Source organism: Cervus canadensis, chromosome 16 (assembly GCF_019320065.1).
Source record: "Cervus canadensis isolate Bull #8, Minnesota chromosome 16, ASM1932006v1, whole genome shotgun sequence".
Classification (NCBI taxonomy): Eukaryota; Metazoa; Chordata; class Mammalia; order Artiodactyla; family Cervidae; genus Cervus; species Cervus canadensis.
Genome location: NC_057401.1, coordinates 36,092,062 through 36,368,640, shown reverse-complemented (window position 1 = coordinate 36,368,640; position 276,579 = coordinate 36,092,062). Strand labels below are relative to the sequence as shown.

General features: G+C 38.8%; 5 protein-coding genes across 17 annotated transcripts; 1 reads left to right on the top strand and 4 right to left on the bottom strand.

Moving 5' to 3' along the window:
• Positions 1–16,950: 16,950 nt before the first annotated feature.
• On the bottom strand, positions 16,951–40,064 carry UGT3A2 (UDP glycosyltransferase family 3 member A2). Its single transcript, XM_043489173.1, has 7 exons — positions 39,824–40,064; positions 37,689–37,790; positions 29,389–29,503; positions 24,849–25,380; positions 21,925–22,156; positions 20,278–20,497; positions 16,951–18,082 (listed from the first exon to the last, which is right to left on the bottom strand). The coding sequence occupies exons 1-7, from the start codon at positions 39,915–39,917 to the stop codon at positions 17,806–17,808; spliced, it is 1,572 nt and encodes a 523-aa protein (XP_043345108.1). The 5' UTR covers positions 39,918–40,064; the 3' UTR covers positions 16,951–17,805.
• An 11,456-nt stretch (positions 40,065–51,520) lies between these two features.
• On the bottom strand, positions 51,521–97,574 carry LMBRD2 (LMBR1 domain containing 2). Of its 5 annotated transcripts, none has more exons than XM_043488732.1 (18): positions 97,215–97,574; positions 88,159–88,388; positions 87,806–87,903; positions 86,464–86,559; positions 83,589–83,756; positions 82,473–82,683; positions 75,892–75,966; positions 73,624–73,737; positions 73,084–73,267; positions 72,516–72,697; positions 71,826–71,959; positions 68,023–68,128; positions 67,283–67,380; positions 64,070–64,173; positions 62,831–62,877; positions 61,466–61,571; positions 58,560–58,689; positions 51,521–57,442 (listed from the first exon to the last, which is right to left on the bottom strand). In XM_043488732.1, the coding sequence occupies exons 2-18, from the start codon at positions 88,330–88,332 to the stop codon at positions 57,358–57,360; spliced, it is 2,112 nt and encodes a 703-aa protein (XP_043344667.1). In that variant the 5' UTR covers positions 88,333–88,388; positions 97,215–97,574; the 3' UTR covers positions 51,521–57,357. The 5 variants fall into 5 exon arrangements, with proteins under 5 accessions (XP_043344667.1, XP_043344669.1, XP_043344670.1 ...); XM_043488734.1 differs by having other exon boundaries at positions 51,521–57,418; XM_043488735.1 differs by having other exon boundaries at positions 51,521–55,119.
• Positions 97,575–97,716: 142 nt separating this feature from the next.
• SKP2 (S-phase kinase associated protein 2) lies at positions 97,717–135,080 on the top strand. 2 transcript variants are annotated; one of them, XM_043488879.1, is made up of 10 exons: positions 97,717–97,941; positions 98,438–98,709; positions 111,062–111,173; positions 113,624–113,767; positions 115,969–116,103; positions 117,635–117,733; positions 119,223–119,353; positions 125,734–125,785; positions 125,958–126,065; positions 132,444–135,080. In XM_043488879.1, the coding sequence occupies exons 1-10, from the start codon at positions 97,898–97,900 to the stop codon at positions 132,655–132,657; spliced, it is 1,311 nt and encodes a 436-aa protein (XP_043344814.1). In that variant the 5' UTR covers positions 97,717–97,897; the 3' UTR covers positions 132,658–135,080. The 2 variants fall into 2 exon arrangements, with proteins under 2 accessions (XP_043344814.1, XP_043344815.1); XM_043488880.1 differs by lacking the exons at positions 97,717–97,941; positions 98,438–98,709 and adding an exon at positions 102,122–102,188.
• A 4,201-nt stretch (positions 135,081–139,281) lies between these two features.
• Positions 139,282–187,178, bottom strand: NADK2 (NAD kinase 2, mitochondrial). 3 transcript variants are annotated; one of them, XM_043488775.1, is made up of 13 exons: positions 186,730–187,178; positions 174,106–174,194; positions 173,127–173,215; positions 172,164–172,245; positions 166,414–166,497; positions 164,871–165,007; positions 158,020–158,098; positions 154,968–155,033; positions 153,556–153,651; positions 147,477–147,532; positions 147,287–147,340; positions 144,401–144,524; positions 139,282–141,401 (listed from the first exon to the last, which is right to left on the bottom strand). In XM_043488775.1, exons 1-13 carry the CDS (start codon positions 187,027–187,029, stop codon positions 141,263–141,265), a joined length of 1,395 nt encoding a protein of 464 aa, XP_043344710.1. In that variant the 5' UTR covers positions 187,030–187,178; the 3' UTR covers positions 139,282–141,262. The 3 variants fall into 3 exon arrangements, with proteins under 3 accessions (XP_043344710.1, XP_043344712.1, XP_043344711.1); XM_043488777.1 differs by lacking the exon at positions 186,730–187,178 and adding an exon at positions 179,437–179,854; XM_043488776.1 differs by lacking the exon at positions 154,968–155,033 and having other exon boundaries at positions 186,730–187,175.
• Positions 187,179–193,411: 6,233 nt separating this feature from the next.
• On the bottom strand, positions 193,412–246,760 carry RANBP3L (RAN binding protein 3 like). 6 transcript variants are annotated; one of them, XR_006273413.1, is made up of 15 exons: positions 246,156–246,759; positions 221,003–221,061; positions 220,276–220,315; positions 219,697–219,774; positions 212,323–212,394; positions 211,468–211,607; positions 208,693–208,796; positions 207,511–207,595; positions 204,696–204,798; positions 204,210–204,340; positions 202,542–202,662; positions 200,662–200,804; positions 197,163–197,352; positions 195,332–195,451; positions 193,418–195,095 (listed from the first exon to the last, which is right to left on the bottom strand). XR_006273413.1 is itself a non-coding variant. In XM_043488970.1 (14 exons), exons 1-14 carry the CDS (start codon positions 246,244–246,246, stop codon positions 195,441–195,443), a joined length of 1,368 nt encoding a protein of 455 aa, XP_043344905.1. In that variant the 5' UTR covers positions 246,247–246,759; the 3' UTR covers positions 193,417–195,440. The 6 variants fall into 6 exon arrangements, 3 of the variants coding, with proteins under 3 accessions (XP_043344905.1, XP_043344907.1, XP_043344904.1); XM_043488970.1 differs by having other exon boundaries at positions 193,417–195,451; XM_043488969.1 differs by lacking the exon at positions 195,332–195,451 and having other exon boundaries at positions 193,425–195,095.
• Between the last annotated feature and the right edge of the window lie 29,819 nt (positions 246,761–276,579).

Here is a 276,579-nt window from a genome sequence, read left to right as displayed (position 1 = left end):
AAACATGATGTGATGATCTATGCAATAGCACATTACTCAGCATAAAAGGGAATGAACTATTCAGACACATGATGTAAATGAATCTCAAAATGATTATGCTGAATAAAATAAAATATAAGAGTAATTATGATCAAATTTATGTAAAATCTAGAAGATGCAAACAAACATATGGTGACATATTAGCAATTGACTGGCAATGAGAATTGGAAAGTGAGAAGAGAGGCCCAGAAGGGGAAACTGCAAAAGGACATGAGAAATCTTTGGGGGTAAGAAATGTATTTTGATATCTTAATTATGTTGGTTTCACAATTATATATATACTTGTATATATATATATATATATATATATATATATACTTTAAATATGTGCAGTTTATGCAATATTACTTCAAAAATGTTTTATAATAATGAAGATAAGGAATTTCTGTGGCCCAGAGGAAGTAACAAGATTATATTTACTTCTTACTTTAAACAACTAAAAAAAAAGAATATACAATAAAATGGCTTTTAGACATTGGACACCCAGCAGTTCAGGGCATTGACGGCTGGCTGAAGAAAATTTCCAGGGTACAGCTCATGGAACAGGTTCCCAGATCTGGCCTGGCTGTCTCCCACAGCAGCTAGAATTCACAACGCAGAATGCCAGAAAACCAAAAGAGCACCACATAGAGGAAAAGCTCTGGAGTTAGAGTCTTCCTGAGTACGTTGCAATGCATACACATGATTAAACCACCCGAAGCCAGCCTCACACCACCCTTATGGCAGAAAGCAAAGAAGAACTAAAGAGCCTCTTGATGAAAGTGAAAGAGGAGAGTGAAAAAGTTGGCTTAAAACTCAACAGTCAAAAAACAAAGATCATGGCATCCACTCCCATCATTTCATGGTAAATAGATGGGGAAATAATGGAAACAATGAGAAACTTTATTTTTGGGGGGGCTCCAAAATCACTGCAGATGGTGACTGCAGCCATGAAATTAAAAGATGCTTGCTCCTTGGAAGAAAAGCTATGACCAACCTAGACAGCATATTAAAAAGCAGAGACATTGCTTGGCCAACAAAGGTCCATCTAGTCAAGGCTATGGTTTTTCCAGTAGTCATGTGTGGATGTGAGTGTTGGACTATAAAGAAAGCTGAGTGCCGAAGAATTAATGCTTTTGAACTGTGGTGTTCGAGAAGACTCTTGATAATCCCTTGGACCACAAGGAGATCAAACCAGTCAATCATAAAGGAAATCAGTCCTGAATATTCATTGGAAGGACTGATGCTGAAGCTGAAGCTCCAGTACTTTGGCCACCTGAGGCAAAGAACTGACTGACTCCTTAGAAAAGACCCTGATTCTGGGAAAGATTGAAGGCAGGAGGAGAAGGGGACCACAGAGGACAAGATGGTTGGATGGCATCACCAACTCGATGGACGTGAGTTTGGGTAAGCTCTGGGAGTTGGTGAGGGACAGGAAAGCCTGGTGTGTTGCAGTCCATAGGGTCGCAAAGGGTCGGACATGACTGAGCTACTGAACTGAACTAAACTGACCCAAAGCTAGGAATGGCTACCATCAATGATGAGGCAGAATAACACTCAGAGATTATACAGGTCTCTTTCCACTCTGTTACCTAACTTTGATATTTAATGAATATCTATGGACAAGTCCCTGAACCAACTTGACAAAGGTAACATTTTGATATTCATCTGTCTAACTCCCGTAACTTTCTCTCAGTTGGTTCTAAAATTCAGAGGGAAATACAGTTGTATTTTATTAAGCTATATAAGCTCCTCAAATTGCTTTCTCTTGATAACAGTAGACTAAGATATTGTATATTTTGTTCTCAGGTGAGACACCATCTGATAAAGGGAAGAGCCCACGAGCCCAGTTAAAAGCCTGAATTCCAACATGGACTTTCTTTGATGTACTCATACCAACACACCCAAAGAAAATAGAACTTGCTGAAAAGAGAATTGTCCAGTCAAGAGAAAGTTACTCCAAGCAGATATTGGCTTGAGTGTGGATAAGCCAGCCAATCAGTGATGTAACTATACAGTTCCCCCCAAAACAAAGAGGGCCTGTCACTTGGGGAACATCCAGCTAGTAGACAGAGATACAGAAAAGCTGTCTTGGGGAAAGGAAAAGAGTCAAAACTTCAGACAATTAAGTTCTTTTTAGGGTGGAACCTGCAACTTGTGATTTCAGTTATTGATGGGAACAATAGTGCATCTAATATCAGAAATATCTGCTACTTTAATTTTTTGAAGTCATTTATTTAAGTTGTAAATAAAAATCACTATAGGGAAATTATCTAAACAGGTACTTTAACTAGACTCATGGGCTCTGCCCTATATCAAGTGGTGCTCACCTTAGCCCTGAGAATAAAGATTACAACATTTTAGTCTGTCATCACCAAGGGAAGAGAAAAATGAATATTTTATTTCAAAACCTCAGAAATTTTCATTGATATGTGAATACTGAAAGAAACTCTGGACTTCGATTAAAACTCAGGTAAAACTAAGAAGAACCCCCAAACTATTTGCAGATTTTGGAGTGTTGTGTAAATTTTTTAAAGAAATAGAGGGTCTTTTGGCAGTTTCTCAAAGCCATGGGAACCACCAAAATGAAATGTTCATGTATGAAATCATTACAACTGACAGTCAAGGTGGATACAAAGGGGTATGGATAGAAGGGATATTTGATGAACAATATGGAACCCAATCTAGAAGGTGATTAACACTGTTTTCAGTTCAGTTCAGTTCAGTCACTCAGTCGTGTCTGACTCTTTGTGACCCCATGAACTGCAGCACACCAGGCCTCCCTGTCCATCACCAACTCCCAGAGTTTACCCAAACTCATGTCCATTGAGTCAGTGATGCCATCCAACCATCTCATCCTCTGTCATCCCCTTCTCCTCCTGCCCTCAATCTTTCCCAGCATCAGGGTCTTTTCAAATGAGTCAGCTCTTCCTATCAGGTGGCCAAAGTATTGGAGTTTCAGCTTCAACATCAGACCCTCCAATGAACACCCAGGACTGATCTCCTTTAGGATGGACTGGTAGGATCTCCTTGCAGTCCAAGGGACTCTCAAGAGTCTTCTCCAACACCATAGTTCAAAAGCATCAATTCTTCGGTGCTCAGCTTTCTTTATAGTTCAACTCTCACATCCATACATGACCACTAGAAAAATCATAGCCTTGACTAGATGGACCTTTGTTGGCAAAGTAATGTCTCTGCTTTTTAATATGCTGTCTAAGTTGGTCATAACTTTCCTTCCAAGGAGTAAGCATCTTTTAATTTCATGGCTGCAATCACCATCTGCAGTGATTTTGGAGCCCAAAAATATAAAGTAAGTCACTCTCTTAGAACAGTCTAAACAAGAGCAAAGCTGGAAATTCATCTTCAGAATTTTATAACTGATCAGACTTATTTTTCCAACAAAGCTGCTTAATTTTGGATTTTTTTTTTAAATTTAAGTTTTAGCAACTCTGATGGAGAAACCCAGAGGTTAAAGTCCCAGATTCACCCAACTCTGTTAACTGGCTGTGTGAACTCAAACAAATCATTCAAGTTCCCTGAGCCTCTGTATCCTTATCTGTCAACAGAGAAGAGCTGACCGGATTGATAAGCTTCACTTTAGCTGAAACTCTTTCAACCAGTCACGAGATTCAGTGACTCAAGAACTTCTGACATTGCTATATACAATTCATGAGGTGATTGATTTTTCAATAATAATGTATAGAGGATTGCCTGAAATAAAGTGACATCCAGATAAGGGGGTAAACTATAAACAAATAAAATGTAGAATTTATTGAGATATCCAGCACTTGTATGACTCAGGGAACTCAAACTGGGCTCGAGAACAACCTAGAGGGGTGGAATGGGGAGGAAGGTGGGAGGGATATTCAAGTGGGAGGGGACATGGGTAGACCTATGGCTGATTTATGTTGATGTTTGTTAGAAATCAAGATGCAATACAGTAAAGCACGTATCCTTCAATTAAAAATAAATAGGTCTAAAAGTAAAATGCTTCCAAAAAATGAAGAGGGAACACTTAAAAAAAAAAAAAAAGATATCCAGCACTTAACATAAACACACACACACACACACACACTACACATTTTGTCCATTATTTCAATACTAGATTCAAAAAAGTTGTTTTGTGCTAAGCAGTACTATACAAAGGGCATTGCCTCTTTTTGGCTTGGATTGAAGAATTCAGTAATTATGATAAAAGATACCTGAGGCTAGACTTCTTCCTCTATTAGAAAGCAAAGTGACGTTATGACCATGATCCTGAAGAATCTGAGACACTCGGTGCATTAGTAGAACATGGCTTCCACCTAGGAACAATATATATCATTTTTGTGAAGATAAGAACCGAGGGTATGAAATTGATGTGGAGGTGTGGTTATCAAACCAGGGTAAGATAACTGAAAGCTGACCGTGAGTAGAGAAAGATGAGTTTCTCCAGTTCCTCTTTCTCACTCTGGTTAAGCCCCAAACTGGATACCTATATTCTGCCTGCCCAGATCTTTGACCTAGCACAATCCTCCACTAAAGATTCCCTCTTATGACTTGCGGTCTTTGCAACAATGTAATATAATTTTGTTGTTTCAGTCTTTGGAGTTCCTAATCCTAAAGCACACACTGCATTTTAGCTGGGGGCTTATGGAGATGCCATAGCCTAAAAAAATAACTGCACTGGTAGATATTCTGGCCCAGTGCCACGCGTGTGAGTGTGGAGCGTTCCTAATAGACAGTAAATCCAAGCTATTTCTGAAATTCTTCTCTTTGGACATGAATGCTAGAGTAGGAGCCAGAAATATAGAAGCATGAGTTTGGTTCTAAGAAACAACCATTGGAAGAAAAGATGTGGAGCCACCACATCTTTTAGAGTCAAAATGCTTGAGATTCACATATATTTCCCAGGAAGTTTCTCAGTTGAATGTCTCACATCCATTAAGACAAGCAGGAAAACTGGGGGCTCCATAGGATGGGCTTGCAGTATCTTATATGCATGAGAAACTGGACATCCATCCTAGGACAATCCTGGGATCTTTAAGAAAGAGAGGCTTAATCCTTGGGAGAGATGTGAGCTCCATTACACCAATATCCTATCTAAAATTATGTACTATCATGGGGCATTTTTCTTGCATCTGTGAGTCTCAGCAGCAGAGAAAGCCAGATCTCCAGAGAAGGGACAGACTTGCCAAAGTTGGAAAGTGGGGATCGTTAGAGAGAGGAAAGTCCCACAATCATCAGGTCAGTGGTGAGTAGTACGTGCAGGGCTCAGTTGATAAGTCATGTCCGACTCTGTGTGACCCCATAGACTATACAGCCCACCAGGCTTCTCTGTCCAAGGAATTTCCCAGCCAAGAATACTGGTGTGGATTGCCATTTCCTTCTCTGGGGATCTTCCTGATCCAGGGATGGAAACCCTGGTCTCCTGAATGGGCAGGTGGATTCTTTACCACTGAGACACCTGGGAAACCCAGAGAGTGGTACAGAACTACATAGTGTGTATCTGTGGGAGCTACTCTAGTATTTTATATCCATACTCATGTTGCCTGAGGTAACACAAATTACATAAAACATAGTATCCCTGCTTAGACTTCCTGCTCTTGTTCACATTAACTGTTGGAAGAAATGGTTGCAAGGGAGAAGAGGGTGGCACAGACACAGCCGTTCACCGGGCTCTTCATAAGGGGCAAAGGTGGGGCTTCCGGCACTTGGTTAACTGCCCCAGCTCTGTCCTTGGAGTTGAGGCTGGAGGACAGTGTACTTTCAAGAGAGAAAACTTTTTCTCCATTACCTCTTTCATTTAAAAATAGGTTTATAATAGGCTTTTTAGAAATCCCTACTATAAAAAAGGAAAGGAGTGGAATCTGTGGAAGAGGATGGTTTTGAGGTAAGAAATCCTAAGTGAATTCCCAGTGTGTGCCAGGGGAGAGGTCTGTTGTGCTCTTGTAAAAGGCGCCTCATTTCCCTGACCCTCCATCTTCCTCTCAGGAAATAAAAGGGGAGGCCCAGTGACAGGAATTCTGTGATTTCTTCCAGCTCTAGGATCCCCAGGTTCTCTGGGATCTAAAAGCAAGCTAGGGAGCCCACCATCTTTCCAGGATGGGTCAAATAAAACTCTTGGAGAAACTCCATCCTCTGAGGACTCCTTATTCTGATAAAATTTCCCCTTTTGTCTTCTGTTCTCTCTGGGGCAAAAGTAATGGAAATAAAACTGGGTCCACCACGCGCAGAATCAACGGCTCCACTCTCCTTCAAAAGCTTCCATCAGCACGGTGAGAGAGGGGCTCCCAAATGCGCCACTGCCCTGGGGTCCTCCCATCTGCCCGCCCGCTCAGTTTTCCAGTTAGGAAACATTCCCAGTTCGTGCTGCTGTCCCAGGAGCACCTGTCCCCAGTGCCTGATATGGACTCCACCTTCTACTTTCTACTGGCATCTGCTGCACACCCCTCAGAAGTTCAGAGTGACGCTCTCAAAATCCCACAGGTACCGTGGAGGAGACGGCCTGGGGTCTCAAGCTCAGAAATAGACCAAAACTTCTGGCTCCCGCGGCGCCCACCGGGAAGCGCATCCAGAGCAAATAAAAAGAGAGGATAGGAAACTGCTCCTCTTCTCCAGGTCTATCAATAATTTCACCTTGGTGGTAGAGACCTCTCTCTGCCCCACAGCCCTCGCCAGCCTCTCCCTCCTCCAGCCTAGGACACAAGCCCAGCCTGGAAAACCATATGAAAAGCCCCTCTGACTAAGGGGGCTATTGGCATGACTCCTGGCCGGGAGCCTGAGACAGGCCTGGCCGGATTCTCCGGCCAAGCACTCACCCAGTGAGGATATAGTCAGGATTTTGGCTGCCTCTGAGAGCAGGAGCGCAGGCAGTAAATATCGGACTAGAAGAAGCACCCGCTACGACCCCATCGTCGCTCCGGAGCCGAGCCCTAGGCTGAGCGCACGGCGCCCCGGAACCTGCGCGCCCTCCGCACGCGCAGCCCGCAGGCAGTGAAGGAAAGACGCGGGCCGGGAGCTGGGGACAGAGATCCTGTGGGTCTTCGCTCTGTACGTCCGTCTCGCCCTTTGGCCTCTCCTCCCCAGGAAAGTACACAAATGGATATTCTGTCCTCACCCTCCCCAAATCTGGGCGCCGGGAAGGAGGGATTAGTGTGCTGATCCTTAACCCTCTGAAGTCCAGGTAATCACCACACCTTCCGGATAGAAAAACACTCTGAACCAGTAATGGTAGGGACCTTAGGAAATCGCATCGAAGAAAGCTATACCTCCAAATGGTGCCGACCCGACTCCCTTTTAGGGATCCATCCAGAAGTTATGGGACGCCATCTCCTTTCGAACTGCTCTAAAGATCTCCCAAGGCCTTCGGAATGCCCCATCTCCCTGGTACCGCCTTAAAATCTCTGCTGGTTGTCCCACGCTCAGGATCTCAGAAGTTGATTACCAAAGGAAAGTGACTTACCTTTATTGCTCAGAATTTCTTTGGAAAGTACTGAATACCTCATTCATGAAAGTTGCTGGTGTAGTGGTTTAAACACCTCTGGAAGTCCAGGTTCAGAAGACTGAACCTCTAAAAGCTGAAACTATAATTCTGAATGAGAATCATAAAATAGGATTGGTGAGCACCAAGATGTTCTATTTTTTAAAAAGTATGAAATTTTTCTTTAGAAAAAATGATAAACTCTCCTAATAATTATTTCACTTTTTTTCCTTCCAAGTCTCTCCCTCTGTGTTTGGGCTATACTGTTTGAGGCTATGTGATTATATGCATTGTTGTTGTGGTTGAGTCTCTCAGTCATGTCCAACTCTTGCAGCTCATGGACTGTAGCCCGCCAGGATTTCCCAGAAAAGAATACTGGAGTGGGTTGCCATTTCTTTCTGCAGGAGAGCTTCCACATCCAAGGATTGAAGCCACGTCTCTTGCATTACAGGTGGATTCTTTACTGCTGAGCCACCAGGGAAGCCGGATTACAAGCATACACATTGACAACTGTCATCTTTTCAGATATTATGTCTTCTCAGTGGGAAAATAAAAATTGATCTGCAATATGAAGGTACCATTTGACATTAGTGTAATCACATTACCTTATCTACAAACTTTTTCAAATTTCATCAACTGTCTTAATAGATATCCTGTGTTGCAATATTAATTTCTGGTGCAGGAATCAGTCTGGGATCGCACACTGCATTTAGCTATCATGTCTGTTTCATCTCCTTTAGTAAGGATTGATTTCTCAGCCTTTCTGTTTTTCTTTCATGTCTGAGATTTATTTTTTAAAATGGCTCTCAATGTGGGTTTATCTGATGTTTTCTCATTCTACATCATGTTAGAGTTTTAGCAGGAATACTACAAAAGCTGAGATTCCATCTCATGAATCATGGCAGGAAGCGTGTGATGTCAGTCTGTCCTAATGCTAGTGATAATAACTTTGATCACTTGTTGAAGGTGGTGTCCAGTGAGATTCCCAACTGTAAAACTACTGTTTTTTAGCTCAAATTAGGAAATAAGTTGTGGGGAGACCTTTTGAAACTGTGTAAATTCTGTTCTTCATCAAATTTCACTCACTCATTTTATTATCTTTTCTATTTATTGCCTGACAGTTATTCCTTTTGTGGCAAATTATTATTTTAACTCCACTCTTTTTCATTTATCATACAGCATTCTGTTGAATGGACATGAGTTTGAGCAAACTCTGGGAGACAGGGAAGAACAGGGAAGCCTGATGTGCTTCAATCCAGGGGGTCGCCAAAAGTCAGACACGACTTAGTGTATAAACAACAAATACTGTGGCTAACAAAAGTTTTGCCTTCTGCCCCATCTATTTAATTATCTCTCTACCTATTTATCTGTCTAACTATCTGTCTCTATTCATTTATTATCAGTCTTTACTCCTGGATCCACATTTCTTCAATGGGATATAATCTCTTACCATCATTATTTTAGAGGTTTTTCTTTCTTTCTTGCACATGATTTCTAGACTCATCTTGTACTTTCCCTTCCTCTGTTTAACAATCATCCATTTCTTTAGGAACCCTTTTAGTAGGAATTGGTATTTAGAAACCTGGATATGGCACTAGAAGTGCTCACTGCTATTGAAGCACCACTGTTTATATCCCTCAAATGGACAGTTATGAAATATATAGTGCTCAGTCACTTCAGTCATGTCCAACTCTTTGCAACCCTACGAACTGTAGCCCACCAGGCTCCTCTGTCCACGGGAATCTGTAGGCAAGAATACTGGAGTGGGTTGCCATTCCCTTCTCCAGGAACTCTTCCCAGCCCAGGGATCGAATCCATGTCTCCTGCAGCTTCTGCATCGCAGGTGGATTATTTACCGCTGAGCCACTGGGGAAACCCATGAAATATATAGATATAGATATAAATATTACATTCCTGTATCTCTCTATATAGTCAGGTTTATATCTAGTTTATTAAAAAAGCATGCATTCACCCTGATACCTTCAATTTCAATACAAACCAGTGATGATTCTAATCTTCCCCACTTTCACATTTGTAATTTCCTTTTTAAAGTTAAAAAAATCTGACTCTCAGCTTCTTTGGTGTGTTGATATTTACTGCTTTGCTCAGTCATACTGAGCACTGAAAGAAGTTACCAATATACTAATCCACCAACTGTGAACAACAAACCTACTTAATAGACCACACAATTTTTTGCAGTTCTCTTTTTTTTGTACTGACAACACAGTTTTTAAAGTATTGTGTTCAAATGGCAATTGTGAGATCAGATTTGTGGTTACCAGAGGAAGGGGTGGGGGGTATTGGGAGTATAAAAATTTTAGATGGCATGATTGAAATGAACTCTAAAAATTCATGAGTATCAGAGAAATAGGAGCATAATATTTGATGATATTAAATAGTTACTATTCATTTGGAGAAGCATCATAATGTTATTGGGGTTATTTAAAAAGAGATACCTTGGCTCTTCAGATCCGTTCTGGGAGACAGATGAAGTATTAGGATGTTTTGGATTTGCTTCAGAATAATTTGGGGCAGGGGATGGAGGCAATGTTGAAAATAGGTGGGAATATAGAGGAAAGAAAATTTGCCAGGAGTTTATAATCTTAAATGTTGGACATGGGAAAATTCTGATTTTACAAATATTAGAAATTTGTCATTAAAAACTTCTTAAACTCTCCCACTATGATTCTAATTTTTCTTGTTGTTCCAGTTTTTGAGGTCACACTAGTAGTGTGTACATTTTCAAAGTTTCACACATTCCCAGTGAAATAATTCACCTTCATTACAAAAGTACCAATTTTGTCTCTAGTAAAGCTTTTTACCTCAAGTCTGTCTGATATTATTCCTAATTATCCAGGTCTTATTTTTCACTAGCATTCAAGACCTTTTTCTATCCTTTTATAGTCAACCCTCCTGTATCCCCATGTTTTAGATGTGCCTCTTGAAATGGCAATTAGCTTGTTGTTAATCAAGTCAGTCAATCTTTGTATCTGAACCAAAGTGTATAGGTTTACATCTACCATGTTCTTATTTCTCCCTCTTATTCTTTCTTTTCTTCTCTGTTTTGTCTTCCTTTTCAGCTTGGAATATTTTTTGTTACTCCATTTTCTCCCTCTAATGATTCCCCTCTTGTCTCTTTTCTCCAAATAAAGTATCCCAGATTCACAACATGCCTTTACCACTTATCAAGGTCAAAAATTAATCCATATCTTTACCTACTTCTGGTCAACACAAGGACCTTAAAAGTTCCATTTACCCCTCCTGACTTACATGGTATTTTTGTCACACATTTGGAGTCTATATTTTTAACCTCAAGAAACATTATTTTTTACTTTAATTATTAATTGTATTTATTAAAGACTTTACACCAGATTTCAGAGAACTCAGTAATTAAATGAGAGATACTGAGGCATTACAGAGTTAGTAGCGATGGAAGGCAGCCACCACCCCTTGTGCTAAGGGAACAAAGGAAAGAAGTGAGAATTACTAAAATTTAGAGTCTTGATAAAGAATCTGCCTGCCATGCAAGAGACCCCAGTTTGATTCCTGGGTTGGGAAGATCTGCTGGGGAAGGGATAGGCTACCCACTCCAGTATTCTTGAGCTTCCCTGGTGGCTCAGCTGGTAAAGAATCCACCTGCAATGTGGGAGACCTGGGTTCGATCCCTGGGTTGGGAAGATCCCCTAGAGAAGGGAACGGCTACCCACTCCTGTATTCTGACCCAGAGAATTCCATAGACTGTATAGTCCATGGGGTCGCAAAGAGCTGGACACAACTGAGCGACTTTCACTTGAAGAGTCTTGGTGGTGAGAGCCATGCAAAGCTTGGAAGGAGAAGGGAGCAGTGTCTTGCTCATCTGGTGTTGATGCTTTAGGACCACAGAAGGGAAATCCACAGAACTGAAACCCAGACCTGGGAGGGGCAGTCACCAGCCTGCCAGTCCTAATATCTGTGGGGGGCCCAATGAGGCTGACTCCAGTATTTCAGAAGAGCTGCAAACAGAAAAGCACTCCTGGCACTAAAACCGTCACTGCCACCATGAAAAACCACCCCTGTGGTGTTGCTGGCATAAGCGGGGAGCACACAGGATGTCCCAAGTCCCCACCTGTCCCTGCAGCCTTCCTCTGGTGTCCCCTGTTTGCAGAGTCCCAGAGGGAGGGAGCTGGGCAGGCATTTGGCAGATTCCCAGTGTCACAAGGCAGGGCAAAGTTTCTCAAAGCTTAGAAACAACAGCTTCATAACTTGTATACCTGGCCTGCCATTTCTGGAACCAGTAATCCAACTGACTCATTCCTGGTCTCATGGTTATATTAGCAAATAACTGTTATTTCTATATCAGTATCTTGAAAATGTCGTTTTCTTGACTGTATTTGCATTTGAACATGATAAAAAGTTCAAATACATTTTTTATTTTCAAAACTATTGAATAGATAAAAATTATTAGAAAAAAAAAACCACGAACTTCCCTGGTGGTTCAGTGGTTAAGAATTTGCCTGCCAACGTAGCGAACACAGGTTCAATCTCTGCTCTGGGAAGACCCCATATGCCACAGGGCAACCAAGCTCAGGTGCCCCAACTACTGAAACCCACGCACTCTAGGGCCCATGTACTGTAACTAGAGAGTAGCTCCTGCTCTCTGCAACTCTAAAGAAAGCCCACACACAGCTATGAAGACCCAGAGCAGCCAATAAACTTTTTGAAAAAGAAAGAAAGAGATATCTGGTTAATAATTGGCCTTAGGAAGTGTTCTAAGTAGTTGATTTCCATAATTCCCTAGTTTCCATAATCCCAGTGCAACCGGGGACCAGTTAATGCCATCACACTGAGAAAGTCATTGAGGTCAACTCGGAGCCAGATGTCTCCTCAGTCCCAGTCAGAGATGGTAACCAAGAGACAAAAGTTATTCTTTTCATTGTGCCAAGATTGTCTGATGATTTGATAGTCAGATATTTTCAGGAACTGATTTTATGACCCCAATCCTTACATCTTTTCCTACCTAGAAAAGCACTAAATCCCTTCATGGTGACATGAGCTCCTCGTGACTAGCAGAAAACTTTTTGTAAAGTAAGTGCTTAGTTGCACTGAACTTCTCCTTCACCAAAGTCTTATATATTGACCTTCCTCCACTGCCTCTTTGGGACAGTCTCTCAGAGCTATCTGCGGTGCTGTCTCCCAGGCCACAGTTGTCATTTTTCTAAAACTTAACTCGCAACTCTCACATTGTGAATCTGTTTTAGTCAACGCTATAAGTACATACCAGGATAAAATTTCAAAACACAGAAAATTTATCTTCTATGAGTCAAGCATTGTGGAGAGTTTTTTGGCCCTTTGCCATTTGCATCAAACACTACAGGTTGTTTAACCCATCACCCACTTATAGCTCTTAATCCTCACCAGCTGCCAGTGCAGAAAGTTTTCACAGCTTCTCTTACAGTCTTGACTGGCTCAGTGACAAGATTCTAGGCAAGAGGAAAGAAGCCTCTTGGTGAGAGGCGGAGGGAAGGTAATTCTGTGAAAATGCTTACTAGCTCATATTGCCCCTTCTCTGTTTTTGTCCTCCTTGGGACATGGACATGATATTTGGAGCTCGGCAGCCATCTTGAAACCATGAAGGGGAATTATAAACATGTTCTTCCTGACATTGTAGAGCTATGGAACCATCGCCATCAGTTGCCTGCTTCCCTCCCATCTACTTCTTTTTTTTTTTTTCCATCTACTTCTCATGAAGGAAAAACAGTCCTCTTTTTGTGAAAGCGAATGGCAAAAAAAAAAAAGTGATCTTCTCAACTATATATATACTTTGTAAGAACACATTTTTAATTGACATCTAGAATGTCTATTTAAATAACTGAGTAGGATGTCATTTCTAGTCACTGCAATTGTATCATTTAACAATAAACAGTTGCATCATTCTGTTAAATGTATGCAGTGAGTTATAAAATCTCAGCATGTCAGCATTGATACCATCATTCATTCTTAATATAGATAATGAGCTGTCAACTTTCAATGGGAAATTTTATGTCATTCTATTTTCCTCTTGAGTTTTTATTTATGTTCCACTTTCTCCAGAGAATTTAATTCTAATCTATGTATCTTTATGCATGAAAGCACTGTATTGAGTATTCACTCATAACTTTGAACATCATAAATATTATTCAAGTTAATATTTATAGTTCCTACAAGAGCCCAATATTTTTAATAAATTATCACTTTGTTTTAATACTTGCATTCACTTGGTCAAAGCTACATAATCACCTAACAAAACATAAAATTTTATTGGAAACATATCTTACAATGAGAAAGGGGCTGTTTTTTCAACTTTTAAAAATTTAATTCATGTATTTAAAAATCAATGTTACCTACTTCTAGAGGTTAGTTATGCAAACACTGAAAAACTATTTGCATAAATAACAGGAGCACTAAGAGTTTTGTTATGAACTGTCTTGAAAATGGTGTCCCTCCATTCTTTGAATGACTTCAGAATAATGTGCTACATAAATATGCCATTCTCACACCAATCCATTATCAAAATTTACTGTCTTTAAAGGTCTGTCAGCTGAAAAAAATCACAATTCATCTTTGGATTTTGTTAAAACAAAGAATTACAAATCATCTGAGTTACAAGGACTTTCTGGCTCAGTCACCTCTACTTTTCCACCCCCAGGCAATGCACCATGGGAAGAATGGGAGTGGGTGAAAGGTGTCCATTTCTTCTGTAAAATAAAAGTCAGGAAATTGTAAAAAGTGTGGCAAGAGAGAGGACCTGTCAACTAAACACAACACCTTGTTAGGAAGACCAGTTTTAGAAAACTGGAGTACACAAAGGTGGAAATTTATCACCTCCAAACTCTGTGTCATGTAGCCCTTGGGAAGTTTTCACGTATGCATGATGCTGAAGGTAGCCTAGTTTGAAGGCTACTGGCTTAGGCTGTTCTACTGAGGCTTTTTGCTACTGCTTGCTAATTGGTTTCCTAGTAACAGTAACTCTCATCTGAGATGATGCCAAGTTCATCAATGGCCACTAAAGGAATATGGAATTGCAGGCTTTAGCTTGGTAATATTCCATGAGATAAACTATGAAAAGGGGAAGGAATGATGGCACTGTTATTTTTTTTTTAGGCTTACTCATCTGTAAAATCAATTAGAGGACAAATGAAGCTCAGCTCTCAATAACACAAGTGAGAAAGCAAGAGTTATGCCATCATTCTCAATGGTCTTATCTATAGTCAGGGAGCTGGCCCCACCACCTGGAGGGTTCACAGGCCTTATTTGTGGAACCTTCCTTTCTTTGTGTAAAAAACAAGATATCTCAAAATTCATCTTGAATTTTTAAATCAGAAAAATAAATAAATAAAATCCAGGGGGACTGAATCACCAGTGCAAGTATTAATTGATATCACTTACTATTATCTTGAGATGAAATTTGAAGATACTAGTTTAAAATCCACTCTGGCAGATGTGTGTGTCTCTAAATTTGGAACTTTAAGAACTTATTAAAAAGAAATAATTAACTAATTTAAAGCCTGGCATGGAGAAAGGAGCCTTCCTGGACCTTAGGGGTTAAAAAAAAAAAAAAACCCACAAAATTTCCCAAGGGAATTCCTTAGCCAATCCTAGTGCCTTCTGTATGCATGAGCATGAAATTGCCCCAGGTGGGAGGGGTACACCAGCCAGGACCACCCTGTGGCAGGGCAGATTATTCTTGGCAAAGACATGCTCACAGGAGGGGGCCAGTGGGAGCTAAAACCAGCCCATCCACTCTCCAAGCCATGTACCCTGGCTGGAGGGGGCATCCATGATGAGGTGGCAACAAATTTTATTGCTACTGTCTTAATTTACACAATGACTCTCCTCTCCCTCTGTGGTTACCCCTGTGGTACCTGTTTATTTCCAGCTGAATGGATTAGACACAGGTGTCCCATTAAATGGCAGAAAGGAAGATGAAAGAACTTGGAACAAATAACACATGTCACACGGTAAAAGACTGCTGTTCTTATTTTGAATGTTCCACTCAGAAAGGTGGTGAAGGCTGTCCCCGAGGTCACTGAGTCACCAGGTCACAGGTGAAACATACACTCAATCCAGCCCTTCCCTGCCTGCCCTCCACATGTGACCAAGGATCTAGTTTCCTCCATTATCCACTGTCCTTTTTTTTTCTTTCTAACACCTATTGCCACCCCTCACCACCGCCCCCCCCCCCCAATTACTTGGAGTAGTAGTGTACCCAGCACTGCAGTCAGAGCTGGAGAATATTTATGTAGCTAGGAATGGTCACATGCCTCAGGTCTCTCAATGAGATTTAACTGGAATTCTTTGGGAAACCTTTAAAGAAGCTAACTCAGCTAGCATGAACCTGCTTTATTCCCTTTCCTTGAGTTTCCCTTTTCTTGCCTAAAATCTCATGTGCTGACTGAATCCAAAATGACCACCTGGAAAATCAGGGTGACCTTAGGATGAAGCCACCCATTAAGGAAGGCAGATCAATCAGACAAAAAATCTGGACTATTGATGACATCATGGCACTACCACGCCAACTCTGGATGGCCTGCCCACTGACACTACACTTTTTTTTTTTTTCAGCCCTGATACCAGCTTGTGGAATCTTAGTTCCCCAATTAGGGACTGAATCCTCATCCTCTGCAGTGAAAGCTCAGAGTCCTTACCACTGGACCACCAGGAATTCCACTACACTTTCTTTTACATGAGAAAAACAAGAAAAAAAAGAAAACCCTAAGCAGTTCCAGTCACTCTTTTTTTTTTTTTTTGGCTTCCATTACTATCAAGATCACCAGGAGAAATACCAACAACCTGAGATATGCAGATGATGCTACTCTAATGACAGAAAGTGAAGAGGAATTCAAAAGCCTCTTGATGAGGGTGAAAGAGGAGAGTGATAAAGCTGGCTTAAAACTCAGCATTCAAAAAAGTAAGATCATGGCATCTGATCCCATCATTTCATGGCAAATAGAATGGGGAAAAGTGGAAACTGGGAGAGTTTATTTTGGGGGGCTCCAATATCACTATGGACAGTGACAGCAGCCATGAAATTAAAAGACACTTTCTCCTTGGAAGGAAAGTTTTGACAAACCCAGACAGCATACTAAAAAGAAGAGACATTACTTTGCCAACAAAGGTCTGTCTAATCAAAACTATGGTTTTTCCAGTAGTCATGTATGGATGTGAGAGCTGGACATAAAGAAAGCCGAAGAATTGATGCCTTTGAATTGTGGTGTTGGAGAAGGCTCTTGAGAGTCCCTTGCACAGCAAGGAAATCAAACCAGTCAATCCTAAAGGAAATCAACCCTAAATATTTATTGGAAAGATATTCATTGGTGCTGAAGCTGAAGCTCCAATTCTTTGACCAGCTGATGTGAAGAGCTGACTCTTCAGAAAAGACCCTGATGCTGGGAAGCATTGGGGGCAAGAGGAGACGGCACAACAGAGGATGAGATGGTTGGATGGCATCACTGACTCGATGGACATGAGTTTGAGCAAACTCCAGGAGTTGGTGATGGACAGGGAAGCCTGATATGCTGCAATCCATGGGGTCGCCAAGAGTCAGACATGACTGAGCAACTGAACTGAACTGAATGCAATTTCCAACAGTATGTCAGGTACAGAGAGGCTCAGCTATGTAGAGACTCTTCTCAGTTTACAAAGAAATTATCTTCTTTCTCATGACTTCGTGTTTTAAATAGGAAAGTTGAGAAGATAGCTCACAGCTATGAAAAGCAGAGACCAGTGACACTTCAGCCCGTGACTAACCTGCAGTCTCCACTGCAAAGGAGGAGTTCTCTGCAGAAACCAAGGCAGAGACCATGCACACAGGCAAGGGTGTGTCTGGCCCTCAATGCTCTTGCCCAGGACAGGCTTCCTGAACTTTGACAAGAGTTTGTGGGACAAGCAAACAGAAAACCAAAGAAACAACAAAGCACCTGCCTTAGGGGTTATTCTTTGACAAGTGGTGGAGGAGGAGTGAGGGAAGGAGGCTGAGAAGATGCAAGGGAATGGAGACCAAAATGGTCCAGGCTCAGTGCCAGGAAGAAGGGTGTGATACAGAAGGCAGTTTCAAGGCTTCAGATCTGATGGTCACTTATCCAAATTTCCCAGGGACAGAATCACAGAACAGCCCTTGCTGAGTGGCAGTCAAGGCCACAAGGGCTCAGTAAAGAATTGCAGTCATGAGAAGAAGCCAGTGAGCAGGAATTTGTAGCAAAAGAGCAAGTGGATAGGATGTGGAGAACCAGGGTTGACAAAACTGGCTGGAGATGCCAAGAAATGCTGAGTCTGCCCAAACACTCCACCTTCCTAGGCTCCATTCGGCCTCAGGCCTTCTTCAGCTTCCTGGTCCCACACAGCCACCTGGCCACCAGGCCTAGCAGCTTCCCACAGAGCCACGCAGTGCCCAGGGTGACCACCAGCAGGAATAAGAGGATGTCCAGTAGGTACTGCTCATACCACGGCTGCTGGAAGGCATGGGGCTTGAGGTGGGCTGCACCCCCTGTCTGGAGGATGTGGTCGATCCAGCCCACCAGCCGCTGGGTAGGGGTCAGGGGCTGCGAGCGTCTGATGATGCTGGCGGCCTCTGCGGCAGATTTGTACCTATCGACAGAGACAGAGGGGAGGTGTTAACTCAAGTGGTCTCAGAATTCTTAGAGACCTTGTATCACACACACATGCACACACACACTTTCTACCATAGGCACAAAAGACTTCCTTTCAAGGAAAAGTTGTTGACCTTACCTTACCATTGTCTAGTTGGGTCTCCTTTAAAAGTTCAAACTGATATATGCATGCAAAGATCCATGCTTGGTGCTGGAAGTGCTAAACTACAAAAAAGTGACTACTTCTATAAGGACTAGTCTCTCCCCAAGGAGGTTCATGATATAGACTACAGGAACCATTATATTTATTGAGTGTCTACTTTGCTCTGGTGTTTGGGCTAGATAATACATATGACTCTGAGAACCACAGTCCAGGAAGACACCTGCATTTCCCTGCCCCTTTCAAAGCATCATGTTGACCAGCACTGGCTTCATGGGCTGTGAGCCTGCCTATTTGCAGAGGGCTTCACCCTTAAATCAGCCTTATTGATTAGTCACTAAGTTGTGTCTGACTCTTTGCGACCCCATGGACTGCTGCCTGCCAGGCTCCTCTGTCCATGGGATTTCCTTCAAGAATACTGGAGTGGGTTGCCACTTCCCTCTCCAGGGGATTTTTTCCAACCCAGGGATCTAACCTGGGTCTCCCACATTGCAGGCAGATTCTTTACCACTGAGCCACCTAGGAAGCCCCTTTAAATCAGGCATGCTTGATTTAATTGTCTGCTGTCACAGTCTTAAAATCCTTACACACTATGACAAGGGGTTTAACATTTCCATTTCACATAAGGGCACATGAATTCTATGGCCAGCCCTGATATCCAATGTCTGTGGACCATCCCAGCCCAGATGACTGCTTCGTAGGGCCAATGGATCATGCACATTTGGGTCTAAATCTTTGAAAATATAATGAAAATTACAAATCCATTCATCAGGAAATGAACATTTTAAACATATGAGATACCAACTATATATAAAGTTTCTGGGTTATCTGATCCCCAGAGTTTAACAACTTTTCTGGGGTTGGCATCACATGTGATATGGTTATTATTCGGTCATCTAACAAAACTACTTACAGGTCTCCTATGTGCCATAATGTTGTACGGTAATGCTAAGCCTTGAGCTATGCTTCAAGTGTGTGTCCCTGAAGCTCTAAGTTTTTCAGTCTTTCTTCATTATAAGAAAGAAAACATATATTTTTTCTCTTCACACACAAGATTATTGCACTGGTTGGAAAGTTTCTTAAGAGATGAATGAATCCCTTTGTATTGATTCACTTAACAGAAATCCATTCAGACTTACTTTGTGGCAGACCCTGAGCTGGACCCTGAGGACATAGCAGGAGACTCATGCTGTTATGCTGGAAGAGTTTACTCTCTACCTTCTCGTGTGGGGTCCATGCATGCATGCAGTCACTTCAGGCATGTCTGACTCTTTGCGACCCATAGACTGTAGCCCAGCAGGCTCCTCTGTCCGTGGGATTCTCCAGGCAAGAATACTTGAGCGGGTTGCCATGCCCTCCTCCAGAGGATCTTCCCGACCCAAGGATCGAACCCACAACTCTTATATCTCCTGCACTGGCAGGCTGGTTCTTTACAACTACCGCCACCTGGGAAGCCCTTCATGTAGGGACAGACAATAAATTAAAACATAAAGAAATGGGGCGATTACAGATTCTGAGACACATTAAGAAAAAAATAATGTGTTATGATTGGGGTGGAAAAGAGAGGAAGCTCTGAGACCTATCAGAGAAAGGTCTCTCCGAGCAGTTGACATTGGGATGAGACCTCAATGTCATGAAGGAGCCAGTCTTGTGAAGAGAAGGGAAGGAGTGTTCTAGGGAGCAGCACAGGCCAGGGGCCTGGGGTGGGGAACCGTGTGGGATACTGGGAATAGAAAGGCAACCTCCTGCCTCAGTTGGAATTCTACTACAAGCACCTCCAAAATAGAAGACCTCTCAAAGACAGTCTGTGTCAGTAGTTCCAGTTCCTCACAGCTAGAAGATAGAAAACCAACATCTAACCTAAATTATTCTCGTCTTCTTCTCAGAGGAAATAAGTCAGCTATTAGCATCATACACATATAATTTCATTTCCTGGAAGTTTCAGCTTTTACTGCAAAAAGACCCACATGGTGCCCGTCATGGTTTATGTCTTCATTCATCATAAGCAACCACAAGCCCAGAGAACTGCACACCTCTTGTCCTCTATGACTTGCTTCATCTTCAGAGCCAGTGTCTCAGCCTTGATCTGCTTTAATTGGATAGACACACCGAAATTTTTGGCTTTAACACGGAGCAGGTTTTCATGTTGGTCTCCAAAGAGGGGAATCCCCACCATGGGCACGCCATGTTGGATGGCCTCCATGATACTATTCATCCCGCCGTGGCTGACAAAGAGGCGGATGCGAGGGTGCCCTGTTGTAAATAAGAAAGAGAGTGGGACATCTTAGGTAGAAAGTTTTCAGGACAACAAGGAAAGCAGAAAAGGCAGAAGAAGATACCAATGGGAGCTCAAGGGGTGTTGGAGCCATTGTAAAGATGATTTTGCTTGCTACACATTCAAAGACTTCAAACCTTGCCTTTGTAGAAACTCCTTGACTCGGTCATAACTGGGGGAAGACTCAGAACCCAGGGAATTCTGTAGAGAATAGTGCTAGTGCTAATCAAGGCAACTATCTCCATCTATCCATCCATCCATCCAACATTCCATCTATTCTTCTTTCTATCCCCTCAAGTCTCTGCTTCTCTCATCTGTTTTCTCTTTATGTTTCCCTGTGTCTATCTTTGTCTCACTTCTTTTCCTTAAGAAAACCTTTCTCACCCACCAAATAATAGCCTTCTCCTATAAATTCCTGGCACATTCATTGACATCACAAGTCATATAACACTCATAAAACTTATATAGTATGTGTTGTGCTTTTTAAATATATGAGAAGCTCCTTGAGATAAGAGACTGGACTCTGCCCATTAGTATTTGCAGTTCTAGCCTTTGCATCCCATCCTTATGTAGCAATAACTAAAGTGATTATTGATAATGAAGAGTTCATCTCAGCCTGTGCTGGTCTACTGGGATGTGCATCAGAGCCTCCTCATTTCTTCTTTGAAATGAGAATCCTGTCCCACACCCAAGATATAAAGAAATACATTTGCAGACATAGAAATAAGAATATGTTTTTTTTTAATTCTACAGATTATTTTGTTACAATCTTGGTTATCAGCCTCTGATCCAGTCAGTGGCTATGGCAGTGAGGGGTCTGTATGAAGCAGTGCTAGCCATAGAGATACCCTGTTGGGGGTGAGCAAATTCTCTGGTATCAGAGTCTCAATGTGTCAAGTAACTGGCTAGGAGGTTGCTCAGCTTGGGACTCAGGTATATTGGCATCAGTGTTGTGAATCTATGAATTGATTACACCTTAGTAGCTAAGGAAGATATATCTATGTGTGTGTGTGTATGTGAATGTGTAATGGAACATAAGTGAACAGGTGCTCTTGAAGCCACTGAAGACAGTGGTAGTGTATCTCTTGGTATGTGTTCTCAGAGTTCATAGATTGTTTAGGATTATTTTGTGGTGATCTTGTTCAAGACCAAAGGCAGTAGGTCAACATGACTTCAGTGGTTTCAGACATGAGGTCTGAGATAGAAAAGAATTTAGGGCAGATAGCTGTTTTGGCATCTGAGCTCATCATAGCCTGATTCCTCAAGGGCTCCAGCTTGCTGCTCCATTCTTGTCATCTAAAGACTTACCTTGTGCTGATGAAATAATCAAGCTAAAGATCAGAAGCCCAATGATCCCCAAGACATGTAAATGAGAAGAAAAAAAGCAATCCTGGGCAGTCCTTACCCAGAAGGTCATTCTGAGGAAGCCAGTGCACAATCTTCACATTTGGGGCCAATTTGATGTCTTTGGGCCAATGAGAAGGATTACACTTCCATATCACCCCTTGAGGGAGACGAGCAAAGGCAGCATTCATCTCTTTGAGAATCTCCTGGGACTGAATGAAACTCACCATGGACCCCAGGCTTACAAGGACAAAACCAGAGTCTCCAAATTTGGTGATGAAGTTCTCAAATTCCTAGAAAGAAATAAGGAAGGAAAGAGGAGAAAAATGTTCACAAAAGACTAGATGGTCATGAAATGAAGTCGGTTATTCACTGAACACACTCTCCCGTCCCCTGGAGTTCACTGTCCTGAGACAGCTCAGCACTCTCAGCTGTGCTCATACCCACTGTGTTGGTGGGAACATCTTTCATTTTTGAAACCTTGACCCTACTGTCAAGGCAATCATAGACACTCTACTCATTGTAGGTCCATGAAGATATGGCCACTTGGGTGTTTTCCAAAGCCAGACCAGAAGTGGAATGTAAGGAAGAACCTCACAGGGAGCCAGGGTCCAGCAGAGGGAGGTGGGCTATCTGGAGGGTAGACTGGAGAAGCTGAGAAGAAATGGAGGTAGAATGGGGAGTTGACTGGCCACCCATACCCCATCCACCATGTAGTGTGCGTTCCTCTGATATCCCATGATGTTGTTAGTCACTGATCTTTGCAGTTTATCTCCTATCTCAGTGATTCACCCACATGACTGCACATTATATTCACATGGGAAGATTCTTTTAAAGTAGCAATGCTCCACCCAGTCTCAGACCTCAGCAATTCTTTTCTTCAAATCCCTGAGGCAGTTCTGAAAAACCGTTCTGATCTAATGCTGTAATCTTGGTTTTAACACATTTTGTCAATTCTTCCAAATATTTCTTTGGACCCTGACTTTCTGGATTTCCTGTGGCTCCCCCCACCCCAGATCCGAGTTGTTGTTCAGTCTCTCAGCTGTGCCTGACTCCCTTCAACTCCATGGACTGCAGCACACCAGGCTTCCCTGCCCTTCACCATCTCCAGGAGTTTGCTCAAACACATGTCCATTGACTCGGTGATGCCATCCAACCACCTCATCCATGTCATCCAGCTCCTAGACCTTCACCCTATTGGGCTGATTTCATCTAGCATAACATTGTCTGATCTACTGCCTCAGAGGATCACTTTGACAACAGTTTTGTCATTCTGTTAAATTAAGAAGCAATGTAAAACCATTATATAAAAACTGGAAAATGCAAAGGAGAAAATTTTTTTGAAAAAGTTACTGTTATCTCACAATCCTTCCTCCCATCATGCTCCTGCTTAACAATTCCCTTCCGCAGTCTTGTGGCTAGGGCTGCCCCACCCTCCTAACTGGTGAAACTTCCTGCAGTCTGGCCTGGGCATCTTTGTGCAACTGCATCTTCCTCTTTCTAGTCTAGCTGGAGTCACCCAGGGAACCCATAGACATCTCACTTCATCTTCACATTTTGGGCCTCCTGTTGTCTCCACCTGGAACATCTTCCCTCCCAGCTTCATTCCTAAAAAATTCTTCCACCGACTGAAAACTCACATAGCCCAGGGATCATTCCCCAACTCTTCCTGCTCACTTGATGCAAGTTCAGTAGGGGACGGATAGATAGTTTCATTCATGAAAGGCCCAGGCCAAATCAGGACCCTCTCTGGCTTTAAAATGAATGAGAGTGGGACAGCCACTTATACCACTAGAGGCCTGTCCCCTTCTTTATAAAGATGGAGGTCATGGGATTTCCCTGGTGGTCCAGCAGTTAAGAACCCACCTTGCAATGCAGGGGACATGGGTTCAATTCCTGGTCAGGGAACTAAGATTCCACATGCCCCAGAACAACTAACCCACACTCTGCAAGTACTGATCCCGAGTGCTTTGGAGCCTGTGTGCCACAAAGAAAGATCCCACATGATGCAGTGAAGATCCTACATGCTGCAACTAAGACCCGACTCAGCCAAATACATAAACAGATATTCAAATTTTTATAAATTAAAAAAGAATTAAAATGGAGGTCATCATACCCCCTTCTAGGTGGCAAGAGATTATATAAGATAAATTCCATAAAATTGCAAGCCTATGCTGTTAGATGACAAGCAACACATTCATCTTAAAGAGCTAGTCACTCAGTCATGTCTGACTCTTTGTGATCCCATGGACTGTAGCCTGACAGGTTCTTCTGTCCATGGAATTTTCCAGGCAAGAATACTGGAGCAGGTTACCATTTCCTTCTCCAGAGACTGAACCTGGGCCTCCTGCATTGCAAGCGAATTCTTTATCATCTGGTCTTAACTCCCTTCCATTTTGAAAACTTCTCCAGCAGTGGTTCTGAGTCAATACAGTCAAACTGATTGGGCAGCTTTTATAACTTACACTTCCCAGGCTTGACCCCACGTCAATCAAATCAGGAGGTGTAGGCAGAGTTAGGGACCAGGGCGCTACTGTCTCAGGATGCTGGCGATAAAGCCTGCATTCTCACTATCAGTCCGACACACCACCCCCATAGTTGTTCTGTTTTGTGTTTCCTTGTGAGTAACTCATCTCCTTCATGATTCTTGCATGTGACAGATGCTCACTACATACTTACTGAAAATATGAGCATAGAAAATGAAAACGGAAACTTCAGTTTACTAAAAGTCTTTTTCTACCAGCACCAGGACTAAGGTGAGGCAAGAGAAGACCTTGGATATAGTATTTAAGGAGGTCAATCTCAGGGTTGTATAAGTCTTAACTCTGTACTTTCATGATATTAAAAGTGAGTCTTTCCTTTCAAAGGGTCCCCTGGAGCCTCACTTGCCTCACCTTATGCACTCCCAGGATCCCAGTGACAGGGTGGCCACCAACTCTGCACTGAGGACTTCTGCATGAATCTACACTCTTAGCATTTACTTACTTGTGGTACTGGTTTAACAGGTTTGGACATTAAACCTCCAATACACACAGTGTTGGGAAGCAGGGGCCGAGCGAAATCAAAGGCAAAGTCGGAGTTAACAAACCACAGCTCTGCTTTTGTTAGAAGATGAGACAAAACTGGCCTAGAGTCGTCCGGGAAATGCTCCTTGATGGTGTCATCATACACAGACTGGATTTTCCACTGCTTCTTGAAGAACTCAAAAAACATCAGGAAATTCTTTACTCGGTCCCAGAAGTCCATCTGGTCAGTTAACAAGGAATAGAATACTGGCACATAAGACAGAGGACTTGGTAGTCCAAAGTCCACAGTGCCCAATAGGGAAGGGAGAACGGCCACAAATGGCTTCCCAAGCTTCTCAGCAACCAAGAAAGGACAGTAGTCAAACATTTCCACTATCACCAGGTCAAAGTTCTCATTCTTTAAAGAATTCATGACATCATTTCTCCTTAGCAAATGACTGCAGTGATGCCCTAGTAGTTCCATAATATTTAAAAAGTGTTCAAATCTGCATCTGCAAGAAAAATAAATAAATGATAAATATTTGTTGAAAGTGTTTATATCACAATACATAAAAGAACCTTGGTCCATCAACAGATGAATGGATAAAGAAGGCATGGTATACATATACAGTGGAATATTACTCAGCTGTAAAAAAGAATGAAATAATGTCATTTGCAGCTACATGTATGGAACTTGAGATTATCACACTAAATGAAATAAGTCAGAGAGAAAGACAAATACCATATGACATCACTTATATATGGAATCTTAGAAAACAATGCAAATGAGCCTATTTATAAACCAGAAATAGACTCACAGACATAGAAAACAAACCTGGTTACCAAAAGGGGAAGGAGGGAAGGGATAAACTGGGGATTTGGGATTAACATATACATACTCGCTTGCTCGCTAAGTCGCCTCAGTCATGTCTGACTCTGTGCAACCCTATGGACTGGACTGTAGCTCTTCTGTCCATGGGATTCTCCAGACAAGAATACTGGACTGGGTTGCCATTTCCTTCTCCCATATGCACACTACTATATATAAAATAGATAACCAACAAAGATCTACCATAGAACACAGGGAACTATATTCAATATCTTGTAATAACTTATAATGGAAAATAATCTGAAAAAGAATACGTGTGTGTGCGCGCGCGCATGCGTGCATGCATGCTAAGTCATTTCAGTCATGTCTGAATCTTTGTGAACCTACGACTGTAGCTGGCTAGGCTCCCCTGTTCATGGACTTCTCCAGGCAAGAATACTGGAGTGGGTTGCCGTGCCCTCCTCCAGGGGAGCTTTCCCAACCCAGTGACTGAACCCAAATCTCCAGCAACTCCTGCATTACAGGAAAATTCTTTACCACTGAGCCACTGGGGAAACCTATAAATGTGTGTGTATATACATATATATACAGATACATATGTGTGTGTGTATATATGAACTGAATCATTTTGCCATGCACCTGAAACACTGTAAATGAACTATATTTCGGTTTTTAAAAAAGGATCTTGGGAATTCCCTGGTGGTCCAGTGCTTAAAAATCCGCCTTCCAGTGCAGGGGACTTGGGTTTGATCCCTGGTCAGGGAACTAAGAGCTCACATGCTGTGGAGCAACGAAGCCTTCATGCCACAGCTGGAGAAAAGCACTCACAATGCAACAAAGACCCAGTGCAGCCAAAATTTAAAAAGTTGAATTAAAAAATCTTGGGCTGCAAAGAAAATATTCCAGGTAAGTAAGCCCACACCCAGCAGCAGCCATCCTACTCCTCCACTGTCCATACACACGTCCCCTCAGTCAGTCCAGGCAGATGTTCTGCTCTTGAGAGTGTTCCCTTCCATCCCCTACTCCCTTTCTTCACTGCTACAAATCCCTAGCACTCTCCATGACAGTTTTCAGACAGTAATTCTTGAAGGCCTTGGGCATAGATGAATTATATTAATGAAAAAGGAATTCCCATCATTGGGACTTCTGCTCTGGGAGGCTTCTTTGACCATAGCAGGCCTCACAGGTCTCTTTCTACTTGAATTCTGTGACACTCTCTTTCAGTTTTACTTACATACTGAACCTTTATGAGTGGTTTCTTTGTTTACTCAGCAAAACTGTGGGAACCACTTGATAACACAATCCCACAAATATTGACAATACAGACTATTTTTTAAAATCACTGTGTATTTGCATATGACAGATTTCCTCATCCAAGAGGTTATCGGATCATACTAGAACTCAAAATCTCAGTTAAAAATGAAAACTCTTTCTATGTCCACAGTAAACAAAGGGGAAAAGTCTGGTTTTGAAGCACATGATTAGCCTTTCCAGTTCACTGCAGGCTAAGGGATCCAGAGAAGAAAAGCTTACTGACCTGTAATTAAGACATCACCTATGGGGTTATCCCAGGAAGCTATCTTCTTGCCATGCTCTCCCACCACTGCCTAAATAGATTATGATTCTGTTTCCTCTTTGTACAATACAAAGGGAAGTAGGATATCCATCTGCACTCTGAGATACCAGAGGTAACAAGCGCAAGGCCTCGAGACATCAGAGGCTTCCTGACTGCATGGATGACCAGGAGAATTGGTACCTTGGCATAGTTATAACTGTCTGCCACTGCACCACTCTGCCTCAGATAGAGATTGCCCAGAGACTAAGAAGTCATTAGCAATATGCAGATCTCTGTCTGATCTTTAGGGTTAACTTCAAGTCACAACAATGGAAGTGATTGGCTCACATCATCTTCTACTGTGTATTTGTTAAGATATAACAAAGGAGTGATTACCAAAACTTTTGGATAACTTTAGTAATGTTCCAAAAATTCCTAGAATGTAATTCATTAGTCATAATTAAAATTAAAATAAAATAGGAAAAATATCAAGAATGCCTGGTTACTTATATCTGTCCTCAAAATATTAAAGTAGGGAGGAATTAGACAAAGAATATACTTAAAATATATAACTAACACCACAAGATGATATAAACTAAGTATCAGTTGAGCAGATTAGATCAGACCTATCCCAGAGGGCTTCCCTGCTGGCTCAGACAGTGAAGAATCTGCCTGCAATGCGGGAGACCCAGGTTCAATCCCTTGGTCAGGAAAATCCCCTGGAGAAGGAGATGACAACCCACTCCAGTATTCTTGCCTAGAAAATCCCATGGATGGAGCAACTTGGTGGGCTACAGTGCATGGGGTCGCAAAGAGCGGACACGATTGAGTGATTAACGCACATACCAGAGGGACCATGGTCATCCAATCTGAGTGAGGAAAAGAGATTTTATGGAAATAGTCAGATTTGAGCAGTACCTTGATTAGTAAATAGATTTTCAAGAAAAAAAGAGGGGAAGAGTCCTCTGTAATTAACCAAGATAGGCATGGATTTCTATCTTTCCCCTTTAACATTGAGTAAGGAGCTATGTGTTCCTTTTCATGTCAGATGAAGCAAAAGGAGTCAGTTTCACATCTTATTTTGCACAAGGTTGACTGCTTTTTAAAAGGACTTTACATGGCCAGATGCTCAATTTCTACAAAAGCACTGTTTAAAAGTCTTCTCCGTTAATAAAAACATATGAGGGAAAAATGAAAAAATAAATAAAAAGATGTCTTTGATGTCCCTACCAACAGTGAGAGGTTGAGATACATATACTTCTGTGTTGGGGAAATTATAGACAAAGATTGTAAGTGAAGTATTGTAAGGAAATCCCAGAAGAAACTACCTACCTCCCACTTGGTACAGGAATGTGTGTGTGTGTGTGTGTGTGTGTGTTTGTGTGTATGTGTGTGTAATACCTTCATGCTTATAGTAGAAGAAAGGACAGAGCAAGGAAAAGTCTTGAGTGGCTGGAATGGCTGATGTACTGTGAAACACCTGTTTACCCAAAGATCAGTATCATTCATCCATATCTCTGTCCCTCTGTCCATCCATCCAACCATCCTTTATCACATCCTCACTCTAAGCATCTATCCATTCACTTTTATTACCAAAATTGTGACTCTTTAAAAAGCAGGGGCATTACTTTGCCAACAAAGGTCCATCTAGTCAAAGTTATGGTTTTTCCAATAATCATGTATGGATGTGAGAGTTGGACTATAAAGAAAACTGAGCAACGAAGAATTGATGCTTTGAACTGTGGTGTTGGAGAAGACTCTTGAGAGTCCCTTGGACTGCAAGGAGATCCAACCAGTCCATCCTAAAGGAGATCAGTCCTGAATATTCATTGGAAGGACAGATGCTGAAGCTGAAACTCCAATACTTTGGCCACCTGATGCGACTTTGGCCACCTGACTCATTTGAGAAGACCCTGATGCCTGAAATGATTCAAGGTTGGGGGAGAAGGGGACGACAGATGGTTGGATGGCATCACTGACTCCATGGAACATGAGGGTGAGCAAGCTGCAGGAGTTGGTGATGGACAGGGAAGCCTGGTGTATTGCAGTCCATGGGGTCACAAAGAGTCAGACACGACTGAGCAACTGAACTGAACTGAACTGTGACTCTTTAGTTTGAATAATTAAGAAAATTACCTGCCCACAAAAGTTTTCTCCATAAAGGAATGAAAAGACCTCTGAAATTCTTCATTACAGTCTTCAGGCAGAAACCAGTTAAAAACTTTGTATGATTTCTCCTCCTCTTTAAAACCTACAAAAACATCAATGGGTTAAACACACTAAATATGTCACACAACATGGATTAACATTAACATGATGATACCAACATTTGATTGTATCTTTTGAATTATTTTTATGACATTCAGTTGCTTTCTCATTCAATCTTGCATACTGAAAGTATTCCTTGAGGACCTTGCAACAATTCAGGAATGCTCTTCAGTTTAAAGTTATGGAAACTTCCATTTAAAGCTTTAAGTGAATGTATCGCTGTCTGTCTCATTTTACTGCTGAGAAAACAAAGTTAATTAGCTTAAGATAATGTGTCAAGGTTGGTTCCAGTGTCTCTGCTTGTTCTGTTTTAGAAAAATTCATCTTCATTATTTAAAGTGATATATCCAAATAGTTTTTTGATTCAGTAACAAGTACTGAATGACTTAATTAAAATAGTCTTCTTTACTAACTTGGTTTCTCCCCAATTACCCAAGTGTAATCAAAAGTCTGAGTTTGTTTCTGATCTTTGATGCTGGCGGACTTCGGTCCCTATCTCCGTTTCCTGGGCGAACTATTAAGAAAGGTGTATGCTCCCTCTCGTGGCCCTAAGTGGAAGTTTCAAACCATGCAAGTCAGGTCATTGAGGGGCAATCCTCACCACATACCACTCCCCCACTCACAATAAAAACTCAAGCTAATCATCCCTCCGTACACTGGACGGCCATTTTCCAGGTACTTGGGAACCTGTCCCATTCTTTCAAAAAGGCATCATTATTTGAGCAATAAATCTTTCATACTGTCTTAATGCTTACATGCCTACTTCAGTCATGACATCTGACCAAATTGTAAGGACTGGGAACAGATAATGCACAGTCCCACACATTGCAGCTTCCATACTCAGTGTTAATTAAATGACTGACTCTATCCAAGGATCTACTGGGAAATCCTTAGCAGTCATAGATTTGGCTAATATGTTCTGCTCAGTACCTCTTTAAGCAGGCCCTCACCTACAGTTTGCCTCCTTGTGGCTCAGCTGGTAGAGAATCCACCTGCAATGCGGGAGACCTGAGTTCAGTCCCTGAGTTGGGAAGATTCCCTGGAGAAGGGAAAGGCTACCCACTTCAGTATTCTGGCCTAGAGAATTCCATGGACTGTATAGTCCATGGGGTCGCAAAGAGTCAGACACAACTAAGCAACTTTCACTTTCACTCACTTTCACTGGAAAAGGCATAATATAGCTCTGACTGGTTGCCAATGGATACTTCAACAGCTCTACCACCGGCCACAATCTTTGCTGGCAAAATATTAACCACATCCAACTTCCCCTAGGATCATAGGTATTACATTACATTATCCTCCTCCAAGGTGATTTGTTCTACACACTCCTTCAAGACAGAAACATTCTCAAAGCAGCTCACATGAAGGGATGTGCCATCACTCCCACACAAAGCTTAAGACCCTGTGAAAATGAAAGTGTTTATTCACTCAGTTGTGTCCAGCTCTTTGCAACTCCATGGACTGTAGTCCACCAGACTCCTCTGTACATGGAATTCTCCAGGCAGGAATACTGGAGTGTGTTGCCATTCCCTTCTCCAGGGGGGATCTTCCTGACCTGGGGATCGAACCCAGGACTCCTGCATTACAGGCAGACTCTTTACTGACTTTCCACCAGGGACACCCCCACCCCTACCCCATACCTAAGTTAAATTTCTCAGAAGGATTTGGTCAGTCTTAAAACTTCTCTATCACTTACATGGTAAAGAAACAACTAATGATACCACAATATTTCAACGGCTCCAACATCTTTTAGGTCTTTTAACATTCTGGAGACAACATATTTCTAATTTACATGTTTTACTTAAGTTCATGTGTGCTTGAAAATCAACCCACTTTGGATAGAGTCCCAAATAAGAAAAGCTCTAGGACTTCCCTGATGGTCTGGGGGCTAAGAATCCACCTGCCAATGCAGGGGACACAGGTTTGGTCCCTGGTCCAGGAAGATTCCACGTGCCACAGGGCAATTCAGCTGGTGCTACTGAAGCCTGTGTGCCCTAGAGCCAGTGCTCAGCAACAACAGAAGCCACCAAAATGAAAAGCCTGCACACAGCAATGAAGAACAGCTCCAGCTTGCTACAACTAGAGAAAGCCTATGTGCAGCTCTAGAATCCATCCAATAGCCACTGCAATTAGTGGCCCTCCAAGTTGGCTTTAGCAACCTAATCTTCTGCCTTCAGGAGGGATCTAACCTCCTATGATCACTGTAATAGCTTCCTAAGGCTTCTGTAAAATTTACTGTAAACATAGAGGCAATAAATGACATTTATTATCTTAAAGTATAGAAATCCAAAATGGGCCTTATTGGAGTAAAGGCAAGACATGAACAGGCTTCGTTCTTTCTGGCAGCTTAACTGGACAATCTTTTTCTTGCCTCTTCCAGCTCTCAGTGGCTGCTTGCATTCCCTGGCTCATAGCCTCCTTCCAATTGGCAATTATATCACTCTGACTTTTCCTTCCTCTATCACATTCTTTCTGTTACTCTCCTGTTATCTTCTTTCATTTAGAAGAACTCTAGTAATTATACTGACCCCACCTGGATAGTCCAGGATAATATCCCCATCTCAACACACTTATGTTAATCACATCTGCAAAGTCCCTTTACCATGTGAGGTAGCATATTCACTGGTTCCAAGAATTAGAACAGAGATACCTTTAGGGGGACACAGTCTGCCTATTATATTCTGCTCTCTGCAACTCAAAACTCAAGTATATCGCACAAAATGTATTCACCCCATCCCAACATTCCAAAAAGTCTTAAACTGTTACACCGCCAATCCATAGTTCAAAATCTCATCTAAATATCATTAGCTTAAATGTCCCAAATTATAGCATCCAAATAATTTAATAATTATGGGTGAGAATCAGGGTATGATCCATCTAGAGGTAAAATTTCTATCTGTGGACCTATGAAATTAGGGAACATGTTTTCTGCTTCCAAGAAACAGTAATGGGACAGATATAAGACATGGGTTACTGATCTTTATTAATCTAGGTGCAACAATTTGGAAGGAAAACATCAGTCACTGGTCATAAGAAATTTTGACATCCAAGTGGGTAAATAATATTAGATTTCAAGAACTGGAAACAATTTTCTGTGATCTGAAACTCAGTCCTGTGAGATTGAAGTTCTAACTTCTAATTCTTCACCCTCATAATTCTCCTTTGCTCTCCATAAAATATCATGAGTTTGCAGCTGAATAGTTCATCAGCTTATTTCTTCCTCTATGGGAGTCCAAAGGTTTCATTTCATCTCATCCTTTTCCTGTCTCTTTCATCCCAAACTAGCCATGTTTCTTATGGTATAAAAATCTCAAGTACATTATGGATCTCCTGGTTATATCATGGGAGTTACCTCCATTAGACAAAAGGCTGCTCCACAGATCTTTAAAAATATCCTCATCTCCATTTTTGGCTTCTGTCAATATGTCTGAGGGCTTCCTTGATGGCTTAGATGGTAAAGAATCTGCCTGCAATGTGGGAGACTTGGGTTCGATCCCTGGGTTGGGAAGATCCCCTGGAGGAGGGCATGGCAGCTCACTCTAGTATTCTTGCCTGGAGAATCCCCATGGACAGCGGAGCCTGGTGGGCTACAATCCATGGGGTCACAAAGAGCTGGACATGACTGAGTGACTAAGCATAGCACACAACATGTCTGAAGGGATCCATGAGTCCACGCCTCATCTTCAAGAAGCTGTCTGTGAGGATTTTAGAGGAGATCAAGATGGTGGAATAGGAGGACGCTGAGCTTACCTCCCACGTTGAACATATCAGTAAGTTACATCTACCAGTGGAGCAAGTTTCCCTGAAAGCAAAGAGAAGACTGGCAGAAAGACTTCTGCAACCACGGCTGTGAGGGAAGACCGCATGGAGCCATGTAGGCAGGAAGGAGAAGCAATCGAGCCAAGACCCAGTCTTCTAAACGGGGGACACAGAGGAGGAGTGGGATATCACAGTCCTGGAAATCTTCCATGGGGGTGAAGGGCTCCAGTCACATATTGGGCAACCCAACCCTGGGGTCCAAAGCAGGAAGATGAATCCGCTTAGCTGGTTTGAAAACCAGTGGGAATTGTCAAAGGGTTGTAAGAGATCAAGAGTCATGAAAACCGAGCATACACACTTGCTCACTCCCAGGAACAAAGCAGAGGAAGCAGATGAGCAGAAAATGTGGCCATGCTTGGGGACCTGGCTGGTTTCCTGAAACCACCCCACTGTGCACCCTGGCCCGCACTAGGTACCTGTTCCAAACCATCTTGCTCCACTGCCGTCCCCACTAGAATGGAGGCTGCTGTCGTCAAGTGGTACGGCAAGCAGAATGTCAAGCAGAACTTAGCAAGAACGAAGCCTCCTCAGACACAGCCCTGCATCTGAACAGAGCAAAATAGCCATTGCTGGCATGCAGGGAGGCAGTCCTCATTAGTAGATTTTTTTAAATCTGCATTTCCACTAACAGTCTATTCAAGGCAATCTAGGCTTTCTCTTTCATACTCCTCAATATTCTTTAGCCTCCATCAGTAACCCAATTGTGATTGCACACACTGATTGCAGCATGAGAATCCACACATGTGAGTATCAGGGATCTTTGCTTCTTTAGAGCCAGTGATGTTATTTTTTTCACTAAAGTTGTTAATAGATAAGAAAGATGGGTAAGTGTGTTCAAATTAGGAGTCAGTAAATGGTTCAAGTATTTCAATGCACTGAGGTGAGCACCAGGTCGGAAATAATAACATAATCGTGTATTTTCCTGATTTGCAGATACCTAGCCTAGCTCTACTAATGAAGTGAAGAATGAAAATGCTGTTTCAAAGCCTCAGAAATGCCCATGATTAGGGAATATTGAAAGAAATCCTACACACTTAAACCTGAAACCTAAGAATAAAACTGAATGGATCCATAAACTCCCTAAATTGTTTATAGACTTTAATGCACATATATTTATTAAAGGGGTAGAATGTAATTTCAGTAGTTTCCCAAAGTTTGTGCAAAACTTATTTTTTAATCTAAAATTTTTATTTAAATTAAATTAAAAAGAAATAAAATTAACAATGGAAAGGTCTTCTGCTTTTGTGATTACATGGACGGGCATTTAGGCTAACTGTAGTGAGGCTCTGTCTTAGACATCCCCTCCAACATCTCACCTAGATTCTTTAAACAGTTTTTACCACTTTGTTTTGATTTTAGATCTCATACAAGTCATTCTCCATAAAGGAGTCAGGTAAATTTTCTAAAAATACATATCTTAACTCTGTAGCTCCCAAGTGCTTCACAAGTTTGAAAGATCAAGGTCAAAAATATAAAATAAAATATATTTTGATTTAAATCAGTTTAAATTTTTAATTAGGTTAAATTATAATTTTTTAAATTAAGTATTAATACACTACACCTATTTCATCAGATCTGCTGCCAAAAAAAGGTGCAAAAGGATATGCATATAAAAGATGTTCACTGAAAAATATAGAACTTAATCTAGAAAGTGATTAAAGTGGATTTAGATAGGGACTCAGATATTTGTACACCAAAGTTCATGGCAGCATTATCCACATAGCCAAAAGGTAAAAACAATAGACATATCCAACAATAGATGAATAGACAAACAAAATATGGTATAGACATTCCATGGAATGCTATTCAGTCTTAAAAAAGAAGAAAATACTGATACACACTCCAACATGAATGAACCTAAAAGACATTATGCTCAGTGAAATATACAAGAGACAAAAGGACAGTATTGCGTGATTTCACCCATATCAGGTATCTGGAATAGTCAAATTATCAGAGAAGTGAAGTAGATGTGTTTACCGGGGCTGGGGAAATGGATAATGAGCAGTTATTGTTAATTGGTACAGAGTTCTAGATTGTGATGATAAACAAATTTTTGGAGGTGGATGGCAGAGACAGTTGCACAACCAGGAATGTACTGGTCACTAAATCTCACTAATGTCACTAAACTACGCAAAAATAGTTACAGTGGTCAATTTCGTGTTCTGTATATTTATCACAATTAAAAAAAGAAATTTCAACAGAAAAAGAATTATTTTAATACAGTTTGAACAACTGCAAAGCCTGAAGTCACCTTCTAAGTTTTATCATTTCTCATTATTTTGTTCTTTAATGATTCCACTTAATACTGGATTTTGTTTTTAAATCAAGTCCGAGCAATATTTTAGATTGAGCAATCCAGAGCTTAAAGTCCTAAATCCACCCAACACTGTTATTAACCTGTCATGTAACTGTGAGAGAACCATTGACGTTCTCAGGGTTACTGTTCCCTTTTCTGTTGACAGAGAGGAGTTGCTAAAATGTAGGAGCTCATTAGAGCTAAATTCTTTGGATTTAGGCCCTTTCTGTGTCAACATGCACAAATTCATGGGCAGTCACTGATTCTCAAGAAAACAAGATCACCATAACGGTAGAGTCTGATCTTAGCTGCATAAATAAGGAACCCCTTGAGAAAGCTTCCTTAAATTTCAGATAAGTCATCTATGCCATAGAAAAAGAAAAGTGATTTTTACTTATTAGAAATCTTAAATGTCGGTAACACATCTATTCAACAGGTTTTCAAGCCAAGTTATAAAGTAGTATCAAAAAGCTTACAAACAATAAATGCTGGAGCGGGATTGAAGAAAAAGGAAACCTCTACACTGTTGGTGGGAATGCAAACTAGTACAGCCACTATGGAGAACAGTGTGGAGATTCCTTAAAAAACTGGAAATAGAACTGCCATATGACCCAGCATTCCACTGCTGGGCATACACACTGAGGAAACCAGAACTGAGAGAGACACATGTACCCCAATGTTCATTGCAGCACTATTTATAATAGCCAGGACGTGGAAGCAACCTAGATGTCCATCAGCAGACAAATGGATAAGGAAGCTGTGGTACATATACACAATGGAATATTACTCAGCTATTAAAAAGAATACATTTGAATCAGTTCTAATGAGGTGGATGAAACTGGAGCCCGTTATACAGAGTGAAGTAAGCCAGAAAGAAAAACACCAATACAGTATACTAACGCATATATATGGAATTTAGAAAGATGGTTATGATGACCCTATATGTGAGACAGCAAAAGAGACACAGATGTAAAGAGCAGTCTTTTGGACTCTGTGGGAGAAGGCGAGGGTGGGATGATTTGAGAGAATAGCATTGAAACATGTATATTATCATATATGAAATAGACTGCCAGTCCAGGTTCAATGCATGAGACAGGGTGCTCGGGGCTGGTGCACTGGGATGACCCTGATGGGATGGGATGGGGAGGGAGGTGGGTAGGGGGTTCAGGATGGGGAACATATGTACACCCATGGCTGATTCATGTGAATGTATGGCAAAAACCACCACAATATTGTAAAGTAATTAGCCTCCAATTAAAAAAAAAAAAGTAGTATTTACCAACATGGTCTGTGGGAATGTGTGGAGGGTTTGCTTGAGATGCAGAAATCAGGTAAGGGAGGAGAAGGTTTCCTAGGTGGTGCTAGTGGTAAAGAATCTGCTTGTCAATGCAGGAGATAAAAGAGATGTGGGTTCAATCCCTGGATCAGAAAGATCCCATAGAGTAGGAAATAGCAACCCATTTCAGTATTCTTACCTGGAGGATCCCCTAGACAAGGAGCCTGACAGGCTACAGTCCATGAGGTCACAGTCAGACATGACTGAAGTGACTTAACACAGGGAAGAGAACATAAGACCAGAGAACATGGAGTTTCATGCTCATGCTAAGTTGCTTCAGTCATATCTGACTCTGCGACCCCATGGACTGTACCCCGTCAGGCTCCTCTGACCATGGACTTTTCCAGGCAAGAATACTGGAGTGGTTTGCCACTTCCTACTCCAGGGGATCATCCCAACCCAGGGATCAAACCCACATCTCTTATATCTCCTGCATTGTCAGGCGGGTTCTTTACCATTGAGCCATCTGGGAAGCCCATACAGGGTCCTGGTGAACAGGGCCAAGAAGCTTTCCTATAGCTTACATAGACACACACACACACACACACACACACACACACACACACACGCTTTTCCTTCTTTTAATCCAATTAGATTTAAAGAAACTATCTGAAAAGCCCTTCTATGCAAAAAGCATTAGTTTCTTTCCAAGAATATAGGAAATCAAGGATTAGTGGGGAAAAAAAATTTTTTTTAATAATTAATGGGGAAAGGTACCTGGTAGGAATAAATTTCCCCTTTGGAGAAGCATGGTGACATTATGACCATGATCTTGAAGAATCTGAGCGATCTGATTCATCAGTAGAAAATGGCTTCCACCTAAGAACAAAGCATAAGTTCCTTTTTATGATGATGAGAGTAGAGATTCTACAATTGATGGGCTGATAAATCCAGGAGAGGAGAGGTAGGGAAGCAGAGAGCTGATGGGGAGTGGAGGAAATGAGTGCCATCAGTCTCTCCATCTCATTCTGAGTATGTCCAACCTGCCCCCAACCCCTTCCCCCTCCGCCCCCACCCCCCAGAGCCTGCTGGCCCAGCTCCTTGACAAGTGGCAAACCTTCATTAAAGATTTCCTCTTGTGACTCTGGTCTCCATGTCAGTGTGATAAGCTTCTCAGTGCTTAGGTCCTAAGGAGTTCCTGATCCTAAGGTACACACTGCCTTTTAGCCAGGAGCGTAAGGAGACACCATATCCTGAAAAAATAACTGCACTGGTAGAAATTTTGGCACAGTGCCATGCATGTGAGTGTGAAGAGTTCCTAATGGACAATCCATCAGAGCTATTTCTGGAATTTTTCTCTTTGGAAATGTATGCTGGAATAGGAGCGAGAATTGTGGGAGCTTGAATGTGAGTCCAGGAAGTAACCACTGCAGCAGAGGGATGTGGAACCATCAGTTAGAGTCAAAGTGCTTGAGATTCAAATAAAATTAGCAGGAAGTTTCTCAGTGGAGGCCTAAATGTTTCACACCCATCAGGACTTGGGGGTGGACTTGTGGGATAACTGTGGGATGGCCTGCAGAATCTTACATGCATGAGAGACTGGAACACTATCCATCCAAGGATAGTCTTGGTATCCTAAGGAAAGAGAAGCTTAATCCCTGGGGGAGGTTCAAGCTCCATCACACTAAGTTCTCTTAGAGCCTGCATCAACACAGGGACGCTGCTTGAATCTAAGCGGTAGAGAAAGCCAGTCAGGAGAGGAGTTAGTGGCAAATGGCAAATGTTTGGAGACTGAGGTTAGAGACACATGGTGCTAGAAAAATAGTGTGTACCTATTTCTCAACTTTTTTTAAACACAAACTTGTACAGTCTGACATAACAGGAAATGAGAAGTACAGATCTCCCACACCACTTGCCCACGTGTTAATCCCTAGACCTGGGAGAAAGGGCAAGATGAAGGGCAATCACACATGCGTCTATTCATGGAGGGTCCTGGGGAGCCCCAGTGCGTTCTGGGCTTCCAGCCCCTCACAAACCACACCAGCTCCCTCCCAGAGCCCGAGGCTAGGGAAGAATGTACTCTTAGCGGGGCTGAGAAAGCTGTCTTGCTTTCTTACAAACAACCAGTCAGAAAAAAGATTTCAAATAGAGACAGAGTGATTTTTAAAACTCCCCACTGAGAAATGAGTGACAGGGGAAGCTTGGAGAAGATGGTCTCAGGGATAGGAGCTCCTGAGTAAATATCTGGTATGTTCCATTAGGGGCTTCTGTTTGCCTTTGCAGTAGATGCCTCACTTTCCTGACCCTTAATTTCCTGCTCAGGAAAGCCTAGTGGGAACTCAATTAGATAACTTACGTTTCTTTCCAGCTCAAAGATTCTCAGTGATATGAGTGCCCACTGTGGGTTAAAATGAAGTCTTAGGGAAGCTCCATCTGTGATTACCCCTTTATCCTGATATATTCCTCTGGGCAAAACACTCCACTCTTCTAATTGTTGTAGTATCTTCCCTGCTCCACCCTGGCTCTCATGCAGCCTCAGAAAATTCTTAATATTACTGCTGCCCTCAGGGGCCCCTTTCTTTCCTCCCCCCCATATACCCTCCCCCCACACGCCCACCTCCCTGCAAACCACTAGTTAGCCACAGTCCTTACTTGCATCTGCTGTGTGCCCTCCAGATATTTAGTGAGAGCCTCTGAATATCCAGCTCACGCCCTGGAGGAGGCAGCCCGGGGCCTCCTGCACTGGGCTGGATCTCAAACTTCTAGTCCCAGCACCACGCCTGACCCACATGGATGGCTCCTACCTCTTCATCGGCCAGCAAGGGTAAAAAACCTGCCTCAGAAGGGAAAAACACGCGACTCTCTCACCGAGGGCTCTTTGCCTGTCTCTGGATCTTCGGTCAAGCACTTACCCACCAGGGACACAGTTAGGATTTTGGCAGCCTCTGAGAACAGGAGCCCAGGCAGCAGAAATCCAAATAGAAGCAGCGCCTGCTGCCCTGCCATCCTGGATCCTGCAGAGGCTCCAGGGCTGAGCCCCGTGCCCCTGCACACACCCGGGGTACACGCAGGCGGGGAAGGAAAGGCGCTGGCTGGGAGCTTGGTGAGAGGGGAGGTGTCCCGTTGTCTTCCTTTCTGTCTGTCACCTCTTGCTCTCCGGCCCCTCCTCCCTCTGTGAGTGAACCACTAGTCTGCCCTCACCCTCCCTAACCTTGGCCAGCAGAAGGAGTGGTCAGTGAGCTAATCCAGTGCTCTCCACATCATCTCCACCCTCCCTGCCAGGAAAACACTCTGAACCAGTAATGCTCGGGACGTTTAGAGAGCACATGGGTGACAGCTCCACCTCCAAGTAACTTGGATCCACCTGTTTTATGGACCCTTCCCCCCAACTTTTGTTACCCCACCTAATGGTTCTAATTACTTCATACTGCCCATATCCAGGGCTTCCCTGATAGCTCAGTTGGCAAAAAAAAAAAAAAAAAAAAACCTGCCTGCAATGCAGGAGACCCCAGTTTGATTCCTGGGTTGGGAAGATTCGCTGGAGAAGGGATAGGCTACCTACTCCAGTATTTTTGGGCTTCCCGTGCGGCTCAGCTAGTAAAGAATCCAGTTGCAATGCAGGAGACCTGGGTTTGATCCCTGGGTTGGAACGATCCCCTGGAGAAGGGAAAAGCTACCCACTCCAGTATTCTGGCCTGGAGAATTCCATGGACTGTATAGTTCATGGGGTTGCAAAGAATCAAGCTCCATTTCCCCGGGTACCTGCTTAATATCTCTGCGAATGTAGCAAACTCAAGACTTGCTAAGTGTAAGTCCCTTCAGTTGTGTCCAACTCTTTACGACCCCGTGGACCATAGCCCACCAGGTTTCTCTGTCCATGGGATTCTCTCCAGGCCAAGAATAGTTTGCCATTTCCTCCTCCACAGGATCTTCTCGACCCAAGGACTGAACCCGGGTCTCTTAGGTCTCCTGCACTGGCAGGAGGATTCTTTACCACTAGCACTGCCTGGGAAACTGAAGATATCCCCATGCAAATCCCCAAGGGAACTTGACCTACCATTCCAGGACTATTGCTCTGATGGCCTCTTAAAAAGGTCATTGTTCCTGAACAGGTATCAGGGTCCTAACTCTGGAGTCCACATCTTTACTTGGAGGACTGAACCTCTAAAGCTGAGACTCTAATTCTGAATAAGCTTTATAAAATAGGACTAGGGGTCTTTCCACAGTCTCCTGATGCATAAGCTGAGGTCATCTTGTAATTTTGCTGCCTTATAATGTTAACCCTGGGAAGGACAGGGCCTGAAAACCCCAGAAGATATCGTTGATATTTTCTACCCTCAAAACAAGACTGGCTTCAATGCTGGTTTTTAGTGCAACTCTGAAACAGACAGAAAAGACCTCCAAATAAGGCCAAAACCAGAGAACTCCTAGAAGAAAACTAGGTGCTCCTTGACATAGTTCTGGGTGATGATTTGTTTTTGGATTTGACACCCAAAGCAAAGGCAACAAAAGCAAAAATAAATCTATCTAAACTTACAGTTTTTTGCATAGCAAGTGAAAAGTGAAATTCGCTCAGTCGTGTCTGACTCTTTGTGACCCCATGGACTATACGGCTCATGGATTTCTCTAGGCCAGAATACTGGAGTGGGTAGCCTTTCCCTTCTCCAGGGGATCTTCCCAACTCAGAGATCGAACCCAGGTCTCCCACATTGCAGGCAGATTGTTTACCAACTGAGCTATCAGGGAAGCCCTGCATAGCAAAGGTAATATCAACAAAATGAATTATTGTAACTCACCACAATAATAGAGTAAAAATGAAGTACCATATGATCTTTTCAATAGATGCAAAAAAAAATTTTGACAGAAATCATTACCCTTTTACTATAGAAACTCTCAGCATAACTAGGAATAGAAAACAATTTAAAAAAATATTTACGTAGCTGCTCCATGTCTTAGTTGCAGCTCGCAGGATCCTTTGATCTTCCTTGCAGCCTGTCAGATCGAGTTCTCTGACCAGGGGTTGAATCCCGGGCCCCCTGCATTGGGAGCTTGGGGTCTTAACCATTGGACCACCAAGGAAGTCCTGAAAGTAATTTCTTCAATGTGATAAAAGGCATGTATTTTTAAAAATCTTGGTCTCTAATCATACTTGATGATGACACATTGAACTCTTTCCATCTAAGATAAGAACAAAGTAGAAATGCCTGCTCTTATTATTTGTATTCGACAACATGGTAGAAACTCTAGCCAGTTCATTCATTCATAAATACATACATACATAAATAAAATAATCAGGAAGGAAGAAGAAAACTGATATCCGTCAGAGACACCATTGTGTACATAGAAAATACTACTGAAGTGATAAAAATTCCCGGTAAAATAAGTCAACTTATCAAAATTGCAGGACTCAAGGTCAATATATAAAAATCAGTTATATTTCTGTCTAATAGCAGAAACTATTGGAATTAAAATCTAAAAAAATCCAGAAACATTACATGCCTAAGATTAAATCTAGCAACAAATTGTCCATGACCTCTAAACTCTACAAAGGATTACTGAAATTAAAAGATATACAAAGTCACTGGCTCTGAAAGCTCAAAATTGTTAAGATCTCTATTCTCCCAAAAATTGATCTATAAATTCAACACTCACACACTCCCAGCAAGCTGTTTTGAAGCAAAAGAATTAATACTTATATATTTTTTAAAAAACCATATTCCCCTAAATCATATAGGTACAGACTTTAATTCAAGATGGATCATGGTCTAAATGTAAAAATCTAAAACCATAAAACTTAAGGAAAAAGAAAGCATAGGAGAATACCCTTATGACTTGGGAGACAGCAAAAATTTCTTAAATAATTAAATTGATAAACCAGGGTCCATCAAACATAAATCCCTCTGTTCATCAAAAGACAAGTAAGAAAGCAAACAGGCTATCCATGGAAGATCTTTATTCCAAAACATATAAAGAACTTGTACAAAACAATTAATAGATTAATAATTTATTAATAAAAAAGACTTTAATTTTTTTGGCTCCAAAATCACTGCAGATGGTGACTACAGCCATGAAACTAAAAGACCCTTGCTCCTTGGAAGAAAAGTTATGACCAACCTAGACAGCATATTAAAAAGCAGAGACATTACTTTGCCAACAAAGGTCCATCTATCTAGTCAAAGCTTTGGTTTTTCCAGTAGTCATGTATGGTTGTGAGAGTTGGACTATAAAGAAAGCTGAGAATTGACGCTTTTGAACTGTGGTGTTGTAGAAGACTCTTGAGAGTCCCCTGGACAGCAAGGAAATTGAACCAGTCCATTCTAAAAGAAATCAGTCCTGAATATTCATTGGAAGGACTGATGTTGAAGCTGAAACTCCCGATAGTTTGGCCACCTGATGTGAAGAACTGACTCATTTGAAAAGACCCTGATGCTGGGAAAGATTGAGGGCAGGAGGAGAAGGGGACAACAGAGGATGAGATGGTTGGATGGCATCACTGACTCAATGGACTTGAGTTTGAGTAAATTCTGGGAGTTGGTGATGGAGAGGGAGGCCTGGTGTGCTGCAGTCCATGGGTTCGCAGAGTCAGACACGACAGAGCGACTGAACTGAACTGAACTGAATAAAAAGACAAACAACCTAACTAAAAATTGGGCTATTTTCTGTTTCTTGGTTTGTTTCTGTTTTATAAGGTAAGGGGGAAAGAAAGAGGTAGAACGACATGACCTTCTCTATGGTTGAGGTTTCTGGATCTGAATGTGTGGATCACTCCAAAAAAAAAAAAAAGAAGAGCAAAGATGAACAGACAGTTCAAAAAAGAAGATATAAAAACAGCTGTTAACACATAGAAAAATGTTTAACATCATTGGACATAAAGGAAATGAAAGCTGAAACTAGAGGTACCATCTCACCCTCATCAGAATGTTTAAAATGAAAAAGACTGACAACAGTAATGTTGACAAGGATGTACATACGGCCAAAGGTTGGAGAACTATTTAGCAATTTATTTAAATGATAAGCCCACATTTATTCATTTCCTTGTTTTTGTCTTTGCTACAATTCTTTCTGGTGTTTAGAGTGTTCTAGCTTTCTTCCTTCTGCCATTCTTCCCCTAATCTAAATAGTACCCATCATTTAATGCGCTTCCTGCTCTGGATGATCTTACCAGCTATGGCTGGTGTCTCTAATCTCTCTCTACTGGCTGAGAGAAGCTCATGAGAGAGAGCTTCTATGGAAGCTCATTCATGATGCTGGGTATTACCTTCAATTCTACGCATTTGTTCTCAAATGTACCTGTGTGTAGGACTTGTTTCCTTGATGACAGAGTCTCATAAACTCAAGTCTTTTTTTTTTTTTTTTTTGGACAAACCACTCTAAAATGCGTGTGCCAATGACACCTGCTGGTCCCTTGTTTTCAACTGTTGGGCCAACAGATGTCTTCACATTCCACTGGCAGCAAATTCTTCACAAAGAAAGCCACAGTTCACCTGCGACTCTTGTTTAAGAGCCAGTGAATGAGGACTTTATATTTCTCTTCATCCCAAGGGCTTCTTCTGTGATAGTTTCTGAAAACCCTGGTGAGGGGTAATATCCTGTGTCAGCTCTTATTTGAGGTTTTACTTTGCTTTACTGGGGCATTATTTTTTTTCATAATGTTTAAACATTTGCTAATTTATATAGCATTTGGGAAATGCCCCCACCTAAGGGATTCTACACTTAAAAATCTCAGGACAAACAAATTGGCCCAGGAGTCAGGCAGTCAGCTGACACTCTGAATGAGCAGCAGTCAACTCTGACCTCCTTTTGCTAAAGAGGCCTGACACTTAGAGAAAACCTTGAGGAGAGAGCCGTGCCCTGTGCAAAGTTGGGGAAACAGAGACGTGGCTGTGGAAGGGAGAGTCTCTACCTTGTGGACTGTAATTCCTGGGAGCTGTACAAATACATCTTTGCCTGGACTTCCCTCCCCATAAGTAATCTACATAAGACATTCTGAAAAAGGACCTAGACATAAGTATGCTTTCAGAGTTCCTCAAGTGATTCTAATATGAAGCCAGGGTTGAGAATATCAGTTCTGGAGGGAGACAGAAGGCAAACATGCATTTACCCTAAATATATAAGGACACAGGGTATATCACCATTCACATATATTTAAATGGTTCAAGTATATTTAAAATTGGTTTCAGGAGAAAGATGGAATGAACTAATGTTGGGACAAATGATGTTGAAACTTCTGTTTCAATGAGAAAATCCTTCCTCTGAGGATGATTACTGATAATTATTGAAAGCAAATAAGAGGAAACTGACATCTCATCAGTGAGACATGTACAGTAGGCTTCTTCCAAAAGAGCGTGAGGTTATGAATGGGGAGAATAAATATGACCAAATGCATAGTCAGTTTAGGCTATAGGAGGTTGATGAGCATCTTCTGATTTGATTGAGAAAAAAAGCAGATAGCTAGTTTAAGTCCAGAAAGCCATAGTGCAAGGAGTCTTCTTGAATTCAATGACTGAATGAGGATAATTTTCCAAGTTATATCTGGAACAATTTCAAAGGGTTTCATTAACTGCAAAATCCTAGTCAAGGAAGATTTATACTTTGGTTTAATATATCTATAAATCTTGAGCTTTAGATAATGCAGCAGTTGTTTATCATCTGTTAAATGCTGTACACTATGTACACTCTGTGGACCGATAGTGAGGAAGGCAAACATGACTTCTGAGCTCATGGAGCTGGCAGTTTGACTGGAAAGAGAGACATTACAAATCATTACAAATAACAGATTAAAAACTAAGATGTTAAGTCTTTCAAAGGAAAGAACTAGGTATTATGAAAGTTGTTGTTGTTGTTGTTTAGTCACTAAATTGTGTCCGACTCTTTGTGACCCATGGACTGTAGCCCACCAGGTTCCTCTGTCCATGGGGTTTTCCAGGCAAGAACACTGGATTGGGTTGCCATTTCCTTCTCCAGAGGATCTTCCCCACCCAGGGATTAAACCTGTGTCTCCTGCATTGCAGGAGGATTCTTTACCCCAGAGATGCCCAGGGAAGCCCCATAGACACAATCTAATTAGTCTAGCAGTCAGTATACTGATTCTGTCTGTATGCTACTATTGATTTCATGTAAATCAGTTGGGAGGCTTTCATTAAGTTTTAAAAACATTTAAAGTAACATGTGGGATAGTTTTGAGAAATCCTGCCTACAAATCCAGGGCTGAGGAGTCTTTACAAAAATCACATCGGTTAAGTCCCTCTTCAAAGTGGGCAGGTGACACTCTGAGCAGCACTGGCCCAAAATGCAAACTCAGAATACCAGGAGTCTTCCTTTGGTATTTCCATGCCCCCTTTTCTGGACCTCTCTCCTTTCTTACTAATTCTAATACTCACACATCTAATCTCCAACCCTCACAGGGAAAAGACAAAGATGTGAGGTTTAAAAGACATCACAAGGCTCCTCCTATTGATATCCCACTGAACAATCCCCAGTACCTAATATCATGCAGCAGCTCAGATCAGGGCAAGATGGAAACTGAGTAAATTAATCTACTGATTCAACACAAATTGAGTATCTATTATGGGTCAGGCACAAGTGGTTCTGTAAACAAAAATGATTCCTTTTGGAGCTTATGTCTGAGGAAAGAGGTGAGAAATAGCATATAGTATGTTAGTGCTAAGCTCTGATTTTCAGAATTTGGCCAGGCAGAATCCCCGTCCCTAGGGGCTCAGACAGTAAATGAGAGAGACCCGGGTTTAATCCCTGTGTTGAGAAGATCCCCTGGAGAGCATGGCAACCCACTCTAGTATCCTCGCCTGGAGAACCCCATGGACAGAGGAGCCTGGAGGGCTGCAGTCCACGGGATCGCAAAGAGTCAGACACGACTGAGCAACTAAGCACAGTATGTTAGATAGAGCTAAGTGCTAAGAAGAAAAATTAAGCAGGGATGTTCCCCCAGAAATGACTTCCAGATAAGGACCTGCAGGAAGAGGATCAACTTAACCACATGGATACTTGGTGCTTCTTAAATAACAACAGTCTTCTGCGGGCCAGCATTTCGCTTGGTACTTCCATTATTTGATTATAATCCTCACACTAATGAGCACTGTATTATAAGCCATCTCACTCACCCCACCCCCTTTTTTTTAAACAAATATGAGTCTGAGGATTGGGTTTACCGGGGAGTCTCTGACCTAACCAGGGTTCAGGGGCCCCAAATACCATATTAAAAGATGCCACTTTCTTATCAATTCTTATAATTTGTGTATTTTGGGATCTCCCACATACATAATCATGTCAAATAAAACTTTCTCATTCTTAGGTCTTTTATTTTTCTCTTCTTATGATTATGGAACATACAATGTTAAAAGAAGTGGTGATGGTAGGTATCCTTGGCTTTCTTTGGGTCTTAAAGGTAAAGATTATAGCATAAAGGATGACATTTGCAGTAGTTTTGCATTCATATATGCCTATATATATGTATGAATATATGTATTCTTTTATCAGAAAAAAGAATGCTTATTTTTTCATTGTCTTTTTTCATTTATTATTTTTTAATTGAAATACAGTTCATGTGCCATGTTATAGCATAAAATAGTGATTCACAATTTTTAAAAGTTATACTCCATTTATAGTTATTGTAAAATATAGGCTATATTTCCTGTATTGTACAATGTATCCTTGTAGCTTATTTTCTACATAATTGTTTGTACCTCTTCATCCCCTACATTTATATTGCCCCTCCCTCTTTTCCTCTCCCCACTGGTAAACACTAGTCTGTTTTCTATGAGTCTGGTTTTTTGTTTGTTTGTTGTTGTTATATTCACTACTTTGTTGTCATTTTTTAGATTCCAAATGTAAAAGATATCATACATTATTTGTCTTTGCCTGACTTATTTCACTTACCATCATATCCTCCAAGACTATCCATGCTGCTGCAAATGACAAAATTTTTCTTTTTAATGGCTGAGTAGTATTCTGTTGTATGAATATACAACATCATCTTTATCCATTCATCTGTTGATGGACTCAGGTTGCTTCCGTATCTTGGCAATTGTAAATAATGCTGCTATAAACACTGGGGTACATGTATTGTTTCCAATTCCCAGGAGTGGAATTATTGGGTCATATGGCAGTTCTATTTTTAGTTTCTTGAGAAACCTCCATTGTTTTCCACAATGGCTGCACAATTTTACCTACCAATAGTGTTGTAAGGGTTCCCTTTTCTCCACATCCTAGCCAATATTTGTTACTTGTGTTATTTTTGGTGATAGCCATTCTAAGTGTGAGGTAATATCTCATTGTAATTAGCAATGTAGAATATCTTTTCATGAGCCTGTTGGCCATCTATATATCATCTTTGGGAAAATATCTACTCAGGTCTTCTGCTCATTGTTTAATTGGGTTGTTTGGGTTTTGCTTTTTTATTTTTGACGTTGAGTTGTATGAGCTGTGGATATTAATCTCTTGTTGGTATTTAATAGTATCATTTTCAAATATTTTCTCCCAAACCGTAGGCTGTCTTTTTGTTTTGTTTTGTTTATGGTTTCCTTTGCTGTGTAAAAGCTTTTAAGTTTAATTAGGTCCCATTTATTCATTTTTGCTTTTATTTCCTTTGCTTTAGGAGACAGATCAAAAAAATATTGCTACAATTTATGTCAAAGAATGTTCTTCCTATGATTTCTTCTAGGAGTTTATGGTTTCCAGTCATACATTTAGGTCTTCAATACTTTTTGAGTTTATTTTTACATATGGTGTTAGAGAAAATTACAATTTCATTCTTTTACATGTAGCTTCAGTTTTCCCAGCACTAGTTATTGAAGGGACTGTCTTTTCTCCACTGTATAACCTTGCCTCCTTTGTCATAGATTGACCATAAGTGCATGGGTTTATTTCTGAGCTTTCTATTCTTGTCCACTGATCTATGTCTGCTTTTGTACCAGTACCATACTGTTTTCATTACTGTAACTTTGTAGCACAGTCTGAAGTCAAGGGGCTTAATTCCTCCAGCTCTGTTCTTTCCCAAGATTGTTCCGCAGTAGTTTTAGGTTCTTACACATACACATGTCTCTATGTATGCATGCAGATATGCATTATCAGAAAAAATGCTTTTTAAAAAATATAACTTTAATATGTGTTGATTATATCAAAATATTTTATGCAACTATTTGAGATGTGATTTTACTCTTTCAATTATTAATGTGATTTACAGATCTTTCTTTTCAGAAAACTTTTACAGTTTGGAATATAGATATATTCAGAAAAGTGCATAAAATATAAATGTATAGTAGATAAGTATAAATAGAAAAATGGTTGTACAAAATGCCCACATATAAGGAACAAAACATTGCCCATAGTAACCCAGAGGCTGAGTGATACCTTTGAATGTCCATCCCTATCAGAGGCATACTCTGATTTCTATACTAAATCACTTCCCATGACTTTACTTAACAGTTTTCTCAACTATGTATGCATTTCTAAACAAAAAGTTCTAGTCTTAGGTAGCTTCTGTTCTTTTGCTGTTCTGAGTTAAAATTTTTTGTCACTTAATTTTTCCTTTACTTGTTGCTATATCCTATTTCCATTCTTTTAATGATTACCAAAGAAGACTGTAGCATGCATCCTCAATTAAGCAAGACCAAAAAAAAAAAAAAGAAAATCTAGCTTAAAGCAACATCTTTACTCCTCCTGAATATAATCATGACCTTGGAACACTATAACGCAGTTTCTTCCAGTCCCAACTTTTAAGCTATGTAATTTAAATCTCTATATTTTGAAACTTTATTATAAAACAAGATGTACACATAGCAAAGCACACATAAAAGTATGTACTGTTAAGCAATTCATTACCACCAAGTGGACACCTGTAAAACCACCACCCAAGAAAGGGGACACAGGTAGCAATCCAGAAGTTTCCCTCGTGCTCATCAGAGTCACTAATCCCTTCCTTCTCTTCAAAGGTAAGCCTGACATGTATGGTAATTTCTTTTTATTCTTCATGATTTTACTACAAAGCATTCATTTTTTAACTCTACAATTTAATCTTTTTTTGAACTTCATATAAGCAGAATCACACTATATTTTTTCATGTCTGACTTGTTTGGATCCACAATATCTTTGTTTCATCCATGTTGTTACATAGTTGTATTAAAAATTAATCATTTCCACTTATTCATGCACATATCCATCATGATGAATAAATAAACCTATTCTGTTGACTGAATTATCTATGGTTGAAATTATTATGAATAATGCCATGAATTATGTCATTCCTATACATATCTCTGGGTACATATATATATACACACACACATTTTTGTGTGATATATATATTGTCTGCCAAGCCCATGTTTACCTATGTTTCCATGTTATCTTCTAGAAGTTTTGTGTTTTAGATTTATGAACCATTTTGAGTTAATTTTTGTAAAAAGCATAAAGTTAGTGTCTAGATTATTTTTGCATTTGGTTGTCCAGTGTTCCAGCATCATTTGTTAAAGACTCCTTTCTCCATTGAATTGCCTTTGTTCTTTTGTCAAAGATCAATTGACTATATTTATGTGGGTGTATTTCTGCTCTCTGTTGTTTCATTGTCTACTTGTCTATTCTTTCAACAATCTCACAATGTCTTGATAATTGTAGCTTTATTTTAAGTCTTGAAATTCGCTAGTGTCAGTACTCCCAACTTTGTTCTCCTTCAGTATTGTGTTGACTCTTCTGGGTCTTTTGCCTCTCCATATAAACTTTAGAATCAGTTTGTCAATATCCATAAAATAATTTATTGGGGCTTTAACTGGGATTACATTGAATCAATAAGTCAGTTTGGGAAGAACTGACATCCTGGAAATATTGGGTCTTCCTGTCTTCCTGCTCATTATGGAATCTCTATTTATTCTGTTCTTTGATTTCTTTCACTGGTGGTTTGTAGTTTTCTTCATATAGATCTTAGATATATTTTATTAAATTTATACCTAAGTATTTCATTTTAGGGGATGCTAATGTAAATGGTATTACCTTTAATTCTGAATTCTACTCTTCCATTGCTGGTAAAAGTGAAAGGGACTCGCTTTTTTATATTAGCCTTATATCCTGCAAACTTGCTATAATCATTTACTCATCTTAGGTTTTTTTGTTGTTGTTGGTTTTTGTTTTCATTTTTTTAGCCAGTTCTTTTAGACTGCTACATAGATGATCATATGATCTGCACACAAACACAGTTTTATTTCTTACTTCCAAAACTGCATATCTTTTATTTCCTTTTCTTCTTACTGTATTAAGTAGGACAGATGTAAATGATGTATTTTTAATCTCAAATTTTCATTGTTATTTCTGGTATATGGGAAAGCAACTCTATTTCCTTTGTCAGCCTGGCTAGGGTTTCATCAATTTTACTGATCTTTCCAAAGACTCAGTATTTGCTTTCATTGATTTTCCCGTTTTCAACTTCATTGAAGGAAGTAAGGTGGAGCCTAAAGTATAGGTATTTAGTTATTTATCATAAAACATTTCTTTTGTGATACCTGTTAATAATTTGAAAGGAACAAAAAATGTCTTACTTTACTAAAAAGAGTATAATCTCAAAGATGGTTGAAGGAAAACACATAAATGACCAGCAAAGTTCTTAGTAACTTGTAGAAATGTACTTTATTTCATGCAAAGCTACATAATTTCCTATATTTTAACAGCTAATCAAATAAACATCTCAAAAAATTCATTACATTACAATAAGTTAAAATACTACAAAGCAATTCCAAGTCCATGAGTCTGTCAAAACCAAATTGAGAGAACATTATGCATAAATAAGGCAAAAGATGCTAACTTAATTACAGGGAGCACTTTGCAGGTTTTTTTCAAATACATATTTAGTGAGAATCTGCAGAGAAAAATAGTTATATCTACAAACCATTGATCAGAAAGGGAAACATTTATCATTACATACCAGGTAGTATTCTTACCTGGACAACTCCATGGACAGAGGAGTCTGGTAGACTACAGTCCAAGAGGTTGCAAAAAGAGTCAGACACAACTTATTAATAGCAACTAAACAACAACCAGGTAGTAGTGGCTGATTAAGGATAAATTTGGCATCATGCACCAAAAATGAACATAATAAACATTTTGAAATTTATGATCAGACGCACATTTGAAAAGACTTACTCTCTACTTCACCTAATCCACTGAATTAGATAAATAACAAGCACTTTATTAATGCAACACAGAACTTAGGCTTTTGGTATACTTTGCTTGAGTACTGGTATATATAAAAAGATACTGAAGAGATGTAGGAATATTTCAAACTCATACTAGACTACTGAACTTTAGAATATTGACCCAAGGAAATAAGTCCTGGGCAGAACTTATTTGAGAAAGATTTTTAAACTACTTAAAAGTAATAACTACAATTAGTTACTTACAAAAAACTTTACAAAAATTAAATACCAGGAAGTAACAACATCATTATTAGAGCTCTTTTTCCAATGCTATAATTTATAAATATATATATTAGATTACAATTATTTAAAAGATAGGTCCACATGTTCTATATCTTCGAAATGAGAAAAGTTCAAGTTTTTTACAAAATATGGACAAAAACAAATCCATTGGATTGCGTAAAAAAAAAAAAAATACAGTCTCTCCCCTACGATTTGGCGTACCAAGTAGGGAAGATGCTAGCCAGCATTCTTTAGAGAAATACAGCTCTAAGTGACTAGATTGATAAGATTTGTGTCAATAATACCAACTCAAAATGGTGTTGTACAGTCAGATTAACAAATTATGACTTTATTTTACATATGTCTGCCACAGTAAACCATTCTTTCTACTCTTTTCCACTAAGTACAGTAAAAATCTCCTTTTGCAAAATGATGTGAGATCAGGATAACCACAAAAGAAAAGATTTTCATAGGAAAAAAGGTTAATTCTCTCCAGGGAATGTGTTAAAAACAAAAGTCTTTTAGGATATCTATGAGAAGAGGAACATGCCATTATTCTTGTTTCATTAACAAATTTAAAATTGCGATGAGGCTTCAATCTACCACAATGGATATAAATGATAGGAAAACCAAGCTGAACATAAAAGGAGTTAGGAGTGTGGGTGTGTTTCCACTGCAACAGGACTGGGATGGGCAGGGCTAACAGCTGCTCTGATGCCAGTGATGGCTCACAGGACCTGGTCTCCAGAGTTAGAACAGGGAATAAGACTGCCTAGTCTTCCAGGTCTCTGAGCAGAAAAATAAGTCACTGTATTGAAAAGAAGTAACCCACACAAAGGGAATTAATATTTCAGAAGGCTCCCTGTAACACTTTTATATTGTTTCAACCTCTTCTAATGAAAACTTTGACATGAAGGATGTTATTTACAAACTCCTTTTCATAAAATGAGGTCTCAAGGTTTTTAATGTTTGGGGTTTGTTTGCTTGTTTTTAATAATCACTCGTTTTAGAAATGCAATTTTATGCTAAAACATCTACACTGAGAATATTTCATTTTACTGAAGAGTCCTACTTAGTGGCGAAAAAGACAACACAGTGAGCTAGCATCCCTCATATTTACACCCAGATGTTGCTTGGTTGTCTAGCAAAATCTGTTGTACTACTTTAAGTGCAATACTACCATTCAAGTAGTGGGATCTGTAGTCAGAACTACTACCTTTTGAGTGTACTAACCATCAAAAACAACTGTATACACCAAACAAACGGAAGAAAAATATGTCAGTTCATTATAAGCCATACTATAAAGACAGGCTTCAGAGAGGAAGGAAGGTATAAAAGGAATGAAAGGAGGAAGGGAGAAAAGAAAGGAAAGATAAAAGTCTAAATCCATTTACTTATTAACATTTAGGCCTTAATAAATACTATCCATTACACTTTGGAGATTCAAGTACGTTAAGATTTCTCAGGGATATGTTCTGCCTCTTAGTGCAAATATATTTATCCTTGTGATTTTCAGGCATGGCCCACACAAATCACAAATATAAAACTCACATTACTGAACAGTGTGAATTAAAATTATGGAGAGTTTATTTTTCTTTTAAAACAGTAATCTACACAAAAATCAAGAACATTCTCTAAATCTACTACACGTATACAAAAATGAGGTTTGCTGTTGCATATCAATGAATTCCTTCATTAATATTCTAAAATATACTTAAAAAAACACAGACTTTCCTATCCACATTTAATTTCATTTGGGTATACAACCAGCATACATTTAAGAACTGATAATCTAATCAAATAGTAGTGTCTGAAAACAAATTGGCAGCAATTTTTTAAAAAGTTTTGATTGTCCAATCCTCTGATCTATTCTTTATAAATTAAAAACCCTTGAAAGTTCTTATTTAGTTCTTATGACTCTTGTGAAATGAGGGCCTCTAGTATAATGAAATTATTCCAAAGTCCCTGTTCATCTGGTAAGAGAACAAATTCTAATAATTAGTCTTATTTTAATAATGACTTTTTAAAAAAGTTCTAATAATAACAAATTATTGATGTAATAACATAAGTTAATAGCAACTTACAGATCCATGAAATTAAGAGATTACTAATTGTTATTTTCTGCAATGGCTTACTAAACACTGGCTTACTAAATATTCTAACAATTATTTAGAAAAATAATTTAGAAAGTTTAACTAGGAATCTATTACAATATAAGAAACACTCAAAAAGTAATTATCAGAAGTAATTCTTCAAGAAATGTACTTTGCATGTAAAGTGTATGAATTTAGTAGTAATGTTTTGCAGTAGATGTCATTTTAGTAAGATTCTCAAAACAGAAAGCTTTTGTTCATATTACAGTTTTTACAAAGTTGCTTAACAAATATTAACTTAGTTCCCCAGCAATAAACTCTTAAGACTTCAGGGATTAAATAATTAACTTCCAAACACAAAATTACCCAGCCAGGTAATCTTTCTATATGATCATATATGAAATCCTGTAACATAAATTCTGCTTAAACAACTGAATACTCTGGATCACTTAAACAACCAAAATTATTTTGGAAATAACTCAAAAGTCATAAAGGGGATCTATACTGTTTTACAGAAGTATTACATACACTCCAATTATTATAATCATTTAAAAAATTAATAATAAAATAAAGTAGTACATCTTTTACATATTTCTATCAATATATCTTAGAGTATTATAAATTATAAAAGTAACTGGATCATTTCTTCTCTTTTTCTGCTTCTACTTCTACAATAGCATCTGAGTTTCATGATAAAACCTATGAGAAACAACATTATACTTAAGGAACATATTCCAAAGTAAACTCAAAGACTAAATAAGAAAGCAATATTATTTTCACAGGATTTTGATTACTTATTCCAGAAAGAGTTTTTGCTTTGGGAACTTGTAAGCTTCTCTGTAATAATAAGAAACTGGACCACTTTCTGGGGTGATCCATTTCCTATCTAGTATCTTCAAATACCACTTGTGTGGAAAACCAGCATAGCTAATAACTTATTTTGTCTTTTTAAACGCCACTATATAAACATCAACTCAATACCCTCACAATTGCTTTGTGAGGTAGATCAGTAGGTAAATAGCAAGTATCCTCTTCATTTTGAAAATGAAGAAACTGAGGCACAGAAAGGTTACCTGATTTGCCCAAGGTTTCAATGGTCAGTCATGAAATTAGTGTTAAATTATCTGTGCTCTTGGCCTATTGCTCTCTGACCATGCTTCACAATAAAAGGCTGTGAGTGTGTGTCTTCTTAAATGGAAAGTCTATATAATTTCGATTTAGAGGAAAATCTATTGACTGATAATTATTTTAAAGGGGATCTAATCTTAAAGATCATAAAAATTTAAGAAAATAAGATAATTAGGATGATAACACTATCCTTTTAGTATCTGCCTAAAACTGGCTTCTAACATATTTACATGGTAACACCAAGAAAAGAGAGAAATAAAACATTTAAAATTATGATTCAGGGAAAAATGACCTTTAAGAAACATATAATCAAATTGTCAGGTGACTATATAATTCATCCTCAAACTGGAATACTTAAGAGTGAAAATAAGCACTACTTTTAGGATCAAGGGAAACTAAGATGGCCGTGGGGAAGCTCAAGTACAGTCACCACTGGGTGAACCCATGGTATGGATTCTCAAAGAGTTGCAAATATTTCAGGGACATAAACAACTCTTTTTGCAAAATGTGCTGAACTATAGTCACTGTGCATAAAACACTGATGATTTAAAATGTAATATGTAACTTTGGCTTAAACACAAAATTTTAAAAACTCAACTTAAAATGATAACATGTTTAAGCAACAAGTTCTTACATATCTCCATTCTAAAGTAGTTTTCTATAAACCACAATTTAAGTGTTAGCAGTAACAGTAAATGGACTCACTTTTTATCTTTAAATAACCAGATATTCTTTTTCACAAGGAATAAACAGCCACCTTTTAACAGTGGAGAATTTTGTGGGACTCTTTGGCTATTAAAGTGAAGTCACTCAGTCATGTCCGACTCTTTACGACCCCATGGACTGTAGCCCAGCAGGCTCCTCCATCCATGGGATTCTCCAGGCAAGAGTACTGGAGCTGGTTGCCATTTCCTTTTCCAGGGGGATGTTCCCAACCCAGGGATCGAACCCGGGTCTCCCACACTGCAGGCAAACGCTTTACCATCTGAGGCACCAAAACCCCACTATTTACCATTAAAAATTATGATTCTCCTTGAATGGAATGATCAACATTTAAATCACTTAAATGGTAAAGGTGAACATTCCTCTCTGAAATGAAAATCTTTTACAAAGCAATACCAAAAGCATAAGACAACTTGCAGTTACTACCAAAGACTGAAAGAATAATTCACCACCTGATTAAAGTACACATGCTGAAGATACAAACACTATCAGTTGAAGTATACTCTTAAATATACATGCAAAAACCTAACTAATTTGCATATAGTGTTGAAAAAGGGCTTTCTACATTCAGTTATGTCTGGTAAGTAAGCCTTGTTTTAAGACATGGGTTTTGTAAATATGGTTATTACTGAGGTCTCCATCTCTTTGGGAAATAAAGGATCAACATATTTTTTAGAAAGAACAAATATGTAAATCACTATAATAAAACTATAATATTACTCAGTTTTAACTATGGCTTCCTTGAATCTTTAAAACAATTTTTCCTGAAAAAATTAATCTGAAACAAACTGAACTACATGTTTTCAATATATACTGATCTTGATCATGAATTAAATCCTTCCATTCTAACTGTACTTCTAAGGCAGACATTTCAGGAATGGTATGCAACAAATCCTTTTAGAAATAAAGACGATATTCAATGAATAATAAACCATTATGACTAAGATCTGATTAATTTTTAGTGCCTTTTTTATCCTGACACTTTTCACTGGGAGTTCAGTAGTAAATTCTAGAGCATACGGATGTTCATAAAGACTGAACTTGTTTGTTGATCTTGGTTAGCTATTCCATAAATTCCTACAGACTTTAAACATCATCGAATATTCTGCTGCGAGACATTGAGAGGTATCGTCCACCAGGCTGATACCTGAAAGGTGGATAAAGAAATGATCTGAGGCATCAAAAATAAAGAAGGAGAGAAAAACAAGGACACATTAAAAGGAAGTGGGTACATAATTTGTAAGAACTGTAAAATCTATTCAGTAGCTGAAATAAGAAACTTATTCTCCAAGGATATTATCCCAAAGAGATTTACCTATAATTATAAATTAATCAACAACTGTTTTACAGCCTATTATATGACACATATGGCAGGATGAGAGATGTAAAAAAAGAAAGAAGAGAGATATAAAACACATCATGGAACTTGGATTTAATAACTACTCTAGATTGTTGAATATAAACAAAATATTCCTCTTGCTATTTATAAGCAAATATCTTCATGCCCATGTTTTGCTTTTGCTTAATTATTTCTGGAGTGGAGTGGAGTCGCTCAGTCGTGTCCAACTCTTTGTGACACCATGGACTGTAGCCTACCAGGCTTCTCTGTCCATGCGATTTTCCAGGCAATAGTACTGGAGGGGGCTGCCATTTCCTTCTCCAGGGGGTCTTCCCAACCCAGAGATCAAATCCGGGTCTCCCACATTGTAGACAGACGCTTTACCATTTGAGCCACCAGGGAATTAATTATTTCTACTTGGTATAATAGGTAAAAGCACAGACTCTGAAGCCAGAGTCCTGGGGTTTAAATGCCTGATTTTGTTACTTAAAAGTTGCGTGATCCTGGGTAAGTTACTGAGCCTCTCTAGATTCAATTCCAACTGGACTTACAGCCACAAAATATGATTACTGTTGTTAAAGTGCTCAGAATACAGTGCCACCCAGTCATATCTATGTAACTACTGCTAAATATGATGCATTTCTTAAATGGAATTGTCAGAAAAAGGAATATAAATATTGTTAAGATTCTACCAAATGATTTCAATTCTTTGTTATTTATCATACTACTAGTAATAATTTATGAAGGTACTAATTTCAATTACTACCACTGGATGATATAATTTTTAAAATATAAAAGATTAGCAGGTGTTAAAAGGTATCAAACGTTGCTTAATATGTTTTGCATTAGCAAGAAAGATGAGTATTTTCCTTATGTTTATCTAGTCAAGTCAGAATGTTATCAAATTTTCAGAGGAATGCTGGAGCCAAAAGGACAAACTGGAACTTACCTTCCTGATTCAGATTCAAGAGGGTCATCAGTGAATGTTTCTGCATTAAAATCCAAAGGTTCTGCATCCTGAAGAAGTTCTATTCGGTCCCTCTCAGTCCTGTTATTAGCCCTGGTATATTTAGATGTCGCTGCAAAAGAAGAAAAAAATTTCCACTTTCTGTTGTCTTCATGGGTCACAGTCTACGGACACACAGAAAGTCAAGATTATAAACGATCTGAATTTTCTTTGTGAAGACAATATTAAGAAAAGATAACTACATGGTTATCTTAAAATTATATTAAGATCATTAATAGTATGATAGAAAATAACAAAGAAGAGTTCTCCTTTGTATGTAGTCTAAGCTCAGAAGCAGCTACAGCAACAGAATTAGTATTTAACTTCAACGCAGATGGTGACTGCAGCCACAAACTTAAAAGACGCTTGCTCCTTGGAAGAACAGCTATGACAAACCTAGACAGTATACTAAAAAGAAGAGACATCATTTTGCTGACAAAGGTCCATATAGTCAAAGCTATGGTTTTTCTAGTAGTTAGCTATGGATGTGAGAGTTGGACCATAAAGAAGGCTGAGCGCTGAAGAATTGATGCTTTCGAACTGTGGTGTTGGAGAAGACTCTTAAGAGTTCCTTGGACTGCAAGGAGATCAAACCAGTCAATCCTAAAGGAAATCAACCCTGAGTATTCATTAGAAGGACTGGTGCTGAAGTTGAACCTCAGTACTTTGGTCACCTGATTCAAAAAGCTGATTCACTGGAAAAGACCCTGATGCTGGGAAAGATTGAGGGCAAAAGGATAAGGGGACGACAGATGATGAGATTGTCAGATGGCATCACCGAGTCAATGGACATGAGTTTGAGCACACTCTGGGAGATAGTGAAGAACTTGGAAGTCTGGTGTGCTGCAGTGCATGGGTTCGTAAAGAGTTAGACACAACTTAGCGAGTGAACAACAGCAATCATAACAGTGAAATTGTTCACAATTAAAATAAGTTTCAGCTGGTTTCATAGTGAATCCAGGGGATGCTACATCTCATTTCTCGGCTATGATTTTAAGGTGCAATCAACTCAAACTCTCCAAGAAAGGACTGACTCTTTTTTCCATGGGGCAAGAATTCAGGGAAGCAATGTCCAACAGAAATAAATTGCAAGCCCCGCATTTACTTTTTACTAGTAAATACATTTAAAAAGTAAAAATAAATAGTTGAAATTAATTATAACATATTTAACCCAATATATCCAAAATATTATCATTTCAATATGGGGCACCAGCTACCCTGCAAATGCTAAACAGCCATATGTGGCTAATGGTTACCACCTTGGTCAGCACAGATCTAGAAAACTAACTCTCCTTTCCCTATATGAATGATGTTTTCTCCATAAAAACCTAAATTTTCACAGTGTCATTTTGAGCAGCTCAACAGCATCAAAACAAACCATGACATAGCTCTTTTTGAAAATTTATGGCAAGCCAATTCTCTCTTACCTTACATTGTTGTCATCTTCGCCTCTGCCCTCCACTGTTTCTCTCATTCATTCAGCAAATACTGGTTGCCTCCCACATGCCAGGTTCTAACTCATCATCCCAAGGTTTTGTGTTTCCTCTTAACCATTCTCCTATGCCCACCAGATCTCTGCACTCGGTTAAGTCCAAATCTAAGATAAGCTTCCAAATATCTTTGTAGAATTATCCCTCTATTTCCTAGCTTTAATGGAAACTTCAGCTTTCTCTCATTTCTTTTATGCTAAATCTCATCCAAACACATCCTCTCTTCTTTATCTCCAGGATGCTTATTTTAAGCCCTCATCATTTTTTTGTTTTTTAATTTATCTTTAATTGGAGGATAATGGCTTTACAATGTTGTATTGGTTTCTTCCATAAAACAAATATTGTGTATTAATGCCCTCATCATTTTCTGACTGCATTACTACAACAGACACTAAACTGGGTTGTGTCTCACTTCCCTGGAAATAATACTTTATATAGATGTCAAATTCATCTTTCTAAACCAAAAATCTGAGCATGCTTCTTTCCATACTGAAATCTTCTCTTTGGGATAAAATCTAAACTTCTAAGCGTGATAATATGTTTCCCAACTATCTCTGTAGCCTTTCCTCTCATCAGGCTTCTCATACTTCAGGTTCTAGTCATACAGGAAAATCTACATTTCCCCCCAAATTCTCTCATGTTGTTCATTCTTTGTTCTGCTAAAAACCCCTTCAACTGGCTAAATACTACTCATTCCTAAGTAGTATTTCTTTACAATAGAAACCCTTTCCCAATGAAGAATTCTTTTTCCTCCCTTGAGCTGAGTCCTTCAGCATCATGTGTGCAGCCTTATACACTCTCAGCATCCCTGCATCTCTCCTCTGCCTTCTACTCAGTGCTGGATCCTGCACACAAAGAGGTCTCTTGTCACCCTTCCAGAAGCATATGACAAAATCAAGAATGTGGGGAGGCTTCCTGACTCAACCCACTGGCCAATGTCTTCTGCCTGGTATCAGTTCCTCATTCATATAAGGGCAAACCAAGGATGGAAATTATCTTCTTCGTACTCCTGGGAAAGTACCTGACACATAAGAGTCAGTCAGTAATTTATTATAAAAATGACCAAATAGCCTGAAAAACATCTAGGTTAATAGAAACCGATACCTGCCAAAAATATGCCTGGGATAAGTACTATTATTTAGATAGTATAATGACAACTATTCATATGATGTCCCAGATGTCTCCTTCTCCTACCTAACGCATACTTGACTTTCCTCTTCCTCCCATATACTGAGGGATGAAAAAAGGAAAGTCACTGCAGAACCTCACTTATTGTTCTATAAAGGCATTTTCTCAGTCTCTATACAAGCAAGCATAAGAAAACAATTTCTTAAGAAAACTAGATAATAAACTACTTACATCGGTTGGTACTCATTTCTGAGAAATTTGATTCTTTTGGGTCAATATGAACATTTCTGTTTCTAGTGGAATCTTCTCTACTGTGTCCATAACGCTCTTTCCATTCCTAGAAAAGAAACACGAACATATAACACGAGAAGACACAGTCAGAAAATAATTCATCAGTGATAACAGATTCAGATTATATATGTAGAGTAATATAATCTAATTCTTTTTCATCAGGAATTTGTCAGATAATCAGTATAATTAGCACAGTGCCTTTAGAAATCATAGATAATTTCCTTTATTTCTAAATGATTTTAATAGTTATCAAACTTAACTTGAAGACATTTATAAAAATTTTTGCTAGCAATGATTATTTTAAGTTATTGACTTCCATCTAAAATGTCAAAATATTACAACTACAGTAAGGTTGTCTTGACCATGGAAGAATTATGAAACTCAAAATAATTAATAAGATGTTAATAAAATTTTATTCTACCCAAATAAACTACAAATCATAGTGACCCAAATTTTGATAGCAAAATTAAAGTTGTAGATAAACATAATTAAGTAATGACTCACGTGGCATTGTGTCTTAACTGCACTAAAATCTTATTAACTGGGATTCTACTCATCAAATTCCTAGAATTGAAAGGAACCCATGCAGTGCAGAATTTCACTCTAAAATAGCCATGCCAGATGCTATCTGGCTCTCTTATTAGAAGACATGAAAAATTCTATGTTTGATCATCCTGTTCCAATTTTGGTAAACTGAGTTTCCACACAGAGGTGAACTCTAGTCCACTCTTTGGTGCTAGTTATGCCTTCTGAAATAAAGAACAAGTCTCCCTTTCCACGACATACACTAAAATACACAAAGACAACTATCATGTCTCCTGAGTCTTCACTTCTCCAATATGGACACACTCAGGTGCTGAAAATTTGTAGTGACTATGACTAGACTTTTCTCATTTTTTGCCTTTTCAATTCTCTAGGAGGTTAGTTTGCCTTAGCAAACAAAGGACTAAAGAAAAAGAGGAATGAAAGTAATGTCATAACACAAAAAAGCATATTTTTCAAGCAATCAAAATCATTTCAACAGCAAGACTGCATTAATTTATTCACTTACTCAATAAATATTTACTGCCCCTACCTTAGGCAAGAAACTGCTAGATGTTGGACATGAAGTAATTTATTACTAATGATTTTTTAGAACAGGTCTGACAGAATTCCTAGCATGTTTATCTGAAACTATTAAAACTGCCTTTCTGTAAAAATACATCTATGTCATTGTCCCATTGTTTTCAGCCAAAATCAATTAGATTCTTACGATATTTCACATTAATCTTTAGGTGATAGCAAGTTAGTAAGAACCATACTTACTCTTCTTCTGTTTTCACCTTCTTCTTGCCGTTGCCTTTTTCTCTTCTCTAGAGACAGAAAAGTGGTCTCAAATTTGGTATAATATGGTTTAATTAGATGTAGAGTAACTGAAGTAAAGGTATCAGGCTATGACCAATTTCCTTTAAATTACTACAAAGTCAAAGGTAATAGGTTATTGTTGGAAAGAACCGGAGAGGTCACCTAACTCCGTAGAGAAAACCTTCTCAACTTTTGCTGGAGATCACTCTTTAGGATCTATCTAAACAGTGTCAGTGAGGAAGAACTTCCTCCCCCTGGCGACCTAAAATTTGCTTCTAGGCAGTTTCTCTTTTTCTTTGTTTTACCTTCTAAATTAAATTCATACTTCTTTCTGCATAAGATTTTTTTTTTTCCATTACGCTCTTCTGGCTATATACTCAGTGGTTTTTTCCCATAAGATACACCTGACACACTCATCATTCTGCCTATCCTTCTCTAGATTCCTTCTGACTTATCAGTCCTACTCTTGAAAATCTTATCCAGGACTGTGTATGATATTCCAGATGAAGTCTGATTAATGCAAACAGCAGAAGAACTATTACATTAACTAGACACCACCTTCCTGTGAGAGCATGTGAAGGCTACACTAGCATATTTTAGAGTCATAGTACATTTTGGATTTATGTTTAAATAAGATCATAAAGAACCCCATGCTCAAGTAGGAAGAATGCCTAAAAACCAATGTCCCAAAACTCAAGTTTTGTTCTTCTTTTCCTCCCTATTCTACCATCACTTGAACATCAAGAAATTTGATACACTCAGTTTTGAGATTAGATTCCAGTAGAGCACAATGCATTCTAACAGACTGTTAATTATCACTACATTCTAAAAACCAGCCTTGGTTTGAATGATAACCTATGCAGCATTAAACTAATGATTCTTTAATGAGTTTTATATTGTATTCAATTTGACAAATATATTTCAAAGAAAACAAGAAAATGACTCCAATACTAAACAAGGGCATTATTTAGTCACAGACATATTAATAATTTCTGCTACAGAATTTCTTAAAGACAGATGAAATAACCATGTATGTTTTCAAAAATTTTTTTTACCATGAAGGCTTTCCATAGAATTTTAGCTAAAACACATTAATCTGTAATTTCTTAAGATAGATTAGAAGTTTCAAATCACACAAACATTAATTTTGTATTTTGAATCAGTACTTTCTCTTCATTTATTTTAAAAGAAAAATCTTACCTCGTCTGATTAATTCTTTTCCTTCATCAACTAAGTCTGATGTCATATCATTATCTCCCATGAACTGCTGGAAACCAAGTAGATTCAAACAACGAGTTCCCAAGCTAACAAAAGTAGATTTTCAAAAAGATAAGCATTATTTCATACTGTAAATGTTTACATTGGAAGCCTCTGTTGTATTTCTAATTATCATGTCAAGTTATACAGCACTACATTCGTCTTTCTTCAAGTACTTATTTCCCTTTCTAAGAAACTTCAATGCCCAGTACTCCACCGACTAAGGTATGCACCAAAGCCTGACTTCTTACAGACACAAATTAAGTTAGGCCACTAGCATACTTTCAGAAGATTATTATACCAGGATGCTAAGCAATGGCTATAATACAAAAGCAATTTATCCTTTTCTTGTATTCAAATAGCAATTTTAATACACATACACAACCAGTATTTACAAGTGTAGAATATTCTTGGCTTAGAAAGTCTTAATTATGCAAACTGATTTTCATGTTTTTTTTATACTGAGAACTAGTCAATTCTATTTAAATCAGTGTTACTATAAATTCAGAATTGATTACTATAGCTTAACTGGGGGCTATCATTTATATCTTATTTGGTTTTTACTTTAAACCTCATTGTTGTGCAGGACAGGAATACTCTGAAAATATGGTACATAAGGAAGGATTAATATCTGTTAAACTACTATTACGCATCAGATAGTTTACAGATACGCTTATTTAATTCTTACTATAACTCTAAGAGATAAATATTACTTTATAGATAAAGAACAGAGGCAAAGGGCGTTAAATACTTTGTTAAAGACCAATTAATAAATTTTAGAGCTGAGGATTTATATCCAAAACAAAACAAAGACTAAGTTCTTTTTACTACCTTAGTTTTCAAACTTCTTCACTAATGTACTTTTAATGGCAGAATTCCGAACACCATACATGAAGTAAGGCAGAGAGAGGAAGAAAAAAGGGAGGAGTGTGTGTGTGTGTGTGTGTGTGTGTGTGTGTGTGTGTGTGTGTGTGTGTGTGTGTGTGTGTGTGTGTGTGTGTGTGTGTGTGTGTGTGTGTGTGTGAAAGCATGTGTGTGAAAGCATGTCTGTTAGGAAGAAGAGAAAACAGTGAAACAATTAAGAAAAAGTAAAGATCTCCCATTTTACATCAGTGACGTGTAAAAATCTGACTAGTTCATAAATTATCTGCTTGTTTTAATATATAAGGAATGCTTGGATGACTTACCAGTGAGTAAAATTGGGGTTTCAGGTGGATGGTCATGCTAATTCTGTGACTTTAGATACTCCCCCTACCATCCTTATATACCTGTGGGAATACTATACTGCAGGATGAGATCATTGTCTCTGGAAAGGTTGTAGCTTTGTATAAAGTGTCCAGAAACAGCTTTATAGGCTCTAGGCAGTTAAGTCTAAATATCATTAATAGCTCTGAGAATGTTTATGTGCTAGTAATAAAGAAATTAAACTATTATGGCAGCATTCCAAAAGAAAATCGACCTATAAAGTCAAGTCAATACTGAAATGTCTGCAAGGCATTTCTTCAAATATTCCTATAATACAGTATATTTTTATATATAAATATATATATTATATATTACAAATATATAGATAAATTATAAAAATATAATTTGATAATTGATGTATATGACCTTTCTTTTCCTTAAACACAAACTAGCAAAGTTTATCTTAATTATAAAACAACACTTTTAAAGAAATATTTTTAATTAAACAATTTTCCTTTTAAACATAATTCCTTACATTAAAATTTTATAGTTGACAAGACATTATCTCATCCATCTGTTCCTTGATGCATATGTCAATCTAATAAGATGCTAACCTTAAGTAGAGATGCTAATCTTACCAACATAACCACTAAGATGAGGCGATAGGATTTATACATCACAAGCTCTTAATGTTCCATTTGTAGTTTATAAACTTTTTAAATGAATAAGCACATAAAAAAGTTTAGTTTTGGATATCCAAAGGATGACTGATCTCTTACTTTTAACACATCATTTTCATAATAAATATAAACCTCTGTCTTTCCTACTTTACAGAAAAAAGCTGAAAATATTATATTGTTTTATCAGTTTATGGGCTTCCCTGATAGCTCAACTGGTAAAGAATCCGCCTGCAATGCAGGAGTCCTGGGTTCAAGCCCCAGGTCAGGAAGATCCCCTGGAGAAGGGAATGACAGTATTCCTGCCTAGAGAATTCAATGGACAGAGTCGTCAGATAGGCTACAGTCCATGGGGTCGCAGAGAGTCAGACACGACTGAGCGACTTTCATTTTCACCAGTTCATATTAAGTTTTATTTTAAATTATAATCTTTTGGCTCCTTTACTTATGAGAAGACAAAATATAGATGCTTAAAAAAAATTCAACAGAGAATTTATTTCAAACAATATTTGTCTTTTTAATCAATATCCAAGTGTTAGAATATCAGTATAATAATATACGCTATTTGTAAACTATTTGTAGTAACTAATTATACTGAAAGATTTAAATGAATAGTGGTTGGATGAAACTTATTATCAATAAAATTTTTTTTAAGTGGCATTTTTGGTCTGTCATGGAGCACTGAAGCAGTGAAGAAGGTAGGCAGAGTACGGGATGAAGGCACTTAATGTGGAAGTAGGGAAGACAAGGTGCTAGAAGCCAAGGACACCTGTCTTAACTCCTTTTGAGTCTGATCTCTGCCAAGGTTCTACCAATTTTTCTGATCTGATAAAAAGAGTAGCCCGTGTACTTTCCATGTACTGTCTGATTACGACTGCTCCTTACCTGATCTTTTGTGCTGATTATGGTCTGAAACATCTAAAAACTCAAAAATTATTATGTGGAAAGCCCTAAGACTAATACATGTTACCAAATAGAAGCTGGGCAAGCAGGTGCTTTATAAGATACACTGGCTGCCATGACCAAAGGCCAGGACTCAGAGTTAATATTTTGTTATTAATCCTATCACTTTGTAGACCAAATACCTAGAATAACTCTCTTTTCTTGAAAATATCTTTAGAGGGAGACCCTGACCCAGCACGCAAGTGATCTCTTTAAATTATCCCCAGTATTCCCAAAGCCACAATAAAACAACCAAAAGCCAACCAGTGAATATTTAAAAGAGTTTTAAGAAGAAAGATATCCAGATCAGGATACATTTATAAGAAAAAACAAGCAATGTTAAGTGTCTTACCTAAAATACGTAGCAATGCAGAGAATTACCACCAACATAGGATAATATATATAGAACCCATCTGCAATAAAGGATAAAACTTTCATGGAACCCATAATCTGAGGAGCAAGAAAAAAATTTAGTTAAATCAGTACAGCTCTATATATTTCATTCTTTTCATCATTAGAAAATTTATCTATAACCAGCTACATCAATAAATTTGGAGTTTTAAAAAAAGTAGAAATGAAGCACTAAACAGACTGACTTTTAAGTCCTCATCACAAGAGGAAAAAAATTGTGATTGTGAGGTGATGAATGTTAATTAAACTTACTGTGATAACTATTTCACAATATATACATATACTAATTATGTTGTACACCTTAAAATAATACAATGTTATGTGTCTATTATATCTTGATATGGCTTATTTTGTCCTAAGAAATTAACATTATATAAATATTACTGAAAATCATCAATTACATTAAGACCATAAACATAAAGGTCAATATTATTATAGGTCAGGTCTGTGAATACTGCTTAGCTGGACCAAAAAAAATTTGTTTATAATAAAACAAAAGCAATATCACCTTTATCCAGTCATTAGTAACTACATATACAATGTGTAAAAGAAAGTTCTAGTAATTTTTAAAAAGATTCTAATAATGCAATAGAATTGTTTTCCAGCAGTGAAAAGAAATTTCACAATAATAGCATCCTATATAGATAATGAATCTAAAGAACTCTTTTTTACCATACTTACAGATGTATAAGCAGTTGGCTGTGTATTTTGGTGAGAGATGGATGAATCCATGTGGGTCAAACCCAAGAAATTAAGACATAAAGGAGGAGTCAAACGGCAAAATAACCTGCAATAAAGCATAAACAAACACAATATATAAGAATAAAGCAGCAACACACATTTTATGTTATCTTGAAATACACTGAGAATGTTTCAGATCATTCTATTACTCTCATCTATTTGTATTTTGAATTCTTAATATGAACTGCCCTTACTTGGAAGACATTCTCAAAGTCCTATTAATACCACAGTCTCGTGAAAAACATCAACACCTACAAAACAAAACAGCCTCAGGATGCCTCCTTTGGTAAGGTTTGCCACTGCTTTATCCCAAGAATTTGTAGAGTGGCTTTGTATGTGCCTCTTCTGTGCAATTTAGCTCAATCCTCAAGGTGAATTGTACTCAGTACATAAAAGATCTGAAGCTGTAACACATTATGTCAACTCTGACAACTACAGCTTTAAATAACTGTTGGAGCTCAGTTTTTTTCTTATTATATTCTATTTTTTTAATTAGAGGATAATTACTTTACAATATTGTGACAGCTTTTGCCATATATCAGCATGAATCAGCATTAGGCATACATGTCCCCCCCGTCTCGAACCCCCTTCCCACACCCTCCCCATCCCACCCATCCAGGTTGTTGTTGTGTTATGCAGCAACTTTTCACTGGTATCATTTTACATATGGTAATGTATATGCTTCAGTGCTTTTCTCTCATATCATCCCACGCTCTCCTTCCCCCACTGTGTCCAAAATGTCTGTCTCCTTTGCTGCCCTGCAAACAGGGTTGTCAGTACTATCTTTCTAGATTCCATGTATATGTTTTAATATATATTTGTCTATCTTTTCCTGACTTCACTCTGGACAAGAGGCTCTTGGTTCATCCACCTCATTAGAACTGACTCAAATGCATTTCTTTTTATAGCTGAGTAATATCCCGTTGTGTATATATACCACAACTTCCTTATCCATTCATCTGTCAGTGGTCATCCAGGTTGCTTCCTTGTCTTAGGTATTGTAAATAGTGCTGCAATGAACATTGGGGTACATGTGTCTTTTTCGATTCTGTTTTTCTGAGAGTATATGCCCAGCAGTAGACTTGCTGGGTTGTATGGTAGCTTCATTCCTAGATTTTAAAGGAACTTCTATACTGTTTTCCGGGCTTCCCTGGTAGCTCAGCTGGTAGAGAATCCTCCTGCAATGCAGGAGACTTTGGTTTGATTCCTGGGGCAGGAAGATCTCCTGGAGAAGGAATAGGCTACCACTCCACTATTCTTGGGCTTCCCTGGTGGCTCAGACAGTAAAGAATCTGCCTGCAGTGCGGGAGACTCGGGTTCAATCCCTGGGTTAGGAAGATCCCTGGAGGAGGACATGGCAACCCGCTCCAGTATTCTTGTCTGGAAAATTCCATGGGCAGAGAAGCCTGGTGGGCTACATAGTTCATGGGGTCGCAAAGAGTTGGACAAGACGGGGCAACTAAGTACAGCAGCACAGCACACTGCTCTCCATAGTGGCTGTATCAATTTGCATTCCCAACAGTGTAAGAGTGGTCCCTTTTCTCCACACCCTCTCCAGCATTTATTGTTTGCAGACTTTTTGATGATAGCTATTCTGACTGGAGTCAGATGATATCTCATTGTAGTTTCTACTTGCATTTCTCCAATAATGAGCTTCGTTGAGCATTTTATCATGTGTTTGTTAGCCATCTGTATGTTATCTTTGGAGAAATGTCTGTTTAGGTCTTCTGCCCACTTTTATACTAGGCTGTTTGTTTTCCCGGTATTGAGCTGCATGAGCTGCTTATATACCTAGGAGATTAATTTTTTGTCAGTTGTTTTGCTTGCTATTAATTTTGCCCATTCTGAGGGTTGTCTTTTCACCTTGCTTATAGCTTCCTTCGTTGTGCAAAAGTTTTTAATTAGGTCTTGTTTATTTTTATTTCCATTATTCTAGGAGAACATAGCGGGCCTTGCTGTGGTTTATATCAGAGTGCTCTGTTTTCCTCTAAAAGTTTTATAGTTTTTGGTCTTACATTTAGGTCTTTAATCCATTTTGAGTTTATTTTTGTGTATGATGTTAGATGATGTTCTAATTTCATTCCTATACAGGCAGCTGACCAGTTTTCCCAGCACTACTTTTTGAAGAGACTGTCTTTTCTCCATTGTGTATTTTTGCCTCCTATGTCAAAGATAAGGTGCCCACAAGTGTGTAGATTTATCTCTGGACTTTTTATCTTGTTCCTTTGGTCTATATTTCTGTTTTTGTGCTAGTATCTCTCCATTTGTTTGTGTCATCTTTGATTTCCTTCATCAGTGTCTTATAGTTTTCTGCATAGAAGTCTTTTGTCTCTTTAGGCAAATTTATTCCTAAGTATTTTATTCTTTTTATTGCAGTGGTGAATGGGATTGTTTCCTTAATTTCTTTTTCTGATTTTTCACTGTTAGTATATAGGAATCCAAGGGATTTCTGTGTATTAATTTTATATCCTGCAATTTTACTATATTCACTGATTAGCTCTAGTAATTTTCTGGTGGCATCTATAGGGTTTTCTATGTAGAGAATCATGTCATTCGCAGACAGTCAGAGTTTTACTTTTCTTCCAATCTGGATTCTTTTTATTTTATTTCTTTTTCTTCTCTGATTGTGATGGCAAGGACTTCCAAAACTGTGTTGAATAACAGCGGTAAAAGCAGCCACCCTTGTCTTGTTCCTGAGTTTAGAGGAAATGCTTTCAGTCATTTACCACTGAGGATAATGTTTGCTGTAGATCTGTCATACATGGCCTTTATTATGTGGAGGTATGTTCCTTTTATGCCTACTTTGTGGGGAGTTATGACCAGATAAACAAAGAACCTTACAAAACAAGGAGCTAGAGAACAGGAAGAGATGAAAATGAAGAGAGGGTATGAATATAAAGAGGTGAAGTGAGGAGTTATTTTGTGGTGACAGAATAGTTCTGTATCTTGATTATGGTGGTGGTTACAGGAATCTATACACACACACACACAAATGAATAAAGTATAAAAAATAGTGAGAACTAATAAAGTCTGTTGTGGTCTAGTTAACAGTAATGTGTCTGTGTAAATTTTTTGCTTTTGATATTGTACAACAGCATATAAAATGTCTCCACTGGGGGAGGCTGGGTGAAGGTTATTAAGATTCTGTATTGTATTTGCAACTTCCTTTGAATCTGTAATTATTTCGGGGAAAAAGGTTAAAAAAAAGTCTTAGAGATGCTTCAGATATTGATTCCTCTTGAAGTTCCCAAAGTCCAGCCCTAAAAACCTAATATAACTAGTTTAATAATATGGACAAACAATAGATTGTGCAATTTAGCCCAAGCTGGAGCCATCTCTCTAAAATTCTGCTAAATCTCTTAGCAAAAATTATTCTTTTGGTCTTCTTAGTCCTCCACAATTCAGTGTGACCACTGAATTTTTCTGATTCTCAGAACACTTTCTAGACTTAGTCTCTAAAATCTCAAATGTTTCTATTATTACTAACTTATTTACTGACTTCTAATTGGTAAATCCAGACTCACTATGCCCTTCTTTTCCTTCCTAATCTAGCATACCTATTTTAACCCTAAACTTCAAGCAGGATTGAGCTAGCAATCAACAAGCATCTAATTAATACTTAAACCTAAGCAACTAGCTCATAGAAATATAGGTGTTAGTAAAAGAGCCATAAACAACAAGAAATAAAAGAGACCTTCATATAACGGAGACATTTTCCTTGTTTCTAAACACAGTCTACTTACATGCCACTGAAAAGAAGGCTATACGCATCAGTCTGGTGATGTGAAGCCAGGTAGTAATAGTTAAATACACGAATCCTGAACACAGTAGAATAAACACAGATACTGAGGAAGAAGATGGAAAGAAAACAAGCAATCTGAAAAAACAAAACAAAAACCCAGTTTCAGACTAATAGACTTCAGTACTTTATATACTATTATAAGCATCATCTTTTCATTCCAACTAACATTTATTGACATTCTAAAATTTAAACACAGTAATAGCAGCTTTTTAACCACCTAAGAAAATGAAATTATGAAAAAAAAATCTAGATCTTAATCAGTCCCACATCCTATCCATAAGTTTCAAATCTACCTCCTGAAGTGAGCCTGTTCTCTCATTCCCTTGGCAACTCTTCACATGAAAACTATAATTTATCTAGCTTCACTGGCATAAACAGGATCAAAATATTCTCATAAAAATATTGTGCATTATTTTGCATCTTTTCATCTCTCCTCAAATACAGTTCTTAGTTTTTATAGTCTGGGTAAAATGATGAAGCTCATTTTTGGAAATCTGAATAATAACACTGTGGGGAACTTCACTGCTTTCATTATTATTAGAAGAAATATGTGGAGAAAAGATACAACAGTTAAGGATTAAACTTAAACCATGACTGACATTTATTTATGACAGATATAAAACAAACTAACCTCGATATAAATATAATTGTATGTTTTTTCAGCCAGCTGTATGAAGACTGCAAAGAGGGATAAGACAGGTCTAGTGCTAAAGAATGTGCACTCTGACCACACAACTATCACAGAGAATATGGACAACACCACAGCAAGTACCCGATAAAACCAGGGTCGCAAAAGACATTCCCAGTACCACTCTGTAAGATAAAAAGAAAAAATGATTAGGAAGACCATAAAGAAGCAACAGTGTATTTACAGTGTGTCAAAATTCCTCCACACAAGATACATAATTGCAAAAGAGACATACTGGTGGAAACAAGCAGACACCATCCTAAACAAATGATAACCAATAACAGAACAAACTGATATCATAGGCCTCCTGCTCTGAGAAGGACACATTACTGCTGAGGTATTCCTGCCAAAAATGCAGAACCTGTATCTGATCATGAGGAAACACCAAACTCAAATTGGTGTAAGTCAAAAAACACAATTATAATTCAACTCTGCATTGGTGAAAATATACACTTTCCATCAGGAAAATTATCAGCATCAAACTTTGAAATGTATATCAAAAATTACATACCAACTGTAGGATTATAAAAATATTGAATAAATCTATTTTCTGGCTCTGGCGATTGAAAGGTATGAACAAACTGACAAGTAGCACTTGTTTCATTTTTTGCTACATCTTCTAGATAAAATGCTTGTTCCAAAAGAATCTGCCATTGTACTTGAGTTCGACGATGTCGCTGAACTGAATAAATCACCTTAAAAAGACAGCAGGGGGTATACCTGTCAGTGCTCTGAAACAACAGTGATTCAACTCCCTACTAAGGAGCATGTTTTGGTTGTCACAACAACAGGGAAGTGCTAATGGCATTTACTGGGTGGGGCTGAGGATGTTAATATTCTGTAATATATGTAACAGTTTGCTCAGTGAATAATTCTCCTCCCGAAATGCCAACAGTACTCCTGTCAAGAAACAGGAAGTTAAAACACTTCCAAGAATAATGATAAGGACAAGATCAAAGGGAGTTTCTGACATACATTCACTCAAAACTCCTTTTTTGTGGGCAGTAAATCCAACTAAAATCATCAGAAGGTAAAAAGGCTATATAGTTACCTGTTTATGTAGTTTTACCAGACTTTTTTCACTTGGGTAGGTATTATGCTTTTCATCAAAATCTTCATAATCATCCATGTTCCTGCCCATTTTTTCCTGATACTCTATAGGACACTAAAAGGAACAAGTAGATTTTTAGAAATTCTAAGATAAAAAATTTTTTAAGATTAAAAAATCTTATTTTTGTTAAGAATCTTTCATTCTTAAGCATATCCAATTTTCTTGCAAATATCTTCCAGATGTGGAGTCACCTACCCTACTATTAGTCATTTAATACATCTATGAACTTGGGCAAGTTAGTTAACCTCCATAAATAGGTCTCAAAAGGTAGCAAATAAAAGGGAAATGATTAGAGAATTGATTCTCATGACTCTCATCTTAGTTAAAACACAGGATTTAAAACACAGGAAAAGAACTGAATAGCCACATGCAAAAAATAAAAAAAAAAATTAAACTAGGCCACAATTGCACACCATATATAAAACTCAACCCCAAATGGATTAAAGACTTGAATGTAAGACCTGAAATCATAAAAATCCCAGGAGAAAATATAGGCAGGATGCTCTCTGATATCACTCTTAGCAAAACTCTTTCTAGATATGTCTCCCCAGGCAAGGGAAGCAAAAGCAAAAATAAACAAATGTGATTACATCAAACTAAAAAGCTTTTGTATAGCAAGGGAAACCATCAATACAGTGAAAAGACAACTTACCAAATGAGAGAAGAATTTCAAATGATATATCCAATAAGAGATTAATATACAAAATATGTAAAGAACTCATACAATTCAACAATGAATAATCTGACTGAAAAATGGGCAGAGGAGCTGAATAGATTATATTTCCCAAAGAAGACATACAGGTGGCCAACAAGTACTTGAAAAGATGTTCAACATCACTATTAGAGAAATGCAAATCATCAAAGCGGCTATTAACAAAATGACAAGAAATAACAAGTGTTGGTGAAGATGTGGAGAAAATGGAATCCTCACACACAATTGGTGAGAATGTAAATTGATGCAGGCCACTATGGAAGATAGTATGGTGAGTCTTCAAAAAATTAAGAACAGAACTACCATATGATCTAACTATCTCACCTCTGGGATTTTATCTAAAGAATAAGAAAATACTAATCCTAAAAGATATCTGTACCCCTATGATCACTGCAGCATTATTTACAATAGCCAAGAAAATAACCTAAGTGCCCATCAATGAACGAATGGATAAAGAAGATGTGGTATATGTGTACATGCACACACACATGCACACACACAGTGGAATACTACTCAGCCATCAAAAAGGGCAAAATCTTGCCATTTGCAACACAGATAGACCTGGAGGGTATTATGCTAAGTGAAATAAGTCAGATAAAGAAAAACACTATATGATTTAACCCATGTGTAGAGTATAAAAAACTAATAAATGAACAAAACAAAATAAATGAATAAACCAAACTAAATAAAAACAAACATTGATACAGAGAAAAAAGTAGTAATAGAGATAGGGTAAAATGGATAAAGGGGTTCCACTGTATGGCTGATGGAAAATAAATTCTGGTGGTAAGGATGGTATAGGGTATATAAAAGTAGAAATATAATGTACACACAAAACTTAAAATATGTCATAAATCAATGCTACCTGAATTAAAAAAATACTTACATACAAGTCTTTAAAAATAAACATAAGAAAAGGAATAGTTCAGTGGTTCTATGGTTGCCGAGAAGATAACTGGGAAACTCATTTACAAAATAATCATTTTTGAAAGTATATGAATACCTCCAATTCAATACTAAGCCATCAAAATCTTAATTGTATAGTTTCTTTTTAAATATCTACATTAAATATCTTATAATATCATTTATCTTATAAACTATGCTTATAAGATAACATGTACAAAGCTGCTTAAAAGTGATTATTGAGAACTTAGTTTATTTTCTTACAGGAGATATGCCTCTTGTGACTACATTTAATGACATTTTTACAACCTATAAAGGTCCATCTCCATCACAGCAATGATTTTACATTATTTAACATAATCTCTATAGCCACATTTCAATGGAAAATACTGCCAATAAATAATGTTAAATGTATAATAACTAACAAATTTTATGTACAAATTATTATTAATTTACTGTTAACATAAAAATGGAAAAGGCTGGAAGATGTCAATCATATGCTGTTTGTGTACTTTTCTGATGCTTTTATTATAATATTACATTATGTAGATTTATATTTCAAAAGAAAGCAGATGAGAATATTATTTAATTACCTTTTTAAGTATTGTGTCAACACATTTTCTCAGTGGGTGGTTATACTTGATGCTCTCATTCACTTTACGAACTTCCTATAAGAACAGTAAGAGAAATAAAAATATTTCCATTTCTATAGATTAGGTGTTTCAAATCAGGACGCTCTAGGTACTATATATATTCTCACAAGTTTAGTAACAACCTAAATTACTCAGCATATAATAAAGTTCCATTCTCTGAATAAAAGTTCTTAATAACAAAAATAAAAATATAAAATTATAGAACAAATTTATCTACACCCTCACACTTTCTATAAATTTCTAAATTTACTGCCTTATCATTTGGTATACAAAGATGAATAAGCATTAGAAAAACTCATGAAGGATCAGTCAGACTTTGCGATTCTAAAAGAACAAGACTTTGTTCTTCCACCTTGCTCCTCATGCTCAATTACCTCATTATCTAAAATGCAAAGAAACCAGAAGCAGCAGAACATGCTAAAAATATCACAAAGCACCTGCTCCTTTCCAACAACAGAGTACTTTCAGCAGTCACAACTAATGATTCATTCCACATTTTTAAGATTAAGAGTACATTATATGTCAGCACTGTCCTAGGTGAAAGGTCACCACAATCCATACTGCAGGGTGAAGTGGGAAGACATGGTGTTTTAAGTCTAAGATTACAGTGTGGTGATGAGATAATTAAACAAACAATTTAAAGAGTAAGAAAGGCATGAAGGCATTAGGGAAGGGAATCTTTAGAAGCACTAGTTCTCATATCCTATAATATCCTATAATACTACAGGAAATTTTTGAAAAGTTGGAACCACTGTTCTAGGAAGAAGAAACAGGATGTTCAAAGGCTGGGAGGCAAGAGTGAATCAACCAGAATATTAAAAAGAACATTCTGATTATAGGGTAGAGAATGGCCTTAAAGGATGTAAAACTGGAGGCAGAGAAACCATAGGGTGTATAAACAAAGCTGTGAAAAAATAAAATATATATGGAAAAAAATACTATCCTTAATATATGAAGCATTTTTAAAAATCAATAGAAAAATGGGAAGCTATAAAGGAAATGCAACTGGCCAATAAATAACTGAAAAAAAAATATTCAACCTCACTAAAAAAAAACAAGTTTTTAAAATGAGGACAGTTTTCTTGCAAAATTATAAAAAATTGCTATTTTGTAATGAGGGAAGACTGTAGGGGGAAAGGCCTTCTATATACAATAAAATGTCAAATAACCTTTTTGGAAAATAATTTAGCAGTATCCACCAAAATTTAAAATACGCAGACCCATGAATAATCTGTACCAAAAGACACTGCTCCTGTCAAAGAGCTTAGCTGAGTGAAGAAAGCAGATATGATTCAAATAGAAAAGGTGTGAAAACTGCTCTATAATCTCACATGGAAAGTTTTCTGATGAACTGATTTTTTAAACTGAGATAAAAAGCTAAACTGAGGAAAGGAGTCAGCCAACCAAAGGAAAGAGTAAGAATATACCAGACAGAGGGACAGCATGCACGAAAACCTCCAAGCAGAAGAGAACAAGGAGTTTCAGGAAAGTGAAAGAAATCCAGTGACTAACAGGAAAGCAGAGTAATGGCCTAAGTACTGCTTGATCAGGTTGAAGAGAAAGAGCAAAGTACTCCAGAAGGCCTTAGCAGCAGTTCATTCTGAGGTCAATGAACAGGCCTAAAAACAGAATGAAAAGATTTTGCTTTTTAAAAGGTGCTTGAAGTAACCCTTACACTACAATTTTCCATTTCTAAGCTACCTTAAAGTTCTGTTGACTTGTTACCATAACTTTGAATATAAACTATAGTCTGTTTATATTTCATATATGAAAGTATTTTTCCTTTGAATTCTATAGCTATAATAATAGCTTATCATACAAAAGTTAAGTTTAAGTAATAAAATATTGATATTGGCTATACTTTATGAGTTTAAATTTCCTTCAAAGTTCATAATTTTTATAAAGTGCAGAAAGTATTTGAAATAGTAGCTTCTTTGCTTCATATAAAATAACATAATTTTAATTATGTTATGTTATACAAAAATAACTCTGTCATTATTATATCATTATAGTCAACTCAACATAATTTAAACTCTGTCATATCTGTGTCGTTATAGTCAACTCTTCACCAGACAAAATACATCAAATCAGACTAAAAGGCAATTTTCAGTGGAAATAAGTAGCTGTTTTTTCCCTCTCCAAAATCATCTGCCTCAAAAAATGACAGCAGGTAGAGGTGACCTCTGGCCATCTAGCAAAAATTTCTTTTGAATGATTTGACATAGCTTGTAAGTTTTATTAATGGTTCAAAGAAAAGTAATGGACACACAAGATATATATAATTCACTCCATGGAAAACATATCATAAAACACTAAACTGGTTTTTATAAAACGTATTTGGGAGATTTTATGGATAGCTGAAAAATATAATTAATAATTACCCCCTAAAAAGGTGACTGTGATCTGCTAAAAGATGTATTCAAAACCAGTGTATTTTAAGTTTTCTCTCAAACTAAGTTATCAATAGTCTCATTCCAAGCTTTATTCTGCACACCTCCATCTGATTGGTTATCCTAAACCATATACAAGGTGTCAATGATTCCTCACTGCTTTCAAAATATAGTCTGGACTTCAGTCTGACTTTCGAGGCCCTCCTATCCGGCTGTATATCTTTCAAGCTTTACAAACTTTGTATTTTATCTTATGCTTAATTAGTTTGGTTTTAAAATCTCCTGATATTTGAGCAGAATGCTGTCAGCTATGAAAATTCTACACTTCCTTCAAGGCCCAGGTCATATTTCATTTCCTCCATTTCATCTCCTCCACTGATGGTTGCTCTGAAGCAAAACTTCTCAACACTACAGCATGCATCATTTACAGTGCATTTGGCATATACTGTGAGGAACTGTACAATTTTGTACTCTAGACAGTTAGTATCCTAATAGCTCATTCCACATAGCACTTCAGATGGCAGGAAGATATTAAATGATTTATTAAATGATAAAAATTATTTTATTATTTTATTAAATGATAAAAAAATTTTCTCCACAAGTTTATAAATTTTCAGACATTCAGAAAACAGGAAGGACCCCAAATTCCCTTAAAATACATGGACAAAGAAATCCATATCTGATAAAATTTTTTGGGGGGGGGTAAAAAAGGTCCAGAATTCTTTTACCTATGGGAACTTCCTGCCATTTGCAAAACAATCATTAAGAAAAGAGTGTCTCTTACAATATAAAATGGATCAATTAACACTTTGTACACCTTAAATTTAAAGAGCCTCTTGATGAAGGTGAAAGAGAGTGGAAAAGTTGGCTTAACGCTCAACATTCAGAAAATTAAGATCATGGCATCCAGTCCCATCACTTCACGGCAAATAGATGGGGAAACAGTGGGTGACTTTATTTTTCTGGGCTCCAAAATCACTGCAGATGGTGATTGCAGCCATGAAATTAAAAGACACTTACTCCTTGGAAGGAAAGTTATGACCAACCTAGACAGCATATTGAAAAGCAGAGACATTACATTGCCAACAAAGGTCCGTCTAGTCAAGGCTATGGTTTTTCCAGTGGTCATGTATGGATGTGAGAGTTGGACTATAAAGAAAGCTGAGTGCCGAAGAATTGATGCTTTTGAATTGCAGTGTTGGAGAAGACTCTTGAGAGTCCCTTGGACTGCAAGGAGATCCAACCAGTCCATCCTAAAGGAGATCAGTCCTGAATATTCATTGGAAGGACTGATGCTGAAACTGAAACTCCAATATTCTGGCCACCTGATGGGAAGAGCTGACTCATTTGAAAAGACCCTGATGATGGGAAAGATTGAGGGCAGGAGGAGAAGGGGATGACAGAGGATGAGACGGTTGGATGGCATCACTGACTCAATGGACATGGGTTTGGGTGAACTCCGGGAGTTGGTGACGGACAGGAAGGCCTGGCATGCTGCAGTTCATGGGGTCACAAGGAGTCGGACATGACTGAGTGACTGAACTGAACTGAACTTACATCAGATATATTCAATTAAAAAAAGTGATTTCTTATTCACATGGAAAATTTTCTCTTATCTAAAATTTTTTAAATCCCTCACACCTTAAACCTATACTAAAATAGCAAAGAAGGCATCAATTCCAATCCTTAATTTACCACAGCCTATTTCTAAGTACAGGACTCCTACCTAAAAACAACAGTAACAAAATCTATCTTTATTAAGATACTGAAGGTTCCTCCTGGCAAAATCCAGATCTAAAATAATAAACTGCATTTAATTTATACTTGGTCAAGGAATTTTTAATAAACTCATGAAATCTATATTCCTTAAATATGAAAGAACTGAATTTTAATACCAACTTTTGAGGGAAATGCTATCAAATGATCTTTTAATTATTTTATTATCAAATATAAATTTTCAAATTTCTTAAAAAATTCAAATCTTCAGTTAAAAATTTTCAAATATATCAAGTATAAAAATCACCAAATATAAATTAATTTCTTTTGAAAAATATAATAATATCCATCATATGCCTAAGGAATGCTACAGTTCTTAACATTTTATAAATAAATGCTGAAAAGTCAACAGAAAAATTTTCAACCAGAATCAAAGAATCAGTATTCATTCTTTTGTTCACTTAAAAATGGTTGCTGAGTATCTAAGAATTTAGAGAACCAAGGGAGGTGTTATGGGTTGGAACTTTGTTCCCCCCAAAATCATATGTTGTCTCAACACCCAGTACTTCATAATGTAATCTTATCTGGGAATAGGGCTTTCACAGCTTTAACTGGTTAAATCAAGAAAAGGCTTACTGGAATGGGGTGGGCCTCTAATCTTACTGGTGTCCTTATAAACAGAAGAAATTAGGACACAGAGAGGCACACAGGGAGAATACCATGTGAATAAGAAGACAGAGAGATCTACAAGCTAAGGAACATGAAAGATTGTCACTTAACTATCAGAAGACAGGAGATGTGGTACAAATTTCCCTATAGCCCTCTAAAGGAACCAACCATGCTGACACCTTGATCTTGGACTTTAGCCCCCAGAGCTCTGAGACAAAAAATTTCTGTTGTTTAAACCACCCAGTTCATGTACTTTGTTGTGGCAGCCCCAGGAAACTACCAGAGAAGGCTTCCCTCAAGAATTCTCAGTTGTATTGAGAACTGAAAATGAAGTAGGAATTAGCGAAAGAGAATGGAGAAAAGAGGGTTCCAAGAATTTGGGAACACCACACTCAAAAACAGAACAAAGAAAGCAATGAACATAATGGTGAAGAGTAGGGGTCGGCAAACCAGATTCAATCCAGTCCACCATCTGTTCTTATCTGAACATATCCACTGCTCATTCTTATTGGGTATGGCTGCTTTCATGCTAAAGCAGCCAGTGATGCAGTTGCAACAGAGAGCATATGGCACAGAAAGCCTAAAATAGTTACTATCTGGCCCTTTACAGAAAAAGGCCTGTCCCTATAAAAGCACAAACTAGAGTCAGACTGCCTCGCTCCATCACCCGGTAACTGTGTGAACATGGGAAACTTACCCTCTCTGTGTCTCATTTTCCTTTATAGAAACAAGGACAAAAAACCCTCCCTTATAAGGCTGCTTGAGAACTGAATGTATTAATATATATAAAGTGCTTAGAAAGGCATGGGCAAATACGTCTATAAGTCTACATATATTTGTTTGCCTACATGTTTGCTATTATCATCACCATTAATAAGTTTGAGGAACCAAAGTTGACCAGTGTTAGGAAGACTTTAGGGGCTTGAGATAAGGCTGAAGAACTAAACATGGGTCAAATCATTTTTTGATTAGCCACATTAAAACATCTTGGAGACTACTCTAACATGAATGAAAGCCTTTAGTATAAGGTTTTAAGCTGAAGAATAACATCATTGGAATAGCATATTTTCACAGAAGAGCAACATTTTAGGTGACTACATTCTTTTTTAAAATCAGCTAAATTATCAAACAGCAAAATTTTGCACTTTGTTGTATTTTTGGGTATATATTATTGAAATTTATACTTTCAACAACTTTATGAGATTTATTCAAATTATATGCATATTACAAGTGAGCAAAATGAAGTGCCTTATTAAGATTATAGACAGGAAACAAAACTGAGGCATACAAATTCCCATGAATATTGTTCTCTAAAGAGGTTTCCAGACTTGGTGGGATTACTTTGGGTCAAACTTTCAGGAAGAAGCCCTACCTTTAATTTCAATTTTCACTTCTACTCTGTCATGGTAACTATGTAACTTATCATCTAACTGTGGACACTTTTTGAGTCTCAACTTTTAACTACTAAAAGTTACCCCAGGACAACAAGCATAAGCCTGCACTGTTAAATACATTCACCCTACATCTTTGTCAATTAGAAGATGGAGATGATATCTTACGAAGTTGAACTGCCAATGAGTCATCTGAATGGGTGAGAAATTCTTTAGAATTACACATCATCAGTTTTCAGTCTAAAGTCCACCAGTATGCTGTTGACACCACCACCACCAACAAAACCAACAGTGTATACAAAAAGTGATACACAAAACTTGATGACTGTTGACTCCAGGATTTGAACTTGCTTACCTCCATGACATCTTCTAAAGTCTCTTCTGCATCTGCTTTCTCTGTCATCAATTTGGCTGCCTTAAAATAAGTTTTCATGAGTAGATAACCTCTTTTTGCGCCATTCCAGTATGACCGAGGAATTTCTACCAAGCCATACCCCAACAACAATACAAGAAGAAACAGACCCCATGTATTAGCAGCTGCTATCCCAATTGTCTGAAGCTGGTTCCTTAGAAAGAAAAAACATAAGCAGATAGCTGTGATAAATTTTTCTGACAAAAATGTAAAATGAAACTAACTAGCGTTAAATGGTTTTTCAGAAAACAACTGCCCTATGATATAGATCCAATTTTATATGAAAAGTTTCAACCTTCAAATCTTAGCTCCTCTTTTAGTAACAGCAGAAAATCTGTGTTGTAATGAAAAGTTAGAGTGTGACTGCAGAAATAGACAAAGCAAACACTGCTTCTATTATAGTTAAAATTAGAATCTTAGGAAAATTCATGGCAAATTATCCTGAAGAAAATACATTTTTCATTAGGCACTTTCTTATTTAATATTAACCAAGAGAAGACTGAAAAGAAGTTTTAGCCTCAAAAAATTTTGTTTTGAAGCAGACACACACAAACCTCAAGAATCCAACAGTAAGGATTATCACTGCTACTCTATTTCTAAACTTTTCAGATATGACTCTTCACATATATCATTAACACATTACAAGTATAACACAGATTTCAACTTTATTACAAAGACAAATCTAAACTTAAAGAGAAATATGCCCTTATATTATAATCAGAACAAAAAAAAATATTCACAACTTAACGATGAAAAATAAATCCAGGTATTTAGTCATACATAAAAATTTTAAAGTCTATGAAAAAATCATAAGAGTTAATACTTCAACATAGCTCTTTGATAAAACATCAGTTCCTTGTCTAAGATGTATATGCAAAGATGTTACTCCATATTTTCCTTCTCAGTAATATGGATTATTATGATATTCTTTGGGGGGAACCCATAAAACATGTCATGGTAGGTTTCCCAATAAAATGCTTGCTTGCATATGAAATAAAATTTAATTTAAAAAAATGCAAATGTACACAGAAACAATGTTAAGAACATGGTTTATCTTACCATTCTAGGTGCAAGTGTGGGTTGACAGCTACATAAATTAAAAATGCTCCAAAAATCAGCAAATAGGTGCCATAATAGATTGCATTCTCAATTAGTGCAGTTTTGATCTTCCCAGTGATGGAAAACCCTCCTGATCTTGCATATGACTGCATGAAAGGTAACAGAATCCTGGATGATTAGAAAAAATATGATTAAAACACACCTGACATGTCTGTACAATTTCAAAATACTGGAAACATGTAAATCTCAATTTTAATGTGTGGTTCTTCTCATGAATCAATATGATTTTGAGTAATAACACTAAACCAAACAGAGGGCTGAATATGTTTCCAACATTAAATTCTGGGGAGAGAAAAGCATATTCCTGGGAGCAAAAACAATGATCAACAGAGAGTACAACAGTACTCTCTGACTTACAAGGAATCTGAAAAAGGCCTTTAAAGATTTTTTGAATTATTTAGATTACATCCAAAGAATAGTGAGGAATCATTTTCTTTAACTGAAGGGAGACACGATCAAACTTTTGTTTTCTATGGACTGATAAAAGTTCAACATGGAGAATGGGCTTAAATGGAACAAAACTGTAACTATTTAGAATGGGTAAGGGGTGGTGGTGTGGTAAGAAGCAAGAGAGAAGGGTGGTTGTCAGTATACTGAGTTTGAAGTACAGGTAGGTTTAGTCCCCCAGTTGTTTGACTCTGGGAACCCCATGGACTGTAGCCCACCAGGATCCTCTGTCCATGGCTTTCCCAGGCAAGGATATTGGAGTAGGTTGCCATTTCCTTTCAGAGGATCTTCCCGACCCAGGGATTGAATCCCGGTCTCCTGCATCGCAGGTAGACTATTTAGCGACTGACTGAGCCACCAGGGAAGCCCAAATGTCAGGGGAAAGTGTCCTGGATACATCCTAAAGGAGCTGCACAGGAAATAGTTGGCCATCCAGCTTCAGAATTCAGGAGAACGAACAGAAACACAGACAGATTTGGAGTCATCACCGTACTAATGGTACTGAAATAACATCAGTAGATGAGATCTGGAAGGGAATATATACATAGAATGAATGAGAAGGAAAGATCTGAGACTGATGCCTCAAAAATATCAACTTTTAAATGAAAGGCAGACAAACAGAAGGAAAGGCCAACAAAGGAGGCTGAGGGAACAGTCAAGAATTATGGAAGAAAACGAAGAAGTACATGGAGAATAAAGTGTTTGAAAGTGGAGAGAGGAAACAGTAAAATCAAAGGCTGCCAAGAGGTCAGTAAATTAACAGCCTGTACATTTAAGTGGAGAAGGGAGGATAGAAAACAGGGTCCAATGGGTTGTGGAAAGAGTAAGCAGTGAGCAAACGGAGACACAAAATGCAGACAATTCTAGAAGTTTGGCTACTTAGAATAAACTATGGTATATTCAAAAAGTAGAACTCTTCACAGAAATTTAAAAAAAATTAGAATACTGAGACATACAACACAGAAGAATCTTCCAAATATATGAGCAAAAAGAGAAACAAAAAGGTACATACTGTATAACTCCATATTTATAAAGCTGAAAAAGCACGCAAAACTAATCTATGGTAATAGAAGTCAGAATCATGTGCTACCTTTGGGGAGCCTAATGACTGGGAGAGGGGTATGTGGGAAGCTTCTGGGGATATTGTTAATGTTCTATATCACAATCTGAGTGCTCATTATATGGGTGTATTCATTTTGAAGAGAAGTCAAACTAAATACAGTCTGTGGGATTTTTTGTACTAATTTATACTTTAAAAAAAAGTCTCCCTAAAAAAATACAGCAGTGATGAGTAGATCATCGAGGGGGAGACAGAAAGTTGGAAAGGATTCTGACTTGAGTTTTGTAACAAGAGCTGAAGGAGATAGGTCTACATTTGAGGAAGAGGGACTGACTTTAAGAATGACTCTTACATTCTTGGAGGGAAGGAAAGAAAGGATAGGTAGACAGGTTTGTTGGTGAGAAGCTGAAAAGAGCTGCCATCTGATGATTCCTTTTTCACTGGATGGCAGAAAGTAAAGTCATCTGCAAGGAGAGAAGGTGACTGTTTCTAGGACATAAGAGAGAGAGAGTCACAATCACTGCTGAGGTTTGCAGTGACTGGAAAGATTTCTTGTGAAGAATGAAGAGCAAACAGATGAGCAAATCAAAGGATCAAAGTTTGGCAATGTTGAAGAACTAGCCGAGCTCAATGTACATGCTACAGGCATCCTATACCCTGCTGTGTGATTTTTCTCTTGCCACGTTCTCCACCTCCAGTTTACTTGTATTATATCTATTGTAAAATGCTCAATAGGCAGTGGAAAAAGTATGAATGAGTCTGGAGCACAGCAGAAAGACAAAGTTATATTGGGTAGAAAACAAAAAGACTTGGAAAGCATCACAAGTTAATGAAACCATGGCTATAATTACAGTTACTCAGGGAGAGTCAGATAACAAGATGACCAAAGATGGGACCCTGGGGAACACCAACGTTTAGGAACGGGCCACAGAAATGCAGCACATAAAGGAAATTCAGAAGTCTGCACTAAGTGCACAGAACACCAGGGGTTAATGATGACCTCAGCAAGAGACCAGGGTCACATAACAATGGGACTTGAAGAAAACGGAACTGAAGAAGGTCCAGAAAGAAGGCAGTAACGAAAAGGAAATGATGACAAGGAGAATTTTTTTGTCTGTTTTCTACTTTTTGTTTATTTCTTTCTTTTCATTCCTTTTAAGATAAGACAGATCTCAATGAGGAAAGCATATAGATTTAAGGGAAAATATGACATAAATAAGTTCTAAAATATGAAAGTTCACTGAAAAAATAATCACTTTTTAAAATTTAGCCAAAATATTGAAAATTTTATCCTTCACCACCACTTACCATGTTAAAAATTGTGAAGTCCAATATACTACCCTCCAGAAAATTGGCATGATTCCATCAGGAATGTAACTCCATGGCTTGAAACACGGATGTTGGCTATTTAAAAACAATTTAAAGCCAATTAATCATATGCTACTTAAATGAATTGCACAATTAGTTTGTGTTGGCAAAGTTCACTTACATTCAGCTTTAAACTATGGATTCTAACTTATAAAATTTTATAGAAAATTAAAATTCAAAACTGTGTTCAAAAAACACACAAAGGGAACAAAACTGTTTCAAGGAGAAATGTGTTTAAATTTTCAATGTTTTTCTAAGTCTTTGAATAAAATGAGGACATAATGTACTAACAGACTAATGAAGTGACAGCTTTAAAAGTAAATGCATTATGAAATCAAACTCTTGAGACGATTACCTTTAAAATACCCCCTCACTTCATTTGTGGGTTGGTTATGGTGGCAAGAAAAAAAGGTATTAGGTGATTAAGTCCTAGAAACTGGAACCCTAACTTATCAGTCACTATAGCATATGTCCTATGGAGAAAGATGCCAGCATCTATACATAATTCTGTTTGAATTTTCTGAAAACATGTGTATCTGACCATAGGTTCTTTCAGTAATAATCAGCATTCCTAAACTGTAAAGCTACTCTTTAGTCCAAGGGCTTCCAACAATCCACAGTGGTGCTTCAAAAGGGAATAACTACTACATTTAAAATTCACCCTTAACTAGCTTTGATTTAAAAATAAGTAAATAAAAGCTGCATAAAGAAGTATGTAATACTACTTAGAGCACTGGTAAAAGCTACAGCCAATACTTAGTTTTTTACTGGGAAGTTTGATATGAATTCAAGATAACCTTTTGATAATTTTTTTTTCCTTTTGATAATTTGAACTTTATTCTCAGTCTAAAACCATAATGTTTTAAAAGGATGCACATATATCAAAGGATTATCCTATGTACAGAATAACCTCCTCTTCATTCATTACAACCTTGTAAATTAGAAAAACAAGAAAATGCACACCCCATTTTTTTTTACTGGAGAGGAAAAACAGCTTTTGGCAATCTATTCTTAGTAAGGCACTAAAAAAATCAGGTCTTCTCCAAGTTTCTATTAGCATCTACTGAGAGGTCTTGAATGCCAATAACTATTTAAAAAATGTATTCAAGATTAAAATTTAAATAGGATACATGTAATGAAAAGTCTATTAGCAAAGGATGAAGAAGGGAGGTGAGTAGAGAATGAGGATAAACTTTTATAAATATAAAATACAGATGGTAAAACTGACAATTTTTAAACAAACTGCCCCCACAACATTTTTTTTAAAAAAGGAAGAAAGTACCTTGGGACTGGGGTAGCAGTTGCATACAATCCTGTCATGTTGCTACCCTCAGGAGGGCTTGAGTTTGCAGCAGCATGTTTGCACCGGTTGTATATTGTCTAAAGCAATAAAGGCATGGTTTAAAAATGAAAACCAAAAAGTTACCAAGTACTTAAGGGATATTGGAATGTATCAAGTTATTTACCCAAAATTACCTTCCTGGCTATGCATTTTAGTGATCAAATTCATACAATAACACTTGCTTAAAATACAAGTTAATTTTTACATAACTGAGCTGTCTTAAAAACATATCTCAAACATGCTGTCTGATTACAAGTGCCTTTTAAATTGTGAAAATTAGTTTCACCTCTTACCGTACTAACATCCAGAGGGAGTATGAAGACAATCAGGAAGCAGAGATACCAAGCTAGCAGTGTTCCAACAATGACAAGTCTATGCTGCTTCTTAAAGTCTCCATACCGATGAAGTAGGAATAACGCCAGGAAAAAGACAAAAACAATCTCGAGTCCCAGAGCTGCACCACTCATTATTCAATGTTTCCTCTGATTCACCAAAGTAATTCACATATAGACCTGGATCATTTCTACAAGCCACGAAGAAAAAAAATAAGGCAGTCATATGAAATGACCACTTGGAAATTTCCTAATTATTTTTTATTCATATACTAATAAATTGTTAAAAAAAAACTGTCAGGCTTTACACCTGACTCTGAGTAAGATAAAAAGGATAAACCGTATTCTCAAGTACTTCTGTTTTTTAAAGCATATGTTGAAAATTTTGCATAAATGATATCTTTAGGAAAAAAACTATTTTAGCAAAAATCACACTAGTTTCAAAAATATTACAAAGTAAGAATACTAGATATAAACAGTTTAAATACAGTGTCACTTGGAGTTGTTCCTTAATATTATAAGTCCTAACATAATATTTTATATAAATACACTATTGACTGATCCTATGAAATCAGATATTTTGTAAAATAAAGGTTTCTAAGTCATCCATAATCATTACTTCAGATTTTCTAAAAGAGAGGGAGGGAGAAACAGAAAGAGAGAGACCATTTGAAAGTAACATTTCCTTCGTTTGAAGCAGTATTTTTCTTTCTTTCATATTAATCTTGTCTAACTTTCAGAACCTGAAATTTTTATTCATTTCCTGTGCCACAAAATATACTTACCTTTTCCATCTATCTATATAAATCTTATTGTCTTTAAAGTTACTTCACCTATTTTATAGGCAGAAAAATTTATCAACGAAAATTTATCATTTGAAAATATTTTTTCATAAATGTTGATACAGACATCAGAAAATGGTTTATTTGATAGTTCTCTACTCTTATAAAATAATTTACCTTTACTAACTAAAGACAATATATGTGCTTTTCACCTCTATAAAATCAATGTCAGGCATTTCTGGTTGTCTATGGACTAACTACAGTATCCCAAGGAAAAATTAATATCTTAACATAAGAGAATCAGTATCATGATGCAACCCACCAAAATAAAGTAAGGTAGAATCAATAAAATATGTCAAATTAACAAACATTCCCAACCAAAGCTATTTATTAAAAGAATAAAGAAAGTCTGAGTACCTTACAGGTTAAATTTAATATAAGAAATACCCTTATATGGAATATCACAAATGAAAATTACATTTAATAAACTATTTCCTTCATTATTTCTTTATATTATTCAAGTAGTTTCCTTCCATCCCTCTGTGGATTCAACCAGTATTTTCATTCTTAAGTGTCTAAAATAGAAAACCATTTGTCATTCTCTATCTCCATTTCCTCTATATTTTACTTCAAAGCACTTATCTACCTGATACAGTGTATGTTCTTTATTGCTTCCCTGTAAAAACCCACACCACACACACATACACACACACTCTTCTCTCTCCATGAAAGCAGAGAGCGGGCATGCTCAGTTGTGTCTTGTGTCTTGACTCTTTGCAACCCCACGAACTGTAGCCCCCAGGCTCCTCTGTCCATGGATTTTTCCAGGCAATAATACTGGAGTGGGTTGCCATTTCCTACTCCAGGGGATCTGGAGTAGGGATCAAACCCAAGTTTCTTGCATCTCTCATACTGGCAGGCAGATTCTTTACCACTGAGTCACCTGGGAAGCCCCATGAGAGCAGAGACTTCACTGTTTTATTCAGTACTGTACCCCATGTCTATACTATAGTGTCTGGCATATAGCTGCTATTCAAAAAATATCTGTCAAATGAATAAGTAAATGAAAAAAAAACATTACTGTATACTATAGTACATACACTATTTTTTTATTACTGCTGACTTCAAAGGTAACTTCAAAGGTATTACTGCTGACTTCAAAGGTAACATACCACTCACTATTGTCTCCAAAATTGATTTTACATATATTTATTACAACTCAAGGGCTTCCCTGGTGACTCAGTGGTAAAGAATCTTCCTGCCAATGCAGGAGTGAAGTGAAAGTCATTCAGTCGTGTCTGACTCTTTGTGACCCCATGGACTATCAGTCTATGGAATTCTCCAGGCCAGAATACTGGAGTGGGTAGCCTTTCCCTTCTTCAGGGGATCTTCCAAGTGGGTTCAACCCCTAGATTGGGGAGATTCCCTACAGAAGGAAATGGCAACCCGCTCTAGACTTCTTGCCTGGGAATTCCCAAGGACAGAGGAGACTGGTAAGCTACAGTCCATGGGGGTAGCCAAAAGACTCAAACATGACTTAGCAACTACACAATATTACAACTCAAAAAGCTTAAAATTCTGCTCATTACTAACTACTACTCAAAATTTCAAATTTCATTTTCAAAGAAAAATCTTGTGTCATTACGGTAAGCCAAATCTTATTTTTAAGCCAAGAATAAGTTAAGTGACAGCCAGATGTAGAATATGCTGATGAAAACCATTACCATCTTTAAGATGCAGCTCTTTTAAGGAAAAAATTATTCAGTGTGAATTTACTTAATATAATTATCATATGAAAATCCTTTTATGATTTGACTTAGATATTTATTTTGCCTGAAATTGTTCACCACAAGGAATATGACAACCATAGGAAAAAAGAATGAGTATCAGAGATAAGCAAGGGGATGCTAAAGCATGGCAGAATGAAATGATGGAATGTTACTGAAGTGTAAGAAATTATATTTAAGATTATTTAGTAACATTAGAAAACTATCACAACATTAACTGATAAACTAGACTCATGTATTTTTACATAATATGCATAAAAATAAGAATTAACGAACAACAATGAAATATGTGGAGACGTTAATAATAGGTAGTAAGATAACAGTTTAAGCAAACAATACATTCAGTTACAAACTTCCTGGTAGTTACTAATTATTCTTTTATAATGGCTGTCAATTTTTCAGTTTGATTCATACTACTCTCAATATTATAGATGAATAAGCAGAATTATGGATCCTTTATTCTAGCAATAAAGAAATGATTTGGTTACATTTCTTCCCATACTCAGTGTATGTGTCTCCTATAGCTGTTGCCCATTTGAATGCAGAGTTCCAAAGAACAGCAAGGGAGATAAGAAAGCCTTCCTCAATGATCAGTGCAAACAAATAGAGGAAAACAACAGAACAGGAAAGACTAGAGATCTCTTCAAGAAAATTAGAGATACCAAGTGAACATTTCATGCAAAGATGGGCTCAATAAAGGACAGAAATGGTATGGACCTAACAGAAGCAGAAGATATTAAGAAGAGGTGGCAAGAATACATAGAACTGTACAAAAAAGATCTTCACGACCCAGATGATCATGATGGTGTGATCACTCATCTAGAGCCAGACATCCTGAAATGTGAAGTCAAGTGGGCCTTAGAAAGCATCACTATGAACAAAGCTAGTGGAAGTGATGGAACTCCAGTTGAGCTATTTCAAATCCTAAAAAATGATGCTATGAAAGTGCTGCACTCAATATGCCAGCAAATTTGGAAAACTCATCAGTGGCCACAGGACTGGAAAAGGTCAGTTTTCATTCCAATCCCAAAGAAAGGCAATGCCAAAGAATGCTCAAACTACTGCACAATTGCACTCATCTCACACACTAGTAAAGTAATGCTCAAAATTCTCCAAGCCAGGCTTCAGCAATATGTGAACAGTGAACTTCCAGATGTTCAAGCTGGTTTTAGAAAAGGCAGAGGAACCAGAGATCAAATTGCCAACATGCACTGGATCATCAAAAAGCAAGAGGGTTCCAGATAAACATCTATTTCTGCTTTATTGACTATGCCAACGCCTTTGACTGTGTGGATCACAACAAGCTGTGGAAAACTCTTCAAGAGATGGGAATACCAGACCACCTGACCTGCCTCTTAAGAAATCTGTATGCAGGTCAGGAAGCAACAGTTAGAACTGGACATGGAACAACAGACTGGTTCCAAATTGGGAAAGGAGTACGTCAAGGCTGTATATTGTCACCCTGCTTATTTAACTTATATGCAGAGTACATCATGAGAAACACTGGGCTGGGGGAAGCACAAGCTGGAATCAAGATTGCCAGGAGAAATTTCAATAACCTAAGATATGCAGATGACATCACTCTTATGGCAGAAAGTGAAGAAGAACTAAAGAGCCTCTTGATGAAATAAGAAAGTAAAAAAGTTGGCTTAAAGCTCAACATTCAGAAAACTAAGATCATGGCATCCAGTCCCATCACTTCATGGCAAATAGATGGGGAAACAGTGGAAACAGTGGCAGACTTTATTTTGGGGGGAGGGCTGCAAAATCACTGCAGATGGTGACTGCAGCCATGAAATTAAAAGAGGCTTACTCCTTGGAAGGAAAGTTATGACCAACCTAGACAGCATATTAAAAAGCAGAGACATTACTTTGTCAACAATGTCCATCTAGTCAAGGCTATGGTTTTTCCAGGAGTCATGTATGGATGTGAGAGTTGGACTATAAAGAAAGCTGAGCACCGAAGAATTGAAGCTTTTGAAGTGTGGTGTTAGAGAAGACTCTTGAGAGTCCCTTGGACTGCAAGGAGATCAAACCAGTCAATCCTAAAGGAAATCAACCCTGAATATTCATTGGAAGGACTGATGCTGAAGCTCCAAAACTTTGGCCACCTGATGCAAAGAGCCGACTCACTGGAAAAGACCCTGATGCTGGGAAAGATTGAAGGCAAGAGGAGAAGAGGACAACAGAGGATGAGATGGTTGGATGGCATCACTGACTCAAAGGACATGAGTTTGAGCAAGTTCTGGTAGATGGTGAAGGACAGGGAAGCATAGTGTGCTGCAGTCCATGGGTGGCAAAGAGTTGGTCAGGACTGAGTACTATTTATGTTACTGACTTGGAGTACTACTTCCTGAGTACTTTATGGCTGATAATAGTTTTTCACACTAAACACACTTTAAGTAGAAAATTTAGAGGTTAACATCATTTTGGAATCTGAAACATCCCATCCCAAATATTTTCCAAAAGGAGCATGGGGAGATAGGAAGGAAAGATTGGTATCAACTGAACAAGAGAACACAGACAAACAGTTTGTCAAAACCTGACTCTGAAATTGAATAAAAAATTTTCAACTAGACCTAATGATTCATCACACAGGCTGTGTTAACTTAAACATGTATCTTTACTCAGGTATGTGCATAAGAATTAGGAGACAACTTGAGATCCAAATAATGAAAAATCAGAAGAATTAGAACAGAACTAGATGTGAGTAATGAAAGTCAACAGTACCACCAAGTCAAAATTTAAATCTTTGAAAGATAATCATTAATTCCACATTAAATGATTTCAGGAATAAGGACAAGTCAGCTTAGGATATAGACAGAATACCACAAGAGAACATTAACTCCCACTCTAAAAATACAAGAAAGGCATAACATCTTTTGAAATCATCTTTAAAAAATAAGCAGAGTTGGCAAGCCAACCAGGTGAACTGAATCCCAAAGTGTAACAAGCTCTTTTGAAGAAAAATGGACATATTCAAACTGTTTCACCTTTGGCAAGGCATGAGAGAGGCAGCAATCATTAAGTAGGCAAGAAGAAAACAATTGGATCCATTGTAATGAATTCTTAAAGATTTTCAGTAAAGAGATTATAAGATTCATGTCAGTAATTAGAAAATAATCCATAGACTACTTCCTAGTAACAAAATAATTTTCTTTAAGGGAGTAGCTAATATTGAGTTTACTATTAAATAGATTCCAAGCACTTTGCTAGCACTTAACTTGTTTTATCAAATTAGACTTCACAACCCAGTAAGAAAGGATTATTAGTATTCCCATTTAACAGAGAAAATGGCACAAGAGAGTGTAAGAAGTGGGATGCAAACAGAGGCATCCTGACTACAGAGCCAGGCTCACAATTAGGATACAGGATACTAGAGTCTTTAATCCAGTCCAGACATACTTTTTTTAATGCAAGTTAGACTGTTTAAGTCATGCTTTTGCTCAGCTTTCCTTTGTTAATTTCATTTCTGTGAACAAAGTAGACACATTCTCCTGTCATTCTTTTAGATATATCAAGATAGAGTGCTAATAAAGTCATGTTTAATACAGAATCTAACTGTGCAACTTTGCAGGTAAGTCTGCCATAACTTAAGGATAAAACATGACTGCAATCTACAAGATGAAAGTAAAAAAGCAAGCACAGAGCAAAACAGAATTGGGAAAGAACCCTTCTGTTCTTGCCCCAACCTGCCCATTGTAGAGAACATTAAACTGCAAAGAACTAAAAGATCTACTTTAAAATTAACCGAAGGAAAAAGAATCTTTTGAATTTTGATGAGCAGATAGAAACTTCTTGCTATGTAACTGTTGTTAGTCTTTTGTTCACATAAGCTAAATAACATAAAAAAAAAAAAAAACAACTAAAGGAATCTTAAGATTTACTTCATGCTATTATGGAACTAAGGAAAAAGCACATCACACTTCTATTTAAGAGAATCTCCTTTGTCACATTTGATTTTCAAAAAGAACAGTAATATACTGTGCTGTGCTTAGTCTCTCAGTCGTGTCCGACTCTTTGGACCCCATGGACTGTAGCCCGACAGGCTCCTCTGTCCATAGGGTTTCTCCAGGCAAGAATACCGGAGTGGGTTGCCATACCCTCCTCCAGGGGATCTCCTCTACCCAGGAACCAAACCCAGGTCTCCCACATTGCAAGCAGATTCTTTACCATCTGAGCCACCAGGAAAGACCCAATAATATACTACTGAATACTGAATATATATGTATATATAAATATGTACACATAAGCTAGTTCTATGCCCTAATAATGACCATCTCGTAACTATGCTCTTGTCCCATGTATGAGAAACACCTTTCCAATTTACAAAGTCACTTGGTACTCTACCTAAAACTTCCAAAGAGTATTAGAAATTACTCACTCTGACATTTGCAGGTATTTTTAAAATGTAATTGATTTGTCCTAGATACTGATCTAGTAATTCTAGAAATAGGGAACCCTCTCTCACTAAAATGAGACTTGGGGTGTGCTGAGTGTATTAAATAAATAAACTTAATCAGGAAAACAAAATAATCTACATCAGTAGCAATCACAATGCAGTTCTTGGAAAGACCAGACAGGAAACTCTATGTAGCTAATAATCTCAAGCCTTCAATAACCACAATTCCTTATATTAAAGAGCCAATTTACCAAGTTAAACTTTTACTTAACATATTAACAGAAAAGCCATGATTAAAGGAATGCAGAAATGACTCCATTTTCATAAGCTAAAATATTTCTGCTGCCAGGGCAAACTATTAGAGCAATATCTATTCTAGAATTTGAACACTTCGATTTTCCAAGTTGACAGGCTCTCTCTGAAGCCCTATAAAGGACCTTGTTTCCACTAATTCAGATATTTCAAATATTCTGAAAACTAGAAATGTTTCCTAGTTCTCAGGCTAAATCCTAGCACAAGGATATTTCTCATTTTTAAATTTAGAGTCATCCTATTAGACCTTCCTTATAAGAGCTCTTTGTGCCCTCTTCCAATTATTGGGCTTCCCTGATGGCTCAGACAGTAAGAATCCGCCTGCAATGCAGGAGACCCGGGTTTGATCCCTGGATCAGGATGATCCCCTGGAGAAGGAAATGGCTACCCATTCCAGTATTCTTGCCTGGAGAATCCCCATGGACAGAGGAGTCTGTAGGGCTACCATCCATGGGGTCGCAGAGTCAGACAGGACTGAGCGACTAACACTTTATAAGACCTCTGTCTGAAGTGCCCTCTTTCAATCATATCATATTTCAAAACTTTACTCTCATCATGGCATTACAAATTTTGTTTATTCCTTCTCTCCATTAGTTTATAAGCTCCCTCGTCTTGTTCACTTTCCTGAAGAAGACTAAATATTTCCTCTGAATTGCTGTTTTAAGAGAAAGGATGTAGACTTCAAGCAGAAGGCTACTGCTTTCTCCTTAGCCAAAATATCATAAAGATAACTTCATGTAAAAAAAAGTCAGAACACTGCATTTAAAAATATTTTCCATGTAACAAATTGTGAACATTCAGCTTAGTATTCTTCATCTAGTTTCAACTAGAATCAATCAGTGAACAGATCCATTCTTTACACCAGTTTTACCTAGTTTCAAGAATAAACTAGTTACTAAAGGATCACGAACGCCCTCCTCTGTCAAGGGGTGGTTCCATTTCAAGCTATGCACCAACCCTGAAACAAGCTGATATACAAGCAAGGGAGGTTTAACTCCAGAGAAAATTGAATTTTTTTTTTTTAAAGAGAAGAAATAAGAAGGTATGCCACACAGCATGCTTAAGTGACATTCTAGTATTTTTGTGATGACGCCGGGTGCTTATTTCTGAACTTTATAAATCCTCTCGATTTTTATTAGGGTTGGAAGTTATTACCCTTCTCTCTTCCACTGTTTTACCAGGGTCACAGTTATAGGACATTTGAACAATGGATTTCGCACGGTCATCCTACCCAGAAAACGGCACTCTCTAACCATCTCCAAACTTTTCTCCGTGGATATAGTCTAAAAGCAAGCAGCTGGCTTTTAGGACGTGAGGCAATTTTTTTTTGAGACAGTAAGCGAATGGCGCTGCTGGTGGCCGCTAGCGTGGCACGAAAAGCCTTTTGCAAACAATAGTTACCTTATTTGTTCTCAAGCTAGCATTTATGGGACTTCTCAAGGCTGCCGGGAGATGCTCAGCTTTCCCACGGCACTCACCGTAATCTCCTGCTCCCCCTAAAATTAAACCTCCGCCTCACGTTTGAACCGCGCTTTCGTTTACAGACGCTCTCACGAGCCTCCTCTGATTTGACCGCGACTGTGAAACGAGCGTCGTTGCCGTGGTGCCTGTTTTACACGGAAGGAAAGGATCCTGTCCACAGACCTAGTCCTCAGGGCCGCCCTCACCCGGGTGGAGTACGCAGCTTCCAGGCAGAGGGGAGCAGGCGTGACGCCCACGGCCGCAGCCTCTCACCTGGCCGGCAGGGCGTGCCCCTGCCTCCACTCAGCTGCCTGGGACGCAGGCCCCGAGACGGCGGCCTCTCGGAGTCTCCGGGGCCCTCTCTCAGTCCGCGCTCGGCCCCACACCTCAAAGTGCCTCACGCTCTTCTCCTCCGGCTCACCGTCCGATCTCGCCGGACAGCGTCCAGAAGGGCCTGGAAACCCCGCGGCCGCCACAGCCTTACAGGGTTTGGGACCCACACTCCTTGGCGACAGCGGTGGCAGTCACCAAAAGGTCGAGGGGTCCCCGAGAAAGGAAACCCCGACCCCAGTCAAGCAGCTGACATTTCCCCAGTCAGCCGAAGCACCGCCCGCTTCCGCTTCCCCGCCTACCCTGTGGGTCGTCCAGTCCCGCAGCCGCGCGGGGTTGTGGGTATCTCGAAGGCGGCAAAGCTGCAAGGAAAGGAAGTAGTGGCGAGGCAGCCGGACTACCGGGTTGGGCAGAAACTACAATTCCCAGCAGGCAGCGGGGCCGCAGACGACGGCTACGGAGGAGAGCCAGCTGGCTGGAGAATTCTGCGCGCGCTGCTGGGATGGAACGTTGATAGAGTTCGCGGGTTTCGCTGCAGCGAGTCGGGGGCCGCACGCAGTGCGCCGCACGCAGTGCGCCGCCGCGCGCCAAAGCGGGAATCTGGGAGGCGGGCACCTCTGCAATTGATGCACGCATTTAAAACTCCCGAACCTGCGGACGCCATGCACAGGTAAACCGATTGCAGAAGGAGACAGAACATGAATGGACCGTCTGAATTCTTTTAGGCCGCGTGTTTTGCTACTTGCTAATATTGTTAGTAGTGCTGTAATGTGAATGGTTGCTTAGCCTCTTTGGGAAAATGTGGATGGGTGGATGCTTTAGCGCGGTGATCAGCGTGGGTGTTATTTGTCTTCCCTTATTGGGCTTTCCTGCTGCTGTTTTCAATCGTGTGTGATTACTCTGCCTCTTTCCTTGTATGTTTCCTCCACTTTTAAGAAATTCTTAAGGCCTTCTGCACGATCGGAAATCGAAAAGCCTTTTCGATGTGTTCGGTTATTTTCTCTTTTATTCTTGGGAACTCGCCGCCGGCGCGTAAAAATGCAGTTCAGTTAGCTGCTGTGAAAGCTTTCTGCGGTGCATAGCTTGCAGCTTCCTTTAGGCCTGTCTGGGAATTATTTACGGCCGTGTTTTTGAAAGGAACGTGGGGCTATTGTGCGTTTCTGCAGGAAACACCTCCAGGAGATACCCGACCAGACTAGCAACGTTACCACCAGTTTCACATGGGGATGGGATTCTAGCAAGACTTCTGAACTGCTTTCAGGCATGGGGGTCTCCGCCCTGGAGAAGGAGGAGGTGGACAGTGAGAACATCCCCCAGGAACTGCTTTCAAACCTGGGCCACCCACAGAGCCCCCCACGAAAACGGCTGAAAAGCAAAGGGAATGACAAGGACTTTGTGATTGTCCGCAGACCTAAGCTAAACCGAGAGAACTTTCCAGGTAAGGTATGAGGGTAAAATACAAGCCCAGTCAATGGTGGATTAAACTATTTTGTCGGTAAACCTTTGTTTAGGGGTCTTTAGCGTGGGGCCCTTTTTAAAAAATTGTTATTTAAATTTATTTATTTATTTTTGTCCGTGCTGGGTGTTCATTGTTGCCCGGGCTTTTCTCCATTTGCAGTGACTTCTCATTGGGGGAGCATGGGCTCTAGGACGCAGGGGCTTCAGTAGCTGGGGCACGTGGACTCAGCAGTTATGGGTTCCAGGCTCTAGAACACAGCCTCAATTACCGTGGTGCTGGGGGCTCAGTTGCTCTGCTGCATGCTGGATCTCTTCCCAGATCAGGGATCGAACCGGTGATTGCTGCATTGGCAGGCAGATTCTTTATCTCTGAGCCACCAGGGAAACCCAGATAGGGTCCTTTTAGAATTGCCCAATTCTTAAGTTATTTTCCAAAGAAACCAGACAACTGGTTGTGCTTACAGAAATGGTGGTATGTGTGTGTCTTCAGACAGAACTGACTTGTAACCTGTGAAAAGACATTCCTTCCTTTTTCTTTAGGAGGGACTCTGCCTGGTTAAAGGCCAGCTCAAAACCTCTGACAAATGGAAACAAAGCAATGATCCATAGAATTCTTTTTGTTTATATTTGGCTGCTCTGTAGCTGCAGTTGCGCCTTTTACCATAATCACTTTAGTTATTTGTCAAGAGACTGCTAAAGTGAATGTTGAGCTAAGGGGAAGAGTCTTATCCTTCCAGATCCATTCCCAAGAGGAATTCTTCTTTATGCTGTCTCCATCACTCACTGTGTTATCTGTTCAGTTTCCCCAACCCCATAACCTAAAGGTCAGTCAGAATCCCACCATCCCCCACAATATCCAACCAATCATTGAATCTTTCCCTCTTGTCTCCTAAACATTTCTCATATTTAGGAGTGGACTCATAATTCGGAGCCTTATCCTCCCCAGCTCCATCCCCCAGAGCTAGAGTGGACTGATTGAAATGTAGAACTCCACTACGTCACTCCCCTCTAAATAGCTCTCTGTTTCCAGACTTCTCAAGCTGATGTATAACTGCCTCCCACGGTGGATCAGAGCTCCAGGAATACTCAGAACCATAGGGTAAACATTGTGCGTTGACCTGGGGTTATCAGTTTTTCTTCCTGGCAAGCCATGTAAAACATTAATTCAGCAAATATTTGCTGAGCACATTGTGTGTGCTAGGCGTTGTTCTTAAGTACTGGGAATACAGCAGTGAGCAAAACAAAAGCATTTCTACCCTCGTGGAGCTTCTCTTCTAGAAAGAGGATGCCGTATGCACAAATCTGGTGTGTAGCATGTTAGAATAAGTGCTATGGCTAAAAACGAAAACAGAACAAACCAAAAGAGACAGGAGGTCCTGGGAGGGAAAGCTGGTTTGCAGGGTATTGAAGGAAAGCCTCACTTGGACAGTGAGCTGTAAGCAAAGGCATAAAGGAGATGAAGGAATGTGCTATGCAAATATCTTGGAGAAAAGAGCCCCCAGCAGAAGGAGCAGCTAGTGCAAAGGCCCTGGAACAGGGGAATGTTGTGTTTGTTCAAGGAACAGCAAGGAAGCCATATGCCAAGAGTAGAAGAACAGAGGGGAGAATAGTGAGAATTGGGCTAGAGGCGCAGTTGAGCAGAGTTGCTATGTAACCTTTGAAAAGGACACACTGCTGTCTTGAGACTAAACTTTGAGGCCTTGAGGATAAAAGCTTAAAGACTTGTTGAGAGGTGTGGGAGTGGTGCTAAGCTGCTTCTGGATATATTTTGCCATTAGAGTGGACAGAGAAAGATTTTGAAATTGTACAAGTGATCATAGTCTAAATTGAAATTGCTGATGATGGAGAAGAAGAGACAGTCGAGAAATAAAGATGAAGTTTTGCAGAGCCAGGGTAAATTAAGGATGTTCCTGAATTCCCCCATCTGGCTTTCTGTGAGAAAGGTTGGTTGATCACTTGCTTGCTTAAACAGAAGGAAAAAAAAAAAAGATTTTTTGGCTTTTGACCCTTTCTTTAGAAAAGAGAACTTTCAAATTATAGTCTGAGGATCTATATTAGATATTGGATTAATCAGAAAGGCAGTAAGGATTGTGGTGAAGTAGACAGATATGGCTTTGAATCCAAATCCTGCTGTTTACCAACCTTGGGAAGCTATTTGAGCCCTCTGTCCCTTAGTTTCTATGTGCAATGGGATAGTAATGCCGGCATCATGGGTTACTGTAAGATTAAATGAAAGAGTACATGTGAAACTGCTAGCATGCTCCCTGCATACAACAGTAAGTACCCCCAGTTAATTTGGTGGACAAAAGATACCTAGCTGAGAGGCTACTTAAGTTTATCTTTTGTCCTTAATCCTGTTAGTCTGGCCCTGTTCGTGTAGATCTGTTTTCTTCAAAATTGAATGTCCCTGCTATTTTTAGTGTCAGGAATGCAGCAGGAGCAATTTGGTGCTTGACTAACCAAATGTGGTGAACGACAGACGCTTCCTGCTAAGATGAGCGGCTTTTGACAACTTTGTCCAGCGCTGATAGCATCTGCCATGGCGTGTGATTGCTGTGTGTCCTATATGTCCTTCCACATTCACACACACAGACGGAAATACAAACGACGTTTTTCAAGCAAGGCAATAAGGAAACAAGGTGGAAGATTCAGGCATGGCTTCTGTCTTCTAGGAAATTGTAATTGAAGTTGAGAGAAGAGGATACACGGTAAGAGACGCTCACAGCAAAAGATGGCAGCTCATACACTAGCAGCTGCTGAGTGGCTCAGGCAGCAAGTGCTATAGGAGGCCAGAGGGAGGGAGCCCCTTGCACCAAAATGACCCGAAGCTTCTCATGGTGATCCTCACTGCACGTGAGCATGCTTCCTCCTGCGCTTCAGCAAAGCAGAGGCTCTGGAAGAGAGAGAAGGACCTGGAAACCATTCAGTCACTGCGTCTAGATTGTTAAAATTGACTTCAGATGTATTTATCGGAAGTGAGAGAAAAAATACCTCGACTTTTCTGTTGTTGTGACCTCAGAGAGAGGCAGGGAGGGAAACCGCTGGTATGCTTTGCGGGTGCGTAGAATTACGCACTATAGTGATTGGTATAGGGGGGCAGGGGGGTTGCAGGGTGAGGAACAGCTGGTATAGAGCATTCCCAGTGGGCCATCAGGAGCCTGAGCCTCTGGCGGTGTTGGATCATCATTGTAGCGAGTTTTGTCTGCAGTTGTCAGGACAGGTGGCTGAGAGCTCTGCCGGATTAGGCTGGAACGGACCACACCTGCTTTCCATAGCGATCTGATGACAGTGGCCCTGGGCTGTGTGAGTTTTTCTTGGTTCTTCACTTGACAGTCTCTCTTTTCTGCCGGCCCCAAGCCAGGCTCACATCTGGTGACTAAATCCTCTTCATCTGTTCAGCCTGGAAGATGGAAACTTTGTGGCCAGCCGGTACCAGGACAGGTCTGAGTGGCCCTTGGGGTGAGTGTGTGGAGGGAGGAAATGGCCTGGTGATGAGATCAGTAATGAACAGAAAGAGAACAACTGTGTTTTATTCATGGTTGTTAAATGCCTGCCCTGGTCCCCTGTCTTCTCCTGCCCACCCACAACCCCCACCCCAACCTCCCAAACAGAAGATAGCTGTGGTAATGCTGTCAAACTAATTTGTTGATCAGCTTTCCCATGGCTGTTAAACTGCTTGAAATTCCAGGCCCCACAGTGGTTTTCAGAGTGGAGACTCCAAAGTTTAGAGTCTACTGATATCCCCAAGGGAACATGTTCAAAGTGCAAAATTCCAGAGATTCTCATCCCAGAAGTCCTGCCTGGAGCCTGGGAATCTGCTTTTTCAGTATCTCCAGGCAAATGCTTTTCCTCTTTTTTTTTTTTAATAACCAATAACATATTTTCCATTGCAATCTTGGGTGTGTATCTTAAACTGAAATTGCACAAAATTAGTTTTTTCCTTACTAAGGTATTTACTATTCTCTTCCACTCTTTTAAAACAACACTAATCAGACTAAATTGATTTCATGACTCACCAATGAATCTTATCCCACAGCTCCAAAACTCAGCACTGTAAGAACCTTTCCAGGCCTTTCCCAGGCACCTGTGTTTACCCTGTAGCTTCCTTTCATTCGTTCAGCAGTGTAAATGCAGCATCATTCTAGAGATGGGGGATCCAGCAGTGAACACAGACCAGAGATCCTGCTCTTCGCGACCTTGTATCCTGTACCTAATTCCCTGAATCCCAATTTCCATGGTTTCTTAGTCTTCTCACATCCCAGGGTTGAGCAAGTCTCTCATAGAAGTGTGGGGTTGAAGGGGTCATTGAGGACCCCTATTTTAGCTTTTTCCTGTTTTGCTTTTTTCAGTTTTGTCCAACCAGCCAAAAAAAAGCCAAATACCAAGAGCTAGCATGGTCTAGTGTTGTCTCTTAATGATTTATAGAAGAGGAAGGAAACCTCATCCCAGATGGCAGAATCTATAGTCTCCCAGAAGGGAAGCACGGGTCGTTAATACTTAAAACAAGCGAGCAGAAGCAAACAGGAGGTGAACCTCCACTCTTAAAAAAGCAGTAGATGTGAACAGCAGTGCCTGCTTATCCTTCAGATACAATTATCTGTGCTTAAAGAAAAGGGCAATTTTAAGAGTCAAAGATTGAGTACTCTGGAGTTTGAATCTGAGTGTAGGTGATGTTTCAAGAAATAAGCATGTCAAGTAAGAAGACGTTACCTATCCTGTAAAGACCTCGTGCATCAAAAACTCTTAAGCATTATTATTTCCGAAGGACTTAAAGAGGCATGGGAGGTGATGAGATTACAGAAGTGGACAGCTGACTTTGCACCAGAGAAATGAATGGAAATGCTGGTGACTAGCAAGTTTGTGAATCTGGCCAGTTTTCACCTTTCATGGCTCCAAAGTGTGTTTAATTGCTTTCATGTTGTTGAAGATTAGAGTCCATGGGCTTAATTATTTTGCTTACTGTGCAGGTCTGGTGTGCAGCCTTGGGGGTTTTAGAAGAGGTGAGTAGAGGAAAGACTTGCTCTGGACTTTGTCATCCTCTCTGAGCAGACAGACCAGGCAGCAGTGCAGTCAGGAATCCAGGAAACAGATGGTCGATGTTTTGAGAATTAACTATGGCAAGTAAAATTAGATTGAGCATATCCCAAGCCTGGATACTAGCCACTGGGGCAGCTGTATGAAGACAGACTTCTGTCTCATCTGTTGGAACAGCATCCAGTTTCAGGCTGTGACACCCCTCCCCCACCTTCACTCCCACCAGAGGCCCTAGAATCAGTGTTGTCCTGTGATCAGCTCCGTGGAGAAGTGGGGACTTGGCTGCTCAGACAGGCTGTGCGTTTTCCCAGCCATTGCCCTGTCTATATGCTCACTGACCCATTGAGAGCTCTCAGCGTCTCTGTTTCACTCCCTCTCCCCTCCGCTCTCCCTCCCAAGCCCTGAAGGATTCCTTTTCCCAGAGCAAGTCAGGTTTAGTTCTCACCTTTTAAAAAAGTGTGATTTTTTTTTTTCTTAATTTTTTCTTCATTTCAGAAAATTTAGTCAGATCAGGAGAGAGACTCCTAGGGTAGACAGAGGACAGGATTTGGAGTCAGAGCTGTGCTTGAATTCCCACTGGGTGGTTTGCTAATTGTGTGACCTTACCCCTTTAGTTGAAGTTACATCATCTCTTGAAGCCCCTCCCCTGACTTACAGAAGACACTGTTTCTGTTTCTGGATTTCAGTCTTCAGCCTCATTCCCCTGGACACCTGCAGGGCTGTGCCATTCCTTAGCAGGCTCTGTGCCCCCTGGCCAGCCTTCAGACACTCTCCTCCGAGGCTCTGTGCCTTCACCTCTGGTGGTGGGGTTTGGAAACAGACAGAAGAGTCCATGTTAACTTCTTGGCTCTGCCACCTGATAGTTGCTAGCACCTCCATGAGGTTAATAAATAAAGCTACTAAGACACGTGTCCTCATCTGTGAAATGGGACACTGCATTCTAGGACACAAGGCAAGCATTAGAATCACATGCATTAATAAGTGTATGAGACTCTTTAGGGCTTTCAGTAAATGGCAGTGGTAACGTGGGCTTGTGTTTCTGTTTATTAGTTTGCCTCCCAGTGAGGCCAACAGACAGGGCCTGTGCTCACGCTCTCCAGCATTAGTCAGACACGCAGGAATGTTTGTTTAAGTGGAGCCCTAGGCCAGCCTTGTCATTTGATAAATGAGGAGACTGGTCCTGAGAGGCCCACACTCTCACCCGTCTGTGAAACAGAGCCAGCATTCTTCTCTTGGGTGTCAGTCATTCCTTTGTGGGATATTGAACACTTTCTAGGGTTCGTCGCCAAGTTTGTCTTAGGCAGCAGGAGTGGCAGTTAATTGGTTAAGGAAGGTTCATCAGTCACATGGATACAGAATTTGCACGTTCACAGTTTGCATGAAGGGGCAGGAAAAGGTATACTGCATTGAGCAAGGATTTTGAGAATGTCCGTGGTGTGCCAGGCATTGTGTGGGGTCTCCCTGTGCCTGCCTAGGTGTTGGGGGGTGGGGGGTGGAGGGGGGGCCATGCTGGTCTCCTGGGAATGCTCCTCCGAGGGAGAGACAGTTCAGCTGGAGTCTGAAGGATGAGTAGGAGTTGGGCAGGTGAAGATGGACATTGCAATGCAAAGCCTTCCTAGTTCTAGACTTAGCTTCCTTCTGTGGCTTCAGTGCCTGGCTTTGCTGTCCTTAGCGAACACCTGCATTCATCCCAGTGCCAAATTTTCCTTCTAGCATTTGAACTGTGTGCTAAGTGACTTCAGTCCTGTCCGACTCTTTGCGACCCTGTGGACAGGCTCCTCTGTCCATGGGATTCTCCAGGCAAGCATACTGGAGTGGGTTGCCCTTCCCTCCTCCAGGATATCTTCTCAACCAATGGGTCGAACCCCCGTCTCTTACGTCTCCTGCATTGGCAGGCGGGTTCTTTATCACTAGTGTGCCACCTGGAAGCATTTGAATTACTGATCTCTTATTCTCAGTTGCTGATTTCTTATGTCTTCCTGTTAAAATGGGAAGTACCACATTCATTAGTTTATTGATTTCTCCTACCCTTTACTTTGCAACAAGCCTCCCTATCTCCTTTCCCCACTATCTTTACCTGACACTTGGGTGCCCCATCCATAGCTCCTTGAAGCTCACCATTCCCTTTTATGCCAAGGGCTTTCTCCCCCACATCGATGACACTCTGTGTTTGAGGGCTTTCCCTGGGCAGGCATGCTGGGGAGTCAACATGCCTGCCCCCTCCCAGAAGCCACCAACCCATGACTGACAGCAGATGATGGATTAACGCCCCAGCATCTGGGGCAGGTGCTGTATGTTTCCTGGGAGTCCCCTGCAGATTTAAAGCCCATAGTGATAATCTGCTTACTCACATGCCCATGTTGGCTTCCTGCCCTTCCATGTCTCTCTTCATTCTTTCCAGTATTTCCTGGATCCCAAACCTCGATTGTTGTTGATAAGTTGATCAGTCACTCAATCATGCCCAACTCTTTGTGATCCCATGGGCTGCAGCACTCCAGCAGGCTTCCCTGTCTTTCACTATCTCCTAGAGTTTGTTCAAGCTCATGTCCAGTGAGTCGATGATGCCATCCAACCATCTCATCCTCTGTTGCCCTCTTCTCCTGCCCTCAATCTTTCTCAGCATCAGGGTCTTTTCCAGTGAGTCAGCTCTTCACATCAGGTAACCAAAGTATTGGAGCTTCAGCATGAGTCCTTCCAATGAATATTCAGGATTGATTTCCTTTAGGATGACTGGTTTGATCTCCTTGCTGTCTAGGGGACTCTCAAGAGTCTTCTCCATTACCACACTTCAAAAGCATCAATTCTTTATCACTCAGCCTTCTTTTTGGTCCAACACTCACATCCATACATGGCTCCTGGAAAAACCATAGCTTTGACTATACGGACCTTTGTTTCTGCTTTTTAATACGCTGTCTAGGTTTGTCATTGCTCTTCTTCTAAGGAGCAAGCATCTTTCAATTTAATTTAATTATTTAATTAAACCTAGATAGAAGGCAGTTAGGGGGTCTTGGTAAATCATACCAGGCAGCCCTTGTCCAGCCCCTACTCAGAGATGGATGTTTTCACATAGGTGAAGATTCTCAGCAGCACTGAAAGGAAAAGGTCATGAAAGTAAAACATACAGATTTTTTGGAGAAAGGAGAGGAATAGAAGCAAAAAAGAGGCAGTTTAACTCTCTGCTTTGTCACCTCTTGACATGAGCTATTTAATCTTCATAGTGAACAACTTTGCAAAATGAACCTTTTTATTCCCTTTCCTACTGATGAAAGTGAGCCCCAGGAGGATTGAGTAGCTCACTTAGGGTTTGCTGACATGGAGACAATGCAATCAAATTCCAGTCGGAACTGTGCTCCTTCCTCAATCCAGAGTTCTCACACTTGGCGGGGATGGGGGGCAGGCACCTGGTGTCAGGGTAGTCATTGCAGATCATAGTAAAAATCTCAACAGACTAGATTCAAAGTGGCTAAGTGTAATTTTTTTTTTTTTTTTTTGCCGAATGTAATGCTAGCATCTGATCTGTATATGCAGGAGGCAGCAGAGGTTAGGGAGTTAAGAAGAATTAATGGAAGGAAAACTTTGTTCCAATTTGTGGAGCAGGAGTCCTGCTGGAGACCCTCTTCCCCCACTGACCTTGGCCCAGGAGCTTTGTGGTGTGATGGAGGCTTGTTGCCGCACTGAGGAGCTGTTCTCTGGAACGTGTCCAGGGTCAGTGCGGATGGTCTGCCTTCATCCCTCTACCCCGAGGCTTCAGAGCCTCAGTCCTTTATTTGATTCTCTCGAGAGGAAGGGGCAGGTGTTCATGGAGCAGCTACAAGTCCTTATTTTCCCAGGGAGCATCTTCGCTAAGCACTGTGCCGGTCCCCGGTGTAGCACAATACCCTGAGCCTTTCTCCAGCCCGTTGTGACCCTGGATTGAAATATCCTGTTTGTCTGTGTCTCTCAAGCGCTGAGAAGGCCATGCCTTGTTCATCTCTTGTCTGTAGAACAGTCCTCGGCATATAGCACGTTAAGTAAATAAATGAATGCTTGCATGTATCGGACGGTGTGCTAGTTCCTCAGAATATGAAGATTGTTAAAAGAAAAATCAGGTTCTCCTTCTCAAGATCTCATGGCCTTGTAGGGCCTACACAGGTGAGTAAGGAAATAACAAAACTGTGGTTAAAAAACTGGCCTGTTTTTGGTGATGTCCTGGGAGGCCGTCCATAGGAGTTGGGGCGTTAATGGCCCCTTGAGTAATAGCAGTCGGGGGTGGGCACAGCATGTACAGAGGCATTGAGATATGACACAGAAAGACTCATTCTGAAAATTCCAAGTAGCTCCAAGTGGCTGGAACATATTTCTAGATAATGAATCTAGAAAACCAAGTGGGGCCCTGATAAGAAAGCTTTGAATTTCATGCTCAGCAGTATAGACTTTAGACAGAATATTCAAGGGACACCATTGAAGGGATCTAATTGAAGAATGTTTTCAAAAGATTGCCCAGGAATAGGGGGGAAAGAGTCCACAGAGTCTAAGACTGTTATGTTTATCACTCACCTCCACGCTGTCTCCAGCTGTCCATCGTCTTTCCCCTGAGCCTGTTGCAATGTCTGTGTTCAGTACATACTGACACCTTTTAAATGGGGTGTGTGTTCTGTATTTAGTTGCTCAGTCGTGTCCGACTCTTTGGGACCCCATGGACTGTAGCCCACCAGTTTCTTCTGTTCGTGGAGATTGTCCAGCCAAGAATACTGGAGTGGGTTGCTATGCCCTCCTCCGGGGGATCTTCCCAACCCAGGGATCGAGCCCAGGTCTTCTGTATTGCAGGTGGATTCTTTACCAGCTGAGCCACCAGGGAAGCCCAAGAATACTGTCAGAGCCACTGAACAAATAAGAGATACAAGGAGGCTTATTAATAAGGCATTGGCTTACGTAGTCCTGGAAGCTGAAGAGTCCCATGATCTTTGGTCCCAAAGACCTGAGATTCCGGAGAGTAGATCTTGTTAGTTTCAGTCCAGCCTGAAGGCAGGAGGACACCCAGGTTCCAGCTCAAAGATGGGAGAAAGAGCCGGGTCTCCCTTCATCCGCCTTTTATTCCAACCCGACTTTGGATTGGATGAGGCAGGCACACACTGGGGACCGCAACCTGCTTTTCTCAGTTAACCAGTCAAGTGTTAATCTCATCCCAGATACCCTCCCAAAGACAGCTGGTATGGTGTTTAACCAAATATCTGGGTACTCCTTAGCCCAGTCAAGTTGACACTAAAATTAGCTGTCACCGGGGAGAGAGGATATTGGTAGCATTGGTGTAGCAGGTGGGTTGGAGTTAGAGACCGAGAAGGCAAGTTACTGAACTCAGCTAACCACTCTGAATTCTGATCTAAAACACTCACTGTTTGGTGCCTGCTTGTTTCCTTCTAGGCCGTGGTCATATTATCCTTGTCTTGTGGGTTATTCTATTCATATGTAAGCATGTAATACTTGTTGCATAGCAATTAGAGTTTGCTTTTATAAAAACTAAGAAAACTGGTTTTCCTGCATCCACCTTTTTCTCCCTCCAGTTTATTCCGAACACACAGTCAGAGTGATCCTTTTAAAACCTACGTGAGATCCTGTCATTCCTGTGCTCAGAACTCTCCGGCGGCCCCTCATCACCTTCAGAGTCAGAGCCGGATGACCTGGCCCCCTCCCACTCCTCTGACCTCTTCCCCGCTCCCTGCAACTTGCTCACTGTGTTCTACGCTGGCCTCCTTGCTGTTCCTCAAAACAGACCTGCTGCTCCTGCACATAGAACACGCTCCAGGGACTCACAGGGCCAGCCTCTTCTCTCTGTTCAGCCTTTGCTCAATGATCACCAGCTCAGTAACGCCCTCCCCATTGTTTTATACCATTTTACACCACAGAACACTGTTTGTAGTGGAACAGATTCTAACATCTCCCAGAAGAATGTTCTTTAAATACCAGTTTGGGAAACAGTATGTTTACGAAATGGATGTAAGTGCACCAGATAACTTAAAAATATCTCTGAGAAATGGAACTGTTTTATACTTTTAAGTAACTCAACTTTTCTTCAAGAATTTTTTCAATAAGAATGCAATACTTTTTTTAATATAAGAAAACACAGCAAATGTATTAAAAAGTTTAGGGGGGGGAACTCCAGCTATAAAACTTGACAGTTATTAAAGGAACCACCATTGTGGTGAAATTCACATCACAATTACTCACTATTACAGAATTTTGTATTAGGCATTTATTTTGAAATGTAGAAGGAGATATTTTGACCAAATCTTTACTAATACAGACTTAGTCTCCTTAACTATGAATGACGAGTTTCAGTAGGCTAACAAATAGAGTTGAGTCAAAATAGAATGAAAATAGTTGTTTTAATCAAAGAGCTGAATACAACCCTTATCATAATTTATTATTAACCCCAAACATGAAAAATAGAACAAGGAGGTAAGTTGCTGTTGATGGTTGAGGGTGTATGTATGTGTATGCTGTGTGTTAAAACTTTCTAAGTTTAAACTTTCTTTATTTTCTTTCTAAAGTTTAAACTTTATTTTTAATACATCAAAGTAAAAGCAATTTTAACGTATCACTTAATTTTTTTAAAATATTGAACAGTTTTTAACATGTCTTCTAATATCATGTGATTGTTTCCCCAATGGAACATAAGCTCCATGAAAAAGTGTTTTGTCTCATGTGTTACCTGCTTTCTCCCAACACCTTAACCCATCCCTGGCATCAAACTAAGCACTCAGGACATGTGTGTTGAATTAAGAGATGAGAACAGCCTTTTGGTATTGCACTTTTAGGTAAATGGACTTCTGAGCCCACCCTCTGTAAACTTGGAAGAAGAGGGAGGAAGATTGGTTTGCCTTTTAAATAAGGTCACTACTTGATAAATCTACCACTGAAGCTGCTTCAAAGAGGAGTGAGGTGTTCCTTAGCAACCCAGAAGCATTGTGTATCTTAGACATTGTCGTCCAAGATGTGAGAGGCCTGGGACTGCCTCTGAACCCCCATCAGTATGGTTCTGAGCCTGAGACTGGCTGGTGGGTGCTTAAGAGAAGAATATCATGACAAGTATTCTTGATACTCTCTTTTCTCCTTTGCTGAGAAAGTATACAGTATCCACTTCAGGAAACATAGACCATGGGTAAACAGAAAAAGAATTATGAGGATGAGGAATTCATTTAGCATTAAATTCACCTTTTTAAGCTACACGTTGTATATCTTTAAGTGCAGGAAAAAGCTCAGTACACTTGATGGGGGAAAGCATGGTAAAAGGAAAACAATTCTTTTTTTTTCCCTCCAAGGTGTTTCTTGGGACTCCCTTCCAGATGAGCTGCTCTTAGGAATCTTTTCCTGTCTGTGCCTCCCTGAACTCCTGAAAGTTTCCAGTGTTTGTAAGAGATGGTATCATCTAGCGTAAGTATTTTTCACCCCATTTAGTATATGGAGAGGAGGAGAAAAGAAGGGTTTTTATTCGTTGGGGTCTGCTGACACTGAAAACCAAGAAGAATATAGTAGGACAGAGCACACTTGATATTTTCTTATTCTTTATAGTAATCAGTGTCTTATTTCACAGATAAGGGAGGAATCTACTGGAGGGGGGTGTGTGTGTGTATGCCAAGTTGTGTCTCACTTTTTGCAAGCCCATGGACTGTAGCCTACCAGGCTCCTCTGTCCATGGAATTTTCCAGGCAGGAATAAAGGAGTGGGTTGCCATTTCCTCCTCTAGAGGGTCTTCCCAGCCCAGGGATCAAACGCACAACCCTGCATTGGCAGGTGCATTCTTTACCACTAGCACCACCTGGGAAGACAGCATCATCCCCTTTTATATATGGGGGGACTGGGACTCAGAACCTCACTCCGGTCCCATAAAGCCTAAGTAGCAGAGGCTGGTTCCCCACTTGGGTCCCACTCAGAGCCCCGAGTTCTCTTCCCACCACTCACAGCCAGCCCACTGGGTGTATGAGAACCAGCTATGCCTTCATGCATCCCTGTCACGCCTGGTACACTGCCTGGCCCAGCATCCAATAAACATGGGCTCTGCTGAATACAAGGAAAAGAAGTTTTCCAAATGGGGCAGGTCACTTCCGGTGGGTCACATGATGGCCACTGTGAGCATGAAATATAAAGATGCTCGGGTGGTGCCCAGCTAATTGTTCAGGTTTTGTTGGGTTTGGGGCCACGCTTCTCAGGTGCGAACAGTGAGCTGCACATGGGACATCTTGGTGAGCTGGGACGGGCTTTTCCATCTTCACCTTTTCTCCTGCTCATCAGCCTCTGGCCAACCTTTGCTCTGTGCTTAAGGCCATCTATGTCTCTTCTCCCTCCACACGTCTAGGACTCTCACTGTGATTACGCAGGAGCCCCTGCCCTTCCATTCACAGGTGTGCTGGAAATAAGACACTCCAGGTATTTACAGGACTGGGCTACAGTCATCCCTTGGTACCCACTGGTTATTGGTTCTGGGACCCCCCTGTGGATGCCAAAATCTGCGGATTCTCAAGTCCCTTGTATAAAATGGGGTAGGACAGTCTGGCTCTGGATCTGCGGATCTGTGGATGTGGAACCCGTGGATAGGGAGTGCTTGCTCAGTCGTGTCTAACTCTTTGCGACCCCATGGACTGTAGCCCACCAGGCTCCTCTGTCCATGAAATTCTCCAGGCAAGAATACTGGAGTGGGTTGCCATTTCTTCCTCCAGGGAATCTTCCCCACCCAGGGATTGAACCCACGTCTTCTACATTGGCAGACGGATTCTTTATCATCTGTGCCACCTGGGAAGCCTTGTGGATAGGGAGGGCTGACTGTGTTTGCTTAGAAGAGCCACAGAGAGGTCGGCACACCTGGAATGCCAGAGTAGGTACATGGTGGTTGACTCACTTATCCCTGCTCAAGAAACGCCATTTGGATTTTCTTTTGCCACCAGCTGTGTTCGCTATGCAGCTCTGTTCATCTTCATCTCAACTGTCATAAAAGTTATTACTGACATTCATTAAGCACTTGTTATATGCCAGGCACAGCAGTCCTGTCTTCTTAAGAATAAAGGTTGACAATTTGTTTATGCAGAATTATTTCAAAGCTCCAGCCAGTGGTCTGCTTATCTCAAGTAGGATTAAAAAGTAAAATTCTTGTAAACATTTAAAATGTTCCCTCACGGGCTTGATCTCATGTTTTCTTTTGTGTTAAATTGAATTAATCTATGGGTATTCAAACCTCTTTATGTTTTTTTACTATATTTGTTACCGCTTTTTTGCTTTTGAAACACAAATCTAAACATTTTTACCTCTTCTCTTCACATTAGTTCATAGGTATACCTGTATTTCTGTGCATTTATTTTAAGCTTTTAAGGTTTTGTAAATGGAGCTGAACTATGACTTTTCCTAATGGATATTTGCTAAACATATCTCATAATAAAGTCATACAAACTTTCCTTCTTTTAGGTACATTTACATGTTTTTTAGGGTACTTGTGGTAGTGTGCTGGTGCTTCACAAAAATGGCAAGCAAGGTCATTGTGAACCTACCTACTTGATCAGTAATCAGTTGAGTGATTTGAGCAGTCTTAAAGTTATTGAATTGAATTGAATGCTGAAATTTTATTCTCCTGTTCCAGATCATTGCAGAGCTCATGATAGCTTTGAACTAGCTATGAAATCCATGTAAAGAGGAAGATGAAAGCTTATCCATAATGGGAAAAAGAAATATTCCATAGTGGCTTAAAAATATAGGTAATTGTATAGTCAGAAACAAACATGCCTTTAGAATTTGCTTCAGGGCAATTGAGTGGCCGTGTCCTCTTGTTAGAAGCGGTGTCGAGGGTCTCCAGAAACTGGTGCCCTGACTCACCAAACGAAGCACTTCTTTTCCAGGTTTGATGAGTCTCTCTGGCAGACTGTAGACCTTGCAGGCAGAAACCTCTACCCAGACGTGGTTGGTCGGCTCCTGTCCCGAGGGGTGGTTGCCTTCCGCTGTCCAAGATCGTTTATGGACCAACCGTTAGTTGAACACTTCAGGTAAGAAAGAAAAGTGCCCAGAAGATCTTGGGGAGGAAAACAGATCGAAGTGTCTTTTTTTCCTCTCTCTCCTGCTATATGCCCTAGGACAGGTCATCTGTGCAGCGTGGGACGTTAGTTGTGTATGTTGCCATGTGGCCTTTGTGTTGAAACACGGCACGGGTTTCAGTGACATCATTCCTGTGTTAGCCTAGGCCTGCTCTTGGGCTCTTCCCAGGGTCTAAGGGTGTCCTGAGTATCCTATGAGGCAGGAGCCAAGCAGAGCCCTCGCGGCAGATGTCATGCAGCCAAGCTATTCCCCCAATGCCCATTTCTTCTTATTTTTTTTAAATGTATTTTTATTTGGAGGATAATTGCTTTACAATATTTTGATGGTTTCTGCCATATAAGCACATGAATCAGCGATAAGTATACACATGTCCCCTCCCTCTTGAGCCTTCCTCCCATTCCCCCATCCCATCCCACCCCTCTAGGTTGTCCCAGGGCACTGGGTTGAGCTCCCGTATTATACAGCAACTTCTCACTGCCTATCTGTTTACATATGGTGATGTATGTATGGTTCAACGCTACTGTCTCAATTCGTCCCACCCTCTCCATCCTCCTCTGTATCCACAAATCTGTTCTCTGTGTCTGCATCGCTATTCCTGCCCTGCAAATAGATTCATCAGTGCCATTTTTATAGATTCTGCACATACGTGTTAATAGATGATGTTTGTTTTCTCTTTCTGACTTACTTCACTCTGTATGACAGGCTCTAGGTTTATCCACCTCACTAGAACTGATTTGTTCCTTTTTAGGACCATTGTGTGTGTGTGTGTGTGTATGTATATATATATACCACAACTTCTTTATCCATTCATCTTTTGGTGGACATCTAGATTGTTTCCATGTTCAGGCTATCGTAAATAGTGCCGCAATGAACGCTAGGGTACATGTGTCTTTTTGAATTATGGTTTTCTCAGTAGTGGGATTGCTGGGCTATGTGGTAGTTTTATTCCTAGTTTTTAAGGACTTTCCTTACTGTTCTCAACAGTGGCTTTATCAACTTACATTCCCACCAACAGTGCAAGAGAGGACCCCTTTTTTCCACATCCTCTCCAGCATTTACTGTTTGTAGATTTCTTGATGACCATTCTGACCAGTGTGAGATGATACCTCATTGTAGTTTTGATTTACATTTCTCTACCCCCACTGCCTGTTTCTGATAAGGAAAAAATGTGAGGGGTCTTTTCAGATTTTGTCACTCTGGGTTTCTGATCCTGTCACAAACCAGTTTACATCCTGAAAAAGATGCTCTGTGTTGGTGTTTTTTAGACTTTCTGAAAATGTATTTCTTACTGATAGTTTTGCAGTGTGGTTTCGTGTCATCTCATGCTAGAGTGGAGTAAATAGATACTGAACAGAAAAATAAGCTAAAGACGGCAGAGCTAGGATACAACACGCATCCCAACTCGAGGCCTTTTCACCTTCTCGCTGTGGTCATATGACAACTCTCCTCTCCCACGGGTGTTTTATGCTTCTCCTGCACTTCCTTCTCAGTCTCCTTCAAGTGCACGCTTTGCTTTGTTACTCTAGGGTCTGTCCCTGGCTGCCTTCTCTCCCGACCCACACTCTGTCTTCAGACAAGCTATGTCTTGTACACCCCCATCTATGCCAAGACTTTCACATCCTCATCTCTAGCCCAACCCTCTCTTTCAAACAAACTCTTATTTCTAATTACCTAAAAACTACCACAGCTGAATTTCCTACAAGTACCTTAGTATTAGCATGTCCATCCCAAGAACCTTGGTATTAACCTCCGTTTACAACTTGCCTTTCCACGGTCTTCCCTGGTTTGGTCATCCACCCACTCACCCTTGCCAGGAGTCATTGTAGGTGTGACCTCCTTGTCACCCACATCCAACTCATTCTCCTGATGCTCATTAATTCATTTTCTAAGTTGGACTGTGCTGGCACAACGTCTGGACTTGGCCCCACCCCACCCCACCCCCCAAAAAAAAAAGCTTTTGAATTTTAAAAAAACGAAGGTGGCCAGTAACAATTTATTTTATGACTACAACTATAGCTAATACTTGAAATGCGTGTTCAGGGTCTTGTTTGTGGTGAACTGCCCAGGTGGGGAGGAGAAGGGGTCAGATCTAATCTGGACATTCTGGTGTGAGCCACCTTGTAGAGCCTCTTTTTATTCCCTCTGTCTTCAGCCCTTTTCGTCTACAGCACCTGGACCTGTCGAACTCTGTGATCGATGTGGCTACCCTGCATGGCCTTCTGTCTCACTGCTCCAAGTTGCAGAATCTCAGCCTGGAAGGCCTCCGACTTTCAGATCCCATTATTGAGTGAGTGGCACCTGGGAGCATGTTTCAAAGGCACTCGTTTTGTGTTTGTTGATTTTGTTTCTCGAGTAGATGTGGGGTGTCCTGTCCACATGCAGGTGGACTCAGAAAATACCCAATACAGTGTTCCAGCCTCTGCAGAACCTTCCAGGAGGCTTGGTTCCTCCTTCAGGAGGTTTGGTTGCTCACCTAGACAACCAGAGTTTGTGTACTAACTCTCAAAATGTTGCTGGGTCTCATGCTAGGTTCTAGACACGCAAGGAGGAATTGAGGCGTGGCTGCTCCCTCATTCAAGGGAGAGACAGATAATTACAGTGCACTGTGTTTGCTGGATGCGTTGGTGAATATGTGGCAACACAGAGGCCTAATTACATTTCGAGAAGGCAGCCGTCTCGTCTCAGAGGAAGTGACTCTGAAGCTGAGTATTGAAAGTATGTGGGTAGGAGTTCTCCAGGTGATGTGGCGAAGGAAGCAGTCCGGGTGAAGCTGCCTTTGTGACTCTGAATTCTGAAGTGGTCAGGAATTGATGGAGTGCGGGAGGGAGGTGACAGGTGGGGGTCGGCAGGGACCACATCTCGTGGGTGCCTGCCACGCTGGAAGAACTCTGGATTTTGTTGTGGGCTGTAAAGAGGGAAGCATGGTGAAGAGAAGCATAGTTCTGAGAATGGAACAAGCAGTGTTTAGAAAATTAACTCACTGGGCATCTCAGAAGATCGATTACACATGAAAGAAACTATTCAGTAGATTAGTTAAGATGATGTTGTATCCATTCAGGTAAGACATGATGAAACTTGATGGGGAAAAGAAAAGAATAATGATAATATCTGCTTAATATTTGTTGAGCACATACCATGTGCCAGATACTAGGTTCTTTAAAGGTATTCTGAGTAAATCCTCATAGCAACCCCATGAAATATGTTCTTATTATTCCCCTTTTTACAGATGTGGGAACTAAGGAACAGAGAGGCTGAATAACTTGTCCACGGTCACACAGTAGCTAGGTAGCAAAACCAAGATTTGAACCTGGCCATATAGTATGATTCCAGAACTCTTGCTCTTGATCACTGTTTGGCTAACATGAGGCATTTGGGAATGGAGAGAAGAGGGCAATTGGAGAGACATTTAATTGAAGGAGCCTGGTGACTTTATAAGTAGAAGTTTACTTACAATCTAATTACAATTGTGGGTAAAATAGAAATATGTTTAGGTCATTGGTGGGTTCTGTTTTTCAATTTTAAAAGTACTGGTAAGTGTTGTGTAGTTAATCTCTGTGCTGGGCACTGTGCTGAGGCCTTTATTACATTATATCACTTAATTTTAACACTACCAAGAAGATACTGATCTTGCCATTTCACAGATGAATAAACTAAGGCAAAGCATCCTGCTTGGTGTCATCTAGATGGTAAGATGTGAATTTAAACTCACTTCTGACTCAAAGGCCTGTGTGCTTGTAACTGCCTCCCTTAGCTTCATTCTTGTTGATTGAATAAGAGGGTCTGGTTAGTATTGTTACAACTTTGTCCTCTTTTTCCAGTAATCTTGCTCAGAACACAAATTTACTGCGACTCAATCTTTCTGGGTGTTCTGGATTCTCTGAATCTGCCCTGAAGACTTTGCTGAGCAGCTGTTCCAGGTAGGAGAGATTTGAGATTTGATTATAGAACTGTGATTTCAAACATACAGTTATCTTTCACATCAGGATAGAATCAGGTAACATTTTTAAGCTATTCCTAACTCTTTGAGCTCTTGATTTGGAGAACTCAATACCCTTTATCCTTCAAACTTTCTGTCCAAACTCAGGAGCCAAATCGGTGAAGTTTGCAAAGATTACTTGTGTTGTGATCCCTTTTTTCCTCTGAAACTTATTAAAATAAGGAAAATGTGGTAATGTGTTTATCAACAGTATGTACAAAGAGTATCTGTTTATACCTAACTATACTGTCAGGCTTTTTTCCCCTGTAAAGTCTGTAGACCTAACAACAGTTTTGACTGTTTATTTGTCAAAAGTTTGTTATTGCAGAATACACCATGAATCTGGGTGATTCAATTAAAAACATCTTTTATACTAGGTATTAATGTCTATTGTCAGTATATAAAGGTTACAGAGTTACAGAAATTAATACGTGAGGGGGGACATGATTCACAGAATACCCAATACTGTGTGTCCTTTTTAATATTCCCTTGGTCTCTGGGCTAATAGCATGGTATTTATTTCTCTGTAATGATCTTATACAAAAGATTGCTTTTGTATAAGAACATTGCTGCTGCTGCTGCTGCTAAGTAAGTCACTTCAGACATGTCCGACTCTGTGCAACCTCATAGATGGCAGCCCGCCAGGCTCCCCCATCCCTGGGATTCTCCAGGCAAGAACACTGAAGTGGGTTGCCATTTCCTTCTCCAATCCATGAAAGTGAAAAGTGAAAGTGAAGTCTCTCAGTCGTGTCCGACCCTTAGTGACCCCATGGACTGCAGCCCACCAGGCTCCTCCGTCCATGGGATTTTCCAGGCAAGAGTACCGGAGTGGGTTGCCATTGCCTTCTCTGATAAGAACGCTACCAATGAGATAAAATGGTAGCCCTACATTTTCTCAGCAATGCCAGGAATGGGATGTATAGTTTAGTGGTTGGACTTTCTCTTTGAAGCCCTCATTTGCTTAGTTAGCAGAGGCCCCGTAAGATAAAGTGAATTTTTGCGATGTCGGCATCTCTTTATTAGGAATTCCTGGTACAACCTATCAGTTTTTTAAAACATCTCAAGCTCATATTGTTTTCCTACAACCCAAGTGGTTGAGAAAGAAAGCATAGGAGCTAGAATTTCTCCTAGTCCTGGAATGAGGTATGAGCAGGCGAGGAGAGCACTTCCCTTCTCTTCCAGAAGAGGGCAGCATTCACTAAGCCCTTGGCTCATATACCCTGGCAACTTTTTGGAACAAACTAGACCGAGATGGAGAGCAGTTTCAGGTGAGCAAATGTAGCTGCTTAGAGAAGCTGAGGTCCTATGCAGAAAATGTAAGGAATCAATGGCCCTGTATTTCCTTGGTTCACAGCTTTAGGCAGGGTTTCATAGGAAATTCACTCTGGGTAATGGTTTCATGCTCTCCTTGTCACCCCTCTTGTGTGCAGACTGGATGAACTGAACCTCTCTTGGTGCTATGATTTCACTGAGAAGCATGTACAAGTGGCTGTTGCACATGTGTCTGAGACCATCACCCAGCTGAATCTCAGCGGGTACCGAAAGAACCTGCAGAGATCAGGTAAGACCCTCAGTGCCGTTGGGCCCTTAACAATAGCAGCCCCACCAATAACAGCAGGTTTGATTTCCTGAGCATCTCCTAGGCATGATCCTCCATACACTGTCTCATTTAATGCAGTGTGTGTGTTCCTATTCCTGTTTTTCAGATGACATAACAGCTAGCTGATCAAAAGGGTCAGGTAAATGCAGACAGCTAGTGGGTTAGTGGCAGGGTTTGAATCCAGAATCCATGAGTGAAAACCTTTATACTTTAAAAGGATTTAGGTTTAAGTAGAAGAGCTTCTTTTATTTAACCAAATTATTTAGGTAAAACCCAACATAAAAATCGAGGGATGTAGTGTTTGATTAGTATAAGCAGTGATTCTCAACTGGGGACAGTTTTGCCTGCAAGAGGACATTTGGCGAGGTCTGAGACATTTTTGATAGTCACAGCTGTGGCATTACTGGCATCTACCCACTGGCATCTAGTGGGTAGAAGCCAGGAATGCTGGTGAACAACGCACAGGACAGTAGAATAACACACAAAAAAGAATCTGGTCCTAAATGTCAGTAGTGCTGAGGTTGAAAAACCCTGTAATAAACCCTCTAAGTTCATATTTATAACTTTTTTCAATTCAGTCTAAAAGGACAGTGGGGTTTTTTAGGTGAACACAGGCATTTAAAATCAGGGGTGATGTGTGACAATTAAAGTCTTTATAAACCTGAGCATTCGGTTATGTGTACTTTGTTTTATTTTCTAATATTGATGGAATCTTGATTTGCAAAGATAAGGACAAATGGCAAGGGTTTTCTTTATTATTATTAAACTATATTTGATGTACAGTAATATATGTTACAGGTGTACAAGAGTGATTTACAATTTTTAAAAGTTATACTCCACTTAAAGTTATTATAAAATATTGGTTGTATGCCTCATGTTGTACAATCCTTGTAGCTTATTTTATACTTAGTAGTTTGTATCTCTTAATCACCTTCCCCTCTATTGCCTTAATCTCTCTCCTGTTTCTTCTCCCCACTGATAACCACTAGTTTGTTCTCTGTATCTATGAATCTGCTTCTTTTTTGTTATATCCTTTAGTTTGCCTGCAATGCAGGAAACCTGGGTTTGAATCCTGGGTCGGAAAGATCCCCTAGAGAAGGAAATGGCAACCATTCCAGTATTCTTGCCTGTAGAATCCCATGGACAGAGGAGCCTGGCAGGCTACAGTCCATGGGGTCGCAAGAGTCGGACACAACTTGGCGACTAAACCACAGCCACGCATTAGTTTGTTGTAGTTTTTAGAGTCCCTAAATAAGTGATATCATATAGTAGTTGTTTTTCTCTCTTTTTTTAATATTTATTTTTGTTTATTTATTTGGCTGGGCCAGGTCTTAGTTGCAGCATGCAGGATCTTTAGTTGCAGTGTGCTAACTCTTACTTGTGGCATGTGGAATCTAGTTCCCTGACCAGGGATCAAACCCAAGCCACCTGCATTGGGAGCATGGAGTCATAGCCACTGGACCACCAGGGAAGTCCCCTGACTTATTTCACTTAGCATTTTAATAGCTTGCCCTCGTGGCCTCAGGCTGGCCTACACAAAGCCTCGTTAAGCCAGTGCACGCCTCAGCCCTAACCTCGTGTCTTGATGGTGGTGTGAGCCCCTCTAAGTGTTTTTCTTATAACGTTTAACATACTCTAAATACTCATGAGCCAAATATTTGCAGAGTGTATCTTCTTAAAATCTAAGCAGTATTTGAAAAGCTCTCCTCCAGGACGTGACCTGTCCTCTGTGAGTCACATATCTGAGGCTGTAGAAGATAGGAGCGGATTCTCCTAGATGGTCAGAGGTTGGAATCCTCTGCAGGTACTTGAGCCCAGATAACAAAATGAAGGCTTTCTCTAGAGATCTGTAAAAGCAGCAGTAGTGTCTTTCTTAACCACTGCCCTCCACACACAGTATTTCTATTCTGCATCTTTTCCCTTTAAACACAATTTTAAATCTGTTTGAGGGAGGTTCAAGAGGAAGGGGACATATGTATACCTATGGCTGATTCATGTTGATGTATGGTAGAAACCAACACAATATTGTAAATTAGTTATCCTCTAATTAAAAATAAAAATTTAAAAGTATCTAGTTATAGTATTACATAGTCATTCTCAAATATACCTATAACATGTAAAAACACAGAAATCAATAATCCTACTAACATTTTGCTAGTCTTTTTTCCTGTTAAAAAGTGGCTTTTTTTAAAAAAACATGGGACATAGTGTATGGAATACTTTATGGTATGGTTTTATTTCAAGTAACCCTATTTCAGTAGCTACACCACACGTCATTTTCAGTGGCTATGTGATATTCCATCAGATATATTTGGAATAATTTATTGATTCATTCACAACTTACTCCGTTGATCTCCTTGTAACGAATGTTTAGAATCTTTACAGTTTCTCCCTTTTATAAACAACTGTCTTATGGACAGAAGCAAACTGTTGAGTGCATTTCTAAGTGGAGTTGCCAGGCCAAGGATTAGGCTTCATTATCAAGCTTTGGATAGTTCTTGCCAAGTTGCCTTCCAAGGACTTTAACTTCCCACCAGGGAGCATCCTCTTCACATTGAATCCCACCCGTGGTTCTTCCCCCTTCATTCCCTAGAGAAGACAGTGCCTTGTGTACACTTCTGCCCATACCTGAACTTCTCACTTCTTTATTCAGAGTTTTTCTGTAATGAACTGAGGTTCTGTGTGTAAGGTCGAGAAACTCAGCTGTAGGCAAACTACTGTAAATTGTTTCCACGTTTGGCTTAAAACTCTTTTCTGGGTTCCTCTGAAAAAGAACAAATCACCTTTCTACTAAGTTTTGGCAAGAATGATAGGTGGTAAAATCCCACTTGCTAGACACATTCAGGGCGAGGATAGGACGCAGAGTAGGAGTTGAAGTGTTAGTTTCCTTAAGTGTACAATGGGAAGTCAAGCCTTTTTAAATGGATATCTTTTTAACAAGGGCACACGCTATTTCACTGTGTAGAAGACAATACAAATTTTGTGTCTTACCTCCAAGACCAGGGGCAGACCATCTGGATTTAAGCTCTGTCATTCACTGGGTAGCCTTGAGCAATTTGCTTAACCTTGCTGTTCCTCCATTTCTCAATAAAATGGAGTTAATAGTAGTACCTTACCTCTTAGCATTAGAGTAAGCAATAAATGGCGTACTACATGTACAAGACATTTAGTCATTCTCGGCACATAGTGAGAGCGCAGTAATTGTTGGCTCTCAGTGTTTATATTCCTCACCCATCACTACCTCTCTGTGGAACAGTGGATGAGCACGGGATGAGGTTTGGAGGACCTAGCTTTGGGTCTTAGATTTACTTGGACTTCTCTAGCGAAAAATGTCTCTCTTCTAAAATGACAAGTTATATTAGGTAGTTTCTAGATCCCTTCTAACTCAAGTGAAATGAAGGAGACGGTAAAGAGGAATCTTGGCAGTCTGGTTCCTAACTCTTGCCTAAGTCTTGGCAATCTGGTTCCTAACTCTACCCACCAAAGAAAGACGGGACTTAAACAAGGGCTGGAGACAGAGACTAACCAGTTTCATCCCCCAAGGTTTAATTCTTTCCCAGGTGGTGGCAAAGGAAGATTGTATCTGATTGTGGATTTTGTGGTTGGCTAGCAAAATGATGGGTCACTCAAAATTACATTGTGCAGTTCTTCGTTTTTTTAGTGACTCATGAGACAAATGTCTGTTGAGCCCCTATAATGCACAAAATCCAGTTCTAAACTTGGGACATGTGGCCTTGAACAAAACAGAGAAAGTCACCCTTGTGAAGCTTCCATTCTGGTGGGGAATCCAGACAATCAACAAGGAAGTAAATATGATGAAAGGAAGTGAAAACACAAGGAGGAAAAGTTTAAAGCAGGGTACTCAGGTAGAGTGTAGCAGGAAGGGGGCTGTTTTCAGATGGAATGGCCAAAGAGAAGAGCTCCCTGAGGAAGTAAGATTTAACCATAGACCTGAAGGAGTGATATGTAGATACGTAAGGAAAGAACATTCTAGAACTAAGGACCAATAAGTGCCTTTAGAGGAAAGCCACATATGCTACTTTATAATCAGAAAATGAATCAATAAATGTTATTTACTTTTTAAAATAGACAAACTTCATTAATGTTTGGGATTTTTGTTTCCTCTCAGTATGGAAGCCAGTGTGGGAGAGGGAGCGAGGAGCCCAGTGTGAGGAGATGAGATAGCCGGGGGCTTTCTTGGCCAAGGCAGAAGCTCTGTTTCCCTTGTTTTCCTGGGTAAGATGGGAAGCCATTGAAGTATCTCAAACAGGAATGAAATGATCCGACTCACCTTTGAAAAGTCCCCATGCGGAGCTATGCTGGGGAAAGGCCGCTGGAGACTTAGTGGTCACACTTGAAGTAAGAAGTGATTGATTTCAGACGCATTTTGAAAGCTAACCCGACAGGACTGGGTAACAGATGGGGTGTGGGATGTGAGGAAACAGTTTGAGTACAACTCCGAGGGTTTTGGCCCCAGCAATCGATGAAGTTCACACTTACTAAGACGGGAAAGACTTTGGGGGAAGGCGCAGATTGAGGGGAGAAATCAGGCATTTGGTTTAGGCATAAATGTGAGATGCTCATCACATAGCCCAGTGAGTGTGTTGAGGAGGCAGGATTTAGACAAGGGGATGTGGCTGGAGATGCAGCTGTGAGAAGAAAAAAGAAACCCTCAAACATTAATAAGATTTGCCTATTTTTTAAAGTAAATAACACTCACTAATATGTTTTCTGATTGCGAAGTATCGACTTTGTTCCAAATTCTGAAAAGGTATTTGTGATCCCACTGCCCTTGGTAACTGCACTTAACATTTGGGTGTATTTTCTTCCAGCCTTCCAACCCCCAACCCCCTTTCTTTCTATGTGTAAGTTTGTGTGTAAATATATGTTTGTGTGTTTAAATTGAGATTATCATGCATTATATGTATTTTGTTTTCAGTATACAGTGTATCCTGAGTTATTTTTTCACTTTGTAAAATGTTATTAAGTAGCTTTTTAATGGCTATTATCAGCATTGTGTTCCATAGAATGGATGAAGGTCGACCTGTTGGGGAGAGGGGCCTTTATAACTGTCACTACAGTGAATATCATAGTGCATGTAAGCATGCGTGCTAAGTTGCTTCATTCATGTCTGACTCTTTGCGACCCTATGGACTGTAGGGTCCTTGGGATTCTCCAGGCAAGAATACTGGGGTGGGTTGCTTTGCCCTCCTCCAGGGGATCTTCCCGACCCGGGGATCGACTTGTGTTTCTTGTCTCCTGCATTGGCAGGCAGGTTCTTTACCACTCGTATCACCTGCGATCTCTAATTACTTTTCTAAAAGTGGAATTACTGAGCCAAAGAGCAAAGTGTGTTAAGCCCTGAAAGCTTTTTTTTTTTAAAAGAAAGATCAGTTCACCCTCAAAAAATGAGGTCTTCTGAAAGGCTGCATAAAATTAAATACCCACTTTTAGTGTAGGGGCACCTGCTTTATGATATTTCATCAGTTCTGGGTATTGTAATAGGATTTGTTTTTCATGTGATAGCACCAAAAAAAATATTTTATTTTGCATTTCTTGCTCCATTTTTATTATGTCTATATTTTATGCAGTATCATTCTATTTTGTTATACTCTTAATATACTATTTTTTTATACTGTTAATATAATAAGAACATTAACTCTACTGGAAACATTTATTCCCAGTTTTCTGATACCACTTTATTTCTGTTTGTGTTCTGTTTTGTTTTAACATGTTAGAGTTTTTAAAGATTTTTGTTGTAAATTATCATTGTCTCCTTTTTGTTTTCTTTTATGTTTAGAAACTCCTCATTGATATGAAGATCCAATGAATAATTATTCATTTTTGCATTTGTAAGTTTTTAATAACATGTGGAATTAATTTGGATATATTATTTGAGTCGAAGTAAATTTTCTCTAGTTGTAGTAGCCATATTATTTTTTAATAATCCATGATTTTCCTCCACTGGTTTGGAGTGCTACTTTTTGATATTTGTTTATATAGTGCGCTGTTTGATTTTGTTTTTTGCTATTGTGAACAGGACTTTCCCCCCCTCTTTCCATCCAGTGATTGCTGGCACATAGATAAGCTATGGAGTTTCTTATCCAGTCATTTTACACAGTTAGTTCTCTTACTATTTCTAGTCGTTTTTCAGATGATTTCTTGTGTTTCCTGGGTAGAAAGTCTTACATGGCAAGATGATGATTTTTTTTTTTTCTAATAGTGAATGACTCTAATTGCACTACTCTGAATTTCCAGCACAATATGAAATGTATGGACAGCAAGTATCCTTGTGTGATTCCTCATTTGATGGTGACCATCTTTTTTTTTTTGTCTGCTAGATGTCTCTACCTTAGTTGGAAGATGTCGCAATCTTGTCCACCTAGACTTAAGGTATGTTTTTATTTATTTTAAAACAAAAAAAATTTTAATGAAAATTCATGATTTTTTATTGAATGAGGAAAGAGTCTTAATATGTTGAATTGAAGGAACTGAATGATAAGCTGTTCCTATCTTCTTCATCTGGGATTAATGGATAGCTTTTTAATTTTTTCTTCTGTTACAGCGATAGTGTCATGCTGAAAAATGACTGCTTTCCAGAATTTTACCAACTCAACTACCTCCAACACCTTTCACTCAGTCGGTGCTATGACATAATACCTGAAACTTTACTGTGAGTACTCTTTTCTTTTTTTTTTTCAAATTCAGCAGCCTCTGGTCTTAGTTGCGGCATTGATCTTACTTTCAGCATGCAGGATCTTTCATTGTGGTGCGCGGATTGAGGGTGGGCTTCAGAAGTTGCCTCGAAGGCTTGGTTGGCCCCGAGGCATGTGCGACCTTAGTTCTCCGACCAGGGATCGAACCTGTGTCTCCTGCATTGCAAGGCGGATTCTTAACCACTGGCCCACCAGGGAAGTCCCAATACTCTTGTTTCTTAAAATGAACAGAGGGCAGGGGCCAGAAGAGATGTCACTTGGTGTTAAAATCCATTAACAGCAGATGTTTAAAGCTTAAACATCAAATTAATGTATCACAAACTAGTTAGGAAGGACTAGCAAAATAGAACAACCAAGGCAAAATGTTTGGCTTAAAACATCTGGTAAAATTGAGTTGATTGAGGTAGTTCACTAAACATTTATTTGGCTGTGAACTGGTCTAAATATTAGAATACTGTACTAGTACTTGCGGAGAACTTACAAAAGCAGAAGACAGCCTTTAGTCCCAGGAAGCTCAAAGTATAATGGGAGGAGGCAAACCATGTGTATATGTGTTTCTGAAATTTTTCAATCAACTAGTTAAGTCCAAAAACCTTTATCTGAGCTTAGAGGAAAAGTTCTACAGTCTTCTAGTGGTGTCTGTCCCAGATGGCCAAGGAATGGGGAAAAATAAAAATATTTAAGTAGTAAATATTGTAAGAGTGGTGTTCTCTTTGAGAAGAAGGGAGATTAAGATCCAAAAGAGGGAAGTAACTTACCCAAAGCTGAAAATAGTGAGTTACTGACTGAACTGGATGTACTTCCTAGGTCTCCTGGACACGTGCAGAATAGTCTATTTAATCTGATAGCTCATTTAGGGGTTGATTTTGTACTGCTCAGCAACTTCCACAAAATCAAAGCAATGCTAACAAAAGAGGAACCAGATCCATCTTGCTTTCAAGAAGTGCTATACCCAAGTCATCCTGGGAATATCATCTCTTTAGCTTTAAGAAGTTTTCCTATATCTCAAAGGGTTGCAGAGTTCTTCCTTGTATAAAATATAAGTATATAGCAATTTTATTAAAAACCACAGGAAGTCAGTATCTTAGATTTGGCCTGGTGCCCTTCTTCCTCATCCCCTAAATGAGGCTGCTGACCTTGTTTAAGCTATTATCCACATGAAGGTAATCAAGCTGATTGCTACCAAAGAAAGGTGGTGAATTTGAGCACAGAATTTATGTAGTCCTCAAATGACTAGTTTGGGTCTTGTAAGTTAGTTTCAAGCATTAATGAATACAGAAAACGAACTTAAGGGTGCCTGGGGTAAGGGATAGTTAGGGACTTTGGGAAGGTCATTTGCGCACTGCTATGTTTAAAATGAATAACCAGTAAGGACCTTTTGTGTAGCACGTGGAACTCTGCTCATTGTTACTGCCAGGCTGGATGGCAGGAGGGTTTGGGGGAGAATGGATACATGTATATGTGTGGCTGAGTCCCTTTGCTGTTTGCCTGAAACAATTATACCACAATATTGTTAATCAGCTATGCCCCAATACAAAATAAAAAGGTTAAGGTTTGGAACAAAAAAGAAAAAAAGAATTAATGATTATAGCTGCACTATTTACAGTAGCCAGGACATGGAAGTGACTTAAATGTCCATCAGCAGATGAATGGATAAAGAAGATGTGGTACATATATACAATGGAATATTACTCAGCCATGAAAAAGAATGAAATCGTGCCATTTGCAGCAATATGGACAGACATAGCGATTATCATACTAAGTAAAGTAAATCAGACAGAGAAAGACAAATATCATATCACATGTATGTAGGATCTAAAAAAATAATACAACTGAACTTATCTACAGAATAGGAGCAGACTCACAGACATTGAAAATAAGCTTATGGCTATCAAAGGGGAAAGGGTGGAGGGAGAGGGATAAATTAGGAGTTTAAGATTAACAGATATACACTACTATATATAAAATAAATCAACAACAAGGACTTACTGTATACCACAGGGAACTATATTCAGTTTCTTATAACCTGTAATGGAAAAGAATCTGAAAATTAAATATGTGTGTGTGTATGTACATACACATGTATATATTGCTGAATCAGTTTGCTGTACACCAAAAACTAACACAACATTAAAAATCAACTATATTGCAATTTAAAGAAAAAGAATTAAAAAGAATGAATAAATCAGACACTTCAGCTATATAGAGTTAACTCATAGAATTAGGGAATCCAGTAATTACATCTTTAATAAAGCACTGTAATTAATCCTTAGGGCTCTGGGTCTGAGCTGGTGTCTCATTTGGAAAAGCACTGCCCAGCAGGGATGCCAGTATTTAGTTCCAGGGCTCTCAGATATTGGGGCTTAAATTCATATACATGCAACTTTTGTTAAAATCTCCTGCCACTTGAATTTTCTAGCATCCAGAACTGCTAGGAGCCTGGAGTGTCTACCCGAAAAGGTTTCTCTGTTGACAGTTATTTCCCACCCTTGCCATTTGAGCTTTAGCTGCATTGTCTGTGCAGCGCCCTTGGGAGTACACTGATCATTCTTTTCTGCTTGCTTTTCTCAAGAGAATCTATTTATGTGGCTTACTTTTGTTCTTTCTCTCCAAAGAATAAGAAGTTAGGCAGGAAATACCTATTCACTTGAGTAGAGGCTAAGGGGAGGCTGTGAGCCTTCATATTTTTATATTTATATCCAGTGGGATGATAATCCTTGCACAGTCATCTGCAGGCAATGTGACTTGATGGGCCAGAGCATGGGTCTGAAGTCACAGACCTAGGTGCAAATCCTTACTGCACTGGAACCGATTTGTCTAAATATTATCTTGAAATAAGGGAAACAGAGGAATCAGTTTAGTAACAAGTCAGACCATCAGAATAAAGTGAGAGCAGACAGAAGAAACATGCTGTCCTTGAACCTTAAGGTAAAAGAGTATGTTTCTTAAGACATAAAATGAATGGTATACAGGTTACCTTGTGAATTCATTAAGATGAGTTTGCTGGTACCCTATCCTTAAACATTTCTCCAGGTAAAATGTATATGAAATGCACAGTAAGAATTCTAGGATCTTCAAAAATAGTTTCCAGAAAGCTATTTATGCTAAAAAATTTTCATTTCTTATCTCAGAAGTGGGAACATAAAATTTGAGTGTCTTTCTTTTGTAATGATAATGCTTTGAAATACTTGGGATACTAGATTTTTTATCCTCAGGACACACCCTCCCTGTATTTATACCCTTCCTTATTAATTGGTCTGATTTCCTCTTATATTTCTCATTAATGGAAAAAACTGAAGCTGGAGATAGTAATCTGAGATTAAGAGAAACTAAATAAATAATAATACTTGCAGGAGAATTTGTAAGTTGAGGAATTTAAGGTTTTATAAGGAGAGTAAGATTGCTGGGAGAAATATCAACAGTAAATATGCAGATGATACCTCCGTAATGGCAGAAAGTGGAGAGGAACAGAAGAGCCTCCAATGAGGGTGAAAGAGGAGAGTGTAAAAGCTGGCTTAAAACTCAACATTCAAAAAAACAAAGATCATGGCCTCCAGTCCCATCACTTCATGGCAAATAGATGGGGAAAAGATGAAAACAGTGACAGATTTTATTTTCTTGGGCCCCAAAATCACTGCGGATGGTGACTGCAGCCATGAAATTAAAAAACGCTTGCTCCTTAGAAGAAAAGCTACGACAAACCTAGACAGTATTAAAAAGCAGAGACATCACTTTGCCAACAAAGGTCCGTCTAGTCAAAGCTATGGTTTTTCCAGTAGTCATGTATGGGTGTGAGAGTTGGACCATAAAGAAAGCTGAGCACCAAAGAATTGATGCTTTTGAACTGTGGTGCTGGAGAAGACTCTTGAGAGTCCTTGGACAGCAAGGAGATCAAACCAGTCAGTCCTAAAGGAAATCAACCCTGAATATTGGAAGGACTTATGCCGAAGCTGAAACTCCAATACTTCGGTCACCCGATGCGAAGGGTCAACTCACTGGAAAAGACCCTGATGCTGGGAAAGACTGGGGGAGGAGGAGAAAGGGGCGACAGAGAAGGAGATGGTTGGATGGTATCACCTGACTCAGTGACTGACATGAGTTTGAGCAGACTCTGGGAGACAGTGAAGGACAGGGAAGCCTGGCGTGCTTCCAGGCTTATGGGGTCTCAAAGAGTGGAACACAACTTAGCAACTGAACAGTGAACACCAAAGGAGCGAAGCTGGTGAAACAGTTTATAAATACCTTTTGTTTACTAAAACTAAATAGAGACACTTAAGACATCAGTGTCATTTTATCCTTAAGTTAGAAATAATGGCTCTCAAGCTATTCATTTCTATTTACTCTCCCTGAGTTTACTTTTCAGTCTCTTCCACTGAAGTTTCAAAGAGATACTTGGGCACGTTCTCTGCTGTGTTGTAGGTGGTACACGTACTAGAGTCTTGTTTTTGGGGGATGGGGGTTCTCCTTAAAATTTTAAAGACTTCCTGGTGTTTTTGGCTAGGGAATGATCATTCATCCACCATCTCATCATAGTCTGCTCACTCCTTTCTGATGTGTAACACCTGAGTGTCTTCTAAGTGTCTAGTATAATTTCCTTCCTCACCAAGGCTCTTACAAAGTGCTGTTGCAAGAACATTTCCTTTGTTCTGATGGCAGATGTCGTCTGCCATCCCTCTTCACTCCCACCTCTAGTTTCTTCTTTTAAATACTCTCGACTGCAGAATGTCTTACAACTTGGCTAATCTGGAGATCCCAGAATCTGGATTCTCATGGATATTACAAAGTTCTCATATAGTCAGATTTTATGTAAGAGAAATTTAAGATTGGGCCAGATTGCTATCATCTTCAGTGATGATAAGTATAAACATCTGTGTATGCTGACTTCTCCTTATACTCTTGTTTGCATTTCAGAGATTAGCTTACTTTATGAACAACAGCAATTTGTTCTTACTGCTTTTCTTTTACATCTAGATCTTATTGTCCCCTTAGGAACACCAAGCATGTTTATTTCATTTGGTTAGTACTTTTATTTTCTAAATTACCCTTCCTCTTGTATTTAACCAGTATATCTTAACATCTGTGGTGTTTAAAACTCTCCTAAATGTAGAATAAATACACTTAGATGGGGAGTGGGAAGAGTGGAAGAGCGGGATTAGCATGGAAGGTCGGCCAGTAGATGGTTTGAGTTGTGTAGACATGAGGGAGGCATCCGCGATTTCAAACAGGGGAAAGACTTAATCTGAGCTAGGCTTTATGAGGATGCCTTGGTCATTGGTATATACACTAAGCTAAAAGGAGGAAAGATTACAAGCTGACAGTTACTATAAGGAAAGTTTATTTTTTAGGTAATTATTAGCAGTATGAAAATATAAAGGATGCTTCTGATTCTAGGGAATTGATGTTCTCATTGATCTGCTGTGGGATTTTGTTGAAACTCCAAACTAAATATTCCCTTTCCTGAGACTTTGGACTGTGTGTCCCAACCTGGAGTAAATATAGATCAGAGAGATGAATTTCTAAGCCTGTAGACCTAGGTTAAGAAAAAAGAATCATTACCAAAACATATTTGCTTTGGGAAAACAGGTTCCCTTTTTTGTGGACCAGAATTTCACTGTTGACATAGTTAGGTTTCACTTAATGTGAAATACCTAGGAAGATGACTGGCTTCCATGTGACAGAAAGAAAAAAAGGAAATATGTAGTGAAGTCAAATGTCTATTGTGTCTGTCTGCACCTGACACACGACCTTAAAATAGTATCATGAAGTCACCGTTAGGTTTCATCATATGTAATGCACTTGTTGACTATTAACCATTACTTGGAAATTACTGACTCTGCTCACATCTCCTTTCAAGAGGGCAGGCCTTGTTCAAATAAAGATCAAGTCCATATCCTTAAGTTGCATGTAACCTTTCGTGACTCCAGCTTATGCCATAGTAAAACATTTACTTTTACTATCACTAGCTTGCTGGCTTCCCCTCCCAACACGGTGACATTTTTCAGTATAAACCAAGAATGGGGGTGGGGGGAAGAGTATAAACCAGGAATGGAGAAAGAAAGAAAATGTGTTTGGATTTTAAATAAACCTAGGATTTTTTTGGTTATTAGAAATTCAACGAAATACACTTATGTGTTTCCTAAGGCCATATTGCCCAAGCTGTGGCCTGTGCTTTGTGGATTCACCTTTGCTATTTCCTCGAATCATTGATTGCAAATTATGTCTTCAGTTTGTATTGTATAAAATATGATACAGTGTGTAAAAATTGGATCATGTAATTCTAATGGCACAGTTACCATAGATACTGCTACTCTGAAAGTCTCTCTCTTCCTTTCCAGTGAACTTGGAGATATTCCCACATTAAAAACACTACAAGTCTTTGGAATCGTGCCAGACGGTACCCTTCAACTGTTAAAGGAAGCCCTCCCTCATCTACAGATTAATTGCTCCCATTTCACCACCATCGCCAGGCCGACCATTGGCAACAAGAAGAACCAAGAGATATGGGGCATCAAATGCCGACTGTCACTGGAGAAGCCCAGTTGTCTGTGAAGCCTCTATTGCAAGATGGTGTCTCCTCTTTTCTTTGAACAGGGAAAGTAAGAAGGAAGCCCAATTGTGGAGAACTCAGCTATTTTTATTCTTCGTTTTCTGTTACCTTCCTTCTACAAGTATATTAGAGAACCATTGGAGAGAGAAAACTATGAAGTGTTGCTTTTTAGAGATGACTATAAAAGCTTTTATCACTGCTATACTCTTAAGAGCCTAAGCTCTATGCTTTTTGAAATTTTAGGGAGAGTGAGCCTATAATTTCAAGATACCTTAAATAGCAAAATTTGAACCACATCTTCCAAGGCCATGCTTCATAAATCTATTTAGAATCAAGCTTAAAAATCACCACCAGCAAATCATTTGTGTAGCCTATATGGCAGCTGAACTTTCTTCTATTTAATTTTTCAGCACTGCTTTATTATAAGACATAGGTTGCAAAAAATAATAAGCTATTTGTATTGTAAGCTGAACAGAATGAGAATCATAGAGTAGATGTGAAGCAGTCTCTTCTGAGGATAGCAAGAAAAATAGACGTTTCAATGGTGCCTTTAGATTCGTAATCAGGTTGATGGAAACAAATAGCCCAGGTCATTCACCTTAAAATCTAAATAAACAAACAATCGGCCAACCAGAGGTGTAGAATCTGTGTAGAATTCAAAGACTCAAGAGGCAGTTTTCTATAACAGGTTAACCTGGGGTATCCTCTAGTGTACATTAATGACTTCTCCTTTATGTACAGTTGGGAAGGTCACCTGGAGGAGGAAATGGCAACCCACTCCAGTATTTTTGCCTACAGAATCCCATGGACAGAGGAGCCTGGGGGGTTACAGTCCATGGGGTCGCAAAAAGTCAGACACGACTGAGCGACTAATACTTTTTATTTTCTTTATGTACTGTGTTTGCAGTGTTCTGAATTAGCTGAGGAAATTGAATTGTGGACTTCTGACGTTATGATCAAATTATGTTAACATGGGTTCTTTAGCTTTTAAAATGACTTACTTTGTTTTAGAGAGGTAGGAACCAGTCATTCTTTGATTCTTGAAATGTTGGATGGAATCCTGAACCGCAGATGCCTGCCGTTTTCCTTTTCGCTAAGGTTCTCAAAGCTATTTTTATTCTGGAATCAAGTATTTTAAATTGTCTTTATTTTATTTTAATGGCCTCCCACAATGATTGTCTCTAGCAACCCGTTTTATAAAGTTCTGGACCTGGAGTTCCCTAAGAACTGCATGTTCCTTTCAATTAGGAATATCCACTAGAAGAAGGTGTATGTTCCGTGCAGTTTCAGAGCAATAAGCACAGCCGGCACATGTGTAAAAGTTAAGACTTGGGTGCTGAACCTTTTGATAGCATCAGTGAATTTTTTTTTTTAATGATACATAGAAGAAAAAGGACTAAATTCTACTTAAAACACATACACACACACACACAAACACAAAACACTAATTTCTCGTTTAAATCGATGACCTTCCCATATATTCAAAATGGAGCAAAAACCCCAAACTCATCATTTCTATTAACATTGCTTTTTTAAAAAATCAGATTTTTCAAATGTTAGAAACAATGGTATGAAGTGCCCTTATCTGCTCAAACCTAAGGAAGAACATTTTTATAAAGTAGTGTTACACAGGAAATGATTAGGTTTCAGTTTTGTAGTAGTTTAAAAGTGCTACATACTACTTGAAATTATTGTTTACAGATTAGTGACACGGGCTGGAGGGAGGATCCGGTCGGCCTCTGATTTCCGGATGCCCTCACACATACAGTACTTCCAAACTCAAGTCCAGCCATAAGCTATTTTGCTAACACGTCAGAGTAATCTGTATTTTTGTATGTGATTTCTACTTTTATAGACTTGTTTTAAAATAAAACACATTTTTATAAAAATGAATACTTCAGCTAAGTTGTATTCCTTTTTTCCTTCTCTGTTTTTCTTAAGCACTCTGGTTAAAACGAGCATTAGGTATGGTGTGAGATTTATCTCAGCCCTCTGAATGTGTGTGTGTGCTAAGTCATGTCCTACTCTTGCAACCCCATGGGCTGTAGCGCGCTGGGCTCCTCTGTCCATGGGATTTCCCAGGTAAAAATACTGGAGGGGGCTGCCATTTCCTTCTGCAGGAGATCTTCCTGACCCAGGGATCAAACCGGCATCTGCGTTGCAGGTAGATTCTTTATCACAGAGCCACCAGGGAAGCCCCAACCCTCTGAACAAGGCACTTTAAAACAAGCCGTAATATGGTCCCTTTTGCTTCATCTACTTCATGTGTTGTCAAATTAAAATGTTTATAATTCTTTGACAAGGCATTAAGTATAGGCTTGTTATGGTTAAAGTGCTTCTTAAAGTATTAACATATTTTATAAGACATTTGAAATTAAGTGATAAGTACTATCAATAAAGTATCAAGTACTATGGATAAAAATCAGCTCATAGCACTTTTTAAATACAGACTTGATCAGCTTATGCTGTGCATTTTATTCTCGTTAGCAAACTCTTTGAATAGTTTACCCTATATCCAGAGATCTTCTAGGAATTAACTCCTTTTGAACACATTGAAATGGTAGAATGGTGATTCTTCCTGAATATTACCCAGTTTTTTGCTTCCTTTTTAAAATCAATACCATGCTTTATTTTATCAAAAATGTCAAATGCAAAAGGTAAAGATGGTGAACTTCATTTTCTGCTTTCAAAGGTCATTAACTGATGACCAATCTCATTTCATCCATCTCTCCCATCCCATCAAAGAAGGCAATGGAAACCCACTCCAGTACTCTTGCCTGAAAAATCCCATGGACGGAGGAGCTTGGTAGGCTGCAGTCCATGGGGTCGTGAAGAGTCGGACACGACTGAGCGACTTCACTTTTCACTTTCATGCATTGGAGAAGGAAATGGCAACCCGCTCCAGTGTTCTCACCTGGAGAATTCCAGGGACGGCAGAGCCTGGTGAGTTGCGTCTATGGGGTCGCACAGAGTCGGCCACAACTGAAGCGACTTAGCAGCAGCAGCTCCCATCCCATAGACATCACATGCTCACAAGATCACTTTTGAGGCAAAACCGAGACCCATGACTTCATGAATAGTTCAGTATCTACCTGAAAGATAGTCTTCTGATTTAATTCTGAAACATTAAATATAAAGATGATGTTGAAAGTACCCTAGCTATCTAAAAGCTGTTTTCTTACATAGATTTGTTTTGCTCAGGCTCCAAACACAGATCATACTTTGAATTTGGTTGACAGTGACATTTTCTTTAGTTTCTTAATCTTAGTGTTCCTCTTCTTTATTATCCTTACAATTTACGAATGGAAGAAACTAGGTTGCTTGTCCAGTGTTCTCCATTCTGGATTTTACTGATGTGATCCATCCCTGGAATAATGTCTAACAGGTTCATGTGTCCCCTATTTCCATAAACTGGCAGTTAGATCTAGCAGCAAAAAGCTCCTAACCAAGAGTGAGTTTGCCACCAAGAGACACTGGTAACATCTGAAAATGGCTTTGGTTGTCACAAGTGGAGAGGGGCTATTGACCTCCAGCAGGTACATACCAAGGATGCTGCTAACCATCCCACAATAGCTAGGACAGCTCCCACAATAAAGAATCATCTGATCCAAAACCTCAGTGCCAGTGTTGAGAAACCCTGATCTAGAGGGTTTGTCAAAAGTTTTTTTGAACATCACAGCTAGGAGACAGGATAGGTGGTATACTGTCTTCCATCAAGAGGCACACACCATATGCCTTTCATTCTTTTTACAAATCAAGATTGCCAGGAGAAATATCTATAACCTCAGATATGCAGATATCACTAATGGCAGAAAATGAAGAACTAAAGAACCTCTTGAGGAGAGTGAAAAGGCTGACATAAAACTCAACATTCAGAAAACTTAAGATCATGGCATCTGTTCCCATCACTTCATGGCAAATAGAAGGGGAGAAAGAAGCAGTGACAGATTTTATTATTTTCTTGGGCTTCAAAATGACTACAGATGGTGACTGCAGCCATGAAATTAAAAGATACTTGCTCTTTGGAAGGAAAGCTATGACAAACCTAGACAGCATATTCAAAAGAAGACATCACTTTGTCTATATAGTCAAAGCTATGGATTTTCCAGCAGTCATTATGGATTTGAGAGTTGGACCATAAAGTAGACTGAGCATTGAAGAACTGATGCTTTTGAACTGTGGTGTTGGAGAAGACTCTTGAGAGTCCCAAGGAGATCAAACCAGTCAATCCTAAAGGAAATCAGCCCTGAATATTCATTGGAAGGACTGATGCTGAAGCTCCAATACTTTGGCCACCTGATGCAAAGAGCTGCCTCATTGTAAAAGACCCTGATACTGGGAAAGATTGAAGGCCAAAGAAGAGGGCAGCAGAGGGTGGGATGGTTGGATGGCACCACTGACTCAATGGACGTGAGTTTGAGCAGACTCTGGGAGACAGTGAAGGACAGGGAAGCCCGGGGTGTTGTAGTCCATGGAGTCACAAGGAGTCGGACATGACTTAAGAGACTGAAGAACAACGATGTTAACAGTCTGCCTGTGGCTCTTGATTCCTCTTCTATACCCTAGATGCAAGTTCCCAAGATTATTAGGTAAACTCTAGCCAAATGCAAAATATTTATTTCTGGATAAAGTGACTCTGTCCCTTCTATCATGATGAACTTAATTACAATCCAACATCGGCTAATGATCTACAATGTAGAGGACAGGGCAAGGTCTAGAACATGAGGAAAGGCACTAACTGGTCCAGGAAAACTGGAAACACCTTTCCATTGGATAACCTAACCATGGAACAAACAGAAGGCAACCTTCTCTCTCATTACTTCTCCTCTTCCCATACCCACCTGGCCAAAGGTCCCAGAAGGTCAAAAAGCTCTCTCCACCAAGACACTAACTCCTTATACAGGTTGAAACCCTAAAGCCTAAACTCATTTTAGGGATTTGTTTTGCTCTAGTGTTTGAGTTACTTTTTAGTGAATCTAAATATCAAGATGCTGACATTTTGGTATTCCTTAAACCAAATATCAAAATATCTACCTTGTACATTTGAGCAGTAAAATCATTATATTTAAGGTCTTCAGATGGCAGGGGCTGTGACTGATGAGAGACAAGAAGGCAGACTTATTTCCATAGACACACATTTTAAAATTAACAGGCACACTGGAATTGATCATATCCCAACCATCACCATGCATTTCATTTTGTGTTTTAAACAAAACCTGGTCATTTACATTGGCTTTTAAAATGTCTTTTTATTCAAAACTATTAATTTACTACTCAGGATAGTAACTGTAAGTTAACTTGCAGTGGTATTGCTGCAAGAACCAGAAAATAGAGGGGTTAAGACTTTGGTGATACTTTAATCCAAAACTACATGGTAAGTGGATAGTCCACAACAACCCATTTCAAAGACTAATGGAAATACTTCAAAGATAAAAGAATGATTTTGTGAAAAATCACTTATCATGAAATGATGCTTTGAAGGAAAGTTCTGAAGCAGGAGGAAATAGCTATGTAACAAAGCTTAGTTACCAAAGGTATTTTAAATAGATTTTCTTGTGAAAGTCGCTCAGTTGTATCTGACTGCTTGTGACCCTGTGGACTATACAGTCCATGGAACTCTCCAGGCCAGAATACTGGAGTGGGCAATCCTTCCCTTCTCCAGGGGGATCTTCCCAACCCAGGGATCGAACCCAGGTCTCCCGCATTGCGGGCGGATTCTTTACCATCTGAGCCACCAGGGAAGCCACTTGTGAAAGCAAAGAACCAGTCTAGTATGATGACAACCTCACAAATCTTTCAAGTTCTCTTCAGTCATTTAAAGAGAATAGGTGTTGGGGGCGGGGAGGGGGGGAAGTTGCAGTTGGGGAAAACATTTTAAAAGAATGGTTAAAAAAAAAGTTCCTCAAATACTGTCCTACTTACTGCAACTATCAATACATCACCCCCTGACATACAGAGACTCCCTAACAGTGTTGTTTCAGCATGTAAAACCGTCATGTATTATAATAGATTTCTTCTCTAGCTATGCAGGTTTTCAAGTATTCTTTGTACAAATCAGAACACATAATCCCTACTCCCAGTGAACTCACAATCTTCTGGTATAAAAAGGTGTCTATTGTTCAGATAGAGCTCTTCAACAGTCTCTTCAGGATCCCAAGTTTTGAATTTTTTTTAACCACTGATGATTATTAAAATTTTCTAAAAAAATCTATCATAAAATAAAGCCTATGACACAAAAAATATTCTTTATACGTTTCTTCATGTAGAAAACTTATATATAAGCCTTCTTATTGATTTACACCCTAATCCTTCATGGTTACTTTAATGTTAAGGAATAAACTGCATTTAAAATAATTCTTCTTTCCAGTTCAGCAGTTCATGTAATATGATTTTGATTTACTGGGTCCATGAATATAAATACATATAGAACATCAAAAACATTAACTCAAAAATATCTGAAGAATCTACATTTACCAGGAAGCCCTGTGTCACATATTAGCAGTGAATGAAGTCCACAGGGAAAAAAATAATAGTGTGGAAAAAAGACATGAAATATAATATTTTGGGGCAATCTGGTTTTCAAATAATGACCCATAAGAGCTGAAGAAATAAATGAACTAAAAAAGAAAAGATAACAATGGTTTACTTTTATTCACATGTAGTTGCCATTAACAGGAACTCATTCATAAGAACATTTTTGCTATTCTAACAACCTTTGCCTCTCGTCATCTCGTACAAATAAATCCCACAACTGGTCAGAAATGTTAGAGGTTATATCACAAATGGAGCACATTAAGTAGCTTTTAAACCTTTAAATTATGGCTTATAAACAATTTTACATAGCAGGTTACCTATTAATATGTTACATATTAAACAGATCTATGTACCATTTTGGACAATCAGATTTCCATGATATTAAAGATGGAGTTGGCATTTTTGTCAAAAAGGTATTTTAAACCTGTTAGGGAGTTTCTATAGTGTGGAATTTCGCTTCTTTATAAAGTGGTATCTTAAGTATATCATTATTAAATCAAACCAGAAACTAGATCCATCTCTGGGGAAACACCAATTTTTATTGTAGGCATGATGTAAACTCCTTGTAAGTAGTATCTATGCAGTTACTCTCAACTAAGAAAAACAAATTCTTGTTCTGGATATACATCAAAACCTAAGATTATCTTTGTATAATAATAGTACTTAAAAAAATCTGACAAGAACATGATAAATGTTGCCAAAACTAAGAGCACTCGGTTTGATTACACATCCTAGATTTCACAGAAGCTACTTCTGAGCTCACCAGATTCAGTTCTATCAGGACGGCGGCTGTTCAGATCACCAGTGTACACCCAGCACCAACACAGTACATGGCACAGAGTCGGTGTTCAATAAATATTTCAGTGATTGAAGACAAATTTTTAACAGCAAGTGGAAAAAAAAAATACAACTTTGAATAATTGGAATAAGAATACCAATTGTCTCATGATGCAGCAAGAGGAACTTTTTGTGATAATTCTAGGATTACTTATAAGTAAAGCGGGAATTAGGTAAAGAAACTGTCATAATGGGAAAAAAAGAAAAGCCACAACATTTTATCCTCCAAACCTAATGTGTAAAACTTGGAATATGAGCTAGGTGAAAACTACCATGATAATAAGTAAGGCAATTCTAAAACTAAAATGTTTTGCATATTTATTAAACAGTCCACTTTCTTTCTGACAAGACTCCTAACACTAGATGAAAATTTTTATAGGTTTTACCAAACTCATAATAGACTGTGCCTAATCAGTTCATCCTTTTAGTCTTTAAATCCATGTTAGCGAGTTTTAAATATGGAAGAACTTTATCAGCCTCAAATCATTAAAAAAAAAGTTACCTAAGACCTAAAATAATTATTGGCTAATTAATACATTTGTAATAGTGCCATGATTTTGTCCGTATATATTTCACCCAGCATTGTCAAAATTAACCTGATAGTCAATTAAATGAAAACATCTATAAATAACTTCAAAAATGATTGAACTGTTTAAATCAATAGTCATAACAATATCATTGTGTTCTGAAATTAGAAAACTCTTGGCAGATATATAAAAACACATTTACCTACTTCAATTAGGTCAATGTCAGGATTTATCAAAATTCTCCATCAAAGTTTTTTAAAAAATCTTGATCTTTAGGTACTATAAAAAAATACTAATCAAATGAGATGTGTTTGGTCTGACCAATTCCACAAAGTGAGGAGGAAAAGGAAGGAAAAAAAAAAAAACTTGTACAGTTAAATTTCAAATCCTAAACATTAAATCTTTTATTTGCGCCTACCTCTCTCAATTTATAAAGATACCAGCACTCTTGGAAACCAACTGTAAGCAGTATCAAAATTTCACTGTTATGAATTCTCATCAGTATAGTCCTCCATTTTCTTACACAGTGAACATCTTTTCCATCAGAATCCATCAGAAGAATAATGCAAATCTCACTTTCTTGGTCGCCTTTCAGCCCAAGGCCAACCAGTCTGAACAACAACCAAAAACTGTAGCTTTATGACTGGTAGGCTGTTTCTGCAGTAAAACTATTTCTCTGGCAATCAAAATGGTCATCTGAGGCAATCCTTCACTGCTCTAGAAGCACAGTTCGAAGCTCATCTTCTTTCTCGATCAACATTGAAGCAATGGCTCCGTCATTAAATTCAAAGGAAGTTCCTCCATCCACAACCATGCATGCATCCCAACACCGAGAACGCACACACACCCTAGGCAGAGAGAGACATCTTGTTAAATATCAACACTTTGCTTAAACTGCAATTCCTTTAAAACACTGAGTTTTTATCTAAACTGGCAGGTAGATCATTTGGCCTTGAGTTTAAAAATCAAGTTGCCCTGCCCTTTGTTATGAGAGAATTAGTGACTATGTCAATAAAGTACATTACCCAAAAAAATCTCGAAATGTTCAGGATAGCTCCATTTACCCAAACACTTAAAAGTGAACAAATTCAGACTTGATGGAACTCATAGGAGCTTTTTGAACATTATTACCATTACAAGTATTTTAAATATTGAGCAAGAATGTAACTACTGTCATGTAAAATTTTTACTTATACACAGAAAAGGCACAAATTATCAGGGTACAGCTCAATGAACACACTTGTGTTATCATCACCCAAATTAGGAACTGAATGTTACACTCAGTTCCTGGGAAGTTCCCTCATTGCTCTTAACCCATCTCCCAGTCTCTACTCCCAGCCCCTCCTTCCCAAGCATATCCACTATCTTAATTTCAATCACCATAGTAATAATAGCTTTGTCTATCCTTGAAATTCTATATAAATGAAAGAATACAATAGATATGTCCATATCTGGCTTCTTTTGCTCAATAGTATGCTTGTGAAATCATCCATGTTATCATATGTAGCAGCACTGGGTTCATTTTCATTGTTGTCTGAAAACACCTGCATTGTACGAAAATACCAAAATTTAAGTATCCCTTCTACTATGCATGGACATTAGGGTTTTGATCTGTTGGGAACATTGCTGCTATGAATATTCTAGAGTATGTCCTTTGGTGCCTACATATCTGTCAGTGTATATACTTCTGCTGGATATATATCTTGGAGCAGAATCACTGAGTCACTGCACGTCCTATATTCAGCTTTGGTAGGTAACTGCCAAACAATTTTCCATATTATTCCTAACAGTATAAAAGTTTTATATAAAAGTTCTAGTTGCTCCACTTTTATATAAAAGTTGTAGTTGCTCCACCTTATTAACAACTAGCATTTTAGCTAGGCTGGTGAGTGTGTGTGGTATTGTATTTGTTCAGTCGCTCCGTCATATCTGACTCTAAGCGACCCCATGAACTGCAGCACGCCAGGTTCCTCTGTCCTTCACTATCTCCTGGAGTTTGCTGAAACTCATGCCATTGAGTCAATGATGCCATCCAACCATCTCATTCTCTGTCACCCTCTTCTCCTCCTGCCCTCAGTCTTTCCCAACATCAGGGTGTTTTCCAATCAGTCAGCTCTTCACATCAGGTGGCCAAAGTACTGGAGCTTCAGCTTCAGCATCAGTCCCTCCAATGAATATTCAGGACTGATCTCCTTTAGGATGGACTGATTGGATCTCCTTGCAGTCCAAGGGACTCTCAAGAGTCTTCTCCAGCACAATTCAAAAGGCATCAATTCTTTGGCACTCAGCCTTTTTTAAGGTCCATCTCTCACATCCTTACATGACTATGGTATTATATGATATAGTTTTTTTTTTTTCTATGATATAGTTTTAATTTATATTTCTCAGATGAATAAGGTCAAGGATGTTTCTCTATACACTTATCAGCCATTTGGATATTCTCTTTTGCAAAATGCCTGTTCAAGACTTTCAGCCATTTTTCTAAGGGGTTGCCTGCCTTCTTTCTTACTGACTTGTAAGAACTTTTGTAATATATTCTGGATATGAGTCCATTGCTGGACATAGATACTATTTCACTCTGTGGCCTGCCTCTTTATTTTCTCGATGGTGCCTTGATTAACATAAGTTAATAACTCTAATTTAGTTCAACTTGTCAATCTGTTGCTACGAAATAGTTTCCAACCAAAGTCATAAAGCTGTTCTCCTACTTATATGAGCAAGCATTTAAATGAATCTTTTAGTCTTACCCAATCTGAGTATAGATTTGTTGATTAATCAAAATTAATTCTCAAATGATTAAGTGATTTTAAAATATGATCACTATCCTTTTTAATGTCTTTCCTGGAAAAACTCAATTATGTGTTTTCAAAGAAGTACATGCACACTGTAAGAAGCAATTTGTAATTGAACTATTCTTTGCTTGCCATGAGATGAAAAGTGAAAGTGAAAGTCGCTTAGTTGTGTCTGACTCTTTGTGACCCCATGGACTATAGCCTGCCAGGCTCCTTTGTCCATGGAATTATCCAGGCAAGAATACTGCAGTGGGTAGCCATTCCCTTCTCCAAGGGGATCTTCCCAACCCAGGGATCAAACCCAGGTCCCCTGCATTACAGGTGAATTCTTTTTCATCTGAGCCACCAGGGAAGCCCCAGAACACTGGAGTGGGTAGCCTATCCCTTCTCCAGGGGATCTTCCTGAGCCAAGAATCAAACCGGGGTCTCCTGCATTGCAGAAGGATTCCCCACCAGACGAACTATCAGGGAAGCCCTAACTATAGTTAAGTTTTCTTGTCAGTCTGGAAGACTGGGCAACCTTTACAAAAATTATAAACATTTTTGTATATCTTCTTCCCCTCAAAACAAAAAATCTGTGGCAAATTTAATAGATATGGGCATGGGTGGGAGATTCAGCTGTAGGGAAAAGCTGAAAGAAATGAGTCCTTTATGTTGCTACACAATTTAGGCTTTATATGAATGTATGTCCTGCTTTTATTCCATACTATATGAAAAAAAAGTTGCTTTCCAGTTTCTTTTGAAGTGACAATCCGATCTTACTGTGTCTTACTTAACAAAGTAAAAACGACAAGCACACATTACCCAATTAAATAACCATGTCCTTTCTATTCAGTTAAATTTTAGTTTCTCTAAAGTGAAACTAAGTTTTAAAGAAAATATCACTTTACCCAGGTTATTAGCATGATACCGCTTTAGCTCCACAGGTTCTACTTTTCCTGCATGATTAAGTTTGAAGCAGTGATTTAATGAAACTGAATACTTTCACAGCCAAATGTGCTTTATAATTAATTACAAGGGAGGAAAACAGATACAAGAAGACTGTGGAAGCTTACTTTGAGGTGAAACAACGCTGACGACTGCTCGAGAAAATTCTGTTTGCTATTGGTTCTCGAATACTGAAAAGTATTTTTGGTTCTTCTGGACTGTAGAGCAATGATTCATTATATTCGTTTGTTACTATAAAGGAAAAAAGCCAAATATTAGCACATTCAATGAAAAACAGTCACTTCTGAGAAGTGCAAAATGAGAATGGATGCCATCCCCAATTTAAAGGCAGTTCTATTCCAAAAGTCTGTTTGGCAGCAAGTTTCTTGGAACTCATGACAAACTCCATTAAAAAAAATGCTTATAAACAGGGAGTATGTTCCCAGATTAGCCCACAGAAGCCTACATCACCCACAGGATAGCAGAAATAGGTACCTTTGGTGGGGGAAGGGAGGACTGTAAAGTCAGTAAACAAAGAGAAACTAGTTTGAAGCACTCAAAAATAGAACTTGAGTTGACATAATCCCTTGCTAATAAGTTCCTTTCCAAAACATCATGCCAAAAGGTTCATGAGGTATTTCTACAAGTCTTTGGGATCTACTTTCTCCCTAACCAAGAGGCACACAAAGTTGGCATGCAGAGCACAAACTGGTTAAAGACAACCGTACAAAGAAACTGGGCTTGAAAAAAGCATTTAGTTGAACACCACGTTAAAAGACATCACAAGACTATCAGATAATCTACCTTATATACCAAAATTTCATTTGAATTAAATGAAGTGTCTGTAACAGTGACTGCACCATTGGCATTCACTATTGCTTCTGAAGATAAGTCAAATCTTCAAAGGAATAATATTCATTCAGTAAAGCAGTATGTTTATTAAAAGAAAAATCACTATTTTATATATACCCTTAAATTACTTTATATAACTGATACAAATTTCAGTTGTTTTATATACATTGTTTTAAGTGAAATTATCTAATGAAGAATCAATTACTATAAATGCCTCACTTTCCTTCCTTTGGTACAAATTTAACACTAATTCCAACTCAAAGCCATGATTTAAATAATATTTTAGGTCTCAAAATCAGAGAGGGAGAAAACAATCCATTTTAGAGACCTGAAAGTAACCACAGAGATTTAGTCCTGTTTATAAACTATTTTAAAGGCAAACCATCTCAACAAAGAAAGTCTTATGGGAATCTAAAACACGCAAATAAAATGATTGACTCTGTTAATATACTTTATGATGTATTGCTACATCACTTTAAAGGCAACCAATATGAACACATCTGTTACGATAACTCTCAAATTCAAATGTTTACGGATGACAATTGCAGCACAGGTAAGTAAAGGCAACTATAAACAGTTTGGATTTTTGTTTTTTTTTTTTTAAATAATTTACCTTGAAATCTTAGGATACTCTTCAACTAAACAGAGACAACACTATTTAGCTTTAGTTTGTGGTCCATACTTTCGAAAATGATCCTGGTAGATGAATAGACTTTAGTGTGTTAAAATTTCATATGCAAATCAAATGAATGTGGTTTCCAGTTTATTATTTTTTAAAATAATTTTTAACAAATTTATTATTTTTTTTCACTGAAAAACCATTCACTTTTATTAATTAAGATACATTAATTTTACACAGATGGAATAAAACCTTTTACAATTTTTGTTTGATCCTTGATTAAAATACACATTACAAGCTTCTAAAAACTTTCCTGTTTCTCTGATGAAATGATCTGAGAATGTGATTTATATGGTTTACAAAATGGAGGCTAATTTAGTAAACATGGATGGACATTCATTATACTAATGACTTTTCCAGAAAGAGTTTTCTATACTTACATCAGAGAGGTGTCCTTCCTTCAAGCCTGCCAGATAATATGCATGATTTCTCTATGTTGCTGTTATCAAAATACCTTAGATTTTCATGAACTATCCTTGCTTTATGCTTAAAAAGCAACTGACATAATTATTGAAAACTTAGAGCAAACTTCTGTCTTACTTTGAACTATTCCCTGAACACTTACATCATGGTGACCACAGAGGTCTTGACATCAGTGACAAATACCTCCATTCAGAGGTTTAGTGTGTATATAACATGACTGTGTTCTTAATCTTATAAATTGGAGAATAAATATAAGTGATTCCCACTCAATATAGAAGTGCTTGTCTTACCATTGGGCAACAACCATCAAAAACATACATTTATATATACAGTAGAAACAAATCACAGCATGTGGTAATTTGAGAGTTGAATTACATTCATTTTGGTTCCTTAATAATCTCAAATAACGTTAACATAAACAAGGATACATTCATAATAATTATACCTCTGCAAAATTTGAAGAATTCCCCAGCAATCTATGTCTACTCCCTCATTCCACTGTTGAGGAAGCAGAGGAGCAAAGAAACAGTCTTGCCCATTGTTTCAGTGAGTGACTGGCTGGTCTGGATTGGAACCCAGGTCTTCAAACTCCCTGATAAGTATCCTTTCTCCAGCAGTGCTGGTTCTCTTAAAAGAATGCTGAAATAACTAGGCAGGAGTATGTAGTGAAAGGATAAGATAACATTTTAGTGAATGTCAAGGTAAGCATTCACAGCTCAATGAATTCCTTCTCATTCGGAGGATACTAATAGCACACTGAATTTAGGTGTACATTTCCTATTTGCCTGATGTGTATTTTTCTACATTTTCCTATTCCCCAGGAAAAGTTTGCAATCACACTGTTTTGACACAGAAGTTAGATTTCCATGGTTGATAAAAATAATAAAATTTCATCTTAAACTTTCTACTGATTCAATATACTTTAAGGGGTATTATATTGTTGGAGTCAAAAAAGTACTATGCTTTGCTTAATTAGACAAGTACATTTCATGATAACATCCTCAAAATATACACAGAACTTAACTAAAAACGTCAGTGATTATGATCATTTGTCACTGACCTTTCTCTACCAATTCTCTGTTCAACGGAAGACTTAAATTTCCTTGTCGGTTTGCTATTGGAAAAAGAAAGGGGGAAAATATCTTGATTAAATAAAATATTTTGTAACATACTGTATAGCTAACATACAATAAAATCTACACATTATATAGCATATTATAATTGTAACATAAGAACTATTTTGTACTCACCAATATTTAGAACATCTTCCACAGCCTGAGGTGCCACTCTATTAATATTGAATGACCTACAAATACATACCACAAACATTTTTTCTTATTTTAGTTCTAAAAACATACTAAAAATGAAAAAGGAATAATCTACTTAATGTTCAAAGAACTCTTAGAAATTATCAGGTAAAAAAATACCCAAAAGACAATAGCCACCTCATATAGTTTTTAAAAGTAGGCAAAGTACATGGGTTAACAGTCCAGGGATCATATGAAAATATGTTCAGTCTCACTCATACCTGAGGAGATATTAAAACAAGATTCTTCTCAGATTTTAAAGATTAAAAACTGATAATTATTGACATGGGTATGGGAAGAGAAGTATGCCCATATACTAATGGCATTATAAAAATTGCAATTAGGGGAGGGGGGATCGGGATGGGGAATACGTGTAACTCTATGGCTGATTCATATCAATGTATGACAAAACCCACTGAAATGTTGTGAAGTAATTAGCCTCCAACTAACGAAAAATAAAATAAAATAAAAAAATAAAAAATAAATTGCAATTAGACAATTCTGTTAAGATTTAAAATGAACATATTCTTCAATCTTGTAGTTTATCCTAAAATATATTTGCACATATAATACACAAAGACAAGTGTAAGGATATTTACAGAAGCATTGTTTATAATAGCAAAACCACAGAAAGCTGGGTAAATATAGCTACTCAGTTGAATACCACATAGATATTAAAAAGACTAACTATAACCATATGTATAATACCAATGTGGAAAGAGATCAACATGTTAAGTTAAAAAGCCAAAAGCATTATACAGTGTGCGTATGTGTTTTGTTGTTCAGTCGCTCAGCTGTGTTCGACTCTTTGCAACCCCATGGACTGCAGCACACCAAGTCTCTCTGGCCTCACCATCTCTCGAAGTTTGCCCAAGTCCACGTCCGTTGCATCAGTGATGCTGTCCAGCCATCTCATCCTCTGACACCCTTTTCTCCCTCTGCCCTCAATCCTTCCCAGCATCAGGGACTTTTCCAATGAGTCAGCTGTTCTATATATATATATACAGAATTTCCTTGTGTTACTTATATTAAAAAATATAGAGAGTGGTTATAGCTGGAGATTAGTACTAGAATATAAAATGAAAGAAACCAGCTTTCCATTGTATCCCCTTTGTATTATTTAACATATTTCTTATTTTTTTAATTTTTATTTATTTTTTACTTTTTGGCTGCGCTGAGTCTTCATTGTTGCTTGTGGGCTTTTCTCTATTTATGCCGAGTGGGGGCTACTCTGTTGTGGTGCGTGGGCTTCTCACCATGGTGACTTCCCTTGTTGCAGAGCACGGGTTTCTAGGGCACGCAGGCTTCGGTAGTTGCGGCTCCCGGGGCTCTAGAGTATAGGCTCAGTAGCTGTGGCACACGGGCTTAGTTGCTCCACAGCATGTTTAATCTTCCCAGATGAAGGATCAAACCTGTGTCCCCTGTACTGGCAGGCGGATTCTTAACCACTGGACCACCAGGGAAGTCCTAACACAGTTTTTAAACATGTGTTTCTTTAAATTATAAAATCATTTCTGAAGGTGAGAAAGTTTTAGCAAGATGCCATGAGTAACCACTTAAGAACAAACATTACCACAAACATAAGTAACTTTTAAAAGCAGCAACTTTTAAAAAGTGGTTAGACCCTTAACCACGTAAGGTCTAAAAAGGTGGTTAAGGAAAGGTTTTTTTTTTAAAAAAAAAAAACCAAAAAAAAAACCCACAACTCTTCCAGCTAATTTAGAATTCTCCTCCTGCCTCTACCTCCTCCCAGTAGATGCTCCTTCAAAAAGGAACAGTACTGCATAGTCACACAACTCTAAACCTAATTCAGGGGCTCTTAACATTTTCAGGGAGGAAGAATAAGAGATGCTCCATATACCTGCTCTAATCCTATACTCTCTGTATTTTGAGAAATGTGAAAACACTTTGGACATTCTCTTAAGAAAAATGCAGATATACAAATTTTTACATTAAAAAACTGGAGTCATTCACAGACCATACCCTTATGCTAAAAAAAATAAATCTAAAATATGGCCCTTGCCTAGCCTATTTCACCATTACTCACCCTCCGACTTCACATTCCAAACACCCTAAGCTCCGTTCTCACCTCTTGCTCACACTTACTATGTGGTAGAAGGCAAAATACTTCAAGAGCTGTGACTTTCTTCTTGTTCGGCATGAGGTTCACAAAACCCATCTCATTAGCATTACTACAGTCACACACTACAAGCCATAAGGCACTGGGGGCAGTATCTGGCTCTTGGCAAGAACTCAACGAAAATGTCAAGTGCAAGGAAATCTGTATGAGTTACACTCTTAATTCCTCATTACTGTTTTAGGATTCTATTTTAAAGTCACAGAAAAATAAGCTGCTAATATGGTTCCACTGAAATAAAATATGTAAAGGGCAAAAGATAATAGTGATTCACGTATCTTTACTATAGTTAAGACTTAGTTTAAGAGAACAGAAATCTTACAAGACATGTTCTAACACTCCTAGAACTATGACTTATTAGGAACACCACAAGTCAATACAAACTAAGTTATCTGAGTTGGGGTCAAATTAAAACTAATTTCCTGTGGGCGTAATCTAAATCTCAGCCAATTCAATCTACCCTTAGGAGTGGTTTACATTCTACATCAAAGACAAACTATATGCCAAAGCAGGTGTGAGCCAGCAAACAACAACTTTTTCCTTAGATCTACAACCTTTACCACTGTAAGAGTTCTGATGTGAAATCAGACATAACTTCTACTAAAGACAACCGAATTGAAAGGCAAAGAGTCTCATATCTTCATCAGATAGTAAAACTTTCTTTTTACTTAAGAACACCTCTTCATCCTTAATTAGGCCTTCTGGGACAGAATGTACAGAGGAGGAGGACTGGGAACAGGCTTAAGAACTCATGGAAACATAAACGATCCTGCTCCGTGGTACTTCTCTACCCTGTGCTGCAAACACATTCTAACCGGGAAGAGGACTGAGGTGACTGACACTGCGATGATGCACAGACGCTTGTTGTGCAACAGAACCACCACATCCTATGTCTCGTGCAAGAATTTCTGGAAATGCAAAGATGGGACAGCTAATCCCTGAGCTCTTCCCCCCACCCTCCCAGACACAAGATTAGGCTGTATTTCCCACCCCTCTAGCCACACAGCATGTAACTACATTCCAGCTAAAGGAATAAGAGTGACTATCATGGGCAACTCTCCTCCCAAGGAGTAAGCGTCTTTAAATTTCATGGCTGCAGTCACCATCTGCAGTGATTTTGGAGCCCCCCAAAATAAGTTATGATCAACCTAGATAGCATATTAAAAAGCAGAGACATTACTTTGCCAACAAAGGTCCATCTAGTTAAAGTTATGTTTTTTCCAGTGGTCATGTATGAATGTGAGAACTGGACTGTGAAGAAAGCTGAGCGCCGAAAAATTGATGCTTTTGAACTGTGGTATTGGAGAAGACTCTTGAGAGTCCCTTGGACTGCAAAGAGATCCAACCAGTCCATCCTCAAGGAGATCAGTCCTGGGTGTTCATTGGAAGGACTGATGCTGAAGCTGAAACTTCAATACTTTGGCCACCTCATGCAAAGAGTTGACTCATTGGAAAAGACCCTGATGCTGGGAGGGATTGAGGGCAGGAGGAGAAGGGGACGACAGAGGATGAGATGGCTGGATGGCATCACCGACTCGATGGACATGGGTTTGGGTGCACTCCGGGAGTTGGTGATGGACAGGGAGGCCTGGCATGCTGCGATTCATGGGGTCTCAAAGAGTCGGACAGGACTGAGCAACTGAACTGAACTGATCATGGGCAATACTTCTCATAACCTCCCACAGGGGACCTTCCAAGCTTTTCCTCCTTCTGTGGCTCAGAAAGTCTATGGTTTAGAGTTAAGCCCTGAAATTAAATCCTACCTCCTCCATTTATAAGCCACATGGCTTTGGGCAAGTCAGTTAACTTTTGAGACTTTTTATACTCTATCAGTGAAAATAAAACTAACTAATCTCAGAGTATTCTTGAGAATTTAAGTAAGATAATATACTTACTTGGGACAAAGAAAGTGCTCAAAGATGGTACTGCAGTAAGTTGAAATTATTAATGTAAGGTATAGAATGTATAAGCTTTCCCTCAGTACCTCTGATCCCTAGCCTTCTCTCTTCTCCCCCAATGCTTCTCTTTTCTCCCCTTACTCTCTGAAGAGAAAAAAGATCAAATGATACAGGGGAAATGCAATCATAATGAAGGAATTATCGGTAATAACAGGATAGTAGAACACGTCAGAAGCAAGCAAGCTGCATAAGGCTGAGTAGAAAAGAAAAGGGCCTAAGTGACCAAGGTGGCAGGGACAGGATATGGTTAGAGAGAGAACTGGCTCTGCACTAGAGCACTGAGAATAAGCAGATTTTAATAAGCCACACAGAAAAGACAGAACTTCTAATCTAAGCCATACTTATTCAAATGCAACATCAACACAGGCCTCAACTATCAGGTGCGTGGTAGGGGAAATAAAACTCAATTTTAAAGAATTCAAACTTAGTTTGATAAGCACTGTTTTAGCTGTATTTGTGAGCCTGTAGTCATTTATTCAAAAAAGGCATATTAAGTGAATAAGTATGAAGTACTGTGCTAAGCAAATAAAGAATCAAGCAGAAAAAAAAGTCACTAGTCACCATCCCATGTGCCTCAAGTTGCTCAAACTAACTGGGTATGAATTTACTAGAAACTAATTATGTGCTAAATGCTGTAACAGTGCTATGAGGAAAAAGTGCTGGGTAAGAGCAAAAAAAGGGACTGATTAATTAGACTTATGAAAAGAACAATGTCTTAAGCAAAGATTTTGACATTTAACTGACATTTGAAGACTGGAATTTTTAGCCAGTAGATGGAAAGTGGAAAATGTTCAGGCAGTCAATGCAGGAAGAAGGTACATTGAGCAAAAACAAAAAGCCCAGAGAGAACATGGCTTGTGCTAAGAATTGCAAGTAGCCTGCAGAGCCTCCACTGTAATGGGTTAGGGTCAGGCCGCAGTAGGCTGGCAAGGAACCTTAGCTCATATTTAAAGGGCTTCATATGACAGTCTGAATAATGTGAACACAGTCAAGAAAGTTTTAAAGCACAGAAGGGAAATAGTGAGACCTATCTACATTATGGAAATATTACTCTGTGGTAGGAGTTATGAATAACAGTCTGAAAAAGCAAGGTGACGCACAAAGAATGTTCACTAAAAAGATGGGGGCCGACACCAAGAAACAGCCATAGAAACTGAAAAGCAGGGGCTAGAATTTCTGAAGTATATCCGACAGGATTCAGAGACTGCTAAGTACAGAGGGAGAACAGGAAGATCCAGAGTTAAGAACCAGGCTTTAAGGAATAATGTGTTTTCCTGAGACTATGAACTCAAGGGTAACAGTGATTATTCAGCAAGACAGGGAACCCAGGAGAACAACTGAAGACAATAAATTCAGTTTTGAATGTGTTGAATCTGAAGTGCTATTAACACCCTTGTGTAGTTAGTAGGTAATTTTACAATATGAGCCTGTACTCAAAAGAGATGATGGCTACAGATAAAAGTCAGGGAGGCATAGGCATGTGTGTGCCAAGAAGTGGAAGAGACTTCCCAGAGAGGGGTCATAGGGTAAGCAGGTTTCGGGATGTCCCAGGTTATCTCCAATTAGGCCTTGAATGCACAAACTTCTGGCATATTTTTTGGTACTGTACTTTGTTTTCATTTCTTTATAACTTAAAATATTCATTTTTAAAATATACATTCCCTAGAAACATTCATTTTCTTTTTTCTCTTTACAAACCTAGGGCAGGAAGATAAAGAATGACCAGATCCAGGCCGAGCTATAAGTCAAGGCTGGACTCTTGGACCCAATCGATGAGTGAAACAGAAACTGAGCCAACCAATAAATCAACGCCAGGCTCCTTCCTGCGTATCAGAGGCCTCAGATACACCAATGTGAGACAGCAAGCAAATTATATTACTTAAAAGTATTTCACAAAAGTTGATAAGCAACATTCCAAGTTACTCACCAGGCCTTTGATCCTGTTCCAGTACACAAATTGAGCCCAGAGCTCTTCTGTTTTTCCCATGGACCATCATCAACTGAAATCTCGTAGTAGGAAGCCCTATGAATTGAGAATATAAAACTAGATTTGTGGAACTTACGTCTCATGGTAAATGAGATAAAGTATCTTTTTCAGAGCTGATGAAATCTAAGTGGGTCATCCTGACTTAGACATACCTGACTTAGTAGGGACACATATCATGATGCTAATTCCAATACTGTTTAAGTGAAAAAAATTCAAAAATATCTATGTGTCTACATCCTTCTCTGACCTATATGTGCCTCCTTCCTTTAAGATTTCAAACAAGAGCTTCTTATAAATTTTTACCTAGCACTGCTATGGAAACATACAGAAGATCTTTTCAGAATTCAAAAAGAAAATACCGTTCCTAGGGGAGTTTTATTCTCAGGAGCTAGTCCTTGAAACATCTAAGTCTGCATCTAATCCTTCAAGTTACCAACTGTTTCTACTTAACTCTTGTTTCTCAAGTTATGTACTAATGTGCCTTTTGAATTGACAGTAAGCTAGCAGAGACAATGAGGTTCTAAAGAAAAATCTCAACCAGTCCTGGACCAGTGAACAAAACTAGGAATAAAATAAGAACTGTAATTTTTTTAAAGATTTATATTTCTAAGATTATTTAATAAACATGGAGTCAACTGGGTTTTCTGACACCAGCAAAAAAAAAAAAAAAATGACACCACTTTCTAACTGCATGAATGTTTAAGTGATTTGTAACTATTCAAAGAGATTCTGAAATATACAGAAGTCTATTTTGTGAACTATGTCTTAAAATAATGGTGTCAACAGTCAACACTGAGTTACTTTTATCCCTTAACAAAATATAGCTTTTCAAAACAATAACAATTATTAGACATGCCTGCAAATATTAACATTCAATGGATAATTTATCTCTTATTCTAACCCTTTCATTTTCTCCTGCCAAGCTCGTGGTTTGTGAATGCTTCATATGATATAACTCCACGTCGTTTTTTCTCTGAAGTCAGCATTCTCTTTAAAAATAAAAGACAGCAAGTCTAATATTCACATTTAATCTATTTCATAGCTTTGTTATGTCTTCCTAGAAAATTAAGAATTTTAGGTACATTAGTCTATTATATACAATACAGACAAGTCAGCCAAATCCATTGGAATGGCTGCTATTATGCCAGAATCATGTAGAAACCAGAGATTAGAGGTAAGTGGGGACAGAAAAAAAAAAAGAGGTGAAGAGAAAGAAAAGTCAGGAGAGAGACGTTGAGTCCAAAACAAAGAGCAAATTTAGTGTCATTCTTACATGCAAGTTTATCGAGATTAGTCAACTCAGAATTTTGGTTTCAGGGAAATTATTTTTTTAAGGCAGCAATAAAACTCACAGTCCCTTTAGAGTGGGTATACTTCTTCTTAAATTGTCCACTGCTACAGCCCAAGAATAAGACATTCTAGGTTAGAACAAATAGGAGAAAAGAAAAAAATTGGGCTTTTAAAATGTTCTTAAGTTTAAGAACATTATAAATGAGGCAGGAATAATATTGCCGCACTTCACATTTTCCAAGCAAAGCACTTCAGTTTTCAGGAAGACTACAATTCTACTGCATACACTGAAGAAGAACACAGGCTTAGCCCGGCTCTGTTGTTTATTAATTGTGTGACCTGGGGCAATCTACTTCACCTCTCTGAGCCACAGACTGCCCTATAAAATGGAGATAATGATAGCATCAATATTTATTCAATCTGTAAATATTTATTAAGTGCCTAATATGTTTTAATAAGCACTGTGCAAGGTCCTAGGGATTTAATAGTAAATGTAATAGACACAATCTTCTAGAAGTTTATATTCTAGTATGCAGGTCAGAAATTTTACAGTAATAATTACCAACTATTTAGAGTATTGTTTACTGCTTTAAGCAATAAACAAGACACTATATAAGAAATAATACAAGATGGCCTTGAAACAGCACTGCCAGGAGGAAGGCATGTACAGGCAGGGCAGTTCAAAATATAAGTAATAAGTTCTCATGACAACTCAATACTGGATCTGGAATTAGAAATGCTGGGTTTACATGATGGTTCTGATGCTAAATTAAATATATGAGCTTGGCCAAGTGACTTGAATTCTCCAAATCTCAGTTTTTTCACTGAGAAATACAACCAATTTTCCCACAGAGTTGCTGTGAGCATACATGTGACAACATACACAACATGCACAGTGCCTGAGACGCAGCAGGCATTCAGGAAGTGTTCGTTTCCTTTCTGCCCAAGGGCCTGTGTCATAGAATCTTTCCAAGTAATTTCTAATATTTCCAGTAGTTAAGGCTTTCTCAATAGCATCAGAAGCCCACCCACTGCTGTCCTTAATCTTAGTAAAGATAATCAGGTGAGGCATCAAAGACCACAAAAAGAACCAGCATCAGACATCAGGGGTAAACCAACCAAAGCACTGCCACCACAGAAAATAGAAGCATTTGATCTAACACCTCCTAATGGGACTTCACTGAATTTCCGTAAGTCAATCATTGATCCCAATTTTCCTCCTTTTGTAAGTTATTTTTTAGTAAGTACAAATCATAAAGCAACGCTAGTAGAAGCTCTCAGAAGTTATGACCTTCAAAATATACAAACAGAATAACGTAAGCCCTTAAATGGCTTCCCTCGAATAAGCATAAACTCACAAAACATCTTTACCTTTGTCATCTATTTATTTTAATGGAGACTTTTTCCAATCTCATTTTAAGGTTGTTCTCTTCTGCCTGTCTTTAGCAATAGTGATGAAATTATATCACTGTTATATTCTCCTCCTTCTCTCTTATGACATAAATGTATCCATTACTCATTTCCATATTGCTTTAAGCTTGATATGCTATAGTTTTTCTGTTGCTGCATAAGTCTTACTATATTAAAATAAGCACATCTTTACACTTTACCATATTTTTAAGTTCTTTAAAGTATATATTTTTATTTGATTTCTTGAAGAATACATTTTACTTTTAATAATTTTTAATTATGTATTTTACCAGCTTCTAAAACATTAAGACACAGCTACTTTTATCTTATTTGTTTTTATATTCCTAGTTCACACAGCAGGTGTGCAATATATCTCACTGCATAAATTTAAAATTATATTAATCAAAATAATTACAACTCAAAAAAATAATTCAAATCATTCTGTTGAATCAGGCTTTGTTCTCTTCAATACTACCTCCAGTAGTAAGTTAATGGCTAAAATGTGGTTTTTTTAAGACAAATTTTTCTCACCATAATTAAACTTACTATAAAAGGATATGACTTATAATGAAGAGTATTTCAGAAAATTTGAAACTCTCAGGGAATCAATTACATGACCTTCAAAAGATCACACAGTTCTGGTAGCAGGAGAGTAGAATATAGATTTATCTCTAATCTTCCATCCCTAACTCCCTTACAACAACAACAAAAATGAGAAAGAAAGTTCTAAATGTACCACCAAGAGTTAAATTAACTTTACATTATGGCAGTCATTTTACAGTTGGTAACTAGTGTCACACAATAAATTTTATGCAAAAATATTCTGCTGACAATTTAAGCCTAAGTTATATTCAACACTCACAAAATAGATTTTATCAGTAATAAAACATATACTATGTTTTTATATTCCTACTGAAGAACTTCACTAATCTTAATTTTTGGTAATAATGGTTACAAATCTTAAGCTGCCAATACTCTTGCCTTATGATGTTGCACTGAAAAGGGTCAACATTACTTCTGTAGCATTCTTGTCAAAAATGCTGAGTCTGAATTTTATCATGCAGAGAAAAAAAAATCATACAAATCTAAATTAAGGAATATTCTGCCAATATTCTGCAATTGGCTTAGACCATTCAAAAATGTAAAAATCATAAATGACAAAACAGGGATGGGACTAAAAGCTATTCTTAATTCAATCTAAAGGGCTATGATGGCCAAATAAACAAGATTTATTTAAAAAATAAGTAATATTTTTGTGTTCTCCTTAACTGGATTTTGGATCAAAACAAGCAAATAAATAAATCAGCTTTATGAAACATTAAGACAATCAGTAGGGAAATTTTAATATGAACAGTCTATAAGATCAAAGTTTTATATCAACTGCAAATATATGCCTATATATCATTCTCTTAAACATTTATAAAGCACCTATATAACAGATGAAAGGCTCAGGGAAATAATGCAGTAAAGAAATCTGAGTAACTTTGTTTAATGTAGGGCTTCACGAACATTTTTGGTAGTGAAACTTTCTTTCTTCTTAACATGTATTAATGTGTACAAAGGTGTGGAAATATTTCATTTAATAATTCATTTTTCTTATATAGTATTAATTATGCACAAATCTTAGGTGGTAGAAATTTAATAAATAGCTTAAAATTACTAAAATATTAAATTTCAAACTCAAGATGACAAGTTTATAAGTACCTGGATGATAAACTCTCCCCAATGAAGACTTCATTAAGTGCTCTGACTGGCAAAAGCTGGGGTCCAGAAGCCTCGAACCCTGCAGAGAATGAAAGAAAAATCCAAGAGAGCACCTTAAAACTTCAGAAATATTATAATATAAATTTTATAAAATATTAAAATATTTGTCTTAATAGCATCTATAGCTTAACATTAACATATGAATTAAATCTTAAAGTATTCATAATACAGAACCACAAAATCATCTAAACATTATAACTGCAATGAGTAAATAAACCTTAGTTCTTCTTGAAACAATTTTTCAAGAGTGAGGAAATATATTGATATTTATTCACAGCATAAGATTCAAGCTGTCACACTTGGCTAAGTTTTGCTCCAACCACAACCTGCTTCAGAAGTAGAGACGATCGAGTACTTCCAAGGGAGAGCCATTCTGGATTCAAGCAGCAAATTACACGGATGGCTCATGTAGGAAGCCAAATCAGTTATGTCAGAAGTCAGATTATTTTTCAAACAGAAAACGGAGAGTGCTTTTCAGCAACGGCAGCACTGGAGGAACAGTGCCACATCTCCTTATGTGACTCCTAAAACAACGTCACCTTTATTTTTCTCTTTAAGGTTCTGTGCACAGCTGACATAACCTTCCTTGATGATTACTTAAACAGCACTTTATCACGCAAAATCCTCCAAAGAATCCCACTGCTTGCTGGATCAAAGTGTGATTTTCACCTTCAAATGGTCCCTTTTACTTTTTTATCTTTAACGAGTCCCCAGCTTGAGATGCCAGCCCTTTCTTCTCAACGTCACCAATAGTAGGTTCACTGCACCCAAGTGTCTCCTGCTGGGCATGCACTATGGAACAAGATACCTTTTCTGTCTCCTCCACCTTTTTTTCTTAGTCAAAGCTAAACGTTAACTTCAACTGTGGCAGCAGCTAGCCTCTAAAGTGGTGCCCCCTGATGCCTGCCTCCTGGTATTCACATTCTTGTATAACTCTTCCTTTCACACCACACCAGAATTAGTCTCTGTGACCAACATAAGGCAGAAATGATGGTGTGTCACTTATGAGATTTGGTTTAAAATGACACCCTGGCTTCTACCTTGGTCTCTCTCTCCCCCAGATCACTTGTTCTGGGGGAAGATGTTTCACAAGCAGGCCAGTGGAGAAGCCAACATAGTGAGGACCCGAAGTCGCCTGCTAACAGCCACGTGACGAGTTGTGGTTTAGACCTTCCAGTCCAGTTACGTGTCCCGGCCAACAGCTTAACTGTCACCTCCTCAGAGACCCTAAACCTGAACTAACAAGCTAAGCTTCTCTTGGATTCTTGACTTTCATAATCTCTGTGAAATTACAAGTATTTTGTATTAAGATGGTAAACTCTGGGGTAATTTGCTATGTTTTAAGATTCTGTGTTCCAGGTTAATGTGTATAGATACCTAATACACATTAGACACTTAATACTCTATAAAACTTTCCACCACTGTCACCAAAACCACCACCAATTTAAATTCCCCTCTGACTTGTAGCCTATTTGTTTATATGCTTATTGAATGTTAATTATATGTATAATTTCTTTTGGATTGTAACTGTCTAAAGTGACCCAACTATTCTTTCAATTACCACAAGTTGCTATTACAATACCATGGAATCTTTAAAAACTTATTTGACTAAACTATATAATGGGCTAACATTATGAGCTAGATCTCGTAACATAGAAGGAACTTGATACAAAAAGGTACATAAGAATGATGTGTTTGATCAAATTTGATTGTACTTAAGACTGCATACTTAACTTTTGATATTGTCTTAATTTGGTACTAAATATATTCACATTTTTACAACTAACAAGTTTTACCAACATAAAAAGTTTAAATTTATAGTTTAAATTATTTTTCTTTACATAGTGTAATTCCTAATGGAATGTTTTATATCTCCTCACAGATTTTCTGCAAATGTTCACTAACAGTAAGTACTCAACTAAATATTGCTTTGTACTCAGTTGCCAAGTCATGTCTGAGGCAAGAATACTGGAATGGGTTGCCATTTCCTTCTTCAGGGGATCCTCCCAATCCAGGGATCGAACCTCTGTCTCCTGCACTGGGAGGCAAGTTCTTTACTGCTGAGCCACCAAGGAAGCCATCACTATATATTAGTAACTGATAAATCTGAAATCTCACCAAACTGTAACCATATGTTTTTCTTTTGAATAGTCTTAACTTTTTATCTGTATTCCTGTTTCTCCTCATCCTAATTTTCCTTTCTGTATAGCACTTTTACTATGTGTGCTTGCTGAATTTCACCTGAAATCTTTTATCAAAGGAGGAAGAGAATACATAAAATTGCTTCAAGTCTCATTAATCATCTTAATTCTGCTTATATTTCTTTCATGCTAATTGACTACCAAACATTATTTAATCATAAAACTGTTCATTTACACCTTGCTTCAACAAAACACGAAAAGATGGACTCAATAGCAATTGACAGTTTTCTATCCAAGAGAATCCATTACAAAATTAATCATTAATTTATATTTTTAAGTATAGAATTGTGATACTAGGGACAGAGACCACAATCCTATGCAATTCTCTCACACTGTCAGACTATTAGACTATGTTTCTGGATCTACCCACCTTGGGTATACCCGTGGAACTAGTAATGGCCAATGGAATATGAGCAAAAGTAGTGAAAAGGCCTGGCTCCTAAAACTTCCCTGAGAATCCCCCATGCTCTCACTGTCTTCTCCCCATAAACTACGAAGGACCAAACAGAAGATCAAAGGCCTTAGAAGATGGCAGGAGCCACTGTTTGGAGGTTGCCTCAACAACCCTTGGACAGTGAGCTGAACTATAAATAAAACTTCAATATGCTACATCACTGAGATTCTAGGATTGTTTATCAAACCAATTCACTTATCCAAATTAGTACAACTAGGCTTGCAAATAAGAAAGTTACAAGTTTATGTGATTAAAAGTTTTCTTTAACAAATAAATAAACTCTACCTTCCCTTGACTTAGTATGTATGCACATCATTATGTCATTCTTGGGCTTTCCTGGTGGCACATATAGTAAAGAATCTGCCTGAAATGCGGGAGTCCAGGGTTCGATCCCTAGGTCAGGAAGATCCTCTGGAGGAGGGTATGGCAACCCACTCCAGTATTCTTGCCTAGAGAATTCCATAGACAGAGGAGCCTGTTGGGCTACAGTCCATGGGGTCGCAAATAGTCGGACACAACTGAAGCAACTTAGCACGCACACACCTTCCCTTGAGGGTATAATGGCAATAAAAATGAACTCCTTTTCATTAATTTGTATACAACCCAGGTGGCTCAGGTGGTAAAGAATATGCCTGCAATGCAGGGGAGCCTGGTTCAATCCCTGGATCAGGAAGATGCGCTGGAGAAGGAAATGGCAACCAACTCCAGTGTTCTTGCCTGGAAAATCCCATGGACAGAGGAGCCTGGTGGGCTATAGTCCATGTGGTCGCAGAGTCAGACATGACTGAGCAACTGAGCACACCACATACATAATCTAGTTAAGGATAGATAACACTAAATAGAAAATTTTATTTGATTAAAGTTAAATCATCCTTCTTGCAAAAAAACTAGGATTTTTTTCTCTTTAATCCTGTGTTCCAAATTAAAAAGCTAAATCAGGGATCAAACATGGTGGTATATTTATAATCTCAAACCTACTCCTATATTCAAAAATCCCAAATGGCAGTTTCTTAGGAAATGTTCCCTGCCAACCTGAAGAGAATTTAAATAGGAAACATGAGATATATCTTGAAATCCTCCTAAATTTTTTCTCAGAAAATAAAGCTCTTTATCAAGAAAAAACCCTCTAACAAAAAAGTTCTCAAAAATTGTGCCAACATTGTAAATGTTACATAATTGCTAATAACAATAATATTAATAATTAATATAACAGTTTTCAGTGTTATTATTGAGAAATCTGAAATTACTCTGATTCCAGATTCTTCATGTATAAAGTAACCTGTTCCAACCACAATCACCACCAGCATCACTACTTCCTTTCTGGAAGCTTGCAAGAGGTTTGCTTTATCCCTAGTATACTAACATACCTCAGTGTGAGACCTTTTACCATTGATTATATTAAGTATTTTGTGTTTTCTTTCATTCAGAGACTGGTGCCTAAGTTTTGAGAAATTTTTTTAAAAATTCTTTTTATTTTGAGTATTCCCTGTGCTTTTACTAGAACTACCACTAGCCAGCTGTAAATATCCTGAATATTACTAAGTTTATATGTAATTTGCTTCTATATTTAATTTATAAGCTAAAACCAGTGAATCTGAGCAATGAATCTACATCTTTCTTATATACTGTTGGTGAAAACAACAAAATCCTGAACATCTTTTGGTGACAACAATAACTTGTTTTGGTGAAGTATAAAGTGAAATTTCTAATTAAGATTTTTAAATCTTTAAAAAAAATTAAAATCTTAATAGTTACTGCAGTCTTTCAAAAATGATAATAGGAAATCATCTGCTTATGAATGACTTGAAAGATTTCTAGAATTTTAAAAACTAGTTATTTAAAAATTTTCTAAAATTAAATGACTTTTCAGGAGAAGAAAAGCCATCTTTAAAACATGGCATTAACTCACAGTTTAGGAACATCTAACCTATAAAGCTATAAATCACCATAAAAAACTGAAAAAAATAAATATAAGTAAACATCAAATACCACAACCAGACAGAAACAAAGCCAGAAAACAGTTAAGTAAAGATAGCTTTTCCTAATAAAGTTTAGTCAAGAAATGAAATGCAAGAGGAAATAATATCCTTTTATACAGTCCACAGATATTTAGGATATCTCTTGGGATCTTCTTGCATCATGAAAATCTTACAGTTATGGGACAAAGTGGGAAACTACTGCTAAATATAATCCCCAAATTAGCTCAAAACTGAGAATTCATCTTAACAAAAAAGCTGCATATCATTTTATGCTAATATTCCCTTAGCATCTTACACAAATATTTGAAATACAAATCTTAAAGCTGAGATGCAAAAATTTCCTAACAAAAAGATTTTTTAATCAATAACTAGACCCATGGTAAATATATGTAAATGCAAATATATAAATGTATAATTATTATGAAGTCTTCCACAGATTAGTTCATTTTCTTTCAACCACTTTTTTTTTTCATTTATTAGTTGGAGGCTAATTACTTTACAATATTGTAGTGGTTTTTGTCATACATTGACATGAATCAGCCATGGATTTACATGTATTCCCCATCCCGATCCCCCCTCCCACCTCCCTCTCTACCCGATCCCTCTGGGTCTTCCCAGTGCACCAGGCCCGAGCACTTGTCTCATGCATCCAACCTGGGTTGGTGATCTGTTTCACCCTAGATAATATACATGTTTCGATGCTGTTCTTTCTGAACATCCCACCCTCGCCTTCTCCCACAGAGTCCAAAAGTCTGTTCTGTATATCTGTGTGTCTTTTTCTGTTTTGCATATAGGGTTATCATTACCATCTTTCTAAATTCCATATATATGTGTCAGTATACTGTAATGGTCTTTATCTTTCTGGCTTACTTCACTCTGTATAATGGGCTCCAGTTTCATCCATCTCATTAGAACTGATTCAAATGAATTTTAATGGCTGAGTAACATTCCATGGTGTATATGTACCACAGCTTCCTTATCCATTCGTCTGCTGATGGGCATCTAGGTTGCTTCCATGTCCTGGCTATTATAAACAGTGCTGTGATGAACATTGGGGTGCACGTGTCTCTTTCAGATCTGATTTCCTCGGTGTGTATGCCCAGAAGTGGGATTGCTGGGTCATATGGCAGTTCTATTTCCAGTTTTTTAAGGAATCTCCACACTGTTCTCCATAGCGGCTGTACTAGTTTGCATTCCCACCAACAGTATAAGAGGGTTCCCTTTTCTCCACACCCTCTCCAGCATTTATTGCTTGCAGACTTTTAGATAGCAGCCATCCTGACTGGCGTGTAATGGTACCTCATTGTGGTTTTCATTTGCATTTCTCTGATAATGAGTGATGTTGAGCATCTTTTCATGTGTTTGTTAGCCATCTGTATGTCTTCTGTGGAGAAATGTCTGTTTAGTTCTTTGGCCCATTTTTTGCTTGGGTCATTTACTTTTCTGGAATTGAGCTGCAGGAGTTGCTTGTATATTTTTGAGATTAATCCTTTGTCTGTTGCTTCGTTTGCTATTATTTTCTTCCAATCTGAGGGCTGTCTTTTCACCTTGCTTATAGTTTCCGTTGTTGTGCAAAAGCTTTTAAGTTTCATTAGGTCCCATTTGTTTATTTTTGCTTTTATTTCCAATATTCTGGGAGGTGGGTCATAGAGGATCCTGCTGTGATTTATGTCGGAGAGTGTTTTGCCTATGTTCTCCTCTAGGAGTTTTATAGTTTCTGGTCTTACATTTAGATCTTTAATGCATTTTGAGTTTACTTTTGTGTATGGTGTTAGAAAGTGTTCTAGTTTCATTCTTTTACAAGTGTCAACCACTTTCTTTTTCCTTTTTGACATTTCAAAGATTAAGACCAAGACTCTTTCCTTAAATATCAAGTACCTTTTATAGTCCTTCCCTTATCAATGAGTTTTCAAACTCACCCTCAAATTTTTTTCAATAAGAAAAAAACTGTTATGGAAATATGCTGTATTTCTTATTTCAGAATCTAATCATAAAAATTTTACAACTCAAGCAGTTCATTGTACTTCCTTAAATGTAGTCAGTGGCACTGAAATCCCCAAATAAGTTAATTATAAATGACTACTTCTAGAAATTAGAGATCAAAGGAACTGTAAATTACATATTGCCCCAAACACACTTGATTCCCAATCCACCTACTTTCATCATGAACTCTTTCAATGTTGAAGGCTCTACTATGCTGATTCAAACTCAGCTGCTGTTCATGGAGGTCCACAGGAACAGGGTTGATGCCAGTCCCTTCAAGATATAACCTAATTCGCTGCCTCCATAACCACCTTAGAGTGAAGAAAAAGCAAGTTATATTAGAGTAAGTTAAACAAAGGATTAGACATTATAATTTCTCCAAATTAAAAAAATTCATATTAAAAAACTAGTTATCCCATAAACTAATTACACCAGAAATACCTAAAACCCACCACTGATTCCTGCTCAAAAACAGATTTAAATGGCAATATCTACTGTATCTATAAGACCCCTCAAATAACATGAATTAAAGTCAAGTTATTTATCAAGTATCCATTAAATCCCATATACAGAGCTAATGTAGTTGTGTTTTACTTATCAAAAAGTATAATATATACAAAAAAGAAAACATTCTGAAATTAAAACACCATTATGTTAAGGTGGTCAGATTACATAAAAATCCCTTCCCTAAAATTCTGTAATAATGTTTTCCTGGTTTTTACAATTACAGTTCAATAACAAACACTATAACACTTAAGATTACACCTAAAATTTCAATGACTTTTTAGTAGGGAAAATAAAAAATGAATCAAGTTTAATTGATATTAAAATCAAAAACTGACATAGCAAAAGGCCAATGGGACAGATTCTACTAGGTAAGTACACAAAAATATACCCCTACTTAAGAGTATATTAGTCATCTGTAAAGGTACTAAACTTCTGAGATGAGCAGAAACTGGAATCACTACTAAAAAAAAGGTTTCAGAAGTCAACTAGATTTAATACAATTTCACAAACACCTAGAGAAAAGGTTTTCTCAAACTATAAAATCTAGGCTAAGTCAGCAAAAAAAGTAGTCCAACTTAGCTCTCTCAAATTAATTGGTCTACCTTATCTTAACTCTTCCCTTTACCCTTCTCTTTTCAGGGCAGTCTGACTACTAAACAAATTAAGTGAAAGGAATATTAAAAAAAAATCTCCATTGGTTAGGAAATAATTAACATGTAAGACAGAGATACCAGGAATCTCAGCATAGTTAGAATAAATACAACCCTCAGACACTCTGGATGGGAGAAGATGAGGATGAAAAATACAAAATCTCAGAGAACTTGAACATTTAGTTTTCACCGACAGTCTTTTTACCAAACTTCTAAAAACATGTAAGGTTAAAGTAGAGACATGGCCTCTATCTCACTGAAGGAGAAAAACGTCTACTTACAATTACATTATAGGCCAAGTGGCATTTGGCAAGGTTTCTCCATATAGTTCCAATAAGGCTGGGAGAAGCCAAGTTAGATGTGCTTCTGACTCAGCTAACATATTATTTTTTATGTATTATTTGAATTCTTTTTTATGACTACAACTATGGACTAATCCAAATATTATCTAATGTGTTCTGTTTAACAGCATTTTTAATGGCACACATTAATAAAATAATCATATAATAATAAGATTATCTTAACAAGATAATTATAGAGCAATAGTAAGAACTTCCTACCTGAACTCACCACGATAGAACTTCTGTAAGGCTTCTGGGAAGGAATGCGTATATCGAACAGGAAGACATAAATGACCCTCAGACCTTATTTTAAAGGGATTTGGGTGGTATAAAGGGAAGAAGAAAAATAAAAGTACTCAATTCAAAAGGTATCATTAAACTACAAAAATCAGACATGAATTTTTTTGAATTTCTACCCTATAATTCATTTTTGCCACATATTATTTATATTTTTAACAAGAACCAAAAAAAAAAAAAAAAATAGTAGTTTACACCCAGGTTTAATGCCATAATACAACTTAGGTTTCCACATTACAGTAAAACTAACAGCAAATTTGCCACTGATTGATATCCCTGCAAAATTATCTAATGGTGTAGTGATGTTTGCATCTTAACATCTATATTACTTAACTACTCACTTTGGGCAAGTCACTTTAGCATCAGCTTCTTCATCGCTAAAAGGGCCATAAAACCACCAAATCTCAAAAGGTTATTCTGAGGAATCAAACTATTTATGTGAAAGTTTTTTGAACCATAAACCCCTTATAAATATCTTTTAAGATAATCTCTTACTAAAAGAGAACTCATAGCTTAATCTAATCTAACTTCAAGGAGTTAACAGCTTTCGTGAAGGATAGAGTATTTTTTTAAAAAAATTGCAAATTACAAACTGTTAACTGCCTATAGGCTGATACAGGAAGATGAGAGGCTATAACACCCTAACATGAGGAAAGGTGTCCAGATAGTTCAATCATCCTCATTTACATGATGCTTCAAACTTGAAGGAAAGGTTGACAGTTGGCCTGGCAAAACAAACCCTTAATGATAACTGTAAATTAACATAAATGTGAAGAGCCATATAAAAGGCTTTTACAAAGCTGTAACTAGTCAATTTATCTGAGATAAATTTATCTAAGAAACTTAGGGACTAGATTTTTTAAATTTTTATATTTACTGCAATACTAAGTGCTAAGAATAGTATACAGTGCTAAGAAAATAAAAGTTGAAAGTGAAAGTATAAATCGCTCAGTCCTGTCCGACTCTTTGTGACCCCATGGACTTCTCTAGGCCACAACATTGGAATGGGTAAACTTTCCCTTCTCCAGGGGATCTTCCCAACCCAGGGATTGAACCCAGGTCACCTGCATTGCAGGTGGATTCTTTACTAGCTGAGTCACAAGGGAAGCCCCTTATATAAAAGTTATCAACAGTCATTTATTTTGATAGAATACCTACGGAGGTCACCCGCAGGTCTAAAACACTCAAGAGAGAAAAATCTAGGCCTGGCCTGGAGGATTCAATTTCAGTGAGGCTCACTCACTAGTGTTAACTGCTGGCAAGGTCCTCAAATCTGTCTCCATGTGAGTCTCCCCACAGGGCGGCCTTGGTATCCTCACATCATGGTGGCTGACTTGCTCAAGAATGAGCAACCCAAGAGACCAACACAGAAGCTACAGTACCGTTTATGACCTGGCCTTGGAATGCACACACTGTTGCACCATATTCTTTTGATCCCACGGGCCAGCCCTGCTTGAAGTGGGAAGGGAACTACATAAAGGTATAAATAACAAGAGGCTACCTTAAAGGTCAGCTATCACATGCTGTCTATCCCATTTTGATTATGAAGCATTTAAATGTCATAATTATATACAGGGGTCAGCAGAGTGAGTACAAAATACCAAAGAGAAAATTGAAATTGTCTGTTTAATTTACTTGAGTCCACCAATGAGACATCTTAGAGAAGCAGATCCTGCAGCCCGAGGCAAACCTTTGGGTGCCTGCAGCCCCAGCTGACATCTGCCCATAACCTCATTAAAGATCCCGGATTCCTGACACACAGAAACCATGCGAGATAATACGTTATTATTACTGTTGTTTTAAGCCTCCAGTTTGCGGATGATTGGTTATGCTGCGTTTGATAACTACTGCAGAGAAGAAGAAACTTAATTGAACATTAACTTCTGGGCTTATTTAAGGATTGTGAGACACCTCACACTTATAAGAACTATAAGTCAGGCAAGCTGAATTACAGAACAAGCTAGAGGCCTTACACATTTCTGCCTGGGGGCAAAAAGAAAAACCAAAAAACTTCTAGAATACATTATTCCAGATGTATGTAGGATGGTGTCACCGACTCGATGGACGGGAGTTTGAGTAAACTCCAGGAGTTGGTGATGGACAGGGAGGCCTGGTGTGCTGCAATTCATGGGGTCGCAAAGAGTCGGACACAACTGAGCAACTAAACTGAACTGAAAAATTAGAGAAACAACACCTTCTGCTTACCAGTTTCAAAATCTTCACGAGCTAATGAATATTAAGCCAGTTTTTAAAGGAGAATATATTTCAACAAACTGTATAAAATATGATCACTAAACAATCTCTTACTTTAATGATACAAAAATCATTACATTACATATCATTACATTACATATCATTACAAAGTTTTTCTAAAATACATGTGTACAATCACTAAAGGCAATTAAAAAATAATTATTGAAGCAATAATATCAGTTACTCGTGCTTAGGAAATATTTGCTCAGCTAGGTCAGGGTCCTAGCTCTGCTCCCTAAAATCATTTAACTAATCATTCATTTTTCAAGTGTTTATTGCCTACTGATTACGTATAATAATAGTATGCTAGTGGTAGAGAAATTTAGTCCTATACTCAAGGAATTTGTAGTCTGATGGAAGAGACAAACAATCAAGCAGAAAATAACAAGGAGAGATAAGTGCTCCCTGTAGAAGGAGCTCACGACAGGAACCAGTCTTGAATTAAAAAGAACTACACAATTGAGTCAGTGATCTAAGGGCACTCCAGGCGAAAGCACAAATAAAGGCATGAAAAGAACCTCTGGAGAACTCTTTCACTTACTGTTTCCAGCCCTGCTATCTTGCTATCAACAAAGCTCATCACCAGAGCAAGAGCTCCCACAAGTGAGCCTCCAATCAAGACATTAGGATGTTCATCCATTACACTGTGCTTAAGAACAGCTTCAGGTTGGGGGGTGGGGATACTGAATGAAGGTATAAACTTCCATTTATGAGATAAGAAAGTATTGGAGAAGCAATGTACCACATGCTAGCTAAAGTTAACACTGGTGTATGGAATACTTGAAAGTTATTAAAGACAGGAACTCTTAAGAGTTCTCATCATGAGAAAAAAATCTTTCCCGTCTTTTATTTATTTATTTTTAGCTATATCAGATAACAGACGTTAAGAACTTATTGTGGTAATGATTTCACAACACATGTTACATCAAGTCATTATGTTGTACACCCTAAACTTATACAGAGTTGTATGTCCATTATATCTCAATAAAACTGGACAAAAATACAATTAAAAAAACCCAAAGAATAGACTTCAGGAAGGATTCTAGAATGTTCCTAGAGAGGCATCAGTCCTTTTTTTAAGCTGAAGAATGTGTAGTGCCTGTGGGTAAATAAAGATAGATGAAACTAGAAAAGCGAATAAGCAACAGGTGGTGAAACATCATATACATTATGCTAAGGAATTTGCAAGGCATCCTGAAGGTCAATGAAAGGTTAATCCATGAAATTAAAAGATGCTTACTCCTTGGAAGGAAAGTTATGACCAACCTAGACAGCATATTAAAAAGCAGAGACATTACTTTGCCAATAAAGGTCTGTCTAATCAAGGCTATGGTTTTTGCAGTGGTCATGTATGGATGTGAGAGTTGGACTACAAAGAAAGCTGAGCGCAGAAGAATTGATGCTTTTGAACTGTGGTGTTGGAGAAGACTCTTGACAGTCCCTTGGACTGCAAGGAGATCCAACCAGTCCATCCTAAAGGAGATCAGTCGTGGGTGTTCACTGGAAGGACTGAAACTTCAGTTTCAGTTGAAGCTGAAACTCCAATACTTTGGCCACCTGATGAGAAGAGCTGACTCATTGAAAAAGGCCCTGATGCTGGGAAAGATTGAAGGCAGGAGGAGAAGGGGATGACAGAGGATAAGATGGTTGGAGGGCATCACCGACTCAATGGACATGGGTTTGGGTGCACTCCGGGAGTTGGTGATGGACAGGGAGGCCTGGCGTGCTGTGGTCCATGGTGTCGAAAAGAGTCGGACACAACTGAGCGACTGAACTGAACTGAACTGAAGGTCAAAAGGAAACCCTGAAAGACTTTAACTAAGGAATGGATACAATCAAATTTGCACTTTAGAAAAAATACTAAGGCAAAGTGTGAAGGATGAGTTGGAAAGAGCAAGAATGGAGATTATTGCAGTAATTTAACTCACACACTACAAAGGCCTGAGCTATGTTTAGTAACAGTGAAGAGGGCAAGAGATGGACTCAAAGGCAGGATCCCTAAAACTTCACACTAAATACCCGGTCAATATGATGAAGGGAGTGAGGGGAGGGGGTGAGGATGAGTCGCCACAGCTTTAGCACCCATTACAATTCCATTCATCAGGTATGGCAGCAAGGAAAGCAGACAAGTCCATTTGTAGATACATTACTTTTAACTGCCACCAGACACATTCAAGGGGAAGCCAGTATGGCTACAACAGCATGAAGAAAGGGAAAATAACAGGACATAAGGATACAGAATAGTCAGAGGCCAGATAATGTAGAGTCTTGAATGTCACAGTGAAGGTGATCAACCATCCCCATTTGCCCGAGACGGACAAGTTTCCCAGGACGAAGGACTTTCAGTGCTAAAACTGAGAAAACCCCAAGCAAACCAGGATGAGAAGGAACTGGTCATTCTAGTCATTGTAAAATTAATTTTATTCTGAGTTAGATGGAGACCCACAGTAAGACTTTGGGCACAGAAGTCTACCTAATATTACCAAACTTTATAAACAGTCTCTGTGGCTGCAGTGGACAGAAGAGACTAAAATAAGGTAAGAGGAGAAGCAAGATCAGTGTTGGATATAAAGATTCTGGAGTCACCAGAATCTTAGTTAAAATGACAGATGTTATTCAGTTATTCTGGAGATAGTACAGAAAAGGAATAGAAAAGACTTATCTATGACTGAGCAGAAAGATAATGGTAGAAAATATTTTAAGAAATTTTTCAGGAAAGTGAATGAAGAGAGAATTAAGAAAAAAAAAAAAACAGAGGGGATCAAAACACTGAAAGTCAAAGGGCAGATTTATTAGAATTGAGGAAATAAGGTTACATGTCAGAGAAGCTGAGGAAAAGGGAAAAAAGTGCTAACAGGGTTTGATTTATTTATTAAGTCAATGAAGTTACCCAGGAAATCAGTGAAGGCACACTTAGGAATGTAGATGAGAGCCTAAGAAAGGGTAGAAGATGCAACATCATTAACTCATCCATCACCAGCAACACCAAAGGTCACCAGTACTGACCTCAGTCAAGGACTCAGGTATATTCAGCTACAGACACTACTCCCAAACTACCTGGGAAATCAGATGTGAGAACCTGTCCATCCCATATCATAATTTTCTACCACCAGTGCTAGCACAATGCATATGTATTTCTCATGCCTAAGCTATAAAAAGAGAGCTAAGACTTTGAGAATAACTACAAAGAAGAGAAATCTGCTAAAGGTAGAGATCAATTCTACATGCCTAGATTTCATCACCAAAATGGTTCTGGTCCATAGTTCTAACATTCATGATAACCACTCACACAGCACACACCCCATACCAAGAGGATAAAGAGCTTCCAAACTTTAAGATTTATCATGAACAGATACTATGCAAAGCAAAGAATAAATGTTTGTATGTATAACAGGTTAAAAAAAATTCTTTTTCCTTACCGTTCTGGGTCGGTGTTTACACCAATAACTGGTTTAAGTCTGTCCAAGACTTTACTTGCTGCCAAAAGCATCGTGCCATCCCCTAAAGGACATAAAGCATTAACCACTAGTTTTGTAACAAGTCTGATTGACAACACTGTGGACATTAGTCCTTTCAGCGATCACACCCCACCCCATCCTGTTGGTTGCCAGTCTCCTCCTCTTCCTTTCTACCCACTATTCCTTAGTATTCTCTCTCCAACTCTAATTCAGAATTCTCAACAGTGGCAAGAGTGACACTTTAGGCCAGGTAATTTTTCTGCTTTGGGGTTGTCCTGAGCCTGTAGGGTGATGGGCAGCATCCCTGGCCTCTACCCATTAGATGCCAATAGTAGCCCCCAGGTGGGAGCCACGATGCTAACCCTATCACTTCTTTTAACCAATCCTCTCCCTCTCTCATACCATCAGTCCAAATTCACATATTATTTTAATGAGAATACGTACAAAGTGTCCAGCTTTGCATTTTTCTCCCTACCAAAAACAAACCCGTAAAGGTTTATAAAGAATGGTCACTAACTTAATAATACAGCTCAGGAAAAAAACAAGTATAAGCACACTGGGACCAAAGAGGGATGGGATCTAATCTCATTAAACTCTTAAACTCAACTTTATTTTAAAGACTGGCATAACTAAACTAAAATACAATTATAAACAATCCTATGAATCATATTTAAAGTTAAATGAACACCTTAAATATACACACAGAAACACACACACACAGAACCTCACAGTAACATCATCCACTAAAAAAGTAAAATGTTGTATAAAGCACATCTTTTAAAACCTGATCCTAAAAATCTAAAAATTTGTCTTACAGTAGGACTCTGAAACCTTCATTACAGCTAGCTCACAGGATTATTTGGAAATATGACTATTAAAGAGCATTTCCATATTCCAACACCTTTACCTCTGCAAAACTATTACCTCCTGCAGCTATGACAGCATCTGCCCATCGAACAGTTTCCTCATCATATTCTCTCCTCTTTACGAGACGAACCTCAATTCCCTCATTCCTAAGATAAAAAAAGTAAAGGGTATATAAAATGTCCACTAACATAAAGGACTATGTTTTTTGAGAGGCAGATTATTACAACAGAGATGTAAAATAAACAAATTTGTTTTACAAATTTATGTTTAGCTTTGGAAGGTCAGCTTCATTTTCATTTAACAACAACAACCAATCAACCATTAACTATAGGAAGCATATGAATAAACTATCCCAAACCCCCAATGTGCTTTAAAAACATCTTTTAAAGCCCTTGATGAATAGCAATATTAATTAGAATTTCCTTTTATTTTCTCTACTCTTCCTGACACTAAAATTCATCAATACAAAATGGTCCAAAAGACTAACACTTTGACAGACAATTTTTTTAAATAAGAGCGAATAGCTATTATTTTAAATTCAACAAATATTGACTGCCAGATAAAAACAGTGACTAAAACACTTCCTAATTTGTGTGTCCTCACATTGATTCTCTTGTATACACACAAACTTATTCACTGACTCATTTAGCCTTTAATTAACAGAAGTTTCTGTAATCATAATTTTTAGACATTCAAAAACTATTATAAATGAACACCTATATAATCCACTATTCTGTTTAAGAAATAAAACATTATCCTACAGTTGAAGCCTGCTGTGTACAAAATTAACTGTGTAGAAAAGGCACTTCTTAGGCAGACCAAATAATAACTGACAATCTGAAATTTTCAGAGTAAAATAAAAATTTCCTTAAAAATACTCTAATACTAGGTCCATTAGCCACAACATAATTTTCTTAAAATGATTCTATAATGGCCGTCTCTCCTTAAAAATTTAAGTATTAGCTGCTAGTAAAAATTAAAAAATTGAAAGTCCTCAATACAGAAGCCCACTTAACACCTGATCCCACAGACTTACCGTAAACTATCGAGAATGTGCTCTACATTTTTGGTGTGAATATGATGCCGCTCAAGCAGTCCACTGTAGCTAGAGCCTTTCAGTGCGAGCTATATCAAAATAAAACAAATTTTGCCTTATTACATACAATGTTTTACATATTGTATTTCTTTAAAAAGCCCTAAATAAGACAGACTGGGTTGTTTTGGGTTTTTTTTGAACATACATTTTAATGGCTATCTGTGAAACCCACAAGTATAAACTTGATTAGAAAGTCTGGTTCCAGAAAATCATAACGTGGTTTTAATACCAAATACAGCATTAAGTTTCCTGAATCAGTATATGCTGAATCCTGAATGTAGTCAACAGGATTTCAAAACTGCATGTTTTACAGCTTCAGTGTCTTTTTCTTTCCAAGTGGATTTTTTAACACACTGAATTTGGCTACTGAAGACCAAAGATGAACTATTATTTTAGAAGGCAGTCATCTAAAGGTCATCCAATGACCTCTGTTCTACTTGGACTAGTAGCTCTCTTGTATTCCAATTTCTGAACTCTATCTGGAATTTACACAATCCAAACAAAGGGCTTGCTGGCTACTTGAGAGTGGATAACTTCTAGATATAAGGACATATGCTGCTGCTGCTAAGTCACTTCAGTCGTGTCCGACTCTGTGCGACCCCATCCCTGGGATTCTCCAGGCAAGAACACTGGAGTGGGTTGCCATTTCCTTCTCCAATGCATAAAAGTCTTCAATAATTGCTTTTGCTAGTTGTTTAGAATACTTTGGAATGTCACTATCTTACCACTAATAGTCTTCTAAAGTATGTATGTTTTCTAAATCATCCACGAAGTAAAATGTTGAGAGGGAAGTTTAGAAACATTCATTTAATCATCAAGTAGGAAATATGTTCACTAGAGTGAATGCTAGAGTCAAAAAGCATGTTATTTGGGGGGAACAACAAAATTACAACTACCTACAGAGAAACTATTAAAGAAAAACCAAACAAAACAAGACCAGCAGAAAAGATCTCCTACAATTAAGGATATAAGAGGGAGCCACAGCAAGACAGGTAAGAGGTATGAGATGCAGCACAGTCAAGGCCCACACCCCTGGGTGGACAACCCCCAAAAGCGGGGAAGGAATAATTTACAAATGCAGAGCTGCTTCCCAAGGAGCAAGAGGCCAGAGCCCCTCACTGACTCCCCAGCCCAGAGGCCCTGCACTGGGAAGACGAGTCCCCGAACATCCGGCTGTGGAGGCCAGCAGGACTTACTTTTAGGAGAACCAGGGCTGTGGGAAATAAAGAGCACACACAAAACTCCACACACTCCAGGACCCAGCGCAGAAGCAGCCATTTGAAAAAGTCCTGGGTCAGACCCATCTGCTGATCTCGGAGACGTTCCTGAGGAGGCAGGAGGCAGGAGGCAGCTAGTGCTCACCATGACACGGGACGCTGGTGACGGCCACTGTGGGAAGCCCATTCCACCACGGGCACGCTGGTGCTGGCAAACACCACTGTGGAATCCCCTCTCTAGCTTATTACTGCCGGGATGTGAACCCACAGGCCTGCCGCCTAAAGACCCTCTGAGCCCATAGATAACCCCGGACCTACCCCTGTCCACCAGAGAGCCCGAGACCCAGCCCACACACCAGCACGCTCACAGTAGGCCCCGGATCCCCAGGACCCGGCTCTGCCTATCAGTGGACCTGTAACAGCCTGGGGGCTGGCTTCACTCACTGGAGAGCGGGGAGGCACCAGTCCAGGGCCCCCTGGGCCTGGACCCCAGCTGGGGTCAGCTACCAGTGGGCTGACCCCAACTCCAGGACCTCCAGGGCCCTACAACCAGAGACTCCAGGACTGCCTCTGCCCACCAGTGGGATGGTGCTAACCCCAGGACCCAGCTGTCCCACCAGAGGGCAGGCACCAGCCTGGGGATCCTGTTGACCCCAGCCCCACCCACCAGTGGGCAGCTTGTGCTCTCAACCAGCTGCCAGGATCTGGCCCTACCCACCATTAGGCTGACACCAGCTTGGCGACATCCCTGAACCCACAGCCAGTCATGGCAAGAGCCAGCCCTGCCCATCAGCAGGCCAATACTAGATGTGGAACCCCTACATGCAACCACCTATTCCAGAACTCAGCTCCACCCACGAGTGGGCCAGCACCAGGTCAAGGGATCCCAGGGCCACACAGCCAGCAGGCTCATGACCCAACCCCACCCCACAGCAGCCGGCACACCAGGCGGGGCCTGACAACCAACCAGACGCCCCACAGTAGCCAGCTCGCACAGGAGGGCCCATGCAGCCCACACAGGAGGCATCCCTAGAGCATGCAAGTCTGGTGACCAGCATGTAAGTTGCTGACATACAAAGGACATCTCCTAAAAAAGGCTGCTTCTCCAAGGCTAGAAAACATAACCAGCCTACCAAACACACAGAAACAAAAACAGCAAATCAGGAATAATGGAGCAGGGAGGAAGACGTTCCAAATAAGTGAACAAGATAAGATCGCAGAAGAATTAACTGAAATGGAGACAGGAAATCTAAACCTGATAAAGAGTTCAAGGTAATGATCAAAGAACTCTGGAGATTAAATGAGAAGAGTGAGAAGTTAAAAGGTTTTAAAAAAAGAGTTAGAAAATATAAGGGGCTTCCCTGGTGGCTCAGACATTAAAGAATTTGCCTGCAATGCAGGAGACCCAGGTTCAATCCCTGGGTCTGGAAGATCCCTTGGAGAATGGAATGGCTACTCACTCCAGTATTCTTGCCTGGAGAACTCCATGGACAGAGAAGCCTGACGGTCATGGGGTCACAGAGAGCTGGACACGACTGAGCAACTAATACTTTCACTTCAAAAATATAAAGATGACCAAACAGAGATGAAGAACAATAACTGAAATGAAAAATACACAAGAAGGACTCGACATTACATTAGATGATATAAAGGGATGCATCAGCGAGATGAAAGATATAGTAGTGGAAATCACTGAAGATGAACAGAAAAAGTAAAAAAAGAATAGAAAGAAATAAGGACAGTTTAAGAGACCTCTGGGACAACAGTTGCAAAATAAATGACTCACAAGTATGAAATGATTATGTGGTGATCATTCTGAAATGTCAGAAACACCAATCACTATGTTCTATAACAAGAACTAACACAGGGTCAATTATACTTCAAAAGCAAACTCACTCATAGCGAAAGAGGTAAGATTTGTGGTTATTAGAAGGAAGGGAGAGTTGGATGAAAGCAGTCAAAAGGCACAAACTCCCAGTTTTAAGATAAATATTAGAGATGTACAACATGATAATTATAACTAACACTGCAGTATGTTATATATAAAAGCTATTAAGAGAGTAAATCCTGAGAGGTCTCATCACAAGAAAAAAATTTCTATTTCTTTAATTTTATATCTATATGAGATGACAGATGTTTACTAAACTTATTGTGATAATCATTTCATGACGTATAAACGTCAAAGCATTATGCTGTCCACCTTAAACTTACATGATACTGTGTAAAAATTACATCTCAAGAGTAGAATTTCTTCTGGTGAATTACTGTAATTCTTTAATAATTCATGCTTGATACATTTATTTAGGGAATACAAGTTCTTTCATTAATTATTTTCACAAACAATGTAGCTGGTTGGCCTACTAAGTTGTACTAACACAGAGTGGCTAACTAGGCAACTAAGAGATAAGGCATTTTTAAAAATCACTAACAAAAAGCATCAATTAGAAAGTCTTATATCACTATTCAACTTGCTCTTATATTAAAAAACAATTTTATTTAATACTCAAAGGATAGTAAGAATTTCTAGCTACCCACGTGGAAAATAACAACACTTCAAAGATTTAAAAACATACTTCAATCAGACAAAAACAGGAACCCAGGAATTCTCTGTAAAGTGTTTTAAAATTAAGAAACTAAAGAAATTACTGAAATTTATAATACATTCTCAACCCTGCAATGCTACACTTAAGGTATCAGTATTAGTGACAAAGTTCTTAATATTTTTTCCTTTTTTTCTCCAAAAGCTTGTTAGTTCTCATCAGTTTAACAAAAATGTTTTTAAGGATTATCCACTAAAATGGAAAAACTGGTGTGAACTTAAAAGTTCTACAGCAGACACACTTAACATAAACCACAGAACTTCCCCTATAAAATCTTCCAAAGCCAACAACACTTCTCCCCACACGCTCTGACAACACAACATGAAAGGGGGCAGGGGGAAGGATTCTGAAAGGACAGAAATTAACCACACCTTAAGGTCAGATGTGAGAGTCATGCTACTTTCTAAATGACCCAAACACTTCCATTAAAGTATCACAGACATCTTTACTTGACCAAAACTGAATTAAAATTTTAAGTTGTTTTACTAGTCAGACGAGTGTTTACTATTTTGTACTCCAGTAAGGGAAGGAAATATGTCTTTTCAAATTTAACATGTAAGAAATGCACAAACTTGTGAGAATGACAGCTGGTACGTAAACTCACTAGGCATAATTTAAGCACTCTTAGAAGAATACACTTAACTAAATGGTACACCAAGTACCATTCGAAACTGCCTTAAAAGGATTAGTGGCACCTAACTAACAGCTAGAGAAAGTAAACTATTTATCCAAGCCAGATCAAGCCAGCCGCAGGAAACTCTACTTCTTCAGCTATATTTAGTATTTATCTTCAATTCTTTCTATTCCATTTACTCTTTATCTCAGGCTCTCACCTTTACTTTCCTCACTGCCCTATTCCTGCTTCTGCATTCTCCTTAATTCTGTTGCTAAGTCACTTCAGTCGTGTCCAACTCTGTGTGACCCCAGAGACGGCAGCCCACCAGGCTCCCCCGTCCCTGGGATTCTCCAGGCAAGAACACTGGAGTGGGTTGCCATTTCCTTCTCCAATGCAGGAAAGTGAAAAGGGAGAGTGAAGTCGCTCAGTCATGTCTGACTCTTCGCAACCCCATGTACTGCAGCCTACCAGGCTCCTCTGTCCATGGGATTTTCCAGGCAAGAGCACTGGAGTGGGGTGCCATTAATTCTGTTACCTACTCTCTTATACAATGGGATGGCACCAGGTTCCATCTTTGGCATTCTTATCTGTTTCCATTTCACTTTCATTATCTCCCCACTCCAGGGACTTGATCTACCCAGTATACACCAGCACCTAAGAAGTTAACTGCTAGCTCAAGCCTGTTTCTTGAGTTATAGGCTCCAATTTTTAAATGTCTACCTTTATATCAACCCAGTAGATCAAGTACTTCTCCCCAAAACCATCTAAATCTGATTATATATTCCTCCTAATTTGCTTTTCTGAATCCCATATAATAGTTAATAATACTTCCATTTACCTAGTCAACAGAGTAAATCCCGGGTGTCAGCTTTAATTCTCCCAAATCTCCACAGCCAGCCAGTGGTAAAGTCCAGTAATTATACCTGTGACCTCCTTCTCCAATCTGTCCTTTACATTCATGCTGCCACTGCTTGAGTTCTGGACAACATCAACTCTTATCTGGTCTCTTGTAATAGCTTGCCTCTTGAGTTTCTAAAGAGTTTCTTCCTTAAAAATACTTCCTACTCCCCTCATCATCTAACCACTCCCACCAGAAGCCTGCTTTCATACTAGTCCCAGAAGAGTGACATCTCAGAAAAACTGAGCCATCCCCCCACTCCTGTGGGGAAGACAGCAGGGCTGAGCAAGGGTTGTGCTCTGCTGTTAAAAGACGGAAAACGACTGAGCTAAAACCATGGCATCTAACAACTTTATAAAGCCCTCTTGGGCTTCCCTTGTGGCTCAGCTGGTGAAGAATCTGCCTGCAATGTGGGAGACCTGGGTTCCATCCCTGGGTAGGGAAGATCCCCTGGAGAAGGGAACAGCTACCCACTCCAGTATTCTCGCCTAAAGAATTCCATGGACTGGTCGCAAAGAATTCCACAGACATGGTCACAGTGAGTCAGACACGGACTGAGCGACTTGCACTTTCACTTGAAGCCCACTTACCTGTTTAGCGTCAATAATACTCCCTCTTGAGCAGTGAATTTCAAATTGCCCTTAGGGTGCCACATCAATCTAGTGGTCACAATCAGAATTAATAGTCAAGAAAAAATAAACTATACTGCATGTAACAAGAGTAAACTGCTTCATGTTATCTTCTGTATCAAATATGAGTACATCATGACACAAGATTTTTCTGATTGTGAATTAGTCACCAAGTTTGAGGTTTTTTTACTGGCAAAAAGATGACCTTCCCTGCTGTCTTGCTAGTACTGTTCCCTTCCCTTCACATATAAATTCTTCCTTATTCTTCAATATTTAAGTAGCTTAAAAGATAACAATTTTCACCCTCATCACATTGGCAAAAATGTTAAAGTCTACCAAGTGCTGATGAGAACACTGGAAGCAGGGAGCCATTCAATGCTTATGGAAAAATCACTTGTATTTTTATTTGAAGCATTTTTTTAAATAGTGGAAAAACTCAAAACAACCTAATTATTCAAATAATGGAATACTATATATAGCAGTTAAAATGAATTAACATATATCAACATAGAATTTATAACCAATAGTGAATAAGAAAAGCAAATTTCTAAAAAAAGATACATTGTAAAGAATATATTACTGATGTAAGTTTTTAAAGACAAAAAAAGGCTAAAACACAGTCAACTTATACTTTATTGGTTGAGAAGTTATTAATGTGCATCAATAAATACCTTTCTATACTCAAAGTTTAAGTCATATAAATAAAAATATAGAAAAAGTGATCATAGTAAAAAAGAAAAAATTAAGTTATTTACAATTTCATGGCTGGCTACAGGCTTCCCCAGGTAAGCCTAATATACAGGGCAGGTTGAAAACCAGGGCTCTAAAGCATATTGACCAATAATTCTGTTAATGGAATTTCAGCTACTGTGATGTTCAATCCTTTTACACCTTTATGAGTCTCTTATTTAACTGTAAGTACTTATTGGAATATATCGTAAGCCTCTATTTTCCAAGTTGTGTTCCACAGAATTAAAAACATTTTCTGCCTCCACCCAAAATTTCATGGTCAAATAAAAGCATTGTCTGTTTAGGCTTATGGTTCTCAAACATATTTAACCATGAAGCCTCTTTCAGGGAACTCACATCAGTAATCTCTACCTTAAGTTTTCAGCAACTAACATCTTTCTTAAGACTGACACTGGAAATCACTCTGGACTGGCAGACTCAGGGTAAAAAGAACTAAAAAAAAAAAAAAATGTTTTTAATTCAGAAATATTTCCCTACCTTTATTTAGTGGAGATGGAAAGGCAGAGAGGATGAGGAATAAAATACAGTTCTTGACCTCAACTCCAGAGGAAAAAATAACCACAGATCATATGCTAAAGTGGAAAACTCAAAAGGATATGCATTATGAAAATACAGTGAAGAATACCTAACACAACCTTGACGGCCAGAGCAGGGCCCAGCAAGGTTATCAAGGATGGCTTCCTGTGAGAGGAATGTGTAAACCTCACCCTACGGCAAGAACAGTGGTCCCCAACCTTTTTGGCATCAAGAACATTTCACAGAAGACAATTTTTCCACAGATGAGGGCAGGACGTGATGGTTTCAAAATGATTCAAGCACATTACATTTATTGAGTTCCTTGAGCAGGAGGCAGAGACTAGTCAGTAATCAGGGCAATAGGGAGGACTGTAAATACAGACCAAGCTCCTCTCCTTTGCCTGCTACTCACCTCCCACTGTGGAGCAGGGTTCCTAACAGACCACCAGCCAGCAGAGGTCCTTGGCCAGGCGGGTGGGGGAGGGTGGAGTGGGGTAGGGTTAGGGATCCCTGGGCTAAAGGATGAAGGAGGATTCAAAGCAAAAGGGGCTACAAAGGTGAAGACATTGGTGAACGCAAATCAAACTACCCTGAAACACCATTTTTCACCTACAGGTTAACAAAAACCCCAAAATGTGCTAAGCTGTTTATGAAAAAATAAGTACCTTCATATATTGCTGGTGAAGGTATACACTGGTACAGCCTCTAAGGGAAGCAATTTGGCAATACCAATTAAAATTTCAAATTTCTCTCACTTAGCAATTTCACTTTTAAGTACTTAGAGCTTGATTCATTAACACAAATTATTATTTGTGTTATTCAATAACACAAATCATTTGTTATTCAATAACACAAATTATTATTATTCATTACATAGTATATTTTAAAAAACTAAAGTATTTGCACACAATAAGTACTATGTACATACTAAAAGGAAGAAGGGGCAGAATAACTTAAATAATATGTTAGCATTGAGTAAAGGGAGATGGGATAAAGAAAAAACATTTCACTCTGTGGGTTTGTATGTACAGATTATTTCTGAAAGAAAATACAAGAAATTAACATTGGTTACTTTCAGGGACAAAAACTGAGTGTCCATTGACAAGAATAAGAGAGTTTTCACTGTATACTCTTCTGTATCTTTTACATTTTGAACCATTTTAATGTGTTACTGATACATAAAGAAATTAACTAAATAAGCACATCATCTAATGGAAACTAAAGCAGTGTGAAATCAATGGAAAATGAAGTTCTAGACAAGAACTGATGAGAAATGAAGTTTAAGAGGTGGACCCAAGTCACTTCTGAAAAGACCTTGTTTTTAGCACACGAAGGATAATAAAGGTTCACCTACAATAACGTTTCTCAAAGTGTGATCTGGGAACCAACTGCAAACCTGGAGAGCTTGTTAAAAATGTGAATCCCTTAAGCATCAGCAGTCTTAAGGGTATGGTTCAGAGCCCCAAGTCTGGGAGTTCTCCACAAACTGAATCTTGACATTTGAGGGGAAGAAAGAAAGATTCCGGTACCTGCATTCTAACAAATTCCCTGGGTGTCTCTATAGGTTACAGGGAGCTTTTGAGGCGTTCTAAGCAGAGGGATAAAGTGGCCAGATGTTCACTTTGGATAGACTACTCAGGTTCCTGTGTCTGGAAGATGTGAAAGGAGTGAGGTTCCGTTGCAAAGCTCTGGCATGGCTCCAGATCGTGTTCATTCATTTGATAGATACTCCTGGTGCATACACTACACTCACTGCACATGTGGCAGAAACGTTATCTGCCCAAGAACTACAAGTTGCACCACTGTTTTCAGAGTAAGGAGAACACAATCCAAGGCGCTGCATCTCCCAAATCTGCTAAGAAGGCAGTAACTAGGAAGAACTTAAGCCAGTGACAGAGGGACTACTAAATGAAATGATGCTATCCCATTAGGACACTAATTTTAAAAGAAATTAAAAATGGAAACCATTAAAAGGAGTTGATTCTGGGGTTATATGACTTGGAGCGGAGCCAGAGAAAGGTGGAAATGGTTCATTTGTTATTTGGCATATATTAAAATACTCTGAAATAAAACATTCTCTTTGGCCAATAGGTGTGTTTACGATGGCAAAATCCTTTCCAATCAGTTTCGATTCATCCAAAGGTTTAGTTTGTGAGTGGCATCAACCCTGTTAATATAAGCTCCACATCCACTGACAGCTACATCACTTATGAGGCAAGTGTAATAAAATAGTTTAATTAGTCCTTGCAAAGTTTTGAGCCAGTAAAGGTAAAATCACTGACTATAAATTTATTCACAAGAAAAGTCACTTATCAGTTAGGGGGAAAGGAAATGCAAGAACTGAAAATAAACCAAAGTAAAACCAATATGAATGAGCAATGAAAAGTCAAACTTTCACCCAGTCTGTTTATGCTTTATCAACTAAGAAATATTTCCTTTAATTGTTTATGTTTCCACAAGGTTAAAGAACCATGAAGCTTCAGGGTATGAAATTATACTTGCACTCTATCCCTCATCTTTCATTTTCATTTTAACAAATACCCTAATAGAGATCTATTTTGCCACAGAACAATCAACACCACCACCACAAAAGAGAACCATCTGCTATAAAACTTCAGGTTACCAAGACTCCATAGACACAGCCAGCCACGGTGCCAGAACACTCATGGAAGCACTTGGTGACTTTCTTTTATACCCAATTCACATGATTCATATCCCTCAGTATCTTTTACCCCAGCAAAATAGCAAACAACATTAACCATATCACTCCTATCACAGAATCCCATTTTAGAACAATTTCACACAGTCCAGTATTGTTTGGCCTGTCCCTGAACTCTGGTACGGGCTCCACCTAATACTGTTCCATTCCAAATGTGTTGTGGTTTAGTCGCTAAGTCCCAATTCTTTGTGACCCCACAGACTGTAGCCTGCCAGGCTCCTCTGTCCATGAGATTTCCCAGGCAAGGATACTTGAGCAGGTTGCCATTTCCTTCTCCAGGGCATCTTCTCGACCCAGGGTTCAAATCCATGTCTCTTGCTTGGCAGGAGGATTCTTTACCACTCATTCACCTGGGAAGCCCTTCATTCTGAATACTGGCCTTAATATAAATACCTCACATCAGTTACAGACAAATCCAATAAAACTTAGTTGAAATGATAGTGACAGCAGCTATTTCAAAACTCTGTTCCACAGTCCAGAAGTGTTACTTCAAAAGTGTTCTTATTCCAGACAGCATACTCAAGCAATAGGCAAATATTTACCCATTACAGATTTCTCTTCAGATGCTCAAAGTGGGTGTACCAGGTAGTTCGATTTTGAAAGACTTGATTTGCCTTACATTTTAAAAAGTTTTGATTAGTGGTAATCTAGTTCAGAGACCCAAGAATTAATCTAATTCAGATGCCACTCACATCGTGAGGCCTTATACAGGTTATTCAGAGTCTTAAAATATCAGAAAGGGCCTTGGAGGCTCTCTAGTCCAATCCTAGTATTTCACACAGTGAACTAGGTAGACACACCCTGAAAACTGACAGCGCCTCACCAAAAGTACCACTGTCACCAAGGAGCCCCAGAAAAGTTAAAAAGCAGCAGAGGAATCTGACCACACAGGACCTGGGCCTGGCTCCAGGCTCCTGACCCCCAATCCCACACACTGATCATGCCAACCAAGTGTACTGTTTTTAACTGTTGTGGGAGGCTTCCACAAAATTGTTATGAAGAACATATTTATGCATATACAGCACTTGACAGCTTCTAAAAACTATAACAGATCTGCAGAATTAGGAGCAGGACCCAAAGGGCACCACCTCTTTCCCAAATCAGAAACACTTACTGCTCACCTTTTTATTCCCTGCCTCACCCTCAGCTTCATTCCTTTAACACAAACTCCAACCTCCTGCTCAAACTGTTTCATTTACTCTTTAAATGACGCAAATGTTTTCTATAAACTGCTACCTTCAAACACTTTAAGGAGAGAAATGTACACCTAGCATTGCCATCAGATGAATACAGAGGCCCTCCTCAATTAACTCATTAAACAATGAAGCTAAATATTGAAAACAGTCAGTACTTATAGCTGGGGCTACAGTCTATGGGGTAGCAAAGGAGTCCAACAGGCCTGACCAACTAACACTTTCACTTTCTGGAGCAGATTGCCATTTTCCTTCTCCAGGGGTTCTTCTCCACCCAGGGAATGAACCTGGGTCTCCTGCATTGCAGCAAGATTCTTTACCAACTGAGCCACCAGGGAAGCCCTTCGTTTTGATAACTCCACAAAACATTACCAAAAAATTGCTGATGATTGCCAACCACAAGTTCAGGACCAGAGTGTCTATTCTGGTACAGAATGCTACAGGATTATGGATATAGGCAATTAATTCCAAAGTCTTTTGGGGTGGTGTCAACAATTAAGAGATTTCCAACGGAGATTTTTCCAGATATACTGTTCATCTAGAAACATTCTCCTTTTCCTAAAGTGGGTGTGGACATGGGATCAAACACTTCAAAAATAAGAGTGAAAGTAGGTAATATTCACCACCTTAGGTGTATTTACATACTTTGCAAAGATATTAATAAACAACTATACCAAACACTGTCTGCTGTGGAGGCATTACTACACTATAGACATAGGCGCTGTATTTACCTGCCTTCGTTTGGACCTTTCTATTTAATAACATACATTCAAAGTCAAATTTCTCCCTTGCTCTTCCTAGCACTGGAGACACGTGAGCTTTTAAAGCAAACTCCTAGAACCTTGTCTGAGGACCACGTTCCAGCACAGAAAAGGCTGAAGCCGACTGGCTCTCCGGAGTGCCCCAGGCCTGGCAGTCGTGCCCAATAAAAGGGGGTGTGTCCGCGGTACCAGAGCCTCTTTTCCGCTGCCCGCAGCGGCACCCAAGGGCCCCCTTTGCCCTCGGGGCGGCCTGGGGAGAGAGTCCCAGAGCATCCAAGCTTCTGATCTACCTCGCTCCGGGTTGTTTAAAGGGGGTGTGGGTGGCGAGGGCGCAAATGAATCCCCAAACCTCTCCCACAGTGGGAGTCCTTCTCCCACCCAAGGTTCCTCCAGACACCCCCGGCTTGGGGGCGGGGGTCTTCACACTAACAGTGAACCTGTCCCTCTCTCTAAACACACACACACACACACGCACGCTGGAGAGGGGAGCCTACGAGCGAAGCAGGAGGGAATGGAGGGTAGCCTGTAGGGCAGGCCTGGCATCTAACATGCCCCGGGAAGAAGGGCTGTCCCGAGAGGTCTCGCCCGAGGGGGCGCGGCCGGCCCCCCAAAGTCGCGGCCCAGGCCCGGGCCAAGACACAAGAGCGGGGGCCGCCGGGACCCACCAGCTGCTTCAGGTCCTCCTCCGAGAGCTCCGCGTAACGGTATCGCTGCTGCTCGAACTCGTACCGGGTGGTTTTGGCCACCACCACCACCCGCGACGGGCGGAAGCCGCCGTCGGGGCGGCTACCACAGCCCGCCAGCTCGCGCGGCTGCCCGTGCCCCAGGTGCCGCCGGCCGCCGCCTTCACAGCCAAGCCACGGCCGCGCGGCGGGGCCTCCCGCGCCCGGCCCCCTGAGCGCCGCTGCCCGGCCCCCAGCCACGCGACGACAGCTGCCCAGCAGGAAGCCTCGGTAACAAGTCATCGTCGGCCCGGCAGCGGCTGCAGGCCTCGGCTCCCCGCCGGCAGCACTGCGTGCCGTCCGCGCCGCTCCGGCCTCCGGGTTCCCGCCAGGCTGGCAGAGGTTAAGTGCACAGCAGTGCGTGGCCCGCGCCGCGAGGAGGACGTGCCCAGACGTTGACGGGGGCGGGGAAAGCCGGGCGATTGGGAGTCCGGAGAGTCCAAGAAGAAGGTGGGCGGGGAAAAGCGGGAGGCCTCCCACTGGTGAGGCTGTGTTTGTTTGGGTAGCCTTTTCCATCCACGCCTGCGCAGTGGCCACTTTCCCGCCCGGGGACCGACCTCCAGCTCCACCCATTTCCCCCGCGTCTGCACCCGCCCCCAGGCCAACTCTGTAAGCCAATCAGAACCCGCAGCGGTTTTGGAGGCCGAGGCGCTTCGGGGATTGGCTGAGGCCGGGGGAAGGGCTGGAATTCTATTTGTTGTCGGAGCTGCACCCAGCTGGAACTGGTCTTAGGTGGCGCTGGGCCAGCGAGTGCGGTTTTAAGCGCCTGGCGGGAAAGCACGTGCGGCCGCAACTCCTGGCTCTGGATTCTTTTTCGTTACTGTAGATAGACCCTTTGTTCCTTCCTGCAGTACTGAGTGGCTGATGTGTCCGGCTCCGGGCTAAGGTCTGAGGAGACCGACTTAGGAATCGCTCCCCTATTTGCGGGGCCTAGTGCAGAATGAAAACGCAGAGTCCCTTGTTCAGAAACTGTTAAGAATTGCAAGGGAGAAAGAGAGCAGTTGGCCAAGTACCAGGCACGGCTAAGCATGGGGCCCTGTGGGGCTGCGCAGGTGGCAGCTACTACTAACCTACAAAAAAACTATAACCTCTCCCTACCTTCCCCCCCCCGGGGGGGGGGCGGGGGCGGGGTTAGCCTTTGAGAAAGAGGCTGAGGGATAGACGAGTCTGGGCAAGTGGAACATTTCTAGATGGAGAGATACGGTTGTAAAAGTAGATAGGAAAAGAGTGAAGGGTTAAGAATGTTAATAATTTGGATCTTACTCTGTAGGCAGTGAAAGTCGCTCGGTCATGTCCGACTCTTTGCGACCCCATGGAATAGTCCATGGAATTCTCCAGGTCAGAATACTAGAGTGGGTAGTTCCCTTCTCCAGGGGATCTTCCCAACCCAGAGATGGAACCCAGGTCTCCCGCATTGCAGGCGGATTCTTTACCAGCTGAGGCACCAGGAAAGTCTAGTAGGCAGTAGTTGACCTTTTGGAGGCTTTTAACTGAAATGAAGTGAGTCCTGAGAGCAATGTTTGATGATTACTGATCTGGCTTTGGAATGTGGAACAAACTAGGAGGCAAGAGAAGGAAGGGCGACTTGGGCACTGTTGACATAGTTACACTTAGATCCGAGCTATAGAGTAAAAGTAATGAAAATGGAAGAAAATGCCCCTGTTACAAGAGGAGAATCAAGTGGCAGTGCAGATCCTAGTGTCCGTCCCTCCTGCTCTTTAGGTCTATTTGTTTTGGCACCCTCTTTGCTTCTTTGTAGTCCTAGCACTATCGGTAACTAGCTCCTGGACTTTGAGCAGGTTGCTTCATCTTTCTGGGACTCGGATTCCTCATCTAAAAATGAGGGAGTTGAGCTAGAGTGATTCCAAGGTTCTGCCAAGCCCAAATTGATTCCAAATCTGTGACTTTTAGTTTTCAGCTAGCCACTACCGCCAGCATTCATTCATGGGTTCACTGAATACTTACTGAGTCCCTACTATGTGCCACATAGTATATTAGACTGAAATACACAATGGAGTCTGATAAATGTTTGCTTTTAATAGGTCACTTACCCCTTCTGACCAGCTTTGCCTCATAGCAGCTGCTAATAGTGATTTGCAGGGCACACTTAAGCATACCTCTTAACTTCTGTAGGATGTGTTACTCATTTGTAACTTTGAACATTCTCAGGGTCCTTTCTAGTCATACTATTTCATTACTTTATAATTCCTTAGCTATCAGGAAGGAAGAAAAGGGAGAGGTCACAGATTACACTGCAGTTTGACGCTTGGGTGACTAGCAGAAAGCCAGTTGATCCATTTGATAGAAAAAAAAATGAATCTAGAAAACCTTTTGGATCAAAGTCTATGAGTTTTGTTACGCATATGCAAAATTTCAAACCCCGTTTCTTCTGATTTCACCATTAAGTACTCAAATATTTAGATCTCCCCCGTTTTCAGCTACAAACTTGTCTACACTGACATCTTCTCATTTGATATATCTGTCCCTTTGTCCATTGTTATTTTTGGATCCCATCTTCTTCCACCTTCTCAAAAATAATACTCCATCAAGTTATCACCTTTATTATACCTTTAATTATCCTTCTCTATTGGACTTTCCTCTTCACTATTTAAACATACTCATGTCTCAGACATCTTTAAATTAAAAAAAACAAACAGCCATCTAAGCCCTAGCTCTTTATATATTGCTGGTGGCTCAGGTGGTGAAGAATCTGCCTGCAGTGTGGGAAACCTGGGTTCGATCCCCAGGTTGGGAAGATCCCCTGGAGAAGGGAATGGCAACCCACTCCAGTACTCTTGCCTGGACAATCCCCGTGGACAGAGGACCCTGCTGTGCTACAGTCCATGGAGTCACAAAGAGTCAAACATGGCTAAGTGACTTTCACACACATGTCTTCTCTTTATAGCTAAGATTCTTGAACGAGTCATTGGTTCATTATTGGTCAGCATCCCTGCCTCCTACTTATCCATCATCCTGTTGTAATCTGGTTTCTCCCAACCACTTTACTGCTATTTCCAAGGTGACCAAATATCTGTAACTTGTAAGACATTTATCAGCCCTTAAATGACTTGGTCCTTCATTTGAAATGGTTATCATTTCCTTTAGAAATTTTTACTCTGGTTCACAATGCACCAATCCCTAATGGTGTTCTGCCCATCCCTCTGTCCTCTTTCTGAGCTATTCCCGAGCTCATCTTTAGGACCTATCCTTCCCTTTCCTTTCCTTCCATTTTGTCTCTGTCTCTCTCTCCCTCTCCACTCTTCTTTTTTTTTTTCTTCTTCTTTTTTTTCCCCTCTCCACTCTTCTGCACAAGCTTATTTACTTTTGTGTAGTGAAAAGAGCCTGGGTTTGGGATTTTAAAAGACCTTGGTTCAAATCACAGCTTTACTATTTATTACTTTTGTCAATCTTGAACTATTCCCTTAACCTTTGTGAGCCTAATTCTTCATTTACAAAAGAAAACAGCTTCCTTGTAAAGTTATAAATAATATGCACAAATGCCTAGCCACATGCCCATTATGAGGTATACACGTGGCAAATTTTAGCCCTCTTCATCTTCCATGACTTCAGCTACTATCAGTATCTTTAGCCCAGCCTATGTCCAGAGCTTTAGATCCTTATTTCTAGCTTCCTGTTGGATAATACCTCTTGAGTCTTATATATATAACACATGTTAATGGAGATCAAATTATATTTGATTGCCTGCTATTGGTGAGGTACCCTGCTAAGTGCTAATGATAAATAAAAGGTAGTCTCTCCCCTTGAAGAACATACAGTCTGTGCAATGGTAAAATTATACACAGGGTGTTATAGAAATTTGGAGGAACACATCTTAGCTTAGCCTAAGTGGAGTTAGGGAAAGCTTTCTGGGAATGTCTCAAGCTAAGTAATGAAGAATGAGTTAGGTATTAGGCAGAATCAGCAAGAGTAAGAAAGGAATTCCACAGAGTAAACAGTGTGTGCAAAGGTATGAAGTAATAAAATAACAATTCTGAAAACCTAGAACATTTAGAGGGAGGCAGGCAATGGTGGGAGGTGAGGCTAGAGATTTAAGACAGAGGAAAGATATGAAATGTTATATCCATGCTTAGGAACTTGACTTTTATCTTCGGTATGCTAGGAAGCCTTTGCAAAGATTATGAACAAATTTATTAGAAGAAATACAAGCAGTGAGTACATATCTAAAGGCTCCTCAGCCTTATTAGAAATCAGAAAAATGCAAATTAAAGTAATAGTGAAATAGTCTTTTATGTCCATTAGATTGGCAGATAGCAAGAAATTTGGGTGATCCTGTGTTTGAAACTATTATACTATCAAGTATTTATTAGGCTAAATATTTGCCAGTTATTTCTATAACTCTTCCAATGCTGTAGTTTCCAAGTATCATCTTAGAAATGTCAACTACGTTCAAGTATTCACGTCTGTGAATTCCACATATGATGTCAAAAATTACCATTGTGAATTTCACGTATGATGTAGAAAATCACCAGTACTGTGGGTTTAATCTGGCCATGCAAAACAAACTAAAGTGTTGGCATTTGTGGATTTAATATCAGTTTCAGCTACCCGCAAACAACCAAAATAATGTTTGAGTTTCATACTCAGACGCCATCCAAGACAAGGCTGGTATTATTTTCTAGTGAATAAACTTACCCAGTTGGCCACATCTCAAGCAAGCTTTATTGTTCTCAATGTTTTATGGGGAAGAATTATAATTGTTATGTTCACAACTTGAAGGTTTACAAAAGTTAAGATTTATCCTTCCCAATCATTACAACCCCTCCAGCTCACTTCGTGTATGTTCTAATTCTGAAAGATATATACCACCACCCTCTGGCTTTCTGAAACATGACATCCACATACTCTAATATAGGATATTAGTCCTTGACAACTAAGGGTTCCTGGCTTTGGCAGTAATGGATGTAAAATATTTAAGAGAGAATATTTTGCTGGTTTATAATTAAGCTGATAACTTGGTATAAAATTACTCTTGAGGGGCTTCCCTGGTGGCTCAGTGGTAAAGAATTCACCTGCTAATGCAGGAGACATGGGTTTGAGCTCTGGTTCAGAAAGATCCCACACACCGTGGCTCATGAGCCTGTCCTCTAGAGCCCAGTAGCCACAACTGCTGAGCCCACACACCAAGAGCCCATGCTCCACAACAAGAGAAGCCACTGCAGTGAGAAGCCCATGCACCTCAACTAGAGAATAGCCCCTGCTCACCTCAACTATAGAGAACCCAGGTAGCAATGAAGACCCAGCACAGCCAAAAAATTAAATAATTAAACAGTACTATTGATAGAAAAAATGTTTTCTGTCAGAATGTTTAGATCAAAAGAAATGAATTTAGATTTAGAAATCTAAATTTAGAAAATTTAGGAAAGAATGTTTAGATTAAATATATAATTAGATGTCATATTAAATATATCTAGAGTGTATTTAGAATAATCAATATTCTAAAATATTGGAAGAGTATTTATCTAAGTAACTGTTAAGAAAAACTGGTTCTATGAAAGAAGATGTGTGCTTTGAAGTCACCTACCTTGTAATTTGTAAAAATAAATATCATTAGATGATTGATCTCTTCACTTTAAAGAGGAGGAGGACAAAGGATACAGAAAAGTCAAAAAGAAGAAGGCTAGATGAAGATATCAGGAAGATCCCCCAGAGAAGGGAAAGGCAACCCACTCCAGTATTCTTGCCTGAAGAATTCCATGGACAGAGGAGCCTGGTGGGCCATAGTCCATGAGGTGGCAAAGAGTCAGACATGACTGAGTGACTAACACTTTCACAGAGCAGAGATGAAGATGTAGGACAAAGAGAAATTATAAGATGTTCCTATTTCTATTATCACCCCAAAATATTACTAAATATATGCATAGAGAGTATAAGGAGGAACAGTAGAGTGGAAATGGGTTGAAAATCATAAGGTAAATATGTTTCTACTTTTCATAGCCATGCCATAATCTTCAGATAAAATGTTTGAGGCATTGAGAAAGTTCATCTTCACACTAAACACGGGGCAAGGAAGAACATGTCAGGAAGATAAAGAAAATCTGTTTCTTTTCTTTACGTTAACAATTTAGTATAATCCTAGTGTTCCCATACCAGCTAAGATCTTAGAACCAATGCTTTAATATCTTCTCAGATGTCTCCCAATTTATGTTATGCTTCTAAAGAAAAATTTCCTCTGAATTTGTTCTGCATCAGAGTCACTCTTTTAGAATTAAAAAAAAAACCAAAACTTAAAATTCCTGATTTTCCATTCTTTTGATTCTTCCTTCATGTTAGAGCTCTTCTTTATTGTTTTTTTCCTTCTCTAGACATTTTCTCTCTTCCTCTCTCACATTAGCTTCTCTTCAGTTCCTGAGTCATTGCTTAATTTAGAAGTAAAGGATTTTATTACTATATTTCTTCTATAGTCACTGGAAGAATAAATGAAAGTTAGATACTCTTAGTAGTTACAGAGTTACAGGGAAAGAGTAAAACTTGCAACAGTTGTAACATACTAGTTAAATTATAGTCTAAAAGAGTAATTGAAGTTTCATGTGCTAAGCTTTCAAGCCTGAGTTCAGATTTGACAATAAATGCACATATATAATTGCTTTTACTATTATATATGGCAGTATAATAAAATAATGTAGCTTTTTTTTTGAAAAAAGTATATTCAAATGTATATTTCCAAATGAATATTATTCTCCAACAAAGAAATGAAGCTGTAATGTTATTCCAAATTTTTTTTAGAACATTTTAAGAAATAATTTTGTAAGTGTGAATTATTTCTCATTATGGACTAAATGTTTGTGTTCTTTCAAAATTCATCTGTTGAAGGCTACTTACAAAGTAGTGATATTTGGAGATGGGGCTTTAGGAGGTAATGAGGGTTAGAAGAGATTATGAGGGTAGGGCCCTGGTCTAATGTGATCAGTGTTCTTATAAAAAGAGACACCAAAGAACTTGCTCTCTTTTTCTCCCCACTCACTCCCTGTGCTCCCACAAGAAAGTGGTCATGTGAGGTGGTAGACCCTACCAAGGTAACTCTACAAGCCAAGAGGAGAGGTCTCAGGATGAAACCAACCTGCCAGCATCTTGATTTTAGACTTCCCAGCCTCTAAAACAGTGAAAAATAAATTTCTGTTGTCTAAGTCACCCAATTTGTGGTTTTGTTATGGAAGCTTGAGGAGATTAAGATGCCCTTAAAGGAGTATTGTTTAGGGGAGATACTCAGAAGTCATTTTGATGCCATGGGGTGATCATACTGGATTGAAAAATGCCATGTGGCCATAAGTAGTGATGCTGATTTTCTTGTTTACTCCTAAAGTGTCTCTGAAACACATCTCAAAGGAAAAGCATCAAAATTCTGTTGTGTGAAATTATTGAAATTACTGTGGCTTACCTTAATAATGGCATTTAAAAAAAATTAATTTGTCTACATATGATATATTTGGTTTTTTTCAAGTCTTTGTACAGCCACACCTACTAGAATATTAATGGAAATTTAATTATATAAGTTAAAGCAAAGAACACATTAACATATTTCAGTTTTTGTATACTTACTATTTTAATACATAGGTAATGTATTTTGCTCATTCCTTCAACAAAAATTGGATACTGACCTTGAGTCAAGCATATATTAAAGTGCAATAGACATAAATGCAAGAATAGATATTCTCTTTAAAAGAATTTACACCATGAATAAATAATCTTATAGAATTAGGGAATCCAAAGGTTAAATGAAAACGTACATTTCCCATAAGAAAAAACATGATAGAATAACATGTTATCATGCAGTTATAATGTTTTTCAAAGAAATGACTCTGGAACTTTTGTAAAATATGTTTTATGGCTAGACAATATATGACTGAAAAATAAATACCTTAGTGAGATATTTATCAAATCCAGCAATTTACAGTATTAACTATTGTATCCATCAGTGTGATGAATAGTCCAAATTAGTAATCAAATATTATTCTAAATTAACTTCTTTTAAAATGATAAATTTTGAACTTTCATAGGCCATGTGTTTCTTAAAGTCTGCCATTTTCTTCACAATAATCAAAATATAAAACCTCATAATTATTATACTACATGAGAGAAACATTTTAATTGCAACAAATTATATTTCTTAAATTTTTCTGTTAAATCATTCAAGGAATGAATAGGATCTTCTCATTTAGTGATTAGGATGGTTTAGTTTTTTTCAGTAAGGTGATTTTTCTCAATGACGTGTTTTCTTTGTAGATGTTGTCATGTTCATAGCAGTACTCATGAACAGGCAACCGACTGTCTGTGGGTCCACCTAGAAGAATCTGTGATATAAATTTAAAATTGAATATAACTGAACATGAATACTCATGAATATGCATGCTATCAAGGAAATGAAACATATAGAATCTGTATGTTTTAAGTAACATTTGGAACTGTTCCTAATTATAAATGTAATATTTTCATATAATTAAACCTTCCCTTGATTCATGGGCAACAAAGTAAAAAGCCAGACATTTTATTGCTTCCATTACATTTAGCATTTATGTACAACACTTACTGGAGAAAGTGCTAAGTGAAAAGTTAGCAAGAAAAGATGGGTTCATATGATTGACATTTACTTTCCCTTATTCCCATTGTTTCTCATTTTGTTTGAAGATAGTCACATATCACCCCTTTCCTGAAATGAAATATGGTAGAATATAGGATCTATTCATAAACATGACATTTGTTGATGAAATAATTTTGCCACTTAATCTTAATTACAAGTTAACATTTTTAATTTATCAGTTCAGGCATTCAGTCATGTCCAACTCTTTGCAACCCCATGACTACTACAACATGCCAGGCTCTGTCCGTCACCAACTCCCGAATCCTGCTCAAACTCATGTCCATTGAGTTAGTGATGCCATCCAACCATCTCATCCTCTGTCATCCCCTTCTCCTGCCTTCAGTCTTTCCCAGCATCAGGGTCTTTTCCAATGTGTCAGTTCTTTGCATCAGGTGGCCAAAGTTTTGGAGCTTTAACTTCAGCATCAGTCCTTCCAATGAATATTCAGGACTGATTTCCTTTAAGATGGGCTTCCCTGGTAGCTCAGCTGGTAAAGAATCTACCTGCAATGCAGGAGACCCCAGTTCAGTTCCTGGGTTGGGAAGATCCCCTGGAGAAGGGAATAGCTACCCACTCCAGCATGCTTGCCTGGAGAATTCCATGGACAGAGGAGTCTGGCAGGTTACAATCTATGGGATCACAGTCGGACATGACTGAGTGACTTTCACTTTCACTTTTAATGGATACCAGCTCATTTTCTAATAGACCTCATTCTATTGTTGACAATATAAATGTTATAATGATTTTAATTTATAAATTTTGTATAGTTAAAAAATAATTAAACCTTTTATTTAATAGTAACAAGAAAAGTCATATTCACTTAGTTCTTTGGCTCAGAGTCTAGCAGGTTATGATCCTGCTCTGCATGTTTCATGTATTCTTCCTTTTGATTACATTTTTAGTACTAGGCCAAGGAAGCTATTTCATCAAGTTTTGCACATGTTCTTTGATAGATTCTTAAATTATGTATGATTAAAATAGCTTTAATAAATGATCAAAAACTGGGGAAATGCCTGCTAATACACTATTTTTGTAAGTCCTTTGTCAGTCCTCCTCAGAGCAAAATTCAGGGCTAAATGAAACTATTACTGAAAATACTTGGATGACTTTATTGGAATAGCTCTATCTGTATAATAAAGCTGGGCTTATTGTTTCCTTGACAAGGTTTTTCTCCAAATATAGTGATGGATTTTAGTTTTAAATTCACTCATCAGGACAAGCACTAAAATCTAAAAATCCATTAACCAGAGGTTCCACTGCCTGTTCAATTTACCAATCCTGGTGTAATTAAAGAAACAGCACTTTTTGCCCTAAGTAAAGAAGGTCTTTGAGAATAAAGCAGTCAAATTCCGAAAAGGGAATAAACAGGGTTTATCAGTGTTTCAAGCCAGATTTGCCTGTTGGCTCCATTACCAGTATTTATAATTTCTCTTATTATGGCCAATAATAGGAGAATGAGAACAAGTGAAGAGAAATATGAATATATGATTAGTTTCAGCATAGCAATGAATACTTTACATTGTAAATATGGTTTTTTATGAGACGTATATGCAGATGATATGCAGGTACTACAATTAGACTGACTTTTGGTGAAATCCCAATACAGGCCACTGTAGAAGTCTGATTTTCAGACCTGCTTCTCAGATCCAAACATCTAGGGCTCTAACCCCCACCCACTTTGAACAGACAAGTTCCACTTTTTAAAAATCTGTATCCTATAAAGTGTTGTGAATAAGATCTCTTTCTTAAACCTCAAACCAACAGGAGAAAAGTCCTTTACCTGATCTAGTTTTAGTAGCTTGGATGAGATCCTCTTCATCCTCGTCACAGCTATCATAGTTGAACTGTTGGAGAACTGTCTCTGACTGGCTTTCAGTTTGATTTGCATCTGTCTGCTTGTCGAAGCTTCGAAGTGCAACAAGACGGTGATGGATGGCTGCATGCAGACGTCCTGTGTCTTTGGCACTGGCCTACAAGAGGTAAATTAAATGTGTTAAGAATATAAGTAACTCAGTGATAGCCACACTTTACAAATTTGTAATCTTTCACTTTTAATAAGGAAAGAATTATATGGCATAAATCTAGAATGTAAATAACCCTAGAAACAAAAGGGTAAAGAGCCAGTTCATCTTGAACCAAATTGAATCCTAACATAGATAATTTGATAAGAGGTCCCAATCTGTGCCTTTTAAACTGAGAAAGTGAAATTTTGTGATTTGAAGCTTATATTTGAATTTGTGTTAAGACCATTTTTCCTCCAAACTATGTTACAGTGTAGAAAATCAGAGAGTTAGATGGGGGAAAAAAAGACTTTCATTTCCTTTACATCACTTGCTTAGACAGCCCTGAAAGCTGCATGTGGTGGTTTAGTCACTAAGTCACCCGCCAGGCTCTTCTGTCCACGGGATTTTCCAGTCAAGAATACTGGCGTGGGTTGCCTTTTTCTTCTCCAGGGTATACAGGGGATCTTCCTGACCCAGGGTTGGGACCAGGGTTTCCTGCATTGCAGGCAGATTCTTTACTGACTGAGCCACCAGGGACACAAGCTGCGTAGCTCCACAGAAAGCTCATTCAAAGGGTCTGTGATGTTGTACCATAAATACATCAGAGGTCCTTGCTTTCTATACTTTTCTGTTTTTCCTTTTCAGTACTTTTTCTATTTTTACTTTTACTATTAATATAAAAAATAATGGTGAGAATAACATTGGTATAACATTTGCTGTTGTTATAGTCTTTTATTTTTTTCAATCCTTATAATAAAACTGTAGGTTAATTATTTAACAATAATTTATCTGCTAATTTTTATATTAATGGAAGCATATAGTACAGATATTAAATAAATACTTGCTTCGCTTTCCCCCTACAGATAAGAAAATTATGGCTCAGAAACGCACAGCTTAAAAAAAAAAAAAAAAGAAATGCACAGCTTGTCTGAGTCTACACAGCTAGTTGATGGATTGGCTGGGACTTGGTTTTCATCATCAAAGTCAGCACTCCTTAAGGTAACATGTCAGTGGCTTACATTTTTGGATCTTTTCACAGTTTCAAAGAAAATCTGGGAAAAGTTTTCTCTTTGCTAATCCTTCGAAGAGCTACCAAATATTTCAAAGCCAAGAACTGAGGAGTGAATCAACTACATGCCAACTTTTTGAGAGAAGAGTCTTACAGTTTTTTGTTAGTATGTTACTAAGCTGCCTTAATTATTTGTAGGGAAAAAGTACAAATGAAATAAAATGTTTTTGTGTCTCATATTGTATTAGATATATAGCAGGTGTTGAGTAAATATTTGTTGACTTTTCACTAATTTAATTTTTTATATTATGTACAAAGGTATAATTTTTCTTCAGTAAGTTAATTAACAAAAATTATTGAGAGAGTATTTGTAATTGAAACAAATACTGTTCTGCTGCCTTGATTTTTTTTTTTTACATTAAAAGTTAAATATGTCTTTCACTGGTGTAGAGTGTATATATACATATATATGCATATTGCCAAATTCATTCAGGTATTTTCATTCAAGAAATTCAGAACAAGAAGTAAAAGCACAATGGTATATATTTTTTGAACAACAAATTTCCAAAGCTTAAAAAAATTTCCAGGAAGTACCATAAGAAAATGCTATTGAAAATGAAAATTGCTTCAGTCTTTATAGAGATAAATTTGTCAAGACAGTCAAAACCTTTTCCCAAGAAAAATAACATGTATGTACATAGAGGATTCTTTGCAGAATTTATAATAATGAACACATTGTATTACCTAAGTATTTAGCAAAGTGGAATTAGTGGAAATAATTATGGTATATAATAGAACAAATTATTTTCACCTATAAAAGAATTCTTGAAGAATGGACTACAATTTAATAACAGAAAACACTCATTTTCATTGATAAGTGAAAAAGTTACATATGTGTATTTCACAATCAAATGTTAGCTATTTAATCTTCTCCATCAGTTTATTAAGTACATTATTATTGTCTTCCATTGGTAGATGAGTAAAATCATGTTGAGGAAGGCTAAATTACTTGTCTGAAAGTCATACAGTATGTATAATATGGTACGCATGTATATAAACATACCCACACATATATATATTATCATATAAATATATATTATAAAACTAAAATATAAGACCAAAATGTTAATAGTGACCATCTCTAGGAGTGGAATTTTGGATGATTTTTATTGCATTTTGTTTGCTAATATCTAAAAATTACCCTACAGTTTAAAAAGTCAGAATGAGCCAGATATTGAGCAGCAGAATCTGGTCATAGTTTAATCTAATCTAATCATAGTCTCAGTATCAGACTTGGTCTCAGGCAGAGTGCTTTACCCACTCAAAACCAGGGGCATCTGGTCTAGCAGAGTATCCAATATTATCTGCCTAAATGGTAAACAGGGTTTAGGCATTTTACTCTAAGATTTTAATACTCAACATCACTTATGCCTAACAGTGCACTAAAATCTCTGGTTTTTCACCAGTGGCCTCTTGCCAACTTTTTTTTACCATTATTATGTGGAAGCCAGTTTACTTGTATTATCTTCTTCTACCTGAGTCACTTGGACACTCAGGCTTCTGATACTCAGCATGTGGGGGATATCCACCCTTTTTTCTCACCTGACTCATTTCAGCTTTGTCTCTTTTGCCTGGATCTTATGCTTGAGGTCAAGCATTCCTGCTGCCAGAATAGCTAAAGCTGTTGCGAACCTGTTACCTTGGAGATTGACTCAAGTCCAGAATTGGAAATTGCTATTGGACTGGTTCTTTTAACTTGCTAGCCCTGTGTTTTTCCATTTCTCACTGGTTCCTTTCCAGTGATCTCAAAGCCTCAATGTCAGCACGCAGTGTAAGCATCGGGCTGTGGATTGTGCGGGCCTCCTAGGAGCCAATCCTGACAGTAGTATCTCTGGTGATTTAGTAAGACTGCTGACATAATTTTAACAGTAAAGAAAAATGGAGACATTTGACAGCATATACCAATACAGCTGTCTTAAGACCAGTACCAATTGACTACTTTAAATTGGTGTTAATCTCTAAACTTCATATCAAATTTAGGTCTGGTATAGACTAGCGTGCTGCAGTCCACGGGGTCGCAAAGAGTGGGACACGACTGAGCAACTGAACTGGACTGATTTGAACTGATTAGACTATAAACAACCATAATAAATGACTGATTTTTTGCCAGTGGTACAGGTTAGTATAATAAAATGGAAAAAAAAATTAGTGACTGCAGTAATCTATAAATATAGGATAATCCTCTATCACTGAAATTTGTCACTTACCTGAATTAAAAACACTTTGACGTTATAGTCTTCTAAATCGGTAGCTGTTATTTGTAAATTTTTGTGATTTGCTCTTTGAATCTGCATCTGAACCCAGAGTTTGCTGTTGAGAATCAGCCTCAGGCTGCCTTGATTGCGCATAACTAAAATAGGAAGGTGAATTTATCAGGCTTTAGAACAGTTGATTCCTTAGCCTTTCAGAGGAATTTGCCATTATGAAAGCAAATAAATCTCGTAGTTGTTTTTCAGACTCTGTTTTCATTACTAAATTGCAATTTAATTGACTAGATTATAATTTGGTTTCAAAACTGAGCTTTATTATGTTGGAGGACTCTTTAGCTTAAGTGCTAAAAATGCTATATTCTTTCACTGTAATATTTTTAAATGGTTAAATTTTAGAATTCCATTGAGGACCTAATGATCAGAAGAATATTTACCCAAGAATTGCTCACAATGGAGAAAACTGAAACAAAATCTTGAAGCATTCAAAAAATGAAATTACTTAAATGATAGTACAGGTATTGAAGATATTGTGACCTCATTAAGAATACTGAAGAAAGGTAATTATTAATGTAGAAAGATGACCATGGTATACTATATAAAAGAAAAAATCAGATTAGAGAGGAATATAAACACCATGTATCACAAATTTTTCAGTGTTTTGTATACATTAGTAGTAGTGTTAGTCACTCAGTTATGTCCAACTCTTTGCGACTCCATGGACTGTAGCCCGCCAGGCTCCTCTGTCCCTGGAATTCTCCAGGCAAGAAATCTGGAGTGGATTGCTATGCCCTTCTCCAGCGGATCTTCCCAATCCAGGGATCAAACCCAGGTCCCCTGCATTGCAGGCAGATTTTTTACCGTTTGAGCTACCCAGGGAGCCCCACATTCATTGTATACAAAGTTCTTAAGAATATATTTTGTTAGCAGAGGCTAGCTACCACAGGAAGACAGGCCTGTGAGTAATTAAATTTTTTTTTTTCTTTTTTGTCAGTCCATATTTTCTGTCTTCTGAATGGACATGTATTACCTGTATAGTTTTTTTTTTTTTTAAAGTTGTTTTGTACATTTTTTGGCAGGTAGTGGAAACAGAGAAATTAAACCAGAGTAGGAAACAACTAATACCTGCCTTGGGAATTATACTTACGTCATTTAGAAACCTGTTTCCCCGTGATCCTACTCTCTTAGTCTGAATTCTATTCCTTTCTCCCTTCTTGAGCTTGATATCTGAATCTCAACAAATTCAGTTTGGACCTCTGAACAATGCCCAGTGTGTCTCTTGGATGCCAGAAACCTCCTCAACCTTGCAGTTTGGCTGACCAGATTCTGACCAACACTCTGCGTGCAGGATTCAGTAACCACACATCTTTATTTACTTGGAAATTGACCTTTCATCCCAATCCGCATTCTGCACTTAGAATGCCAAGAATAAATTACAGGACAAATACTCTCTTTTAGAAAAACTATTCCACTTCAAAACTAAATCCATCATATTCCTTTAAATAATAATGAGATCACTATTTAGGTGTGTGTTGGGCTAGTCAAAGGTGCTTTATGTGCATTTTCTCACTGAATTCTCAAACTCACTCACTAATTCATGGACTTCTGTTATCTGCATTTTTAACTGATGCAACTAGAGTAGAAGGAGATTAAGTAATTTATCCAACGTCACTAGTTAGTGATGGAGCCAGACCTGGAACCTGTGTGGTCTGACATCAGAGCCTACTTTAAACAGGAAGCTCCTATAGTACCTTAAAAATAATATTGTGTTCAGCAGTCTAATCTATTGACACATAACACACCTCCAGAAAATGATGTGTAACTATATTGGAAAATCTTCCCTGAAAAATAGTGACTTGCTTTACAAAGTGATTCCTTACTTAATCTTGACTGGAACGTTCCGCAATCACTGCTTGCTGTGTCATTCAGTCTCAAAGCTCCTCTGCCCCTTTCAGTCCAGGACTGTGTTGTTTTGTTGAATATAAAAAGCTTGCAGTTGATCTAAAGGAAAAAAAATTTTTTTAATGTCAAAATATGAAACATTTTTCAAAGTGATTTCTTTCCTATGCTATAACACTTTTGTCTGATATCTTATCAGAATAGCCTTTGTTAATGATTTCTAAACCAGCTTTAAAATTGTATTTAGTTTCTAAAACAATACAATTTTTGAATAGTTCAAACATTAAAAAGCAAAAAGACGTACAAAGTGAAAAGTAGCTCCACCAATACTAGTTCCCATCTACCAACTTTCATCCCCTACAACAGTTGATCACTGTTGCTAAATATTTTGTTTATCCTTCTAGAGATATTTGTATGTATATACATGTCAATATGTATATATTTTCCTGTTTTTTTTCTATAACTGGTAGAATACATACATCTGCATCTTGCTTTTTCACTTAACGATTTATCTATGTATACCAACTTTTAAATTAAAGTGTTATTTGAATCAGGTGATTTATCTGAAAATTAAGGAATCATGGAAGTATTTGTGTGCTTTAAAAATTTTAATAAATATAACATCAGAACTAGGATGTGATACCACAGAGTACCATACTATAATTTAATGCTTACCAGTGGCTCTCAAATACTACTGTGTACAAGAATCCCCTAGATGACTTGTTAATAATATAGTATGTCAGGGCCTCACCCCAAGTGACTACTTCAGTGAATCTGGGATTAATCTGATCTGAGAGTTATGCTGTGAGACACACTTGTACAGTAAATATATCAGTAGATCAAGGGAGAAGAAAACAGGAATGAAGAGAGTTTGGGGTAAAGCAGATGGAGAAAGCCTAAGGGAAATCTGTGCTTTGTTGAACATGATTGAGGTGTAGTAATTACATTTCATATGCCAAGACTGATAGCTACACCACTCATCGTTCAAATCCTATTTGTGATACTATATACCACATCTTTGAAATTCTTGATTCACGTGCAATTCAAAACTTACTTAAAAGAACTTTTAGGATAAACAACAAGGTCCTACTATATAGCACAGAGAACTATAGTCAATATCCTGAGATAAACCATAATAGAAAAGAATGTAAAAAAGAAAGTGTATATATGTATGAGTCACTTTTCTATACAGCAGAAATTAGCTCAACATTGTAAATCAACTTTACTTCAATTTAAAAAAAGAGCTTTTAAAGGAAAAAAAATTTTTATTATCTTCAACTGAAATCAGTTTATCTCTCTGCATTTTTAACTTTCAGTGTAAATAGAATTTTAAACCATATGATAATAACTGATAATCAAGCTAACATGAAAAGTATAAAATATAGGTCTGCAGTTACTTTAAGACTGGGTCCTTGGCTGTCTTCTTTCTGAGGGACTAATATGAATGTAAAGCCAGTAATCCATTTTCCTGCAAGTTACACATACAAATGTAAGAATACAACAAAATGTTGGTTTAATATTTGAAAACCTCAAACATTTTAATTTAAACAGCCAGGTCTTTATGAAAACTATACTTCTGCCTTTATCTTTAAAGATGTCTCTGCTGAGGGTAACTTTATTCCAGAAAAAGCAATACACAATATACAGACCTCTAACACATTGTGTTCTGCCTCCTCCCCAGTTATAACATCAATTTTCTCCAGCAAACATTTTGGTGATGGTTTAAAAGAGAAAGCAGTAGCTGATTCAATTAGGGATATATTTTCAATAGTGTCTGTTGCTAAGAGAAAATAGAGGGAAAGAACACATAAAATGCCCCATTTTATCCACTGTGAAAGTTCTTTTTTGCCCCTCTTAACATGCATGTCTCCTTAGCTTTTTATAACAATGAGTGTTTCCAAAAAATCAAACTGCTTGTGTTTAGGTATATCTCTTTAATGATCCCCCTATCATGAAGTCCAAGAATTATTAAGGCTTTTATATCATGTAACCAAATTTATATGCTTTAATCTTCACCAAAGATTCTAAACAATGGATTTTGGTTTTTTGTATTTTACAGATATTAAACAAATGACATGGAAAAACAGGAAAGATACTAGTTGAATCAGATGTTTTACAAATGAAATAATTCTTACTTGAGTTTGGAGAGTTGATAGGAATTTTTAGAGTGAATTTGAATGGTTTTTCCTTGATGTATGAATCACTTTCGAGTTGAGGCTGAGTGAGTTTTTGAGTACCCTGGGTGGAAGAAAAAGATGTATTGCTTAATTTTATCTCCATATATTTGCAGTAACCCAAGAGATACTTTTGTTCTTCTGTCTCAACGTGGCAAACAAACCCAACAGCTCTGTTTTTGTTTTGGGGTCCTCTTGTGCTGAATGGGAACTCCTCCCCATTGTTAGAAAACCTTGGTTCTGATCTAAGGAAACAGTCTAGTTACCACCAGCCTTCTTCAGGTGGCATCTAGTTCCAGGGACAATGGGAAACCTTTTAGAGACCCACAAGGAGGTAGCAGGTGCTCCAGGCTACCACTACCAACAACCTGGTGCCTTGAAGGAAGTGCAACCCGTGTCACTTTTTCAAATTGTTTCAGTATTCCCAACAGTCCATTCTTTCTACCCATTTAATGTAAAAAGTTAAAAAGTTGTCCAAAGACCCCACTAGCTGTCTCCTCAGATCATCATTACAGAATGAATCCTAACTTTTCCTCTGACACAGCAATCACTTTTAAGGCTGCACACCTGGGGCTTTTGCACATGTGTTATAATCGACACCCGTGTGAAAAAAAGACCAAGTAATTGCCAGGACATTGGCAACCTCCCACATGGTGCTTATATAGCTCCCTGCAGAACAGGGAGAGTTGGAGGATACTTCAGAGCTTAGTTTTAAATCTTTTCCCTTATGAATTCAAGATTCTTTCATTTTATTTAACTGGGTCTCAAGATAATCTGTTAAAATTGGTAGAGATGGGTATAATTATTTCCATTTTAAGAAAACAGAAACTAAAGCACAGAACGTCTAATGACTCACTCTAAAAGCACATAACCAGCAAACAAATCAGGAGGCATCGTGGCCTTCAAATCATAGGGCCACAGGATTACAGGATTAACTAAAGGACAAACACAGGTGATCTCTTACAGCTCCTGCCTTCCTAGAATGTTATCCGCTTAAGAAGACAGGAAGCTCAGGTTCCTTTGTAAGTCAGCCTTGAAGTACTCATAGGAAAGGCACACAGGCACCTACCTCCTCACGCCAAATCTATAATCCCCATCGTTGTTCATTTGTACTGGTATCTCTCTCTCTCTGTTCTAGACTACAGACAACTCCAGAGGACAAGGTTCAATCTGGCTGTATGTTCAAATCACCTGACATCTGACCTCACCCACAGAGATCCTGATCTAATCAGTTTTGGGAGGTGACCAGGCATAAAAAGTCCTCTGAATGCTCACCAGATGATTATAATATGCCACCAAACTTGAGACCAGTGCCAATGCTTTATGTATCATAAAAACACAGACGGTGTGTTAACCGTGTGTTAAGTGAGTCAAATGTTAAAGCTGATCCCATGAGGTCTGAAGAGTGTTATATTTGTGTCTGTGACATCTTACAGAAGCTATGACTAATCTAGAATAAATGTGCTTAAATATACTGCCTGCAACTTCACTTTGGAAGTTGGTCCATTCTGGTTCAAATCCAAAGATGAGGGTCAACAGCTCTAGGATTGCTGGAGCCGACCTTCATCTTGGGAGTGACAGAAAGGCACTGCTCAGCTGAAGGGCTGTGATGCTTCTCTTGGAATTGGGGTTGAGCCTGAGGTAGGTGTAGAATAAACAAGATCTTAAAACTGACTGGTTTGATTAAAATCTTGGAATAAACAGACCTCATGAGTTGGTCCTTTTGTTATTCTGAGTCATAGCACAGGTTTTAAAATCTGTGCGTTCTCCATGGGATTCTTCACGTAGTTAATAGCCCTAAGACAAGATAGCATCCTTGTCTTATCTCAGTTTAGATTCTGGTCTGGATGAAAGTGCAAAGAGTATTAAGATGTGTTGGGCCAAATAAAACCATGGGCATATTTGCTCCATAGCTTCCATTTGGCTATATAATTCCCCACTGTAGATCATGCTCTGTTTTAGAAACATACCCTGTGGAGGACAAAGCAGCAACTGCCTCACACAGGAGGATTGTTGTTTAGTCACTCAGTCGTGTCTGACTCTGCTGACCCCACGTACTGTACCCTGCCAGGCTCCTCTGTCCTTGGAAATTTCCAGGCAAGAATACTGGAGTAGGTTGCCATTTCCTCCTCCAGGGGATCTTCCTGTCCCAGGGATCAAACTCATGTCTCCTGCATTGGCAGGTGGATTCTTTACCACATGGGATGCCCCATGTAGGAGCATACTTAAGGAAGATGGTAATAATAGTCAGGCGGTTCCACTTGGCAAATATATTCCCATAAGCAAGTAAAATACTATGATTCCCTCCTACAGCTAGCAAGAAAAAAATCTGTCAGTGTAATAACTTGAAGGGGAAGGTTGTGATTAATGAGAAAAAAAATGCAAATAATTTTAAATCCATCTTGTTATGGAAATGCTACTGAAAAACTATATTAAAATATCATAACCAGTTGAGCTTACTTAACTATTGTAGATAATTCTAGGATTTCCTTGGGTACCTTTGATTTAATGCAAATCAAAGAAGTATTTAATATTTCTTATCAGTAATAATGTTATAATTAGACAATTCCCTTCCTCTGTGGGTTCTTGTCTATTATTCTAACAACTAGAATTTGCTTCCCAGGAGAATCTTTCCAGTTAAAGATAGGAAAATGTGCCTTTGAACTCAGTAGTTAAAAAGTATCCTCCAGTTTAACATTGTTTTAATTAATTTGCCTTTAGAAATTAGAAGTTACAGCTCTCTATACAGTATCAGAAACATTTGCCAAAATCTTACCAAAACTCTTTCTACCATGTTTTCTCCAAAAACAAAATCAGAACTGCAGCTTTTCATAGAATATTTATCTTCATTTGGTTGACATCTATGGAAAAGAAATAAGCATTTGCTATTTTAAATGTAGTAGCAATGGATATAGCCATAGTAAACCTTAGTGAAATAATCAGATGATTTAATAGATTTATGTAAAGCATAAAAACATCTGCTAGCTTTTGTTTATCTGAAGTTAAAGAGAAATGAAGGAAAAAATGAGATAGGTACTTCTGATAATGAAAGTCAAAATATCCGACAGCTGTTACAACACTGGCCAAGACCAGTGCAGAGACAGAGTCCGTGTGATCAGCCGGGGAGCTGCCCAGTCCTGATCTTTGTGCTTTTCCAGCACTGACTGTCTGGTCTCCAGTCTCCACTCTCCTCTTCCCCAACTAGCCAGTGCTTTTAGTGATGCAAGGTTTAAGGGTAACAGCAAAGCCGATCTCTCTTCTCAGTTACACTTGAGTGTGCAGTGGTTTAGTTTGATTTTTACCTCCCAGAAACTTGAATGTTTAAAGTGTTTTGCATAACGACAAACTCAAAGACATGCAGCCCTCTGTCTGTTGGCAGACGTGCTTCAGGATCCCTACTGCATCCACAGCATGACCGTAGTTAGGTGCCGAGGTACCTGCGTGGGCTCCAATCATGAGACCAGTATGTCCACAGCTAGTTGTATTCCTCTCTCCGATCAAACATGCCCCCATCACTGGCAATGCTATTAAATATTCACTTTCACTTTGCATATTTCTACTGCTTTCTTTGTTGTCTGTCCGATTTATGTTAATACCTAATAATGCCAGAAATAATTTAAAAGAGGGGAAAGAGAGAATACCAGGGGACGAGGAGGAAAGGCTAATTGAGTAGCCAGATATTTAATGTCTAACTAAATAAAAAGTTTAGCTCTACCTAATTGAAACATTCTTACCCAAGTCAATGAGACAGTAGGGACAATCCAATACCAGGATGATAATATATAGATATTAGAGACATTTTAAAAAGCATTTTAAACTTGTATTTTGTAAAATCTCCTTTCAAGCAGAAATCTTAGCAGTTTGTCTCTACAATGTCAGAAAATTATTTTCCATAAATAATTTATTGACAAAAGAAAGAAAATGAAAGAACATTTCTATTTCCTCATCGTTAACTTACTGTAGTGATGTAGTACCTAAAGCATTCTGGTTAGTAGATAGCTGGATTGAAATTCTGGCACTTGGTAAGTTTTCACTTAGCAAATAGGAGTTCCCCTCATAAATCTGAAAGAAAAAAAGTCCATCAGAAAGTTAATTTAAACTGCCTTACTATATATGAAAGCATTAGACAAGGAAACAATAGCTATAGTTAAATGAATAGAAAACTTACTATGTTCAAGTACAGTCCTAAACATCTTCTATACACTGTCTCATATACTCCTCAAAACAACTCTCTACACTTTGTACTTCTCTTATCCGCACTTCAGGTGAGCAGACTGACCTAATAATCTTAAATAACGGCCGGAACTGGGCAATCAGAACGGGGCTGACATTCGAGCACGGGTCTGCCTAAAACCAGGGATTGTGCACTAGCATTCAGAAATCCACCTTCTTTTGTTACTTTTACCATTTTAGGCGGTGGACTTAAATCTCATTTCTAGACTAGTAAATATGTGTTTCAGGACTATTTAGCCCACGGAAACCTCTAAGAGCTTCACCATCGTTGTCACCCAAAGTGAGAGGAAATTCCTTCTCTTCCTCTAGACACTTTTGGTAATTTTAATCAGGTATTCCATCTGCTGTGTATATACATATGCACCTTATCTGCATTAATGTGTAAACGAAGGAGTGTGCAGTTTTAGAACTGTAGGGAACCCAGTTATCTGATCTGGTGTCCTCAGTGTTTGTGGACACATCCCTTCCTCCACCAGGAATTTTCAAAGATGTTGCAAGGACGTCTTGTCTTTAAATAGGGTTGTTTCCACTTTAATTTTATATCAACCAAAAATAATTTTGAGTAGTTTTCCATTTATAACAGAATTTGAGAGCTGAGAAATATGTGTCAAGAGAGTATGTGTCATCGGTTAGCAAAGAATGAAGTACATGCTTATGACTCAGTCACTCAGATGATTTATCTCTCAACCAAAACGGTAGTTTTAAACTCTTTAGGTTGCTTGGAATAGTTTATTAGGAATATATTATTTGTTATACACAACAAGTAACCACTGATGAATAACAGAATGAAAGAAAATTGCTCTAATTTTGAAATACAAGTTTAAAAGGAACATAAAAATAAGGATTCTATAAAATTTACTTGGAGATCATTTTCACTGTATCTATACATTATATCATTGTCTCAGAATTCTGACATAATGTCTTATACATAGCTTACCTTTAGATCTTCAAAAATCATCATTAAACAGAGAAAATTCAGTGATGGGCATATCCAATTAGACTTCTCACCAATTAGGAATAAATTCTATTCATGCCCTTAATAAGTTATTTGAGAAGAAATTTTTGCAAATGATAGTCTAGAAATTTCTCTTATGTTTTATTATTGAGGAAGAAAATACCAGAAATATATTAATAAATTTTATTGTAAAACCATGCAATGCAAGATCTTAAAAAGTCATGCCAAGGAACAAATATTAATCAGCTTTTGATATAATGTGTAAGTAAAAATTTTCATCTATAATTTATAGAACATGCTATTCCAAAATCAAATGCAATATAACATTTCAGAAATTAGTCAACACATCATAGTTTTTCTTATACACTTTAAAACAAATTAAACAACATGCATCACTTTTAAAATAGGTAAATAATTTATATAATATGGTGATTATCATACTTAAATAAAAATATTTAATAATATACTGATTTAAATTTTTTTAATATTTTGACTTAAAATCACATATATCACATAAATGATGAAATGATTTTTAAAATTCACAATGAGTCTCATGAAATCATAGCTTACAAAGAAAAAGAATTGGAAATATAAAAATGTTGGCAAATGCTGACCAGATTCAACTCCCTCACGTCACTGATGAAAAACAGAAGGTTGGGTGCTTTGTCTAAGAATGTAAACACAGTAGATAGTGGTAGAGGTAGAATTGGTACTGATCTGATTTTTCTCAATGACTTGACTAAATGATTGGTATTTTAACACTTCCAGGTGTCACTGTTCTCATGTTCAGTCTGGGAAAACAAAACCAAACTTGATCAACCCTCAATAGTTTAGCTGGAAACAACTGACAGGTGGAATAACTCAAATTCCAACCTGTCGAGCTGGCGTCCCCTTCCTCTCAAGTATCTGCTTCTGGAAGACACAGAACTATAGCAACAGAATATCCCCATACCCTTATCTGTATGATGTTAGTAAAGTGAGTATCTCCTTGGAAAGGCCCATGAGGAGCGATTCAGTTGGAAGAGAAATTGGTTTCTGTCTCCAGGAGCTTCCCAAGCCCTCCCAGTTACACTGTGGAGATAGTTCCTTGCTCCTGTTGTCTGTGAAGATGGGCTGGAGCAGATCCATGGTGTGATCTAAACTGGCAAAGCCACACCAGCATGTCTACCAGTTGGGGATACAAAAAAAAAAATTCGTTTCCTTTTTCTGATTTCTGACTTCTGGCCCCTGCCACCTCACTGCTCCCCTATTCTCATGTGGGGTCAGTGCCCCAGATCAAGACCCCAAGGGGCCCCACCGCACAGAACTCAGCTTTACAGCTTAGGAGAGACCACAAGACTTGTTCCTGGGAACAACCCTCCAATTTAGGAGGACAAGTTTAGTACAGTCACTGAGGGCTCTTGGCTATCTTGTCCAGCTTTTCTTCCAGCCTGGTAGCTGCTTCAGCATCAAGTAGCCCCTAATTCTGGATGTGGGGACCCACGACAATCTATCAAAAGAAGGATGGGAAATTGAGATCACTCCTACAGTAGGAGGTTTTCTTACCTTACTTTTGTTTTTTTCTTTAACCTTACAGGATTCCAACACATTGTGTCCAAATGACTTTCTCAGTTTTATGTACCCTTGAGCTTGAGGCGGCTGCAAAATAGCAGGTCTTAGAACAAGCTCAGAATGTTTCACAGGACCTTAAAAGAACAGAATTAAAGGGTCAATGTATCTTTAGTGAAATAATTTTTCTCTCAATTTCTTACTAATTTAATGCTTACTTTCTAAAGTCATGATTAAATGAAGGGTTAATGTCAACTGCCGCTGCTGCTGCTAAGTCACTTCAGTCATGTCCGACTCTGTGCGACCCCATAGACGGCAGCCCACCAGGCTTCTCTGTCCCTGGGATTCTCCAGGCAAGAATACTGGAGTGGGTTGCCTTTTCCTTCTCCAATGCACGCATGAACGCTAAGTCGCTTCAGTCGTGTCCAATTCTGTGCGACCCTATGGACAGCAGCCCACCAGGCTCCTCTGTCCACGGGATTCTCTAGTAAGAATACTGGAGTGGGTTGCCGTTTCCTTCTCCATAATGTCAACTAATCAAAGTCAAAATAACCAGTGAGTTGCCTGGTTCTGTCTTCCTGCCTAACTTTTACCCAATAGACCTGGGTTCAATCCCTGGGTTGGGAAGATCCCCTGGAGAAGGGAAAGGCTGCCCACTCCAGTATTCTGGCCTGGAGAATTCCGTGGACTACAGTCCATATGGTTGCAAAGAGTCAAACACGACAGAGTAACTTTTACGTTCACTTTCAATTTGATCATGGGACTTTGCTTACTAAATATATTCCTTCATGTTTTGTCACTCAACCTTGAAATTGACATTTCAAGTTTCATGTAATAAAGGAAGCTACATACCTTGTTCTGCACTGTTCAGATCAGCATTCCTTTGCACAGAGTTTGATGTCATAAAAACATTGTTTTTCTTCACTGTAAAAAATATTTAGAAAATTTTAAACCTGTGAACCTGTCAGTTTCTGTTTTCAGTCTTGTACTGAACTCACCAGTAGATGTCGCTGTTGGCACTAATCATGCCCGCGCTGATTCTACTAAAAAGTGTAAAAGCAAGATGAGTTTTGTTAGTCTTTTTACTCTCAGAAAATAAGTGAAAATTAAGTCACTAATGAAATAGACAGTCTTCTTCAGAATCATGAAATCGAGTACTGAGAGAAATTCTACAGTTAATAAAATCCGAATTGATAGTGAACCATCTATGTGCATTAATATATATTTCTTATAGAATGTTATAAAGCTGTTAATAAATTCTGTCCCTTCCCCACTCTTTAATGATACGGAAGAGAGAAGTAAAGATGACCATTATGCTAGGTTATCAACGTGAACTGATGGGTTAAGACTGTGGTCTTAGCTGCAAGAATATAATTATAGGCATACCAAAGAGATGTTGCTGATTGTGTTCCAGACCACTATAATAAAGTGAGTGTCACAATAAATTGAGTCACACACTCACTTCATTGGTTTCCCAGTGCATATAAAAGTTACATTTACACTATACCACAGTCTATTAAGTGTGCAATAGCAATATATGTAATTTAATTTAAAATACTTCATTGCTGTGAAAAACAATATACCTACATTTAAAATGCTTTATCACTGAAAAATGCTGGACATCATCTGAGCCTTCAGCAAGTCATAATGTTTCTGCTGGTGGAGAGTCTTGCTTTGATGTCAATGGCTGCTAATTGATCTGGGTGGTGATTGCTGAAGGCTGGGGTGAATGTGGCAGCTTTTTAAAGTAACATTGATGTTTTCATCATCAATTCACTTTTCCTTTCATGAATGATTTCACTGTAGCATGTGGTGCTGGTTTGATAAGCTTTTACTCACAGAACTTTTTTCAAAATTAGAGTCAATCCTCTCAAGCCCTCCTGCTTTATGAATATTACGTTTATGTCCCTTGTTGTCATTTCAACAGTCTTTACAGCACCTTCACCAGGAGTAGATTCTGTCTCAGGTAACAACTTTCTTTACTCGTCCATAAGAAGCAACTCCTCATCTGTCAGGTTTCATCCTGAGATAGCAGCAATTCAATCACACATTCAGGCTCCACTTCTAATTCTAGTCCTCTTTCTATTTCCACCACATCTGCGGTTACTTCCTCCCCTAAAGTCCTGAACACCTCAAAGTCATCTGTAAGGACTGTAATCAACTTCTTTCAAACTCCTGTTAATGTTGATATTTTGATCTCTTTCCTTGAATCGTAAATGTTCTTAATGGTGCCGAGAATGGTGAATGCTTTCCAGGTTTTCAAGTGCCTTTGTCCAGGTCCATCAGAGGAATCACTGTCTATGGCAGCAAAAAGCTTACAAAATGTACTTGTTAAATAGTTAGACTTGAAAGTCAAAATGAATCCTTGATCCATGGGCTGCAGAATAAATGTTGTGTTCTGTCTCTGTCTATGCTCAGTTGATCAGACATGTCCACTCTTAGGGACCTCATGGACTGTAGCCTGCCAGGTTCCTCTGTCCATGGGATTTCCCAGGCAAGAATACTGGAGTGGGTTGCCATTTCCTCCTCCAGGAGATCTTCCCAATCCAGGGACTAAACCCGCATCTCCTATGTCTCTTGTATTGGCAGGCAGATTCTTTACTGACCACTGAGCTGCCTGGGAAGGTCAAATGTTTTGTTAGCAGACATGAAAACAACATTAATCTCACTGTACATCTCCATCAGAACTCTTGGGTGACCAGATACATTGTCAATGAACAGTAATATTTTGAAAGGAATCTTTTTCTGAGCAGTGGGTTGCAATGGTGGGCTTAAAGTACTCATCAAATCATATTGTAAACAGATGTGCTAACATCCAGGCTTTGTAGTTCCACTTATAGAGCACACAGATTTATCATAATTCTTAGTGGCCCTAAATTTTCAGAATGGTAAATAGTCATTGGCTTCTATTCAAAGTCTCCAGCTGCATTAGTCCCTCACAAGAGAGTCAGCCTATCCTTTGAAACTTTGAAGTCAGGCATTGACTTCTCCTCTCTAGCTATGAACGTGCTAGGTGGCATCTTCTTCCAGTATAAAGTTGTCCCGTCTACGTTGAAAATCTGTGGTTTAGCTTAGCCACCTTCTTTAGTGATCTTAGCTAGATCAGCTGGATAACTTGCTGCAGCTTCTACATCAGCATTTGCTGCTTCACCTTGTACTATGATGTCATAGAGACAGCTTCTTTCCTTAAACCGCATGAACCAGCCTCTGCTAGTTTCAGACTTTTCTTCTGCAGCTTCCTCAGCTCTCTCAGCCTATACAGAACTGAGAAGAGTCAAGGCCTTGCTCTGGATTAGGCTTTGGCTTGAGGAAATATTGTGGCTGGTTTGATCTTCTATCCAGACCACTAGATCTTCCTTCATATCAGCAATAAGTCTGTTTCACCTTCTTATCATTTATGTGTTCAGTGGAGTAGTATTTTCAATTTCCTTTGGGGAGTTTTCCTTTGCATTTACATGTTTGCTAACCATTCGGTGCAGGAGCCCTAGATTTTGACCTATCTTGGCTTTAGACATTCTTCCCTCACTAAACTTAATCATTTCTAACTTTTGATTTAAAGTGAGAGACATGCAACTCTTTCTTTCACTTGAATACTTAGAGGCCACTGTAAGGCTATTGATTGGCCTAATTTCAATATTGTTTTATCTCATAGAATAGGGAGGCCTGAAGACAGTAAGAGAGATGGGGGAAGGGGCGAGCTGGTAGAGCAGTCAGAACACACACATTTATTAAATTTGCCATCTTACATAAGAACAGTTTAAAGTGCCCCCCCCTCCAAATTACTATTACAATAGTAACATCTAAGATCACTGATCACAGATCACCATAAAAAGTATAATAATACTGAAAATTTTGAAATATTGCAAGAATTACCAAAATGTAACACAGAGACACAAGGTGAGCAAATGCTTTTAGAAAATGAAGCCCATAGGCTTGCTCGAGGTGTGGTTGCCACAAACTTTCAATTTGTAAAAAATGTAATATCTGTGAAGCTGAATAAAGTGAGGTATGCCTGTACTACAAATCTCAAAGAGATTACCTCTTGGTGGCAAATTGCAAAGATAGCAGCCTTTGAGAATTGGATTAATGGAGATGAGAAAAGAATAAGAATTGCTTTTTTGAAGTGTTATAATGTTATATACGTTGGGGTACAATTGCTTCTCTAATTCAAAGTTCAGTTACCTGGTTTTTATGATCTTTATTGCTTCCCAGGTGGCTCAGTAGTAAAGACTCCGCCTACCAGTGCAGGAGACCCAGGAGACGTGAGTTTAATCCCTGGGTCAGAAAGATCCCCTGGAGAAGGAAATGGCAACCCACTCCAGCATTCTTCCCTGAAAAATCCCAATGAACAGAGGAGCCTGGGGGGCTACAGTCCATGGGGTCACAAAGAATCAGACATAACTGAGTGACTGAGCACACACACACACACACACGTGCATGATCTTTATAATTGAAAAATAACATTGAATGAACCATTTAATTGTACTGTTTGTCTCCTTCCAACACCACCAGCATTCTGCACAACATAGAATGTGATGGTGCTTGGTAATATTTTATTCATCCTTTTCATGTGTGTGTCTGATTTTTAGAAAAGGAATTGAACCGATTATCCAGATAATTTAAAGTCATCTCTTTGCTTTATGCACAAATTGCACCAAAACAAATCCTCTGGTATTAGAACCCCTATTCCTCTTAATGTCTATAACTTGTCAGGCAGGTATAGATGGGGCTTATTGAACTAGGACCTGTCTCTTCTGTATCTGAAAGGTATCTGACATGTTGATGCACAGTCACACTTGGCATTGTTAATAAGAATACAAATTCATTAGTTTCATGTGATTCCTGGGTAGAATCCTTTAAAAGAAAGTGAATAGTTTGTATTTTCTATTTCTTGTGGGTAAGCTTAACTTGGAAAAAGCAGTTTGCTGTTCAGTAAAAACAAAAATATGCAAGACTACAAATCTTATTTCTTTTGGAACTAATGACAATGAGACTTTAATTTTTCATTTGATACCTTCAGGTGCTATTTGAATCTGTTACTAAGGGTGGCTTTTTTTAAAATGTAAAGATTAAATAGGTTGTACAACAATGTGAATATACTTAATGCTTCTGAACTGCACACTTTCAAAAAAAAGACCAAAAAAATCATAATCCTAACATAGAGCATGTTTCAATCATTTCAAATATTTTATTATGATAAAATAGTTTTACTTAGCAAAGCATTATAAATTTAAATAAAAAGGTACCTCATTGTGGTTTTGATTTGCATTTCTCTAATAATGAGTGATGTTGAGCATCTTTTCATGTGTTTGTTAGCCATCTGTATGTCTTCTTTGGAGAAATGTCTGTTTAGTTCTTTGGCCCATTTTTTGATTGGGTCATTTATTTTCCTGGAATTGAGCTGCAGGAGTTGCTTGTATATTTTTGAGATTAATCCTTTGTCCGTTTCTTCATTTGCTATTATTTTCTCCCAATCTGAGGGCTGTCTTTTCACCTTACTTATAGTTTCCTTTGTAGTGCAAAAGCTTTTAAGTTTCATTAGGTCCCATTTGTTTAGTTTTGCTTTTATTTCCAATATTCTGGGAGGTGGGTCATAGAGGATCTTGCTGTGATTTATGTCGGAGAGTGTTTTGCCTATGTTCTCCTCTAGGAGTTTTATAGTTTCTGGTCTTACATTTAGATCTTTAATCCATTTTGAGTTTATTTTTGTGTATGGTGTTAGAAAGTGTTCTAGTTTCATTCTTTTACAAGTGGTTGACCAGTTTTCCCAGCACCACTTGTTAAAGAGGTTGTCTTTTTTCCATTGTAGTCAGGATGGCTGCTATCCAAAAGTCTACAAGCAATAAATGCTGGAGAGGGTGTGGAGAAAAGGGAACCCTCTTACACTGTTGGTGGGAATGCAAACTAGTAGAGCCGCTATGGAAAACAGTGTGGAGATTTCTTAAAAAACTGGAAATAGAACTGCCATATGACCCAGCAATCCCACTTCTGGGCATACACACTGAGGAAACCAGATCTGAAAGAGACACGTGCACCCCAATGTTCATCGCAGCACTGTTTATAATAGCCAGGACATGGAAGCAACCTAGATGCCCATCAGCAGATGAATGGATAAGGAAGCTGTGGTACATATACACCATGGAATATTACTCAGCCATTAAAAAGAATTCATTTGAATCAGTTCTAATGAGATGGATGAAACTGGAGCCCATTATACAGAGTGAAGTAAGCCAGAAAGATAAAGAACATTACAGCATACTAACACATATATATGGAATTTAGAAAGATGGTAACGATAACCCTATATGCAAAACAGAAAAAGAGACACAGAAATACAGAACAGACTTTTGAACTCTGTGGGAGAAGGTGAGGGTGGGATGTTTCAAAAGAACAGCATGTATACTATCTATGGTGAAACAGATCACCAGCCCAGGTGGGATGCATGAGACAAGTGCTCGGGCCTGGTGCACTGGGAAGACCCAGAGGAATCGGGTGGAGAGGGAGGTGGGAGGGGGGATCGGGATTGGGAATACATGTAAAATCCATGGCTGATTCATAATCAATGTATGACAAAACCCACTGGAAAAAAAAAATAAAAAAAAAAAAAAGAAACAACAACAACAAAAAAAATTTAAATAAAAAGAAGTAATATTTTAATTAGTGAAAAATTCAAAAGGAATGCTATCCTAAACTTTAGAATATAAATTTAAAGCATAAAATTTAGAATGACAATCTAAGCATCACTATATATTTTGAGTACTATAAATATTATAAACCATTTAAATGGACAATAATAAGAAAAATAAAGCAGGTTATTTTATAGGGCTGCATTATATAAAAGAATGCTATCATAAACATGAAACCATAAAGAACATTATCAAATTTAAATTTTCTACCAAAATAAACAGATATACTGTGTGGATTTGTGGGGCTAGAATTCAGAAGGCATTCATCCATGCATACTTTGCTAAGACCCCTAGTTTATTTGCCACTAAAATGTCAATGTTTTGCAGTAGCTGAAAAAGAAAGCTTATCATGAATGAGAATGGATCTTGAAAAGTCAGTGTGTCAGACTTGAGGTTCTAAGAAGTTCTTTATTATCTGGCCCAGAAGGAGGGAAGGTTGGGAGGTCCGGGAAGGATGACAGTGTTAGTCACTTCTGGGACAAGGGTGATGCTAAAAACAGATTGCAAGCTGAAGTCAATAGGGTTTTGTTTATCTTTTCATTTGGATTTTTGTTGTTTTGGAAAATTTTCTTTATCTTTAGTTTAGAAAAATCTTTGTATTTTTATTGATTAAAAATAGTGTGCCTCTGGTGAGGATGATATCAGTTCAGTAAATATTTGCCTGCTTATCATGTATGAGACCCTCTGTCAGGCAGGAAGATGACCTCAAGGAGCTCTCAATGGAGGAGACAGACATGCATTTAAACAGCTGCATAGCAAGAAGAGGGCCTGTGATCCATCATAATCGGAGTCACTAGAATGCTTGGAGTATAGAAGAGAGGCTAACTAAGTTACTGATTTATTCAAAACACAGCATATGATAAAGCTCTTAGGAAAAAAAAAAGTGTCTTTTTAAAAGGCAGACATCTGTTTAAGGAGATGCTTGCTGCTGCTGCTGCTAGGTTGCTTCAGTTGTATCCGACTCTGTGCAACCCCGTAGACAGCAGCCCACCAGGCTCCCCCGTCCCTGGGATTCTCCAGGCAGGAACACTGGGGTGGGTTGCCATTTCCTTCTCCAATGCATGAAAGTGAAAAGTGAAAGTGAAGTCGCTCAGTCGTGTCTGACTCTTAGTGACCCCATGGACTGCAGCCTACCAGGCTCCTCTGTCCATGGAATTTTCCAGGCTTCCTTAGAAGGAAATTGCAGTTTGCCCTAATTGTTAAGTTAATTCTGTAGCTAGTTTCTGTAATGCAGAAACTTTAGGAACACAGCAAAATACAAAGGGAGGTGGGTGTAGAAATAACTTGTAGTCCCATTTTATCTAAGATAACCATTAACATCGTGGCTTATGTCCTTTCGGTCTTTTTTTCCGATGTTGCTAAGTTGAATTTTAAATAATAACTCACTGTATTCTATAGACTGCTATTTTCACATAACAATGTATTAGAAACACCATCCAATGGGTATATTTTTAAACATTTCCTGTCTGAAAATTTCCTAGTCGTATCACACTCAGAGTACACATAGCAGTGAACACTCAACAGCCCAGGCTATGCCTACCTCCTTGGTTCTGAGAATCCGTAGCATGCCAAGTAAAAGATGAAGCCCGGAAACGCTTTCTTGAAAACTCATTGCATTCTGTAAGAAATTCAACGTGGAGGGTAAAATTGATTGCAATAACAAATTAGTTTCAATCCACGATATTAGAGGAGAAATATAATTTCTTTTTCTCTACATATATCATTGTTTGACAACATGTTAATTCCTGAAACTCAGTTTTAAATATTGGGGTTAATAGCTTGGTCATTATAAACTGACAGGCATATCATCGTACTGTGAAACAGTTAGAAACAAGTGGCTTTGACAAAAAAATAATTTACAAATTCTGAAATTGTATAGAGAATGTTTTTGGAAGGTTGGAGGACAAGCAGTGGAGAGTCAGAGGCTTTTAGTATTGCTAACATAATATTCTCAGGGACCTGTATGTCATCTTTCAAAACAAAAGCCAGTCTATCTGTGTGCTTAAAAACAAGAAAAAATGATTCAATTTTATATAGTCTGTGCCACATGTCAAAATGTTTTTGCCTACTTGTTTCTTGATAAAAAGTTTGCTTTTGAAATATAAGATACAAATCTTACCACGTTCTGCTGCTTCATACAGGATATCTTCTGCAGGCCTCTGGAAGGAAGCAAAACTGCCAATGAGAGCTGAGTGTTTGCTATTTTCAAATCACATTTCCACCCTGTCACTTCATAAGAGAGTTCTCAAAAGCCAGGTCTTTTCAGCTAGGCTAGGAAAAGCAGCTCACTAGGGATTGGGTTTTTCTTTAGTTTTGGGGGTAGTAGGGTAAATTGTCTCCATAAGCAATAATGAGTAACAACAAAATACTAGTTAAGCTGAAGTTAGAATGCTATTAATACTATCATGTCTTTCAAAGCAAGTGATTTTAGTATGAGACTGCAAAAAGCAAATGGAGTCCTTAAGATTTCTTTTGAATCATATATTGCAGTTTAGAACTTATTTTATATCCATTTTAAGCTAGGTCAGTGGTCAGGACCCATGATGAGCCTTAACTCTTCTAATTTCTTTCAGTCCCTCCCCCTTCCCAGTCACTCCAAAAAAAACCAGATAATTTTGGTAAAAATTATGTTATCCATAGTTTCGGGGTAAGGTCTCTGGCTTCCCATTTCAGCCAAATTGCTATCAGTAAATCCCTACTATGTAAATATTCTGAGTTCCAACTCTTGCTATGTGCAAAAGAATAAATTTATGCAGCAGTGATATCATTTAGTACAGCCAACTTCTCAAAATACAGTCTTCTTTGTCAAAGTAAAAATCAAACAAAGAAAAGTAACTTGACCTTACCTTAAAAGTTTGTTCTCTCTTTTCAAAAACAAATATTGGTTGAGCAATGATAGATTTTTCTGTAAAAGAAAAAGAACATTTAAGAAATCAAACAACACACTGACATTTCTAACACCAACTAAAAATACTTGAAGATATTTTGGTTTTGTATTTTCCCCTGCCTTTGGGCAAACTCCAAACTGTTTTATATGAATGGTTTAATTGGCATATTTACAAATGATTTTAACAGTTAATTACAGAAAGAAATACTTGGGGGAAGTAATATGTTTCCATAAATAGAGAGACCACTCCATTAAAAGAACATCCTTTAAGTGTTTAGGAAAACAAAATACAATTACCTGCATTTAGAAACTCATCATGACACAGTGACTAACACTTTTAAAATAAAAAATAAAATATATATATTTTTAAATTTTTTAAATAAAAAATTTCAAAGGATGAGAAATCACATCTGAAAATAGTACTTCTACTTGGGTTGGATCTTAAATATAAATGGTATAGATATACTTAAAAGATCCAGAGTTAATTCATATTTCCTAGACTAGAATAGATATATACTGTCATGTTTTCAGTATTTAGACTAAGAATCAGTTTTAAACAGTGCTGTAAAGTAACTAATTTGTCTTCAGCCCTTCCAACCTTATTAATCTTTCATATTTTCCTATCTTAGGTAATGATAGAAAGGAGCTCATTCACTCTAGGGCATAAATGAGTGATGGCAGCATTAAATATCAGTACTCTAAAACTCACGGGGAAGATTATATAGTTGTAAAAAGCTTGGGCTCTGGAGTTAGGAAGGTGTGTGTTCAAATATAAATTCCACCAGTAATTGACAATATACTTTTGGAAACAATATGCCTATACCTTTAGTTTTTTCCTCCCTCCTCCCAAAAAAAAAAAAGATTATAACAGTACTTACTTATGAGCTTATGTGAAAATTAAATGGATTTTTAGATATCATTACCTAGATTTTGACAAGACCCAAAAAAAGCTTGAAAGAAAGGATATTCAATATGTGGTGTGACACCAATCTTGATTCCAAAACTCATAGCTGACAGGCTAACTTATGACTGCACTTTCTGGATAAGTCCAAATATGACCTCAGAACTTTTCTCATTTTAGACTTCCCACAGCCATTACTGATGTGGTGTCCTGGTATAGAAGCTGAGGTAATTTGCCATCACTGGCTGAATAAACAGAAGTCTAGCTGAAGAATTTCGAGGAACTACCAGATAATTATATCTTTTATATGCCAAAAAGGGATTCTCCAGTTACCCACAATCTTATCCCATAATAGTGTGTCAAAACTCTGCCAGACCACCCACTGCCAGCTCCTGGGCCCCTGTGGACTTGGGCACCTTCTTTCAGTCCAGTGAGATCAGTTTCATCTTGTTTTATGCAAGTGCTTCCTGTGCTGCCTGCCCTTGGAGCCAAGTGAACCGCAGCAGAAAATGCTCAACAACATATTGGCATCGCCATCTAGATTAAACTGTAGCTCAACCCTTCATTCTTTCTTAGAACAGGCTCCTTTTTCAGCCATTACATTGGATGTAAGAAGTGAGATCTCTAATGACTTTGAAAGAAAATGGTTTTTGTGAATGTGTAGTGAAATACTTATAAACTAGAATACTAAATGGTCCTCTTCTAAATTGGACTTAGAATAGTCATCCTTAAAGTAGTATGACTTGACCTAACTCTAAACAAATAGCAAGTTGACTTTTCCTCTATCAAAAAGAAAAAAAAAAGAACTAAAAACAGGCAGAAGTAATCTTCGGTGGCAGCATTAAGTAGGAAATTATACAGGGTTACTTGTAGTTTTGAGGGCATATGGTAAAGTAGGAAGGCAATTTTTATTCATCAGATCAACAAATATTTATTGATTAAATATATATATACATATATTTATTAGATACACATTGTCTGGCTGAAGGGTTATTAGCCTCACTGTAGCCATCTTCTCTCCCTAACACTGTCCAGCTCATTAGTTAGAAAGCAGGTTAGTTACCTGTTAGAAAGTTACCTGTTAGTTAGTTATCTATTAGTTAGAAAGGAGGTTAGTTATCTCCTCTCCCATCTAGATTCTCTTCTCCTCTCCCAAGGCTGTCCTTTGACTCCAAAGACAAAGTTAAAGTAAACACTTATCAAGCTGTTAGGTTCACAGCAATTTTCTAACCTGACCCAATAGGAAAACTTGAAAATAAGATCATGGTCCTTAAAGTGGTATATTTTAAATTTTATCCCTTTTTCTTTCTAATATGTTCATTGATCACTTGTTAATTAATCCTCTTATTCAACAAATATGTATTGAGGAGTGACTATACCCAAGATACTTTGCAAGGCAAGAGAGAGAGGACAGTGGTATAAGATGAGGCTAAAGATGAAAATGGAGTTTTGAAAAGTCTTGCAGTTTGTGCCAGGGAGTTTTTTTTTTTTTATTCCAAGAAAGATAGAAAGCCGATAAGAGAGTTTAAGTGGGGGAGTGATTCACTCTGATATGTATTTTGTTTTTGAAGATCACTCTGCCTGCTGTGTGGAAAATGGCTTAGAGGGGGAAGAGAATGAGGGAGAGGAAATAAGAAACCTAGGGGGATAGTCTAAATTCTAGAGGAGAACTGACAAGATTGCTCTTTATCTCTTTCTTAATCTCACATCCATGATTTTTTCAGGAAAATGGAACAATTAAAAGCTTAAAATACAGTCTTCTGTTAAAGGGAATGAAAATAAGGAGATGGGAAAGAAAAATTTTAAAGACTTAAAAAATTTTTGTTTTGCCTGTTTTAAGGTTCATGTAGCATTTAAAGAATGGCTATATTCATTGTTGTTTTCTGAAATGCTTCATTAAGAGAAGACATTCATTCATTCCACAAATGTTGTATTAAGTACTTGTAATGTAGAAGTGTGATAGTTTAGTCCCAAAGTTGTCTCCGACTCTTTGCGATCCCATGAACTGTGTAGCCTGCCAGGCTCCTCTGTCCATGAAATTCTCCAGGCAAGAATACTGGAGTGGGTTGCCACTTCCTGCTCCAAAGAATCTTCCTGACACAGGGATCAAACCTGTGTCTCCTGCTTGGCAGGCAGATTCTTTACCACTTAGCCACCTGGGAAGCCTGTTACATACAGGAGGGGCACAGAAAGTACCATATATATAACTGAGTTGATCTCAGTTCACTTGTATTTCTGCTCCACAATGGAGCAGTACTGTGGCCACACACTTTTATCTGTCACCTTGTCTAAATTCATTCTTTAAATTTATTTGTGAATTAAATGTGGTTTCTACCATGTTTCCAGATACTTTCAGATGAGGAAACTGAGGCTCCGTTAAGCAATTTACTCAAAGTCACACTAGTAGTAAGTGAGAAAAGCCTTTAAACCCAGAGCGCCCTCCTATAAAACCATTTTCTTAGCTCCCACAGGTCATACTAACATACCTACAACTCTACCAGCATAATGTTATGTTCTCAGTGTATAATACATACCATCCAGTACCACACCAGGGAAAAATCAGTATAAAATCATAGCACTTAACATTTTTTTAACCTTGTCAATGTTGATTGATCATGCGTATATACTTCTACTATGTCAGAAATCACAATGAAGCAATAATAAAGGCTTGGGTAATTTTTTTTTGGTTGGAGAACCAGAGAGCAGGGAAGAGAGGTACTACAAAGACAACGAAAACTGAAGGCAAATAATGGTGACAGAATTTTGGAAGCTATAAAGTAGAAGAATAAGTGATACCCTTAAGCCAGCTATGGGGCTACTAAAGAGGCAAGTTGGCTGACTCCCCACAGAGCCACTGAAAGTCCAAGGATGGGTATCACTGAGTATTCCTGGAAGCAGAAGGGAAGACTGGCTGAACATAGGAAGTGGTTTTGTCTATTTGAGAACCAAGCAACTGTCCCCCTCTCACTCAAGCAGAAGACTTAAGGGTTCCTCCCTAGAAAAGATGAAACAGCAGACAAAGCTTAAAGTAGAGGTTCTATAATGAAAAGAGGGGCATTAGGTGAAAGTTTACATACTCTGTTAGTTTCCTGCTGTTGCTATAGCAAATTAGGACAAGCCTGGTTCTTTAAAACAATACAAATTTATAATCTTAAAGTTCTGGAGGCCAGAAGTCTACACTGGGCCAGCAGGTTTGTGTTCCTTCTGGAGGTTCAGCAAAGACTCCATGTCCTTTGCTTTTCTAGCTTCTTGAGGCCACCTCATATCTTGATCTATGGCCCCGCATCACTCCAGTGTCTGCTTCTACTATCATATCTCCTTCTGGGACTCTGACAGTCACCTCCTTCTTTGTCCTATGATGACCTTTGTGAAGGCAGTGTGCCTATGCAAATCATCTAAGATAATCCCCCCATCTCAGATCCTTAACATCTACTGGGTTTCTTTTGCCATATAAGGTACACATTTATAGGTTCTGGGCATTAGGATATTGATATCTTTAGGGAGCTGTTATTCTGCCTATCATGCATACAAAATATTAAAGTTCTGAGCACTCTCTACTCAGCTCACAGAACGGTGGCAGCCAGGTTTACTTCCTTTAGGCAGGAAATTATAGGATTTTTCTCTGGAGAGCCTGTCCAGCCCCAAAGAAGAGGAACAAAAGATACTGACAAAGGGATTTATTGGTGAAAGATCAAACCAGATGATGAGTCCCCAATTCAAGTGCACATAGCCGCTAATGAGCTTTTTAGTGAGTGCCCCTTTCTTAAATACAAGCAGGTAATCAAGGGTCACCAGACATAAAAATTCAGTGATTGAGTGAGTGAACTGGAGGAAAGGAAATTTGAGGGAGAAGACTATACAGAGAGCTTAAGGTATATTTTATAAAATTATATGTATATAATTTATTTTCATATATAATATATATATTAAAGTTATATGTGTAATAAGCATATAGTTAATATCTTGACAAATATGAAACATCCATGAAGCAAAATCAGAATGCTGTTTTTTTAGAAAAAGCAACACAGAGCAAGAATAAGCTTTTAGAAATTTAGACTTTAAAATATGTATCAAAAGAATCAATACTGGCTTAAGAATCAATAGATTTGGAGAATAAAATTGTGTAAATAGCCCAGATAGCAGAGCAAAAGAACAGAAATGAAAAATATGAGAATATATAAGAAAACTCAGATGATCAATCCAAGAACCACTTCAATACCTAATAGAAGCTCTGCTGCTGCTGCTGCTGCTGCTGCTAAATCACATCCAGTCGTGTCCGACTCTGTGCGACCCCATAGACAGCAGCCCTACAGGCTCCTCTGTCCCTGAGATTCTCCAGGCAAGAATATTGGAGTGGGTTGCCATTTCCTTCTCCAGTGCATGAAAGTGAAAAGTGAAAGTGAAGTGGCTCAGTCATGTCTGACTCTTAGCGACCCCATGGACTGTAGCCTACCAGGCTCCTCCGTCCATGGGGTTCTCCAGGCAAGAATACTGGAGTGGGTTACCATTGCCTTCTCCGAATAGAAGCTCTAGAGAAAGAGAACAAAGGAAAAAGATGGGATGAAATCATCAACAGATAAATCGTTAAAATTCCCCCAAATCAAAAGACCTAAGTTTCCAGTTTGAAAGAGCCAATACAATACTTAGAACAATACATGAAGACAGAATGATACCTATGAAATCTTAGAACACTACAAAGAAAAGGTCCTATTGGCACAGAAAAGGGAGTAAAGTCACATACAAAGAGTCAGGTGTCAGAATGGCTTTCGGAGTCACAACAACAAGCCTGTAAATAATTGGTATAGATGATTTTATTTACAAAGCAGAAATAGAGACACAGATATAGGAATATGTATGGACACCAAGGGGAAAAGGCAGGAGAATGGGATGAATTGGTAGGTTGGGATTGACATATAAACCCTTGACAGTAGTAGTGTTAGTCACTAGTCATGTCCAACTCTTTGTGACCCCATGGACTATAGCCCCCAGGCTCCTCTGTCCATGGGCTTCTCCGGGCAAGAATACTGGAGTGGGTTGCCATTCTCTTCTCCAGAGAAACACTTGACACTATGTATAAAATAGGTAACTAGTGAGAACCTACTGTGCTGCACAGGGAACTCTACTCAAGGCTCTGTGGTGATCTAAATGCAAAGGAAATTAAAAAAGAAGGGATATATGTAGATGCATAGCTGATTCACTTTTCTGTACAGCAGCAAATAACACCACATTGTAAAGCAACTATATTCCAATAAAATTTTTTAAAATAAGAAATCAAAGGAGCAATGCTTTTAACACTCTGAAGGGAAAAGATTTCCAATCTAAAACTATGTGCTAATATAAAGTATTGAGTAAGTGTAATGACATGATAAAAACATTTCCAACAGTAAACTCTCAAAATATGTATCCCATATACACCCAGTCTCAGGATGCCTCTAAAGGATGTGCTTTACAAAAAGAGCTGGTAAACTAAGGAGCCAAGAAACAGGGGCACCCACTCAAGAAGAGATGAAGGCAACATCTAGGAAAATGGTAAGAGGATAGCCCAGGACGACCACAGTACACCAATGGCAAAGAAAAATCAGTTCACCATGGGGGAGGTCCCTGAAGAAATGCTAGAAAAGAAGTCTCTAAAAAGATGGAACTAAAAGCAGTTGAATATCTCAAGTAACTGAATATTTTGAAATGATATTTAGATCATTTGAAAGTTTGGGGATTGACTGGCAACTAGTACGTGGAGAACTGAGAAAACAAAACAAAACTATGACACAATTACTAAATCCAGAGGCAACAAAATTTGAGCAGTAAAAGAAAAGTAATCAAAATATATTACATGGTTACAGTGATATGATTACTGAATATTGATGTAATCAGACTTCTAATATAATGATTTTGGGAAGATGGGGGAATGAAAAGTGTACATGTGGTGGTGGTAGTAGTTGAAGGGGTCAGAGAAATCTATGAAAGAAACCTAAATTCTCCCATAGTTCCAAACCACTAGCACCTAAACATAAATATAAATGGGTATTAAAATTTTAAAAAGAGGTATTAAAAATAGATGTATAAATATAAAGAGGTAGCACTAAATGCCTGGTACTTGGTTATATACTTGGCCAGAATACTGGAGTGGGTAGCCTTTCCCTTTTCCAGGGGATCTTCCCAACCCAGGGATCAAACCCAGGTCTCCCACATTGTGGGCAGATTCTTTACCAGCTGAGCCACAAGGGAAGCCCAAGAATACTAGAATCGGTAGCCTATCCCTTCTCTAGTGGATCTTCCCAACCCAGGAATTGAACCAGGGTCTCCTGCATTGCAGACAGGTTCTTTACCAACTGAGTTATCAGAAAAGCCTGGCTATATGAAGGTTAATACAAAAGAGAGTTGTGAGTTGGATGCTGTTACTTCTGGGAACCCAGAAAAAAGGCAGAGAAAGGAGCAAGGAGGAGATTGCAATTTTTTTCTAGAAAAGTCTTGTAGGACTATTTGGTTCCTTAAATCACGTGGTTGCAATCTCCTCCTTGCTCCTTTCTCTGCCTTTTTTCTGGGTCCCCAGAAGTAACAGCATCCAACTCACAGCTGTCTTTTGTATTAACCTTCGTATAACCAGAGCTTTTGGAAAAAGAAAAACTAAGTTTAAAAATAATTTTTTTCTACCATAGTGTCAAACAGCCATGATTGAAGGACAATTCTCATGCTCCTGACCAATGATAGACTTCTTATTGAGTTATATTGCTTAACAAGCATCCAGTATCTTATTTCTTAGATCTAACTGTTCTTTGCATAGAAATATATGGAAGTAAAGGTGTCAGCAAGACTGATTCACTGGGTTCAGAGTGCAATAAAAACCTCTGAATGACTAAAGATCTACTCTTCATAAAGCTGTCTAATCTATTGAAAGGCATTTTATGTTCTTGTCCTTCACCTTCATTCAAAACACTCCTTCACATCTCCAAACAAGAATGCAATCTTGTGCATGATGCCTAATGATGGAGCTTTGTTCTTCAGGATTCTAAGGTAATGTATGGTCAGTGTTAACAGTAAATATACACTCCTTTTCTCCCTGTTCTAATGTGTACCATCATTTCCCCCCAAATTTTGGGAGAGTTGTAAGGTCTTGTTCATACCTTTCCCCCCTAATATATTTAATTAGAACTCGGTCTCTGACAAAGCTATTTCATGTAGAAAAATAAGTGGAGGATTTTCAGCCATCTCGAAGGAGGAGGTTTGAAAGTATCCACTGAGCCAAAAGCAGATCTGGAAGAGAAGGAAGAAACAGAACGGAGTGCCTTTTGCTGAGTCCCAGTGGGCATGGGGGCAGGCAGCTCCAGGGGCCCCTGGTTTCTGCTATATAGCTTCTCCCACCTAGAATCTGGCAGACTGCTTCATCTTGCTTTGTAGTTTAGAATAGTTAAGGTGAAAATTCAGTTCTCCAGATTGGATAGAACCAGGCTAATGCAACTCAGGCTGAAAAGGTTGTGGAAACAATCTTGGCAGGAAAGACAGTGGCAACAGTACCCCTGGGAAGACTGGGCATTGCCAAATGGGTCACTTCTAATTGCTACTAGGGGAATTATCCACTTGGACTGCGGCCCTGCATTTTCCTCTCTCTTTCCTCCTGGATCTTCCCACGTGTCTCTGCCACATCCTCTTTTCTCATTTCTTCTGTGCACAGTCTCACCCCAGGCTCCAGTACTGTCCTTTATGTCATTGTACTCTACTCCTCTTTCACTCATGTCTGGCTCTCTCGACTGCTCAAAGCATGGATTTTGGAGTTACGAAGTCAGATAATCCTGGAGATGTGCTTTAAAAAGAGGGACATCCCTGGTGGCTCAGATGGTAAAAGCATCTGCCTACAATGCGGAAGACCAGGGTTCAATCCCTGGGTTGGGAAGATCCCCTGGAGAAGAAAATGGCAACCCACTCCAGTACTCTTGCCTTGAAAATCCCATGGGTGGAGGAGCCTGGTAGGCTACAGTCCATGGGGTCGCAAAGAGTCAGACACGACTGAGCAACTTCACTTTCACAAGGCTTAGCTCTCTCATCTCTCTTGGTATATATTTTCAAAGGCTTGTTACGAATGAAGAGTTAAGCCATGTGTGCATGTGTGACTACCTGAAACAGCTTCTTCAAACTTTTTTGGAGCAAGGCAGAATTTCTGTCCATCCATCTGCCATATACACACACATCTCTACACAAATCTGCTTCCCTGGTGGCTCAGTCAGTAAAGAATCCGCCTGCAAAGCAGGAGACTCGGGTTAGATCCCTAGGTTGGAGGATCCCCTGGAGAAGGAGATGGCAACCCACTCCCATATTTTTGCCTGGGGAATCCCATGAACAGAGGAGTCTGGCAGGCTACAGTCCGTGAAGTTGCAAGAGTCAGACAGGACTGAGCGACTAAACCACCTACACATATCCAGGTATATACATCCATATGGATACATGCATGCCTAAACATATGGCAATATGTCAGAGCACAGACTGCACAGAAGACTCTCAAAGTTAGCATCCCTGCCCTCCTCCCCTCCAGTCCTATGACACGGCCATCACCTAGCTACCCTGTTAGCTCTAGGGAAATTTTCTCATTGTTCCTCAAAGGTCTTTCCTTTTCCTTTCACTCATTACCTTATTCTTATCCCTGGTTTTCTTCTCACTTCTCCTTGTTGCACTCCTCTTTCTTTTTATTTTTTAATATCAGGAAGTTTCAGAATTCAGGCCATAGTCATGGTCCATTGATAGTTTTAGGAGTCCTTGCTCATCAAAGTGTGGTCCATACAGACCAGCAACATTGACCGGGACTTGATAGAAATGCAGTTTCTTGGGCCCCATCCCAGACCTACTGCCTCAGAATCTGCATTTTACAAAATCCACAGCTGGTTTGTGCTCATGTTTGAGGAAAAGTCCTCTCAAGCACCTCTAGGTGTCTGCCCACTGAGACCAAATCTAGGAAGATGGAAGTGGAGACTCTTGTGGACTGAGTGGCTAAACCTCCAGACATTTTGAGTAACCTGACAGTGAATATTAATTACTACTCAAACCACATACTATGATTATTTTGATTCAGTATAAGATGAAGTCAAGGGCTACTCTGAAGACCTAAAAAGAAATGTCTGTAGTTAGGATATTGAAATCAGCCATTCAGATATTCTGCTTGAAACAAAGAATGATTTCCTCTCTGATGCATTTTCATTCTTCTGTTTTAATAATATGTCTGAAATTTGAGTAAAGGAAATTTTTTTTAGAAAATATTTTGGCTTGGGTTTATTAAATATCCAAAATGTTAAAATGCTTATTTCTGCAAAGCAAAAATTTAGCCTGAAAGCATAAACTACATCATTTTGTCAGAGTACAAAGATTTTTCAACAGGAATTTAAAACATCTAAAGTCTCAACTATAAAAATATTTTGTAGAAAAAAGATAAATTATGGAAGGTGATCTTAATCTCTCTGTGGAAACTCAGGAAGAAGAGATGTAGAAGGTCTGAATCACAATCTTGATTTTGAAAAAGCTTCAAATCTATAAATATTAAATAAATTATTATAAGATAGTTTGAACAAATGACAACTTACAGCCCCAAAAGAAAAAGGAATCTGTGCCAATTCATGATGGAACTATAGACATAAGACATTCTGTACTCATCTCTAGCTATCTATGGAGGAACTCTGTAAAAATGCAAAAGCTATGACTGAATAACAAATTACCCACCAAAATATTTTTAAAAATATGTCTTTATAAAAGGAAATGGTAAAGCCACAGTCATTGTTAACTATGATGGGACACTCTTGATTCTCCTTTATCAGATGCTTTGTACTGACTGACTTGAAGGTAAAATAATCAGGACCTCAGAGGGAAACAGGCGATTCATACCAGAAATTGCCAAGTTGAACCTCACAAAGCACCAGCTCAACTTGAGACACAAGAGAAATGGATGCTGTTGAAACAATTCCAGCCTGGTCATCCCTGCTTAAGTTATAACCAATTGTGTACTATGAATGCAAGTATGTTGTAATATACAGTATATGAAGTCAAAGGGAGCTTCCTTGGTGGCTCAGTTGGTAAAGAATCCACCTGCAATGCAGGAAACCCAGGTTTGATCCCTGGGTGGGAAGATCACCTGGGGAAGGAAATGGCTACCCACTCCAATATTCTTGCCTGGAGAATCCATCAACAGAGGAGCCTGGCGGGCTACAGTCCATGGGGTCACAAAGAGTCAGACACGACTAAGCATCTGAGCATATTATTATATGAAGTAAAAGGAGAGAACACTGACTTTTCTCAACCCAGTTGTGAATTTTTTGAACTGTTCTAGATTTTTGTTGGAAATGGAGTTATAAATTGCCTACTCTAAGAAATCTAGCACTTTTTGATTCATTGTGAGCACACACTTGAGAAAAAAAGAATAAAACAAAGGTAGCTATTCTTTTTCTCATCAATACCACGCTGATAAATGACTCATTTTCAGAATGGGGCATTCTGAAAAGGACATTGGAGAAGAAGATGAGAAAACTCTCTCTCAACCCACTGAAAACAACCATTACCACCAAGAACTTTGTCTAATCCATCCCACTTTTTGAATTCATCTGCTTCTTATGCTGCTAATCTTCACAAGATCCATTCATTGTAAATTCCAAAGACTTTAGACTCTTCTATCCACTGGTTTGTGTTGTTGCTGTTGTTCAGTCACTAAGTCATGTTTGACTTTTTGTGACCCCATGGACTGCAGCACACTAGGCTTTCCTGTCCTTCACTACCTCCCGGAGTTTGTTCAAACTCATGTTCATTGAGTTGATGGTGCTATCTAACCATCTCATCCTCTGCCACCCCCTTCTCCTTTTGCCTGGTTTGTATGTTGGTCTAAAATCTAGACACAGATCAGTTTTGAAAAACAAAGACATAAAAATAAAGTATCTGATGTGAGCCAGAACCAAAAAGAACCAGAGGCTGTATCACACAGAGACCTTGCTACCCTTCTGGAGGTGGGACCAAGGCCCTGAAACACCTCACCCTAACCTCAACACCAAATCATTCTGCTTAGTTTATAATCCAGTCATAGGTGACAGTGGGCTATGGTCAGTGACTTGGTTTCATTTGCATTTTAGAATATGGAAATTTGCAGTAGAAACAATTCAACTGAAGGCAAACTCTCATTTCTTAAAACCATTTACTTCACTAATGTCATTATAGGGCTTCCCTGGTAAAAGATCCATCTGCAGTGCAGAAGATGCGGGACACGTAAGATCGATCCCTGGGTCGGGAAGCTCCCCTGGAGAAGGAAGTGGCAAATCACTCCACAATTCTTGCCTGGACAGAGGAGCCTGGCGGGCTACAGTCCATTGGGTCACAAAGAGTTGGATACGACTAAACATGCATGCATAATGTCATCATAAACATGGAAGTTCACAGATTTTAAAAAACAGAGAACTTTCATTAAGTCATTTGATACAGAGCACCTGGCAATATCACTGTTGATCAAAACACAGTGATGATGGAAGAAACTGGCTTTATATTTTTGAGAGTTCTGTAATGGATCCCAAAAGACATGGTTGTCATGTGCAGTGTGCTTTATACTGGGGAATGATCAGTGAGTTGAACGGTTTCACGACCTTCTTGTTTTCCAACAGATGTTTTCAACAGCCTACACAGCATACTCCATTAAATTTTACTATTGTTTCACTGTCAAAACATGACTCTTCGAATTATTTCTTTCTTTTTAAAACAGTACCATATGGCATGCTTATGCATATCATGACTATTTTTTAACCTTTTGCCTTTTGAAATATTTAACTTTACATGACCTAAAAGTTAGACCTTGCTGATCTCCCATGGTGCTTCTTTTATGCATATGTGTAATGTGAAAATGTATATTTGCATCACACTTCACCTGTTATAAAATATCTTTAAATATATTAATCTTTGGTGACTAAATAAATGACTACCAGTGGCAGGAAGTGTGTTTTAAAAACCTAAACAAAAACAAAAACAAAAACCTAAACTTTGCCAAAAACCAGACTGAATTAAAATCCCATCTCCTCAACTCACTGTGTGAGCTAAGGCAGGTCATTTGACCCTTTGAGCCCAAATTTACTCATCTGTAATTAAATAGGGATAGTAAGACTTGACAAAGTTGTAAGGATTAAATGAGGTAATGTAGGTAAAATGCTAAGCCCCAGTACCTGGCATGTGAGAAATGCTCAGTAAACTGCAGCTCTTACTACATGATATAATCCTCAAGAGGTAAGTTATTAGACCCTTGGATCATGAGAGAGCTAAGGCTTCAGAATTACAAAAGGTACACAAGATCACACAGCTAGTACTTAGAAATCTTAGACTAAAACACACGAGTGTGTGTGCGCGTGCTAAGCCACTTCAGTCGTGTCCGACTCTTTGCAACCCTATGGACCATTGCCCACCAGGCTCCTCTGTCCACAGAATTCTCCAGGCGAGAATACTGAAGTGGGTTGCCATGCCCTCCTCCAGGGAATCTTTCTGACCCAGGGATTGAACTTGGGTCTCTTATGTCTCCTGCACTGGCAGACAAGTTCTTTACTACTAGCATTAACCAGGAAGCCCTAAAATACATGAGAGCTGACTCCAAACCTCATGGTTTTTCCTCTAAGGAAGGCTCCCTCTTGGCTTAGTTAAATGTCTGCTTCACAGTTTTTCTTCTGTTGCTGTGATGTACCTGTGCTGCAGTAGCCCTCCTGCTTCTGTAGTCTATACGAGACGGGTTGATATGTCATCCCAGACTGTGTGTATCTTCCTGCACTTCTGTTTTGCCATCTGTAAACATGTAAGATGCTTCACTTACTCTTACCATTTTCTGTTTGTATTCTGACTTTTAGGAGGTTTGTTCGAGAATATGGGCAGGCAAATGGCATGGTGAGCTTAGCAATTTAAAACCTCCATGTTTTAATAAACATGGTTTAATAAACCTAAATTAAAAAAAAAAAACCTTTATTTTCAGCCACTGGCAAAAATGACTCAGAAGAATGCATTACTTTTGACAAAACACACCCAATTTCTCCATAATTTGAAGGTGTTATTTTATCTATAAATATTACATAGAGAATATAAACTAAGTATGCTTTTGTGATCAGGTTACCTTGTCATCTTCAACGACGTGGACATGTTTGTCAGCAGCAAACGTGCGCCCTCTGGACTGACAATGCTAGAAAGGGCTGTTGGCTCTTCCTCTCCACCGTTCCTTCCTTTGTGCCCATGGGGTAATAAAGATGCAGAACGTGTCCTGCGCTGTTCCTAGTCCACTCAGAGCCATTTGGAAATGCATATTGCATTTGACAGCATTTATAAATCACATCTTTTCCCCTCAGAATAACTTGCAGTGTGAAAATGCTTCCATATGTTAGAAGTGGGTCTCTCCATTTTGCTGAGGGAGGAGGGAATGGAAATATAGTCTGGGTTTCATGGCATGTTGAAGATAAGTATTGTACAGGTTTAAAATGGTGTCTGTTAATTTTAAGTAATTCTCTAGTGTTCGCTGCTCTGCTAAAATTGAATAGGTGATTTTGACACAAAATACCATATTAGTAGTAATTAAATCACTCTTCACAAAGACTATTAATAAGTCAACATAGCTGAAATGCCACTTCATAGATTGAATCCAGATAAATTGAAGCTGTTCCTCTTCAGTACAGAAGCACCCTATTTTTAAATTCCCCCATAGAGAGGCTTGACTGCAACTTCTTACAATTCCCAAACTCTTTTCCTTAAACGTACGTCTCTTTGCCCTGAGCCTTTGAGCTAGCAGGAGAAAAGGCTCGTTGTTTTCCGGCTTCACAGGAATAAATGGATCTTATTCCACTGAGAACAAGACCTCAGAGGCCTAGCAGGAAGAAAGGAGCAGAGCTGCCACCCAGCCCGCTCACAAACCTGGACGTCTTCAACCCCATTCTCCTCCTGGGAACTGGTAGAAGCGACCCCCGAGGTCAGCACTCACCCTCACCTTCCCCTGGTGAGAACTGAAGTGCCCTGTGAGCCCTCGGGCACAGAAATGGAACAGAAATACTGGGCTCTGCCTGCGGGTGGTTCGGCACTCAAGGTCTCACTGCACTGTATCAGAACTAGTTTGAGAGGAGTGAAGGCCAGGTAGAAATTTGTAAACCTTCCCAGAAACATTTCATCATCATGCTAAAGACGATCACAGGAGGAAAACCTCCCACTTTTCAAATGCATATGGCTTGCAAAAGTCTTAAAAAAAAAACAAAAACTGAGAACAATCTTTTACATGTATTCATTTTCTTTCCTTCAAGCTTTTGTGATCATTGAGCTATTATGACAAGTCAAGATAAAAGGATCAGATGAAATATTATAATTATGTGACATCTTTTTTTAAAGCATTTTTATGGTGGGAAAATATACATAACATAAATTTTACCATCTTAGTCATTTTAAATACAGTTCAGTGGCATTAGGTATTTTCAAAATATATTATTATCACCACCATACATCTCAAGAAATTTTTCAGGACCCCAAATTGAGATTCCATATCAGTTAAACATGAAGTCCCCATTCCACTGCCCCCACCAGCCCTTGGTAACCACTGTTCTACTTTCTGATTCTATGGACCTGACTACACCAGGTCAGATCCTAGTTACGCCTCATATAAGTGGAGTCACACAAACAAGGTAACGAACCATACCTTGAGCTTTAGGCTTAAAACGTGAGAAATGTTCACAATTATAGAAAGAAGTTTGCTGCGTCTATTATGGTCTTTTTTTGTAAAATTTGTTTTCTCTTTTTTCTTTCCTTATCTTTAAGTTTGTTTTCCACAAATCCCTCTAAACCCACTTTGCTTCACCCCACTGTCAAAACAATCACTTCTACTAATTAATTTTAGCCTACTCAATTTTCAAAAAGAAAAATGGCACCTAATGCCAAAAACTGAGAATGAAGGTCCTTAAAGCAAAGTTGGTCTTGTGGAACAAACAGAACCTTATAGTCTGTGGCACTGACACATGTCTTATCCATTCCCGGCTTATAAAAACATACATGCACAAATCTTTATCTGCAATTTCATCTCTCTGCAGACAACCAAAGTTTAGCCAATTATTCCTTTTTTTAGCCAATTATTCTTGGCTAATATATAGAAATACTGACTTTTATCCTGTTATCCTGTGACCTCGTGAACTCATTTATTCTAGTATTTTGGGGGGTAGAGGTAGATTCCCAAGGATTTTTCTACATAGACTATCACTTGTCTGTGAATAAAAAATGTTTTATCTCTTTCTTTCCAATATGTAAGCCGTTGTTTTCTTTTTAGCTTAGTACACTGTCTAGGACCTTCAGTATGATGCTGAGTAGAAGGGATTACAATGGGTATCTTTGTTTTCTTCTGATCTTAGCAGGAAGGTGTTCAGCCTTTCTCTTAAAAGTATGATGTTAGCTGTTGGTTTTTGTAAAGTTCTTTATTTGGTTGAGGAAATTCCTTTCCATTCTAAACCCTTTTAAAATTTTTACATGAGTTGATGTTGAATTTTGTTTATGTTTTTTCTGCATCTTTTTGGCACAGAGTTGTTTATAATATCCCCTTATTATCCTTCTAATATTTGAAGGACCTATAAGGACATTACATATCATTCCTGATATGTTTTTGCCTCTTTTTTATTGATAAATCTAGTTAGGATTTTATTAGCTGTATTAATGTTTTCAAAGAAATAACTTTTAGGAAGTGGAATATTTCCCCCTAACTTTGGTTTTAGAAGTAGAAAAATGAGGTTTTTTTGTTTGTTTATTTTTACTTACTTTTTTTTAAGTCTAACTTCAGAAATGTAATTAGGGATGGCTTTGAAAAGTCATAGTTTTTTTAAAAAATTGTGGCAAAATACACATACCATAAAATGCACCATCTTAACTGGTTTTAAGTACATAGCACAGTAGTTTTAACTTTTTTGACATTGTTGTGCAATCAATCTCCAGAACTCTTTCACCTTGCAAAGTTGAGACTGTCCTTAATGATGATCAGTTCAGTTCAATGACTTCCCGCTAACCTGTCCTCCTGCCGCTGCCCAAGCCTCTGGCAATTCCTATTCTACTTTATGTCTTTATGAATTTAAACAACTCTACAAATCTCATATTAGTGGAATCATACAGTATTTGTCTTTTTGTGACTGGCTTATTTCACTTAGCATAATATCCTCAAGAATCATTTATGTAGTAGCAAGTATCAGAATTTGCTTCCCCTTTCAGTCTGAATAATAGCCCACAACCTTATATAAAATCCACAATAATAATAATCCACAATGACAATAATAATCCACAATAATCCAACAGCACAAGAGAAGACTACTCATGGACATCACCGGATAGTCAATACCAAAATCAGATTGATTATATTCGTTGCAGCCAAAGATGGGGAAACTCTATACAGTCAGCAAAAACAAGACTGGGAGCTGACTGTGACTCAGATCATGAACTCCTTATTGCAAAATTCAGACTGAAATTGAAGAAAGTAGGGAAAACCACTAGACCACTCAGGTATGACCTAAATCAAAACCCTTATGATTATACAGTAGAAGTGACAAACAGATTCAAGGGATTATATCTGATAGACAGAGTACCTGAAGAACTGTGAACAGAGGTTAGTGACATTGTACAGGAGGCAGTGATCAAGACCATCCCCAAGAAAAAAGAAATGCAAAAAGGCAAAATGGCTGTCTGAGGAGGCCTTACAAATGGCTGAGAAAAGAAGAGAAGCGAAAGGCAAAGGAGAAGAGGAAATACATACCCATTTGAAGGCAGAGTTCCAAAGAATAGCAAGGAGAGATAAGAAAGCCTTCCTCAGTGATCAGTGCAAAGAAATAGAGGAAAACAACAGAATGGGAAAGACTAGAGATCTCTTCAAGAAAATTAGAGATACCAAGAGAATATTTCATGCAAAGATGGGCACAATAAAGGACAGAAATGGTATGGACCTAACAGAAGCAGAAGATATTAAGAACAGGTGGCAAGAATACACAGAAGAGCTGTACAAAAAAGATCTTCACGACCCAGATAATCACAATGGTGTGATCACTCACCCAGAGCCAGACATCCTGGAATGTGAAGTCAAGTGGGCCTTAGGAAGCCTCACTGTGAACAAGGCTAGGGGAGGTGATGGAATTCTATTTGAGCTATTTCAAATCCTAAAAGATGATGCTGTGAAAGTGCTGCAGTCAAGATGCCAGCAAATTTGGAAAACTCAGGCAGTGGCCACAGGACTGGAAAAGGTCAGTTTTCATTCAAATCCCTAAGAAAGGCAATGCCAAAGAATGCTCAAGCTACCACACAATTGCACTCATTTCACACGCTAGCAAAGTAATGCTCAAAATTCTCCAAGCCAGGCTTCTACAGTATGTGAACCATGAACTTCCAGATGTTTAAGCTGGATTTAGAAAAGGCAGAGGAACCAGAGATCAAATTGCCAACATTCATTGGATCATTGACAAAGCAAGAGAGTTCCAGAACAACATCTACTTCTGCTTTATTGACTATACTAAAACCTTTGATTGTGTGAATCACAACAAGCTGTGGAAAATTCTTTAAGAGATGGAAATACCAGACCATCTGACCTGCTTCTTGAGAAATCTGTATGCAGGTCAAGAAGCAACAATTAGAACTGGACATGGAACAACAGACTGGTTCCAAATTGAGAAAGGAGTATGTCAAGGCTGTATATTGTCACCCTGCTTATTTAACTTATATGCAGAGTACATCATGAGAAATGCTGGGCTGGAAGAAGCACAAGCTGAAATCAAGATTGCCGGGAGAAATATCAATAACCTCAGATATGCATATGACACCACCCTTATGGCAGAAAGTGAAGAGGAACTAAAAGGCCTCTTGATGAAAGTGAAAGAAGAGAGTGAAAAACCTGGCTTAAAGCTCAACATTCAGAAAACTAAGATCATGGCAACCACTCCCATCACTTCATGGCAAATAGGGAAACAGTGGAAACAGTGACAGACTTTATTTTGGGGGGCTCCCAAATCACTGCAGATGGTGACTGCAGCCATGAAATTAAAAGATGCTTCCTCCTTGGAGGAAAAGCTATGGCCAACCTGGACAGCATATTAAAAAAACAGAGACGTTACTTTGCCAACAAAGATCCGTCTAGTCAAAGCTATGGTTTTTCCAGTGGTCATGTATGGATGTGAGAGTTGAACAATAAAGAAAGCTGAGCACTGAAGAATTGATGCTTTTGAACTGTGGTGTTGGAGAAGACTCTTGAGTCCCTTGGACTGCAAGGAGATCCAACCAGTTAACCCTAAAGGAAATCAGTCCTGAATATTCATTAGAAAGACTGATGCTGAAGCTGAAACTCCAATACTTTGGCCACCTGATGTGAAGAACTGACTCATTGGGAAAGACCCTGATGCTGGGAAAGATTGAAGGCAGGAGAAGAAGGGGATGACAGAGGATGAGATGCTTGATTGGCATCACCAACTTGATGGACATGAGTTTGAGTAAGCTCTGGGAGTCGGTGATGGACAGGGAAGCCTGGTGTGCTACAGTCCATGGGGTCGCAAAGAGTCGGATATGACTGAGGAACTGAACTGAACTGAATAATCCAATGTATGTATTTTGTTTATCCATTCATGTGTTGATGAACACATAGGCTGCCTATACCTTTTGGCTCTTGTGTGAGAAAGTATCTGTTTGAGTCCCTGCTTTCACATCTTTGAGGTATATAGCCAGAAGTAGAATTTCTGATTCATAGGATAATTTTATTCTAAAATTTCAAGGAACTATCATACTGTTTTCCACAGCAGATGCATGATTTTACTTTCCCACCAACAGAGCATAAGGATTCTAATTACTCCACTCTTAACCACACTGTTGTTTTCTGTCTTTTCTTTTTTTTAAATAATAGCCATCCTAATGTGTATTAGGTGGGAAAAATGAAGTTTAAGTCACTACATTTATTTTCCAAATCCCCACATATGTGCCATCTATTAGGAAGGCTTATTATGGAAAAGACTTCTGTCCTGGGTATGAGTTTGAACATGATAAATGAACAGAATATGAGTTTTCCCCTTTCTGATAATTTTTAAATGGTCTATATTTGTTTCTATTACTACCAATCTGTGACATTAAAGGCTTTGCAGATAGAACAAAACTGTCTTTTTGAAGTTCCTTTTTGGTGAAAGGAAAACAGAAATGTATGTAGACCTTCTGGAGACTGAGTTTAATAATGATCAATAATGTAATCAACCATGCCCACATTATAAAATCCTGTATAAAAACTCCAGACACCAAGTTCAGTGGAGCTTCCTGGTCGTTGAACTTACTGATGTCCTGGGAGAGTGGTGCACCCAGATTCCTGTGCTCTGGACTTTCCTAACCTTGCCCTATGTATCTCTTCATTTGGCCGTTTATTTGTATCCTTTGTGATAAAATGGCAATCATGAGTATAGAGCGCTCCTGAGTTCTGTGAATTTTTCTAGCAAACTTTAAAACCTGAGAGGGTTGTGAGAAACCTTGAATGTGTAGTGGGCCAGGCAGAAATATAAGTATCTTGGAGATACCTGAAAGTTGTAACCAGTATTTGAAGGGTGGGAGTCTTGTGAGACGGAGCCCCTAACTCTTGATGTTTTTGCTAACTCTGGGTAGAGTTAGAATTGAACTAAATTGTAGGACACCCTGCTGGTGTCAAAAAATTGGTATCAGAACATACAAAGAAAATCAGGAGGTATCCCAATGCCTCTTGGATCTGCAGAGGTTTTCTAATGTGGACCAATGAAAAAAATTAAATATTGTAACACTAGGAATTGTGGATTTTATAAGACAGCTACATAGAGCAAACAGCACATTTAATGTAGCTTTTAATAATCAGGTGACCTTGGAGAAATCACTTGACATTGAAGATTCTCAGTTTCCACATCTTTAAAAATGAGGATAATGATGCTTTCCTGTAGTTAATTTTGTGTCTACTTGGCTGCACCACAATGCCACATAGTTGGTCAGACGTTATTCCAGGTGTTTCTGTGAGAGTGTTTTGAATGAGACTTACTTTTAAACTGGTGAACTTTGAGTAAAGTGGATTGCCCTCCATAATTTTGGTGGGCCTCATCCAATCAGCTGAAAGCCTGACTAAACCAAAAGATTGACCTCTCCTGAGGAAGAGGTAATTCTGCCAGCAGACAACCTTTGGACTTCAACTGAAACATTGGTTCGATCCTCACGTTGGTCTCCAATCTGTTGACCCACACAACAGACTTTTGACTTGCCAGCCTCCATAATCGTGTGAATCAGTCCCTTAAAAATAACCTCTCTCCCTCTCTCTATATCTGTGTCTTTATCTGTATCTACATCCACAAAAGTACAAAGTGGAAGTTGCTCAGCCGTGTCTGGCTCTTTGCGACCCCATGGACTATACAGTCCATAGAATTCTCCAGGCTGAAATACTGGAGTGGGTAGCCTTTCCCTTCTCCAAGGTATCTTCCCAACCCAGGGATCAAACCCAGGTCTCCCGCACTGCAGGCGGATTCTTTACCAGTTGAGTCACCAAGGAAACCCATCTATATCTACATCTTTATACAAATCGATTGATGGGGCTTCCCTGATGGCTCAGTTAGTAAAGAATCTGCCTGCCATGCAGGAGACCCTGCAATGCAGGAATCCTTGGGTCAGGAAGAACCCCTGTAGAAGGGAAAGGCTACCCACCCCGGTATTCTGGTCTGGAGAATTCCATTGACAGATGAGCACTGTGGGCTACAGTCTATGGTGTCTCAGAGTTGGACACAGCTGAGCAACTAACACACACACACACATATACTAATATACACATACATATATACATATAGGGGCCTCTCCAGTGGCTGAGACAGTAAAGAATCTGCCTGCAATGTGGGAGACCTGGGTTCGATCCCTGGGTTGGGAAGATCCTCTGGAGGAGGGTAGCAACCCAGTCCAGTATTCTTGCCTGGAGAATCCCCATGGACAGAGGAGCTGGGCAGGCTATAGTCCATGCAGTCGCAAAGAGTCGGACATGACTGAGCGACTAGGCGTAGCACAGCATGTACACGTAGAGTATGTATATATGTACATGCTTTGAGGTTAACAAGGTACTTTATCTTAATTAATTCTCATAATAATCAGGTAAGGCAGTGTATTAGTCAAGGTTCTCCAGAGAAACAGTACAATACGGTGTATACATACATGTGTACACACACAGAGGCACACATGCCTGCAGGTATACAGACACATTACATACATGTATACACACGTTTATATATATACACACGTGTATAATTAAATAATGTCTGTGATGCTACTCTGTGAACTTCAAAGCATTGTAAAACGTAGTCCCTCTAGGACATGTAATGTGTACTGAACGTTGTGTCGAGTGTTTACAGATATAAATTAATGTCTACAAATGTGGTCTCAGATGGACGTTACAGACAGATGGATCTGAACTATCACAGAAGAAGCAACAGCAGAAAGAGTAGTTTTCTGGACTTCCATTCTGGACTAGTATAGCACCTGTTTACATACAGTGGAAATAAAGTCTATGTGGACAGGAAAGCACGTGGCTTAGTTAGCTTAGTTCAGCGTACTTACCTAGCATCTGGCACAGTGTTTTGGTAGTCATTGTCCAGATAACTGCTGAAGGATAGGTGACTTTATTTATGTGATCACCCAAAAAGCACATTTTGTGATTAACTAGGTGGAAAGCATTAAATACCTTAGACTTAACATAAAGAACTTACTTAGCCTCTAGCATGGAGGATTTTTGGAAAGTGCATCTGTGTTGAATCTGCTCATGCTGCTGATGAGTTAAAAGTCCATTAATCCTAGTCTGTATGCTGGAATCTTAGTTTGGCTGGGATAGGCCAAAGCCACACACTCAGAACACCTCAGCGAATAAATCCACAGCCAGCCCTCACTCTGAAACAAATGGCTTTGCTTCCTTGGGCCTTTGCTGAACTTTGCTTAATAACAAGGTACAAATATAGCTTGATGGAAAAGTCAGAACCATTACACCGAATAAATGCTTATAAACTCCAGAGCTATAACTGGAAGGCAAACTCTGCCCAGTGTCACTTGTCAACTCAGATCTCTAGATGACATTTCTTGTAAAGTCAATGGCCAGTCTGAGTTGAACTAGCATGCTTCACAACTTTATGGATTGTGGTTTATGTGGGCAGATATTTTGAGACTCAGTTGTGGAAGAATATGGTTGCTTTCAAAACATTCTAGGCAAAAGCTTTGGTCTGAGAAGTGAGACCAGACTTCTAATCTTGTTGATATTTTGGGAATTATGTCATCACAGTGATATTTCCAGGCTGCTCTGGATATGGCCAGTAAGGGAGAGACCATCAAGACAGTCTGCCCAGTCTGCCTTAAATAAAGACAACAGTGGGATACTATTTTCCACTTACAAAATTGGAAAAAACAACTTGAAAATAATACCCAGTATTACTGAGACTATATCTCTACACTGCTGAATAAAAGGCCATTTATCCCCCTCCAAAAAAAATTTTTAAAAACATGCATATCATTTGACCCCAAAATTCCACTTCTGAAAATGTTTTCCAAGAGAATAATCTCATCTCAGCAACAATTTATCCATTAATGTACGTTAAACAAGTGTTGCTTGTAATAGTGAAAAATTGGAAATCACTGAACTATCCAGCAGTAGTGAATTACCTGAAAGAATTTAACTATATTCATGTGAAGGAATAGTATGCAACTGTTAAAAATAAGGTTGTAAAAGAATATATGATGACATGGGAATTTGTTCATATTCAATTGTTGAGTTAAAAAATTGTTTGCAAACCCTATGTACAAAATAAGTCTATATTTGCTTTAAAAATTAAGTAAAAGAATAATCTGTACATGTGCATAGAAGAGAGGCTAGAAGACATACATTAAAATGTTAATAGCATCTGTTTAGGTGGTAATTTTCATAGGTGATTTTTACCATCTCCTTTATGCTCCCCCAACAAGATTTCTGTAGTAAATATTACAGCAACAATTGTGAAAGGTGGAAGGTAGCTTTCAACATTTCAAACAAAATGAATAGCAAACTAAAAAACCTAAAATGAATTAGAATTGTCCATTAATAGAGGAGCAAGTACATTTTACAGTGCTATGATTAAACCCTGGCACATCCTAGGACTTTACATTCTAAGGCAGTTAGTTCAAAATGATTTATACAAGTCATGATGGTCCATAAGGGTCTTAAAATTTTTTGCTATTTTCGTTTAATATGAAGTATTTTCTACCCACACTGTGCTAAGCCTTGGACAGCATGAAGTCCAGAGACTGAAGCAGGGAGGTAGCTTGACACGTTCACATGAATGTTAGCACACAGATGCCACCTTAAAAGCGGCAGGGTTCAGCCCTTCAGACAACACACTCCATGCTACTGAAATGTAAAACTGTGTCTATAGAAAAAGAAAGAGCTTGTAGCCAGATCCGTCTGCCTGTGAGGGTATTGAGAAGTTAGAAATACCTGGGGTAAATCCTTAACATCTGGATGGTGATGTCATCCATGACACCCAGCCTTTTCTACAGCTGTCCCTGGTGTCCCTGACAGAATGGACTGAGGGATCATCCTGTCTATTCATGTCAACCGTCTGCTGCTAACTGATGCAGCTGGCTGAGCGGTGGATCTGAAGTTTTAAGACTGATGGTGAAAATGGCTGCAAGGTAGATAGTTCAGTCTGAATGTGACACTTTCCCCTGTCTGTCTTCATCTGTTCCAGAGCCATAAGAGGGAAAGACCCAAGAATGTATTTATTTCACCCATAAATGAATGAGCCAGAGATTGATACAAGACTGGGCTCTTAATCCCAAAGGGTATCATTAGTGGTTGGACAAGGGAGAATGTCCAGACTAACTTAAAGCCATTCTTAGCAGATTCCCCCTGTAGCTGATTCAGCCTTGCCTAGATAGGTGTCTTGAAATACACAAAATCCAGAATACTTAAGAAAAATGACAATGGCTGGAAATGTAACCACATATGTTTCAGAATGACAACACCAAGGACTAGGCATTTTCTATGGTCTTCTGTAGCCCTTTAAAAACCAACAGTGAATACAAGTAAACTCACCCTTAGGCATCACAGTTATGTCTAAGAGTTTAAAAATGGAAGATTGCAAAGCATTTCACAACAGAGATTCACAACAGGTACTTCACCAGCCCGCCATCCTTCCAAGAATGCAAATGGACAGGAGGTCACAAAACATACCACCCATTAGCTTGACAGACTCACCTTGATGTTGCTGTTCCTCTGGAAGCTTCAGTCTACAGGTGTGCAAACTGTTGACTAGGTGGCTGCTGCCTTTTCTTTGTATGGTAGACATGGTACTGGCTGTATGGCTGTGGCTCCAGAATAGCAGGGTATCCCTTCCCTTGGCCCGTCACCAAGAACGGTGTTCACACGTTACCCACAACTACAGAGGTACAAGCGGATCCTGTCCTTGCCTGGAAAAGCATTTACTTCTCTAATGCATTTCCAAGTGCTTCGTAGTCATGATTCTTGAAATAAATATTTACCAACTTGTAGCTTCTCCTACACATAAAGATGCCAATTCATTTGGATAAAAGCACAATTAATTCTTCTTTCATTTCAAAGCACATTGGAACTTCCCCCCTTACAGTGTAAAATCCTGCAAAGTAACCCTTTTTCTAACAGATTATAGTCTCGCAATCATTGACTCCTTCTGCCGATGTGAATCTAATGTCCTGAATATTTAGAGATGACTGCAGAGTAACACATACACAAAGGAGAAAAAAAGTGCTACTGAGCTAAATCAAGTGATTTCTAAGTCTGGTCTGAGTTACCCTCTGTGACAGCTGAAAGTGAACAGTTCTTAAGGGAGGCTGGAAGAAGGAGGAGCCGAATGGGCTAGGCTGATTAGCATAAAGAGGCAGGCGAAAAATGGCATTAGAGTTGCTATGAATGATAGTGACCAAAGCAGGATTCTAAAAAGATGCCCTGATATTGCAGTAATCACATATCTGACTTCTGCTGCTTTGTAATTAAAGGGAAAGCTCAAAGCAGGAGTTTATACCACATGGCTATTCACTTGTGTACGTGAAATCTAAAGGAACTGCTAATGAGCTCATGGAAATGTACTGCTAGAACTTTCAACTTCTGTAAACACCTCTGAGTCTTCAGAAGGGGGCAGCTCTAGAGCCGCCTGCTGCCAAAGCAATTATTTGGAGTTCAGGAAGAAAAATAAACACAGAAAACGTTATCTTTCCACAGATCTATCTCTGTTTCCCCTTAGATTATCTATTACTATTTTCAGATCATAAGACAAAGCTATTTCCAGTGTTTTCTTGTGCTGAAATAGCACACTTAACTGAAATGTTGAAAATCGTTTATATTATAGCATATAAAAGCATATTTCATTACAGCTTGAAATCAAATCCTGAACACCCTTCATGGAACTTGGGAGCTGCTACCCCTGAAGTTTTAATGAATGCTGGTAGATCCTGCCCTTCAAAACTCACAGGTCTTATATATATGCAGAAATGAGGTTGTGGGCCAGGACAAAGGGAAAGGCAGAACTGTTTAGCCAGAGTCTGGAACCCGCATCTTCTAGGGCACCAGGGAAACTGGTGCTAACAGCTAGGGTATATAGTTGACACCCTAACTAGAAGTTTACCTCGTAGTCAGATCCTGGTGGGAATCCTCATTTTACTCTGAGGTACCTAAGAGTTCCCCAAGAGTACTCTGAGCTATGAAGGCTCTTATGGAATGCATGATTGCTCTTTCATAATTCTTATGATTTTTATCAAACTGCTTTTACTATATATATATATATAATTTCAATATATTATTCATCTATTGCAGTTTTTAAGTACCTCAGAGTGTAACAGCTTAAAGAAGTGTTTAGCTACACTGAAAGAGAGGATCCCTATTACGAGAGAACCATAGTTTCTGCTTTAAATGGCTGGTATTACTTCCTGCTTCACAATGGTCATGGTAGGGGACTGAGGTATTGTTTTGCTGAGTTACATAAAGCTACTGATATTCTATCAGATTGTGGTTCTCACTAAATATATTATTATATAAATAAATCAAATACCCCACAAAACTACAAGCAAGCCCTTGGGAAAAATTGATATTTTAAAAAGTGTTTTATAATGAGAAATTTTTTATCTACCTATCTATCTGAATAAGAAAAAAGAATATAGCATAATAAGTCCTATGCACTCATTGGTTAGAGTTAGCCATTAGTAGCTCATGCATAATCTTGTTGCAAATCTGTGTTTCATCACAACCCCCTTCCGCCTCACTCCACCACTTGAAGCATCCCAGACATCATTGCGTTCATACATATTTCAATGTCTTCCTAAAATGCTGCTGCTGCTGAGTCACCTCAGTTGTGTCTGACTCTGTGCGACCCCATAGACGGCAGCCCACCAGGCTTCCCCGTCCCTGGGATTCTCCAGGCAGGAACACTGGAGTGGGTTGCCATTTCCTTCTCCAGTGCATGAAAGGAAAAGTGAAACTGAAGCCGCTTAGTCGTGTCTGACTCTTAGCAACTCCATGGACTACAGCCTACCAGGCTCCTCCGTTCATGGGATTCTCCAGGCGAGAGTACTAGAGTGGGTTGCCATTGCCTTCTCCATCCTAAAATGCTAGGACTTTGAAAAATGGAACCATAATAAAAGTGTCACCCCTTTAACAATTAAACATGATTCCTTAGTGTAATTAAATATCCAGGTATTATTTTGTTCAAATTGGGACCTAAAAGTCCACCCATTCTATTTGGTTGCTAAGTCTCTTAAATCTTTTTCATTCTGTAGGTTTCTCGCTGGGGAATGTTGCCTGGGGACTAGGATCTACATTTATCCTAATGTAAGGTCTAGTGTTTCAACGAAGTCCCCTTGATGCCTCCATCATTCTTACTCATGAATGGATATAAAGCTGGAAAAAAAGACAAGAAAAGGAATGCTCAGCTGACCATAGAGGCTATCAGCCAGCTTTCTAGCCCCAGAGCTCATACTGTGTAACCCTGAACCTGGATTCTCTGTGTCCGACTGTCGTGCGTCATTGAGTGAGTCCTGGGCAATGGCCCTGCAGTTGAGTCAAGAGCATGCTCTTACACTGTGTATTTAGTTACACTTCTGCTCTCCGAGGACTGGGACTCTCCAGTTTCCACTGGAAATAAGCCAGTGTCGCTGAAAGCAGCATGTCATAGGAGTATATGAAATAACATCAGCTGTATCAGCCATAAGCCCAGACACACCACCAAGTTAGTCATTCATAATGGGCATGTTGTACTTTGCTTTTTGCTTATAAAAAAAAAGCAAGAAGTCAGAATACAAAAGGTGAAGTCTGGTTGGGTCAAGAAACAGGTGAATAATATTTGGCATTTTTGCTTGCTGATTGTTTAAAAATGAATTAGAATCCTCTGAAAGCCAAGCTTCTTCACTTATCAGCTCTCTTTGATGCCACAATGATGCCACCAGTTTCCTTGGTTTGGGTTCTTCTCTCCCATATCTTTTCTGCCTATCCTGTGGCTTTGTATTCCCAGAAGAATAGAGTAGAATGGCATGTCACACTTAGACAGTTGATACTGTCAATCTTATCAGACAGTTGATCTTATTGCTTTGGGGTGCTACTGGAAAAACTGATATTTTATGAATTCTAATCATAAAATATCAGTTTTATAATCTGGTTCTCAGGTTACAGGAGAAATTTCTTTATTCTTCTTTCAATTGAACCATGTTTAAAAAGCATCATACATTACACATGCATTGTACATTAGCTCACAAGTGAGTTACTTCTTTAATAATAATAAAGTATGTATGATATCTAGTTGACAGGTTTACCTACTCTTTGAGGGTCTTTAGAGTTTTCTGAAGTACAGGTATTATATAAATACAAAGCAGTAGTATTCATCACTCTCATTGTCAGAGCATACGACTCAAGGCCCTTAATATTATAGAATGCAAACACAGAAAACTATGAGACACAGAAAGCTTAATGCAGTTCAAGTCTGAACTAGTGTTAAGACTTTAGATTTTCTATGCTTTTAAATAACAGATCCTTGCTCCTTTCTATCAGCTGGTGGTAGTTTTTTTTTTTTTTTTCTAAATTACTCTTTCTTCCACCAAAGATATCGTGTGGATGAGAATGTTGAGCTTCAGAATCTCACAATTGCTTATTTAACATGTATATCCAAGAATCTGCCTGCAATGCAGGAGACCAGGGTTTGGTCCCTGGGTTGGGAAGATCCTCTGGAGAAGGGAATGGCAATCTACTCCAGTATTCTTGCCTGGAGAATCCATGGACAGAGAAGCCTGGTGGGCTACAGTCCGTGGGGTCACAAAGAGTCAGACATGACTGAGAGACAAACACACACATCCTAATGTACCATCAAGGCAGTATTTTGAAGCGGTTCAGAGTTGTGTTATTCTAAGTTACTGCATGTCTTTAGCTCAAAGAATTTCCCAAGTAATACAGTTGGTTGGACCCTGTGATTGCTATTTGGAAAAACAAACCAGAGGCAAATGGTTGTATTAGAGATTGTTTTGCTTGAATACTTGCTCTTGTCAATAGGTTCATGAGGCTACACTGGCATGGCACCAATTGCTTACTTAAGTTGCCTGCTATTTTAAAATTGCTACTATTGAATGCCAATATGTGAGCTTAGGTTATCAGAAATGTTGCCACACTCCATAAACATTGCCTTGGTAATTCAAACTAATTTTGGACCTTTCATGGGTGAGTCTCAGATTTGACTGCCATAGGGCTCCCTCTGGAGGTCAGCAGAGTCCAAGGTCAATTAGTAAAACCCGCGATAAACCCATGTGTTTTTACACACTGCCCACAAGAATGGGGTCTTTTATTTGTGAGCTGAGGGAATGATCACCCGTATCTGAGACTATAGGAAGGTTACCTGATTATGGATGTGATTTGGTCATTGCTGCATGTCTATATTTAATCTCTGTAATTTTATGTTTTTCTATCTTTACTAAAGGCTTCTGGCCAAAATGAAAACACAACAAAATAAAGCCGTTGGTAGAAAAATACTGAATTTTATTTTGTTTGTTTTAAGTGGCAAGGAAACTCAGAATATAGTGGTTCTGTTTCCATATTGTCCACCATTCTAGGTAACAGCACATAGTCTTACAGAGTCTTAATTCCATCTAAAAGTATTTGAAGTACACAGGCATCAGGGTCAGTGGATTCTCAGCAGAATTGAACTCTTTGAAGGTAAATACTCATTAATCGGGATCATTTCCAAATTAAAGCAAACTAACTTGCACCAGATCAAACTCTTGTTATTCATTTGAATTTACATTTGCAAGAATAAAATAATAAGCAAATTATGCTTCTCATCCTCTCCCTCCCTCCTTCCTTTCTTCATTCATTTTCTCTTGCTTTCTCAATTTCTCTTTCACTCATTTTTATTAATGCTATGTGGAGTATAATATAATTTAATTAATTAAATTTTTTATTTGTGGGATTTGTCTCAAAATAATTTAGATGAGAGATATGGGGGTAGAGATGAAATAAAATTGATCATAAAATGATAATCATTAAAACTCAGTGATGGGTACATGGGATTTATTGTACTTTCATGCCTATTATTTTTTTTACATTTCCACTATAAAAAGTTTTAAAGTATAATTACTGAATGATCTAATTGAAAGGGTATAAGAAATAGGCAATGTGCTAAATTTATTAGGATGTAGAAAGAAATTCTTCAAATTTTCCATTTAATCTTTTACTCCACATTTTATAAAACATGCACAAATATATGAAATGTTAATATTCATACTGTATTTATATGGCAGTACATGAATACAATTTATAAGCAATGGTAACCATACTGGGGTCCAGTCTCAAGTGTCTGGGCCACGATCATCAAGAGACCTTTATGGCAGAGAAAGAAGGCTAGATTTATGTAAAAATGACACTCTCATTTAAAGAGAACCAAAGAGTTATTTTACTCATGACTTCTCAACTGTATAGTTCCCTTCTATACCAGTTTTTTATTTCTATTTCTAAAAATTCAGTTAGGTTGTGTCTTAGCTTTGGCTGCTAAAACAAAGCATCATAGACCAGTGGCTTAAACACAACAGAAATCTCTTGTCACAATTCTGGGAGCTAGACTTCCAAGATCATGGTACTAAGATGTTTAGGGTCTGTTGAGTGTCCTCTTCCGGGTTGCAGACAACTGACTTCCCACTGTGTCCTCACATGGTGGGAAGAGGGTGAGGGGGCCCTCAGGGGTCTCTTTTATAAGGTCACTAGTCCCATTCATCCTGGAGGAGGCAGCCCATTCCAGAATTCTTGCCTGGAAAATCTCATAGACAGAGGAGTCTCTCAGGCTACAGTCCATGGGAGTCACATGGTGACTCCCAAAAGAGTCCAAAAGAGTTGGACACAACTTAGCAACCGAGCACACACAAAATCCCATTTATAAGTGTTCCTTCTTCGTGACCTAATTGCTCCCCACAGGCCCTACTTCTATCACCGTCATGTTGAGGGGATTACAGCATATGAACTTGGAAAAACACAAATATTCCTTTCATAACAGGTTGTATTTGCAATGATGGAAGAGAGTTTTCCTCCAAATTCAGCTCCTCAGTGAGGCATTGAGGAAAAATGTCTGTGAGCTATTTGTATTCCTAAATACATGACTTCAGAGGCCTGGCCACCAGTATTCAGTGAATATTAACTAACTTCTTCTTGTTAGAACCCCAACCACTTCTTGCCTCCCACCAGAGAGAACCATGAGTGTGGAGCACAGAGACCGGCACATCGGAGACGGCCGTGAATTTCACCGGAGGATAATGAATTCATGAAATCACACTAGGGTCCCATCTGAGCCTAACTGCTGAGACTGACACCGACAGCAGAACCCAGAAGTCCTTGCCAAGTTTTTCTCTAATGATATCTTTTTAAAACCTGCATAATATCAAGTCGGAAAGAAGTAGGGCTTCGTTCTTCTTGACTTTCCTCAGTGCAAGGAAATCTTTGTCAGCTCGGTGGCTGAGACAGCCAGCTTTTCGGCTGTGGGAATTTTCCAATTGCATGAGAGAGCTTCATTAAAAATCATCTCCACTCTCACCCTCCAGAGGAAAATAAAAAAAAATGATGACGCCAAACAACAGATATTTTTTTCTTTTTATTTTCCTGACTCTATTTTCATGGGTTATTAACTTGTATGTTTAAAATTATGTCACTTTTTATGATTTATAAAAAACACTGTTTACAGTTACACAAAGCACAAAAGATGCTAACTAAATATGATGGAAAGATGGAGATAGCTGCCCAGTCTGAACACAAGAAGAGAAACCCTGCTGGGAACTGACTAATGATTTGTTTAGTCAGCATTTGGCAGCCCAGTGAAGGGCAAATACAGCAGATACCAAGAGGAAATATCTGTACTACATGTCAGAGAGTCAGCCAGGCTTCCTATAGCAGACAGCTTTATTTGAGGGAATTATCAATAGAATTATGAAATAAAGTGAAGTATGTATATGCAAGAACTGTCTAATAGCAACTAAGTAAATATGTATGGCTTCCCCTTCTAAGTATTGTCCCTTCCCCAATAACTCAGTGGTAAAGAATCTGCCTGCAGTGCAGGAGATGCAGGAGATACTGGTTTGATCTCCCTGTCAGGAAGATCCCCTGGAGAAGGGCATGGCAACCCACTCCAGTATTCTTGCCTGAAGAATTCCACAGACAGAGGAACCTGGTGGGCTCCAGTCCATGGAGGTGCAAAGAGTCAGACAGGACTGAGCACAAACACATCCTTCTAAAATTCCTTTGAAACAAACTATAAACTTTTGAGTTTTGAAGTAAGCGAGCATTTAGTAGTTTGAAAAGGCCTATTCACTTTAATTCCAAAAGGCTGACAGATAATTAAGATATCTGAATTGTCTAGCAGAACATGGCCGAGATTTGGTTTCATAACTGATTCAAGTGAAGTATTATATTTTGAGAAAGTCTGTGTGTGGTTTGAGAAGCTGATTTATAGGCTTTGGAGTCCACCTGGTATTATATTCTAGGCCAACACAAAGCATGGAAGCCATGAAAGATGTCGTTCAAAGCCTGGTCCACCACAGTCAGCTGGTGAACAAGCCTTGGATGGATTCATGATGGCATAGGAGGGCCCTCATACACCTCCAGTGGCTGAAAGAACTCACCAAGCAAACAGCCCTGTAACAGAACCTGTCCACATTTTCAAAGGAATTCAGTCAGCTGGCTTAGAGTACAGGCCATGGAGAGAGTAGCAGGAGATATGTATTCATTCAGAATCATTTTTTATCTCCTATGTCAGTAGTTTCCAATTCTGACTGCACCTTAGAATCCCCTGGGGAATTATAAAGCATTCTGGTGCTTGGGCCCTGCCCCCTAAGAATGTGAATAGATTGGTTTGGGGTGGAACTTGGGAGCAAATATTTATCAAGAGCTCTCCAAAATGATTCTAATTAATAGCTGGGATTTTAAAACATGGTGCCAGATGGCAAACTCCTTGAGGGCATGTTTCCTACCAACACTCATCATCTACAGTAATGCCTGGTCCATGGCACGGGATAAATATTGTTGGGAAAAGTGAAACAGAATAAAAACAAAGGATTCTCTTCTAACCCAAGATCAGTAGTGTTGCCAGTTCTCCTTCATGTTTACGTCTACACCTTGATGCATACCTGTGGGTCACATAGCAGCATTAGTACAGTACCTTACCTAGACCTGGCAATGTGGGGCCCATACTTTGGAGGGACTTCCTCAAAATTTCTAAGTCTCTTCCATTACCTGTTATCAACCGGAATGGCAGTACCCTCTTGGCATGGTGCCCTGTGCCCAGAGCCGAACTTTGGTTTCTGCACTCTCTATTTTGCCTGTGTGCTCAACCAGATACCTCCAGGAGCTTCTAATCACAAGAGAGGGATTTGACAGAGCAATTTCTACAATCCTGGTGTCCCCACAGATATTGAAGCAGATGAAAAGTACAATTTCTCAATCTTGTGTTTCAAAAGTGAGCGTTAACATAATGCCACAGGGATAAAAATTATATTCAGTTATTTTTGTCTTCTATCCTATCAAATAGATGCTTGGGGAAAGCAAAGAGTCTCAACTTCTGATTTTTCAGAACAGAATTTGTATTTAAATGATACATGCTTTGTTATTAGGGTTTCTCTTCCAGTCCTTTTGGTTTCTAAATGTCTTCATTTGTGGTAAATACAGGGAAGATTCCTACTAGTGGCAAGATTGTGAAATAGAGCACAGATTTTCCTAGGGAGTTTTAAGGGATCCTTCCACTTAAACAAATAGAAATAAAGTATCATGTTTAAAAGTATTCTTCCAGGAGTTTTATGGGAGGGTGGGTTTTCTAACATCAAAGGTGGCTATTGATTCAGAGCAGTCAACCAGTTGGATTGACTTTTCAAAGTTATTTTGGGAAGCTAAAACTATCCATTTTTACCTCCCCTCTTATTGCTACCAAAGAGAGGAGTGGAGAAGTTGATAATCTGTTAATTGTGATGATAGCTTGAGAAGTCAATTCACAGAAGTAAGACATCAGTCTTACTTTTTTCCCTTTGCTACAAAGGGACTCCTGACCCCTCCCTGGGTCAGAGAACAGACATAAATACGGATGTATAGATAGACTGAATAAGGACCAATCAAATGTGAGACAAAAACATTGGTGGGGGGTTGGGGGGGAGGGAGTATCAGAAGTCAAGTAGATACCCTACTCCACCTAGAACAGTGGTCTACCCCTTTTGTCACCAGGGATCTGTTTTGTAGAAGACAATTTTTCCGTGGATGGGGATGGGGTGGGGTGGGAGTGGGTAATGGGTATGGTTCAGGCAGTGATGCGATCATTGGGGAGTGGCAGGTGAAGCTACACCCTCCCACCTCTCCCACCTCTCACCTCCTCCTCCTGTTCAGCTGGAGGGGGAGACCTAACAGGCTGCAGACCGGTCTGCAGCCCAGGGATTAGCAACCTGACCTAGAGGATGATCTATGGAGCTACTGGAGAGAAAGGCCAGGGTGACTTCTTGAAGAAACCCTGGAGTCTTAGAGTTGAAACACTTATTCTTTTCACACTCTCTCTTCAGAAAGGAGATCACTTGTCATGATTCCTGATAAAGAGGATCTGCAAAGAAGATTCTGTGAAGTTCAGCGGGACACCTGAACCTGACTGGCTGAGTGGCAGAACCCACTGGCACATCTGGGGCTGCCAGGGCACAGGCAGAAGACATCAGATGGCTTTGGACACAGGCAGAGGGCATCAGCAAGGGGCAGAACAACTCAGGAGAGGCCATAAATCACCTCCCAGTTTTCCCACAGAGCCAAGGTGGTTGTAATAGTAAGTGTAATCTTCCCAGAACCCCAGCAGTCACATAAAATGATTGGAAGCATAAGTCAGCTTGCTAAGCTATACCCCATTCCCCAGATACACAGGCAGCCAAGGGCCTCCCCACTGGCTCAGACAGTAAAGAATCCACCTACAATGCAGGAGACCCAGGCTCGATCCCTGGATGGGGAAGATCCCCTGGAGAAGGGAATGGCAACCCACTCCAGTATTCTTGCCTGGAGAATCCCACGGACAGAGGAGCCCAGCAGGATATAGTCCATGGGGTCACCAAGCGTTGAACACAACTGAGGGACTAACACTTTCTACTTTCAAGCGATCAGTGCCAGCCTTACTTTGTCCCTGGCAAGAGAGGCCCCTGTCCTGGACCCCATGCTTGAGGGGGCTCCGCATACCGCCAACAAATGCATTTGCCAGGAAACACATGGTGATGCTGCCACCAGGGATCTGAGATCAGAGCTGGCACAGACCAACCTACAACCCTAAACACTTGCGCTCTGACTGACACTGTTTAGGCTGCAGGGAAAGCTTCTCCACTGGTTTAGATTCTGAACAAAAGGCAATTGTGTCCAAAGCCCTGAAGGTTTGTGGGCTTGCTTTTGCAGTGTCTGCCTGGGAGTAAGAGGAGGGTTTTTAGCAGGGGATTCAATGAAAATACTTCAGGGAGAAAAAAGACAAGTTAATTATTTTATAAACCCCTTTTCTCAAATAGTGTGAATGCAGAAGATTCCTTTAAGATGAGATATTCGTTCCCTCCCAGTGCTGACTGTACATTTTCCTCTTCCTCTTTCTGTTTTAGTTTGTACTTCCAGAGATGCTGGTGAATTTGTCCCCTATTTTCAATGATTAATCTGATAGGTGAAAAACAATTAGGGCTTCCCAAATGGTGCTAGCGGTGAAGAACCCACTGTCAATACAGGAGACATAGAGACTTGAGTTCGATCCCTGGCTTGGGAAGATTCCCCTGGAGGAGGGCAACTCACTCCAGTATTGTTGCCTGGAGAATCCCATGGACAGAGGAGCGTGGCGGGCTACAGTACACAGGATCGCAAAGAGTCGGACACAACTGAAGCAACTCATCACACACAAAAAACAATTGCCGCATTGTTCATGTAATCGTTAAACGTGTACAAATGCAGGTCTAGTTGTAATGTGCATGAATCATGATTCCTTCCCTTTATACTGGAAATTTCATGGGCATTAATTCTAGAATTACAGATAGTTTGGCTTTTTAAAAATATTTCATAAGACTTAATTTAAATGTTTAAAATTTTTTAATTTTCATCTTTAGTGAAATCATTTTGACTTAAAATTGGGTGAAAAATTGAATTGATACATTATACTTTGTAGTTTGCCTTTTAATAAATAATTTTAAATGTTTTAAAAGAAATCTTTCTTATTTTAAAATTAGAAAAAAATAAGAACTTCTCTGGTGGTCCAGTGGTTAAGACTTCACGCTTCCACTGCAGGATGCACAGGTTTGATCCCTGGTCCAGGAACCCACACACGGTGCTGTGCTGCCAAATTTTTTTTTAAATAGATAAAATTGGAAAAAAATAGTTTTATTTGCTAATATCTACTTGAAATTTTCTTAAAATTAATCCAAATTTTATGTTTAAATATAATTATATTTTCAATTGATTTGATCATTACAGACACAGGAATGCAAGTTTTGTGTGAAAATTCTGATTAAATCAACATAATTAGTGATTTTACTTGAAACCAGGGCCAAAAATTTAGATTATAGGGAACAAACATGTACCAATTTCTAATTGATTACTCACCCAAACATCAGTTCGGTTCAGCCACTCAGTCATATCCAACTCTTTGTGACCCCATGGACTGCAGCACCCCAGGCTTCCCTATCCATCACCAACTCCCGGAGCTTACTCAAACTCATGTCCATCGAGACAGTGATACCACCCAACCGTCTCATCCTCTGTCATTCCCTTCTCCTCCTGCCTTCAATCATTCCCAGCATCAGGGTCTTTTCCAAGGAGTTCTTCACATCAGGTGGCCAAAGTATTGGAGTTTCAGCTTCAGCATCAGTCCTCCCCATGAATATTCAGGATTGATTTCCTTTAGGATTGACTGGTGTGATCTCCTTGCAGTCCAAGGGACTTTCAAGAGTCTTCTCCAGCATCACAATACAAAATCATCAATTCTTCAGTGCTCAGCTTTCTTCATAGTCCAACTCTCACAACCATACATGACTACTGAAAAAACCATAGCTTCGACTAGACGAACCTTTGTTGGCAAAGTAATGTCTCTGTTTTTTAATATGCTGTCTAGGTTTGTTATAGCTTTTCTTCCAAAGAGCAAGCATCTTTTAATTTCATGGCTACAGTCACCATCTGCAGTGATTTTGGAGGCCCCCCCCCAAAAAAAAAATTTCTGTCACTGTTTCCATTGTTTCCCCATCTATTTGCCATGAAGTGATGGGACTAGATACCATGATCTTAGCTTTCTGAATGTTGAGTTTTAAGCCAGATTTTTCACTGTCCTCTTTCACTTTCATCAAGAGGCTCTTTAGTTCTTCCCTTTCTACCATAAGGGTGGTGTCATCTGCATATCTGAGGTTATTGATATTTCTCCCAGCAATCTTGATTCCAGCTTGTGCTTAATCAAGCCCAGCATTTTGCATGATGTACTCTGCATATAAGTTAAATAAGCATATTTAACTTCATGCAAACCCAAACATAGCCAGCCCATTGAAAGAATGCCCAGGCATATATAATGCAAATTAAATTTAGTTGATATTTTGCTAACTCTAATCTTTATATATATTTTTCTGTCTTGTTCTTACAAAGTATATTTTCAGCTTAGGACAATAGAATCTATTTCATTTAGCACTTAGTTAACTTGATTTATAATTCTTAATATGTAGACTTAAGGTATGTGGGCCTCCATTTGCCTCAGGACTTGTAAAGATTGGGTGTGTGCATGCTCTGTGGCTAAGTCATGTCGGACTCTTGCATCCCAGTGGACTGTAGCCCACCAGCCTCCTCTGTCCATGGGATTCACAAGGCAAGAATACTGGAGTGGGTTGCCATTTCCTCCTCCAGGGGATCTTCCTGACCCAGGGATGGAACCCACATCTCCTGCGTTGGGAGGAAGATTCTTTACTGCTGAACCACCTGGGAAACAGTAAAGGTTAGATAGGCGGGAAGAAATTCCACCAGCAGAGGCTCATGGCAGAGCACCTCTCTGGGGATGAAGCAGAAGGGAACCTCAGGACTGCTGGGAGCATACAACAGCAACATACCCACTACCAGGCTGGGTGCTGACAGTGGCAGCTAGAATCAGCACAGCAGTAACTGTACCCAGCTATTCAGTTTCCTACCCACTGACCTGTACCAGTCAGCTCACTCATCCTGACCTTCACACCTTCCTGAAGCCTTCACAAAAGTCAAGCACGAGATCCCTTCTCTGGAATTTGAGTAAACGTAGGGAGGGAAGGCAGTTTGGAGAACTGGATAGTGATTGAAATAATAGTAGATATATCTGTAAGTAATACAGATATGCAGGAGATGCAAGACATGTGGGTTTGATCCCAGTTCAGGAAGATCCCCTAGAGGAGAAGAAGGCAACCCACTCCAGTATTCTTGCCTGAAAGTCCCATAGACAGAGGAGCCTGACGGGCTACAGTTTATAGAATCACAGAGTTGGACATGACTGAGCGACAGAGCATAGCACATACTCTATCAGGTAGAACTTACCTGATTGTGCTATATTTTATTTTCCTGCTGTAGAACAGAAATCTTCTGTGAACCTGTGAAAGTCACTCAGTCATGTCCGACTCTTTGTGACCCCATGGACCATAGCCTGCTAGGCTCCCCTGTCCATGGTATTCTCCAGGCCAGAATACTGAAGTGGGTAGCCATTCTCTTCTCCAGGGGATCTTCCCAACCCAGGGATCAAACCCAGGTCTTCCACATTGCAGGTGGATTCTTTACCATCTGAGCCACCAGGGAAGACAGAAATGGGAGCTCGTAAATGGAAAAGGGGCAACAATACAAAAATAAAGTGAGTTTCATATTTGCCAACATCTGATTTTCACTTTTACAGTGCATACCTCTTACTGGCAGCACCTTACTGGAGACTAGAACAGTTTTAATGGTAGAGATCAGCAAACGTGGAAGGATGGGGGATTATTGATTTCTTGGCTTGTCACAGTAATTTGTAACCCTAGGTGTACAAAAAAAATTACCTACAGACTTCAAAAATATGCCAGTTTCCTCACTCCACCTCAGATTAATTGAATCTTAATTTCTGGATTTAGGACTTATAAAAGCAACTCAAGTGACTCTATTAATCATAAGTGGCCAGTGTTATAACTCACAGGACAGGTGTCTGCCTGGTCAACTCTGCCAGTTTTATGTCTGTCCTCAAATCATGTCAGGTTCACCAGTTAATGCTGCACTCTTTCTTTTCTCCCTGTCTGTGTTGTCATGGTGAAAAATCCTGCCAACTGATTAGGTCCTTTGCCTCAGGTGCCTTGCACAACAGCTTGTTTACTGAGGAGTGTGTGACAGTCACAGCAGTGACCTGGGAAATAAGCCTGTGTCAAAGCCAATTAGTTTTCCTGTTTCTATTTTAATCAAGCAAATCAATTAAGAGGGCTGCAACTGGAAAATTCCTGGCTCTTCCAGATCAGCAGTGCTTGGGTATTATGTGATTAGGTACCAAATTCATTTGTTCATTCATTCATTCATTCAACAAGCATATATTGAGCACCAACTATATGCTAGATACTGGAAATAAAATGATGAATAATGATATAATCTTAACCTTCAAAGAACTGTTTTTCCATTTGTCAACTCAGAAATCAATTATTCCTCAGCCACCTGGAGCTGACCTGTTCTTACTCCTCAAATTTATCACTCCTTTCTAGACTATGGGATTTGATAGGCCTGTACTTTATTTGGAAAAGTCACCAATTTTTAATTTTACAAGGTAAAAAAAAATCAAATGGAAGTAATACTTAGCAAGTAATTCATCTTAGCATAAGGAACTGCCATTAAATCAAACAAATTTAGCTTCATGGAAAAACTCTACACTATTTTTTTTTCTAATTTTACTATCTCCCAACAACCTTTATCCACAACATTTGGTTAAAACTAAATAACTGACTTTCTTTTTCCTTTGTTTCCTGATAGTGAATAGTATCCATTAAACTTCTCTAAATAAATATTCTAGGAACTAAATTATACTTCTGACCAAGATGTAATAACAGGACCAGATTTATTCTCCCACCTTAAGCACTCAATAAATAAAGTGAAAGTGAAAGTCACTCAGCCCTGTCTGACTCTTTGCAAACCCATGGACTATACAGTCCATGGAATTCTCCAGGCCAGAATACTGGAGTGGGTAGCCTTTCCCTTCTCCAGGGAATCTTCCCAACCCAGGGATTGAACCTAGGTCTCCCACATTGCAGGCGAATTCTTTACCAGCTGAGCCACAAGGAAGTCCAATCAATAAATAAAGAAAATATTATATGAAACAAGAGTTTTCAAGATACTTGATATCATATATTCCTAAAAGAAAGGTGACAAATGAGGTGAGCCCTCTATTTATCTTTGTTTGCTGTCTTAAGAGAGATTCCAATCTGTAATGCAGAAAAGGGCAAACCCAGGGGGAGCCTGGACTTTTCTCTGACTTGAGATGGAGCTGAAAGCCTGGGGTGAACAAGGGGACTAGAGTTCACAAGAACACTGAGAAAGAAAGAGCTGTAACAAAGATATCTGAAAATCTGAAGAGTTTCCCTTGACGCTTCAGTTGAGTGCTGACTAGCACATGCCTGTGAGGAAATTACCTTAGACCAGGGACATAATCACCTGGAATGGATAGAGGAAGAGTGCCTCCCTCTCATTCAGGGTCATAATCATTCTTATAGTCAGAAATCACACTGGAAAACCTCCTGATTCATGGGACAGTGGGTGAAGTACTTAAAAGGGTGCTATCTTGGTAGTGGGAAATAATTATTAATAGCTCTATACAGAGGACTGTTCTGATCCCACCTAATAAATCATAGAGCAAGATCGGAAAAAATAAAATTCTTTCCACATAACATAACTGTATCCCAGAACAAAGTGCAGGAATATTTATATAAACATTATAAAACATGCAACAAGGTAAAATTTACAATGACTGGCACTCGATAAAAAATTACCAAACATAGAAATAATTGCTAGATGTCAGGAAATAATCAATCAATCAAAATAAACTCAGAATTAGGCAGATGTTAGGATTAGCAGACAAGAATATCAAAATGGGCTTCCCTGGTGGCTCAGTGGTAAAGAATCTGCCTGCCAGTGCAGGAGATTTGAGTTTGATCCCTGGGTAGGGAAGATCCCCAGAGCAGGAAATGGAAACCCACTCCAGTATTCTTGCCAGAAAATCCCATGGACAGAGAAACATGGTGGGCTACAGCCCACCGGGTCACAGAAGAGTCAGACACGACTTAGTGACTAAACAACAATGACAAACATCAAAATAGTGATTAAAACTATATTCCATATGTTCAAAAAGTTAAACTGAGACTTTCATGAAAGATATAAAAATAGACCCAAATAAAAATAAAATGTCTAAAACAAAAAAATACACTGGGTGTAATTAGCAGAAGATTGAATGTTGGAGGTAAATTTTCAAGTAGACTAACAGATATTATTGAAAATGTAATGTATAGAAAAAACAAGATTTAAAAATAAATGAACAGATTATCTGTGAGCTGTTGGACTAACTTTAAGTGAACTAATATATGTGTATTAATAATTTTAGCTAGCAAGAGGTGTGAGAGGTGAAGGCAGGAAAAAATATTTGAAAAATTAATAACCAAAACTTTTCCAAGTTTGATGAAAATTATAAACCCACAAATTCAAGCACAAGAAAAATAAAACTACACCAAGGCACATCATAATCAAAACCAATGGTAAAGGGAACATTTTTTTTAAGCATTCAGCAAACATGGGTATATATCACATGATACATGCAGAATGCAGAATAACAAAGATAAGAATAATAGCAGACTCTACATTGGAAACAATACAACTAATTAGATAATGAAGCGATGTCTTTAAAATACTAAAAAAAAAAAACCAAAAAACACTTTCAACCTAAAATTCTACTACAGGCAAAAATATTGTTCAAACTAAAGGCAAAATAAATAATATTTTAAGCACAAAAACTTTTAAAAGAACTAATTATCAGCATACTTTTACTATAAGAAATGCTAAAGGAAGTCCTTTAGGCATTGGAAAATCATATTAATTATATTGGAAATATGGATCTATACAAAGGAATGATTACCACTGGAGATGATAACTACATGGGTAAATATATAAGATTTTTTTTTCATTATTTGAATACATTTAAAGGACAGTTGTTTTAAAAAAATAGTAACAGTTTGTGTGAGATTTATAATATTTTCAAAAATGAAATCTGTGACAACAATGGCACGAATATTAAGAGGGAAGAAATAAAAGTATATTATCATAAGGCTCTCATAGTATAAGTGGTAAAATATACTTAAAGGTTTTAAGCTGTGATAAGTGAAAGGTGTAGCTGATAAACCTTAAAGCAACTATTGAAATAAAACAAAAATTTATAGGAAATAAACTGAAAAAGGAGGTAAAATGTAATAATAATAAAATACTTCAAGAGAATGAGAAGACAAGCCAAAGACTGGGAGAAGATATTTCAAAAATGTATCTGTTAAAAGACTGTTATCTGAAAGATATAAAGAGTGCTTAAAACTCAATAATAAATGACCTACATGTAAAACCCCAAAACTGTGAAACTTCTAGTGGAAAATACAGGAAAAATATCTTTGTGACCTTGGACTAGGCAAAGATTTCATAGACAGGATATGAGAGGGTCACAGGTATAAGTCATAAAATAAATGATATGTGTTATGACTCTTAAGCATGAGTCATAAAAGGAAAATTTGATATATTCAACTGTCAAAATTAAAAACTTCTGCTCCTCAAAGGACACTATTAGAAAACTAAAAAGGTAAACTACAAACTGGAAGAAAAATTTTAAATAATGTATCAATAAAGGACTCATATCCAGAGCAGAACAAACTCTCAAAAGTTAATGAAAAGAAAACTCAATTTTTATTGCTTTAGAATCAATTTCAATTTTGAAAAACAAATCTTTTTTTAATGTCATTAGGAAAAGACTTAATTTACAAATTTATAAATTATAAAAACAAAATTTATAAACAGAATTTCTATGAGATAAATTCTACCTTAGTTTCCAAACCACTGTGGCTATAAAAGACAGATAACTAGAATTGGGACTAAAACTAATAAACAAATAGATAATTACTCACTAAAATAAAACTCAGCCAAGTCAGTTGCAAAGAGTTTCTCAGAATACTGATAGAATGAGTTGGATCTTAAGATATACTCAACAGTGTCTTATACTCTTGGCTACTTAATAACCTGATGCAAAAAAAATTTTTTTTAAGAGTAGAGGAAGGCAGATGGACTGCACATCATGCTTTTTTTCTTTTTCTTTAATTGGAGTGTAATTGTTTTACAGCGTTGTGTTGGTTTTTGCCACACAGCCATAACTTATATATATATAATATCCCCTCCTCCTGGATGGATTCATGGACTTCCATTCCCTCCCCACACCCTAGGCCATCACAGAGCACCAGGCTGGGCTCCCTGTGTTTTCACAATGCTCTTATTACCTATTCATGAAAACATAAAGGTCATCTCCTGAGAGCTGGGGAAGGAAGGATGCCAGTCATCCATGGGGAAGTGGAAAATATAGAGAAGACTGGAATCATCATATGGTATACATAGAAATACATTTCAAACATTCCAGCACGTACTGCATTCTAAGTTGCCTTGGCATAGACTCAAGTTTTTACATATACCAGTAACCTGCAGCCAAGTTTTTAATCTCTCAGACCTTGAAATGAAAAGAGATTTGAAATGAAAATTTTTTCACTCTCTTCCTGTTCCCCAAACCATTAGATTATTTAGAAGATGGAGAACTAAAACAAAAGTTAAGCAGAAGACTATAATTAAAAATCTATTTCAGCAATTGCTGCCTAGTTTTTGTCCCATTTCCTTACTTTTAAGTTGTGATTAAGAAATGAGATTAGAGAGAGAGAGAGTATGCAAGACTGTGAACTAGTCAATATTTAGATGCTGGAATCTAGCAGCTGAAACACTGAAATCTATACAATTATTTGGGGAAAAAAAAAAAAATTTAGAAATCACCCTGGTGGCTCAGATGGTAAAGAATCTGCCTGCAGTGTAGGAAACCCGGGTTTGATACCTGGGTTGGGGAGATCCCCTGGAGAAGGGAAGGGCAACACACAGAGTATTATTGCCTGAAAAATCCCATGGACAGAGGAGCCTGGTGGGCCATAGTCCATGGGGTTGCATAGAGTCGGAGACAACTGAGCGACTAACACTTGTAGAGATCACTAGACTTGAAGAAAATCCAAATTAAAAATATTTTAATCTTATCTTCTTAAGCCAATGAGAAATAGCTTAAAATTGCACTTTCTTGACATTTAAATTCAGTCTTCCAAATTGCCTCCTGAGTCTAGAAATGAGATAAACATCCTTGTTGAGCTAGTCTTCTCTCTTTCACTGTTACTCTCTTATGCTCTCGTGGTGGCAGGGGTGAAGATGTGTTCAATATATAGCTAAGAAATCCTTAAGATAGTGAAACATAGTCCAAAAGCCAAAAATCAACAACTTCAAGGGTAGATCTTTACTGAGAATGTTTGGCCTAATCACCCATTCTTTGCATTCTTCGTATTATTTTATGATGATAAAAACCCTAAGGCAATCTAAACATGTATATCAAGGATCCATACAGTATGAACAAACAAGCCAAAAATCTAACTGTCTAGCCAGAACTGATGACTGCTTAGGGCATCCATGATAAGTTGTAATCTTCAATTAATGGACTAAGTGGTCTGGAGGTCTTGTTTCTCTTGTGGTCTTCAGTGACACAAGGACTTTTTAAGACTTTCATCAACTGTTTTATTGATGAAGCTTCTAGAGTTTCACACAGATCATGCTGTGTATCTCAGAAGCAGCTATGTAGGAATAGCAAGCTATTGGACTCAGAATTGAATCATTATCGGGTGAAGAAGTGAAGTGAAGTGAAAGTTGCTCAGTTGTGTCTGACTTTGCGACCCCATGGACTATACAGTACGTGGAACTCTCCAGGCCAGAATACTGGAGTGGGGAGCCATTCTCTTCTCTAGGGGATCGTCCCAACCCAGGGATCGAATCCAGGTCTCCATCTTCCCAACCCAGGGATAGAACCCAGGTGTCCCACATTGCAGGCAGATTCTTTACCAGCTGAGCTACCAATGCTCCCAAAAGAAGATATGGAATTGTAAAGAGTTCTGGAAGCAGAACCTAGGACAACTTTTAACTTTTGACTAATTCATATGACAAAACAATCACAAACCCATGAGGGACTCTACACTGTCAATTCTACTGGAAAGAATATGTTTTAAAATGTTAAGTCCCTTGTGCCATCCTAAAAAGCACCCCATGTACTGTTCGGGTGGCTTCCCTGATAGCTCAGTAGGTAAAGAATCTGCTGCAATACAGGAGACACAGGAGTTGTGGGTTTGATCCCAGGGTTGGGAAGATCCCCTGGAGAAGGGCATGGCAACCCACTCCAGTATTCTTGCCTGGAGAATCCCCATGGAAGAGGAGCCTGGAGGGCTACAGTCCATAGGATTGCAAAGAGTCAGACATGACTGAGTGACTAAGCGCACATGCATGTACCTATTCAGACCTGAATGCTACCAGTTTTAGTTAATACTAAATAGTTAAATTGTGATAACCAAACAATTTTAATTAATACTTTTTCCATTATGCTTTTAAGTATACTTTCTCCAGATGTTTTCTTCTCCTGGAAAAATAAGCCTAATTTTTGCCTTTGTCTTATTTTATTAGAATTAAGTGCAAGCCTGTATAATATGCCAGTTTTGCTGCTGTTGCATTATCTGCAAACACAATGAATTGGATCCTGAGTAATAAACTAAGAAATAGTGCAAGAATGTAAACTTTACATAGCTTAAAATACCCAGCATCCTCTGCTTGGGATGTGACCACATCTTTTTCTTCATCTTTTTCTTGCTGCTGACCAGAACCGAGAAATACAGATGTACATGAAAATTTTTTTAATTTAAAAATTAACTAATTTTTAATGCCTAAGGAAAGGGACAACACAAATGGCTTGAAGGCCTTATTTTTGACCAAATAAATCCTCATTTTATTTAAGAAAGTTTCTCTCACACCTTCTCAAAGAAGTCTCTAAAAAAACCATTCTAGGAGAAGTAATATCAACATACTCAGTTATAAATAATCTCTGAAGATGAAGTATTTGAAGGAATCATGACTTTATGGTTTTTTGTTTTATGAAGTTTATATTATTATTTTGATGTTTCCTTTGTCCAGAATTAAAGACATGACGGCATTCTAATGAGCCATTTGCAAGTTTCCTTTGCTCTTAACATATATCACAACCTCTGTTCCTTTAAACTTACACAGAAATTTATCAGTGGTTACCAGAATTCAGCTTTTATCAAATTAAGAGTGTTTATACCAGAAATAAGAATAATAAAGCTTATCAGAAGACCATGATCTTTGTACTGTTTTTCCAGCTGTCCCTTTTAGAACTTATTGCCTGGTGCTTGGAACAACATTTTTCTTCCTGCCTGTGAGACCCTGAGATGTTGGACTTGGTGTTTGTTCTTTCATTCAAAACATCAAGAACTACATCTCTGGGAAATTAAAAAACTGAGGACAGCAGTGAGCAGACAAAGTCCCTGTTCTTTAGAGCTGTGCTGGATGCGGAGTGTGCATTGGAATTGTAAGTAAAGAATTGGAGGTTAGAAAGTGATCCTTGACCGTTCATTTCCTATCTTGGGGAGCCTTGTAGGGTGGAAAGATCCAGGGCTCTTGGGAGTCTGGCAGATAAACTCTTGACGAGTTGGACTTAGGCTGGTGTCTCACCATCCTCAGTGCTGTTTCCGTTCCTGAGGTGTGACCATGACATGGACCATCTGGGCTCCTCCTCTCAGACTCTTCTAAGAAGACTCTAATGTGTTTCACCTTCATTTCTTTCTATCAGCCCTTGCCTACTTAACTGAAGTACAACTTCTCTCCCTTTTTAAAAAAAATTCTTCATTTCATTTTATTAAGCCTACTGATGATTTTGAATATAATAAGAATAAAACATTTTAATAAGCCCAAGTAAAAACTGCAGTGTGAAATAAAATGAGCTAAAATTAATAAAGGGCTCCTCTTGCTGGCTCAGCAGTAAAGAATCTGCCTGCAATGCAGGAGACACATGTTTAATCCCTGGGTCAGGACAATCTCATGGAGAAGGAATGGCAACCCACTCCAGTATTCTTACCTGGAAAATTCCATGGCCTGGGGAGCCTGGCAGGCTACAATCCATGGGGTCACAAAGAGGTGGACATGACTGAATGTGCACGGGAAATTAATAAACGGTGACAGCAACCTAGCTACAAAGCCCTCACAGTTCAGTTCAGTCGCTCAGTCGTATCCAACTCTTTGTGACCCCATGGACTGCAGCACGCCAGGTCTCCCTGTCCATCACCACCTCACAGAGTTTACTCAAACTCATGTCCATTGAGTCAGCGATGCCATCCAACCATCTCATCCTCTGTCATCCCCTTCTCCTTCCACCTTCAATCTTTCCCAGCATCGGGGTCTTTTCAAATGAGTCAGTTCTTCACATCAGGTGGCCAAAGTATTGGAGTTTCAGCTTCAACAAAACAGTCCTTCCAATGAATATTCAGGACTGATTTCCTTTAGGATGGACTGGTAGGATCTCCTTGCAGTCCAAGGGACTCTCAAGAATCTTCTCCAACACCACAGTTCAAAACCATCAATTCTTCGGCCCTCAACTTTCTTTATAGTCCAACCCTCAATCCATACGTGACTACTGGAAAAACCATAGCTTTGACTAGACGGACCTTTGTTAGCAAAGTAATGTCTCTGCTTTTTAATATGCTGTCTAGGTCAGTCATAACTTTTCTTCCAAGGAGCAAGCATCTTTTAATTTCAAAGCCCTCACAGACACTTGTAGTTCTCCTTTAGGAAGCCTGCATCTGCCTTTGCATCATAATTTAATGAACTCTGCCTCTCACCGTTCCCCCGTTCATTGAGCTGGACCACTTAAATTAACCGTGGTTGGAGTTACGCCTTCTCCAGTCCAGAACGTGACCAACTGACCAGTGTGACCATAGGTGGACAAGATGTAAGGAATTCCAGCCATGCTTCTCCTAAAAGTCATTTTTATGGTAAATGAGAGTAAATGGCACTAGGCTGAGGTCTGAGAACATGCATTATTGTTATTACTATTGCTGTTGTTGTCTTTCCTTTTAGAAAACTCCTCCAATAGCTCCAAGGCAAACCTCAGTTTATGAGCTATTGTTACATAGAATGTCTCTCAGGATGAGACTCCAAATGAACTAGACCAGAATCACAAGCTGTATTTCTTTAAAAAGCTAGTTTCCTGGGCCTAATATTATATTGTTCAAAATCTCTATAGAGTTGGGACCTCTATTCATTTCAGATATGTACTCCACTTTTAGATCCTTACAAGTCCCAGAAACAGTTAAAATACATTTGTATGTTTACATACTTTATTTTTCAGACTTGCCATTTTGTTTCTCTCAGTAAATGGGACCAGAGGAAGTAAATTTAAAGAAATTGCTTTAAAAAATTCACTTTCTAAAAGAATTAGTATTGTGAAATTTTGCATTCGTGTGACTGGAACTTTAAGGATGTATCTTTTCCACATGTGCATAATTAATGCAAGTCCTTCTTCATACCTAAACTTCTTGTTGTTGCTTAGTCACTAAGTTGTGTCCAACTCTTTTGTGACTCCAAGGACTGTAGGCCAACAGGTTTCTCTGTCCAAAGGGATTTCCCAGACAAGATAACTGGAGTGGGTTACCATTCCCTTCTCCAGGGGTCTTCCCAACCTTGGGATTGAACCTGTCTCCTGCACTGGCAAGCAGATTCTTTACCATTGAGCCACCTGGGAAGCCCTCATACCTAAACTTAGAATCATTTCTACCTGATTCTACTGAGCAACTGCTCATGTATTTATTCAGCAAACAATTGTTGAGGGTCTTCTATGGGCCCAGCTGGGATTGAAGATGCCTTTAAGGACCTAACAGTTGAGAAGTGTGGCAGGTGGAATATTAAAATCAAATAGGTAACTAGGAAATTATGATACAATAGGGCAAGCATCATGATGAGATGTGAACAATACCCAAGTGAAATAAACTACAAAAATAAGCAATTTTAACCACAGTACTAATTTCCTGACTTGTGCACCTGCAGAGCCACCCAACCATGGGCATGGGCTGTGGTTTTCTGCCACCAGCAGATGCTCAATTCAGCATCTCTTTTAATAAGACTTCAGAAAAAAGAGTGTTTATACTTACCCAAAAGAAAAGCAGTTTAGACACAATTGTAACTGGAAGAAAATATCCCCAACCTTAAAGGACTTTTTTTGAACAGGAAAAGTAAAAATGTTTCTACTGATCTTTCACTGTAAAAAAATTATGGGTATTTTGACTGCTCAAAAATCAAATAAAGATATGCTAAAGAAAAGTTTGTAGATTCTTTATATTGCTAGGGGTGAAGTCTTGATGTAATTGGCCCATTGCTTAGCAAAACAGCTTAATCAGAATCTGGATTTGCAGATTCCCTGATTCTGGTTTGGATGGCTTGGTCTGAAGTTAGATCAGGATTTCTCAGCATCCACAAAGCTGACATTTTAGGTTGGGTAGTTCTTTGTTATGGGAACTTGTCCTGTACAGTATTTAGCAGCCTCCATGGCCACCTAGATGCTTCCCAGGTGGTGCTAGTGGTAAAGAACCTGCCTGCCAGCACAGGAGACGTAAGAGAGGCAGGTTCAATCCCTGGGTCGGGAAGATCCCCTGGAGAAGGGAATGGCAACCCAGTCCAGCATTCTTGCCTGGAGAATCTCATGGACAGAGGAACCTGCCAGGCTAACAGTCCATAGGATCACAAAGAGTTGGACATGACAGAAACAACTTAGCCCAGCACATGGCTTCTACCCATTAGATGCCAAGAGAATTACTCGCTGCTAAGTCATGACAATCAAAAGTCTCCCAATATTGGCAAATGTCCCCTGAGGCAGGGGAGGCAAAACTGTCCCCAGTGAAGAACCCTTGGGTTGTTAGATGCATAAATTGCTTTGAACTAGAAAGTAGAAGCAACTTGTGATGTTAAGCTGACATCTAGGAAGAGAAAAAAAGGAGAAGCAGCTCCTAGCAGCATGGTGGCAGACCTGGCCATGAAACTACCAGGGATAATGAAGACACTGAACTTATAAAAAGAGTAATATCTAATATTGTTTCCTGTTTGGGGCTGAACTGAAGAAGGGAAGAATTTCTCTTCTTTTTCTTTTTTTCTTAAACCAATGAACATCCAGTAAAATTCTACTGCATAATCATAAGGGAACTGTAGCCTCCTCCACCTGACACCCCACCCCCTGGTAAAATCAGTTGGCATTGCATCCCAGAATTCTTGGCCATGACCAATAGTGGAGTGAATAGAGCCTAAGATGACCCTAGAAGCAATGGAGAAGGCTGTACAGGCCTACTTAGATGTAGACTTGAAACATACTTCCCTTTCCCCAAATATGTCAGGAAAGAAGGCAACCATTGTCAGGGAAGAGATAGGCAGACACAGAAGGAATAACTGATAGATGTAAATCTTGTCTTTCCCTTTCTTGGAAATAACTAAATACAGTAGCAGGTAAACATATTTCAGATGAATTGAGTACCATATTTTCTCTAAGTGTGGGAAAGATTAGATAACCTCATGGAAGATATTTCTAAACTGATGATTTTAAAGCAATACATGAATATCAAAACAATGGAAACAAGGTAATTTTTATTTTAATTATTTTTTAAAATGAATGACTCAGGTAAAATTTTAAAATTTTTATTCACTGAGAAGAAACTCTAAAAGCATACAAAAGAAATCCTGAGATATCTTGCTCATTGTTGAATTAGGATGGTGAGGATATGAATAATCTTTTCTTTTTGTGCTGTGTGTGCTAAGTTGCTTCAGTTGTGTCCAACTCTGTGCGACCCTATGGACTGCTCTCCACCAGGCTTCTCTGTGCATGGGATTCTCCAGGCAAGAATACTGGAGTGGGTTGCCATGCCCTCCTCCAAGGGGGATCTTCCCAAACCAGGGATCGAACCCTTTTCTCTTATGTCTCCTGCTTTGGCAGACGGGTTCTTTACCACTAGTGTCATTATTTTTCAGATGTGGTTACTATCATTTTGGAAAAAAACGTATATATGTGTATATATATTTGTTACATGAATATATCAGCATGTTATGCGTGAGTGCTAAGTTGCTTCAGCTCTGTCCAACTCTTTGTGACACTATGGACTGTGAGCTGCCAGACTCCACTGTTCATGGGATTCTCCAGGCAAGAGTACTGGAGTGGGTTGCCATGCTCTCCGCCAGGGGATCTTCCCAACCCAGGGAGCGTACTCAAGTCTCCTGGGACTCTTGCATCGCACGCAGGTTCTTTACTACTGAGCCACCGGGAAAGCCTATAATGAAATACAATTTACATACCTGAGTGTGTGTGTGTGTGTGTACAGACACACACTAGTAGAGGATATAAAAGATATTTTTCACCTTGTGTCATAGTCAATACCACAAAGCCACTGCTTGTATCATGCTTTTTGAAATAAATGAAGAAATGAAATTTTTTTAATGATTCAGATTCTACCATCTTAAAATAAAATAAATTATCTTTCCAGTTCATGCTGGAATACATACATAATTTTAACTTAGTTGTAGTCATAGCAGAAACACAATTTATATTCTGGGGAGGTTGCATGTTTTTAGGTTGCTACTTAATTTTTGTCATCATCACTTTTAATGACTGCATCATGAAACTGGTAATTTCTCATGCATAATTTACCTTATTACAGGATATTGAATATAGTTTCCTATGCTATATAGTAGGGCCTTGGTGCTTATCTGTTTTATATATAGTAGCTTGTGTCTGTTAATCCAAAACTCCTAATTTATCCCTCTCCCACCCCCTTTCCCTTTTGGTAATGATAGTTTGTTTTCCATGTCTGAGTCTGTTTCTGTTTTGTAAATAAGTTTATTTGTATCATATTTTAGATCCTACACATAAGTGATATCACATGATATTTGTCTTTCTCTGTCTGACTTACTTCATTTGTATTATAATCTGTAGATCCTTCCATGTTGCTGCAAGCAGCATTATTTAATTTCTTTTTATGGCTGAGTAGTATTCCATTGTTGGAGAAGGCAATGGCACCCCACTCCAGAGAAGCCTGGTAGGCTGCAGTCCATCGGGTCGCTACACTACCAGTCGGACACGACTGAGCAACTTCACTTTCACTTTTCACTTTCACACATTGGGGAAGAAAATGGCAACCCACTCTAGTGTTTTTGCCTTGAGAATCCCAGGGACGGGGAAGCCTGGTGGGCTGCTGTCTATGGGGTCGCACAGAGTCGGACACGACTGAAGTGACTTAGCAGCAGCAGCAGCAGTATTCCATTGTATATATACAATGTATATATACAGTGTGTGTGTGTGTATGTATGTGTGTGTGTGTATATATATATATGACACAAGCAGCAGAACCCAGCTAAGGAGGGACCACAACTGAGGCAGAACCACCTCCCATCACCAACATTCAGCCAGATGCCCTGAGGTCTCACCCTTCCCTCTCTGAAGCCAAGGCTGCCAGTAATTGTCAGGAGGAGGACTATGGGAGTTTAAATTTCAGACATAAGGAAGTGGTGAGTAAATGACTTGAGACAGAATGGCACTAGATGAAAATCAATAATAGTACTAATAATCCTTGGATTTGACTGAATACAAATCCCTGGAGAAAGAATATGTTTCAGTTAAAAGAAACTACAAAAGTTACAGGATTGATCTGAACTATTTTGAGTTTAGTTTTCTTGTTGCAAGAAAATATGGGGGCTAGTCAAAGGAATACACACAGAGATGTGAAAATAGAATGAGATTCATGTTTGCATATCACTGCTTTGTGAATTTCCAATTCATACACACCACATAGAAAACTCTAGAATGAATATGCTTTTAAATCTAGCATTATCTTTCAAAGGTGATATTTAGACATGGCAAGTGTTTGCCATGTCTGTTAATGCCACACAATTTTATATAGGTTGATCGAATCCAGCCTGAATTCAGACTTGTTCTATTGATTTTGAAACCTTCCCAGTGGAGAAATGATTGGAGGGCAGTTAGGAAAAAGAGAAGAGGATGGAGTGATCATTAGTAATCCTGTGTTAAGATTCCTAACTTCTGCTTTTTAGAGGGACAATTTAACCGAAGCTGTATGGGATATGTTATTTTTTCAGGAGAGATAATATTATATGCATAGTGCCCCGAACACTGGTAGTACCAGGAAATAGCATTAATATTTACATCTGTTCTTTGCAGATGCATCATCTCTCATTGTATCATCACTGCTAAAAGACTATCTTTTAAAGTGGCTCAATAGACTTCACATGTGAGTTTCTGAAAGGCAGCAGGGACAGCTGATATACCTTCCACATGTGCAGGGCATTGCTCTGGGCGTCTGGGTTGATGCCTCATGCTTCTGGCCCATCGTCTGTGTTTGGGCATGGCCAGTGGTGCTGCCTGCATTTTTCTCCTACGAAATTCCTAGCATGTGCTAGGAATAGGGCAGTTTGCTTTCCAGCATTTTGACACTATGAGACTTTTTCTCTTTCATTAATTTTTGGCTCCTTATTTCAGAACTCTTGCACCAAGTAACCAGTATTCTTGGCTACTTACTGGTTGGCTTTATGTGTTTCTCATGACAGATAATCTACTTGGGACAGGTGGTTTGATTTTCCTTTCTTTAAGGTCAGCCAGTGCATGAAGAGCCCAGGAGAAAGAGTTCAGGGCCTTTTAAACTATAAATTAGCTTTTCTTAGGAGAAGGAAATGGCAACCCACTCCAGTATTCTTGCTTGGAGAATCCCAGGGACGGCGGAGCCTGGTCGGCTGCCATCTATGGGGTCGCACAGAGTCAGACACGACTGAAGCGACTTAGCAGCAGCAGCAGCTTAGGACTGTGTACTGTGAGCCTTTTTAGCAGTAGAGCTGGAGTATAGAAGAAAGATAAGTTACTCTCTAGATAAAAAATATTCCAGCAACTACCATTTATTGAACATATGTGTGTAGTCTCTAATGGCCCCAATAGTTCTCTAGGATGAAGTCATTTTTCTCATTTTGCCCCACAGGTTGAGAGGATGAAGTGGCTTGCTCAAGGCCACCCAGCTAGTAAATGGCTTTGAACCCAACTCATCTGACTTCAGAGCCCACATTCTTGTGTCTGTGCCAGACTGCCTCAGAGATATCCTTGGCCAAAGAAATAACATTCATTGGTTGAACGGAGGATTTCTGCTAACCTCAGCAATCTACCTTCTCTTATCAAAACAAAAACAAAGAAAAAAAAAAACCAGGATAATGTGCCTTAGTTGAAGTGGAGAGAAGGGGGTCTTTAAGAGGAATAGGAGTTAACTAGGTGAAGAAGTTAATAGCCACATATGGGGATTAAATGTTCACCATTATTTTTACTGATAAGGATGAGTAATGAAAAATGTTTAGAAAGCAGTGGTCTAGAGAAAAACTTCAAAACTCTCCAGAAAGAATAGACAATTGAAGGAAAGAAGACAAAAGAATGACTGCCATAGCAGAGGGATGGGAAAGGGTTTTGTGTTACACCAAAGAGTGGAAGTGTAATCACAGGGTGAAGCCAAAGGGAGGCAAACTTCAGCTCAACACAAGACTTTCTAACCATTGGTGGAGGAAAAAAAATTGTATGTGCTGCTTTGTGAGCCAGTGATGTCCTTGACTGGAGAGATCCGTTTGCAGCCTGGACACGCAGGGATCAGGGCCACCTTACTGAATATTCCTGCTGTGGCTGGGAGGTTGGACTGCACAATTTTTCAAGCCCTCCAAACTCTAGCACCTATAGCTCTGTAGCGATTAGAAGCTGAGTTGCAGATAGTGTAATAGGTGACTTCTCAAATATGGCCGGCGTATCTCAGAAATGATTCTAGGCCCTGTCCTGCCCTAAGGTCTTTGCACTGGCTCTCCACTCTGCAGAAATGCTCTGCCCCGCACAGTTATGCCTGTGCCTAACTTCTTGCCTCCTTCATGTCTTTTCAGTGGAGCCTGCCCCAACCACACCATTTAGAACTGAGCTGTCGTCACCCCACGGCACTCC

Bases quoted from the DNA above. Each gene is read 5' to 3' on its own strand.
- UGT3A2 (XM_043489173.1), bottom strand. From the start codon at position 39,917: ATGGCAGGGCAGCAGGCGCTGCTTCTATTTGGATTTCTGCTGCCTGGG. The intron at 25,381-29,388 runs GTAATTTTCTTA...TTTTTCTTGCAG, and splicing joins GAGAAAACTTTTGTGGGCAG to ATGCAGATTTGAACACTTTT. The intron at 20,498-21,924 runs GTAAGGACTGCC...TATTTACAACAG, and splicing joins TCCTCAGAATGACCTTCTGG to GGCACCCTCGCATCCGCCTC.
- LMBRD2 (XM_043488732.1), bottom strand. From the start codon at position 88,332: ATGAGTGGTGCAGCTCTGGGACTCGAGATTGTTTTTGTCTTTTTCCTG. The intron at 87,904-88,158 runs GTAAGAGGTGAA...TTATTGCTTTAG, and splicing joins TCCCTCTGGATGTTAGTACG to ACAATATACAACCGGTGCAA. The intron at 58,690-61,465 runs GTAAGTAGTTTA...CTTCTTTTGCAG, and splicing joins AGAAATGAGTACCAACCGAT to CGACATCTAAATATACCAGG.
- SKP2 (XM_043488879.1), top strand. From the start codon at position 97,898: ATGCACGCATTTAAAACTCCCGAACCTGCGGACGCCATGCACAG. The intron at 98,710-111,061 runs GTAAGGTATGAG...TTTCCCTCCAAG, and splicing joins AAACCGAGAGAACTTTCCAG to GTGTTTCTTGGGACTCCCTT. The intron at 126,066-132,443 runs GTGAGTACTCTT...CTTCCTTTCCAG, and splicing joins ATAATACCTGAAACTTTACT to TGAACTTGGAGATATTCCCA.
- NADK2 (XM_043488775.1), bottom strand. From the start codon at position 187,029: ATGACTTGTTACCGAGGCTTCCTGCTGGGCAGCTGTCGTCGCGTGGCT. The intron at 172,246-173,126 runs GTAATAGTTTTG...TATGTCCTTTAG, and splicing joins TGCTGTCATAGCTGCAGGAG to GGGATGGCACGATGCTTTTG. The intron at 141,402-144,400 runs GTAAGCTTCCAC...CTCTCTGCCTAG, and splicing joins CAGCGTTGTTTCACCTCAAA to GGTGTGTGTGCGTTCTCGGT.
- RANBP3L (XM_043488969.1), bottom strand. From the start codon at position 246,246: ATGTCTACCATACAAAGAAAAGGCAGCAGCCACCTAGTCAACAGTTTG. The intron at 212,395-219,696 runs GTAGGCATAGCC...TATTTTTTACAG, and splicing joins GGATTCTCAGAACCAAGGAG to TGAAGAAAAACAATGTTTTT. The intron at 207,596-208,692 runs GTAAGTTAACGA...TCTTTTCCATAG, and splicing joins TTAGGTACTACATCACTACA to ATGTCAACCAAATGAAGATA.